At 33.5% G+C, this 288,358-nt stretch overlaps 1 protein-coding gene and 1 non-coding gene across 5 annotated transcripts; both read left to right on the top strand.

Moving 5' to 3' along the window:
• The first annotated feature begins 68,780 nt into the window (after positions 1-68,780).
• On the top strand, positions 68,781-287,089 carry COP1 (COP1 E3 ubiquitin ligase). Of its 4 annotated transcripts, none has more exons than XM_031936930.1 (21): positions 68,781-69,511; positions 87,740-87,799; positions 94,253-94,350; positions 103,536-103,600; positions 105,903-106,022; positions 116,562-116,630; positions 132,850-132,909; positions 137,052-137,128; positions 144,595-144,652; positions 146,175-146,216; positions 159,621-159,735; positions 168,452-168,587; positions 182,871-183,014; positions 183,446-183,554; positions 183,936-184,017; positions 195,355-195,471; positions 214,498-214,615; positions 228,161-228,285; positions 238,431-238,591; positions 282,147-282,191; positions 285,219-287,089. In XM_031936930.1, the coding sequence occupies exons 1-21, from the start codon at positions 69,096-69,098 to the stop codon at positions 285,234-285,236; spliced, it is 2,235 nt and encodes a 744-aa protein (XP_031792790.1). In that variant the 5' UTR covers positions 68,781-69,095; the 3' UTR covers positions 285,237-287,089. The 4 variants fall into 4 exon arrangements, with proteins under 4 accessions (XP_031792790.1, XP_031792789.1, XP_031792792.1 ...); XM_031936929.1 differs by having other exon boundaries at positions 103,536-103,612; XM_031936932.1 differs by lacking the exon at positions 146,175-146,216 and having other exon boundaries at positions 68,782-69,511.
• On the top strand, positions 272,772-272,908 carry LOC111720396. Its single transcript, XR_002770086.1, has one exon.
• Positions 287,090-288,358: the final 1,269 nt, after the last annotated feature.

Genomic DNA, 288,358 nt, shown 5'->3' with positions numbered 1-288,358 from the left:
ATCTCGATATCTTCTGTAAAATAGGAATAATACCAGCGCCTGCCTTCCACAGTTATTGTGAAGACAAAATGAAATAAGAATATCTGTAAAGAGTTCTCCATACCTAAAAGTTCTTATACATGCTAATTAATATTATTATTATCATTGATCATCTATTGCCTTGGGATTTTGAGAAAAGGGCTCAGTGTCAAGCTATGAACAGGAGCCCAGAAGTTACAACATCATATATATTGTAGTCCCTGTGAACAACATAAGCTCTCTGAGGGGAGGGTCTTTTTTTAAAAATCTCTATCTTTAGTGCCTAATGAATTTCCTGGTAATATTCAATTCACCAGTTGTCTATTAAACACTTACTATGTTCCAAAGACAGCGTCAGGTTCTAGAGATAAAAACAAAGATAAAAAAGCTATCTTTGTCCTCAAAAAAATATTTTTTTTGTTTTTGTTTTTTGTTTATTTTGTAGAATAACAACCTACATACAATTAAGTAAGATACAAAATATGTACTTTGTTTATAAGTACTGGGGGAGAAAGGATAGCATAAGCCTATTGATAAAAGGCAAATTAATATTAGAACAGGGATTGCAGTGGAATGGAAAGGTAAGAAAAAGTCATGTAGGAAAACCTGAGGGATGAGACTCACATGAATAGGTATGACAAAGCAGAGAGAGCTAATAAAAGCATGGAGTTTTGGCCCAAGTAGCCTTAATATTCTAAATATAGTCATAGGATAGTACATTGTCAAGCTGTTCATAGCAACAAAGGTTATGTTAATGGATGGGGGAAAGGGTTGAGTGAGTGGGAAAGGGCTATAGGTCAATGTCCTGATCCTGCTGAATGGGCAAGGTTTTGGCAGGGGAAGCAGCCTGAAGACCAGGCTGGGCTATTCTGACTCAGAACTTATTCCATTATCAGTAAATTATTCTACTTTCCTCCCAACATGAGATTAAGCTCAGAAGGGGCTTAATAAATGCTTATGTATTGCTTGATTAGTTTTCAGTTCTTGTGGGAGAATTCTGCCAACTTCAAGTCAGTTGATGGAGGCTCATGACACAAATGAGTTGTGATGCTAGCTGCATTTAAATGCCAGAGTTGAACAATCTTTGTGAAGAAGTTTAAAATACCATAATAGTTATTTTAAAACTTCTTTTTTATGGTTGAATAAAAGTATTAATCTCTAAGTTCTTCCTTTAAAAGCTCCTTAAAGATGTCCTCAGGTTCCCATATGATTTTGATATCCTCTGCCATGGCTCTATATTTGTAAGGCTTTTTGCTCTCTGTAATTCGGAGATTATAACCACTCGGTATGTGACATCTGTTAAAAAAAAATATTCCTCTAAAGTTTTTATGGATTAATATTATGTCCTGCCAATTATGAGCAATAGTTTGATCTTTAATAATAGTCTGGCTCTGGGTCAATTTATTAATTGAGTTCTCCAGTAAACTTTGCCATCTATATTTATAGATTAAGTATTTATTATCTATCAGTCTATATAAGATGGCAAGCTTCTGCTGCATCATTATTATTATCAATATTATTTTATAGATATTGCCAAATTATAGTTTTTCAGGTATGGATTGAACTAGATGGCACTTGGGTGTTCAATTCCTAAACATCTATGGTTCTAATTCTGATTTGAGAGTTATTCCCATTCAATTGTGTTTATTAAACTCAGCCCAAAGTTTTAATTCATCAGCATATCTTTGAATCCTTATTCTAACATTTAGTTGCTCTTCTTCCTAGTTTTGTGTCATATGTAAATTTGATGGTCATTCCATTTATGCTTTCTTCCAAATCATTGAAAGTATTAAACAAAACAGGCCCAAGAACACTTTCTTGGGGTGTTGCTTTATGTGGTGTTCTCATGACTTGGATTAGAGCAAAGACCAAGGTTTAAGGATTTATGTGAAATTGGTGCTCAAGAAGCTAGTACCAGCATGAGATTTATTACTTTCTGGTAAAGCAAATCAGAGAAACATAAAGTACACACATGTGTGAAAACACACACACACACACACACACACACACACACACACACACCCTTTAACAATTCAGACATAGATTTGGCCACGTATTGATTCAGGCTCAACTACGTGACAGACAGAGATAAATACTATGCAAAAATCTCTGTGGGTGTACATGCTTGGATAGTCTGAGCAAGGAAGTTTTATACCTTAAATATAGGCTTGGTTGAGAATAAGTAATTAATGCCAGATATGAGAGGAGTCACTCCTAATCAAACCCAGAAGTGGTACAGAAATTCCCCTGGGTCATTTATCAATACCAGATTTGAGTGGGATCATTTTCTATTTGGGACCAGTGAGAGTTCAAATTGGTAATTAGGAATCAGGAATGGGTGTTGGCTGCAGCCTCTGCATTCAGATGAGAAGCCTTATCCAGTTATGAGCTATGTTCATTTACATGTTTGACACAGGGTCAGAATGAGTCAGTGTAGTGGAAAAGTATGAGCTATCTGTCATTGCTTAAATGTTTATGTCCATTAGGACAACTGAACCTAAGTCATTCCATATAACAGCTTTATCACTTATAGCTACAATATCACACTACAGAGACAGAGACAGAGAGACAGGGACAGAGACAGAAGCAGAGACAGAGAGACAGAGACAAAGAAAGACAGAGACAAAAAAGATTGACAGAGAGAGAGAGAGAGAGACAGGGAGACACAGAGAGGAAGAGAAGAGACAGAAAGAGGGATAAAGACAGAGACAATGACAGAGGGGGAGAAGAAAGGAGGAGAAAGAGGAGAAAGAAAGAGAGAAAGAGGGAGAGAGAAAAAAAGAGAGACAAAGACAGAGAAAGAGAGGGAGAGGGAGAGAGAGGAGAGAGTTATAGTTACAGTTACAATTACAATTATAGCCATAATTATAGTGTTATAACTATAATTATATATCTTGCTGTTCAGTTGTTTTGGTTGTAACATACTTTTGTAACATACCTGGAGTCTCCCTACAAAGATACAAGAATAATTTTCCATTTTCTTCTCCAGCTCATTCCTCCAGTGAGGAAACTGAGGCAAACAGGATTAAGTAACTTGCATAGAGTCACACAGCTAGTGAATATCTGAGGGCATTTTTGAACTGGGAAAGATGAGCCTTCCTAACTCTAGGCTGGTGCTCTATCTACTTACTGCACCACACTGCTGTCTTAATTAGATATAGTTATTTTTACAGTTATATTTATAGGAGCTAGGCAACACAGTCTGGAGACCGAAAGAGCTGAACTCAGCTACTTAACTTGTTTGCCTCAGTTTTCTCATCTGTAAAACTGGAATAAAAATGATATCTCTACCTTTCATCGTTGTAAGAATCAAATGAAATACTTTTAAAGTACTTAGCCAATTCCTGGCACATAGCAAATACTACATAAATGTGAGAATACATGTTTATGTATACATATATTTGTGTATCATACATCTTCCATATAATCATATTTATCACAGTTATTGTGCTAGAGGCCTCCTTCTAAATATTCATGAATAGCTCTTGGATCCAGTCATTCAGCCAATTCAGAATCTTTATAGCTATACTGTCATTTAATCTACTTATCAGTCTCTTCCATAAGATCAGCATGAGACATTCTGCCAATTCATTGTTCAAATTAAGGTAAACTATATCTCCCCCGATCAACAAAGCTAATGGAAATGAGGTTAATGAAGAATAACCTATTCATGATAAAGCCAAGGTGGCCCCTTGTGATCAAGTTCTCTTGTCAAAAACTAAAAACTACTTGCAAGGAATCCAGAAGAGGTCCATATTATATAAAATCCCACTTTATAACCATGGTGTTACAATGAGGTTTAAAGTATTTGCTGACAATTCTATGAAATTGCATGAAAAGCATATTGGTTACTGTTCCTATTCTGATGACTTACATCAAAACTTTAAATAAATATTTTTGATAAAGACAGAAATGACAGAAATTTAGTAACTGTATAACTGAAAAATTCCCAGATGGCTAAAAATAGAAAGCAATCTACTATATCTCCAAAATTAAAATTCCCCAAATTTCTTCCATAGTATGTCTTAAATTATAATGGAAAATATCCTTCAAGCAGAAGTTGTCAAATATTATCTTTTACTGGACCTATTTTAACAATCATTTAATCCCACCACCTGATTCATAGCAAAGTAAGCAATATCTTCAATAAGCTCATGAAACAAGGATATTAAGTATTATTTATTTATCAAGATGGACATATGTGTAACTAATTTCTTCTAGGAAGACAATCTCTTTCAATGAGATATCTTTTTTTCATTTCCCTTTCTAATTTTTGTGGAATTAGAAGAAATTCAAAAAATTTGCCAAGATAGAAAGTACAAGCAGTCTCCAATTTACAAATGTGCTGTTTTCCAAAAATTCATTTTTGAATTTGTCCTTTGGAACTTAGAGTGCATTTTCCCATAGAAACAATTCTAAGCATTGTGGTCAGGTTGCCAGACCAATTCACAAAAGCTTATTTAACCCATGATGCACTGTGCAATAGTCTAATAGAACTTAGCATGTATAAAAATGTTGGTATGAGAAAATCACTTTAGAGTTTCAAAACAAAGTGCTTAATACAGTAGATCTCTAGGATGGATAAATAAGAAGTAAAAAGATGGGGATTCTATAGTGAAAACAGGCTTGAAGACTACAGAGAGGGACAAATGTGGGAATGATAGGAACAAAGGGTGGAGGATTTAAAATATGGGGCATGGAATGGAACGTTGGGCACATGGAGAAAAGAGAATAAGGATGAAAACAAAAAGATTGAAGAAGGGACTTGGTATTCTTATACTGAGCATGGATTCAGGGGTGGAGAGATTGATGAAAAATGATGATAGATTTTTTTTATTGCTTATTCCTCCCTCCTACTTTTGGGAAAATATATTCCCAATGCCCAAAAAAGCAATCAACCTGCATATATACTTTGGCTCAGCAAGATTACTACTAGGTGAGATAAGGATCTATATATACAAAAATGTTTATAGCAGCTCTCTTTTTGTGGTGGCAAAAAATTGAAATCCAAGACAAAGTTCTCAGCTGAAAAGATCAGGAGAGCCATGGGAGGTTTGAGGAAAAATAAAAGGTTTGAAAAAGCTAATCAACTAAGGAAGTATAAAGATAGGAAGATATACGACAGTAATACAATGAGTTATATTTAGAACTGTTTGGATGGCTGAACTGAAAGAACAGTAATAAATGGTTCAATGTCAATGTAGTCTTTGGGTCTCAAATAGAATATTCTAAAAACTTGTAGTTGCCCTTAGGCTGTTTAACTTATTTTTTCAATGTCAGATAAAAAGCATTCATGTTATGTTCATCAAATTTGCAGAAAACACAAAATTGAGAGGGATAGCTAATATACAATGCACAGTGTCTGGTACATAGTAGGTACTTAATAGATCTTTATTGACTATTAATATTGTCAGGATCTAAGATTCTAGAACATGGGGCTGGAGCTAATAAAAGAAAGCTTAAGAAATCCAAAAATAAATCTTAAACATGAATTAAAAAAAAAAAAAACTACTTTCACAAGAGTAAGATGGGGGAGATAGGGACAGACAGCATTTATTTTGAAAAGGATCAAGGGTATAGTAGAGTGAAAGTTCAATATGAGTCAGAATCATGATGTAGCAGGAAAAAAATAGTGAAATTACAAGTTGAATTAAGAGGGTGTTTAGTTTCTAGGAATAGGAAGGGAACAGTTCCATTGAATTAGGCTTTGTCACACTTCCTCTAAAATATCATGTTCTTCTAGACATCATAGTTTAAGAAGGATATTGATAAGCTGAAAATTATCCAGAAAAGAACACAAACTGAAAAAAAAAAAAAAAAAAAAAAAACATTATTAGCCCATGTCATATATATCATTCTTTGAAGGAATTAAATATGTTGAATTGAAATTGAAAGAAAACAATTCTTCCTCAGGGAGAACACCATATTGTAGAATATGCATTTTTCCCACCTTAAGAAGTTGCAAAATTGAATCAACAGCTTTATCTTATGGCTCTGAGTCCTCAGCCAAAGACCGCAGTTTTAAATCTATATTTCTCCCCTCATAGGAGGCTGTTCTTCAGCTACCTATCAATATTAACAATCAAGAACTTAAGAAGTTTTATAACAATTGCTGGCTTAAGAGGCAAAAGTAACCATTTGAAAACAAAGATATAATTCTTTTTTTTTTTTTTTCCCAAAGTAAGTTAAGCCTCCCATTACAAGGAAAGGCATGGGGCTTAAAGCCAATACACCCAATTAGTTTCTGGAACTCAGAATCTCAGTGTCTCATATAAAATTTAATCAGGCTGCCTTAATAATAGAGGTCCCAGAGTATGGCAGCTATCCTCCTGCCCTCCATTCTCTTATTCTTTCATACCTTCTCTGCAGCTCTTCCCCACGATCTCTTTGGATGGGAAGATTTAGCTTGTCAGTCAAAATCAGTCTCTATCTGTCCAAAAATAGATTTAAATTCCCTTTGGAGACAAAGGAGAATGCTGAGAAAGCTCCAGGGACCAACCAGCAGGCATCCCTCTCTAGTACACTGTTATACTACTCTTTAGAAAAACAAATTTTATAAATATTACAGAATCCTAGAATCTGAGTTGGAAAGGGAACTGATTCCTTATACTGAAATAAAAGTATGCGTTCCACCATTTTTGACAAATGGTTATTTAGCCTCAACTTGAAAACTTTCAGTTAGGAAAGCAATCACTGCCAGCAATGGCAGCCCACTCCATTTCTAGATAGTCAGTTTAAAAAAAGTGTAAATAGATAAATGTTTATTATAATTCTAATTGTTATGAGGGTTCTCTTCACATCAAACTTAAATCTATTTTTTTATTGTTTACAGCTTTGTTCCCTGTTTGTTCTGTTCTCTGGAGTCAAGCAGATCAGGTTGAATCCTTTTTGCACAGAATAGTCATTCAAATATTTCAAATTAGCTATCATATCCTCCTCCTCAGGCTTCTTGTCTCTTTTTGCTTTCTGCACTCACAATTCAGCTAGTAATTCAACTAATGTTTATGGAACATGTTTCAATTTCTTGTAGCTACATTACTAACAAAGATTTTTAGTTAGCAAATATCTTACAGTTGGAGCCCTGAATATATGGGACATTAATAACAAAGGCAAACTGATTTAAATAATTTCTGGGTATTTGGACTTTCACAAGTCCAAATCCAAGTACTCAATGAGTGACAGTAATTTTTATTGTTTTTCCTCTGATGTCAAATTTCTCTCTTTTAAACTGTTTTGACAGTTTGAACTGTCAAACATGAACACAACCAAGATGTACAGAAATCTGTTCTCATGACTTCACCAATCCCCTTATGTATGTAATTATACCTCCCCTGTCCTATCCTCCTTCTTCCCTTCCCCAGTACACCAAGCCTAGGATAAACTAATTCAATAAATAAATTGATTACTTTTAAAATTCCACCTCTGTTTCGGCCACCAACTCTAATTCTCTTTTCACCAGAATTAATCCCTCTTTTGATCTATTCATAATATCCCTCAGAAAGGGAGCTTTTATAGAAGTTAAATAGAAATTGGGTGTGGAAAGGAATTAGCAGTTGAGTGAAAATTTTGGTCTTATATTCTCTGTTATCACTAAGAGATTTCTGGCAAACACAAGTATACCTTTGTCAGCCAGAAAATGAGCCATAAAGGCTAAGTCACAACCACAAAGCAAATAAATGAATCGTTGAGATTTTTTTATGATAGGTCTTATTTGGAGAATAGCCATTCTGAAAAAGGTCAACTAGAATTTTTTCTCCTCCCAGGAGACTATACTACCTAAAATGTCTAAAAGTCAAAAATGATACTTGGACCATCTTGAAGAACTTCAAAAGTTTCTAGACATTGTTAAATTGGTGCACGTTAGGAAATGTCTAAACTAAATGTGTTCTCCCCAAAACAGTGTTTTTCAAAGTAAGAACAAAAGTATATTCTTGACTTTTCTGGCATGATGACCCCAACTGGATAATGTCAATAACTATTTCTTGGTATTATAATAACTTACTTAAAAATTCATTCTTTTATATACCTTTAGTCAATGAGATTTTCACCATTTATTCTAGTAAGGAACTGCACATGAAAGTAATATGAAGGATGTCATCAAAGAAATGTATTCTAGTGTAAAAGAAGAGAAAACTTCATTCTCATTTGTTAATGTAATCATGGAAGGTCCAGACTTCCCTATTGACTCAATCAACCAACCAAAAGGTAAACTAGACACTCCTAAACTCCTTAGAATTATCCTCATTCCCAGAGGAAAAATGGAAGTAGGAATTGGATAAGTGATTCAGAAGAATCACATTTGGGAAATGAGTTAGTCACATAGAAAAAGCAAGATAAAATCAATGGACAATCTGTGGACTTTATTAGTTATCTGTTAAAAGATGAGAACTTGAAGAAGGCCCACAATATATTGTGTGACTCCTCCCATTCTCTATGGTAAACTTACAAAGGTATAAACAAGAACAGGCAAGAATAGTTTGTGAGCTGTGTCTTTGGGGGAAAAATACTAAATCAATGAACTCACAAATTCATTGGTATATTTGGCATAACGGATCAGAAACCTTAGCAGGTCACCAAATAGAGATCTGTGCTGCTATGATCTGTGTTCTGATAATCCTTCAAATCTATATTTCTTTTTTTTTTTTAATTTAATAGCCTTTTATTTACAGGATATATGCATGGGTAACTTTACAGCATTAACAATTGCCAAACCTCTTGTTCCAATTTTTCACCTCTTACCCCCCCACCCCCTCCCCTAGATGGCAGGATGACCAGTAGATGTTAAATATATTAAAATATAAATTAGATACACAATAAGTATACATGACCAAAACGTTATTTTGCTGTACAAAAAGAATCAGACTCTGAAATATTGTACAATTAGCTTGTGAAGGAAATCAAAAATGCAGGTGTGCATAAATATAGGGATTGGGAATTCAATGTAATGGTTTTTAGTCATCTCCCAGAGTTCTTTCTCTGGGCATAGCTGGTTCAGTTCATTACTGCTCCATTGGAAATGATTTGGTTGATCTCGTTGCTGAGGATGGCCAGGTCCATCAGAGCTGGTCATCATATAGTATTGTTGTTGAAGTATATAATGATCTCCTGGTCCTGCTCATTTCACTCAGCATCAGTTCGTGTAAGTCTCTCCAGGCCTTTCTGAAATCATCCTGTTGGTCATTTCTTACAGAACAGTAATATTCCATAATATTCATATACCACAATTTATTCAGCCATTCTCCAACTGATGGACATCCATTCAGTTTCCAGTTTCTAGCCACTACAAAAAGGGCTGCCACAAACATTCGTGCACATACAGGTCCCTTTCCCTTCTTTATAATCTCTTTGGGATATAATCCCAGTACAAACCTATATTTCTAAAATCACAGAGGTAATATCTGAGAGGAGTTCCAAGCAAGCAATAGTATTCTAGAGTTAAATTATTTAGCTTTTCTTAAAGCCTTTATCTGAAATACAGAAATTGATACAAGATAAATTTCTAGTATAAACATCCTTCCTTAATCATCAAAGGGGGAGGAGAGGAAAAGAGGTGGGAATAAACATTTATATAGCACCTTCTATATGCCAGGCAGTTTGCTAAGCACCTTGTAAATTATCATTATTTAGTAAACCTGTGTTGATTAATTTAGATATTTTCTTACTAAAATGTTAAAGCTAAAATTGTGTGATACATAATTCAAATGTGTGCTAGTAAATGTTTAACAACCAGCTCTCTCGTAAAAATAAGTATACCAACAATACACTTTTAAATTTAATATGCCTCATTCTACATCACTTTCTTAAGTCTGAGGCAGGGGTCCTCAAACTTTTTAAATAGGGGGCCAGTTCACTATCCCTCAGATTGTTGGAGGACCGGACTATAGTAAAAACAAAAACTTTGTTTTGGGGGCCTTTAAATAAACTTCATAGTCCTGGGTGAGAGGGATAAAGATCCTCAGCTGCCGCATCTGGTCCACGGGCCATAGTTTGAGGACCCCTTAGACAATCCAGAAAATGTCAAATCAAGCCCTAATTTGAAAAATTTAACAATTTCTAGGAGATGGATTTTCACACTGAGATGACTAGCAGAATCCTGGTTTCCATATTTGAATGACCATTAACAAACAGGCTTTTTCCTTCACATTTCATATTTTTAGGATCATTGAAAAAGCGTTGAAAGAGGCTTTAGAAGCCATCAAGTCCGATCTTCTCATTTTATAGATGAGGAAGCTGGGGCAGAAAGCAATTAAGTGACATACAAAGTCACATAGACATTTAGTGGTAGAGCTAGAATTCAATCCAAAACCTCACATTTATCATTCTTTCCATCATACATTACTTCCAGAGGATAAAATCAAAGAGATAAACAACAAAGTAATACCAATTACTTTTTTATGAATTTTTTTAAAATTTTTTTTGTTGTTGTTGGGAGGGTGGTCTTCAGTTTTGTTGTTTGTTTGTTTGTTTGTTTGTTTGTTTTGGTGGAAAGAATCAGGATTAAGTGAATTGCCCAGGATGACACAGTCAAATTTGGATTCAAGTTCTGCTGATTCCAGGATGAGTACTCTATATACTGTCACCTAGTTGCCCCTGTTACTTTTTTAATAAACTTCAGAACTGAAAGTTTGGAAGAGGCCTCATACTCTCAGTTTGCTAAGGACCCAAAGTCCAGTATCTTGGTCAACTGGGGACCAGATAATGGGAAATTTAAAAAAAAAAAAAAAGGAATGCTCTATTTCTGTGAATTTTTCTAGTATCTCCTACTTCCTGTGAAGTTTCTAGCCTGTATTTCAAGGACAGAAGGAAATGCTAGGTAAGAGATACTAGGTGAGCCCCTTTCCCCACAGCTGCATCTCTGCATAAAGACCGTACAAAAAAGTTCATTTGTGGTCAGATAAACAGAGCCAGCACCACCTGTGCAGGAGGATGGCAAGAGAAGCCAAAATAGGGAATAAATGAGTCAAAGAAGGAATTAAGTGGTTGTTTTCAGATCAGCAAGTCCTGATAACAGGCATTTTGGAGATATTTAAAGCCTGAACTGAACTTATCACAGAGAAGATCTTTTATAGTACAGGGTGGGCTCCTCACAAATGGACAGAGAGCCTATCTTTAAAGAAAAAAATAAAGAGATATACTTAAAATTTATAGCCTGGTCACCTTAACTTCTGTACCTGCAAAGACTATAATCATCCTTCAATCCATTTATATATTACTAGAAGATCATGGGGTCTTGGAAAATTGTCATCATGATTTGGCAAAGTATAAATCAAGTCAGAGCAATCTAATACCATTCTACATCAGTTTGCTGGCTCTTATTGATGTAAAAGAAAACAAGAGATCTAATAGATCTTGGCTTGAACAGTGAAATTTTGATTCTGCACTAGGAGGACAAGTTTGTAAATAAAATCAGGAAAAAATTTTAAAAGCATATTAAAAAGTTAACGCTGAACAGTGAAATTTTGATTCTGCACTAGGAGGACAAGTTTGTAAATAAAATTTTAAAAGCATATTAAAAAGTTAACACTAACTTGGTAGAGCCTAAAGAGTTGTGTGTGGTTCAGACAGCATTTAATAAAAAAAGCTGGAGAGATATCTAGAAGCAAAGCGAAGTTTATTATATGGTCTCGACAATCGGGCGTCCCACCCATCGAGCAGACAATGGAAGGGAGGAAGTGCTTTAGGGGGCAGGGTCAACACTTTTTATCCCTAACGCAAATACCCCCTCCCACCACTGACCCTCATCCTTATTGGCTGAGGATCTTACATTCTAAACTCGGGAACTACCCAAGAAATTGAACTTGACCAATAAGTACATAGTTGCCCATAACAAGGGGACTTAAGTATGCCTTTGACTTGATGCTTAAAGTCCTTCAGGCCTACTCCAACTCTGAAATAGATGAAGCCTTACTCAATTTTCACAACTGTCTTGAAAGATCTCACTTCATCTCGTTCAGTTGGTTTCTCCTTTTTTTTTTTTTTTTTTTTTTTTAAATCCAGTAGTGTTAGACAGGGTCTGCATCTGTGGAAGAAAAAAAAAAGATTCTTTCCCCTCATTGAAGGAGCAAACTAGAGAACCTAGATAGAGATAACTGGGAAGGATGGGGGTAAGTGAGTGGGGTGGGATATAACTTATAGGTCCCTAGGATTCATAGAGAAATAGGAAAGAATAGTTGAAGATACCCAGCTAGAATTTAGAATATGCAGACTGTTAAAGACATTTAGCACCATAAAAGCTAATAATAATAATTTGTTAAATAGTTGAATGAATTAGTTAATTGAATGATTAGTTAAAATTGTTAAAATAGAAACTAACAGAGAACCCACTTGGGTAGAGAGATCTACATACCAACCTATTCCTTCCCTATTCCTTCTTCCAGCAACCCTATCCTATCTAAGCCACAGTAGCCTTCTTAGGACTACCATTCTAGTGGTTCTATCCCATCCTGATAAGATGGTGTACTACTTCAAAGAAGTAGTAAGCAGCATTTATATAGTGTCTATTATGTGCCAAGCACTGTGATAAATGCTTTATAATTATTATCTCTTTTGATCCTCACAACTTTGAAGGGTAGATGCTATTATTAAATCTATTTTACAGTTAAGGAAACTGAGGCAGACAGAGGTTAAATGACTTATACATGATCACACGGATAGAAAATACCTGTAGTGAAGACATCTTGGTTTTTGGGATTTGTCCAGGTGCAGAAATTCTCTTTAAGGCTCTTTTATTCTTGTTCAATCATGAGGTTTTTGGGGTAGAAATACTGGAGTAGTTTGTCATTTCCTTTTCAAGCTCATTTTACACATGAGAAAAATGAGACAACAAAGTTTAGTGATTTGCACGGGATCACACAGCCAATAAGTGTCTGAGATTGGATTCTAACTCAGATCTTTCTAACTATGGACCAGTGCCCATACTTGGTGTCACCTAGCTAGTCTGTAGGCTTTAGGGCCACAAAATGTTACAGGTAAGAGGACGTGCAATGAAGGAAACTGTGAATGATTTGGTATATCTAAATGGAAAAAGGTTAAAGGCCTATGGGTAGAATCTAGGTCATGTCAGATAGATGAAAACTCCAGAAAAATGATTTTAAGAATAGTTAATCCTGAAGTCAAGAATATATACTTGGAATCCTAACAGAATGGAATTTTTTTTTTCTTTGAGGAGCTTAAAATGATGTCAAAAAAGTGTTTGTCCTTCATTTTTTTAGGATTTTATTTTTCTTATTAAAGGTTTTATTTTCAAAACTTATGCATGGATAATTTTTCAAAATTAACCCTTGCAAAACCTTTCTTTCAAATGTCTCTCCCTTACCCCCACCCTCTCCCCTAAGATGGGGAGTAATCAAATATATATTAAACATGTTTAAAAAATATGTTAAATCCAATATATGTATACATATTTATACAATTATCTTGCTGCACAAGAAAAATAAGATCAAAAAGGAGAAAAATGAGAAAAAACAAAATGCAAGCAAATAACATCAAAAAGAGTGAAAATGTCATGTTGTGATCCACACAGTTCCCATAATCCTCTCTCTGGGTGTAAATGGCTCCCTTTATCACAAGATCATTGGAACTGGCCTCAATCATCTCATTGTTGAAAAGAGCCTTTCCATCAGAATTGATCTTCATGAAATCTTGTTGTTGCCATGTACAATGATCTCCTGGTTCTGCTCACTTCACTTAACATCAGTTCATGTAAGTCTCTCTAGACCTTTCTGAAATTATCCTGCTATTCATTTCTTATTAAGGATCATGCCTAAGTGTGAAGGGGCAGGTCAATTCTTCAAAAGCCCCCAAAAGAATCATGACACACTTGAAGGAATTGCAATCAGCCTTTATGATCAGCAGATGTTACTTGTGAATTGGGAATGAAATAAATCAGAGGCAAAAGGGAAGAGTGAGATCAAAGAATGCAACTGACTCTCAGTCTGTTTGTATCCTTATCTTCCTCTCACATGAAGGGATCTATTCTGCTGGTCAGAAGTAGATCCCTAGCAGCCACTAGTAGGTGGTTCCCATAAAAATTTCTTGTAGAACAAGATAATATTCATATACCATAACTTATTTAACCATTCTCCAACTGATGGGCATCCATTCAGTTTCCATTTTCTTGCCACTGCAAAAGGGCTGCCACAAACATTTTTGCACATGTTGTCCTTCACTCTTGATGAGGACCATGACATCAGGGAGGTGATGCCATGACATGTGAGTGAATCGGATTTAAGTGAGGGAGGGCTGTGTGCAAAGTCATCTGCCTCGGTTTTCCAGATCCAGAGATCCAGATATTAAAGAAATAGTCCAGTCCTGAACTAGAGAATTGAAGTAAATGAGCAAAAAGGGAAAGAGCCCCAAGGATCAGGTCTGATAATAATAGCTAGCATTTATATAGTACTTTAAAGTTTACAAATAGCTTTAAAATATTGTTTCATTGTTATTCTCAGAACAACTCTGAGAAATAAGTGCTATTATTATTATTATTATTATTACCTCTATTTTATAGATGAGATAACTAAAGCAGACAATTATCTTACCCAGAATTATATAGCTAAGGAAGTATCTGAGGCCAAATTTGAACTCGAGGCATCCTGAATTCCTTAACAAAGAATAAATAAAGGAAAAGGAAAACAATTGAGGAAAACTAACCAATACATTTTCAGTTTTCCACTCATGTACAGTCCCCCACTTATGCAAAAAAAAGTGGAGGGATATATTTTCATTTATCTTCTTTAGGATCAAATCCCTGGCACAGTTCATGGCACACAGTAGGTACTTAATACATGCTTGCTAATTGAACAATTACTATAATTACACGATAACATTTTTTCTTTTTAAAATAATAATAAAAATTTAGAAAGTAGAAACTATAATAAAATATTAAAGGCACTAAGATTATTTATCATAGTAATGAGAAAACTGATTAATTTAGAAAAAATTGATCCTGCAACAGTCTTGTTTCCAAATGCCTACCAAAAAACTCATGTGTTTGTCCCATAATTATCTCTAAGTCAATAAGTCTAAAGTTGAAATTATCATATTTCCCCAAAAAATATATCCCTTTTCCAACTTTCCCATTTCTGTGTTGAGATTTTAAAATTTCAAGAAACATAGTTTTTGGGCAACTTGATCATTTTTGTTGTTATTTTTTCTGAGGCAATTGGGATTAAATGACTTGCCCAGCGTCACATAGCTAGGAACTGTTAAGTGTCTAAGGTCACATTTGAACTCAGGTCCTTCTGACTTCAGGGCTGGTGCTCTATCTCCTGTGCCACTTAGCCTGGGCAACTTAATCAGTTTATTAATAAGGCTAACATTTTATTGATAAATCAGTGGCACCCTCAATACCAAAGACTTCTCATGGCGGTGAGCTCACACTTTATATACCCTTGCAAGAGCAGGTGTTTCTGAGGGTAGAAATCAACTCTGATTGGTTAAACAATTAATTAGAGGATAAATATCATAATGAGATGTGGGCTATATTACAAGGAATGTCTTGAAGTAGACACTAAGTGCCCAAATCTGGGTCAAAGAAACTTATCAATTTCCATATCACCTATCTGGCAAAAGGGACAAACCACATTTTCTCACACCTGTTTGAGTAACCACAATGGAGCAGTAATCCCCTTCCTCCTTCCCCTCTCCCCTCCCCCTTAGCCTAAACTTAGAATTTATTTTATTGTCTTTGATTAGATCTGAGCCATCATAGGTTGGGTTAAGTCTTTGAGTAAGATTTCCCACCCCCCTTGATTTCTGAAAGAGGAAATAAAAAAAAAAGGGGGGGGACCTTAATCCTCACTCAGTAAGAAGTTATTACATATAATATATGAATAATAATTTCTCCCACTGTCACTGACACCATGATGTGTGCTGTCACCCAGGATTAAAACTTTTAAGTCAATTTTGTCATTTCCTTTCTATCCCAAATCAAAGCCTCATATGTATTTCCTTCAAAGTATGTTTAGAGTCTTCCCCCTTCTTTTCTATTCCCTTATTAGTTCAGGTCCTCATCTCTACCATCCTTCAATGTAATGAAAGAGTCTCCTAATGAAAAAATCTTCTTGGCTCTGTTCTCTCCTCCCTCTAATCCATTTAACAAAGCTGCTGAATTCTTTTTTTTTTTTTCAAAAATACTGCTCTCAAAGCATTATTCCTTTGTTTAGGAATCTTATGGTTCATTACCTAAACAAGAGTGAGCTATTAATGTTGATACCTCTTGCATTGAGTCTAAACTCCTTTCCTCAGCTTCAATACCCTTTATAATCTGTCTGTTCCCTACCCATACCACCTTATTTCCCACTAATTCCCAATATCCATATTCAGTGTTTATTTTTTATGCTAAAAAAATTACAATGATTTTTATTTTTGTAAAAGCTCTATTGGAATGCTGATTGTCATGACTGCAAAATGGAACCATAATCATCACTCCCCAGGCTTTGCCTTAATCATATCTAATTCGTAGAATAAGTGCAGGAAATAAGTGCTTTTTTCCCCCTTCTGTAACTACATTCCAATCTAACCAGTCATTCTAAAAGAGAAGAGAAATCTAAAGGGAATGAAGTTGATAGGCTATTATTTGCCATTGATACAGAATGTATAGCCTCTGAAATGAGCTCCTTTGATGATTTTAGTGAAACATTAAGTTATAGATAACTCGGGGGAAATCTGAGGCAAGTTCATCATCCCTGAACCCAGAGTACCATCTGGAATTTCAAATGGGATGAAAAGGGAATAAAGCCTTTAGAACTCTGAATATTTAATGGGTTTTGGCTATGATTTGGCATGAAGTCCTACTGCTCCCTGGGGCCATATAATTCCATAGCTCTCCTAAAGTAAAGATGATCTAATTTTTTTTTGTTTTGTTTTTTAATGTGGAGAATATGGAATACCTATACAAGCTGAAAATATCTAAGTTTGGGGAAAGAGTAAATTTAATTCTCACCTCATGATTCATTTTAAAGAATTTTTTTTTTTTAATTTTATTTAGGGTTTGAACATAAGCTCATTGAAGAGAAGGCATATAAGGTATGTGTGTGTTTGTATGTTTTCTATTTTCTATTCATCATTATACCTGACACAGAACTAACCTGCATATAGTAGGCATTCAATACATATCTGTTAAATAAAGGAGAAAATTATATTAAAAAAAAAAAAACTGAGATTGAAAGATAGATTTTCCTTCAGATGATGAAATTAAAAATATTACTACTCATATGAAAGAGTGTTCCAAATCACTATTGATCAGAGAAATGCAAATTAAGACAACTCTGAGATACCACTACACACCTGTCAGATTGGCCAGAATGACAGGGAAAGATAATGCAGAATGTTGGAGGGGATGTGGGAAAACAGGGACACTGATACATTGTTGGTGGAATTGTGAATACATCCAGCCATTCTGGAGAGCAATTTGGAACTATGCCCAAAAAGTTATCAAACTGTGCATACCCTTTGATCCAGCAGTGTCTCTACTGGGCTTATACACCAAAGAGATACTAAAAAAGGGAAAGGGACCTGTATGTGCCAAAATGTTTGTGGCAGCCCTGTTTGTAGTGGCCAGAAGCTGGAAAATGAATGGATGCCCATCAATTGGAGAATGGTTGAGTAAATTGTGGTATATGAATGTTATGGAATATTATTGTTCTATAAGAAATGACCAGCAGGACGAATACAGAGAGGATTGGCGAGACCTACATGAACTGATGCTGAGCGAAATGAGCAGAACCAGGAAATCGTTATATACCTCATGTATTCTGATGGAAGTGGATTTCTTCAACAAAGATGAGATCTAACTTAGTTTCAATTGATCAAGGATGGACAGAAGCAGCTACACTCAAAGAAAGAACACTAGGAAATGAATGTAAACTGCTTGCATTTTTGTTCTTCCCAGGTTATTTATACCTTCTAAATCCAATTCTCCAATTCTCCAATTCAAGAAAACTGTTCGGTTCTGCACACATATATTGTATCCAAGATCTACTGTAATCTATTTAACATGTATAGGACTGCTTGCCATCTTGGGGAGAGGGTGGAAGGAGGGAGGGGAAAAATAGGAACAGAAGTGAGTGCAGGGGATAATGTTGTAAAAAAATTACCCTGGCATGGGTTCTGTCAATAAAAAGTTATTTCATTTAAAAAAAAAAAAAAGATAGATTTTCCATCCAAGATTACCTCTAGTCTCCTTTGAAGATGTTATTTATGTGCCTGCCTATTTACATAAACAATTCTCCCCAAAGAAGGGGAATTAATTGATGGCAATTGATCATCAAAAACATTATTAAGTACCTATTATTTGCTAAATATTGGGAATACAATTACTAAAAAGAAAGATAGTCCCTGTCCTAGAGGAGTTTACAATCTAAAGGTGGGAGAAGATACACAGAAGGAGATTAGAAAGGAAGGGAGGAGATAAGCAAGTAGCAGTAATATGTATTCTTACCTAGTCTTTAATCTCTGAATGGGTGTTGCCTCAGACAAATTGAGACCAAGGAAAGTCGTAAATTATCACTAATTGTTCTGACCTATGTCCTGACCACTGGACTAAGATGACTCTGAAGGAGAAAGTAAGGCTAATGATTTTGCACTGCCCTGCCCTGCTTAAATCCAATTCACTTGCAAATCAAAACTTCATCCTGCTGATGTCATTGGTCCTCTCTTGAGAACTAAGGATGAACAACAAACCAGATCAATCAGTTTATTGTTCCAAAAAATTGAAACCAAACGGAGCAGCACATGTTGATACAAATCAATACAAAGCAGATACTGTTTTCATTTTATGTTTGTGTAGTCAATGCCTAGTACAATGCCTGATATATAGCAAAAGTTTGATCAATTGCTTGCCCTCTGGCTTGAAAAGAGATTTCTCCAAAAATTTTAAGCAGCTTATTTTTTTTTTTTTTTTGCACTGTGCCCTATGAGACACAATTCTAGATTTTATATTCCTTCAATTTGCTTTAATCTGAAATGTCATCTTCTATACAAGGTAATGCAGAAAATTTGGAAATAATCTAGGTATCTTCTAAACTTTTAGCCTACTAGGGTGTAATCCATGAGGGAAGTATAGCACAAACTTATTTTTTTGAAAAGTAGAAATGAAATCAATGTTGAATCATTCATCCTCCGTGGTGATAAAATGAGCATCTAGGGCTTTCATTTAGTTGGTTGGGAGGCAAAAGAAAGATTCAAGAGTACAATACCAAGGCTCAATTCCCAGCAGAGTGCCTGTTGGAAGAGAACAAACTTCAGCAAGAAGGTAATATTTTGTGATAGGGAGAACAATGACTCTTCCCCAGAAGCCATTATAGTGGATCAGTGGTATATCAAGGGCAGGATAAGCTAACTACTCCCCTATTTCTCCTAGGTGTAAAAAATACTCAGTAGGTTCCACCTTGTGGTCAAGATCTACATGGGCAGTTGTACATCATTCTAATTACAACTTTGAAGCTGATTTTGATCCATTATATTTGATTCTCCCCATGCATGATGGCTATCCATTTTCTACATTCTATACCTCTGACCCTTTTATAAGGGTATTTATAAGGGTTAAATAAGGCTATTTAACAACACACTTTAAATGTTAACAACCAATTTTTTTTAAATGTTGCATGACATCCTTTTAAGTTTATTCTGAATTTACAAATGTTTTCTTCATCATTTTTTAAGTCTGGACAATCAACAACAAAAAAACAATAAATTAATCTCTGACATATAACATGGTCTAAAAGGCATAAATGCTAACATTGAAAATTTAACAATAGACTCTGTGAACCACTTTGAACTAGCTACAGTTCCCTTTCCCTCACTTAGAATTCAGAAAGGCTGTATGTCTAAGTGAAAATTATTTTTTCTTATTATCTCTTCTTACACACTCTTTCCTATCCCAGCACTCTCCAAAGTGTCCTAAATTTGACTTCCTTTTCCACTATGTCCTTGGAAGCCTTTACTTGCTTTATTTTACCCACTGGGTGCCACTGGTAGCCACTATACTTTAAACAGAAGGATCAGAAGCTGAATAATTCCCATATCTATTCATTTACTCTAGGGATAAATACTCCATTCCACCTAAGCAGAAATGTTAGGGAAATATTAAGCTCTCAATGTTTCTCATAATGGAAGAACGTCTATTTTCTATATTTTCCTCTCTTAAAGTGGCCAGTGTTTTATGAGTCTGAGGAGTGTGATGAATTCACATACTTCTTAACAGAAATGACTCTTGAGCTCCCAACTACTGAACAATATTGTTTTCTCTCTGAATATGTGATATTCTTCTGAATCCTAGACTTGTGACCTTGTCATAATAAAACCAGCCAGCCATAAGATATACTTGAATACTATTAGTGTTCCATCCTTTATAAAGAATTAATAAAAGTAACTCCAATGACTTCTGTATCCAATCTAATTCATCCATTCATAGAAGTGGCCATATTTTATACCATTACTGATAAACCATATTTTTCTCAGTGCTGAAGTTTCTAGTTCTACTTTTGACAGTCGATCTGACATCTCATTAATTTTAATTCTATAGAGATGTGCCATAACATGGAGAATTGGAACACCCAAACCTAAAAGACCTTCAGATCTTCCTGGCCAGCCCTAAGGTTCTTCAAGGAGAAAGATATTCTATGCTGATGAGACCAAATCTGAAGTATTATGTTCATTTTCATTTGGCACATTTTAGGAATTAAGATGAACAAACTGTATTACATCCAGAGAATGACCAAGTCTGAAGGGATCAAAAAGCCATACCATATAGTGAAATATTGAAGGAACTGGAGATATTTAATGTGGAGAAAGCAATACTTAAGGAGAACATGATAGTTTTCCTTAAATAACTAAGGAGGAAATAGATACAAAACATTGATTTAGGTCCAAAGAAACTGAGTTCAAATTCCATTTCCCAGTTACTACCTGTGTGACCATAGATAAGTCCTCATCTATAAAATATGGAATATTGAAGTAAATGACCCCTAAAGTCCCTCCCTATTATATCTATGATTCTGTGATCTTCTTATTTCTATGATTTCTTACTATACTTCTATAGCTATAGACAAAGATAATCATACCCTTTATCTTGCTATACTCACAAATATTCCATATTCATGCTCATGAACCCTGAATTTTTTTATCTGATTGTAATCTGTCTCATCCTCTGCATTTCAACTTCAAATTTACCTTCAACCTTATATCTATCTCTAATTTCTCTACCTATCAGTTCTTTCTCAAGTTAACATACCCACACTATACTATTTTCCCCTTCCCATCCTGATCCCATGGTGAACCAACTTAATCTATATTGTATTTTCCTCTGTTCTTGTTCCTTAAATCTGGGAAAGATCTTGCCCTGCCAAACCATAGCCTTTAATTATTTCCTTCATCTGTAGCCTCTATTCTTTCCCATGTGCTAATGAACTAAGCTGGAGAAAATCACAAAATCACACTGACTGGATCCACTACAATTTTGGACTTCTTAAACATAATACTAAATTAATTATCTTTACTATTAAAATCTCCCTTCATCCTAACTTGCCTATTACTGCTGAAGGCACCATATTCCTAGTCAACCATGTACACAACCTAGGCATCTTGTTCCTAGTCATCTGTGATTAGATCTAGATTTCATCCTTCACTTTTCACTCTCTTTTCACTTGCTTCTACATCCATTTATTTGTTAAATCCTGTTAATTCTGCTTTTATATTTCCCCTTCTCTACTCTGACATTTACCAGGATGGTAAATGTCCTTATCACATCACACTTAGATTATTTCAAAAAACATGAGGCAGGGCTCATGTTTGCCGAGTTCCTTTTATTCCTTTTAATCTTTCCTTTATATGCATGCCTGGGTTGGGTTAACAAAGTGTGTAGTAGGGTACTAGTATGTGGTTATAGTTATTTGTTTGGTTAAGTGTAAGCGGTTGTTCCGATCTGTATTTATACTTGTGCACCTTCTGGTTGATCTCCCTGACACTTTTTATTTATTTACATGTATGTTTATATATCTTGATATATAGAGTGCTTTATACATACACACACACACACATACACACACTTCTTCCTACCTTATTGTTAGCTATAATTATATATGTCTTCTTATGCTATTCTGCCAAGAACAAAAGTAAGACTTAATAAGTAATGTTTCTGGAGACATCTCATCTAGGCTCATGAAAACTAATTGGTAAATTTTCAATGTATCTATAATTCAGAAATCAGCAAACACTATACATTAGAACTTGATTTATTATTTTGTTGATTGTCTACACTTAAGAAACTGATGGAAAATATTAATAATGCAGATTAAATTTTAAAATGTGGTCTGTGTATTTTTGTAAAAGACCTGATTGTTAAACATTAGCAGCACACCTTGGTGTTAATGTTTAACAATCAGCTTTCTAATCCTTCTAATCCAGACTACCAGACTATCATGCAGCAATTACCAGGTAGCAAACTACCTTTATAGATGATGTTAAGGTTTGAAAAATGCTTTATTTATTTTATCCATTTGATCTTTATCATAACTATTAATGCAGATGCTATCATTAACCCTATTCTGCAGGAAAAAAAAAAGAAATTGAAATTGAGAGAAGTTAGATGACTTGCTCAAAATAGCTTTGAATTTAGATAGTTAGGGGACTTAGAATATAATGCTCTAACTTACACGAACTGATGGTGAGTGAAATGAGCAGGACCAGGAGATCATTATATACTTCAACAACAATACTATATGATGACCAGCTCTGATGGACCTGGCCATCCTCAGCAAGGAGATCAACCAAATCATTTCCAATGGAGCAGTAATGAACTGAACCAGCTACGCCCAGAGAAAGAACTCTGGGAGATGACTAAAAACTATTACATTGAATTCCCAATCCCTATATTCATGCCCACCTGCATTTTTTATTTCCTTCATAAGCTAATTGTACAATATTTCAGAGTCTGATTCTTTTTGTACAGCAAAATAACAGTTTGGTCATGTATAAAAAATAATAATAATAATAATAAATTCTACTCTTGATCTTTTAAAAAAAAGGAATATAATGCTCTAAAGAAGAAAGGAACTAAGACTGAAACCAATAATAATCTGTCCAACAAAATGGAGTATAATCCTTCTAGATAAAAAATGGATATTTAATGAAATAAAGAACTTTTGAGCATTCCTGATAAAAAGACCAGAGCAGAATAAAGTTGAGTTTCAAATACAAGACTCAAGAGAAGCATAAAAAAATAAGCATGAAAGAAATAAGGGACTCAATAAGGTTAACATGTTTATGTTCTATATGGGGAGATTTATAATTCCTGAGAACTTTCTGAAGTGATGATTTAAAAAAAAATAAAGGGACGAGAAAGAGTGTTGCATTGGGAAAAGGGAGAAGGGGAGAGGAAAAATGAGAATAATTATCTCACATAAGAAAGATACAAAAGGAAAAGCTTTTACAATGGAAGGAAAGATGAGGATTGATGGGGAGAGGATGGTAACAAGCAACACTTGAAACATTTCCATCAAAATCCGTTGATAGGATTCCCTCATTGATAGAGGCAATAATATACAAAATCAGTTGAGTATAGAAATCTATATATTACCATACAGAAAAGCAAGATGGGCAGTGAATAAGAAAAGATGTTGAGGGCTGATACAAAGGGTGGCATATTAAGAAAGGTAATGACTAGAAACAAAAATGAACTTTTGAAGGGGGGCAAGGTAAAAAGAGAGACAGAAAGGATAAACCAAGGAAAACAATTAATTCTATATAAATGATTGGGGAAATTATTCAAACACCAACACCATCCAAATGGATAAAAAAGTAAAATCTACAAGTTTAAATGACTTTTCAAAGGTCACCCAGATAATAAGTAGCAGAGCTGGATCCAGAAACCCAAATGAAGAATGTGACAGGATTGAGATCCAAAGGTTAAATAGGAAGGATTGTCCAAGGTAAGATTAAAACTCAAGAAATCAAGCACCAAATTTTGCAATTTGAATCAATCAACAACTACTTCAATATGCTATTGAGTCCTACTATTTGGAGCTAACTTCATCCATTTTGATCTTCCAAATGGACTCTAAGGAGTAAAGTTGTCTGGTTTTTCTACTAACTAGTTGCATAACTTGGCAAATTGCTTTCATGCCCTCTGAGACTTTGTTTTCCCTAGTTGTAAAATTGGAGTAAAAGTATTTCTGCTACTTAAAGCAAAGGAATAGGTTGTACATGTACAAGCCTTAAAGTAAACCATAAAGATAAGTCATAAAGAGCTGCCCAGCATAATAAGCATTTCCCCGATGAGAAACAGTTGTTTGGGTAGCAGCATACAACTAGATTGCAAACTCCTTGAGGGTAGAAATTGTATTTTGCCTATATTTATACCCTCTCTAAAGTGTCAGGCACTGACAGCAACCCCAGGGTTAGGCTTGACAAGTTTTGTGCAGCAATAAGGGACTCAAAACAAAGTATGGTGCATATCTGAACCAATTAATCATGAGTCTGGATAGAAGAAAACTAAAACCAGAGGAGAGGTCATGAACTGAGAAGTACAGGAAAATTGAAAACAGTGGTAAAAATGAAAACTCGATTTTGGAGAAGTGAGGCAGAGATGGAAATAGATGTTATAATCTGAGAGGAGTTTCAAATGTCTGTATTCCTTTGGTAGCACAATTATGGATAATGTTATGATCACAAAACATGAAACTCCTGGGGAGTAGGAATTATTTAATTTTTGTTTTTATATCCATAGCAACTAGCACAATCTCTGACATATACTAGGTACTCAATAAATGCTTATTAGTTAATTGTGTTACGGTAGCAATTAGGAAAAATTGAAGTTCAGAATTCTGAGCATGATCAATTTATTGGTTAAGCTAACAGTGACCAATAAATGGGTCAACGATCCATCACTCTCAACTGCTTTCTTTTGTGAAAACTTTGGAGTTCACCTTCAGCACACCTCCTGTTTATTCTCTTGAATAATAATATCATTTATATTGCATTTTAAGATTTGCAAAGCACTTTAAAAATATTACCTCATTTTCTCCTCATAACAACCTTGGGAGATAGGTGCTATCATTGGATGGCACATCTGAGACAGATGATATAACTAAGACAGTTTGAAGCTGTCTGAAGTGTCTGAAGCTGAATTTGAATTCAGGTCTTCCTGATTTTAGGTGCATTTACTTTGCCACCAAGATATACATATACACATACACAGAAAAAAGGAAGCATTATACTCTGTACTCTCTACTCCCTCTTTTCTCTCCATGTATATCTTCCTTTACGGGCCTAATTTTTTGTCCACTTTTTGCTTGGTAGGAAGGCACATAACAGTCTTGTCTCATGTCAAAACAGAAAGCAAATCCCCAAGCTGGCTCAATCACTTACATGGTTATTTACTGCCTGCTTTGCTTGCCCTCCCCCAGAATGTTCTACTCCAGGGACAGTTAAACTAGACTGATTAAAACTGGCTTCATAATTGCACATGTTTAACATATAGTGGATTGCTTGCTGTCTAGGGAAGGGGTGGAGAGAAGCAAGGGAGAAAAATTTGGAATACAAGGTTTCACAGGGATAAATGTTAACTATTTTTGCATATATTTTGAAAATAAAGAAGCTATTATTTAAACAAAAATTTTAAGTCAAAAAAAAAAAAACTGGCTTCATTCTAGGTGACCTTCAGAGTCATGAAAGTACATGAATGCCTTTGGGAGTAGTTGCAATCAACAATTCTGTCTTTTGGGACAGAGTGAGTCACCCCCTGCCCAAGTTCAGTCCCCAGGTTGACAAAGAAACAACCAGATTTGTTGACAGTGCAATGCATTAATGGACTTGGGATGTCCCCAGGCCTAAATTGGGTAATATTTTGCACTCCATAGTCCTAATTGTTCTATTTGGTAGGAGGCTATGATAATTTCATCTTGCCAGGTTTTCTATTTGAAAAGTTCCTCTCATTGTCCTGCTCCAACATGACAAACCATTCTCTAAACTATAGTTTACTTTGGATCCTCTATGTATCTATGTAAACTATCAAATATAGGTCACTAGAAAAACCAATGTATTTAAGGTCAGAGTAAATGTCATCACATAGCCTGCCCCTGTGCCATGGCTATTCACATTCTTTTCCAGCCAAAAGAACTAAACAATAAGATAGAAGCACCTACTCACAGTAAAGTCTTCCTTCCACTTATAGAGACAAAACTCTTGAAGGAACACCATCCCACTGTTGTCCACTCTAACCATAAGAACTTGGGTGTTCCCAGACATACCATTGGCTCACAAAGTCAAAAATAGAAGATGCTTCAGAGAACAACCACTCTGATCTGTACCTGATCAAAAATTCTTTCTATAAAATTGCTACAATATCATACATGTATTTAATCTCTGCTCAAAGATATCCAATGAGAAGAAATCCACTACTTCAAGAGGTTTCCTTGTTACACAATTGGTAAACAGCTCCAATTAATATAATTTTAGTTATGTTCACTGAATTGAAGGAAAGAAGAATCCCATATAATAGCCTTTCAAATACTTAGCAATAAAGATGAGTAGGAAAAAAAAAGAGGGTGAAACTATTATTATTCTGGACATTGTGCCTCTGTTAATATAACCAAAATCATTTTATCTTTTTTTGGCCACCATACCATACCCTATTAATCAATCTTGTCCTTGAAGTCTATCCCCTAAGACCCTCTGCAATTCAAATAATAAATTTTGTCTTTTTAGAGTATTCCCTAAAACCCTCCCCCAGTTCAAATAACATCAGATGCACTAGATGTGATTAATAAGTAGGTTTAACTTCATGATCTTCTATTTTTCAGGAGACTGACCTCTATGATATATTGTCATCCATATGAAGAAGACCCACAGATCTTTTTATCTAACCCAAGCTTCAGGACCATATCACCAATTCTTTTTTGGATATCTCAAACAGATCATTCCTGATACAATCATATCAAAAAGATATCTTTCCCTACAAAACCAGCCTCTTCAAAACTTCTATTATAAAAATAGAGAAATCACCATTTTTCCAGTCCCTCAAGTTTATAAATTTATTTTTATCCTTACCATTCATTCTTCTTCTTGTGTGTCATAGTGACTTTCCATTTCTACTTCTACATCTCTAGTATTCTGCCCCTTTTCTCTGTTTACACAGTCATTACCAATTTGGTAATCACCTTTCATCTAGATTAATATAATAGTCACTCAACTCTAGTTCAGAGTCCTCAGTGCTGCCATTGATTTTCATTAAGCATGATTAACCACATTATTCTTCTACTCATTCAACTCTAATGGCTCCCTAATTCCTTTAGGGAAAAAAAATATAAACTCTTCTGTTTAGGTTTCAAAACCCTTTGCACCCTTTGCACCCTTTTCTTCTTATATATGGTATTCCATCTTGCATTACCATGCCTTTGCATTGCAATTTCCCATGCTTAGAATATATTTGTCACCCTCCATCTCCTTATGCAATCCCTCTTTTCCTTCAAGACTACTATACTCTCTCTCAAGCCACCTGATATTAAGTTATTTTGTATCTTTATATATATTTCTATAGATATATCCATATATATGTTTTCCGTTTTATATATATATATATTTGCCTCCCCAGTTACTTCCCTTCTGCTTCATAAGGAATGCCATTTCCATGTAAGTGGGATTATTTCATTCTTTGTACTTATATTTCCAGGGCCTAACACAGCTCTGGGCACATAGTAGGTGCTTAATAGATGCTTGTTTATTGACTGATTGCTTGATTAAACCAACTTTTCATTAACATGACATTTTTCCCCTGCTGAAGAATTATTTCTATTTTATAAAAAAGAACAAAATATCGTGACTCTACCATAAAACTTAAAATGCCATTTCTCAACTGCTCCCTGCAGAATTCTCTTGAAATAACAGTTTACTCATCTACTCTAATCATATCCTTTTCCACAAAGTGTGATTATTTTAAAAATGTACTCATGCCTTCTTTGTCACCACAGTCATTTTTGAACTTATTCCATTTCATTGTGCCCTCCCTTAAAATAAATAAAAAACACAATTAAACAAACTCATCAACAACAAAAGCTGATGTTTTCTTATCCATCTTCCAAGACCAAGTTTGGTCATTGCATTAACCTGAGTTCAATTATCTGTGAACAGTTTTCATTTATGTTCTACAGTCATACTATATATTTTCTCTTGGCTTTGCTTATTTTATTGTGTATCAATTCATAGGGCAGCTAGATAGCACAGTGGATAGAGTGCCAGGTCTGGAGTCAGGAAGACCTGAGTTCAGATTTGGCCTAGATATTTACTAGCTGTATTATCCTGGGCAAATCACTTACCCCTGTTTCTCTCAGTTTCTTCATCTGTGAAATGAGCTGGAGAAGGAAATGGCAAACACTCCAGTAGCTTCACAAAGAAAATTCATATGGGCTCATAAAGAGGCATACATGACTGAAACAACTAAACAACAAAATCAATTTTTATATTAGTTGTCTTTGTTTCTTTAAATTCTTCATTTTCTTAGATTGTCATTCATCAATACCATGGACTTGCCTGATATTTTTTTTCCATGAAGACCCTCTCTCAGAATTGAAGCTACCAATAATATTCCATTTTTTAATTTTTATTTTCAATTCCAAATTCTCTCTTTCCCTCCACCCCTCTCCTACCCATTGAAAAGGCAAGAAATGTGATACCCATCATAGATTTGAAGTCATGCAAAACATATTTCCACATTAGTTTTGGTATTTTTTAAAAAGCAAGAAAAATAAATAAAGAAAAAATATGCTTCAATCTGTACTTAGACTTCAGCAGTTCTCTCTCTGGAGATGGATAGCATTTTTCATCATTAGGTCTTTGGAATCATCATGGATCATTATATTTGATGCTGACTATTTCAAAACTCTCTGCCTGGTTCTCTGGACTGGTTACCTCTGTGAACTCTTTCTAGCTTTGAGCTTGGCAAGGCATATTTGTTTACTTGTTCAGAGTGAAGCTTCAACAATACTGCTATCCCACCACCACTACCACATCCCTCTCTGGGAGTGTTTCTTCCCTTTGGATCTATGAATTATTCCTAATCACTAGTACCGGATGGTGCCCATCCGTTTCCCTAATCCTGGCTGCTTCAACTCAAACAGCTGGTCAGTGTACTTTTAGCTATTCCTAATTTGTGTTTCTGGCCATTAGTTCTCCTCTTGTGGTTGCCTACCCCACAACCCACCCTATACTGTTGATGAATTCCTAAACACTAAGTAGCATTTCCCAAAAACTTATTGCTGTTCTCCTGAGGTTGCAACATATGTCTATCAATTCCACCCCTTCACAAAGAGTGCCTCTTTCAGGATGGCTTCCTGCCTCTCATGGATTACCCATATCCAGTTCTATTCATTATCCTGTTTGGCTTGCTCTCAGTTTTTAAATACTCATGGTCAAGGTTAGGATGATCCTTTATGTTGCTTCTTTGGAGACCATGTACATGTACACTTTGACAGCAGCTTTCCCTACAGGGAGGGATACCACTAGTACCACAGAATCAAAAAAGAACAAAAAATTTTCATGCTGTGGATTGGAACTCTTGTTCAAAGAGACAGTTGCCAGATTGACACCAGTATTTCAAATAAAGCCCTTGTGATACTCCAAATGAAGAGACTGGAAAAGACTGAATCCTGGACAAGGAATCTATACAACATAGAAGGTCAGATGCTACCAAGTGGCAATTTTTCTTCTTACTTCTGATTTCCCTTCTCCCAAATTTGTTTTTCACATAGCTACCAAAATAAAGCACAGATTGGAATATTTGGTTCCTTGCTCGAAATCTTTTTTGACTCTACTGCCTTCAGGATAAAACCAAGACTACTTATTCTGTTGTATTTAGAATAGAGCCTGAATCAGAAGGAAGAAGAAAAGAAATTTAGGATGACAACTAGAAAAAGAACAAAATATGGTTTTTAATTCAGGTTAAAACCTGGGTTAGTGTAGTTGTAGTTGTTTAAATCTGGGGGTGATGCCTACCAATACACAATATTTTAAGAATACACACACACACACACACACACACACACATTCAACTTTCTTAGAGAAGGATATAAAATACTCAAAGTACCCATTTTAAAAAATTGGAATAGGAAAAAGAAAGTTTTATTGATAATAATCAAAAGTGTATTCTAGTTCCATTTCCAATTGAAAATTCAATTAAACTACCATCTATAAAGCTGGATCTTATGCATGGTATTGGAATGAGATCCAGAGTTTAATAAGACATGGTTCCTGCTGATATAATTTAGAGTTGGGAGAATAATATGATATTTATGCAGATAACTACAATATAGACACAATCAGAACATAGTGCTATAAGAAATTAGTTAATCTGGGAAAGAAACTAATACCCTGTGATTAGGGATAATGTTTTTACCACTGTTTATGAAGCAAAGGTTTCAGAACAAAAGTATGATTTGGTATGTAAACAGATAGTTAAATTGATTGTGTCTGAAAATGATATTTGGATCTCTAGAACAAGGCTTAAAATGTATGAATAATAGTTTTCTAGCCAGGGATAGAGCACAACTAAAAATGATTGATTAAAAAATGTATTTGCATAAAATCTCATAAAAATGGCTCTAAACTAAAAGGGAAAGAGAGTGGGGACAATGTTTTGTGAGTGTCCTCAAACCTAGATGCCATAGAGAATAATTACGGTCCAGGAAGAAAAATAGCAGTAGCTATAACAAGAAATTTACAGACAACAAAGTCCAAAAAAAAAGAAAAGGCCTCAACTAACTTCAGGCTAGTGAGCAGAATGAACTAGAGATTCCAAACCATAAGGGGTAAATTTAACCTTATAGTAAGAATTACAGAATTTTAGGATTTGAAGGAATCCTATTGATCATCTAGCCTAATCTCTATCTAGAAAAGGATGTCCATAGAAATATTCTACTCAAGTCATTAGTCTTCCAGTTTCTTTTGGAAGATTTCCAATGAGATCTCCTGCCTCCTATTCTGCTTTGGGACATCTCTAATTGTTAAACTTTTCCCTGATAGCAAATCTAAATTTGACTCTTTGCAATTTTCACCTAATGCTCCAATATTTGCTCATGCTCTGGCCCCTGTTGTTGTGATACATGTGCTCTTGCTAAAAAAAAAAAAAAATATGAGACCAGTGGCTCCTGGATAGTCTTTTAGAAGGGAGAGAGAGATGCTTTAAGGATTATACCAAAGAAGATTGACATCTAAAGCAAAAAAAAAGTTACCTAGTCAGTAGAATATAAAAGTAGAAGACAAGTTCTCAGTCTCTCTATCCTCCCTCCCTCTGTGAAGCACATCATTTGAGACTCTGCCAGCTCTCTTGGACTTCTTGAAAGAAGAAGAAGGAAAAGTTTTCCCCTCCTCTCTCTTCTTCTAGTAGCAGTATTGTTAGCTACAAACACATGGCATTGAGAATATGTGCTTGCCTAGAAGAGATTGATAGAGAAACCCAATTGCCTCTATTAGCTTTTTGTTTCTTTCTCTGAGCACAGGTCACCAAATCACTATCCTATAAGATAAACAGATGGCAGCTATTTCCTGAATTTAAGAGGTCAGGGTTTTCTGAATTAAGTACTTCCTTACCTAACTCAACATTGCAAGAATGTTCCACAAATGGATCATGTTATTCAGAAGATAGCTTTTCTATTGTCAGATAGATTAGGACCCCCTTGATCCAGAGATGCAATCTTGAAGTAATCATGGGGATTATATTGAGGCAAGGACTTTAAGATCAGATTTCTATCATTCTAAAATGATTCCTTTGACTTTCAGAATTTAGCTAATAGGCATTATCATATGAAGCTTGACCTGTCCTACAATATATTTTGGTATATATTTGGTATTCATTTGGCAATTGAACAGGAAGCAAATAACCTGATCTGACTGAAAATAGTAGGCAAGGTTTCTAAATTTTGGCTTTGGCCTTCTCTGTCACTCTCTTTCTTTCAATTCTTCACGACAGAAGTAGCTGCATCCTGGTGGTAAACCTAAATTTACCTTTCTTTCTGGTGGCTAGTGAAATTAAAAGTGTCAAGGCTGTTTCCCAGCCATGGACCTTTCCCCAGAGTTAAACTGAGGAGTTCTAGAGAAGTATTGACATTTTTCTGGGTTGAGCATTTTAAGAGAATGGAGAAAGTTGAGACCTACATTTAGGGTCAAAGTCTAGAGTGCAAATCCCAGCACTGCCATTTACCTGTATGACCTCTTAGGGTCTGTTTCTTTGTTTGTAAAATAAGGGAATTGGATTATATGACCTCTAAGGTGTCTTTGAACTCTAAATCTATTATCCTATTTTTAGCAGGCTGATTAACTTCAGATTATAGCACAAAACACATAGAAAGAGGAAACTTATCACAAGTTTAGCACAGAGATATGATATATACAGTAGTGGCAGAAGACTTCAAGATCTAAACATCTTTCTGACAAAAGCAGAGCAGCTGATAATGTATTGTCTTATCATCCTTCAAGAAGTGAAAGAACCAACAAAGGAAAACTCTATTATGAATCTATGAAAAAAAATAGAAAGGATCTCTTTGCTGAAGTGAAAATGTTAAGAACCATGAGGGAAATAAACACTCAGTCATAAAATTTGCAACCCAAGAGGAAAACCAGGTATACTCTGACATTCATCTTAAACTGAGGGATAGCAAATTTTAAAGCACTCTGATGGAAGATAGGTAAGATTTCATGCACTATTTTCTACAGAAGAAAATAGCCCAGAAGAATGGAAAACTTTCAGAAATGAAATTCTGAAGATACAAAGAGAAATAATTTCTTTGCAGAAGAAAGGAGGAGGGGAAGGGGGGGGAGGAGAACGGGGTTGGGGGTGGGGGGGAAGTTGTCTAAAGAAACCAATGTAGATGCACAGGGAACTTTTTGATGAGCTTAGCTTTTAAAAATATGTGTATCAAATGCAAAAAATACATCTAAAAATAAGACATATACAAAGCAAAAATGAAAGGCTGGAACAAAATTTATTTTGTATTAATTGATTTCACAAAAGCAGGACTTGCAATCATGCTATCAGAAAAAGATATAATTAAAACTCACAATATCAGACATAAAAGCATAAAGAGCACACATTATATTTAAAGAACTCAAAGAAATTAACTAATATCTATTTCTAGTTAGATAGATAGACAGACAGACAGATAGACATGTACCAAAATTCACCCAAATTCACAAAGGAACAGTTAACAAAATTTGAAAAAAGTCACATAGTAACAAAAAAGTGTATGCAGCTTTAAACTTATTATCTTAGAAATGAATAAATCTAATGAAATGATAAAACAGAAAATAAAATATGGACCTGAACAAAGTGTTGAAGAAGTTAGAACTAAAAAACTTATGGCAGATCTATAATATCAAATTAAGTAATGATAGGAATAGAGACAAAGGAGAAATTGAGCTTTGAGGTCTCAAACTACATTATAGAGCAACAGTCATCAAAATCCTCTGGTGTTGGTTTAAAAATAGCGATATATATCAATGGAGCAGACTAGCCTAGGAAAAATCAGAAGAATTTGAACTCAGTAATCCAATATTCAATATATTGAAAAGCATAAATTATTTAGTTAAGAACTCCCTATTTGATCATAAAAAAAGCTCTTGGGAAAACTAAAAAACACTAGCAGAAATTAGGTTTAAATTAATATCTTATACCATATTACAAAATGCATTGTAAATGGATACACCGTAATATTTAAGATCATACCATAAAGATTACAAGAAAAGCAAATTTCATACTTCTCACAGATATGGCAATGAGATATATTCTTAATTAAATCAGAGTTAGAGATACTTACAAAAGTGGGGGAATTTTTCCTATCAAATTTCTTTGGTAAGAGTGTAGCACGTGTGTGTGTGTGTGTGTACACAAGTGTAAGTGTATACACATGCACTTGAAGTCAGTCCCCAATAGATGAATGATCAAAGAATGTGAACATTATCAAGAAAATTGCAAATTGTTTATCATATGAAAGAATGCTGCAAATTATGAATAATAAGATAGATGCAAATCAAAACATTTGTGAAGTTTTATGTCTTTTTCTACAATTTGGAAAAAATAACAGAAGATTAGAAGTTTAGAGGAAGTGTGGGAAAGAATACGCATGAGCACATTATAGGTGAATCTGTAAATCAGTACAATTTTAGAAAGCAATTTGAAATTTTACAATAAAATGACCAGATTCTTTGGCCTAGAAATTATACTACTGGGCTTATTCCCTATAGAAGTTATTAATAAAAAAAAGCCTCCATATTTACCAAAATATTTATAATAGCATTTTTATCATAGCAAAGAATTAGAAACAAAATAGAAACCTCAGAAAAATTAATTTGCCTACAAAGAGAAAATTTTATGTGATATTCCATTTTTAGCATGATAATATTTATAAATGTGTGTATGTATACTGGCATGTATATTTGCATGTATATGTATTTATGTGGGGGGAGTAGACAGATGGATAGATACCCCAAATGATAACATTATTTGCAATGAGGAAACACTAGAAATTTTCCCAATAAAAAAAAAGATATGTTCAGTGTTATTTGAAGTAGTCATAAAAATGCTAGCAATAGCAATAATAAGAAAGGAATTAAAGGCACAAACATAGGCATATAAGAGACAAAATTATCTGTATCCACAGATGATGGTTTATTTAGAAGACTCCCAAAATAGCAGATTAATTGAAACAATGAATAATTTCAGTAAAGTAAAAAAAAAAAAAGTAAAATCCATGAAAATCAATAGCATTTCTCCATAACAATAACAAAAACAAACAAACAAAAAACCCAAAAACAATAGAAAAGAAAATCATGTTTAAAAAATTGCAAAAGTCTTAATATATCTTGGAATCAGTCTATCAAGATACATTCAAGATCCAAGTCATAGTAGCTGAGCTTGGTGGCACATTTCCATGATCTGCTAAGTAGAAAGATTGGGGTTAGTACATTGGGATAGGAAGTTCTGAGCTAATCAGGTATCCATGTTAAATCCAGAGCCAGTATAGTGAGCCCTTAAAATAGTGTGTGCATCAGGTGATTTGTAGGAAGGGTCAAGTTGTCTTGGTTAGAAATGGAGCAGGTTAAAATTTCTATGTCTATTAGTAATAGAATTAGCCCTTTTGTAGCTGGTTTACTTCCAGTTTGGGTAAGATAGGGAGACCAAACCTTGAAAATGAATGAATAAACAAATTACGTAATTAAATATTTAATGCAATTGTAAACTCATTTTTAAAAAAATGAACAACTTGAAGATATCTGCATTGCTATTGACTGCACCAATGAAAATGACAATACTTCCAAAATTTATTTACAGATTTAGTGCTATGCCAATCAAACTACCAAGGAAGCTAGACAAAATAATAACCCAATTCATTTATAGAATTAAAAGCTCCAGGGCAGCTAGATGGCACAGTGGCTAGAGCACCAGCCCTAAAGTCAGGAGGACCTGAGTTCAAATCAGACCTCAGACACTTAATACTTCCTAGCTGTGTGACCTTGCCAAGTCACTTAACCCCAATTGCCTCAGCAAAAAAAGAAAGAAAGAAACAAATCCCAAATAAAATCAGAGAGAGCAATGTAAGGGAAGCAGTATTTTCAGACCTCAAATTATATTGAAAAGCTATAATTATCAAAATAATTTTGTTAAAAAAAATAGAAGAGTAAGAAACTAGAATATATTAGATAATGAAAATCAGAAAATAACAAAACAATAACTCAATGTTGAATGAACCTAAGAATAGAAATTACTTATTTCTAGAGATCTGGAAATCATATGTGGATGCTCAGAGAATGGATTTCTATTTCTTTTTTCCTGACATAACTAACTCCTTCTTACAATTAGCCTCTAATTCTGGCACATTGGACAATGACATATACTTCTTGGAAAAGTTCACCCCACCTCATGTGTTCCCTGCTCATTAGGCCAACTGCATATAAAGAGTACATCCACCTCCCTTTTGTTTCTTTTCTTTATAGTCTTGATTTATTTACTTATTTTCTTTCCTTTCGAGAAACAAGTTGTCTTTTCCAGATAATAAAAACTCATTCAGTGGGACTTCTCCATCTGATTCTCCTATCACTACCTATTTTTGAATAAAGCTTTCTTTGACCTGAATCTGGCAACCACTAAATTGCAAACTATGATTCCTGGAAGAAAAGATGTTGGTACCATAGTTGCAAGTCCAATATACCAACTACAGGAAGAGTAGCTGTACTTTGTTCTCTTCTCTGCTTAATAGATCAGAATCTAATAAGAGTATATAATTAATCATTTTACCTGAAGTTGTGACCAGTTTCCTATGAAAAGTAAGGATAATTCTTTTAAAATTTCCATTAAACTTCCTTATAGAGAAAGTCTACATGAAACTTCTATACTTAATCAAGGAACTCAAATTTCCCTTTTAATAAATAGATCAAAAAGACCTTTTTCCTCCTTCTATTTCTATAACAACTGATTCAATAAATGGAACCCTATAGAAAGATACCATATAAACATACCCACTGAAGAAAACCCACAAGACTGAGATTTAGAGGAATAGACTGTTTGAATTTATTGTCCCTGAGTGTGTAGCCCCTATTTAAGGGATTGTAAAAGAAGTTTGGAAGTCTCTTTAAGTTTCATAACAGTGGCTCTGATCTGTTATCAAGTTAAGCATCACAAAAGCCAGTAAATGATTGAAAGTACAAGCAATATGCACATTACAGACCAGCAATTGTATCTAGTGCCTTTCTCTGTCACTCCTCTTCTCCCTGAGTACACCTGTGACTGTAAGCCATCTATTTGTCAGAACTACTTCTGATTTCTATCTTAGAAGAACTCTTATCACACAGAGTATTAATTCAGCAGGTATCTCCTGCAGTGGTATGGTGGTAGATATATTGGTAATTTAGTGGTAAGAATTACCCTGAATTAGTCTCTCCTTGTTTCCCCATGCATTTGTAATGGGACCAAGTCAGTCTACTCTACCCCCCAAAGGACCTTCAGCATATAAATGATATGTGTTTTCATTATGTTCAAAGATTTGCAAGTTTCTAAACAAATGAAACTTGTATATTAGGAGCTATCCCACTAAGCAATTTGTAAAGGAAGGAACGTGGACTTTGATATTTGTTGAATTTGTAATAACAAGAAAAATAATAAATATTCAGAATAACATAAAAGAAAAAAAATTGACTAAGATTAAGTCTTTATTGTATAGTTAATATAGAGTTCCTAAAAGCTGAATAATATCACACTTGAATCAGAGACTGACTCTGAAAACTCAATCATTAAAAAAGTCAGTTTATAGAAGATTACTACTGCTGTAGTCATTGCATAAATTATTCCCCTGGCTCTGCTTTCTTCACTCTGCATCAAAGAAAAAAGGAAAGAACCCATATGCACAAAACTATAATTATTGGAACATTCTCTGTTGCAGAAAAAAAAAATACCTGAAAAAAGTATAGTTCATCCCTTCTCTTTAAACATAAAAGTGAAAATTGTATATGACATAAAATTACTACATATAGTTTTTTTTTATTAAAGAAAAAGAATATATCAAATTTAACACAGTAGTTCTATTATTCCACTTGTCTGTCTCCTAAACTTCCTTCTGCTTTCTTTGATGTATATTCTTTTTAACATTTCATAAATGCTTTTATCTTATTTCTGTTCTTTCTGATATTATGCCTCATTTCATTCCCATATCTCACCTCAAATAAAAGCCTTTTCTTGCATCAAAGTTAAACAAAATAAATCTATACATTGGCTTACTATATGTCTTACAACTGGACCCTCTAGTCTATTACCTCTCTGAAAAAAGATGGGAACCAAGATTCACCATCAGTCTTCTAGAATCATGATAAATCATTGCACAGATCAGAGCTTTAAAGTATTTCACAACAGGGATTTTTAAAAAACACTGTTATAGTCGTTGAATAAATTATTCTTCTGTTGATCATCACTCTATATTGCATCAATTTATAATAACCTTCTAAAGTCTCTCTCAATTCATGCCTTTTATCCTTTTTACAGCACTATGACATTACATTTCATACATACCATATTTTCTTTGGCAATTCCCCAAATAATAGGGACTTTCATTTATATTTCTCCAAATAATAGCTTATTTTGAACATTTTTCATATGGCTTATCTTTCTTTAACTAAGAATTATCCTTATTCTTTAATCATTTATCTAACTTTAAAATGATTTTTTTATATTTGAATAAATTCCCTATATATCTTGGGCATCAGATCTTTAGCAGAAAAATGTATTGCAGATTTTTCCCAATTAATTCTTTCATCTTCTGACTCCAAGTGCATTGCCTTCATGTGTGCAAATTTTTTTCATTTCTATATAATCAAAACTGTTCATTTTATTTCCTGTGATGCTCTCATCTCTTGTCACTATATCTTCATATTTATATACTGTGTTCATGGGTTCTATTCTTAGAAGAACAGTGTCATGTGCCCAGTAGAGCATCAAGGAGGATCAAAATATATAACAATAAATTTTAATTTTGAGAAAGCAGATATAATAAAAAAGACATTTTATTCATGATTGTCCATATTTTTTTTGTCTCCTTGTAGGTTTTTCTTGTGTTCTTTGCTGTGCATTGTAATGGGCTGAGGTTTGAGTTGATGCACTGAGGTCCCAAGTACGTGAGGCTAAATAGTAATTGGGCTATACTCTATTAATATACATGATTGGATAAAGAATGGTCCCTGCCTACTCTCTGTGCAAGTCCTGATGTGTTGTATAGGAAATGACGATTTTGGTGGGTGGAGGCAGAGAGAGAGACAGGAAGAGAAGCTGGGAGAGATTGGGCCTGGATTCGAGACTCCGAGCTGCTGGTTGTGTGGCTGCTGGTCGAGCTAGCTTCTTGACTCAGCTGCACACATTGCTATCGCCGATTCTCTTCCACCTCCGATCTTTCTTCACTGAGAATAAAGACTGACGATTTTCCCCTAACCTGAATTCCTGACTCCTGTCGATTTAAAAATACACGATCTTCACAGTGCACTTTTCCCTCTTTCATCCTCCCTACCTCCCTGAAGCATGCTATGTATAAGCACAAGATGTATATAGAGATAGATAGATAGATAGATAGATATGGCAAGAGAGAAAGACATTCACACCCAAACATATACACATATATACAGCTATCTGCAAAGATACATACACATATACATGTACACGCAGATATATGCATATGCATTTACATATACATTAAACATGCATCTAAAACAATATCAATATAGTTGACATTTAATGTACATTTTTTCTTGACTGAATCTTTAAGTTTGACTTTGTCTAAGATCAATTATTACTAGACCTATTTTTATTCTAATAAATTCTACTCCTGATCCTTCTTATTATGTTTATGTATATCTCATATTTTCTATCCTTGCTAACTCTTCTACTTTAGTTGTACTCTTTAACTTGTCTTGTTATTAATCTTCCATAGACCTCTCTCATATTTTCTCCCCATCTCTTTCTCCCTTTTTATCCCATTCTTATTAATCTATATACCTTATCCCACTCTCATTAATCTAAATGCCCTTCTATAACTTACCTTATCCTATACTACCCTTTCTTTCTCTCTTTATTCCTTTCTCATTAATCTATACAGCTTGTCCCATTCCTATCAATCTGCACACCCTTTTACACTCCACCTTGTCCTATTCCTTCTCCCTTTATTTCTTTATAGATTTTGGAGAGTGCTATACTCTTTATGTTATACATTCATGTATTGTTCCCTATGTGAGTAGGTTTTTGGAATTACCAGCTCTCCTCCTCCATCTAATGCCTCTCTGTCAGTTTTTTTTTCCTGAACTTCATTCATATAGCATAATTAGAATTTTATCTTTTCATATACAATTTTGCTTTTTAGAGTCAGATCATACTCAGCTCTGCCCCAATCTGTCTTTTGAACTACCCAATTACTGATATCAATCTTTAATATATGTTTTACATTCCCACATATAAAGCATAAACAATTTGTCCTTATCCAACCTTTTGAAATAGTCTTTGATTTTGGGTCTTATGTGTTTAATTTTCTATTGAGTTCAGCTTTGGTTGAAACAAAATCCTGAAAATCTGTGACTTTATTGAATGTTAGATAGATAGATGTGTGTGTGTGTGTGTGTGTGTGGTCATTCAATGTTATGCTTAGTTTTGCTAGATATGATATTTTTGACTACAGACCTAGTTCTTTTGATTGTCAATATATAATATTCCAGGACCTTTGGTCTTTTATTGTAGTTATGGATAAATCCTGGACAATTCTAATTATAGCTCCAGCATATTTGAATATTTGGGTTTTTTTATTTGTTTCTTGTAAAATTTTCTCTTTGATCTGGTGTTTTTGAAATTTAGAAATTATGTTCCTCTGTGTTTTCCTAATAGGATCTCTTTGGGATGGTGGTCTGTGGTTTTTTTTTGGTTTTTTTTTTTTTTTCCTATTTCTACTTTCCCATGTAATTCTATCACTTCAGGACAATTTTTTATGATTATTTCTTGAATTATTGTGTCAGGTGTTTTATTGTTTTTTAGTCACAATTTTCAGGTAGTCCAATCATTCTTATGTGTTCTTCTTTATCTGTTCTTTAGACCTGGTGCTTTTCTTATGTTTCACATTCTCTTCTATTTTTTGATTCTTCACTGGCTTCCCTTTGTCCAACTCTATTTTTCAGAAATGTATTTTCTTTTCTAAGACTCTGGATCTCCTTTTCTAGTTAGTTGACTTTCTTTTCATAATCTTCTTAATTTCTCGGATTTTTTTTCTTTTTAGTTTTTCCTTAATCTCACTATATACTGCCCAAGCTGAACCATATAAACAACTTGCTATTGTATACAGATGTCTCTTTGCCACTTGGTATCACTGGCTTTAATTATAACATAAGTTGTCACTGTCCCCTGACTTCTCAGGAAGGCCAAGACCCCTTTGGGGAGAGATGGGGAGCCAAACCAGATATTGTCAGCAAGTTTCCTCTCTGCTGAAGGGTCTTATACTTCACCCAGAGTTCCCCCACTATCTGTGGCCTTCTACAAATTTCCTCCTCTGAAGATGAACCCTGGGGTCTTCCCTATTTACATAGTAAGTTTTTTATGATTTGGTTCTTTCTCTTTTGCCTGCTCTTTTTTTTTTTTAAATGAGAACTTATTAATGTAACTATCTCTAGTCCTGGGATAGGGAGATGGTACCTCTCACTTCACTTCAGCTCTCCCTTTTTACCTGGAACCCCAAACCAAGAATTCTTTCCTCTTCTAAATGCCTTCCTGCTCCACTGCTTCTGTACTCACTAGGTGTGTTAGTCCTTTGTCACCCAGGGTAGCTGGAACTGATGTTCCTTATCAGGAGTTCCCTCTTTCCATCAGCTCCATCAGTCTTTCCTGAGCCAAACCTCTACTCCCCACATTGTCCAGGAAGTGGAAGTGGCTTCCAGCTTTCTGTTTCTATGTAGCTAGTCTGGAGGTGTTTATACTTCACATCAATTAAATCTCTATCTTGGAATCTTTCTTTGGTCTTCTTGGGTTGAAGATCCCTGTTCTGCCTCAAGTTTCATTTGTTTTTCATTAGTCTATTTTTGCCCTGAGGCACAATTTTGTTTTATTTCTGGGGGGAAGAGAGGAATTTAGAGAGTTGGGAATTTTTTAACCTACCCTCTTAACTTTACAGAATCCTCTGCTTAGAGGGCCTTTTTAAAAAATATAGTATATCCACTTTAAACTTATTATGATACATAGTATGAAATGTCGATCTATATTTAACATCTATTAGACTGCTTTCCAATCTTCTCAATAGTTTTTTGTCCTGACTTTGTAGCTGGAATATTAAGGTTTACCAGCCACCAGACTATTTTACTTCATTACTTTTTGATCCCATTTACCTTATCTGACTCAATGAATGATCTCTCTTAAAAAAAATTATAAAATGAATCTAGTGAAACAAATAGTTAAGAATCACAAGGAAAATAGTGAAAAGACATGGGAAGAAAGGAATAGCAATATCAGATCTCAAAATATATTTCAAAAAACATATATACTTTAAAGTAGCAATTTAAAAAGAGAGGTTTCAGTTCTATAAAGTGTGCTTTATAGTTGTATTCACATAATTCCTGAATTTATCTTGGTAAGGATACTATCAATTATTTTATATATTCTGTATTTTTTTAAAGAATAATTATAATGTTCTTTGTTTGGATTTCTGGAAGTCTTGGGGCAGTCTTCATTTCACCACAAGAATAGCCAGGTATTAAAGTTCAAATTCTTTATCTCCTTCCTGGGGCTGGGCGGCTTTCAGACTGGCCTTGGTCTTAGTGGAGAAATGCAGGAGGAGAGCCTGCCACCAGGAGCCTGACCAAAGATGGAAATGAATCTCTCTCTCCTCCCCTCCGAGAGCTTAAGTTCCCAGCTTATATGCTCCACACTGAGTATAAACCAATCATTATATCACTAGGAAATCATTATTTTTTGTAAGATTAAATCAATCATATTGAACTTAGAGAACTATTAATCACCATGCTAAACTAGACAACCATTGTATTTATCAATTCCAGTGACTTAGCACCTTGTAAGAATCCTTGTTTCAAGTTCAGAGTTCTGGCCCATAACAAATAATTTCTTTTTCTACCTTATGCTGCTGAGTTTTGTTAGTAATATACAGAAAGACTATAGGGGTTTTGTGGGCTTATTTTGTATTCTGCAACTTTACTAACATTATTAATTGTCTCAAGCTTAGTTGCATCTTTGGATTTCTCTAAGTAAATCATCATATCATCTGCAAAAAAAAAATGAAAATTCTCTTCTTTGCCTATGCCTATTCCCTTCAACTTCTTTCTGTCTTATTGCTGTAGCTAGACTATAGATCTGTGTTAAAATCCAACATATGATCATGCTTTCAATATAAACTTGTAATGCTTTATTGAACCTGGTCCAAAGATGTATGTCTATAATCACTGTCTTACTGGGTGTACTTGCCCATCATAGAAAAAAAGCTCTAACTGATCATGTTACAGGTAGTATCCTCTACAACTTGGCCTAAATTCTTCTCATTTCATGAGATGATTGTAGATTTTAAGCACCCTAATAGCACATTTGATATTAGAGGAGTTTTTCCTATTCAGCATATTCAATGTACTAAGCTATAGTCTGGTATATGGACTTATCCCACCCAGCTCATTGAAGAATCCTGTTTCCCTGATATCCCTACTGCAGAGCAAATATCAACATATATCAGGGAAGATCTGCATTGTAATTTCATCCTTTTTTACAACCCTTCCTTTGTTTAGGATACCATTAATTCATTTCACCTGTGATGAGTAACATTGTGACAAAGATAGACTAAGACATAGTTTTCTGCAGGGCAAAATAATATCTCATTAATAGTAATATGTAAACTCTTAGTAAAATGGGTCACACTGACTCTTTCAACCAAAAAGCCAGCTGCCTGAAGATGATCAATTCACTAGTTAGGCTAGCAAGAACCAATAGAAGGAGTCAATGAGCTCTCTCAATGACCACTGAGTCTGAATGGGGACCAATCTTTTAAACCCAGTTGTGTCTTCCTTCTGATTGGCCCAACAGTTCATCATTTGGATCTTCCCTGGCAAAGGCAAGACAATCCTGATTGGTAGAGATTTAAGATTAATAAAGAGGTGGGCTAAGAGGTAGTTCAGCCCTTCCCTATTACTTCCTCATTGGGACACTGCAGGAATCCTAAGGTGATAGGATTAATCTATAACTGGAGAAAGTGGGCTAACCATCAGCATTAAGCTCCTCTCTGATATTTAAGGAATGATAATTGTTTTATAAAACACAACTGTCTCTAGAAGTCTTAGCTGGAGGGGGAGGGGGAAATCTCAATTAGGTTTACCTCTGATTTGGCCTCCCCCTTGAAAACCAAGTCACTCCTAACTTTGATGAAGAAAAGTAAGACCGGGGGACAACTCTCTACCTACTCATCCTACCAACTATGCCTGGGCAGCTAGATAGCACAATGTATAAAGTGCTGGGTCTGGAGTTATGAAGATTCATCTTTTAGAATTCAAATTTGGCTTCAAACACTAGCTGAGTGACCCTGAATGAATAACTTAAGCCTCAGTTTTCTCATCTATAAAATGAGCTGGAAAAGGATGTTTCAAACCTCCAGTCTTTTTGCAAATAAAACCCCAAGTGGGGACTGAAAAACAAAAATTAATTATCTAGTGATAACAGCATAATATCAATTTTCCTAACAAGCAAACATCCTTCATTCTCCAAGAGGAACATGACATCAGTGAAGTGATACCATGACATGCAAGTGTATTGGACTTAAGTGAGGTAAAGCTGTGCAAGGTTATCTGCCTCACTTTCCACTCCAGAATATCTGGGTCCAGTGGCAAGATATAGATCAAGAAAACTGTAGATGGCCCTGGATAAAATGGTACACCTTGGCTTTTTTAAGCTAAGGTTTTCAACAGGACTCAGTTTGACATAGGCCATATCCAATTCAGGGATGAAGGCTAGGAAGCAATTGAGGCAAAGAATCTTCTCTTTCACCTAGTCCAAAAAAAAAAAATTAAAAATCTAAATAATAAGTAAATGAACAAATGATTCTGGAAGGGGAAGATCTTCAGGGTTTCTGGCCAAAGCATAAATGATTGCTATTTGCATCCAAAATTAGGTCACTCAGAACCTAAACAACAACCAAATAGGACTTGGCCTATTGGTGGCCAATTAGAATCAGATTGTTTTGGGTTTAGGGTCTGGTCCTTAAGACTGAAATCTAGCCAGTAAACCCTAAGATATCTTGGGAGGATTTAGAGGTGCAAAAGAGGGGAAAAAATGCTTTTTAAGAGCATATGTAGATAAGGGTAATGAATGGGGTAAACTGAGTGAAGACCTGTCATAAGAATGTGGCCTTGATTTATGCCTTAATTGTGACTTGAGACTTTACAATAACAAATTGAGTTATAGTTAAAAGCTGCTAGTGTTCAATTATCTTAGATAAACATTTTCCTCCTGTCCCCCTCAACCTCTTAATTAGTATTTAAATACTCAATGAGTAAAGAATTTGCTATTTATTAATATTCTTTTGTTTCTGGGATAGATTTCTATGTTTAGGGTATAAGCCTGGACTCCCCCAGATAATGGGAGAAAAAGGAGCTCCCCCTTTTGGTTAGAATATATAATCTTGTGTTTTGCAGTTTGGAGTTTGCACTCCATTACTGATGACATCTTGTCTGTTAGGAGTTGCTCTTTCTTGCAAGATTGTAATAAATCCTCTTTGCTTTTCTACTTTGAGAGTCTCTGATTTAATTTGGATTGGGATCATGGCTTGTGCCCACAGGTATGTTACCTTATGGGACAGTGGGAGGGAAGGAGGGAATGGGAGAGAGAAGGAAGGAAGGAAGGAAGGAAGGAAGGAAGAAAGGAAGGGAGGGAGGGAGGGAGGGAGGGAGGAAGGAAGGAAGGAAAGAAGGAAGGAAGGAAGGAAGGAAGGAAGGAAGGAAGGAAGGAAGGAAGGAAGGAAGGAAGGAAGGAAGGAAGGAAAGAAGTTAGTTTTCAACTGACCAATTCCATGGTAGCTTTACTCACAGAAGTTGTTGTTTATCCTTCATTCTCAAAGAGGACCATAACATCAGGGAATTTATACCATGACATGCAAGTGAATTGGTTTTAAGTGAGGGAAGTGATCCAGGGTAAGTCACATAACTTCTTTCAGTTTCCTCATATGTAAAATGGAGTAATAAAAATACTTAATTCATAAGGTTGTTGAGAGGATCAAATGAGATGACTAAAGCAGCATAGTCTTAAAAAAAAAAAAAAACTGATCGTTAGCTAAAAGAATTATTAAATTTGCTAGGTTTTTTTTTTCCAAAGAAAAAGCTTTTAGTCTTAATTATCATTTCTTTATGGACACCTAGATGGCTCAGTATATAGAATGCCAGGTGTGAAGTCAGTAAGGCTCATTTTCCTGAGTTCGCATATGGCCTCAGACAGGTATCAGCAGTGTGACTCTAGACAAGTCACTTAATCCTGATTACTTCAGTCCCTCATCTGTAAAATGAACTGGAGAAGGAAATAGTAAGTCAATTTAGTATCTCTCCCCAAAAAAGAGAAAAAAATGCAATCATGGAGACTCAAAAAGGCCTGAATAACAGCACAATCATTTCTCCACGTCTTTATTTTCCACTTTACCTATTTCTCCTTTAATTTTCCAAAATTTCTTCTTTATTTCTTATTTTGGGTTTATTTGTTGATAATCTAGTTCTTTTAGTCCTGATTCAGAAAGGGATTTCTCTGGGACTCTAATCTTATTAATCAGGAAAGTAAAATTGAAAGACAGTTTCCCTGAAGCACAATGGTTAAGTGCATCTGTTTTGCGTTGAACTAAAAAGCTTGGAGCCTGAGGCAAAGGTCTTTTTGAAGAGGAAGTGCCTAATATTCCTTAAGGCTCAGAATACCAATCAGTGGGAAGGGGGAAGTGGTGAACAGTTACTGAGGGGATTTTCCTAGGGAAAAGACTTGTTCTTTTTCCTTTCTCTGAGATCTGAAACCTAAAGTAGAAAAACTCCCGTCTCCTGCCCTATAGAGCCCTGACTATTTAGGACCAGACGCCACCATGAGACCAGAAGGGCACTTTGCAAGCATTTGGCATCTTAGAACAACTAGCTGAAATGCCTAGTAGAGATTAAAAGCCATGACTACATGAAATGACTACTCCTCAGTTACATGTCTGACAAATAAAAATTAAATTCTGGGAGTGACCTGTAGGGACCAGTGCAGCAGGGTAATGACATCAATAGAAGATAGAGTCCCTGCAGTGAATTGCTTTTATATATGTTCCCTTCTGTTTCCACTAATGTGGAGTCTATTTGTGGAAGACCAAGAATTATAAAGGGAATATTTCAATGCTACCTTAAAACAAACAAAAACTATGCTGTTTCAATAAGTCCCTTTGTCTTTAACTAATTGACTGAATAAACACATCACAATGGGAACCTGTGAATTACATTTAGTTTTGAGTGAGTGTGCTTTGGAATACTTTGATCCTGGGATAGTTTGTGTAGGGGATCCACTATGTAAATTGGGAAGTGCTTCTCCATGATGCATTGTGGGAGCTCATCTGAAATTGCAATCTTGGATAGTGAGCCACTGGAATTTTTTTTTTTTTTCTTTTCAATCTTTAATTAGAGAGTCAGTTTTCTGTTATAATTTCTTTACAGGTCAGACCAGTTTACCTAGTTGTCTGTTTAACCAGTACAAATATTTTGTATTATTGAGTATGTTATGAATATGGAAGCCATTGTTGGTCCTTCTTACTTGAAGAAAACCAATGACTGGGGCCAAGGTACAATGTGTTCCACTGTGGCTGATCAAACCCATATCATCTCTGAAGGCTCTGGCCCTGGTTGGGCACAAATAGTTCATTTGAACATTTGAAATGGATTTATCTCTAGATTTGCATATTGTGTATTTCCTTTGTGTGGTGTTCTTCTTCTTTAAAATATAATGATTCTCTGGGGGAGAGCAGGTTTCTCAGGGAGCTTTTCTGGAGGCAGCCTTAGTTTCAGTTAAAAATAATAATTATTCCAAATGCAGCCAGCTAATAAAAGTTCAGATCTTTATTTCTTATCTCTTTCCTTGGGCCCAATTAGCTCAGAGGCCTATCTCTCTGCTTGGTTCCAAGAGTTCTCTCCGAATGTCTCCAAATCCAGCCTCCAGCCAGCACAAAGGTGGAAATTATAATGAATCTCTCTTGCCTCTGAGAGAGGACTTGTAGGCTTCCTCCCAGAGTGCTCCTCTCTAACCCCTGGAAATGTTCTGAAGTAACTCACTTGAAGCTCTTAGAGCTTCTTCTATATATATGATCTCCCAAAGGTTGACTCCTCCCCAGGGAGGGATTAAGGGAGGTATAAATTTGGATATCTCATACTAAACCCTGAAATCTCCCAAACGGGTGAACTCCAATGAGTACTTAAATACTTCTTGCTTATATGAGCTCTCTAAAGGTGTGAACACAAGCGTTGTTTCTATTAGTTCTACTTAGTACCTTGTTTCAGGTTCTGGCCCAAAACATCTCCTTGTAAGATCAGATCAATCATACTGAGCCATGCTAAATTAGATAAGTATTGTCTCTATCAACTCTAATGACTTAACACTTCATAAGGATTCCAACACCTTTGTGCTACTGTTATTCTGCTCATAGAGCACTGCACCTTCTTTAATGTGGGCATTGTATACAGAGTGGTCTTGTGCTAGTGTCTCCTACAATTCATTCCAACCTTTTTCAAAGACCTGGAGAGTATCCTTGCCTTTTCTGATTTCTGTATGAGTGCTTGTGCAAACTAAGTAAAATAGTGGATGAAGGATGATGTTTTGACTTGTCTGTGAATTGTATTTAAGTGAATTAAAGTTGCAAAAAAAAAAAAAAAAATGTCAATCTCTCTCTTTCTTTGTCATTAAAGTCCAGTAGCAAGCCTAAAGTCAAGATGACTGTTGATAGTTCGGATAGTATTGGGTCATCTCGGATTTTAGTCTTGGAGTCTGATCAAGCTGTAAGTGCTCCATGGCACCTGTTCTGCCTTCATGGTCTCTTGGAACAAGTTGCTCTCATTCACTCATTCCTATAGGGAGACCTTCACATTCTTGGGATATACTCTACTAGGTCACAAACAAGGTTTGATGCATGTCAGTTTCCCTTGACCTGGCTTAATCACTGATTTTATCCAAGTATGGCTGCTGCTCATGCTTCAACTCCTTGTAGCCACAAATGAGAATCAGGTGCTAGATGGACACCAAAGGTAAATGGGTAACCCAGAAAAAGGATCAGTAGACCCTCACACCAGAAGAGCTAGACCTCCTTGAACACTCCATACACCCTATGAGAGCTAAAGTAAATCATATGAATGTCAGATCTTTAGAGCCTTGGTTCACTAAGAAAGGCAAGACAGTGCATTGGAAAAATTCTGGCTCTGTATCTAGAGGAGGGGTTGGGGGGAAAGGAGGGAAAAATTTGGAACAGAAAGTTTTGCAAGGGTCATTGTCGAAAAATTACCCCTTCGAAGAGAGCCATCTACACCCATAGAGAGAATCGTGGGAACAGAGTGTGGAACACAACATAGCATTCTCACTCTCTGTTATTTGCTTGGATTTTTGTTTTCTTTCTCAATTTTTATTTTCCTTCCTTCTTGATCTGATTTTTCTTGTGCAGCAAGATAACTATATAAATATGTATATATGTAGTGGATTTAACATGTATTTCAACATATTTAACATGTACTAGACTACCTGTCATCTAGGGGAGGGGCTGGGGTGAAACGGGAAAATCTGGAATAAAAGGTTTTTCAATGGTCAATGTTGGAAAAATTACCCATGCATGTGTTTTGGAAATAAAACGCTTCAATAAAAATTAAAAAAAAAAACTTTAAAGAAAGAAAAATGCTGACTCTGGAACCAGAGGAAATTATTAAATCCTAAATCTTTTAGGTCAACTTTGTGACCTGGGACAAGTCATGTAACCTCGAAGGGCATCAGTTTCTTCAACTGTTAATTGAACATGTTAGACTTGATGACTAAGACCACCTTACATGTCCAAAGTTTTGATCCTATTAGTTAAAGTTAAAGAAATGCCTTGTGACCTAAGCAAAAATCATATTGAGATTCTTTTATAAGGTATTTGTACAAATTGAGGGGAAGGGAAAGTACTTACTAAATGACATGAAGATACTGCCTCTTTTCTGTATATTACCTGAATGTGATTAGATTATCATAAAATTCCTAATGAATTACATGGAAAGTATTTGCAAACTGACCACTAAGATTGGTCAGAAGATAAGCACTTGCTTGGATTATAAATTTTATCATACAGAGAATTGTGATGATATATAAATAAAAATAGCTAATCAATAAAAATACATGCTTAGAAAAAGCTCTGTTCTCATTAATGGGAGTGAGTCTAGATATTATGCTTGAGTATTAATAGGATAAAATAATTTTCTCAGGAATGGATATAAACTACTGAAAAGTCTTAAAACACCAGTTTTTGTTTTTACATAAATTCTAAAGGCTACAAATTCTAAAGTTACTTGGAAGGAATAGCTGCAAAATATTTGAAATTTTGCTAAAAAGACAATTAGACTGTCTGTGTCTTTTTGCTCTAAAAACCCACTGCTAGATATATGGCACAAGGAGGTAAAAGATACAAAGAGTCATTAAAATATTTACAGCAGCAAAAAACTGAAACAAGTAGATGTTTATAAATCAGAAGGTGGCAAAATAAATTGTTACATGAATGCAATGCAATGTTGCTGTGGTGTAAGAAATTATGAATACAATGAATACAGAGAAGCATAGAGAGATGTATATGAACACATATGTGAAGTAAGCAGAAACAGGAAAACAATATGCTCAATTACAGATAAAGAATACACAATGTAAACAAATAGAACAACAACAAAAAAAAAATAGAACTGTAATGGAGTGCTATGAAGTTATAATAATGAAATCTAGGCCCAAAGGATTTAGATGAAAATGTATCTCCTTCCCTCTGTTCAGAGTCAGAGTGCAATGAATATGGAACATTTCATGTTAGTCTTCATCAATGTGTTACTTAACTGAACTCTTTCACTCTCTGCTTCTCTCTCTCTCTCTCTCTCTCTCTCTCTCTCTCTCTCTCTCTCTCTCTCTCTTTCTGTGTGTGTATGTATGTGTCTCACTTCTTTTTCCCTCTTTCTGTTTGTCTCTGGGTTTGTTGTCTCAAGCCTTCTCTTTAAATTATTCTTTGTTACAGGTACCTATTTCTCTCAGGGTGAGGGTAAAGGTAGGAAGGGAAAACTATATTTGAAAATGAAGATGACTTAGAAATAAATGATATCAATAGAGATTTTGGTTTTTTTTTTTTTATTGAAAAAAAGACTTGCAAGAACTAGACGGGCTATTTAACCAGTGTCAAGGCACAGTGGTAAATTTATGTTGAGTTTTTTTACCTTTACCTTCCAGCATAAAGGGGAGAAACCCTCTGGATTTTGGATTACATGTGAACAAATTAGTATAGAAGCTGATAGAAAGAGGAGCAGTAAAACCTAAGGAAACATCTGAACTTAAAAAGCACAAGGAGATGAGAATATGATATGCCACAAATGAAAGTATGCCAAACAGTAATAAAGTAGAACAGAAAAAAAAAAAAAAAACTAGATTTTAAACAGTTGTTCCAAAAGAAGATGATTTCTGAAGAGTGGATCTGCAAAAAGTGAGATAATACAAGAAAATCCAAGTGATCTCCAGAATATTTCCTGGGTAAACGTAAAGGCCATCATTGGCCACCTAGACTGACACAGACTTGTTACTCAGAGAAGCAAGAGTACAGGGTACCAGAAATCAGCTAATGTAAGGATACCACCAAAGGAGGGCAGCAGATGTGGAAGAGCTAGCTTGTGTGAAGAGAAGACATCAAGATATTAGGAGATTTTCTATTTTTCCAGAACTAAGGGCCAGCAAGCAGACTGTACTCTGAGCCTGGCATAACAACAATCCTTTGCAGTCACCCCCTATTTCATATCAGCCTCAGGTGGTCTCTGAGCTTGGGTGAGCACCCATATTACAGTCATAAAGCCTTGCTATGAATCAAACTTGTCATATTGTTGCTGTTATTCCCCTCAATGTCAGGTGTAGCCATTGGCTAAAGTATTGAGATCTCCCACATTGCTCTGCCCCACCTCCACTAGAAGTGGGGCTCCAGCATGTATCTTTGCTTACAAGTCATTCCTCTCTCTTTAAAATTAAACTTCTGTTTGATTCCTAACTTTCCTGTCTCTGGCCTGCTTTGTTCAGCTCCTGACTACCCACAGGTTAAAGTCCAGTTTCAGTCCAGTTGAAAACAGACATATTGAACTAGATAGACATGATCACATCCTGATGGATGATCACAAATTTACACTAAATCTGATGTCTACAGTACTATGGTTCATTCTTCCTACAGATGGATATTTATGGAAAAGAGTGACTTAAGCTTATGAGAAGACTTATTTCAAATTTTCTTTTAAAATATCTTTCAATAATTGTCATTGCTGTGAAACAATGGTGTTCTTTGTCTGTCTAGAGGAAAATGCTTATGTTGGTTTGTGAGTTATAACTATGATTGGATTCAGATCCACAAAGTACCTTGCCTAGGAAAAACTCCTAATAGCAACTTAAGGGTAGGGAGAGAACACAGGTGCCACATAGAGGACTCCAAATGTGGAATGGGTTTTTCAGGTGACAGTAGGTTCCCTCTTATTGGAAATCTTTGTGTAAAAACTGAATAAACATTCATTTGTTATAGTGTAGAGGGATTTTTAAAAAAATAGATATGTATGGGATTGGATAGCCTCTGTTTCCTTCTGTTGTTGTTGTTGTTATTGTTTGTTGTTTGTTGTTTGTTAGGGTTGTGGCAATTTGGATTAAGTGACTTGCCTGGAGTCACACAGTTATTACATTTTGCTGTTTGTCTGTCCTTCTAGTAAGACCATGACTTCAGGGAGATGATGCCCTGACTTGCAAATTAATTGAATTTAAATAATGGAGAGTTGTGCTAGGTCCTTTATCTCACTTTCCCCCTCAAAGCCTTTTGGGTCCAATGGTCAGATATAAATCAAGACAACTACAGATGGTCCTGAATGCAAAGGGAGACTTTGGACTTGTTAAGCTAAGGTCTTTAACAGGTCTCAGTTTAACTGAGTGTGTCTGAGGACAGATTTGAATTCAAGTCTTCTTGACTTCAGGACTGGTACTCTATCCAGGCACCACTAGCTGTCCCCTCAGAGTTTGCTTCCAAGTTTAATGTATGATCTTAGTCTGGAAAATTTAAACAGGTAGGAATTATAGTGGAATGCAAGAACAACTTCTTATAAGAAGTGATAGGTCAGACTTTAAAAAGTAGGAAGGAATTCAGCAGAATGAGGGAAAGAGAAAGAGAAGAGGATGGAAGACAATGAATATGAAATAGTGTGAATAAAATCACAGAGAAAGGAAAGTGCAGGCTATAAACAGAAGAGAGAAGAAAGTTCAGTCCATTAGAGTATAGAGGGTGTGATAGGGAATGTAGAAATAAGACTGGATATCCAGGTAGGAATAGATTGTGGGAACCTTTGAATATCATACTAAGGACTCTGAAATTTATTCACTAAGCAGTATGGAACCAGTGAAGTTTGTTGAGCCATGAGTGACACAATCACATCCATGTACCTTGCAGACTAATCAGTCAAGAATATGAAATATGGATTGGTAAAGAGATTGGGGAGACTTGTCAGACCTGTTGGAATAGAGAAACAGCAAGGTAGTAGGAATGAGAATACAAAAGAAGCAATAAGTATAAGAGGTTTCTGCAGGTATACTTGAAAGATTGTGGTGACTAGATATAGGTGTGAGAGAGGAATGAATCAAAGAAAGTGCTGAAGATTATATCATGAGAAGCTGAATGAATGATGATGGCAACTAAAAGAACTAATCATGAGGAAGAACAGGTTTGGGGAAAAGATAAAAAGCTTGGTTTGGCATGTTACAGGTCAAGACTTTACTCTAGTTTCATCTTAGAGAAAATTCTTGTCAGACTGATCCATAAGCTGAAAAGGCTTTAAGGAAAGACTATATATACATCTATTCTTCAAGACCATATACCTAGATAAGTATGGAGATGATTACTACTACTCTATGGTGAAACTTTTGGCCATGGTAATTCTTTTTTTTTTTTTTTTCTGAGGTAATTAGGGCCCAGGATCACACAGCTAGGAAGTGTTAAGTGTCTGAGGTCAAATTTGAACTCAGGTCCTGCTGACTTCAGCACTAGTGCTCTATCCACTTGGCCACCTAGGTGCCCCAGCCATGATAATATCCACTAGATTATACATCTGTATATTATATCCCCTAGATATGTACTAGATTACAGACACATGAGAGTATTGGAGAGAGTTGAGAATTCCTGAGCTTAAATCCTTCTTCTGACAAACTAATTGTGTGGGCACGGGTAAATCATGACATCTTACTAAGCTCTGTCTGATTTTCTCATCTGGAAAGTGGGGATAAAAAAGGCTGGTTGTTATAATGGATATAAAGCTATTTTCAGAATGAGAAAAACCTGAGTTCACATTCTGTCCATAGCATCTACTAATTATGTGATCCTGGGCAAATTAATTAACCTTTCAGTGTCCTGAGTAACTTTGTAAGATTTAAAATGCAGAGAAAGAACCAAGTAGAACTAGTAGAGGAAGTTCTTCACAGGACATAGATCTTTTTTTTTTTTTTTTTTTTTTTTTTTTTTTTTTTTTTGTGTCCAGTTCAAAGTTGCATTCTAATGTTAATTTTTGCTGATCTTTTAAGTAAAAGGTTAAAGTTTTCTGATGTTAATTAATCAACTGATATCAAAGCAATTGTAGCTGGTTATTGACATCGAGGAAACAATTCTAGAATGGAAGGTTAAGCCCAAAGCATTTTTTTTTTAAAAAGACACATTTCTGAGATAAATTCTAATAGATGAATTTTTGCCTCATCTTGCCCAGAACCAGGTCTCCATGTCACTTCCTGGACATCTGTACACCAAACTGTATGGCCAAGAAGGCAATTGAAGTAAGCATTGTGAAATGATTAGAATCTGGACAGACATCAAAGATACCAAGGACCATCAAAGATAACCAATGTATTCTGGGCTTTTTTCAGTGATCCTGACTTGTTTTGCCACTGGATTTTGATGTCTCTGGATATTAGTGAAAGACTGATGACTTTGTGCAACTTTGCTGCACTTAAATCATGGACAAGTCAAGACATCATCTCATTAAGTCATTGGTACTCTTATAAAATGAAGGCTTTTTTTGTTTGTTTCTTTTTTCTTTCTCATGGTTTTTCCCTCTTGTTCTTTTACAACTGAGAAATGAGTAAATGTGTTTAAAACAATTGAATATGACAAGGAAAATTTTACAAGGAAGTAAAGAAATGATAGTCACTCATGAATATAATTTCATATATATATATATTTATACTTTCTTGATCTGGTAATTTGTTGTTACATATTTTGAATCCTCCTTAATGTTCTACTAGGTATATGACAATGTTCTCTTTTGTTTTGCTTTATTTTTCTTTACATTCCTTTTCTCTTTTTTTCTTACTCTGTTTTTTTTTAATAAAATAAAAACATAATTGTAGATGTCAAACATATATATAGCAGGCCAAAAAATTGGAAAGTGAAGAGATGACCATAAATTGGGGAATGGCTAAATAAATTGTGGGATTGATTATTAATGGAATATTATTGCTTTATGGGAAATAATGAACTCAAGCAAAATGAAATGTATTGTGTACAAAGTAATAGCAATTCTGGGATGATCATAGCCTTCTTTTGTGTGAAAAATACCATTCCTTTCTTATGTTGCCATATTTTTTCCTGAAAGGGACAGATAAAACATATTTATGTGGGGCAACTCTGAGGACTTAAGAGAAAATGGACTCTCAGATAGACTAAAAAAATAGTCAGAAAACATTTCTAAAGGCAATCGAATTGACTACCAATCTGTCAACAAGCCATTATTAAGCATTTATTTTGTACCAGGTATTATGCTAAGCATTTAGAAAGGCAAAAATTGTCCTTGTCTATTGGGAGTTTACATTCTAATAGAGTGTTATAGCCTGTAAATAATTAGGTACATACAGGAATATATACCAAATAGGTTATTGAAGTTCATTGTTTTCTAGAAGTTAATTTGAATATGACTTTTCAGGACTTTGAAATTAATCATTGAGCAGCTCAAAGAACTATTTTGGGACTGGTATATAATAATTTTTGCATCATACTTGACAGAAAATATGTGTTTGAAGTTTTTCTCATAAGGTAGAAATGAGGCACATCAGATGAAAAGGCACTGCTTTGATATGAGAGAAAGCAGAGAACAGAAGCCAAGGGTAGAAGTCAATTGAAAAGAGAAATACAAGAGTAGCCACAGACAGAAGAAAGAAATACAGAAAGGCTACATATGCTTTTATTATTAATGTACCCTAAGATTGAATTAGCTTTTCTGGCTTTCATGGCTCAAAGAAGGTCCATGTTGAACTTGTATTTTTACTAAAACTTCTAGGTATTTTCCATGCTAACTATTATACTCTAGCCACATGTTTCCTGTTTCCTCATTCTGATCTTGTAAAGTCAGTTTCTTAAGTTTAGAAGTTTAAATTTATTATTAAATTATTATAAAAAATGAACCATTAAAATAAATAAATAAATAATGATTAAATTATTAAATTAAATTAAAATGAATTAAATTATTAAATATACAAAATAAATATAAATTATTAAATTAAATATTATTAAATTAAATTAAAATAAAATATTGATATATTAAATCATATAAATTAAATAATTAAATTATTATTAAATTAAATATAAATCTTATTAGATTTATCCCATTATTGTAGTCTGTTAAGATTCATTGGGATTCCCCCAAAGAGATCATAAAGAAGGGAAAGGGACCTGTATGTGCACAAATGTTTGTGGCAGCCCTCTTTGTAGTGGCTAGAAACTGGAAACTGAGTGGATGCCCATCAGTTGGAGAATGGCTGAATAAATTGTGGTATATGAATATTATGGAATATTATTGTTCTGTAAGAAATGACCAGCAGGATGAATACAGAGAGGCTTGGAGAGACTTACACGAACTGATGCTGAGTGAAATGAGCAGGATCAGGAGATCATTATATACTTCAACAACAATACTATATGATGACCAGTTCTGATGGACCTGGCCATCCTCAACAATGAGATCAACCAAATCATTTCCAATGGAGCAGTAATGAACTGAACCAGCTATACCCAGAGAAAGAACTCTGGGAGATGACTAAAAACCATTACATTGAATTCCCAATCCCTATATTTATGCCCACCTGCATTTTTTATTTCCTCCACAAGTTAATTGTACAATATTTCAGAGTCTGATTCTTTTTGTACAGCAAAATAACGGTTTGGTCATGTATACTTATTGTGTATCTAATTTATATTTTAATATATTTAACATCTACTGGTCATCCTGCCATCTGGGGGAGGAGGTAGGGGGTAAGAGGTGAAAAATTGGAACAAGAAGTTTGGCAATTGTTAATGCTGTAAAGTTACCCATACATATAACCTGTAAATAAAAGGCTATTAAATAAAAAATAAATAAATAAATTAAAAAAAAGATTCATTGGGATTCCAATTCTATTACTTAAAAATATTAGCTATCCCTTAGTTTTCTATCATTAGCAAATATACTGGGCATATATTTTCAATGCCTTTATCTGTGTCATTGATAAGAGTTTAACAGAATAGAGCTAAGATCAACCCACTAATGTGTGTTCTTTAGATTCACATAAATCTATTAATCACTATACTTTGGGTCTGGTTATTCTGAATAAGTTCTGAATCTACCTAATTAAACTATCATCTGCTCTGAATTTCACATCTTATTCCTAAGCATCTTATCAGAGACTTTATTAAATACCTTGCTAAAATCCACATATATTATCTTTTTAGCTTAAAGGGAGTATTATATTCTCTTCATCACCCCAAGCTCCCTCTTTACTGAACTTAACATCAGATCTCAAAGCTATAATAGGGAATACATCCAGCCAGTTACTGAGAGAAGATGAACATGGAGAAAAGGCAGATTCAGAGAGGGCTTTTTCTCTTAGGACTGAGAAAAGTTCAGCTTGAAGACTCCAAAGGCTCAGTCTTTGGTGAGGCACATATCTCTCAGTGAAATTCCATGAGGATTCTATTCTGTTAGGAGTTATGTTGTCCCTTTGACATATGTGATTTCTAAGCTTGAACCCACTCTTCTCTGGAATCTCTATGCACTTGAGGGAGATTGTGTCATGGACTTTTGGTAATAGATTATTTCCTTACTAACTCATTAAGCTCTCCTGTAAAAAATCAATTATCTTTGGATGGCTAAATGATAATCAATTAAATGTATCACTAGTGAATGATAGTTACCGGTAGGGCCCCAAGGGGAGAGGTAGTACCCACCCTCAGTCTGGGGGAGTGCAAATAGGAAATGGACCCAGAGCATCATGATGATTAGGAATAATAGTATTTGTAGTCCTTACCTCACAGTTTTGTTTTGTTTTTTAAATAAGGAACAAAAAAGAGAACATGTATAAAGTACTAAATGCCAGTTATTATTCTTTTTCTCTATATGGAACTCAGTTATAACTGTGTAATCAGATTTCATCCCCATATCTCTTGAACTGGCTTCTATTCTCTGGTCATAGAATCATATCTACTCTTTCTGAACTCTTTGAACACTGGTATATTTGAACACTTTGAATACTAATATATAGTAAGGATTTAATAAATATATGTTGTGTTCTAAAGAGTCATCTAAAGTCTAGACTAAAGTCTATCTAGTCATCTAAAGTTAGACTATAATACAACTTTTTATCTATTACAGATTCTAAGATGGCAAAACCCCTGTCTCCCACTGTTCCTGTCATCTCTACCCCAGCAGGCATTTTTTTCTATCTAAATCATATTCAGAAGACTAGAATCTCTCTTCACTTCCTCTACTTTTTGAAAAATACAATTTTGAACAAGGAAAATCAAGGATTTCCTGAGCAGAATACTGAAAAGAGATTCTTGTTACACTGTGTACTTTTTGGAAAGGAAACATTTATTATATAAGGGGGAAAGACAATAAAGAAATTATTGTTATCAATCAATACAAGTAATTCATGAGCACATTCTCTTCTATTGAGTTCTTCTCTCATGGTACTGAATACTAGTGTATGAGCCAGGTCAGTGTTAGGTCCTCTGGGGAGAGATCAAGTACTATATTGTGCCTTTGGTTTAGAATGTAAACTCTGTGACTTCCACAGTGGTAGTCAGTCTCAAGACACAAGCATGGGAGCTCATCTAGAATTATTTTTTAATATAAGACATATGTTTTAATGTAATATAATATATAGAACTTGAAATCAGAGTGTTTGATTTATTACCATTCAAAACAAAAGGGAGAATAACAGTTCAAATCATAAATAAATGAAAGCAAGCAGTTAGAGAAAAAGGCTTCCAAATTCTAGCTGCTTTGTCTGACAGTCAAGAAGGAACAAATCCTATATTCTAGGAAAAATGAAAAAATGTTTATATAGTATTTATTATATAAACTTTATAAACATTATATAATTTGATCCTTAAAACCACCCCGGAAGGTAGGGACTCTTAGTATCTCTATTTTACAATTGAGGAAATGGAAACAGAGCTTAATTGACTTGCCTAGAATGAGTCTGAAGCTGATTTGAATTCAGGTCTTCCTGACCTGATGTACTATTGTTTCACCTAAACTACCTATAGAGATTAAGATCAGAGATAAAAGCAAGAAGTAATAGCTAACTGAAAAATAGAAAACAAGTCCTCACTCCAGGGACATAGCTAATAGAGTTTCACCCAGGTTATACTCCTGGCAAAGAGGTAAAACCTTAGGAGGACCAGACTAAACTCTAATCAATCAACAAGCATTCATGAAGTACTTACCATGGTCAGGCATTGTGCCTGGTGCTAGAGATATAAACACACACACACACACACACAGAGAGAGAGAGAGAGAGAGAGAGAGAGAGAGAGAGAGAGAGAGAATTCAAACTCTATGTTCTTTGGTGATGTTACAAATCCCATTATCCACTTTTTATCGTTCCTCATTTTCACCTTTAAACTTAAAAAAAAATAGAGCTCTGAGAAGACATTTGTTTCTTTCCCCCAGTTCAACAGAAAAGCAATTCATTCCCACACACTCTCTTTTAATAAAAGAAATGTGTATATCTTTCCATGTTTCCCTCAATACCTACATTTACATTTCCAAATATCTATTGAATTCTGGTGTTTTTATCAGGAATTCTTAGAGACTCTGTCTTTTATTGAAGGTGCTTTTAATTCTCCTTTCCCTCTACACCTCCTCATCACCACTGGTAGAATTATACTTAGTTTTATTGGCTAGGCTATACTTGGTTATAAACTTTTATCTCTTGCCTTTTGGAATTTCATACATATCTGTTTTTCTTATCTTTTTAGTGGCAGTGAATTCATCTTGGGCAATCCTTATTGTGGCTCCTCGGCACTTGAATTATTTTTTGGATGTCTATAGTATTTTATGGGTTTTTTTTTTATTTAATAGCCTTTTATTTACAGGATATATACATGGGTAACTTTACAGCATTAACAATTGCCAAACCTCTTGTTCCAATTTTTCACCTCTTACCCCCTCCCACCCCCTCCCCTAGATGGCAGGATGACCAGTAGATGTTAAATACATTAAAATATAAATTAGATGCACAATAAGTATACCTGACCAAAACGTTATTTTGCTGTACAAAAAGAATCAGACTCTGAAATATTGTACAATTAGCTTGTGAAGGAAATCAAAAATGCAGGTGTGCATAAATATAGGTATTGGGAATTCAATGTAATGGTTTATAGTATTTTATGTTTTGCCAGTAACTAGAATTGAGCGCTGAATGAAGCAATGAATGAAATGAATATGGACCAGGTGAGTTCAAGCTTACATTTTAGAACTGACTTCATTTCTTATAGCTTCCCTTTTATACTCTACCATAAAAATATTTTTCTTTGTTATACATTACAACAATGCCAGAAAACCACAGAAAGTATAACCAAGGCTGTGACATTTCTTTGTTCTATTAGTCAAGGCCCATCCTGTTATATGTTTTCATTTTTGAAAGCATCCTGTCTCAAAATACTCTTCAATCATATCATCCATTATATTTTCAGTAAATAATTTGAAATATCTGGAGGTTAGATATCCGTTATCAGCTGTGAAACTGGCCTTGTCAAGTTCCCTAAAATCCTCCAAGTGATCTCACCTTGCTTTGGTCTTCCAAAGGACTTACAGTTGGCTCCCCACTATGTTTGAGCTAGATGTTCTGAACTTTGTTCATGAGGTTCCTAGAAATTTCATTTTGGAAATTTCTTTTCAGAAGTGACTCATAGATCTTTTTGATTTTCACTTTACTCACTGGTTCAAAGAGTTCTAGAAAGTTTTGAATATGGTATCCAGACTTTTTTCTGATCATGATTTTTAGATTGTCTGATAATAAATACTTTGACTATTTCTATTGATCTTTTTTCTAGGTCAATTAATTTTTTTTATATTTCTTACATTTTCTTCTGCTTTTCCCCAATCTTTTGCTTCTATTTTTAGTATTTCTTTTTTGTCGAATATTGATTTCTGACTGACCTATTCTAATTTTTTTGGACATCCATTTCTCAGATGAAGTTTTCACTGTTTATTCTAAGGTGTCTAATTTTCCTTACCATTCTTTTCTCTCTAACTTCTCCACATTCTATCCCCTTTCATTTCTTCTAGGTAATCTTATTGTCACAGTGACCTTGACTTTTTATTTGTTTTTTTAGCCTTCATTTGCATTTACTTTGGAGTTGTTATTCTCTTCAGGTTTCTCCTGGGTTTCTCTCAAAGTAAGGATTTCTTGGTATTTGGGAACGTGTCCTTAAGAGAAAATAAAACCTAAAGTCTTCTCTCAAACTCCAAAACAAGAAGCCTGGGATCTCTCTTCTCCCCCAAGTTCCTGTCATAGAGCATTGAATATTCAGTTTCTATCAGTGAGGAGAGTTTCTTACAAATAGGCCTTAACATACTTGTTATATGTACGTATCCTGTGTTCAGCTATATGTAAACATGTATCCTATACGATACATAGTAAGATGTAAGCACTCTGAGGACAGACATTCTTATCTGGCACAATGCCTTATACATCAATGCTTATTGATGAAAAGATTGATTCATCTGAAGAAAAAAAAATATATATGTATATATATACATACATGTATCTGTATATATATATATATATATATATATATATATATATATGTGTGTGTGTGTGTGTGTGTGTGTGTGTGTGTGTGTAGACAGAAATTTGAAAGAAATGGTTTTATCTCCTTTGAGGGTAGGGACAGACCTTTGTATAGGCAGATTCCAGAGGGGTGTTACTACTATTTCTTTATAAAACACTCTATTTAAAAAATTATGAGTCATTTCAAAATCTACCAGAGAAGTCTAATTTTGATAACAGAGGTACTTCAGTAGAAATATTACATATTGCCAAGTAGTCTTAGAGAAATCATCTATCTTTCTGAAGCTCAGTTTTCTTGAAATGAAGCAACAGGACTAGATGACCTCCAAGGATCCTTCCAGTTCCACATACTATAACCCTATGGGAGTGGTATTCAGCTTCAAGAAATTGGTTCCACTGGACTTCTTCCCACCTCCCATCCCCCTATCCCCAATTCATCTTTTATTCTTTGTTCTAAAGAATAGCTCTCTGGGACAGAGAAGTAGGATGTATTGGGGATTGTAAGTGATGTAAAAACAAAAGGTATCCATATTTGTTTAAACATTGGTTCCATCTTTATATTTTAAACACACACACATATGGCAACTTCTGGGAGTTTCCCCCTTGGGTGAAATTCAGAACTTTCTCTCTGAATTGAACTGAGTTATATTGCTCCCAAAGGGAGAGTGCCTTCACTCCATATTGTCTGATATATTCTCCTATGTATACCTTCTCTGATAAACAAGTTTCTTTGCTATTTACTGTGGATCTTCATTGTGGAACTAGTATTTGGTAGGAAAGAGGTCAAACCTTGCATATAGAGTTTGAAAGTTCTACTTCTCCCCAATAATCTGAAGTTAAACTGAGACTGATCATATCCCCTAAACTAATAATACTTGAGAACAGAGAGATAAAATTTTATCCCTGTACCCACTCTTTCTGAAAAAAGCAGAATGATGGCTTCTGGAGCCGACTTCCTCCTTCTTTTCCTGTCAGAAATTAGTCTCCCATAAGAGAAAAATTAGGGGAAAAAAAGGCTAGAGATGTTTATTTTGCTTCCCTTTGGGTCACACAGCAACACCCCCTTACTATATGGGGGCTTTCTTTACATATGACTTAATTTGATTCTTACAGTGACTTTGAGATATTCAGTATAAACACTTCTCTTTTTATAGATGAAGAAACTTCAGCTTGGGGACATCAATGAATTTGTTTAGGGCCTATAAGCTAGTAAATGACAGAGCCAGTTGGACTGGGGTTCTGGTATTCTGACTTCAAGTCCATTTCAATTGCTAGTAGAATGTGAGGGTTAAAGGAAAAGAGCTGTTTTCTTTCTGTATAACAATTAAAACACTCTGCTAAACTCAAGGGATCTAAGGTACTTTGATTCTCTTCCTCTCCACCTTTGAACCCAAGCACTCAATTAGATTGGGTTCAAGCCTAAGGGATCCTGGACCAATGAAAGGAAGTAAGCTCCCTTATCTTTTTTGGTTCATTAATTCTCAACCCTGGTTCCCTGGTATCAATTATTTAAAACTCAAGTTTGACTCATTTCTAGAGTCTCTCTGAAGAAGGAAGTAGAAAAATATTTAATGTCAAATCTATATTCAGTATGGGACAGTTTATTTCTTCCTGTAACAATTAAAATCATTGCTGAGCTCCAGGGGCTGAGTCACTCCACCCTCTTCACCAACGCATTCAATATGCTCAGGACCCACATGTGCAATCTGGCCTAGGTTCAGTCCCGAGGGAGTCTGGCCTCTAAAGAGAGAAGTAAAGCTCCTTTTCTCAGGCTCTTCAGTTAGTTATACTCCCAATTCAATGCCCTGGGGAAGACTTACTTAAAGCTTAAATTTAGCTTATGTCTAGGGCTTTCCCAAAGAGATCAGTAGAAAGGAAGTCAATGTAAAACATGAATCAGGTATAGGACAAGTATCTGTTTTCTACAAACAAGAAAAATGCAAAACCTTAAATAAAAAAATTACACATTGGTAAAAAAAAAAAACTTAAGATTCACTAATTTCACTGAAATTATTCTCTTAGGAAATTAATATTTAAACCTCATCAGAATATAAAGCAATTTGCATAAAAAGAAAATACTTTGTTATATTTCTCTTTTGCTCAGCACTGTTCCTTCAAAATTTATTTCTACTTGCCCGCCAAAACTATCCAGTTATTTGATACCACAAAAAGAGCTGCTATAAATATTTTTTTCCATGTGGATCCTTTTTCCTTTTTTATGATTTCTTTGGGATACAGATCTGGTAGTGGTATTGCTGAATCAAAGGATATGCACAGTTTTATAGACCTTTGGGTAAAGTAGAACTAGTATTCTTTCCACTGTTCCATGGAGCTGCCTCCTATATCTCTGTTCAGAATTATGTGATGCCATTTGGAGGGTTAATAGAAGAGAGAAAAAAGACCAATCACTCCTTTTTTTTTTTTTTTTTTTTTTAAAGATCCACTGAGTCATTGGCTCTTTTTGTTCAGGATCCAATAAAGGGATTGCTGAATCACCTTTAGTAATATTAAGTTACATATAGCTGGCAAAAGAGAAGGTGGGGGGGGGGAGAGGGAAAGAGAAAGAGAGGGAAAGAAGGAGGGAGGAAGAGAGAATGCATCCAGGGAGTTTGCCATCTCCCAAATGTCCAAGACTTGGAATCTCCTTACAAGTCTTTCCAGAGTCTTTTCCTTCAGCAAACTTTAATGGGGTTAGTCTCTTCCATTTTCCTTCTCAAAGCTAGAAGCCAGAGCACCCTAAGTAAGATGAAACTTTAAGAATTTCAGAGAACACTGGATGAGAGAGCTCTTAATCTCACCAAATCTGCCTACCCCCTTATGTAGGGCTGGCACTCATCTCCACTAATAAAGACAGAGTTCCACACCAACAGGCTTTGGGATAGAATGCATTCATTCATCGATATCTTAAAGCACTGAATAGATGAGGGCTATTGTAAAGCTTTTGATTTGTATATATGTGGCAGAAAAAAGGGAAAACAACAAGATTCATTATTGTGTACAATTTTTTTGGGAACATTTTTTCATATTTTCTTATATTTGTTCTTATCAAATCTATTCCTTTTTTTTTTTCATCTTCCACTCTCTTTTTTTCTTCCTTTATTGTTGTGCTTCTGACTTCCTTTTTTACACTTTCCTGTTTAGAGACTCTTTGAGGTTTTCCCTTCTGCTTTTTCATATTTCAAAATCTGGTTTCATATTGAAAAACTTATGCCTAGGGAAATAACAAGAATTATGTAGTTCATTACACACTAAATTTTTTGCATATTTTTCTAGCCGAAAAGGGACAGTGCCTTATATTCCATTCACCCATCTTTCTTTGATATCCTAACTATGAATGAATGAAGATAGAACTGATAAAAAAAACACTGGCAAATGTTTCTAAAGGTATGCTTAGATGAGCTATTGTTTTCCTTCACAATAATTATACTCCCAAATTTCAAATTACAGGCCAATGAATATGTTTAATTCAATGTCAAATTATGTCCCATTAATTATGACTTTAAAAGGAGAGATTTAGAAATGATTTTTAAGGACTTTTAAGGATCCTTAATAGGATCTTAAATCCTATTATCTTATGATCCTTTCTTGACTCCCAAAACTTCATGTGTACCATTAGTTCTTATTTTGTTTTGTTTTTGCTTTGAATTTAATCATTTTTCTCTGTTGGGCAGCATGATTTGTATTCCTACCCCTGTCACTTTTAACCTCACTCAATGTTTAAAATTAAAATCATTTCCCCATTAGCCAGTTCTCTTCTTGGAAGCTTCATTTTTGCTAAAGGTCCCATAATTCTTACAGTTACATGAATTCGAAGTCATTCTTTCATTTTCTTGCTTCTCCCCTATTATTTAATTAGTCACTATTTTCCCAGATTTTTTTTTTTCTCCTTAAAGGCTATTTAATCAGTCCCCCTTTAACTGAATATTCATTGTCAAGACCTTATTCCAAGGCTTTGTCATTCAAGACTGGCCTATTATGGTAATTGTCTCCTATTAGATCTTAGTGTCTTCAATTCTCTTCATCTTTTCTCCCAATAACAGTTGGGAGAATCCTTTTTTTTTTTTTTTAATTTTTATTTTGCCTTTTTTTTTTTTTTTAACCACCACCTTCCAACTTCAACTACTATCATGGTTGGAAGATAAAAACAAAACTGCTAAGTCTGTCATTCAAGATCTTTCACATTATGGCCCTTTTTCTATCTCTTCAGCTTTAAAATGAATCCTTTACCACCATCAAAATTGTTTTACTATTGCTCTTTGAAATATCATTTACAATTTCAAATTTGTACATTTGTTTTTGCTGTTTCCCTCAGCTGATTTTTTTTTCTTTTCCTCCTATTCCTCATTTGTCTAAGTCTCATGTTTTATCAGGGTCCAAGTCAAATCTCACTTCTCAAAAGAGGAGACTGCCCCACATGTGGTTATCTTTTATGCCTTCACAAACTGTGGGATCCTGTGGCACTGGCTTCCCTGCTGTTCCTTGAATAAGACATTTCATTTCTCTACTTTCATGTTTTGTTTCTGTCCTCCATGTTTAGAACGCTCCTCCTCATTTCCTCTTGGCTTCCTTTAAATCTCATTTGATGTCCCATCTTCTGCTGGAAGTCTTTGTCAATCCCACTTATGGCTTATGGCTTTCAAACTTCAGTTGTCTCCAATATATCCTGTCTATCTCTTGTTTTCACATAGTTGTTGGTATTTTCTCCCCATTAGGCTTGAGAGCAGAAACTGTCATAAAGATGCATAATACTGCATAATACAATGTCTGGCACATAGAAGGCATTTAATAAACACTAGTTGGATTGACTGAACTATGTCTGAAAGCATATACAATATTTCATGAATATAGCACACGCTGTACTAGATGCTAGCTGATTACTTCAGCTACTTGTTTGTACTGCTCATCTGGTGGATGTATCCTTACCTATACTTATATTGTAAGTTCCTTGAAGGAAAGCATTGTTTTTAAGCTTTTAATTCCCAATATCCAGCATGTTGCTATAGGTCTATAACAACTTTTGAATTGAATATTAGCTGAGGACATTTAGAGTTGGTTTTAAATTCATCTTAATTAGCATTAAATTATACTTGACATATAAAATGTCCACTATATTTTCTAGAAAATGTAATTTTTGTTCAAGAAATTTTGATTTTTAATAATATTAAAGCATCATTTTAAAACTTAAGGATTTATACAATTAGATTCATTTATGACATTGGTGTCAAAAGATTGAATTGCCCTTTATGGGCTGAGGGCACAACCTTTTTTTTTTTTTCTATGTGATAGACTGGCTTTGGTAGTCTGGTGAAATCTAAAGACCACTTCTCAGAAGGTTTTTAAATGCATAATATTACAAAGGAAGGTAATTATACTTTAAAAATATCAAAATATTAAGAAAACCAAATGCCTGAACCTTCTGATATTTATATATTAACTCCATGTTAAGAATGATGAAGTTGCCAAAGGTTTCACTTTTTTGGAATAGGTAGGTATGGTTCCATCAGTGGGATATGTCAATTTGTTGATTATGGCAAGCAGATATTTTACTTTTGTTGTGTTTTAAAACTTTTATTAAAACATAAAACATTTAAAAGTGTTATTTAGGTATTTTAAAGATTTTGACAGAATATAACTGGTATTTAGTTGCTCCTTAATGCGGAAGTTAACCTTTAATCCTTGGGATCGGTTCAATAAATAGATGATAGGTATTGAGGGTGTGTCGGAAGATATTGGGTATCACCTTTGTAATTTCCATAAATGAAGTCCAGAGGAGCCCCTGGGTTGCTGGGCCTTCCCATCTGGGACATGACGAGCCCACGCCTCTTCTGAAATTTGCCAAGAATTTGGGCAAGAATCTAGATGACTTAAGATTTTCTACAAACTTTTACCACAATTGATTAAAAATTGAAATCTCTAGAGGATCAAAGGAAGTTATATTATACAATAATGTATGTAATACATACATTATTGTATAATATATATTACTCGGTCAATAAACATTTATTAAACACCTATACTGTGCTAGATGTATGTAATACATACATTATTGTATAATATATATTACTCGGTCAATAAACATTTATTAAACACCTATACTGTGCTAGATACAAACAAAGGCAACAGACGATCTCCAGAAGTTCATACGGTAATGGGGAAGACAACATGCCAACAAGTATACACAAACAAGCCAAATATAGGTTGATACGGAGATAATCCACAAGGAAAAGGAACTAGAATTAAAGGGAAGGAAAGAGTTCCTATACAAATTTAGTCACCTAGGACTCGAGGAAGCAGAGAATGGAAACCATTTCAGGTGTTGAGGACAAAAGCCCCGGAAGGGGTTCGATTAGAACTCCAGTGTCCTAATTATCAGCGACTCATCCATAAAAGTTAGTAGAACTGAATTAGCATCTTCTCCACCTCCGAGGGTATCACCGTCTATGCATGGAGGATCGCTTTCGCCACTGGAAATCCAGCAGGTGTTAACTTTTCGGCAGGATGCCTCCTCCGCCCGCCCCTCCTCCTTCAGGAATGCTTGGGAATCCTGCGCTTGCGCGGTGCCGGAAACCACCCCTTACCTCCCACCTCCCGGTAGGTCTCCTCACTCTTAGGAATGAGGAAATACGCGGTCCATTGTACGCTTGCGCGTCCTTGGAGGACTCGCTTGTCTCGGCTCCTCTATTCTGGACCACTCGCTTCTCCTTCCCCCGCCCCTTGCTTGTTCACCCCGCCCCCCTTCTAGTTTCAGTCTTAAATCAATAAAGCTTCAACAAGGAATCTTCCCGTAGCTAGGCAGTGGTCGCGTCGCCCCGGGGGTGCGTTGTGTGTTTGAACGCCGCGGCGACTGCCAATAAAGTTGTGCCTCTCGGGCTTCCTCCGCCCTCCCCATTCTCTCTCGGCCTCCGTCTGGAGTGCGCGCGCACGCTCGGCCCCAGGCTCGCTCGGGGTTGGCTGCCGCAGGACTCGGGGTGGTCGCTGCGGCCTCGAGAGCGCATTTTTTCCTCCCTCCCCCTCCCGGTGTTTTAGTTCCCCGGCTTCCTCCCGCCGGCCGCCGTTTGTGTGTTTGGTTTTTTAAAAACCAACTTTATTGTTCCCTCCCGGGTGGCAGCCCCCGCCCCGCGCGCTGCGCGCGTCCTCAGGATGCACTGAGGCTGCAGGGAAGCGGCGGCGGCGGGTCCCGGTCCCCGCTCCCTCGCCCTCTTCTCCGAGCGCCCAGCCCGGGGAGGGGGGAGTTATGATGTCCGGCAGCCGCCAGGCTGGTCCCGGCGCTGCCGGGACAGGGCCCGGCTCCTCCGCGGCCTCCTCGGTCACTTCCGCCTCCTCGTCGTCGTCGTCGTCGTCGCCCCCGACCCTAACGGCGGTGGTGGCCGCGGCGGGCTCCAGCGGGTCCGCCGGCTCGGGGGGCCTCGGGGCCACTGTGCGGCCTCTCATGGTGGCCGCCGCCGTGTCGGGCTCGGGAGGCGGAGGAGGCGGGGGCGGCGGGGCTCTGGCCGCGGGCCTCTCCCGGCTTGGGGGCTCGACCAGGCCCGGGAGTGCCGTCAACAGCGGCGGGGGCAGCTCGGGCAGCGGCAGCAGGAAGCGGCCTCTGCTCACCCCTCTCTGCAATGGGCTCATCAACTCGTACGAGGACAAAAGCAACGATTTTGTCTGGTGGGTGAAGAAGCATCCCTCCTCCTTTCTCCCCCTGCTCCTTCCCCTCCCCTTCTCTTCCTCCTGCTGGGGGGGTTGCACTGGGAGGGGGAGGTCTCGCCCAGTGGCAGGTGATGGGGAGGGTGAAGGAAGTGTGTTCTGATAGAGTTCAGCTTTGGAGTAAATGGACTGCGGGTAAGTGGCTAGGGGGTTTTCCATGGCACAAAGTCCTGATGCATGGGGACTACACCGAGTAGATTGAGGGGGGATTCAGGAAGTCAGAGTTAAGCAAGTATTAGGCAAAGGGGCTCTAATACTTGTTGGGTGAAATGAAGGTGTGTGTGGGGTATCTTTGGTGGAGTTGGGAGAGAGGATGGAGGCCCTTCAGAGGCCAATGAAGTCACTGGGTAGATTCAGGTTTATCGAGGGCTTGATGAATACGAAGAATGCATTGGGATTGTCAGGAGTCAAGAGTGCTATTAGGCTGTGAACTTTCTCAAAGTAGACTATTTTTTGATGTCATTTGTATCCCCAAAACTTAACATGTCAGGAGTCGAGTGCTATTAGGCTGTGAACTTTCTCAAAGTAGACTATTTTTTATGTCATTTGTATCCCCAATACTTAACATGTCAGGAGTCGAGTGCTATTAGGCTGTGAACTTTCTCAAAGTAGACTATTTTTTATGTCATTTGTATCCCCAATACTTAACATGTCAGGAGTCAAGAGTGCTATTAGGCTGTGAACTTTCTCAAAGTAGACTATTTTTTGATGTCATTTGTATCCCCAATACTTAACAACAATGCCGGGAGCATAGACAAAGCTTAGTAAATAGTAACTGACTTACCTGCAAATGTGCTAAGCATCGTTTAACAAATATATACAATGTATCACTACTCAGTTTTTATTCCTAGATTGTGTACAATGAATCTTGCCAGTGAGACTTAGTATATTAGAAGTCAGTGAGAAACTATCTTTTAATGTCTTCAAGCAGGTTTCAGTATATGTACTACATATTGCATTTTGTTTTAAACACAATTTATAGCATTTTTAAGGCTTTATCATGATACGCATTTATTAAGCACCTACTATTTGTCAAGTCCTGTGCAAAACTTTGGAGATGAACTGAAAAACTGTTCCTGTCCTCATGGAGCTTATGTTTTAAGGGGGAAATGGTGCACATGCCCGTGTGCAAGTATGTCCAAAACAGATTGAAAGTAGTTTTTTGGGAGGTAATTAGCAGCTATGGGGAATCAGGAAAGGAATATAGAAATGATATTAAGTTGAATCTTAAAGTATTCCAGGTATTTCAAGAGATGAAATTAAGCAGAGAGTGCATTGCAGACTTTGGGGGATAGGCATTGTAAAGGCACAAATGGAAGAGAAAGCATTATCATGTGACAAACAGCAGATAGGCCACCATGAGTTTTTGAAGAAAAGTAAATGTGTAAGGAGACTAGTAAGGTAAGGTACACTTAAAACTTATTGAAGTAGTGAGTATAAGGAATAATGTTACCATTTTGCACAAGAGAGAACTGAGGCTCAGATGAGTGAAATGATTCAGTCAATGTCAAATGGCCAATAACCATGATAACTGTGATGTGAATCTGTGCATGGCTCTGACTCCAATCCAGTGTGACTTGAGGCCTCTGTTGATACAGCAAGTTGGGCCTAGAGTCAGGAAGTCTTTAAGTTCAAATTTAGCCTCAGACACTAACCTTGTAACTCTAGGCAAGTTATGTTTGCCTCAGTTTCTTCAACTGTAAAATGGGGATAATAACACTTACCTCTTAGACATCTACCTCAATCTTGCCAGAATTGCCCTGAGGATCAGTTGATAGGCCATAGTAGGTCCTTTCTAAGTGCTTTTATCCCACTTTCCCCCTCCACTGTATATAGGTTACTAGAGATTGAATAATTGTGATTCCAATTGTCTTAGGCAACTAAAAGTCATATTATTTTTTGGGGGGAGGGGACTGTTGAGCAGTTGGTTGTTACATACATTAGGAGCATTTTGGAATTTGGGATTATCTTCAGTGGCTCTAGGTTTGATAGAATGATAACTAAAATTATTTAGATTGATAACAGTGATAGAATTTGGAAGTTGATATTAATCACTTAAACATTTGTATAATCACTTACAAAAGAGTGATTAATCTTTCTACTGATGTACCTTGCAGTCATTTGTGTCTTAGACTACTACTTTCTACAAAGTAAAGAAAATGAAACAATGTTTAGGGGACTAAGGACTTGGAGAGACTGACACAAAGTTTTAAATAAGATACTGTCTCTTTCCATATGTAATTTACAACCCAATCCTACAAGCATTTAAGTGTCTGTTCTGTGCAAGGAACTGGGAAAACAATGATAGAATGAAAAGTGAGATAAGACACCGATGCAGATGCAGTAGTTTTGGGATACTACTATTGATCACTCTTTCCTCCTGATATTCTTTTCTCTCTAGGTTTTCAAGACATCCCTTTCTTCTGGTTCTCCTCTTCTCTGACCACTCCTCAGTCTCCTTTGTTGGATCCTTCTCCAGATAATGCCCTCTAACTGCAGGTGTCCTCTTGGGCCCTCTTCTCCTCCTTCTATACTACTTAAACTTGGTGATTTCATTAGCTTCCACCCATTTAATTACCATCTCTGTTGATTCTTCCCATCTACTTATTCTGCCTCAACCTCTGCTGACCTCCAATCTTCACATCTCCAAGTGCCTTTCTGACATCTTGAATTGGATGTCTTGTACACACCTTAGACTCAATATATCTAAAACACAACTCATTCTCTTTCTAACACTTCTCTCCTTTGCCTCTTGTAGTTTCCCTTATAGAGTAGGGCTTCTTAATTTTTTTTTTCCAAGACTCCTTTTTGCTCAAAAATTTTTTACATGCTCCCAGGCATATAAGTATGTAAAATAGGTACACAAACCAAACATTTGCTGAAAATAAATCATTATTTCATGACCCTTAAATTCAGTTATGAAAACCCATATGGGGCTCACAAATCACAATTTAAGAAGTTGTAATGCTGTCTGCCTTATTCCTAATCCCTCACACACATAACCTAGGAGTCATCTTGGACTCTTCATTCTTTCTCTCTTCCTCTGAAATATCCCTTGCCTCCTACAATATCCAATCTATTGACAAGGCCTATTGATTTCACCTTTGCAATAACTCTTGAATACACCCCCTTCTCTTTTTTTGCCACTGCCATCATTCTAGTGCTGGCCCTAATTACCTTACTCTTGGATTATTGCAATGGCCTACTGGTGGGTTTACCTATCTCAAAGTCTCTCCCCACTCCAGTCCATCTTTCATTCAATTACTAATGCTATTTTCTTAAAGCTCAAGTTCAGCCATGTCACTTTAGTAAAGTCCAGTGGTTCTCTGTCACCTGTAGGATCAAACATAAAATGCTCTATTTGACAGTCAAAGCTTTTCACAACCTAGCCCCTTCCTATCTTTTCAGTTTCATTATATTTTATTCCCTGATATGTATTCTTTGATCCAGTGACACTGGTCTTCTGGTTGTTCAATGAACAACACACTCTATCTCTGGGTTCTGGACATTTTTTCTGAATGTCCCCCATACCTGAATGCTTTCCCTCCTCTACTGTCATCACTGATTTCCCTGGTTTTCTTTATTAAGTCCCAACTAAAATCATCTTTTATTGGAAGTCTTCCCCAACCCTTCTTAATTCTAATGTCTTTCTATTAAATATTTCTTATTTAACCTGTATATAACTTGCTTTGCATGTGTGTGTGTGTGTGTGTGTATTTGCATGTTGTGTTCTTCATTACCTTGTAAGCTCCTTGAGAACAGGGATTATCTTTTTGTTCTTTTTGTATCCCCAGTACTTAGCATAGTGTCTGACAAATCATAAGTGCATAATAAATGTTTATTGACTAATTTATTGATTGAACTATAATGTTCAAATCAAAATGATATCATATCTTTTGTGATTAATAAAATTTTGGGAAGGAAAGAGAATCGGAGAAAATTTGCTTCAGATCTCTTAAATCATTGATTCATAGGAATAGAGCCCCCCCCCCCCCATTACAGTTATGATAGCTGACATTTATATAATACTTTGAAGTCTGCTACTCACTTTACATACATTATTATTTGAGTCTTGCATTAATCTATTAAATAGGTACTATTATTTCTACTTTATAGATGAAAAATTTGTGTGCCAGAGGAAGAGATTTGGTTGTTGTCACTCAGCTAGTATTTGGAACCCAGGTATTCTTTACTACAAGTCTAGCATTTGTCTCCACTATACCATACTGCTATCCAAATCCTCTAATATAATTACTCCTTTATACAGTTTGGAAAATTGTGGCCCAGTGACACTTAATGATTTTTCCAAGAGAATACAATCAATAGCAGAATCCAGGTTTGAGTTTTGGTGGAATTTTGATTCCAAATGCATTGCTTTTCCTATTACAAAGGGCTGCTTCCAAAATGAAGTCATTTTTCCCTGCTTGGGAATTGAACTGTGGTTGTCTTGAGATCATACTATATGAGCAATTGGTTGGAAAAAAAAAAATTAATGATGTTTTACCTGAAGGAAACAGTGGGGATATGATTATTCTCTAGGTATTGGGAGGGATGAGGAAGTTGAGAGGTTAGTCTTACTTAGCATAAGCCAGTTTTTCATGTAATATGGGATAAAAAAAGAGGTAGTGATAAAAAGCATATAAATGATATGAGATGAGAAAGGGGAGAGAAGAAGGAACTCATGATGAATGGCCTTAATTTTTTCTGCAAAATAGGAGGCAAGGAAAGAGTGGGGAAAGGGGGAGGAGAACCATGAGAGGTTTAAAAAGGAATGAAAAGGTTTGGAAGAATCACTGTAGAGAACAGGAAACTGAATTAAAATTGAAGATGACAGGATAGGCCTGGGATAGATAGATGCATGTTTGAGCTAAGCATTTATTAAGTGCCTACTCCATCATACTGAACTAAACATTTTAGAAATATCTCATTGGATCCTCATAACAATACCTTGAGGTAGATACTATTATTCCATTTTACAGTTGAGGAAATTGAGTTAGATAGAGCTTGAGTTGCTAAGAGTCTGAAGGCCAATTTGAGCTTAGGTTTTCCTGATTCTAGGCCCAGCACTCTGTATCTGGTGTCATGTAATTGCCTCCTGGAGACTATGCTCCTCAGGGCCCTATTCAAGAATTTTATGGATTGGAAACCGTTATTGGTTTTGACTGTTGGAATAAGATAGTTTCTGTTGATAATTTCTTTCATTTCTATTTTATCATTTTTCCCTGATGTGTGAAAACATTTTAAGCCTTGAATTAATTGATATTTTCAATGTACCATTTTTTTGTTTGTTTTTTTGCTTTGCTGAGGCAATTGGGTTTAAGTGACTTGCCCAGGGTCACACAGCTTAGGAAGTGTTAAGTGTCTGAGGCCAGATTTGGACTTAGGTGCTCCTGACTTCAGGGCTGGTGCTTTTTACACTACACCAACTAACTCCCCCCATTGTACCATTTTTAAAGGGTACTGTGCTTTTCTCTTGAATGCTAGATTAGTTTTGAATAATGTTAAACAAAATTTGATTCAGTGGCAGATTTGTTAGCACTAACAGGGCAGAAAGAAAATGCTCTCTAAAGCTGAAGGGAATGTGTACAACACCAGTGCATTCCAGAATTGACACAAATATTTAAAATAGTTTGAATTTGCATTTTATTACTTATTTGCATTTTGATTGCATGTTAAAGTGAAAAGCACTCTAGATCTAAAGTGAAAAAGGTTTTGGTGGATTTCCTGGATTTGTCAGTAGCTGTGGACAGTTAAATCACTTAATATCACAGAGCCTCAGTTTCATTATAGTTAAATAAAGATATTTGCACCATCTGCCTTATAGAAATAGAGAGGTAAATGGTCTGTCAACTATGAATTGCTGTATGTTAGTTATTTTCACATTTCATCTAAAGGTCTTAAAATAATGTCAGTGAGATAAATTTTTATACTTATGTCATCTAAGTTACAGAAAGAGACTTTTAATTCAGAGTTATGTTACAATTTCTCGACATATAAGTAATAAAACAGTAACTTATTTAAAAAAGAGGCATGTAGTATAGTGGATCTTAGAGGACTGACCTCAGAATCAAGACAGACTTTTTGTCTGTCTGTCTATCTATCTTGAGGAGGGAGAGAGGGAAAGAACTATTTCAAGATAATTGGTTTCTTTTGTAATCCTATGTGTTTTACACTTTATTACTTGAAAGACATTTTGAGAAGAAGTCAGTCTATATGATATACTAATCTGCCAAAGGAGTGTGTGACACAAAAGAGTTTAGTAACTCGGACTCAGGGACTTGATCTGCTTTGGTATATGGATTTATCTCATTGGGAGTCTCCCGTACTATTAAAAGCATAGGTTTGAGAAAAAGAACACGCCATATTTCTGTAGCACCTGAATTTTAAAAAAATATGCTTTCTTCACAATTATAACACATTCTTCCCTGTAATGGAAGTAGAATAGTTAATAGTATCTTCAGTTTACAGATGACCAAACAAGAGACTCTGAAAAATGATTTCCTGTGGTCAAACAATTCTTAGGTGTCTGAAACAGGATTGAAACCCAGTCTCTTTACTACAAACCCAATTTTTAAAATAAAATTCCAGAAATGTAACTTCCTTTAGTTTTCTCAATTTTTATTTTACTATCTAGTTGGACTGTTTAATTGTCATGTCCCTTTTAAGACTTCTTCCTCTGCTTAGGAGATGGGATGATGTTACTACAGATATTTCAAGAGTTCTTACGTCTATAAGAAGGTGCTTTGAAGACATGGCCTTTGACTTTTAAAAACTATTCCAACTAATTAGAGAGGTGTTAAAAGTAGAAAGGAAAAAGCTTAATATGAAAAAGTTTAAAATAGTTGAGAGATACTGGTTAATTTTAATATTCAATAACCATTTTTTTTACTGTGATACTAATACTATTCTCTTGCTCATCAAGACTCAAAACTTTGGAATTAGTTTTGATTTTTTTTCTTCCTTACCTTTCCTTTCTTGCTTACATAGTCATTTAGTTTTTTTCATTATGGCTTGTTATCATTCTCTTTTTTTTTGAGTTCCCATTAAAAATACCCTTTTCCAACTTTCTCAACTTGTGTGAGTTGTTGCAATTGTATGCAACAAAAACACAAGAAACATTTTAAAATATTGATTCAATGTTCTACTACCTTTTGATGGATTTATAAAATTTATGTAAGACATAGTAGTGTTGTCCTCAAGGAGGTGAATGTCTCTTGGGGAGATTAGGTACCAACATGGGTAATACAAACTATTGGGATCATATGATCATAGAATTAGAACTGGGATGGACTTTAGAAGACAGCTAATCCAACCTCCTCATTTGACATTTGGAGAGAGAGGCACAGAGAGGTGATAAACTGCATATAAGGCACTAGGTATCTAAGGTGGATGGAGTTGGTCCTCAGACTCTGAACCCATTGAGGTACTAAGTGGAACTGATTGAACAATGCTTGTGTTCACACCTTTATTTCTTTATTCTCACTCTTTTAAAACTGTCTTTAGCCTCATCATTCAATGAAACTGCTTTATCCAAAGGTACCAATCATCTCTTCATTGCGGAATCTAATTACCTCTCTCTCTTCAGTCTTTGACAGTTGTTCATCCTCTTCTCTTTGATTTTCTGATAGATTTTAATGACACTGTTCTTTCTTGTTCTCCTACCCAATCAATCCTTTTTATTTTTCTTTTCTGGATCGTTATCCAGATTGTGTCCACTCACTGTAGATGTCCCCTAAGTTTCTGTTGTAGGGCCTGCTTTTCCCTCTATACTATTTGACTTGATGATTTTATCAATTCCCATGGATTTAGTTTTCAGAAATGTATATGTGGATCATTGTCAGATTGATTTGCCCAACCTTAAACTCTTTGCTGATATCTCTCATCTCTAGTTGTCTATTGTAAATCTTCAACTATATATCTAGTAGATATCTTGAACTGGACATAATATAAGTTCAGACAGCTAGGCAACTCAGTGAATAGAGAGTGTTATTAACTCAACCTCTGACTGCCTCAATTTCCTCATATGTAAAATGAGAAAACCATGTATATTGGGGAGGGGGAGAATAAAATGAGATTGTATTTGTAAGGTGCTTTTCAAACTTTAAAGCACTGGTTTTTATGATGTCCAAAATGGAATCCAACATGTTTCTCCCAAGTTTCCTTCCTCCTTAACTTTCCCACATATGTTCAAAGGCAATACCATCCTCCTACTGACTTTTGCAACTGAGGTGTCATCCTTATTTCTTAACTTTATATCCAATGAGTTCCCATTGAGTATACACTCCCTTCTTTCTGCACTGCCACTGCTACAACATTGGTACATTCTCTCATCTCATATCTAGGCTGTTTCGATAGCCTTTTGATTGGCTTCTCTGTTTCAAGTTTCTTCCCATACCATTCCATCTGCAAATGTCAAATTGATTTTCTTAAAGAACAAGTGTGATTTTGTTGCTCCCTAACAAACTCCATTGGCTTGCTATTATAATACTCCAGAATCAAATATAAAGTCCTCTGTTTAGTTTTCAAAATTCATTTTAACCTGCCTCCCTCCTATCTTTCCAGTCTTTCATCTTAATTCTTTTCATATAGTTTGTGATCCAGGTTTCTTTGCAAAAGTAACTCCATCTCCTGACGCCATGCTTTTTTAATAACTTTGAGTTCTCTATCTTTGTCTCTGCCTCCTGGTTTCCCTGCTTTCTTCAAGTCTCAACTCAAATGCCACTTTGTGGAAAAAGCTTTACCTAATCTCCTCTAATGTTCTTTCATTTGAAAATTATATCCAATTTAGCATGCATATCTTATTTATATGTAATTTTTTTGCCCCACCCCTGGGGGGAGAGGGGAGGGGGTATGTGTTGGAGGGAGAATGAGTTGTTTCCTTCCATTATTAGATCCTGAGTTTGTTTGTATTCCCAATGTTTAGTACATCTGATACATAGTGGGTGCTAATTAAACATTTGATTTAATATGTGTTAGTAGAAGTTTCTTTCAGTTTAATAACTGATTGGATTCAATTCTGTCAACCCTCAAATTCTGTGATTCTGTTATTACACTTTTACAGTTATTATAGTCTGCTAAATTATATTTCATTAGATTGGATTTATCATTCTAGGCTGTTAATCATTTTTGATCCTGATCTTACCTCTTAGCTCTGTGTCGTAGGGATAAAAAGTATTGGATAGTTCTTCCCTCTTCCTGTAGTCCATTATCCACTAGCCACAATCCTTTTTCTCAGGACTTTAATATTCCTAACACAAGATCTTGCTTTCTTTAGCATTCTTGAGTATTTCCCAGCTCTCTTGCACTTGCTTCATCTGCAAAATTTTAGGCTGTGCGATGCCATTTTTTTGAAATTTGCTTTCCTAACATCCATAGTATATCCTCAGACCATCCTTCACTTTGATCTTTCCCCAGTAATTCTAAAGTAAAATGGACTATATTTCTTAGGTATTTTTTATTGCTTATACTTCGTAAACTAGTTCTTTGTTGATAAGAATTAGGTCTGGAATAGGTGTACACTCTACTTGGTTTCTCTAACCTTTTATGGATGTATCTGGAATTTCTTAGTTATGTTGTTTTTGGGAGAAAAAGAGTAAGGGGAAAGTGGAGACTTGAGAGGTAGCATAAAAAGAACTCCTTAAGATTTTTTCCACACTTGAGTTTTCCATCAATTATTTTTATGCAGATTCCTCTCAGATCTTTATTTTCAGCCTTAATTTCTTATATGAACTGCAGTCTCACATTTCAAACTGGTTGTTGAATCTATTCATTACAATGACTTGTAGACATTTCAGTCAAAAAAAATTTAATGAAGTGCCTACTATGTGCTAGGCACTATGTTCAACACTAGGGAAGCAAATAACAAAAGAAGTAATGTGTGCCTGTGTGGTATTCTTTTCTTTTCTATAATATGGTTGTTCTCTCAGGGAGCAGATTTCTTGGGGAGGTTTTCTGGAGGCAGCCTTTGTTTCAGTTCAAATCAATAATCACCTCAAAAGCAGCTAGCTGATAAAAGTTCAAATCTTTCATTGTCTCTTCCAGAATAGCCCAGTTAGCTTTCTTTGTTTCTGAGAGCTCTTGTTGCTAGCTGCAGCCTTCAGCTCTCTCTGAATCTTGGTTCTGCCTGACTGCAGATTAGCTTCTCAGTCTCCTTAATTGACTGACTCCACTGACTTAGCTCCTTTTTATGCTCTTTTAGAGGTGTAAGTAAACTCAAAGGTTAACTCCTACTCAGAGAGTGGGATTATGGGAGGTGTAACTTTGTGAATCTCCCGACTAGTGAACTCTAATGTGTGAGTTAATGTGTGTAAACTCTCTTAAAGGTGTAACCTCTAATGTGTGAAACAATTAACTAAGCATTGTTTCTATCAACTCTAGTGAGTTAACACCTTGTTTCAAGTTCTGGCTCATAACATGCCTGTGTGCATGTATGTGTGCTTGTATGTGTGCACAAATGTACATGGTGGAGACTGGCCCAAGGAGCCCAAAAAGATGGGAAATGAAGAAGTGGCTGGCCTGGGAATTCACACTCAATGCTTTTCATAACCTGACTCCAGGTGTATCTTTCTAGCTTTATTATACATTATTATTCCATTACTTGTCTCTGTCATTTTATTGGGTCTTTCCTCATACTAGGAATGTATTCCTTACTAACTACCACCTCTTGGAATTTGTTTTCTTTTTAAACTTTGCTTGAGTGCCACCTTCTTCTTGAAACTTTCCTGATTCTTCCCTGTGTGCTAATGTCTTCTCTCAGAATTTCTTTGTATTTATTTGTTATATACTTGTATGTACATGTTTCCTTGAAAATGCAATCTCTTTGAGGGCAAGGATCGTTTCATTTTTATCTTTGTATCTTCATCATTCAGCACAGGACTTCTTAAATTTTTTTCCATTTGTGACCTCTTTCTACCTGAGAAATTTTTACACCACTCTAGTTATATAGGCATAAAATTAAGCAATTATTGATAACAAATTATAAAGAAATAATATTCTTGAGAAATAATATTCTTTGGTATACCAAAAATGAAAAAAAATTATATACTAATGCAATGGATATGCTTGTTTATTTACTTTTGCAGAATTTTTTGCAACCTCACATTCAGTTACCTGACCCCATATGGGGTCACGACCCACAGTTTAAGAAGTTTTGATCTAGATGGTACAAAGCACATGGTATTTAATAAATGTTCTTGTTGATTGATGTTCAGAATAATTTGTAATAGTCCCTTCTAGTTCTTTCCTGTTATTGTTGATTACTTTCCTTCCTATTAACCCAGATTAGTAACTTCTAAGGCAGCTTTGAGTCTTCTTTTCTTTTACCCCCCTCCATGTTTAGTCGACAAGTTCTCTAATAACTACCTACATGATATTTCTTGTGTTACTCATGTAGATATCACCCCAATTCTGGGCTTCATCACAGCCCTCAGGATTATTACAATAACCTCCTGTTGGTCTTTCTGTTTCCACTCTTTCCTCTCGTTAATTCATTATGCATAACACCTGCCAACGTAATCTTAAGACATGGGTGTTATGACGAAACCTGTAGAGACTACTTATTGTTTCTATGATAAAATCCAAAGTACTTAAGACTTTGGCATGGTAGACCTTCCACTCTCCATCCTAGACAATCTTATTTCTCCTCATTTATTCTCTGTTGCAGCCAAATTGGATTATTAGTTGTTCCTGGAATTTGTTGTTAGCTTATGTCTTATCTTCTTGCATTTGTACTGGAATATACTGTTGCTTAATTTTTGTCTTTGAAAATCCTTATCTTCCTTCAAGTTGTCCTGTTGTCAAGTTAGAGTTTTAATTGGATTGCCCTCTTCCTCCTCAAAATTATATTCTTCTTCTTTGTGTATATATTATATTCAGAAATAGAATTTAAGGATAGGAACTGTTTATTTTTGTATCTTGTACCGAAGAGCAAAAGAACTAGGGTTGTGGCCAAAAATATCATATCCAGTAAAATTAAGCATAATCCTGAATGGAAAAAAAAAAGGATATTCATTGAACTGCCGAATTTTCAGGATTTTGTTGCAAAAAGACCTGAATTTAATAGAAAATTTGGCTTGTTAAATCCAAGAGAAACATTAGGTAACATTAAAGATTATTTTTGAAAGGCTCAATAAGGACAAGCAGTTTATAAACAGAAATGTAAATGGAACATGGAAATGTCCAAGATTGTCATGGGTAATTAGGTAGTACAAAGAAGATTGGGGTAGAGCTGAGAATAGTGGATTCTTAAAAGCAAAACCATGTAAGAAAATGTAAATGTAAAAAGAATAATTGCGTTATGTCACTTCACACAAATGAAATGCCTGAGAAGAACTGACACAAAAGAATTAGATTGGGGAGAAGGCTGATAGTTCTGAAATCCTATTTACATCACAAATAGGAACACTACAATGCAGTGCATACATACACACATATATGATAAGGGACTAATATAGAAAGATTCCCATAATCTATATTGTATAATTACAATGGAATTAATGGGAATGGAATTGAGTGTATATATTACTTGGAATGTGATAAAGAAGGGAGGGAAAGCATTTGGGGAGAGGAAAAGGAAGGGATTGTTTAGAGTAAGTCATAGCAAAGCAAGGTAGTAGGTAGAAGGAAAGAAAGCAGAGGAGTCAGCTATGATACTAGACAAGAAATACAAACATAATAATTTTGGGGGGTTATTTGATTTTTTTAAATTTTTTTTTTTTTTTTTTTAGTAAATTTATTTATTTTAAATACACAAACCATGGGAGATTTACCTTCATATACTACTGCTTGTTCAGCTATTCCTCAATTGATGGGCATCTACTCATTTTCCAATTCTTTGTCACCACAAAAAGAGCTGGATCAAAGGGTATGCATGGTTTTATAGTCCTTTGGACATAGTTCCAAATTGTACTCCAGAATGGTTGGATTATTTCACAACTTCACCAACGATGCATTAGCGCCCCAGTTTTCCCCACATCCCCTCCAACATTTATTATTATCCTTTCTTGTCATTTTAGCTAATCTAAGAGATGTGCGGTGTTATCTCACAGTAGTTCTAATTTGCATTTCTCTAATCAATAATGATTTAGAACAGTATTTCCCAAACTTTTGACATATGTGTACCCCTTCTATAATTTTCGTAGTGCTGAATATCCCTCATCAAAAAAATGGACTTATTTTAATAACAATCAAAATATATTTTTCTTTTTTTGGTGCATACACAAAATAATAATAAAGGAAAATAAAATTATTCATAATAAAATATAAATCCATGCCAGAAGATTTGTTGCATGTGAAAGAAGAGCAATTGTTGGAATTGGCTTCAGATGGATTCTTGAAAAATAAACATAAGGAGTGTACTTTAACATCATTCTGGTTACAGATGCAACATGTGTATCCTGTTTTAACAGAATAAGTTCTGAAATACATCTTGCCTTTTCCAACTTCATATTTATGTGAAGTTGCTTTTTCAGCCTTTGTAGACATTAAGTTGAAAAAAAGGAACAGACTATTGGATGTGGAGCCGCATCTCAGATTAAAATTAACAACCAGGGAACCAAATTATGATGATTGTTATCTCAGTACAATTTCATCCTGTATAAAAATAATCAAAATCAGTGGGACTTATTAAAGCACATAACAAACCTTTCCTATAAGAAAAATCACACAAAAGCTAAAAATACACAGGCACCTGGAGAAGCCACTGACTATTAATGAAGTAAGTTGTCTCTGTAAGGAAGTGTGGTATATTCAGGCCGTGTCACACCAGACCATCTCACGCCTCACAAGATTGTCTTGACTTGACTTGGGAGAACGTAGAATTAGGTGGAGCTAAGCATAATGCAGTGCATATCCCCACCAAACTCTTCCCGTACCCCTGGGGGTACATGTACCACACTTTTGGAAACACTGATTTAGAGCATTTTTTCATATAACTATAGCTTTAATTTTCAGCATCTGAAAATTGTCTTCATATCCTTTGATCTTTTATCAATTGAGGAATGATTTGTATTCTTATAAATTTGATATTGTTCTTTATATATTTTAGAAATGAGACCTTTATCAGAAATACTGTCTGTAAAGATTTTTTCCCCAGCTTTATAGTTCCTTTTTAGTCTTGTTTCTTTTGGTTTTGTATACACAAACATAACGTCAGTCTTTGCCTTGAAATCACCATGAGTATACTTCATATTTTTACAGGTAAATGTTGTTTCGCAGAATATAAGTAATGTTCAAGCTCCTTGAGTGAGGAATTGTTTCAGTCAATCAATGTTTATTAAGTCTTTACTCTATGTCAGGCATTGTTCTAACTTATATAGATACAAAAAAAAAATACACAGAAAAACTATTTTTGAAAGAGTTACTAGTATCTGCTAGAATAAACAATTACTAGGCATTTAATAAATCTTTGATTGATAAATCATAGAGGAGAAAACCTTAGACATAAGGACTCTTACATTTTCCTGACAGTGGACCCGAGGGAGATCAGTGGAGCATCACAGAATCTCAGATTTGGAAGGTACCTCAGACTTTATAGTTTAATCCAAAAATTAAGCAAAAATCTTTTCTACAACATATTTCCATTACTCTCTTCTGGGCATTGGAATTTAGATATGTGACTCCATTACAGACAAAAAAATACTTCCTAAGAATATTAGGGAGTTCTTTTCTACCTCATCACAGTTTCATGGAGAACACTTATTAGTTTTTTTTTTTTTTTAAATTAATGTACAGTTTAAAAAAAGAAAAAAAAGCTCTTATAAGACATGATTCTAAACATTGTCTACAAGGTATTTGTGAGAAATTAGTAGAGTTATTAATAATAAATCTATTTAAGAGCCTGTTGGAATCATGATTAATTTCCATTCTTTCACAAGAGTTTACAACTAATAGCAAATGTGAGAAAATTATACTTGATATATTTGAATTGTAATGCAAATATTTTAAAAATTCAAGTGAATATTTTTTACATATGTATATTTTGGTTTGGTGTGTAAATTTGGGTTGATTTGATTCTGTCAAAGAGATACAGCTAAAAGATACAACTATTAACTTTGGAGAGAGTAAGATTGGAAGCCAGATTGTAAGAGGTTAAAGAGTATGAGAGGGGAGAAAGTGGAAGTACCTATATACCAAGAAGAAAGGATCTAATTAGGGTGTTTTTTTTCACGATAGGGACAGCATGGACATGTTTATAGGCAATAGGAAATGAACTATACAATTATCTTGCTGTACAAGAAACATTAGATCAGAAAGGGAAAGAAAAATTAGAAAAACAAAGTACAAGCAAACAACAACAAAAAGAGTGAAAATGCTATGTTGTGATCCATCCTCAGTTCCTGATTTATAGTAGGTGCTTATACTGTTTGAGTAATTGGAATATATTACTAATTGTCAGTTACATAGTTTTTTTTTTTTTTTTTTTTTTTAAATTTAATAGCCTTTTATTTACAGGTTATATGTATGGGTAACTTTACAGCATTAACGATTGCCAAACCTCTTGTTCCAATTTTTCACCTCTTACCCCCCACCCTCTCCCCCAGATGGCAGGATGACCAGTAGATGTTAAATATATTTAAATATAAATTAGATACACAATAAGTATACATGACCAAACGGTTATTTTGCTGTACAAAAAGAATCAGACTCTGAAATATTGTACAATTAGCTTGTGAAGGAAATCAAAAATGCAGGTGGGCATAAATATGGGGATTGGGAATTCAATGTAATGGTTTTTAGTCATCTCCCAGAGTTCTTTCTCTGGGTGTAGCTGGTTCAGTTCATTACTGGTCCATTGGAAATGATTTGGTTGATCTCATTGCTGAGGAATGCCAAGTCCATCAGAACTGGTCATCATATAGTATTGTTGTTGAAGTATATAATGATCTCCTGGTCCTGCTCATTTCACTCAGCATCAGTTCATGTAAGTCTCTCCAGGCCTTTCTGAAATCATCCTGTTGGTCATTTCTTACAGAATAAAAATATTCCATAATATTCATATACCACAATTTATTCAGCCATTCTCCAACTGATGGACATCCACTCAGTTTCCAGTTTCTAGCCACTACAAAGAGGGCTGCCACAAACATTCGTGCACATACAGGTCCCTTTCCCTTCTTTATGATCTCTTTGGGATATAAGCCCAGTAGAGTTACATAGTTTTATAAAGTCATTTATAAATTTATTTTGGCATCAGAGTCTCATAACATTCAAAAACAACTAGTCAAAATAATCTCTTTTCCAGACCTTTTCATTTTTTCTTGGTCCTCCAATGGATCCCATTTCTCTCATTCTCTAAAAGTTGAGAACCTTATTCCTCTCATTCTCTAAGTTGAGAACCTTATCTCATATTTCCCTTAAAAAATTGAGAATTCCTCCCCCCTCCATCATCTTATTTACTTACCTCTGCACTATCCCCTCCTTCTTGCTTCTCACATGACAAGGAGACTTTTCTTGCTAATGCCAACTTCTCTATCTGCATTACTGCCTACTCCTCTCTCTCCTGTCCTTAAAAAACCTTTACTTGATCTATATACCCTATCTTACTAGCTATTGTCTTAAATCTCTCTCCCTTTTGTGGCTAAACTTGAGAATGCCACCTACATTTGGTGCCTTCACTTCCTCTTCTTTTAATCTCTTAACTCTAGACTCTGTGAAGTTTTCTTCCAGCTTTATCATTTAACTGAAATGATTTTTTTCCAAAGTTACTAATAATCTTTTAATTGTTGAACTTGGTGGCATTTTCTCATCCAGCCTTTGACACTGGAAAGATCACCCTCTTCACTGTGATATTCTTTACTTTGTAGTTTTCATAACACTATTGTCTTCCATTTCTGTCACCACCTAACTTAACCATTCCTTTTAGGCTGCTTTACTGAATCTTTATCCAGGTCACACTCACTAACCTAAGGCTTTATCATGGATCCTCTTTTCTCCTCTTCTCCCTCTTTACTATTTGGCTTGATGATTTTACCACCTTCCATGGATTCAGTTGTCATTCATGATTTTCAGATTTAGTTAGTCTTAGCCTCTCTCCTGACTTTATTCTCACATCTTCAGTTGTCTATTGGATAACTGCGATTGGATGTGGCATAGATTTATTAAACTCAACATTTCCATAGCTGAATTCATTATCTTTCTTACTGAGCCTCTCTTTTTAATTTCCTAATATATGTTTTAGCGGACCATCATCCTTGAAGTCACCTCTGATCAGTTCACTCAGACTCACCTCTCCATATCTAATTAATTAGCAAGTTCTGTTGCTTTATATCTCTTTATCTGCTTTTATTTGCTTTGCTTTCAGATCCTCCTCTGTCTGCTAAGATATTGCTGCCATCTTGGTAGAGCCCTTCATTATTTCTTGCCTGAAATGTAGCATTAGTCTTGGTTAGTTTCTCTGTCTAGAAACTCTAGTTTGTCCTAACTCTAGTTCAGTTTCCTTCAATCTACTATTCATACTGCTTCTCAAAATAATAATTGAAGGAAAGATAGTATAAATATTATGTGTAGCTTAAAGGTAAAAGAAATAGAATGCGACTAAAATATAATGCTCTGTAATGTAAGATTTATAAAGTGTTTAACAAATCATTTGATCCTGTAGCAATCCTTTGCAGTAGGTGTTATTTTTGTACCCTTCTTAAAAAGGAGGAAATTGGTTCCTGGGTGAGGTTAGAAGATTTGCTTATGGGAAGAAGTTAATACTATTAGGCAGAATTAGAACTCAAGCATCTCTTGATTACTATTTCAGTGCTTTATCCATTATACCTCTCTAGTTTTCTTATTATCATCATTTTTCAGATGGGAAAGGTCCTAGAAAGAGGTCTGTGGTCAGATACTTACTAAGAATGTGAAGTGGGATTTGAACCCATCTGATTCCATTAGTTAGTAGTATTTTCAGAATACCATATTGCCTCCAAAAACATATATAAAATTTTATTTACCTTACAATGCTGAAAGGATTTCATTCAAATTTTTATATTTCTTTGGGGTCAGCATTCCAGTTGTAAGTTATAATTTTTCTGGTAAATTTTAGAAGTTGATGTTAATTAAAGTTAATAGGAATCCTGAAAAATCATGCTTTTTATTATTTTCCTGGTATTGTTACTTAATCTTTTAAAAAATTGTGCTGTTTTGTGCTTGCTTAAAACTACTTGAAAAAAAAATATATATATATTTTATTTTGCTTTCTTTTAGCCCCATCTGTTTTGATATGATTGAAGAAGCATACATGACGAAGTGTGGCCACAGTTTCTGGTAAGATGCTTAAGTTTGTTGAGATATTGTTTCAGGGACTTCTAACTAAATCCATTCATTTTCCCCACTTATACATTGTTCACAATTCAATAATTTCAAAGAAAGGTAAAAATCGAATTAAATTGAGTGGTCTCTTTGAAATAACTAGACTTAGTTTAACACTGTAGATTGAGTAAAAAAAGTTGAGTATAAATAGCTTGAATATAAGTACTGCTATATAAATTTTATTGACATTTAATTCTTTTTTTTTTTTTTTTTTTTAAATTTTTTTATTTAATAGCCTTTTATTTACAGGACATATACATGGGTAACTTTACAGCATCAACAATTGCCAAACCTCTTGTTCCAATTTTTCACCTCTTACCCCCCCACCCCCTCCCCTAAATGGCAGGATGACCAGTAGATGTTAAATATATCAAAATATAACTTAGATACACAATAAGTATACATGACCAAAACATTATTTTGCTGTACAAAAAGAATCAGACTCTGAATTATTGTACAATTAGCTTGTGAAGGAAATCAAAAATGCAGGTGTGCATAAATATAAGGATTGGGAATTCAATGTAATGGTTTTTAGTCATCTCCCAGAGTTCTTTTTCTGGGTATAGCTAGTTCAGTTCATTACTGTTGACATTTAATTCTTTCAGAATACCCATTTTATTTTAGGTTGGGTTATTTCTATCACAACTTGAGCTTTTACTTTGGAGTTTTTAGCTTTTTGTTTTAATGTTTAAAGTTGGTAGGAGGCTAAATTGAAAACTTAAAAGTTTTTTAAAAGTTTCAAAATAGGGGAAAAGAAGAAGCATAAATTTAGTGTATACTATGTAACAGGTATTTTGCTAAGTGCTTAACATATCTTATTTGATCCTGACAATAACCCTGGGAAGTAGGTGCTGTTATTATCTCCATTTTACAGTTGAGGAAACTGAGGCAAATAAATTAAGTGACTTGCCCTGGGCCATACAACTAGCATGAGGCCAAATTTGAACTCAGATCTTTCAGACTTCAGGTTCAACATTTTATCTGATGTGCTACCTAGCTTTGACTTTTAAGCTAAAATCAAGAAGCAGTTAGTAAGCTTTAACTTTTACACTCTTGCAGTAAATAGTGGGTATTCGGACAAAAATTGAAAAAAATCTATGTGTAAGGAGCTTGAATACAAAATAAATTTAAAGAGAATGAATACAAATAAATAAAAAGTTATTGAAGGTATTTTTGGGGAAAAGACATTAACAGTTGGAGGATCAGGAAAGGCTTCTTATAGAAGTTGATGCTTGACCTGCCTCTTGAAGAAAGGGATTGAAGTGGAGATGAAGAGGGAGTGTATTCCAGGAACTGAATCACCCATACAAATACCTAGAGATTACAATGGAGTGTTGTGTGAAGAGCCCGCAAAAGACAGTTTGGCTGAATTGTAATATTTGGAGTGAGGAGGAAGTGGGTTAAACTCTGTGAGGTTGGAAAGATAGGTTAAGTACAGGTTATGAAAGGTTTTAAAAGTGAAATGGAGGAGCTTCTATTTTTATCCTAAAGGGAATTGTTGGAGTTTACCAAGTAAAGAATGTTAAGATCAGTTCCATATTTAAGGAAAATTATTTTGACAGTAATGTATAGGTTGATCTGGAGTAGGGAAACACTTGAGATAGGTAGATCTGTTAGGAGATTGTTGCAGTAATATAGATGAGTAGTATTGAGAGCCTGAATTTTTAAAATGTTAGCTATGTAAACAAAGAGATCAGATGCAAGAAATATTGTAGAGTTAGAAATGGCAAGATTTGGTAACTGCGTGGTTATGGGAAATGAGAGTAAGTTAAGAATTAATGTCAAAATTACAGTACTGGAAACCTGGAATAGATTCCTTTGATATACATAGGGAAGTCTGGAACAGGGGTAAGTTTGGGAGTGGGTGAAAGATAGTTCTGTTGTGTCCATGCTGAGTTTTAGATGATTTCATCCTGGCACATCCAGTGTAAAGTGTTTAATAGCAATTCAGTAGCTTAGGATATTGTCAAGATGATAATTCAGTCATGGGTTTTAATGAAATTTTCAAAATAGACTTTGTGGAAAGAAGAATGGAGGGCTTAATTAATATAGAGCCTTGCCTTTACATTTGATAGGAGGGGCATGATATATGTCATCTAGAAAAGAAAACTGAAGATGGGTCAGGTAGGTGAGAGGAGAATCCAGAGACTAAAAAGTATTTAAGAACTGTCAATGAAGCACTTAGAAATTATGAAAGATCAGGATTAAGAAAAAACCATTACATTTGCCATTTTAGAGATTATTTATAATTTTGGTGAGAGCAGTTCTTGTTGGAAGCCAGATTTGAACCAGATTTGAATGGGTTGAGTGGGCAAGAAGAGAAGAAATGGAGTCAGAAACTCTTTTTAAGAGTTTGTGAAAAGGAGTGATATAGGATGATATCTTTAGAGTATGATTGGGTCTAGTGAAGATTTTTTTTTAAAGGTTAAAGAAGATGGGTCTTTTTTTTTAAAGTAATAGACAAGGAAACAGAACATAGGAAGAGGTAAAAAAGGAAGGAAGTATAGAGAGAAAGACAGGAAGAAGAGGAGGAGAACAGGAGGAAAAAGGATAGAAGGTTGGAGAGATAGGAAAGGAGAAAGGGAAGGGGGAGAGAAATAGAAATTGTAAATGTAATTGTAATAATATAGGCAGAAATTGAATGTCAAAGTCAGAAGTGGTATAATTGGCTTACCTCCTTGTCAGAGATAGTGGAGAGAGTGGAAGATAATTTCATGGTCTTTTGAGTTGAATTGAAGAGTAGATATGAGGAGGTTTACATTCAGTGGCCTACATTTTCTCCATAAAGAACAGTCTTTTGTATAATATATTATATAATTAATTTTTAGTTTATATAGTAACTTGATTTATTACATTGTTACAATGTTGTATTTGTCGACTTGTTTCTGTATTTCTTAAAGAACTTATGGGGTGTAAAACACTTTTCAAACCTTAAAAACTATAAAAATTATTATTATTATTATATAATTATTAAATAATAAAATTATTATTATTATTATTGATATCAATATCATTACTGTTGTTAAAGGACAATTGATGTCATAATATGTTAGAATGATAGATATAAAGTTGGGAGGGACTTCCGAGGCCATTTGGTTTTTTCCCCTTAATATAATGAATAAATTGAGAGCTAGTAATGTTGTGTATTAACCATGGTCACACAGATAATAAGCATTACAGGTAGTTTTGGAATCTATGTCATTTGATTACAGAATTAGTGTTACTTCCCTTCGACCACTTTGCTTCCTGTATCTTTAGGTCCTACAAAAGGGACCTTTTAAGTTTAGTGCTTGGCACTCTGCCTTTCCTCTAACTTCTGTTGTCATAGTGGGGCATTTCAACATACATGTTGGTGCTTCTTCAAATATTTGACTTCCTCTACTTACTCATTTTTTATTTTTTCACTTGCCCTCAACTATATTTTTTCGTCATCCACATATGCCCCACTCCGATGTTACTTGAACTTTGAAATTCCCTTATTTGATCACAGTCTATTTCAGTTTATTTAACCCTCTGGTTTGCAACCACACAACCTATTTGTTGCCTTCATCATGCACTCCAGTCTCTCAAAATGTCAGTTCTTTCCTAGGCCATTACTCTTTTAGTGACACTACTGTTCTCCTCTCATCTTGACCCCTTGGTGAGCCAATTAAGCTCTATACTGTTTTTTTCTTTCTTTTTTTTTTTAATTAAAGCTTTTTATTTTTCAAAACATATGCATGGACAATTCTTGAACATTAGTCCTTGCAAAAGCCTGTGTTCCAGTTTCTCCCCCTTTCCCCCATGCCCTCCCCTAGAGGGCAAGTAGTCCAGTACATGTTAAACATAGTAAAAATATGGTAAATCTAATATATACATACACATTTATACAATTATCTTGCTGCACAAGAAAAAAAGAGAAGCAAAATAAAATGCAAGAAAACAATAGAAAAAATGAAAATGGTATGTTGTGGTCCACACTCAGTTCCCACAGTTCTCTCTCTGGATGTAGATGGTTTCTTCATCACTGAACAATTGGAACTGGTTTGAATCATCTCATTGTTGAAGAGAGCCATGTCCGTCAAAATTGATCATTGTAATGGATTTTCTTTAGATAATTTCTGTGTTTTCTTCTCCAAACCCTCTTCTAAAGTTCTCATTTCCTTTCCATAAATTCCTCCCTTCTCTACCAGTCTGATTTGTTTTTCTAATTTACTTATAGTATCATCCTTTATGTCTAAAAATCATGAACCCATTTCAATCTTATCTTGGTGTAGGGTGTTAGATGTTGATCAGTGCCTACTTTATGCCATACTATTTTTTAATTTCCTAGCAATTTTGTCAAATAATGAGTTCTTATGCTAGCATCTGGAGTGTTTGTGTTGGCTATAGATTGCTATAGTCATTCATTATTGTGTTTTGTGTACCTAACCTATTCCACTACTCTTATTTCTTAGGCAATATCAAATGTTTTGATGAACGCCTCATTATAAGATAGTTTTATAGATCTAGTATGGATAGACTACCTGCCTTTGCATTTTCCCCCCATTAATTCCCTTTATATTCTTGACTTTTTGTTCTTCCAGGTACATTTTGTTATTATTATTTTATCTAGCTATATGAAATAATTTATTTTTTTTTATTTTGATTGATATGGCATTGAATAAGTTAACTAATTTAGAGTTGTCATTTTTATTATATTAGCTTGGCCTACCCATGAGCAATTAATATTCCAATTGTTTAGATCTAACTTTATTTGTATGAAAAGAATTTTGTAATTGTATTCATATAATTCTTAGCTTTGTCTTGGTAGATAGACACCCACATATTTTATATTGCTCACTGTTGTTTTAAATGAGATTTTTCTTTTTATTTCTTGCTTCTGGACTTTGTTGGTTTGCGTGGGTTTATCTGATATATCCTGCAAGTTTGTATAATATTCTCTAGGAGTCTCTAGTTTTATTCCCTAGAATTCACTAAATATACCATCAAATCATCAGCAAAGAGGGATAATTTTGTTTCCTCATAACCTACTCTTAATTCTTTTAATTTCTTTAGTTTCTCTTATTGCTAAAGCTAACATTTGTGGTAAAATGTTAAATATTAGTGGTGATGATGGACAACCTATTTTTCACTCCTGATCTTATTAGGAATTAACTTATAACTTCTCCCCATTACCTATAATGCTTGCTCATGGATTTAGATGGATGATAAGGAAAACTCCACTTATTCCTCTGGTTTCTGGTATTTTTGTTAGAAATTAGTGTTGTATTTTGTCAAACTCTTCTTCTACATTTATTTAGATAAATAATATGATTTCTCTTAGGTTTCTGTTTGCTGTGGTCAATTATGCTCATAGTTTTCCTGATATTGAATCAACCCTGCATTCCTGATATAAAGCCCACTGGGTCATAGTATATTAATCCTGGTGATAAATTGCTGTAATCTCTTTGCTAATAATTTTAAGATTTTTGTATCAATATTAAGGAAATTGGGCTATAATTTTCTTTCGGCCCTTCCTGGTTTAGGTATCAACAGGTTGATCAATACATGTTAAATATGTTAAAGTCTAAGTCAAATACAATGTATATGGACATGTATACATTGTATTTGACTTAGACTTTAACATGTCCATACAGTTATCTTGCTGTACAAAAAGAATCGGACTTGAAAATAGTGTACAATTAACCTGTGAAGGAAATAAAAAATGCAGGCAGACAAAATTAGAGGGATTGGGAATTCTATGTAGTGGTTCATAGTCATCTCCCAGCATTCTTTCTCTGAGTATAGCTGGTTCAATTCATTACTGCTCTATTGGAACTGATTTGGTTCATCTCATTGTTGAAGAGGGCCACATCCATCAGAATTGATCATCATCTAGTATTGTTGTTGAAGTATATAATGGTCTCCTGGTCCTGCTCATTTCACTCAGCATCAGTTCATGTAAGTCATTCCAGGCCTTTCTGAAATCATCCTTCATCAGTTATTTTAAATGATCAGTTGTGAATGACTTAGCTATTCTCAGTCATATAGCGATCCAAAACAACTCTGAAGGACTTAAGATGAAAATTGCTATCCATACCCATAGAAAGAACTGATAGTTTCTGAATACAGATTGAAGCATACTTTTTAAACTTTTATTTATTTTTTTGTCTGTTTTCTTTTGCAACATGACTAATAGGGAAATACTTTTGCATGACTATATATGCATAACTTAACATTGAATTGCTTGCTTCTCAATGAGGGTGTGTGTGAAGAGAGGAAGGGAGAGAATTTGGAATTAAAAGTTTTCAAAATGAATGTTAAATGGGGGAAAATAAAAAATACTAAACAAAGTTTTAAAAATCATGCATCTCATACTGCTTATCTTTTTGAGCATATAAATGTGTCATTGATTTTTTTTTTTCTTTTTCCTTTTCTTATCAATAGCTATAAATGTATCCATCAGAGCCTGGAAGACAATAATAGGTGTCCCAAGTGTAATTATGTTGTGGACAATATTGACCATCTTTACCCTAATTTCTTAGGTGAGTATTTGGCAATGAATATATTTTTTTTAGAGCTTCATTGTATATAACTGAAAACTTTTGACTTTCTTAGAGATGTTAAGTTAGAGACCAATAACTACTATTTCATTGCTAGAAGAGTTTGCTATACCTGTTAGAAAAGCAATACTTAAATCTAAAACTAGTATTTTGGGCAATCATCTAAAACTAGTATTTTGGGCAATCATCTTTTTTTTTTTTTTTTTTAATAATGTATACTTTTGATTTGTGAGTGTTGCTTTTGTAGTGGTTGTCTGTTCCTCTTTGAGAAAAGTTATATGGTACAGTGAATAAAGTACTGTATTTCATATAAGGAAGACTTCTCAACAACTGAATTTAATTAACTTTAACTTTAATTCTCTTATCCTGGACAAGTTACTTATTCTCTCTGTGCCTAAGTTTATTTGTATAATGGGGGTAATAATAGCTCTTTCTTCCTATGGTTGTTGTGAGGATCAGTTTAGAAAATATGTTAAGCACCTTTGTAAACTTTAAGGTATTTTGTTAGTTGAATAATATCATTTAACCTCATAAAAATTGTATTGTCACATTACATAAGTAAATATTAGTTTTCACTTGTCTTACAAAACTTTATAATAATTAAAAAGATAAAGTTAAATTCAGTTCTGTCTTTGCATCAATAAAAGTTGGAAGGAATCAGTTGAATCTGAATAACTTTGGTCAGATTAGAAACAAAAATCCTTGGAATAATGGCATATTGTAGAACAAAGTAAGAAATAGAGTGATTGAGTAATAAAAACAAATATGCTAAATATAGTATGTAAATTCATGGTTTGGGAAAATTGTTGTACGACTGATAATCTGAATACTATTTTAAATCTTTGGAAATGGGTCTTATGTAAGGGGTAGTTACATATTTTTTAAAGCTTAAATTCCATAGTATTGAAAAATCAGTATGGGGAGTATTTATATCACTAGCAATATAATTTAGACCTCCTTATTTGTTAAAAAATTATTATATGGTATATGTAGTATAGTTAAAGATTTTTCAGGAATTATAATATTTCACGAATTATAATAAATTCAACATTCTTGCTTTGAAATCATTTTTGACATTTTTTCTTTTTTTTTTTGCATCTTTGTGCTTTTTCTCTTCCATGGGCTCTCATATGCATATATATTTACACACATATATTTACAAATAAAATTTTATTTATATACACATAATTCACATACACATATATATGTATATGTGTGTATGATTCACACGCATTTTTAAACATGAATATTTATGAACAAGTGATATTCCTTAGGGGATAGTCAAAAGATAAATATAAATATTCCTATATATATTACACATATAAGTTCATTATACATCTTAGATATATATCAGGCCTTTATTGGAGAAATTTGCCACAGAGATTTTTCTCTTGTTAATCATTCCTCTCTAGCTGCATTACTTTTGTTTGTGAGAACAGTTTTCATTTTTTTATGATCAGAATTGTCCATTTTTCCTCATTAAATTTTCTATTTCTTGTATTGTTAAGAGCTTTTCCTTTATGCATAGTTTTTGAGTTTGCTTAAAACATAATATATTCTATGCCAATTTCTCATTTTAATTGTGTGTGTGTGTGTGTGTGTGTGTTATTTACTGTAAGTAACATTTTAAAATTGTTTTCCAATTTATTCTCCTAACTTTCCCATTTTCTAGGTGAGGTCTTCTAATTTACCTTCATTATTATTATAATTTGCATATTTTCCTTCCATGTCTTTTTATACTTTTTTCTCTTTTTTTTCCTAGCCCCTTCTTTATAAGGGGATAGAGAAAGCGAAAAAATTTCTCAATATTAGTTATCTATAATTTATATGGTCTGTTCCTTGTTTATTTTAGTTACCAAGTCAAGATCTCAGTTTCTTTCTTATCCTCTTTTTTTAAAATCTCTTTTATGATAGAGTCACTGAAATTGAAGTTTCTCATGTGATAATTCTTTCTGACTCTGTTCCTTTCTTGCATTCCATTTCTTTTAGCCTTTTCATGCCTATTTGTGTGTTGAGTTACATTTCAAATCTTATTATCTCTTATGTGTATGTGTATATTTTCAGTCCTTCGTCTTGTTCAGGTAAGAATGGGATCCTGTTACACTGCTCTCCACACCCCTTTGTGTTTGTAGACTTTTCTTCTGTGCCACATTCTCTGAAATAAGTAAGCTTCTATATTTTTACTTATTTATTTCATAGTGTTTGTTTTTCTGTCCTTTTTCTGTCATTAAAAAAAACCAACCATACCCTTACACAGATCCCATTTTTGTTTTATTACCTTCTCACTGTAGTCCTTGAAGATATAAGAATCTGAAGAGATTTTATTCTTCCCCTTTAGAATACATCCTTTCATTGTTTAGCTGTCTCCAATTATTCTGTGTTTTTTCTTTTCTAGATTTTTCTACCTATTTTCTTTGCATTTCATAATATATTCTGTAATGTTCTGGTTAGCTTTCTGGAGGCCTTTGTTTCAGCAGAGTAATCACCAAGAGAATAGTTTAGGGATAAAGTCCAAAAGTCTTTATTGTCTCCTTCACCCTCTCTCTTCTTGCCTGGGGCCAGGGCTAGCTTTCTGGAGGCCCTTCAGACTTCCTTGGTCTCAGTGGGGAAGCAGGAGAGCCACCATGAGGCTGATGAAGGTAGAATGTCTCTCCAGAGTCCAGACTCTATTACAAATGCATCATTACAGTATATTGAGTATAAACCAATCATTATATCACTAGGGAACCATTATTTGTTGTAAGATTAAATCAATCATACTAACTAGAGAACTCACAGGCTAGATAACCATTGTATTACCAATTCCTCTGAGTTAACACTGTGTTGTAAGATTAAATAAATCATACAGAGTTCCTGCCCTTTACAATATTCTAAGATCAAGAATGCTTGAAAGTTTATTTTACCAAAAATCCATTATTCCTCCTTTAGGAGTATACTTTTTTACAGAATATATTATTCTTGAGTTTAAATATTTATCTTTTTTTTTTTTTTTTTTGCATATCATATTCCACGATTTTTCTCTCCCTTATGTAAGTTGTGGCCAAGATTTATTTGATCTTGAATATGATTCCTTGTTATTTGATTTTCTTTTTTTCTGGATGTTGAAGGTTTTTGTTTTTTGTTGGTTTGCCTTTTAGCAATATTAATATCTTTGCTGTGCCATTCCTGGACTTTTTCTGTTTATGCTTTCTTTCAACAGATGATTGGTAGATTCTTTCTATTTTTATTTTCTTCCTTTGTTTTTGGTAAATATGGGAAGTTTTATAATACATCAATACAATCTTCAAGTTTTTTTGTTTGAAATAAAATTTCAAGAATTTTGGTCATTCTTAAATTTTCTCCTCCATCTTTTTTTCTAAGTTAGTTTCTCATGGTACATACTTTAAATTTTCCTTTTTTTTTTCTTTAATAATTTGTTCTGATATTTCCTTTTGTCTTATGGAATAATTGTAAAGGGCTGAAACTCTTGAGTTGATTCACTGAGGTCAATTTGATCACTTAAGGCTAATTATTGATTGGACAATACTCTATAAGCATATGCTTGGAAAATGGCCCTTCCCACTATTCTGTGCTGGCTCGATAATTGGTGTATATAAACTATTATAGGAGGGACTAGTGGGTGGAATAAGACTAGCAAGGGTCACTCTGGGGGGGAGATTCTGTTTCAATCTAATTCAATCCTACCTCTAAAGACCAAGAATAAAGACTAAGGACTTTTGCTTATCCTGATTCCAGCTGATTTTAAAGTATCCAGGGTGTAATGCGGTCATCACAAATAACATTTCATCAATATTAATTTTTAAGGGGTCTAGTACCCGAGCGTAGTTTTTCACCTTCTCTACAAATATGTTTAGTCTCTTTTCCATTTTTTCCCCTCCAGAGGGCTATCTTTTGATTTTTGTTTCTTGTAGTGTAATCTTTTTTCCCAGCAATTTTTGCAGTCCTTGTGGCCAAAGTTTTTTTTTTTTTCCCCTCTGACATGTGTATTCTAGTTTTGGGGTTATTTCTTTTTTGTTTCATTTCTTCCATGGTATTTTTTATTTGTTTTTAGTATCTTCTCTTTACTAATATATTTAGCTTCAATTCTGAGATTGGTTGGGGTTTTGTGTTTTGACTTGTAGCCTTTAACATTCTTGAATGAATGGGTACGTTTTGTTTGGCTCTGGCCCTTCTGTAATCTTGTTAATTTCTGTGGGGGTGGCTGATATTGAGAACTCCACGCAGTTTGTAGCTTCTATTTCAGTTATTTTATGGTCCATTGTGAATTCATGCTTTGACTTTTTTTCCTCTTTCTTTTTGCCCACTCCTCAACTGATGGTGTAATTCCTGCTTGTAACTTTGATAGGCTCCTGTAGAATGCTGTGTAACATGTTAGTATTGTCCTTTCAGCAACCTGTCCCCACCTCACAATGGTTAGACCTGGCCTCCGTTACTCTTTTCTCTGTTCCTTTCCCCTTACTCCCCAAGTTCCCTGTGCAGTGATTTGTGGGGCCTGGTTGAAGACTATTTTAAAGCAATATATACTTCTGTTCTTCCCTCGCCTCCTCTCCCTACATACAACTTGATGCTGCTCTATTTACTTGAGCCTAAAGCTGGCTTCTCTGGTTTGGCCCCCTACTAGACTATGCTGTATGCCAGTTGTCTTTTTTTATGCAGTTCTCAGATGGATAGACCTTACTTCTAAGTGTTTTCAAATTTCTTTATCATTGGATTTTTTGGGGGAAGAAATTTTTAGGATATTAGTTTAGGTTTCTGTGGTACATCTTAGCATCTCTGTGACTTTTCAAATTACTATCTCAATTGAAAATGAATTGTAACTTTCTAATTGTTAAAGATCTACTCCTCTCCACCTCACATATTCTTTGTTTCTCTATATTTGACTCTATATTTTCTCTGTTTGATTCTTCTTTCCCTTTGGATGTTTAACTCTTTTTCTTTTAGGCATACCACACTCTCTGTTTTCTTCCTATCTTTTTAGCTTTTTCCTTTCCTCCTGCTGCCTTCTGTCATGTTTCCCATGGCAGTCACATTCACTATCCTATATTTTCAACTATTACGTTTTTGTACATATTACCCAATACCTATTTAAATTGTTGTAAATGCTTATATGTCTGTGTATGTGTAGAGTGATAATATATAGTATTTAAATTTTTTTAAAATTTTGTTTCCATATGCACATTATTTGTTATTTTCTGCAGTATGCTGCCAGTATTCAGAAATTCCCATTTAATTATCTATGGCCAACTCCTGAATAACCAAAAAGTACAAAAATGAAATCTTTACATGTCAACAGATGACTATATTTATAATACAAGCAGAAGTTAATTAATAATTCTCAATGGTATGTGGATGGGGGAGGGGAGTTCACTAGTCGAGGAGCAGGTATCTTTCCAAATTAATTATATGAAAGATAATCTTGCTAATTGTATCACATCTTGGTCAGGCTATATAATATAACAATTGCAATCATGTAATCTCAGAATTGGAATTAAGTCAGCTAGTCAAAGCCATCCTAGAATAAAGTCATCTTCTATAAAATAATTTGACAAATTGTCATCTTGCTTTTGGTTTGAAACCAACATACATGAGCCATGGTAATTGATTATAGGATGCTATATATTAAATGTCATTGTAAATGACTTCTGGACATCTGAAGAGAATTGCTTTTTTAAAAATTTGTTTCTTGGACCTAAATTCATTATTCACAAACAAACATAATTTGAATTGACTTAAGTGCTTAACATAGTACTATAGGATTTGGAGTTGGAAGGAACCTTAAAATCATCTAGATATAGAATCATGAATTTAGAGTTAGAAGGAACCTTTGAGCTCTATCTGCACCTTTTTACAGATGAAGAAACTGAGTTACAGAGAAGTGAAATGATTTTTTAGGTTTATGAAATCAGATCATTTAGACATAGGATCATAAATTTAGTTTTGGTCTCTGGGACCATATAAAACCAGCCTCTCAAAATGTGACAGCTCTTCAGATATTTGATGACAGTTGTCATGTCCATATAAATGTTTTTCCTGCCAAGCTTAACATTCCCAATTTCCTAAAACAATTATTATGAGATACAAAGCTATATCTTAATGATCTCCAGCTTATCACTTTACTTCGTAAAATATGGTTCCTAGAAATAATAAATGCTTTACAGATATTTCATTAGATTCTTACAGTAACCTTCTGAGGTAGATGCTAACCCCTTTTTATGGATGAGGAAGTTGAGATTGAGAGAGATTAAGTGATGTCTTCAATGTCACACATTTACTATGTGTTTTGAGGCAGGTTTCAGCTTCAACTTCTTGACTCCAGCTCTAACGCCTTTCCATTGTTCCACTTTCTTAAACTTTTTCACTAGTTTTCTGATTGATCTTTCTCCCAAGCTTCTCCCCATTCTAATCTATTTTACACTCAACTACCAAAGTGAAGCCTGACCAAGTCATTTTCACTTAGTGAACTGTGTCTACCCATTGCCTCTGATCAAACAGAAACTTTTCTGGTTGACACTTAAGCATGCTACAGCCTAGCCCCAGTTTATCTTTGTAGCCTTGTGATGCTTTACTCTCATTCCCACACTTTATATTTGATCTGACCTTCCTACTGCGACATTCCGTCTTCATGCCTTTGCACAGTTTGATCTCAATGCTGAGAATGCATTCCTTTCTTTTCTGATCCTTAGAATAGTTTGTTACTTTTAAAACTCAGTCAAAACCTGCTCATAAGTGCCTTTTTCTTTTTCTCCCGGTTTCCCATTGCTAAGTTGAAATATATTTGTTTTGTACATATTTTGTATATACCTATATGATTACATGCTATCTTTCCTGATATGATGTGAATTCCTGGTGGACCGGAACTGGTGTGAGTGTGTTGGTATCTCTCAAGGCCTGGCAAAGTACCTGATACCACATACTTAATACTTATATAATATACTTATTATATATTAATACTTATATTCCCCTTTTTAAAGTATAAGTTCTTTGAAGCCAGAGCCTGTATTTTCCAAATTTTGGACTTTAATGCAGTGCTCTGCACATAATAGACATTTAGTAAATGGCAGTGGATTGAATAAATAGAAAGATTTAAAAATATCACAATAATGTACTATATATTACCTATTGGCATACATTGATGTAATTTGGAAGTTTTCTGCTTTATTTTAAGATTGAAATTCTGTATATTTCACCCAAAAGAATACTGCATTGAGAATTGACATATGTCACTAAGTCAGGTGAACAGAACTCCATAGTCTGATAAGTTGTTGTTAAGCTGGCAGAAGAAGCATTCAAATTATTTTTGTCCCCTCTTAAATACTTATCTCTTTAAAATGCCACTGAATATGTTAAAGAAGGGTGCTTTAAAAGCAGCTTATGCTGAAATGTACTTTCTCTTTTATTTTCCTAGAAAGATGCCTGTATAATATTCTTAGTAGAAATTACTTAAGATTTGCTAGTATTCTGGTGTTCTACATTATAATTAGAGTGTAAACTTTTAGAATTTTAGGGAGGAAACTGGAGAGAGGAGGAAGGGTGTTCTTCAGCTTACTTAAGATTTCTTTATTATTGTGCTAAGATTACTTAATTTGGAGTCAGAACAGCCTCTGATCTCTTGATAGCTCTTCTCTCAAGGTGCTTCCTACAGCACACATTTGAGCCACAAATTCCCAATCTCTAAAATGGAAATGATAATGTCTATAATGCCATATGCCTCATTGTGTCTTAGGAAGGCTCATTTACTCTACCAAGTCTATCCAAGGACCTCCTATGGCTGGATAAAGTAAAAAATGAAGCAGTCTTTGGAGCTTTTATTTGCTAGAAGGAGACACATAAAAGCATATGAAAACAAATATATGCAAAATAAATATGAGATAATTTTCTGGGGGAATATATTAGCATCTGAGAGGAATCAGGAAAAATCTCATTGGATATGGTGATTGATCTGAGCTTTGAAGTAAATTGGGGATTTTGAAGTTCAAGTTGAAAAGAAGTACATTATAGGTATTGATGATCACTGTACAGAGGTAGGAGACAGGAGGAGAGGGAATGTTGTGTGTGAGGAGCAATAAGAAGTTCATTTTAGCTGAAACATAAAATATGTAAAGAGAAGTAACATGAAAGTCTGGAAAGGTGTATTGGAACATGGCTAAGAGAAAAGGACTTTAAAATTGAACAGAGGAGTTTGCATTTCATTATAGTTGTATTAGAGCCATTGGAATTTATTAAATAAGAACATAATTGATGGTCAGAATTGTGAATCTCGAATATACTTGGACAATTATATGCTGGTTGAATTTTAAAGGGATAGACTGAAAGCATGGAGACCATTTAGGAGACTATCAATAATAGTCTAGTGAAGAAGTAATACTCTTTCAAGGGAGAGGAGAGAAGGTGTGAAAGATGCTGTGAAAATAGAATAGACATAGCTTCTACTTGATTATATATGTGGGGCAAAGGAGAGTGAGAAATAGCATTAAGCTTGTAAACTTAGGAGCCTGCAAGGCTGATATCATGTCTTTGACTGAAATAAGGAAGTATAGAGAGAAGAGTGAGTTTTAGGGGAAAGATAATGGTTCTCTTTGAAAAATGTTGATTTGAGAGGTCTGTGAACTTCTAGTCTAAAATGTCCAGTAGGTAATTGATTATATGCAATTGGAGCTCAGGAGAGAGATCAAGTCTGGATACAAATGATAGTTGAATTCATGAGCTGATTAGTTCAAAAAGAGAGAAGAGAAATGGCATTAGATAAGCACCATAATGAGAGTTGTGGAAATAACTTGATCCTGCTAAGGAGACTGAGAATCAAAGGGAGAATCAAGAAAAAGCAATGTCACTTTAGTGACATTGAAGAAGAGTATTAGGAAAATGGTCAACTATGTCAAGTTAGAGAAATAAAGAATGATTAAAGAATATCAAATTTGACTATCAATATGCTAATCATTGGATCAAATGACATAATGTAACTTATAAACCTTAAAACCCTACATATATATGTGCTAGATATTTATTAAATAGGTTTGTCTGTTCCTTAAAATGGTTAATAGTAAACAAAAATAAGAGAAAAAAATCTGTATTTTCTGTTTTTTATGTCTTGTGCTTAGGAAATTAAAATGATTCAGCTAATAGCCAAATCTGATACATATAAAATAATAAATTCTTTTTCTTCCCAGTGAATGAACTCATTCTCAAACAGAAGCAAAGATTTGAGGAAAAGAGGTTCAAGTTGGACCATTCAGTGAGTAGCACCGTATGTTTCAGCTTTTTTCAAAACATTTTTTATAGCTCATTTTGTTTTTACCTAATAGTTTAATCTTAAGGAAAATTAGAATAATTTATCATTGATCCAACTAAAGGAAATTGTTTGGTCTCTGTAGGATTTTCTAAATAAAATTTTAAGAATTACTTATGTATAGTAATTTGTAATACTTATTTTGTTTGTTATTCTCTGAAACAATTCATGGTAAAGTTAGGCTTCCTAGACTTTAAATTCCATGAAGAAAGTCAGTAACCTTATTTTTTATCTACATTATTGCCTAATCAGTTGTGCTTTCAATAGTAGGTACTTATTAATAAGTATTGAACTTGATTAGAATAAATCCTTATGGGAATGAAATAAGATTTTGAAGAAAAGAATTGGGAATTGAGAAAAAGAAGAAATTAAATGAAAGAATTTTGACAATCTGTCCAAAATTTCCTTTGTATTTGGGAGAGCTAGTCCTAAATGGATTCTCATTTACACATATAGCTCAAAGAACCTCATGATATCTTGCCAAACAGACCCTTGAAAGAACTACTTTGACTTCCCATTATTATTAGCAATGATGATAATTTCAATAATAACTCATTCTTTAAGCATTATTTCTACTGTGTTGCCATTTTTCATATATTTTACTCAGATAATCTGGTCTGTAATTAAATTAGAATTAAACTTATTTACTTCAATACAGTATGTAATTCAATACTTTCAGTATAGTTTATGAAACTAAAACAAGCTGCTAATCATGATTCTAGATGAGTAATCAATGAAATATTATGGATTTTTATAAACTTCCGCCTGCATTTCAGTGCCAGATCATCAGTTTAATCAGAAGGTGAAAATGAATTAATATTGCACTTACTGAAAATTTTTGGCAGTATAAGCAGTGGCACTGCTTATACTTAATGCTTATATTATCTCCTAATAATTCAGGAGAATGTACTTTCTCTAAGAGCAGTGTCAACTTATTGAGGACCATTACAATTTAAAAATTTTTTCTTTATAATGTTAGAATGTCTTGCATATTGTAGCCTTCTGATAAACATTTCTGTAGTGAATGCTGTACAGCATTATATAGGAATGTGTCAATTTGGATACTATTTAAACTGTATCCGATTTTAATTAAAATTTAAAATTTCCACAAAAAAATTTTAGCTTTAAGAAAATTTTATTTTTGTCCAACATAGACTTTATTTAGATTAGTCCCGAGTCATATGAAAAATAATTTCCTCATGATTTTATTCCTCTATATTTCATTTTAGTAGAGTCTTTCATTATTTATTCTTTTGTTGTGAATTTTAATTTGAGAGAGAGGTAAAGATTTCTGTTGAGCAGAAACTATACAGCAGATAAATACAAATATAAATGTATATTTTTTTTTTATGAAATCACAGTATTTAATGCTTTAAAAAAATCCTCTGGGATTGAAGTACAGATTAAGTAGTTAGGCCTAGGTCTATGCCTATTTCTAGGATGAGAATTGGGATCAAGTTTTTGTTCTTTGCTGCTAGCAATGGTGATACTAGTGTCTTAATTTTAGACTTCTCTCTTTAGAGCTTTAAACTCTAGCTGAAGTAAGATGTACATTCCATAGCTTGCCATAGGGGTAGACATACTCAAGCTAAGGGAATAAGCCTTATTAAAATAATGTTAAGTAAATATTAAGTTAAAAAAATCTTAAGTGAAAATAGCTTTTACTTAAGGGGAAAGAGGTAGAAAGGCATTCTGTTGTTTAGGTCAGAGACACACCCCTCCTTGTGTGGCTATAGGAGAGAATATCCCTAGGTTCTTATAGAATATGCTCAAGTTCAAAGCAACTAAGTTTTCTTGTTGAATGTAATAGAGTACTAAAGATTCTTTTCATTAAAATATAGATATCTTAAAGTAGCTTTCTTAACTTAAAGATTTAATGCATATGTAAGTGTGTGTGTGTGTGTTTTCTAGAATAATCATAATTAGCAATTTATCACTATTTAAGAATGAATGATCAGTTTAATTATTTTTGGCATGAAGATGCAAATGAAAGAGTCAGGAAGATTTTTATCTGAAAGGTAGGACATATCCATGAGATGAGGATAGAAAGTTTAAATTTGATCCAGAAGGCAATGTTGAGCCATTGGCAGGAAATCAGTGGTATGAAATATGGGGATAGCATATTTTTGAAAGCAGCATAGCAGGCATAATGGGATTTTATCATTTAAAAATATAGAAGTATCAAGGATATGCTTTTTGTTACTTGAGGATTTGTATTTCTTCTCTCTTTTCATTTCTTCTGTTTCAGAATGGCCACAGGTGGCAAATATTTCAAGATTTATTGGGAACTGATCAAGATAACCTTGATTTACCGAATGTCAACCTGATGCTGGAACTACTTGTACAAAAGAAAAAACAGCTGGAGGCAGTAAGTGGAAGGATTTTTTTTTTTGTTGTTGTTGTTGTCGTCATCATCGTCATTGTCAGTCATGTATTTAAACAGTTATGGGAATATTTTTAGAAGTAGTAAGATGGCATTATTTAATCTACCTTTTTTCCCAGTTCAGGCAAGCACAACCTTTTCTTATTTTTATTAGCTCCTCCTTTTGAATTAAAAGACAACTACTAAAATTCTTTCAGCAGGCTATTATTTGTAGCTATAGTAAGATTGAATGCCTGAAGAGCAAATACAGAGCTATCAACTGTGTTTAGTTAAGTTCTTTTTGCTGAAAATGAATGGAATAAGTAGACAAGGCAGTTGCATTCTTCATCAATTAAGCACACTCACTTGCCTTCTTGGTTCTACTACTGATGAACACCACATTTCAGAAGGGACATTGACAATTCACATTTATCAGAGGTGGTTAATCTTTGTGGTGAAGGGATCTCATAACAATGTTAGATGAAGGACCTGGTTAAAGGTCCTGGTTAAAGGATCTGGAGATAGATGTTTGACTTGCAGAAGAAAAGACTGAAGAGAGGACAGGAATGTAGTCTTATAAAAGTTGTTAAATAAAAGCATGTTTAATTTTTTTTTCCTGTGATCCTAATAGACAGATAAGCTCAGTGAATAAAAATTGATAGAATAATGTATTTCAACTCAACATAAGGTAGAATCTCCCAGTATTTATAACTGTCAAAAGGTTGAAAGCATTGCCTTTGGAGATAGTGAATTTTTATTTATTAAGGACCTTGTGCAAAAGCTGAAAGACCACCTGCTGCATGTATGTTAGTAGAGATTTTTTTGGAATATGTGTCAGACCAAATGTCTACTGAAAGTACCTTCCAACTAATATGATTTTGTGTCTTAGGAACAAAATCTTTTTTTGGCTGTAACATGTTTCAATTGTTTATGTACCAAATTAAAATCTTAATAAAAGTTATCTTCCCCTTCCTTTCCCGAATCCCCTGCCTAAATTTTGTCCTACATAAAATTTGAGTACATTATTTTTCATTATATATGTTCATATATGTATATATTTTCCTATTTGAAAGAATTTTAATTTTAAGTGCTCACAAAAATGTATTTTGAACAATACAGTAGTTAATATTAATGGTGGGAAAATTAAGATAAGAGTTAAATCTGATTTAGAGATAGCTTTTGAGAACTGTATTTTTATATGTATGTTTAATCATATCATGGCCCTTATATTCTTCTTAATACACTTTGAAATCTTAAAAAACAAGAAATTTAAAAATTTTGTTATGAAGAAAAGCTACTTTTTTTGTTAGGTTCAGAATATGGTCAGTAAACAAACATGCATCATTTTTCAGTCATTCTTTTCATCTTTTTACTTTTTAGACACATTTGATCCCTTCCTTTGGCTTCTATGACACTTCTCTTTTCTCATTCTCCTCCTTCTTGTCATACTATTCCTTTCCAAACTACTGTGGTAGAATATTCTTTTCTACTGCCTTTTAAATATGGCTGCTCACAAGGGTCTGACATCTCTTTTCTTTCCATGTTTTCAGAGATTGCTTCCAAATCTATGTATTAAATCTAAATCTCTTTCTTGAATTTAATTTTTCTATTTCCCCGAGTTAATAAATTGCTCTAAACAAAGACTTCATAAATCTCTCAGTCAAATCTCCCTCACTGGTTTTGTTCCCTCTACTTGTATCACCACTATCCTAGATCAGACAGAACCTTTTCTTGTCTAGTAGTAAACCTCCTATCTAGTTAGTTCCTTTTCCTCAAGTCTTCTCACTCCATTCTGTCCCCCACTATGATTTTAAAGCATACTTACGTGTGACTACTTGCCAATGTCCAACTCAAGAAAGTTCAGTGACTTCCTGTCATCCCTGATAGTGATGAGATCAGAGGAATGTTTCAATAAACTTAAAATTATTTTGATAACTTGATTTCAAGGTAATTGATTTTCTTTTCAATGTAATTTACTTTATGCTTTTAAAAATTATTTTGATATTCATAGGCTTCAACAGATTTCCAAAGGGGTTCATTGGGTCCATCCTATATAAAAGTTTAAAATTCCGGCTCTGTCAAATGCAAACTTGTCTGGGATTTAAAGTTATTTATGCTTCAATCTTTCTTTTCAAATGGCTTTCACATTCTTCTCAGGCACTCTTCTGGTCAAAGTAATTTACTTTTTCCTATTCAGGACATTTTAAACACTGCTAGCAATGCTTTCTCTCCTCATCTTCATCCCTTGGAATCTCTACCTTTATTCAGAGTCCATTTTGTGTCACTGATTATATGTAGTTTCTCCAAACTGCCCTTTATATATATATATATATATATATCTGCCATTGTATATATATCATATCACTATACATATAACATATATCACATATTCTGTAGCTTTCTAAGTTAATATGACCCAAACTATACTCATCTTTCCCTTATTTCCTTATTTTTCCCTCTTTTACTGTTGAAGGAACCAGTCTTCCTAGTCACCCAGGCTACTAACTAGGTATCAGCTTGGTGGCACATTAAATAATACTGTGGGCCTGGAGTCAGGAGAATACACCAACTTATTAGTGGTGTAATCCTGGGCAAATCAGTGTCCTCTGTCTGACTCAATTTTTTCAAATGTAAAATGGGGATTACTATCTTGCCTTACAGGGTTGTTAATGTATGTATGAAGGGTTTAGCGTAATGCCCGGGATGTGTTGTGGTTGTTAATTATTTCAGTCGTGTCCAACTCTCCGTGACCCCAATGGGGGCTTTTTTGGCAAAAATACTGAAGTTTTTTGCCATTTTCTTCTCTACCTTATTTTTACAGGTGAGGAAATTGAGGCACAACAACGTAAAGTGATTTACTATTAAGTGTCTGAGGCCAGTTGAAATTAGGGAGAGGAGTTTACCTGACTGAAGGGTCAGTGCTCTATCCACTGTGCCATCATATTATGCCTAGCACATACTGGGCACTTGAATTCTTCCTTTCATTCTTGCCTTCTTACTCTTCCTTCCTACACACAGTCTCTTGCCAGGTACTGTTACTTTTGTTTTCATTACATCTCTTGTATATGCCTGTTTCTATTTTCTAATCATGTCACCTCTAGCTTTCTCCATTCCATTCCTTTTTCCACTCAACTACTAAGATGATTTTCCTAAAGTGAAAGTTTGATAATGTCTCCCCTTTATACATTAAACTTGTATAGTTCTCTATCACCTTTGGGATGTAATATAAATATAAAATCTTTTTTTTTGGCATTCAGAGTCCTTCCGATCTGATTGCCTCTTTTTTGTCTTTCCAGTCTTATAAACTTTATTCCACCTTTCCTTCTGACGGAATACTGTAATCCAATAGTAACTGCCTTCCTTCCTGTTTCTTGCAGAAGACAGTTGATCTCTCTGTGAATTTTCACTAGTTGTCCCCCATGCCTAAAATTCTCTTCCTCATTTTCATTTTTTGACTTCCTTGGCTTCCTTCAAATCCCAGTTAAAATGTTACCTTCAACGGAAAGCCTTTTCCTATCATCCATTGCTGATGTTTCTCTTTCTTGATTATTTCCAGTTTATACCCTATGTTTTTTAGGCTTTTAGCTCCTTAAGAGTAGGGACTATCTTTTGCTTTTCTTTGTATTCCTAGTACTTAGCATTGTACCTGGTACATAAAAGGCATTTAGATGCTAGTTAATTTTAAGACTGATGAAGTCACTACCTAAATTAAATATATAAAGTTTAAAAAAAATGAAATATTTGATATTAAGATATCAAATGAAAAAAATAATTTTGTAATAGCTATGTAGGAATGAATGAAAAAATAGTTTTGGATTACCCAGTAATGTCAATTCTTAACTTTGGAGTTCTCCATCTCCTCACTCCACATCGTCAATCACTTGCCAAATCTTAAATACATGAATGAATGAATAAGTGCTTATTAAGTGCTTACTATGTACCTGCAACCATACTAACTACTGAGGATACAGATGCAAGCAAGCAAGATTATTCTTTTCAAGGAATTTACATTCTATATAGGTCAGTAGAGTCCAGGGAGGAGCATTGATTTATTTATAAGTCTTGATTCTACTTTTTCAGTATCTTCATTTCTTTCTCCTTTTCTCATCAAAAAGTCTTCAGTTTAAGTTACTTTGTATTATTTATAGACACACACATATGCTTATAAGAAATTATACTTCTATGTACTAAAGAATGTGAATACTTTGAAGGCAGGGACTTTCATATTTTTCTTGGTTTTTCTGGCACCTTGCACCCTATCAGTGCATTATATAGACTGTTAAATCTTTTTTGATTGATCTTTCTTCATCAGTATCACTTATAAACATTGGATGTTATACAATTTGCTGTGAATAAAATAAATTTTACTATTTTTACTGCCCATTTCACATGGTTCCTGAGAAATGCCCTGTAAACCTTAAAGCACTATTTTAGTATGACCTATTATCCTGAAGTTTTTCAGCTTACAGATGGCATTATACCAAGTCTAGTTCTAAGTATTTGAGTCTTCAAGTTAAGACTATGAATGCAATTTTTAGATTTGTATGCTGTCATGCAATATTGCGTAGTCATGTTTGTATTGCTCTTACTAAGTAGGGTATTAGGTTTTATTTTCTTCCCATGAAAAACACTTTGGTGATTGTCTTAATGAGTAATGAATTAACTAAATGGTAGTCATTAGCAAGGTGAAAAAGATGTAAAATACTTAGAAAATACCTAAAGTGAGTTATTCTTTCCTTTGTAATTGAAATTTGATTGTCTCATTTCTTTTGGGACATTTATGCTGATATCTTTAGGAAATATGCTAGCATAAGTATTATCACAAACCTGTAATTTATAAGTAGGAGTTTTATCTTCATTATTAGCATTGATTGAATCCAATTTTTAAATGGGAAGAATTTTATAAATTTGTGCTTTTATAGAGATTTGAATGGTAATTCATTTTAAGTAATATTAATGCTCTCTCTTTGTATGAAACCATAAACTTTATAATATTGTAAAAGTATATCCAGGCATCAGGGATTAGTAGAGCAACAAACTAGCTCACAGACCTGTTTTGATATTCTTTTCAACTAACTAGTTGGGCATTCTGAAAAAAAAAATTATTTATCCTCTTATTTTTCTCAATTATTTATCTTTTAAAATTTTTAAAACTTATTTTAAACTTAAGTACAAAATAAGAACAAAAAAAAAATTGCCATGTACATAGCAAAACTTGGGAGAGGATTCAATGTAAAGTAATTAATTTCCATTTCAAGAAAACCTATGTTATAAACACTAAACATTGTTTTCAAAGCAGCTTTTTGTTTTGTTTTGTTTTCTTCTTGGTTTTCTTTTGTTTTCTACTTTGTTTTTTGTTTTAAATTTCTGTCGCTCCCAAGCCACTCCCAATCACTGTCCTCACAAGAGTTAGTTATATGTATTACATATACATATACGTGGACACATACACACGTATACACATTTAAATATATGCACATAGATTGATATCTATGAATACATACATGCATTTATATACACACATACATATACATATTTGTGTAAAATTGTTATACTTATTTCTACTTGTCATCTATTTCTCTGTAGAAAGATAGCAACTTCTTTCATAAGTTGAAGTTTTTTCATGTTTTTCCTAGAACACAGCAATGTTCTAACCCAATCATATTCTGAGAGCTTGTTTTTGAAAGATTTTCTCAATTTTTCTGCATTCCTTCTATTCTTGGCTGCATAGGTTTAATTTATACAAGAGAGTTTTAATTTAATATAATCAAAATTATGCTTTTTGCTTTTTACACTTAATGCTTTCACCTTATAATTTAATTTAAGGTCTGACACTACAGAATCTGCTTCCTTTATTGTGCCCTCTGTCCCCATTTCTTTGTCATTCCTGACTTTTTGTTCATTCTCAATGAAGTTTTATTATTTTTTTCTCACTCAGTAAGAAATTTTTAAAGTAATTTAATTTCGTTGGAATTATATAAGTATATTAGTTAAGTAAAATTGTCATTTTTTAAAATGTTGGGTTTACCTACCTATGAATAATAAATAATACTTCAGTTATTTAGATCTAATTTTTATTTGTATAAAAAGTATTTTATGTTTGTATTTGTATAGTTTCTGTTTTGTCAAGTATACTCTCAGGTTTTTAATTCTGTCTTGTTATTTTAGATAGTTTAAGAGAATATCGAATAATATAACTGACATATAATGTAGATTCCTTATTAATCTTTTTTTATCAAATCTATTTTAGCTTTAACTTTGTCTGAAATCATGATTACTATTTCTGCTTTTTTCTTTATTAAATTCTACTATTTTTTTCATTTATAAAACAAGTTTCACTGGATGTTCTTTATGGTTTCTTCTGTCCACAAAATTCCGCAATTATAATAAATATTTATTAAGAAAGATATCCTTTCATTGATTCCTACCATTAATTAGGGGCCAAAAGACTGATTTCCATTCTTAAATCTGAAGAGCACTATAAATGCAGTATGTTCTTGTGTTATTTATCAATAATTTAATATTATTTACCCTTAATATAATTTTTGAAGATCTTTTATTTCTGCTATCTTTCATACTGTTTTCTTATATTTTTACATTTTTTCTGATCCTTTTGTCATTGGAACTAATTTATGAACTGATGTACATAGCTAACCTGATCAATGAGCTGCATTTTTTTGGGGGGGGAGAGGAGGGTGCTTCTCATACAAATGGGCAGGTGTGTGGGATCTCTGTAGTTTCTTGACCAGTTTTTCTCCCTCCTTGAAGTGACTCACAAGTATTCACTTTTTTAAAATAGTCATATTCAAGTCCTATTTCTGGTGAAGGCTAAGTTAAGTACATAAATGGACCCTTTGAAGATAACATGTTCAATACTTTGTCAGAGAGCTTTTTGAATATGTTTCTCAAGTGAATATTTGTTAGCTACATGGTTATATTATTTCTTTATGGTAAGTTTCTTAATCTTTTTTGTGTCATGGATCGCTTGTTCAGACTATTGAAGCCTATAAATTGGGATGATGTTTTTAAATGCCTTAGGTAAAATACTGTGCACATAATTACCAAGGTTGTCATTCATATATGCATATGTGTATACACACACATATCCCCATAGATACACACACACACACACACAAACACACACAGAATTATTAAAATTTAAAAAAGCAATTTCAGGGATTCCATGTTAAGAAATTCTGCTCTGCTGTATGTAATAAAGTCTGTGACAGTGAGACCTGCAGGCAAGTCAGAGTACATCATAAGAGAATGGAAATATATTTTAAGTGCCAAGAAAGAAATAGTGTATCTGGGTATTTTCTTTTATATTTGGTCATTTTTTCTAATTTTCTCCCTTTTGGTGAATGACATTGGTAAACATAGAGTGGGAATTTTAATTACCACTGAGAACATTCATTGGCAAGGCATATGGATAGTGAAGAAAAAAACCTTTGAAGCATACAAATGGAGAGTCAACCTAGAGTTTAAACTGACTGGTTTTAATTTATTTTTAAAAGCACAATACAATCAACAAAGAAGAAAATCTACTTCATTTACTTATTTAACTTATAGATACCTTGTTTTTCTTTAATAGAGTTAAAGTTCGTTATGTTAATTATTGTAAATATTTTAACACAATAGATTATCATGAGCCATTTGTCAATAAGTATAGTTTTGGTGCTTTTAGAAACTTATATTTTACTTCTTTAACTGAAAAATTAGACTTACTGGGTTTCTTTACTTTATCTTGATTCAGATTTACTTATTCTTTCAGTATTTGTCATTTAACAGATTGTCATCTCATTTTAAAAAATTATAACACTTGTGCTACTGTGTCTTCATTAGCACCTTAAAAAGTTTACCTTCTCCCTAATGAATTCACTAATCTACAGTGATTTTGTTCCTAGCTTAAACTTAAATAGTTGATTTGTCTAAACTCAGAGGCAATTAATGATGTTTTTCTTTATTTGAATGATGTATGGTTTTAAACCATGTGAAAGATAAAGAAAATAAAAGATATTAAAAAGTGTATTAAGGGTAAAGTAAACAATATTAAAATGTTAATAAATAATGCAGGGGGAACATACTGTATTCATAATATTCTTCAGATTTAAGAATGGTTTAAAGTCTGTGGTATATAATCTAGTCACTCATCTGTATTTGCTGTGTTTTTCCCTTCTCTTTCTTAAAATAGATCTTTATATATATATATATATATATATATATATATATATATATATGTTACTTAATTTCCCCACAGACACACATTTATTAATTCTTGGAATATTTGAATAGGAATGTAGAGTTTGAATCAATTTTTCTAATTGACTTTCTAGAAATCCATTTATTATCTTTAATTGTTCATCTTGTGTGATTAAAGATCATCTGTGGAACATGATCATTTTAAGGATTAATACTCCTTTTAGAATCTCAATTATTTTTTTTGAAATTGCATTGATTCTCTACTAGTTTTATTCTTTAGCTAGGAGTTGGAAAGTTGAAACAGAAGTCAGAAAGGATTTGCCATTTTCTATTATTTGTTTCTTATGAAGTAGCATAGTATAGGTTAAAGGTAACCATATGTGGTAGATAGATTATAGGACATTGAACCAGAAAAACTTGGATTAGAATCCTACTTCTTACCCCTTATAATTAGTGCATTAATTATATGGCTAAAGGACAAGTCATTTAATTATGAAGTCCTTTGGATTTCATTGATCATCAGGCCATGATGGATTTAGAACTGAATGGGACCTTAGAAGATATCCAGTCCAGCTGCTTTATTTTATAAATGAAGAAACTGAGGCAAAGAGAGGAAAAGTGATTTACTCAAGATAATTGTCTGATTTTTAACCTAGACGTTCTTGACACCACACACATGGTTATAACCCAGGACTTCTTAAACTTTTTCTACTAGTAATCTCTTTTTGTCTGAGAAATTTTTAGGTGACTTTGCGTATGTGGTATATGATATAGATATACAAAGCAAACATTTACTGATAATCATAATCATGATTTTGCAAACTCATATTGTTATAGGATCCTATAAGGAGTCATGAATTAACAGTTTAAGAAAGTAGGCTAAATTTATCATATTGTGGCACCTTCCAAGTTATAGAAAGATTAACTTTATGTCAAATACTTCTTTCTTCTTGTGGATAGCAAAGGATATGAGCGAACAGTTCTGTAAAGAATTACAAACCATCAACCACAAAAAAGATTGTTCTAAATAATTAATAATAAAAGAAATGCAAATCAGAAAACTGATAGGTATGTAGCTATTTGTGATGATAAAGGATGAAAACAGTCAATTTTGCAGCAGTTATGGAAAAATAGACATATTAGTATACTTTTGATGGAGCCAGAGATTGACCTAACATAATAGAAAGTAATTTGGAAGCATATTAAGAAATTTACCTAAGTGTCCATGCATATCCTTTGACATAACAGATCTCATTGCTAGACAGGTACTTCAGAGAAGTCCAAGATAGAAAGGTATCATTTCTAGTGATATTTTAGCAAAGTATATATATTATATAGTGGCAAAGAACTGGAGGCAAAAGTAGATAAGCTTTGATTAGGGAGCGACTAAACAAACTTCAACAAATTAATGTAATTGAATATTATAAGAAGTTAACAAAATTGAAGACTACATAAGACAAACTGAAGCAAATGGAACTATTTAGAAAATAGCTACAATTATGTAAATTGAAAGGACAACTTAAAACAAAAATAGAATGATGTGTAATTAATAACCAGTCTTGGATCTGAAGAAGAGATGAGAAAATGCACTTCAGTTTTTTGCAGAAGTTGAAGATGCTACACATAATTAGTTGGTGTATTTTTAAAAATAGCTAAACCGATTATTTGTTGGTACAGAAGATAGCTCTTTGTATAGAAAAAAGAATATATTTGGAAATGAAAAGTGATATAAAAACATTATCTGTCAAGAAAGTATTTTTTTTTTTTAAGGAAAGTACTTGTTTAAAAAAAACATTTTGAATTTACTATGACTTTATTCAATTAAAAACTGGTACAATAGAGATTATGCTGAATTTAATATCTTAGGACCTGTGTTCATCTGCTGACTTACTTGTGGAACCTTGGACACCTCACTTCAGTTCTTTGGTTCTAGGTTTCTTCATCTGAGGACTAAACAATTAAATAAAGCAGATGATCTATCAGATTCCTTCTAACTTTAATTCTTCGATCCTTGGTAGTCACCATTTCTTAATGTGCTTCTTAATCTAGAATATGAAGATGTTGGACTTTCTGGGCTCTTTTTAACACTACATTCTCTGCCTTTGAATTTAGACTTATTTTCTTGCAACCTTTGAAATAATTTTTTGAAAAATGTTTTATAAAACTTTTTGTAAAATGAGAACAATTTCAATCAGTATATAAGATGATATGTAATTTACTTAATTGGTAGTAAATAGACTTTAAAATTTATATAAAGCTCTTTTACCCCAGTCATACTGAGCTTTTTAAGAACAATAGATTCATGATGAAAAGTTTTTTCTTTTAAAATGTAATTTTCTATTTTAGGAGTCACATGCTGCCCAGCTACAGATCCTTATGGAATTCCTCAAGGTTGCAAGGAGAAATAAAAGAGAGGTATATCATTTTCTGTTTGATTTTACTGAATGAGTGTTGGTCAGTTTTTGTATTTTTTAAAATATTGCTGCTTTTCCTTATTTTGTAATACAGTTTCCATGTGGGCACAGTGTTAATATTTAAATTGGAGAATTTTGAAAAAAAAAAAAAAAGATTTGAAGGCGAGATTCTTGATAACTTCATTTTTTACTTTTCAATTGATACAATTGATTGATTCTTTTGGGGTGGGTTGAAAAAAATGTCAAAGAATGATTGTTAAAACAAGCACTATAATTTTGGAGGAAAGCTGAAAGTGTAAAGATAGAATAAATATCTTTTTTCACCTAAGATTGAAGTGATTGGGATTCTTCAATGAATAATTTAGGATTTATTTTGTGATAATATGTTAGAGATGAAAAGAGAAAAAAAGAACACAATGCTCAAATTTGTAGTCACTCTCAAGGAGGGTGAAAGGGGTAGGAAAGAAATCAGATAAGGCCTATACAAGTAAGAAGATGAAATGTGAAATGCTATGGGAAATAGTTTTGGAAGAAATAAAGTAAAATATCCAGAGTAGAATGAAATGAAATCATAGTTATTCATTGATATTTTAACCTTTGGAAGTTTGAAATGTTAACAATGTAATGGGAGAGTTTTAAAACTCAGAGAAAAGTAATTATTTCTCTCTTTAAAGTTTGTGAAATTCATCAAGCTTTTTTGTGGATTTAAAAATGTGATCAAATACATAACGATGATGAAATGATGATGTTACTGCTTTAGAAAAAAATGATTATGTGAAGACCTGCCATGTGAAAAATTTTTAAATTTAAATCTTTTTTCAAAGTTAAGCCTTTTATATTTTAAAATTAGTTTATGAGTGATGTTTGTTCACTGTCTCTACCTTTTGAGGAGCCTATAAAGGTAAGAAATTGCTTCTTCTGTTCACAAATTATTATTATTAAATGATTATAATTCTTTATTATTACTTTTAGACAAGTATATTGGGGTAGAATGTTGTCTTCTTTTGTGTAATGGTTTTTCTAGTTAAAAGACTTCTGAATATGTACTTTTTTACATGTTTTCTGATTTTTTAATTTCTGGATTGTATGATACTTTTGTTATGTGAGTTATTTTTTGTCAAGGTTGTTTAGTGAATATGCTATGAAAATTATATTTGCATCTCCATATATGACATGAGTCATTTTCTTATTCCAGTCTTAAAACTTTAGTTGCTGGTGGCTTTATTTATCTTAGTAAAATAAAAATTAACTTTGATTAGATGAAGCTTTCTGTTGTTTTTTTAAATTATATTTTAACTCTGCCACAAAACGATTAAAATCTCATTACTTCTCTCCCCCTAAATTAGGTAGGAAAAAAAGCACTGAATTTTATATAATGTTTTCTAGAAGGTGAAACAGAAGAGTCAGTAAGAAAAGTAAGCAATTAGTAGCCATTTCAGTGAGGGTTAAAAAAATAAATCAATGGTTATTGGGTTCCCTCTCCAAATTATATATATTTATTATTATTATATATTTTGTATATACTCAAGTAGCATATATGTCATTTTCTATAGTAGACTGAAATCTCCTTGAGGGTCTGGACTTTTTTCTCTTTTTTTTGCCTTTATCATCTTGTAGTAATGTCTACTATATAGTAGGGACTTAAAGTTTGTGAATTGATTAAGCAATTTTATGCTTGAGGTAAGGGATTGATTATGACAATGTGATACCTTATCTTGATAACTCTGATTTGCCTCTTGTTCCCGGATACAGCCACTTAGCTAAACAATGCTTTGCTAGGTCTATTATTAGTTTTATATGTCTAATATATATGATGTCATAATATGTTAATAAACTTTACAAATATAGCCTTACTATAGAATATACTACACAACTTGAAAGGTCTTTATTCTTTCCATTTTTGATTGATTCATATCACTACATCTCATTTTTTGTAGGCTCCTTAGCCATGCAAATTCTAAGTTTTTCTGGATTTTCTTTTCCTTTTACTTCCATGAATGTAGAAGTATATTAATCCATCCTACCAGAAGTAATCTATAGGAGGGGCGAACAAGGCAACTTCTGAACCCATTTGACACTAGAAAAAATTGGACAAAACTAATTAAATAGTTTAAGAAAAACCTGAAAGTAGGACATTAGTAGGCCATACGTAGAGTGTACATACTTAGTTGCCTCATTAAATATTAACTTCTTACCAGGAGGAGCTAATGTTCATTTTAATAGTCATGTAATATATGTAGGAGAGGTGGGTCATATTAAAAGGATTTATATTGTAGGAGGATTGGGTGATGGTAGAATGATTTCACAGCCAGGATCAGGTTTAAAAGACTATGCTCTTGCTCCTAAAACCTGTGTATAAGCTCATATTGAGTTTTTCCACCTGTTTCCTGTGAGAGACAAGGTTTAAATTTCCACAGAACAGTTAAAATTCAATTTCTCTTAAATCTTGAGCAGACAATGAGAAATATTGAAAAACTAAGTTTCCAAGGTAAGATAATAAGTATCTCTGACCAATGAGCTTTCAGAAGAAGAGACTCCTTTGCCTCCAAACTTGATAAAGATATCTAGGTTAAAAACTGCTTTAAACTGACCAAATTCATGGACCTGGAAAAGGCTTTTCTTTATGCTTGATGGCTTGATGGCTTAATAAGCCTCATGCATATAAGTTGACATACCTAAAATAGTATTAGAACCTCATTAACAGAATATGTGATGTATGGCAAGAGAACATGTTTAGGAGTAACATGTAAGAAATGATGTAACCCTAAGGGGAACAATTTGATCCATTCTTTGAGGTGGGGAGGGAACTTGTGAAGAGCTAATAGCATAAAGCTTATCTGCTTCTGTACTTAGTGTTCCCTCTTTCCATCAGAGAGGCAGAGCCCGTTTCTGGCCAGAAATGTCCAATTCATCTGGACTTTCTCTTTTAATAAAATTTTGTTGTTACCTGACTTGGAGTCAGCTTGTTTCTAATACATCCTGGAAGAACATATTAAAACTTTAAACTGTTTCACTTATTCTGAGATTGTTCATTTATTACTCCCATATTTGGGGTTCAGAATTTTGTTTCTAACACTATGATCTGGTATAAGTTTTCAGTGGTCTCATAAATTTTAGTGATCCTAATAGATTTGATAATCAGCATTTAAAAGACTACTATGAACAATGTCAGTTCTGTCAAATTAGAATTACTTAAATAGTATCTTTATGTCATACTCCAATTTTATCCTTCTGAACTGACTTTCTTATTCCTGTGAGAATGAAAACTCTTAATTATTTTTCTTAATTCTTTTTTTTTTTTTTTCAAATAAATGAATAGGCCATTGGATTCCATATGGAAATCTTAAAAGATTTATCAGTATCTGAATGCCTATCTTTTAAAGAGAATGCTATTGAATTTTTGGTAACGCTTTAAGAACTCTTTAATATTCTTGGTTAAATCTGTTTATGCATTTTGTTAAATTTGCATTTTAATATGTGACTTGAATTTTAAAATTTCCATGAATATGTTTCTACTATGAAATAGGGCATGACTGGAATGTATTATTAATAACAGAAAAAGACTTGTTTGAGTTCATTTTTCATGAGTAAATTGTTTGATGATAGTTTTTCTTCTGAATTAAATTTCTGTTCATTTGAGTGACTGTTTGATTACTTACCACTTCTTTGAAGAGTTTACAAATAGAATTCTTTTTTATCAACTTTCATATATATATCTTTGTGAAGGAAGAGTTGTTTCATCTAATACACTAAATAGCTGTTAGAATTTTTAAATTCTTTAGAAAAAAATGTCTTCACACAGATAATACATTCAGAATCTCTGAAATTATACAATTGGTTAAAATCCAAAAACCTTACAGACTACAAAGGACATTTAGGTCAAAGCTTATGAATATAGAGGGGATTTCTTTCATTTTTATATTCTACCAAGGGGGTTAAATAAGTCATCTCAATTTTTAAAACATCAGCAATTTAATTGATTTGTTCCCTTTATTAGAGCACACTGTAAGGCCACTTACCCTCTGTTCCTTAGATATGAATTTATGAATTACTGGATTAAAAAAAATCCATAAATTGGACTGATCTTTTAGTGATGACCTTCAAAAGTAGCTGTTTAAGTTTTTGGATGACAGTCCCTTGCCAGACTGTACTGAATCAGCCTTTTCAGATTAAGGGACTTAATAAAACTTGTATTTCACTTAAATCCCTACATTCACTTCTGGTCTCTGTAAATCTATTGTAATAAAACCGTCTTTAAACATTAATTTTTTAAATTCACTTTTTTAAAATTTAGTTTCCTTTTTCTTTTGACAGTCATTTAATGTGTCATTATATCATTTGATATGATGTGTTAGGGTTACCCTCTCTCTAAGATATTTATATAAGATATTGGATATCATATGTAGTTATTTTTGCTTAGATTCAGAACTCTCATCTTTTTAAGACATATTTGATCCAATGGCTTGTCTAATGCCATTGTCAATTTGTGATTGATTGCTGTCCAGGAAATGGGCAATATAGATTTGTACAGATTTTTCTTTCTAATGCTCCAAAATATCATTTTTAAAAATTTTTTATTTATGTTATGAAAGGTTTTGCTTCTCAGTATTGTGAAATCTGCTTATAAATGAAATTTGTCCTGGCTTTTTTTTTTTTTTTTTCCATTCTCATCTTTTATTTTGAATAGATAAAGTTTGATGTTATTTTAGAGCAAGGGATATCTAAATTGCTAGTCAGTAGAAAAACTTGCTGTCCCCTAAGAATCCAGTCTTGTTTTGAGGGAACAGCATTAAGAATGCTGTGAAATAATTAGTAAAAGATACATTGTCATGTTTTCTTGAGCTGTAATATGATAAAATATTTACCTTATATATAGAGACAGAAAGTGGTGTAATGAGTGCTGAACTGTGAATTGGAAAATATTGATCGTTGTGTTGCCTCTGCCACTAATCCACCTTTTAAAAACCTATACTTTCCTTACCATTTGTATAAAAAGTCTTAATGTCATATAGATTTAATGTCTTACACATTTATAAGAAAAAGAGCCATTTTATAATTGATAACTGGTCTAAAAATACTTGTTTTTTTTTCCTCTCCTGATTAAAATATTAGCACTTTACAAAGCTCCTTTCAAGCATTCGGGTACATTTCCTTTTACTCCCTTTCTCAGGATTCTTGTGTGTTTGTATTTCAGTGTTTCTAAATAGTTCTAATCTTTGTATCAGAGTGAAAGCCCTTTCTATTTCTATTTCTATTAGATTCATTTTTTCCCCTGTAGGATTATATTTAACTTTGTAGGATAAATTTTTCTTGTATCTTTTGCCTGTGGTAATTATATCTTTCAGGACTGTCATTTATAGTAGAACCTGTATGATTTGGAAATATCCTGTAGTACTACTTCTTTTTGAATGCTTATATTTTTCTTTTATATGGGAGCTCCAGATTGTATTAATATTCCTGGGACTTTTCCTTTTGGGATTTTTTAAAGGAAATGGCTATTTTCACTTTACCTTCTGGTTTTAACAGATCTGGTTTTAACAAGATCATTTATGATCTTGCCCCACTCCCACTCTTTTTTTTTTTAAGTCAATGAATCTAATAATTTTAAAATTTTATCCACTTAAGCTTTTTAAAATACCAGTTGGTTTTTTAATCAGTTCTTCTCTTTGAGTTTTTCCAGTCTTTTTTATTTTGTTTTAATATTGCTTTCCCTTGGATTCATTAATTTCTATTTACTGTATTTTAATTTTTATCAAGTTCATTACCTGGGTTTATCTCTTTTCTTTTCTTTTCCTAAATTGTTTATTCTCCTTTTAGTTCTTTACTCTAGATCTTTTATTTCATTTCCATGTTTGTATGTATATGCACATGTGTATGAGTGCACTTTTCAATAATCATGTATTTTTGGTGGAAAATACACATTTCCTTTTGAGCCTCTGCTTGAGGTTGTTATGATGCTGCTCTTACTGTTCAAGGTAGCTCCAGATTTGCAATATTTTTTATACTTACTGGTATTTTTCTTTCTTTCAATAGCTTTAAATTCTTCAGTTGGGATTTTTGTCCCAGAACTACTCAACCCCCTTCTGTACTTATATGAGTCCAGGCCTTCTTTTTGGGGTTAAATCTCTCTCTCTCTCTTTTTTTTTTTTTTTTTTTTTTTTTTGAAGTTCAGGGGGCTAAATCTTTAGTGTTTCTTCAGGCATCTCAGGACAGGGTGCTAGGACCATTGAGTTTAAGATGTTCTGGTCTGAACTCTGAGATACCACTTCATACTTCTTAGTTTGGCTAAGATTACAGGAAGAGATAATGATAAATACTGGAGGAGATGTGGGAAAACTTTGACACATTCATTGTTGGCGGAGTTGTGAAATGATAAAGCTGTTCTGGAGAGTCACCTGAAATTATGCCTAAAGGACTATCAAACTATGATTTCTCTCTTGTGGTTCTGTATCCTAAAGAAATCAAAAAAGCTGGAAAAGGACCCAGTTGTTCAAAAATGTTTATAGCACCCCTTTTCATAGTGGCAAGGAACTGGAAATTGAGTGTTTGCCTATCAGTTGGGGAATGGGTGAATAAGTTATGGTATGTAAATGTAATGGAATATTATTGTTCTATAAGAAATGAGAAGCAGGCTGATTTCAGAAAAGTATGGAAAGACTTAGTGATGCATATTGAAATGCCCTCTGCTGTTTTTCTGTACTTTGAAGTACTCTACTGTGACTTTCTTGGGGAAGACTATTATTCTTCTGGATACAGCTTTTTAGGTTGTAGATGTTCCCAAGAAGTCTCTGTTCATGCCATGCAGACTCCCTGCTCATGGAGACTACTTTTCTTTTTGCCCTTGTACTTCTGATTTACCTCTTGAACACTTCTAGGTAAAGACACACACACACATACACAAATTTTCTCATTGAATTTTTTGATCAGTGTTTAGATAAGAGTGAATTTTAGGGTTTTATTGAAAAAGACACTTTAGAGCTATAAACATGCTTTCAATTTAGGTAGTCACCTTGTCTGGAAACCTGCAGGATTGGATTTTATGATGAGGAAAACCTTCCTAGTTTAGAGCTGATCAAAAGTAGGATGATTTGTTTTGGGAGGTGATAATTTCTTCCTTAGTGGAGGACAGATAGTAACTGAATGGCAGCTTTTCAGGTGTATGAAGATTCCTTTTAGGAATGGTTTGGATTAAGTGTCTATTAGGGATTCTGAATTAAAATTCTGCGGTTCTGTGACCATATATCTTAACCTTACCAGATGAGGAGAAGCTGACCCCACCTAGTAACTTTTGTACTTAGGATAAGTGGAGGCTTTTCTGAAATACAGCATTCTTGGGGAAGAAACCAACCCCAATGCAAAGTACACCATGATGTTTCTGTAGTGCTGATAACCTGCCACCTGCTGGGGAGGAATATATGGTCCCTTTTAAGTGGTTGAAGAGCATTCTTCTTAAAGCAAGAGAAAGAATACTTGGGGGCAGTATGAAGTTTCAAGTTTGCTTAAGTTTTAACTAGTGGTGGGGCAGTACAAGGAGGAAAGCACTCTGTGGGACCCTGGCAGTTGGTGGCTGTATTGTATCCTGCAAAGCTACCCTCTAAATCTCCTCCCCGTAGACTAAAGATTCGTGTGGGCAAAATCCCCTTTAACTCAGCTTAAGAAATATTTAGGAAGAGGAACTTTTATTTGTCCTGAGTTAAGGGGTGATCCTACTTCCAAACTGAAGGATGGCCCAAATCTAATGACTAATGTGTAGATTTTTATTTTTAAGCTTATGGACATGCTTATGAGCATGTAGAAGGTACTTAAGATATATATATATTTTTTAATATTTTGTTGATTGGTAATGATATGCTTTGGAAAAGATCCTTGGATTTAAAAGTCAGCCTTGATTCTGCTTTCACCTCTGTCGTTTGGTATCTTTGTAATTTTGGGCAGTTTTCTTAATTTCTCATTCCTAAATATGCTTATTCTTTGCAAATGAAGGAGTTGTTGAACCAGATGACCTCATAGATGCTGTCCAACCTTAAATCTGTAATTGACCAGAAGTGTATGCTAAAACACCTGTGTTTTATATCAGATTTTTTTATATTCATATTTTTCATATTAGATGCATATTTAAATATGCATCTAAGATGCATACAAGGGTAGCACAAAGGATGGTTGTACTATCTGTGTAAATTAAAGGGCAGAGAACCTGTGATTTAAGATGCTCATCAGATTTGCTAAAATCTATGCTCATTTTTTGCTGCTACATAGTGACTTTTGAGTCGGTAGTCATTATTTCCAAGATTTATTTGAATATATATCGCATTTGTTTTCAGCTTGGTAGTTTTTTAAATTAAGATTTCATTACCTAAAAGGAGCTTATTTATCTTAGCAAAATGAAATTAAAAACTGGCAATTTGGATATCTTGCCATAAGTTGTGGTAGAGGGCTGTGACCTCACAATTCAAGTAATAAAATATTAACCACCTGGCAGATATATATCAAATACATCAGTGTATTTGTCCTTCAAAAGTTTTTTTTTCAAAAGACCTTCTGTGGTATATTTAAATTTTCTTTTATCATGCACTTAACTTTAAATCATAAAACCCAATAAACATTTATCTCTGCTTAAACTTGAAGAGATTTCTACATAAAAAGTTTATAATATGTAGTAGTATTATTTTTTCTAATTGTTCATTCACCTCCATGTTTATTTTCTGTATTTTGTTCTTTTTCCTCTTTATTTAGTTTTAGTTTTTAGATTTTTCATTTTTAGATTTAGATTATTAGATTAGATTATTCATAGATTGTTCACTAAGTATTTGTCAAGTTCCTACTAAGTACTGGGAGATAAAGTCTAAGGACGATACAGCACCTATTCTTTTTTTTCTACATTTTTACAGTCCCTATTCTTAATAAACTGACATTCATCTGGGGAGGAAAACACATATATACATAAATAGTACATACAGAATAAATAGATATGAACTAATTTCAAAATAAATATTAGGTAATTAAGTACAAGATATTTAAGAACATCAACAATTGAGGATAGAAAGGGCATTAGAAAAAGGTTTGTGTAATAGATTCTAGTTGAATTCAATCTTGAAGGAATTGAGAGATTCTATGAAGTAAAGTTAAGGTAAAACATTCCTAGTTTGAGGTATGGCCAATGGAAAGTCATTAAGATAAGAGATGGATTGCTATGTGTACGGTAGAAAGAAGGCTAATTTGGCTGTTTCATATTGTACAAGACGGGGAGTAATGTTGAATGAAACCCCACAGATATAAGTTTGTGAAACAACTTAAAAGCCAGAATATGTGTTTATACATTTAATCCTAGAGGCATTACGAAACAACTGAAGTTTGAGTAAAGGCATGACATGTGAGATAGCTCAGTCTACATTTAAGTGGTTTTCACTTTGGCAGCAGGCTGGAAGATGCATTTTGATGGGGAGACACTTGAAGCGAGGGGACCAATTAGGAGACCCTTGCAACAGGCCAGATGAGAGGTCAGAACTGAAATAGTGGGTATATGGGAGTAGAGAGTAGGACTCAGATCTGAGAGAATATTTAAGGTAAAAATGGCAAGATTGGTATCTAGTTAAATATTGTGAAATTAGGGATAGTAAAAAGTTGAGGATGTTGACCCAGTGAAAAGTTGACCCAGAGTATGTTGGAGATCCTGAATGTATCAAGGATGAAAGTTGACTTGAATTGACATAATGTGTTATTTATAAACCAAACTGTGTGTCCTTAGGAGTCAAGACAAGTACCAGTCAGTGCTAGACAAAAAAACTGCTTGTGCAACTAGGACTTTTGTAGAGAAACCAACCATCATATCTTTATGGTCTAGTGGTTCCTAAGGGAAAAGAATGCTTTGCTTCTTTCCTGTAAGAGGGGGTTTTGTTCTTTTCCCAACTTGATTGCACTTTTCCCTTTCCCTTGTTACTCCCTCTTGCAAGGAGATTTCTTTTTCCTCATTCCTTGGTTGTATTGTCATAAATATACAAACTTCTGTAGGGATTAAGAACTCTTGGCTCTGGCTTTGGGTTCCACATGAAAGTTGTGATTGCCTGTTGACACAGAAGACCATCTTTGTTAGCTTTTAAGTAGCTTCAATGAATACTCTGGATATTTTTTGCCTACTTTCCAGGTTTATAAAACAAGAAGCATTTAATTTGTGTGGATTAATTTGGGAGTGGTATAAAAAACAAAACTGTCTCATCCATAAATACTTAATATCTCTGCAATTATTTAGGGTATTTTCATTTTGATTTCATTTTGATGGTTTTAGGCTAAGTTTATATGTTTGTTCCCAAAATTGTTTTTTTTTTTTAATTTCTTTTTTCATTATGTTACTTGATCTTTGTTATTAGTAAATTAGAACTTTTCCTCCTTAAATTCATGTTCTGAAACTTTGTTCAACTTCATTTATTGATTTCAATTTTTGGAATTTCTTGCTACATTTTGACTTCATTTCTAAAGTGAATCTCCCATTAATGCATTTTTTTCTATCTTACTATCAATAGTAGAATTCATAATACTATTTAAAATAAAAGTAATTAGAATATTCACCTTTAGTGAAAACACTTTTAATGTTTCTTTGTTATTTGTGGGCATTTGGTTTAAATATTGATTGTCTTCCCCCCAAAATATTCTTTACTCATTGTTATTTAAAATGCTTTCCAAAATCATGAATATTATTGGATTCTAGGAAAGCCTTTGTTTTTTTCATTTATTGTTGTGATTAATATATAGTTTTTATTTTTTCTTGCATTAAAACTTTTCCTGATCTTGACTCTGCATTGTGTGCTTCACATAAACTCTACTTTGTCACAATGAATTATTAATGTAGTGGTGTTTTTTAATTTTCTCTTTTATTATTTTTATGTTTATATTCCTTAATAAAATTATACAAAATTTTGTTTTCGTGTGTGTATATAAAATTATTAGCTGATTTTAAAAAAGTAGCATTATATTTCAGAAAAGTATGGGATAATGAACTTATTTTTATATTAATGAATGTAACATGTGGATTATTTGACTTTAGAAGGTTGAAGAAATTTCTGCTGCAAGTGGATTTTGTTCCCCCATCATTGTTTGATGGTTTGCCTTTTTTTCCTCAAAGATTTGTCATCTTATTTTACTGATTTTTAAAAAATCTTATTATTTGATAGTACATATTTTATTGGTAATTTTCTACTTCTTTTAATATTTTAATATTTTAGAAATAGTGCATAGTATTTTCCTAATGATATTTTTAATTACTTTTGTCTTAGTTGTAATAAAATTTTAATCTATAGTTTTATCTTTTTCTCTTCTTCTGAGATTACTGTTTTGTCCCTTGCATTTGGTCTTAAAAAAAATCTTGTGGTTTAAACCACTTTTTCAATTCTTACTGTTCTTTGATTTTCTGTTTATTTGTTCTTATAATCTCTCTTTACTCTGTATTAATGCTTTCTTGTGTCTTTTTAAGTGCCATCTTTATTCATTTATTTTTTGTTTCTTAGAAATTTAATAAAATTTGTCTCTAAGAATGGTTTTCTTTTGATTGCCAAAATTTTAAATTCATTTTTTGATTTCTTCTTTTAACCTAGTCATTGTATAATAGATTATTTCTTAGTTTTCATTTAAATTTATAACTTTTGCTCATGTTTTTCTGCTATGTAATCTAAAGGTAATGGTGCTTGAACTATGTTTTAAATGAAGGAAGAAGAAGATTGGGAGATTCTAGGAGGTGAAAATGAGGACAGGGAAATTGTGGTTATGGAGTTAATTGTGTTTTTAGCACCACAGAATCTGACTTCAGTTTACATTTTCAATTTTATATTACTATCCTTGCACATGATATGTTTCAGACAAACTGTGCAATATGCTCATTCCCATGACATTTTGTCTCTTGTCTATGCTTTTTGAACAGGCTGTATGGCCATGCCTAGAATGCTTCCCTTATCTGGCCCCAAGAATTCTCAAGTCCTTCCTCAAGACTCAGCTCAAGTACCACCATTAATTTAAGACCTTTCCTTGGTTGTAGTTATTTCTCTACTTACATGTTACATCTTCTTCCTGTCCCTGTCTCTGCCTGACTTCCCCAAGTGGAATTTACAGCCAGGTTTCTTTTTGTTGTTGTTTTTTTGGTTCTATCTTACAATGCTTAATATATCATTTTAAAAAATGTTTATTAAATTCATAGGAGCATTGCTCCTTTGAAAAGAACTCTAATAATGTTTTGTTTTTTTATAAAACAACTAAGTTAGACTATGGTAATATCGTCATGGATAGACCCTTGTTCAGACTTAAAGCACTAACCAAGTGAAATAAATTCATTTAAAATTTTATTTTACTTTTTCTTTTTATAGTTCTTTCCTCAGTTGTCATTGGTCTCTGGTGTCAAAGTCTCATTTTTATTAAGATTTCTTGTGCTCTGCAAAAGGATTGTAAATTATTCTCTTAAACATGGTTTTTCAACATGGCAAAAAACAATTTCTATAAGTTAAACAACTGTAAAGACTATTTGACTAGTCTTTTCTAGTTTAAGTTCACCTTGTAGATGTCAGTAGCTATATATCTGATTTTTGGCCTGTTCTTTTATGTGTTTTACGGAAAGGTCTGGACCACAAGTCAAGTCAACTGTGTTGTATTTTCAGCTCTGTCACTAACTTTATTACCTTAGACAAGTTATTGAACCTCTGTAGAGTCTTAGTTTCTTTTGTAAAATAAAGCGGTTAGACTGGATGATTTTTCTCTAGCTTTAAAATGTTGATTAATTGAATGCAACTACTGCACACTTAAGAAAAACTGCCTTCTTTATTCTTAATCCTTTCCTGTTTGTTCCCTCTTTCTTCCTGCCCCTTAGAAGCACTCTATCAGAAATGTGGGAAGTTATTATCACTTCTTTTTCACTGTGAGACTTTGAGGATGTATCAAATGATCAATAACTCCGCATAGTTGGAGGTTGTCATAACCATTTTTTGTTCTGTCTGGACTCTTGAAACCTTTGGACTGGGAGGTTTGGGACACTGTATATATAGGCTAATGGGGAAAGTAATTTTTTGAATTTTGATAATTGTGACATATAAATTTTATTGATTAAAAATAATTGGTATTTCCCAACTTGGTTTCATTGTAGACAAAGTATAATTATTTTCAGATTTATGTTACAGGAATAGCTAGGTGCCAAAGTGGATAGAGAACAGGCCTTGGAGTCAGGAATTCCAGAGTTCAAATAGAGTCTTAGATACTTCCTTAGATCTCTTAATCCTCATTGCCTTATACCTTCCCCTCCCAAAATATTTAGGTTACAGTAAGAAATTATTGGGCATTGTCTTAGTCCTTATCCCTTGTAGTTAAAAGGGTTCCAATTTGGTTAGTTTATCTCATTTCTACTCTCTTGTCCACCATTATTATTTCAATAAAAATTGCTCTTTAGATTTCTAGAAGAATCAGATTTTGTGGATTTTTGGTCATATCAGAGTTCTCCCATGGACCCTCTCATCAGATTAGTTATTACAACTATGGCTCTATTCATAAAAATTTTTGTCTTACCTTTCTCCTTTTTGGTCCTTAACATACCCCCTTTTGAGCCTTTTTTCCCCCAGTGGTGTTTTACTTTGTCAATGCATCCTAATTTGAATTTTTTTATTTACTTTTTTGTGGTGTTCTCTTCTTCTGTATAATATATAATCGTTCTCTGTGAGCAGGTTTCTTGGGGAGGTTTCCTGGAGGCAGTCTTAGTTTCAGTTCAGATCAATAATCACTTCGAATGCAGTCAGCTGATAAAATCCAAAGTTTATTTTCTCCTTTCAAGTGTTATCTCTTTACTTCGGCCCGGTTAGTTTTCTTTGGTTCCAAGATCTCTTGTTGCTAGCTTCAGCTTCTCTGAATCTTGGTTCTGCCTGACTGCAAATTAGCTTCTCAATCTCCCGAACTAAACTCTCACTCTGTCAATCTTTTGAAGTGACTTCTGGCTCTAGCTCAACTCCGACTTGTGGCTTCTTCTGAACTGACTCTCCTCCACTTGAATCTTTTCAACTGAACTCTGCTGACTGAGCTCAGCTGTTTTTATGCTCTCTCAAAGATTGACTCAAAGTTAACTTTGTGAATCTCCCTTACTTGTGAACTCCGATGTGTGAGCTCTAATGTGTAAACTCTTAAAGGTGCAAACCCAAGCACACAAGCATTGCTTCCATCAATTCCATTTAGTACTGTGTTTCAGGTTCTGACCCTTAACATCTGCTTGTAGGATCAGATCAATCATACTGAACCATGCTAAATTAGATAATTATTGTCTCTATCAATTCTAATGACTTAACACTTTGTAAGGATTCCATCACCTTTTCTCAGTAAGTTTTCTCTAAAAACACTTATAACTTTCTATATCTCCATGTCTGCTAGCTAAGCTTGCACTCTTATTAAATCCATCTTGTTCAATTATAGATATGCATTATGATATTTATTTAACTTATATGCAAAGCACGTTATGTGAAATGCCAGACTGGATCAAACAAAACCACAATTAAGGTTGTTGGGAGAAATAATCAATAATCTCAGATATGCAGGTGATATCACTCTTATGACAGAAATTGAAGAATTAAGAAGCGTTTTGATGAGGCTGAAAGAGAAAAGTGTAAAAACTAGCTTGAAGTTTAACATCAGAAAGGCTAAGACCTTGGCAACTAGTCCTTTCGTTTCCTGGGAACAAAAAGGGAAAGAAATGGAAGCAGTGTCAGATTTTATATTCTTGGGCTCAAAGGTCACTGCAGACAGCGACTGCAGCCATGAAATTAAAATACTCTTACCTTTTGGAAAAGAAGTTATGGCAAATCTGGACAGAATATTAAAAAACAGAGATATCACCTTGTTGAAAGAAGTCAAAGCTATGGTTTTTCTAGTAGCATTGTATATCTGTGAGAGTTGAATTATCACAAAAGATGAGCGCTGCAGAATTGATGTATTAGAATTTTGGTGCTAGAGAAGACTTATGAGAGTTCCTTAGACATCAAAGAGATAAAATCCATCAATACTTAGAGAAATTAATTCAGGCATTAATTTGTTAACTAAATTAAATTAAAATTAATTTGATTGGAAATTAAATAATGAAGCTGAACTGAAATACTTTGGCCACAATAGAAGACAAGACTCAGTGGTAAAAGATCATGTTGTTGGGAATTATTGAAGGCAAAAGGAAATAGGGAATGGCAGAGGACCAGAAGGGATAAATAGTGTAATGGAAGCAATGTATATGGACTTAGATTTCAAGAGATAATGAGGATAGAAAGGCCTGGCTATGGTCCATGAGGTCACGAAGAGTCAAGACATGATTGAACAATTGAACAACCACAAATAATTAGTAGAGTGTTGAATTTGGCGTTTGGAAGAACTCAATTCAGATGTTGTCCTGTCCTGTCCTGTCCTGTTTATTAACTGTGTGAACCTAGACATAGGACAGCAAATATTTTTACTGAGAACTTAGATAGGGCAGGTCCTCATTCAGAGGTCAGAAGAAGTGATACAAAGCCATATTCAGGGTTTTTATGAAGAAGTCTGGACATGGGAACTCTGTGAGACTTGGGAGATTGTCCAATGTGCATACTTTACATCAAAGAAGTTGATGCTTGCTCTATGACCAAAACAGAATTGCACTAGTTCAAAAGAAATGTGAGATATACAAATTTAGGGACATCTCCACTCTAAAGGTTTACATGAACTATTGTGCCTGACCTGTGTCGTAGAGCCTTGTGAGCTGTTATTTGTTTGATAAGCCATAGTCTGGATACACTGTTCCTTGACTGACATAGTGATGTCATTGTGGTCCTCTTCGAATACCAAGGGCAACTAACTAGAACATAGACAATTCACCTAATCTGTCTAATCTTCAGCCAGCTCTCTTCGATTGTAAATTATGATTTGCTCAGGAAGACAGAGTTTCTACTCCTTGATTCATTCTTTCATAATTTTTCTGTTCTGGTTTTCACAATCTATATTTACCTCTTAAAAGCAACTTCTTTCCTGCCTGTGGAAATTTTCCTTTTCCCTTAAACTTTTAAAATAACATTATTAAAAAGCATAAATAATTGGGGTCCCCTAGTTGACAAGCAGTTTTGAGGAGGGGACTGTTTTATAATTTATTACTTCAGTTTCTTGAATTGGACCAATATCTAAGAGTTAATTTGTGGCTGTGGTGATGCCAATTCAGATTACTTTAGATTTTTCTTTTCTCCTTTTATCCACAGCAACTGGAACAGATCCAAAAGGAGCTAAGTGTTCTGGAGGAAGATATTAAACGAGTGGAGGTGAGGATCTAGATATTGTTGAAACTTTGGAAAGTTTTCAGTATTCTTCAAATTGTCATCTCTGTTGCATATCTTAAATAGGATTTGTCTCTGTAAAGAAGAAAATAACAGATGTTACTCTCACTTTAATTAGTACATTTTCTGACCAGTATTGATTTTTGTGGGGAAAAAAGGTTGGAACAAGTTTTCAGAGTACCAATATACAGTCTACATTTTATTTCATGCTATTACTTTTTTTTTAGTAGCTAAATAGAGAAAAACATCAGATTCATCATAATAGCTCTAAAAAAAATTCTTGAGTATTACTAAAAAGTAATTTGGTAGCTAGTTCATTCTTTCACCAAAGAATTATTTAAGGTATGTATGAAATCACTTTTCTTGGTGCTGAAGGAGATACAAAAGAATATAGACCCTAATTTTCACTTGTTAGCAGCTTTAACATTTAACAATATAGAAAATAATTCTTATTAATTACAATTTTAAAATATATGCTATATTTTATTTATTTAGTTTATTTAGCTATATTACTCTAGTAGAATTTAAGCTCCTTGAAACCAAAGACTGTTTCATATTTGTAAATGTATCCTTACCTCCTAGCATATTGTACCTAAATAGGCAATGAGATGGGGCAGTAGATTTGGAGTCTGGAGTACCTGAGTTCACTGTGCCTTTGACTCTTTCTTATTTAACCTCTCTCAGCCTCAGTTAGGAGGATGGACATTTAATAAATTGATCGATTGACTGAGAAATGATAATCTTCTTTCTTACTTGATGTGATGAAGCAAAGCTCAATGACCACTAATCAGTTTTACAGAGGTTGTTATTTAGTTATAGGGAGCTTATCCTTGATTAGGAATTCTTAACTGTGTTAAATAATATTTTGATAATTATATTTCAGTATAATTGTTTTTTTTGGAATCCTGTGTATTTTATTTTGTACACTTAGAAACATTTTTTCTGAGAAAGGATCCATGACTCAAAAAAAGGTGAAACCCTGACTTAGATAAACCCTGATGTCCCTTTCAGGTAGGGGATTCTGTGATTAGAGAACAGTATCCAGGTACCAGATGTTCATAGGTTACTGCAGGATAAAATAAACATTCTTACTTGTCATTTAACTTAAGTATGCTTTATATATTATGTCTTCTGTTATTTTTTCTTGTATTGCCAATGGTAAATCAATAATATTGTATTTTATGTAAATACAGTGAATGTTATCTTAATAATACACATTATTCATAATGTCTAAATTATAGCATTTACTTTCAACGTCTCACTGAATCTATTGGTAGTGGGGGGTTTTTTGTTTGTTTGTATTTTGTTGGTAATTAAACTCTAAGCAAAACCTTGTTTTTTTGTATTCAATTAACTTTTGTTTTGCCAAATGAGAGTGGAATTAGATATGCGAATCATTGATGTGTTTTTAATTTTTTCAGTTCAGTTTAGTTAATTGTGGGAAAAGAAACAACCCTGAAATTTAATTTCTCTATATTATTAAAGTGCAATATATATATTTTTCTTTAGTAATCAGGGGACAACATTGATTAAGTACCTACTATATGCCTTGTGTTAAAGGATATTAGACAGAATTTGGTGTGTATGTGTGTGTATATTTTATTTTATATATATATATATATATATATATATATATGTATATTATATATTTTTTTTTGTATGTTCAGATTTTCCTTTCCCTTGTTAAAATCATATACTTAATTATGGTAATGAAGTTAGGGCTAGGTCTTATGATTCCTGACTTAACATATTATTCTTCCTTTTGTACTCTGAAAGAGATAGTATTTCTTCCATATTTTCAGACTTTACATTCTCTGCCCTTTTTGCTTTTTGATTGCTGACATGGCTTTTTTTTTTTTTTCTCACAGAATATGAATATTCTCTTTATCAAGTCTTGTTTAGTAAAGATCAGATAAATTAATGCTAACTTAACAAATGCTAAAGTACAACTAATAGTAGTATACATTATTTATGTTAGGGTTATTTTTTACAGGGATTAAATCCTTAAGATATTCTGCCAGGCATTCCACAAGAATTTATTAAACTCTGTCTATGTACCAGACAGCTAAGCATTGATGATACAAAGAAAAACAAAAACAATCCCTCCCTTCAAGGAACATATATTCTAATGGAGAGACAACATATAAAAAGCTAGATATGTATAATCTGGAATAGATGGAAGGTAATATGAGAGTGTAAGATATGGAAAATTGAGACAAATCTTCAAGGAAGCCCAGTAAATGAAGAGAAAAGATAGCGGAACAGAAAATTGCAGGAATGAGGGACAACTAGTACAAAGTCATGGAGATGAAAGATGCTGGAGTAAATAGAGGATTATAAAGATTATAAAGAGTGAACAACATTTGGAATGATAGAATTTTCCATTTGAAAGGGATATTTAGATTTTTGATTGTGACTCTGAGTTCTGCCCAGAATTTTGTTCTAGAGGTTTCTTTACATATTTATTTTGTAATGAATTTTAGCCCATTAGAAAATGGATTTCTGCTTTCTGAGAAGGGATAGTTTAGGTGCTCCTGCTCTTCAGAAAATACAAAATCTCAAGCAGCTATGGTCCCTTTCTGTAGTTCTAGGAGGAAGGAATATAAAATATATTATGGGTATACATTAGGCATATAAAACAAAGACTTCTAAAAGTAGAATCATAGATTCAGAGGTATAAGAGCTCTTTGAGGTCACTGATTTTAATTCCTTCATTTTATAGAGGAGGCAGCTGAGGAAAGAACTTGATTGATTTGCCTTATCCCTATGAGTGCATGGTGAGGCAGGATTTGAGCTTAAGGTCTTTTCTGACTTCAACGGCAAGGCTCCATTCATTGTGAGTCTAGAATTGCCTGTTAAGACTAAAACTCTTGTAATTAATTACTAAATGTAGTTAGTCTATTGAATCACATTGCTCCAAATATACTAATATAATGTTTATATGCAAATCAAAAATCAAAATGAGTAGGCTAGCGATCAGGACTCTCTACTAGAACCACTATTTTTAAATATATCTTTTCTTTTGAATTTATAGAATAGTCTAATTATAAAAAATCTTAATAGTAGTAACTGGATACAGGTCTGAAATTTCTTTAAGGTATTAAAATTACTTTGGTATAGTCCATAACCCACCCTCCCATTGTCACTTTAACATTCTGCCTTCACCATCATGCAACAATCGTTCTTCTTCCTTTGAATTTGATTTGTACTCTTCTCTGGATTATGGTAACTTCTAATTCTCAAATCATTTTCTTTTCTTTCTCAGGGAGTTCAGCACCTAGCTCTCTGTATTCTTTTCCTTAGTTCTTGCTTTTTGTTCTAGAGCCCTTTGTGGTACACATTGCTCCCTCAGACTTCCTAATTTATTAATTTCTTGATTATATTTTAGCCACACACTTTAGAGATATTTACATCCTAGATCTCACTGCTAAATTCACATATGTTCGATAATGAAAAATTCTGATTGGGTCGTGGTATCCTATTAGTTCATCTTTTTGTTTTTCCCACCCTTCCTACATTTATTATTTGTCCTTATTGAGATCTCTAAAACTTCTACATTTTAGTACTTTCTTTCTTAACTCTCCTCATGACTTCATTTTCTTCTCTTTTTTGTCTTGACTTAGCCGATTCAACTTCATGCTGCCCTCAGCTCTGGAAACCTTTTCTCCCTTTACCTATTATCTGCTTAAGAGACTGTAAATTTTCTCAAAGTAGAATCTATAATCTATAGCTTATTAGTGTTGGTATTCCCTCACAACACCTAGCACATAGTAACCTATCAAGAAATGTTACTTGAATTCATGCTAAGTTAAAAATAACTGCATAAAATTGAATGATGAGCAGAAAATTTTTAAAAAATCAATATTGGATTACTTTTTTTTTTTTGGTTTTGTTATGAAATGTATATTAAAATGGGTCTATAATTAATATGAGCACTTCCAGTGATACAAGCCATACCCTTAAGTGTCCATATTGAATGACTCTTAACTTTGCTGTACTTTAAATCTATATTGGGGGATTCACCTGATATTCTTGGAGGGAGAGAGGGAGTCTTTTTTGCGTTTTCTTGTCTGCTTATATTTTATTTTTAAACCCCCCCCCCCCTTTTTTTTTTTTTGTCTTTTCAGGAAATGAGTGGTTTATACTCTCCTGTCAGTGAGGATAGTAAAGTACCTCAGTTTGAAGCTCCCTCTCCATCACACAGGTAAAGCGTCAAGTTTTCAGTTATTTGGGATTTGTGTTAGAATACATAAATGATACTAGTATTTGGAAGTCCTTACTGTACAGTATATCAAACTTGTTAGAAATTACATTTCAGTAAGTTTTAAAAATTAGATTCAGGCAATCCATCCTTTTTCTTAAAGTTCTGAATTTCTTTGCCTGGAGTAAAAGAGACTGCTTTGATGTTTTGTGTGTCCACAATTGGATTAAAGTTTTGACTATTGAGTATCTTATAATAGTGGTTTCTTCAACTATTTGGTGAATTAGAATTAGCAAATAAAAAACTCAAGTTGTAGCACATTAAATACATAACACTTGTGTTTTCCTTATTGTTGAGTTCACTTTTATTCTTGGCATATGTAACAGGGAGGGTACAATTTGTCATAATTTAAATGCATGGCTCAGGTAAGGTCTGTGGCGGCTTATTGGAATACATTCATGGAAGGATCACAATAAACTATCAGCGTGATGTGTTATCAGAAACAGTGATCAGCCAAAAAATGCCTAGAAGTACTTGAATGAATGCATTTCCTGTAGTAGAGTATAATAGACTGAAATGTTTTATTTCTGTCATATCTTATTTGGAATCCTAGAAGAAGTCCAGGAGGTCTAGTTGTTTTATAAGTCATATTTTGCCTCTTTTATTTTAAGTTAGTCTAGTTCTTTCCAGGTCAGTGGGCAAAGACTCTACCCTCTCTCCCAGATGGCAAGCAGTCCTATACATGTTAAATATGTCACAGTATTTCCTAGATACAATATATGTGTGCAGAACCAAACAGTTCTCTTGTTGTACAGGAAGAGTTGGATTCAGAAGGTAAAAATAACCCAGGAAGAAAAACAAAAATGCAAACAGTTTACATTCATTTCCCAGTGTTCTTTCTTTGGGTATAGTTGCTTCTGCCCATCATTCATCAATTGAAACTGAGTTAGATCTTCTCTTTGTCAAAGACATCCACTTCCATCAGAATACATCCTCATACAGTATCGTTGAAGTATATAATGATCTCCTGGTTCTTCTCATTTCACTTAGCATCAGTTCATGTAAGTCTCTCCAAGCTTCTCTGTATTCATCCTGCTGGTCATTTCTTACAGAACAATAATGTTCCATGTTATGTTTTTCTTAATATAGCTCAAAATTCATTCATCATTTTTTATTGGCTCTTTTATATTGCTGTCTGATATTCAGATCTTTTTCAAAACAGCTTCTATGTCTTGCTTTTATTATAATTTGTAGAGTTGATTTTTGTACCCAAATATAAGGCTTTATATTTATTATGATGATGATCAATATTAATGATAATGATAGCTAGCATTTTTATAGAAAGGTGTAAAGAAGGTTTGTAAAGTTCTTTACATAAGGTGTTTCATTTGATCTTATTAATAACTATGGGTTAGGTATTATTATCCCCATTTGATAGATGAAGAAATTAAGGCACACAAGATAAATTTTGTCTAAGGTTAGTGAATGTCTGAAACAGGATTTGAATTCATGTCTTCTTGATTTCAAGTCTAATATTTATTTACTATATCACCTTGCTGCCTCAGCTTAACTGAATTTCATCTTATTAAATTTGTACCAGGGCTCTAAACTTTCAGAATCTTTGTGGATCCCAATGCCTTCAGCCATTTTGTTCTGTTAGCAAACTCTTCTGACTTTGACACCTGATAATTTGAAGACCATGTTTTGATGTCAAATCTTTGGTAGAAATTTTAAGTAATTAATTGGGCCAGTAATAGAAACCAGATAGATTCCTTGTATACTCCAGGAAATTTTCTACCACACTGACCTTGAACCATTAACAGACAGATAACTCAGTGATGCATAGGTAGGGTGATGGATTTGATGGCTAACAGAATCATAAAGGTCTGAGTTCAGATGTGACCTTAAATACTTCTATCTCTGCATGACTCCATTCAAGTCACTTAACCTCTATTTGACTTAGGTTCTTCATCTGTCAAATGGGGATTATAATAATGCTTAACTCCCGCGGTTGTTGTGGGGATCAAGCAAGATAATGATTGTAAAGTGCTTCCAGTATAAATGCTTGCATTTATTGTTGACAAATACACTTTTGAATCTAGCTTTCTAAGCTATTCTGAATTCCCTGTTTATATTATTATCAAACCATATTTCACCATCTTCTCTGTAAGAATGACATAAGATATTTTATCAGATGCTTTGATGAAAGCTATATACAGAACGATGAGGAGGAGACAGGAATGAACATTTATATGGTACCTACTATGTTTCAGGCTCTGTACCAAGTGCTTATTTTTAAAAACAATTATCATTTGATCCTCAGAATAGCCCTTTAGAATAAATTTGAGGAAACTGACTTAGATGAAAGTTGAGTGACTTGCCAGGGCCACTTGAGTGTCTCAGACTGGATTTGAATTTAGATTTTCTTATTCCAGATTAACTTTCTCTACTGGTTCATCAAGTGCCCCTCATTGAACTATATTTACAGTATTCTCTGTATATTACTGGAGTAATCCCCTGTTTCCTTCCACCTTTACCCCCCCAATTCCCCCCCCCCAAAAAAATGAGGCTAGTCTGGCAGCATGATTTGTTCCTTATTCTTTTTTTTTTTTCTAGATGTCTAAATCAGCTTTCTCCTTAATGATCCATTCTAGAATTTTTCCAGGAATTAAAGTTAAACCTTTGTCCTATAACTTACATACTCTGTTCTCTTCCCTTTTAAAACATTAGAACAATATCTTTTTAAAATTTATGATAACCTTTTAGTTTTTGTTATTCTTTTACTTATCACTGACAGTGGTTTAGTAATCACACCTGCTAGTTTATTTCAGGACCTGTGGATGTATAGTGGTGTGCAAATTACTCAGGATAAGCAATAATTTTAATATGATTTGTTTACTTTATCTTTACTTATCACCAGCCTTAGCTTATTATAAACTGGTGCATTTTTTGCATTTTTTATAAGAACATTTCACCTTTATTTATTTATTTTTGGTTACCTGGTCTTGCATTCTCCATCTTCTGTAATTTCTCTTTTTTTAACCTTATGTAGTTAGGTTTCTTCAGAAAAATCTTATTATTCCTTCTCATTGGAGTTGTTTCCTTTTGTGTAATAACCGGGCTAGCTCTCTAGAGGGCCTCAGGATCAGCCTGAGTTCTTGGTCTTTAGGTGGAGAAGTGAAGGAGGCAGGAGAGTCTCCACATCTGGTCCAAACTATGAACAAATTCCTATGCACGGTGCATATATCTTATTTTGAAATGGAGAAACAAAATGGGAACAAATACAATATTTAAAATGAAGTAAAGTTAAATCAACAAACTTACCAGTATTTCAATGGGAACTATGGGCCTGGTTTTGGCTAATGAGATGGTCAGCGTCTGGTTCCATATTTGTCACTGCTAGTCGTAACAAGTGATGCAAGTGTGCATCCGTTAGTCTTGATCTGATTGGAGATTTCAAATGTTTCATTCTAGAAAAAGTCTTTTCACAGACATAAGTGCTGCCAAAGATAAGGATATGTCTCAGAGGGGAGAGATGCATAGAAATTATGAAGGCTGCTTGACTTGAATGTGTCTTTCAGAGAGTCAGTTCAGCCAGTTCCATTTGATGAATTGTAACCACATTTTCAATGTCAATAGAAAATGGGTTACATAAAAGCTTTATGTCCTGTTCATGGAGATGAAGCTCTTTAAATCTAAATTGGAACTCCTAATTTTACTTCAGATGTTTTGACATATGATTGCATATGACAGATGAGCTTCCCCTTTCCTTGAAGTTGCATATTGAAATTGTTGAGTAGCTCTTGTTACATCTGTCAGAAAGGCAAGGTGCCATTTCCATTCTGCATCATTGAGCTCTGGTACTTCTTTGTTTTTTGAAAGCAGAAAAGTTGTAATCTGTGGAAGTAAGGCATAGAAATGTTTCAAAAATCTCCCTCGACTCAGCCAATGGACTTCTGTGTGATATAGAACATCTTCATACTCAACATTTGTCTGTGATTTCGTGCATAGCTCTAATGAAGCTAACACAAGATACCACAATTTTCACGAGAGTCCCACTTCATGGATTTACTACAAAGCGCTTGTTGGTGGATGAGGCAGTGTATGGCTATTGGATAAGAATGGTTATGCTTGTCCATCTCTTGGTTAATGCGAGCAATTACTCCTTTCTTAGACCCCACCATGCTAGGAGCACCATCAGTTGTCACGATGGCAAGTTTAGCCCAGTCCAGCTTCAAACCATTCTTGGTTTGGCAAACCTTTTCATAGATATTCTCTCCTGTAGTTGTTCCTTTGATGCTTTGCAGTGTAGCAAGCTCTTCTATGACTTCAAAATAATCATTCATCCCATAAATAAAAATTAGAAGTTGTGCAGAATCATGAACATCATTGATTTTGTCAAGTGCCAAGTCAAAATACGAAATTTTTTTTATGGAATTTTGCAAATGCTGATGCAGATTCTCTCCTATTTCTTCAATCCTCCCTGTAATTGTAGGTCCTGAAAGACTCAACTGTACTAAATAAATCGGCCTTCTCTGGACACATCTCTTTGGCAACAGAAAGAAGGCATTCTTTAACAAATTCTCCCTCCACAAATGGTCTGCCATTGTGTGCTATTAGCTTGGCAACTTGAAAACTTGCTTGCAGTGATGAAATATTTAGCTGCTTCTGCTTCACAAAAGTATTTTGCTGAGTTGTCAATGCATTTTTCAGTTTAATATTTTATCTTTTCTCACTTCTCCAACCAAACAATCATATTTATCTTTATGTTGAGTTTCATAATGTCCACACAAATTATATTCTTTGAACATAGACACTATATTCTGGCATATCAGATATACAGCTCTTTCCTTGTACTGCATGAAAAAGTAATCATAAGTCCACTGTTCTTTGAATATCCTACATTCTGAGTCAATTTTTCTTTTTCTTGACATCATTATTTCCTAGGGATTCCAATTGCTATCAGTAAAATGCCAATATATATATATACACAGCGCTACAAGAACAATATACCAGCAGTAACTTTGCCCACACAGAGACATACAGACTGCAATGCCCAACTTCCTCCAAGCTGCCTCTGCACTGTGATGTCTCTGTTTCCTGCGCTCTTCGTGCTCCCGCTTCCAACCTTCACTGCTGCAGTGAATTCCCCCTGCAGCGGCTGTGACATGCTCAGCATGCACTGTACATCCCCCGTGCCTGTCTGTGTAGTGGCTGCTGTTACTGTACAAGGCCACAGGCCGTCAGTTCTCCTTCTTCTGTATCTCTTTCCCTTCCCCACACCACACACCCCGGCCTGGGAAATCGCCTCACACTCTGTCTCCACTGCCTCAGCACAGTGTTGGAAGTGTGCGTTGCTAATGGGAGTTTAGGTCAAACTGCACTTGTAGTCTGATTTTGCATAACCCGGCAGGCCGCATAAACGTCCTCAGTAGGCTGCATCTGGCCTGCAGGCCGTAGTTTGAGGACCCCTGCTCTAGAATATAACTTGGGATATATGTAAAGTCTGGGATAGTTCCCTGGAGGCCTCAGGAACAGTCATAGTCAGGATAAGTAAAAGTCCTTGGTCTTTAGGGGGAGAAGTGAAGGAGACAGACAAAACTGCCACAAGGCTCCTGGATTCTCCAGTCCAAAGTCACCACCTCCTTCCTCCTCTCCTCTGGCCCCCACCCCCTAATCCTTACTTACAATTCTCTTAATCCCAAACATTGAGTCAGCATTAACTAAGAGAAGAGCAATTCCAAACATAAGCTAATAAAGTCACTGTCCAATAGGTAATTAGCCTTAAGTGCTCAGTTGTTTGATTCAAGTGCACCTGTTCAAAGTTTCAGCCCTTTACAGATATTGACATAGTCTTTGGTTCTGTGAGGACATGGAGCAACCTATACAGTTTTCTTTCAGTACAATTTTCTTTTAGATTTTGGTTTCATTGACAAAAATGCCAATTAATATGACTCAAGATCATATGTGCCTGATTATTTCTATGATCTCAATTTTAGATTTAAATTGTAAATTTAGGATTTAAAGATATTTCAAAATCTCTGTGAATAAGAGTATTCTCTGTTTTTTTTTCCACCAATTTGCAAAGATTACTGCAGAAGTAGAGAGTATTACACAGGTATATGGCCATTTGGTATTTTTCTTTGTTTCATGACCAACGAATTCTTTGGTGGCTGAAATTTCTTGCTCAGGGGAGAAACACAAATTGGTATTTTAGTTATATCATTTTGGTAACTGTGTAGAAAAAGAGAATGGTTTGGAAAAGGAATGTTGGGAGATTGATTGAAATCTACTTTAATGATCCTAAAAAGAGGGCATAAGGGGCAAGCCTTGCGTGATTGTAGATGTAGGTCAGGAAACATTTTGGTAAACCATGTGTATGGTTCTGTGACCATCCTTGACATGGGGGATTCCTGTCTTTAAGGTTGATAAAATGACAGTTATTGTTGAGAAAATCAAATTGATTTTGATTCCATTTTGTAGTTAATTCTATTTGTATCACTCCCAATTTGTTGTAAAACTTCATAAGCCATATTTCTTTCTCTGAGTTAATTCAGAAATTCCACTTTCCTATCTGAGCTAAATTCTACCATAAATCACCTTAATTGAAAGAAATATGTTCTGTTCACGTGTTTTACAAAAAGCCCCTAACAATTAGCCTTAAGATGGACGGTAGGAAGTCTGTTATCTCTGAATGCTATCTGCCCTTCAAGAAAGTCTGGACTGTTATCCATGTAGTTAGACACCATCAATGAACATTCCCTAGTAACAAGATGAAGAAGGTGTGCTAGTCCCACATTCCAAATTTACATCCAGTCATATTGTTTTCCATCATCTATAATACATCTATAAATTGAAGAGGAAGTATAGTCAAGATTTCTTGATACTTGTTATATATAAACAGAGGACATATAGGTTATACAGTTAGACTGAATGATTCTATAGACAATAGAGAGTTTTTGAGCATAAGAATGATACATGATAATGGTATATCAAGGATGGATGGTATAAATGTATGGAGCCTGGAGTCCAGAAGACTAGCTCTGATTATTTTAAGTCCAAGAGAAAAAGAGAAGGTTTTTGTGATAATAATAGCCCTGTCTCTTAGAAAAGATTTTTAGAAACATATGACAGACAAAATCTTGTCCCCTCTAGATTTTCCTTTTATTCCCTTGGTGTGTGGTCAGGAGTGAATAACTCTAATTTGTTTTTATAAATTAATGAAATCAATTTGATACTTTTAAAATTGATATATGATATTTGATTTGGATTTTTCAGGGCAATGTTCATTATATCTAGAATGGTGGAAAAAAGAAATGATAGCAGGTTATTACTTTGTTTTAGGTAAATTTTTCCTGTAATGTAAAAATTATGGCATTTGTTTGCTATCTGGATTTTCTATCAATAGTAACAAGAACATAATATTGACACCATTGATGAAACCAAATTTCTTTTTCTTCATTTTGCAGTAGTATTATTGATTCTACAGAATATAGTCAACCTCCAGGTTTCAGTGGCAGCTCTCAGGTAAGAAGCTACATTAATTGTTCCTTTTTTAATAAAGAATAGACAGAAAGTAAACCACTTGAATCCAAGAACTTTGAAGTCTAATTACATTGAAAAATCTCCCTTTAAAGTGGTAATACTGTTTCAACATGGAATGTCAACAGATCTTTATAAGTTACTTAACTGTATACTAGGACATTGTTACACAATCGGAATACAAAAGGGAAAAACAAAGTAGCCTTTACATTCAGGTAATTTACAATTCCAATAAGGGAAATGTGACATTGACAATAAGAAATATCATACAACGTCAAATATGACAGGATACCAAATTAAGGCAAAATATTCCAGGATAAATAAGAAATTTGAGCTTTTGTATCCTGAACAACCATTATGGAATAATAAGGGGAAATGATGAAATTATACTTCTGGTTCCTGCCAATTAAGTCTTTAAACTTTATAAAATAAAAGTACCTCAAATTCTGTATAATCTTTACCTTTTTATGTCTAGTTTACTTTGACTCCTTTACAGTGATAAAGGAGTTTTGAACTTGCACACATGAAAGTTATGTAACCCATCAGGTTGTAATTTTCTTCATTAAATAGTAAAATTTGAATTCTTATGATAAAAACTGCTTGAAAATTGTTGGGATATTCCACTATTTAGATAGTTTTTAATATTTTCTTTTGACATTACTTTGTCAATGTAAGTGGTGAGCTGAGCTTTGGAATATATTTTGCAAAGTCTTGTGCTAGTGTTGAAAGATTATAGTTTGATATTTTGGGACTTCTTTATGCCATACTCTCCTTGTTTATAATTTGGGGATGATAACATACTATATATTTGATTGGATTGTTGTGAAAATAAAGCAACAGTAAGTGTTAAAAAGACTTGAAAGTAACAAATACATAGATTTTTTTTTTTGTTGTTTTAGCATGTCAAAAGACATGTTTTGTATTTAACATGATCTAGAATTGTTTGCCTTTGATCATTTTGTATTTGTGTTAATATTATGGTTATTTTGGTAGGATTTTTACATGTTGACTGGATTGACTATTTTGTTTAGAACATATATTGGAAGTTTTCTCTTCTTTTTATTTTAAGGAGTTTAATTGACTTAACCATAGACTGGTCAGCCCCCTGTGCTGTCTGTTAATTTCAGTGTCAAGGAAAGTTTTGAATGCTTGAGATCAGACATAATTTGAACTAAACTTCTAAAAAGTAAAGAACGTGTCCCTTTTAATTACACATATATGTATCAGTTAAACTACATTTTGAACAGGAGACATTATTTGAGAATTTATGGATATTTTCAGGTTTCTTTTACTTTTTTTAATGAGGAAGGTTATACTAGAACCTGGATTATTAATCTAATACATTAATCCTTTACGGAAACTTTTATTTGTTGATTACTATTTAAGTACAGTACTTAATAGGATCTTGTGCATGAGCTTCAGAGTGAGTTGGATCCTGCAGTTTTTGGTTTGTATGCATTCAGACAAACCATTAAGTACTCTGACTCTTTTTAGGATTTATTTACAGAGTTCAATTGTATTGAGAGGAATCTGGTTCCATAGCTACTTGGTAAGTCTCTATTTTCTCTTCAATTGAAATCTTAGTAATGGATTTGTGGAGTTTCAATGAGAATTTATCTCTTAGTTTCACATTTTGAAACAGATTAAAATAGTTTTTTTGCTATAGTGCATAGCTTTATCAATGTTTTATGGTGATGATTCCAACAGCAAAGCTGCTGCTACATCATATAGTTGACAGTTAAACATAGGACTATTTGACCTCTGTCCTCCATGAGCTTATATTGCGTATTATTTATTAGTTCAATAAACATTAAGTTCCAGTAATGTATTATACCACATGCAATAGAAGATAACAGACATTAAGAAGTGGTTCCTTTCCTCATGGAAATAAGGGCATCATAATAGAGGAAGTGGGTATTTGAAGAGTGAGTATCATTTCATTGTCCTGAAATCAGTGGAAAGCATTCTAAGTTTAGAGAATAATATGGGAGGAAAGGATGTAGTAATATACAACTTTTTTTCATAGGAAACCTCAAATGGTTCAGGGATTATATATTAAGGCGTCCTATAAGATATGAATTAAATGACAGTGTAACCAGATTTCTTTTTAACATATGCAGAAGATAAATATTTTTTCCCTCACTTCATTTATTGATAAAGTTGAATTCAACTCTAGAAAAATTTAGGATGCAATGTTAAAATAATGGTTTCTGAGTCTTTAAAAAGGGATGTAGTAATCGCTAGTAGTTGATATTATTCAAGAATATTTAATGGAATACTAATTTAGTTTATACTTTAATAACAGGGTTTTAAGATGATGTGATTATGGGAATGTTGTAGAATAGTTGGCATTTGATAGAGACTCTTAATAATCTTGTGGATGAAGATACAAATCGTGTACTAAAGTGATAAGTTAGATGAATTTGGAATTGATTGACCAGATGTTAAAGAACACTGATTAATGGATTATTGTCAACCTGATATACAGTCTCTAGTAGAATATCCCAGAGATTGATTCTTGGTCATGTTGTGTTGAAGATTTTTTTGTCATTTATTTGGATAACAAGGACAACCAGCATGGTGAAAAGCTTTGAGTTACAATGTCATATGAGGACTGAATGAAGGAAGTGGAGTTATTTAGCCTGGAGATGACAAAATTTGAGATAAAGTATGATAGGTGTTTCTAGAAGTGCTATCAGGTAAACAAGGATTAAATTTATTCTTTTTTGCCCCCAAAGTCAAAACTATGAACATTTGTGTAGAACTTGGAAAAAAGACAAATGTTAAAGTTGATACAAGGAAAAATTCCCCCTCTTCATCTCATTGGGCCCAGGAAAGAAAAGAAAAGAGGTATCTCCCCTCCAGTTTTAATTGAAGTATTGATGTAATAATAACAGAAATAATAACTACCATGTAAATTTAAGGTTTGCCAAGTACTTTAAATTTAATATTTCATTTTATCCTCACATCAGCCCTGGGAAGTAGGTGCTGTTGTTTATTTTTTTTTTTGCAGATATTTACAGATATTTATTTTTTTTTACAGATAAGGAAACCAAGGTAGACAAAGTTTAAGTGATTTGCTCTGAGTTACATAGATGAGACTGGATTTGGATTCAGAAATTTCTGATTAGATAATAGATTAGATACTGTATCACATAGCTGCCTCTAGGAATTTAAAACACAAAATTGTGTCATTCTACAAATTTGAAAACTTGTCATCTATTGTTTTGCCAAGTAATTGATAAATTATTGATAAAATCGTTGGTAATTGATAACAATGTTCAGAAGCATGCAGGTACGAATAAATTCCTCTAATACTCCGATAGCAATCTGGGAAATAAACAGTGAACCATGATTTCTAGTGTTTAGCATGTTCTAGCTGTGTCATGGTTGTTTCTTCATGACAGTGACTTAACCAAATTTTGCTAATTTCTTTAATACCCGAAGAGATTTACAATTCACCCAAGCTAAATTTCCAGATTGCAGTCAAGTTTAATCAGGCAGTCTAACTTCATTATTTCTGTCTTTTCCAACTCAGAAATCATTCCCCTTAGGGGGAAAAACAGAAGCAAAATAAGCATTGTGTAGTTGCCCTTTTTTTACTTAGTAATCAACACACTGGCCATTACCAAATAGCCCTCTTATCCCTTTCTCTCCCTCCCTCCTTCATTCCCTGTTTTCCTTCCTCTTTCCTGCCTCTCTCCTTCTCTCCTCACCTATTTCCTTGATTCTTTTCTTCTTTCATTTAAAAAAAAAATAATAATTGCCTTGTATTTTTAAATACAGGCAAAGATAGTTTTCAATATTCACCCTTGCAAAACTTTGTGTTCCAAATTTTTCTCCCCCATCCCTCACTTCCCCCAAGTAATTCAATAGAAGTTAAACATGTGCAGTTCTTATAAACATATTTCCACAATTACCATGCTGTTCAAGAAAAGTTAGATCAAAGGGGGAGGGGGGAACACAAGGAAAACAAACAAACAATAACAACAACAAGGGTGAAAATACTATGCCTTGATCAAATAGTCAGTCTCCATAGTTCTCTCTCCTTCAAAAGTCTATTGGAATTGGCCTGAATCACTTCGTTCCTGAAAAGGCTATGTCCATCACAGTTGACCATCACATAATCTTCTTGTTTCTGTGTAGAATATTTTCTTGATTCTACTTGCTTCATTTAACGTCAGTTCATATAAGTAATAGCATTAATTTATAAAGAAAACACATATTCATTAACTTGAATTAACATTGTTCATAAATGCGCAATAACAAATCTTTTCCCTTTAAAAACTTGAAATCTGTTGTGTTCTTGTTCTTTACAATAATAATATAAGATGGTTCTCTCTGGGGGAGAGGGTTTCTTGGGGAGGTTTTCTGGAGGCAGCTTTAGTTTCAGTTACAAATAATCACCTAAAGTCGCAGCCAGCTGATAAAAGTTCAAATCTTTTATTGTGTCCTTCAATATAGCCCGGTTAGCTTAGAGGCCTATCTCTCTGCTTGGTTCTAAGAGCTCTTGCAGCTTGTCCCTTACTTCTACCTCTGCTCTCTCTCCTTGGTTCTAAGAGCTCTTGCAGCTTTGTCCTTTACCTCTGCTTTCTTCAGCCTCCAGCCAGCACCAAGGTGGAAGATGTAATCAATCTCTCTTGCCTCCGAGAGAGGGCTTCTGGCTCTCAATCTCCCAGAGTGCTGAATCTCTGACCCTGGGAATGTTCCCAAGTAAAAACTCTGGAGTGGCTCACTGGAGCTGTATTTATGCTGCTTCTCCAAGAGTGGGATTGTGGGATATCTCCCATCATGCTCTCTGGCCCTAAGAGCTTCAAGGGAGATATGAATTCAGATCTCTCATATTAAACCCTGAAATCTCCCTAACGGGTGAACTCCAATGAGTACTTAATACTTCTTGCTTATAAGAGCTCTCTAAAGGTGTGAACACAAGCATTATTGTCTATCAGTATTAGCAACTTATCACTTTGTAAGGATTGACTCTTAAGGTGTGAACCATTAAGCATTGTATCAATTCCATTGAGTTAACACTAGGATTCTGACATCTCCCTTGAGTTTTCACCTTGTTTTAAGTTGAGTTGACACTAGGATTCCAACAAAAATCCCCTAGGAACTATCCTCTACTATGTGGGTCTATAGACCATGTATATTAGAGAGAGCACTTGCTCTAAAGGAAGTGAACCTAGGTCCAGATCCTTCTTGAAGATTGTTGGTTGTATTATAACTGAGCAAATTAGTTTATCTCCTGGGTCTTAATTTCCTTCTCCGAAAATTGAGGGAATTGGAGTAGATGGCCTCAGAAGATGCAGCTTGAAATTTTTGATCCTAAAGAAATACATTATTTATCCATGGTAATATGTAAATTAGTTTTAAGATGTAGATATTTCTAACAACTATAAAAATTAAGAAAGTTCTCAGGTTTGTGGTGGCCCTGACCTATGCTCACTTGATTTTTATTAGGCATTGCAGAAAAACTTCAGAAAACAATTGTGTTTAAAAAAAAAAATTTACAAATTCTTCCTTGATATCCTTTGAGAGATGTATTAAATACTTATTATGTGCCAGTTACTGTGTTAGGCAATAGAGATACTAAAGAATTAAAAAAAAATCCTTTCTCTCAAGGAATGATCAAAGGTACTGTATATAAAACCAAGAAAATCAGTGTTTTATGTTAAAACACTGAAAACTTGTCCAGTAAAGATCAGTGTGGTAAATCAAGAATGTCCCATGTCTGCATATTGTATGAGGAATGCTGGTTATAATATGAACACAGGAAATATAAATTTTGGAAATAAGTATAGGTGAATTGTAGGTAAAATTTTCTCTTATTTGAAGATATTAAGGTTTTTTATTTTTTTCCTAAGAACAATTGTCTCTCCAGTTTGACTTGAACATTTTTTGGAGGACAGGACTCAACCCACAGTCATCATAGCTAGTAATTGGAGTTACCTTCAATATAATCACATCTATTCTTATACCCCTAACATGTTCTCACACTTTCCTACTCCCTTCACTTCAAAGTTTCTAACCTCTTTTTTCTTGTATTCCTCCACTTCTGAACTAAGCCTGTGGTTTGGGTATCCACAGAAATTGATGTGCCTCAGCACCACTGGGAAAATTCTTCTCTCCTTTAGCCTTGGCATACTGAAGTCAAGGTCCCCAGATCACTCAGTAGATATGTAAGGTGCCCCTTAAAAGGCATCTCTTTACCCTAGATTAGTAACCAGTGAGAGAAGCTTTCTTCCTTACTATTTACTTTTTCATATCTGGTCAACTGTGTGGTGTAGGGTGTGATCAGAGAAGACTAGCAATAACTGGTATGAGGGCTGCTTTCCACCTTTGGTGTCTACCTGATCCACCTAAAGCGTATCTGTGGTTTCAAGCTATAACAGGCACATCAGTCACAGCCTGGTAAATTGTTTCAGCAGATAGGTTAAACTAGATTGAGGGTAGCTGAGGGATCTCAAAACCTTTCGTGAGTTAGAGGAGTGTGTTTATTGTAAATATGTGAGATTTCTCCTTGTGGAATGAGCGCATGAGAAAAATTTGTTCCAACCAGCCATGAAAGCAGCTGAAGCATGTGCTGTGGAATGATTAGAGCTTGCATAAACATCAAAAACACCAAGGTCATCTGATGTATCTCGAGTTATCACCAGTTGTCTTGCGTCTGTTCTGCTACAGTACTATAGTGAGTAGAAGATAAAGTAAACCTAAAGAATTAGTGTAATTCTGCCTCACTTAAATTCATTTTATGTGCAAATCAAAAGACATCACCCATACCATTTACCATTTTTACATATCTCAAAGTCCTATGGTGACAGGCAAGTGAGAAAGCAACAGGTTTGGATACATGAAGCTGTAGTCATAGTCTTGCACATAGGCAGCCTAGGCCATAGGGTCATGTTCTTACTACCAGTGGGGTTTGGCATCCCCTAGGGAGTTTGAGTAGTCTTTTAAGGACTGTACTCCTCACTTCCTTTTATGGAGAATGGTTTACAAAAGGTGCTCTAAAAATTGTCTGCTTACCTAACCTGCGCGCCTCCCCCCTCCCCCCCAAACAAAACAAAACAAAACAAACAGCTCTCATTGCAAGAGAACTCAGCAGAAATAGTATCCAAATGGCATCTCCAAATAAAACAAGGTTGGCAAATGCAGTGCAGCTTACTGAACTCAGAGCTGAATACATGTTTTATATGTAATCAAAATTAAACTAGTCAGGTTTGTATACCTGCTAAAAGGAGTGAATGACAGCCTCAGGATAATGTGATTGCCACTTGCAGGAAAACACCATGGCACCATCATCAGTGCTGATGAACTGAGGAGGGTAAAGAAAGTTTATGAAGACTTGGAGACCCTCATCATCAATGTGCCAAAAGAGAACAAGCTGATAATTCTGAATCCCTTTAATGCCAGAGTAGGCACAGACTACCAAAAATGACAGGGAGTCCTCAGAGAGGAATGAAACCACAATGGTCATTTACTACTGAAGACTTTGGCATTTCATGGCCTTCTCCTTACCAACATTATCTTCCATTTATCTAAATGCAATAAACCTTTGTGGATGTACCCTTGCAGCAAACATTGGCATTTTTAATAGACTGTCATCTAAGGAGAGAAGACAGACAGGTTGTGAGAGTGAAGAAGGCAGAATGTGATGCAGAATGCTGAATTGATCATAGACTTATCCTCACCTAGATAAATATCTCCATTCAACAAAAGAGGCATCTCTAAGGGAAGATGACTATTAAGAGAGTTAAACTCAACAGATAGGACTACTTCTCAGAGTAGGAACAGTTTGTAACATGGAGGAAAGGTTGAGTCAACACATGGTTGACAGAAGTGGAGCAGAAAAAAGAGGGCAGTTTTCAGCATTTGGATCAGAACACTTGCAAACATGAAGACTGGTTTGTTGAAAATAATGGGAAAATTCAGAAGGTGCTGAATGAAAAATGAGAACTGTAGTGTAGTTTATCCATCATCTGTGAGAAAACAACATTTAATTCCATCAAAAGTAAAAGTACAAGCTAAGTAAGCTTAGAGAGTTCTTGACTCAGTAAGAAGAAAGATGAAACTCAGTTTTATGCTCATGGTTACAATCCAAAACACCTTTCTCATGCACTGAAGGTTGGTTATTGGCCAACGATGTTACTAGTGCTGATGGAGCTACATGTATTTGTGATAAGGCCATAATCCTAGCGAAATGGGCTGAATGCTTCCACAGGGTTCTTAATGAACTATCATCCATCAGTGTTGAAGCTACTGGTTATTTACCTCAAGGTGAAATTAATCTCTTCCTAGTCAGATTTCCTATTAAATGCCATTAGATTCATCTCATGTGGCAGAGCCCCTGGTGCTGATTCTATTCCATATGATATTTACAAAGTGGGGGGATGGCCCATTGCTCAAATAAAAACTGACTGAAATTTTCCAGGCTATATGGGCAAGAGCAGGTTATCCTAGAAGTTCAAGGATGCCTCCATTGTCCTTTTCTATAAAAGTAAAGTAAATAGATTGTCCTGTGACAATCACAGGGAGGGAAGGAAGCGGGGTAAGGGGAAGAGAGGGTCCTATTTCTTAGGCATTGTTGATGACAATATTCTTGTCAGAATCCTTCTTAAGAGACCGATCCTTCACCTATAAGAGGGTCATCTACTTGAAAGCTGGGGTGATTTCAGAAAGTATTAAGCAATGGTTGATAATAATGTTTGCTGCCTGACAACTCCAAAAGAAATGCCAAGAGCCTTTAATACTGTGGTTTCCCAGAGAAGTTTACCAGTGAAGTATATCACTTCTGTAACAGCATGCTTGTCCAGGTTCTAGATAATGGATGGTTATTATTGCACTTTCCTGAAAAAAAAAAAAAAAAAGTTATGGGCTTGTTCTTATGTTTTTTAGCATGATGTTTTCAGCAATGTTGTTAGACTCCTTCAGGGAGAATATACATTGCATCAAGGTCAGTTACTGCATTGCTGGCAAGTTATTTAACTTGAAAAGGCTACCAACCAAGACTAAAGTGGAGGGAGAATTGGTACTTGATTTTTTACAGATATTTTTGCACTCAGTGCAGCCTCTGTGAGATACAATAAAGTATGGATCTATTCTCTCTCTCTCTTTTTTTTTATAATAGCCTTTTATTTACAGGTTATATGTATGGGTAACTTTACAGCATTAACAATTGCCAAACCTCTTGTTCCAATTTTTCACCTCTTACCCCCCACCCCCTCCCCCAGATGGCAGGATGACCAGTAGATGTTAAATATATTAAAATATAAATTAGATACACAATAAGTATACATGACCAAACTGTTATTTTGCTGTACAAAAAGAATCAGACTCTGAAATATTGTACAATTAGCTTGTGAAGGAAATCAAAAATGCAGGTGGGCAAAAATATAGGGATTGGAAATTCAATGTAATGGTTTTTAGTCATCTCCCAGAGTTCTTTCTGTGTATGGATCTATTCTTTGATGCTGCTGCTAATTTTGGCCTTAAAACCACCAAAAACAAACAAATAAACTTTATCAGCCATCACCATACTATTCATATATATAGAGCCATTGGTACAGCAAATGGAGAAGTTTACAATACTGTGATAAGTTCATTTACCTTGGCAATATTTTTTCCAAAGATTTAAACATTGATAATGAAGGTAATACATCAGTTGCCAGAATTAGCTCAGCGTTTGGGAGTCTCCAAAGGAATATGTGGGAGAGAAGTATTAGACTATGTACCAATATGAAGATCTACAGAACCATTGTGATGACCTATGATAGTGTACCAGCACCCTGCCAGGCAGCTGAAATCCTTTATTGGCTCGGCAGGCTTTTCTCTTTTTAGAAATTCGGGCCTTAAATTAGGATAATATCATAAACATTAAGCATGTGAAACTTTTAATATTGATATTTAGAGAAGAACTGATAAAGTTTCTTATTTAGTTAGGTTAGTCCAAAAAACTTTAGTGGTAAGTTCTATCTGAATGTAATCTTGGAATAAGTAATCTAAATAGAGAAAGGATGGCTAGGTCTTAGTCTTTGCATAATGTTGTTTTCCAGTATTACATTTCTACATTTCAATAAGTCATCAAACTGATTAAGCACTTACTTTGTGCCTTTTAGCTCCTGTCCTCCAGAAGGTTTCATTTTAACAAGGACCTAGCAACCTTTCTGAGATTCCTTGGATTGACGGGGAAGAAGTTCCAAGGGTGGAATCATGACAGAGTTGTAGGGAAATTTCAAATGGCTAGGAAGTGAAGAGATGGGATTGTCTGGGCTCCCTTTTAAAATGCAGATTCCATTATCATGCTTTTATATCAAGTCTTTTGCTTTTTCCCTACAGTTGGTAAATGTATCTTCCTTTTCCATGATAGATCCATAACTGGATTTTTGATCATTCTGGAGACATTTTTTGTTTAGATATTTGACATTTCCTGACATTAAACAGACAAAAACAAAAGTTTTGCTAATTAGGTATACCAATCAGTATTCCAATATTCATTTGTTTATAGAGGACATATTGCTTTCATGCTTATTATGAATTCTGAGTCTTTTTGAAATTAATTCAGTTGTACTCAGTAACCTTAGCCAGTAATCTTGTATATTTTTTGTGCTGTTTGTCTGACATTATTTGACTTACATCTTGGATTCATTAATCAATTGTTGTGATTTTTAGTTGTTTGTTTTTTTTTTTAAAGATTTAAGACGTTTAAAAATAAACTAGACATGATAACCATTTGAATTTGTAATGTCGATTTACACTGAATTTGCAGTTGATTTGCTTTGAACTTTCCAAGGTTGGTTCTCTGTTTTTCATTATTCTTATGTTACACTGAAAAGAAAAAAACAAAACAAAACAAAAAACCTGTGTTTATTCCTAAGGTTTTCATTTTATAATTAAACTTTCTTAACTCATAACCACCCTTTATACTTTTTAAATTAGGGTTTTTTCTCTTTCTACAACCTTCCCACACTTGACATAGATCTTGTGAGAAATTTTTTGGGTGCTTTGTTTCTTGATCATTGGGTTTTTTTGGGGGGAAAGGGGTAAGGCAATTGTGGTTAAGTGACTTGCTTATTAGGGTCACACAGGTAGTAAGTATTAAGTTGTCTGAGGCTGGATTGATCTCAGGTCCTCTTGAATCTTGGGCTAATGCTCTAATCATCTTGATAATTTAAAAAAAAAAACACTTTAATTTTAAAGCCTTAAAGGTAGCCTTTAAAATCCATATGTTTCTAACTGTTGATTTAATTTGTTTTGTAGGGAACTCTGGAATTTTTAGAGATACATTATAAAGTAATATATTTATTACTTTTCAGCCCAGTTTTACTTAGAAAATAAGTTTGGTATAAGATTCATTAATAGCTTGAACACTTTCAAATTTCAGCAGCCTAATTAACTTGTCTTAATGTAAGATATTGATACATTCATTATTGGACTTGAGAATAAAGGCATTTATTATGTCTTTATATCTGTTAATTTTCATTGTACCACCAATTGGAAGCATTCATCTTTAAATCATTTCACTGCTTTTATATTCTTGGCAAATTGCTCAGACATAATATGTGATAAAATATTCTCTATTGTGTTTTACCTCTGTTTTCAATTTAATCCTGTTGAGAATGAGTTTTTGTTGTCATGAGATTTTGAAAGTTTTTTGTTGCCCTCCCCCCCAAAATCATACAAAATTGGCTTCTTATTATTGACTTGTTCTAGTTTACTTTGTTACCTTTTCATTTGTGCTTTTTGCTTCAAGGTTTGAAGAGTGTATGCACACATTGATGTCTTGTCTGAGGTGGAGTTATGTTCAAGTTTCTTTTAAAGTATTTGGCAATTGTAAATCTAATATATATTTGATATTTTGTTACATTTTTTAGTATTAATTTTAAAAGATAAGCAAAATTGAGTTAAAATATCAAGAGATTATAAGGAAACTTTTGTGTGTATAGGATTTTAGCTAATGTGTCTTTTATGTTTGTTAGTATTTCAGTGCTAGTCATGGACTGTGAGGACTCGCCTCTAAACCTCTTGTGGTGCTTTAAAGGGAGAAAGTGCTAGACTGTTCACTCAGCATCTCTTCTTCTTACTCCTTCTACATATTGGTTGTTTTTAAAAATTTTTTATTAAAGCTTTTTATTTACAAAACATATGCATGGGTAATTTTTCAATTTCATTGACCCTTGCAAAACCTTGTGTTCCAAATTTCCCCTTCCCTCCCCCAAATGGCAGATAATCCAATATAGCTTAAATATGTTAAATCCAATATATATATGCACCTATTTATACAGTTGTCTTTCAGCATCTCTTCTTGGATGTTCCTTTGTGGTAATGCCACTAGCTCTCATGATTTCAGTGATTATCTTTATTATGCAGATGACTCTCAGATCTGCTTGTCTTACTCAAACCTTTTTCCCAATCAAATATGAAATACTATTTTGTTTTTAAAATGTTTCTAATAGGATCCCTTTCCACCTTTCTAGACTGCTTATGTCCCTTTATGTACTCTTTGATATCACTCTCTTTGTTGTTCTTTGAGTATGTCATTCCATCTCCTTTCTCTTGAATATTTTTAGTGGATATCCCATCCATGTGATGACCATGCTAGCACCCAGGATACTTTAGAATCATCTGGAGTCAGGATAAGCAAAAGTCCTTAGTCTTTATGGGTAGGAGTGAACAGGATAGAAGTAGGATCTCCCAAACTGCCTTCTTCCTCCTCCACGGCCAAAGTGACTCTGCTAGTCTAGTCCACCCTCTAGTCCCTTCTACAATCATTGAGCCATCACAGGATAGTGGGAAGGGCCATTTTCCAAGCATATACCTATAGAGTATTGTCCAATCAGTAGTTAGCCTCAAGTGCTAGGCTGTTCTGACCTCGGTGCATCAGTTTCAGCCCTCTACACATCCAACCTAGAACACTGTTTCTGCCTCTCTAATGCTCAGCTTTCCTGACTATCTCCAAGTATCAATTAATCTTTTCCCTGTCCTCATGAATCCCTCTTAGATTACCTTCATGTATGTACCTTTTAAATATATATGTATGAATATATATATACACACACACACATATATATGTATGTACATGTGTGTATTCTTGTGTGTAACTGTTTCTGTGTTGTCCCCCAAACTAGACTTTGAGCTCCTTGGCAGAGCTTGGCATAGTTCCTGGGACATAGTATGCACTTAATAAATGCTAGTTGACTTCACCATACTTGTTCTTTTGTGGAATGGAATTTTCTTCAGTACAAGTCTTTATATTCCGAGCATTCAGCAGAGTTCCTGAAGCACATTGCAGGCAATTAATGTATGAATTAGAATTAACATTAGAATTTGGATTGAATTTTACTCTGCCACCCAGCATGTTCTTGTGTTGTACAGCCATTTGCCTCAAACTAGCACATAAAAATATGATCATTGTACAGTTTAGCTGGGAAAAAAATGCAACCATGTGAAGTTAATTAATAATATAGTCTTAAAATGTTAAAATTAGTGTGGACCCCTTCTCCCCCCACAACTAACAATTTCTAACAAGCAAGGGATTACTGTGGATTGAAGAGATCTGGAAGAAAACAGAATTCAAGCTGATACCAATATCTTGAGTAAAATATGATTGTTGAGTAAATTTGTCATATAAAACCATGAGCTTAAAAGTAAAGCAAAGTGAAGGTATTTATGACTATGTATTGTTTCATATGACCTATGTATATGATTTCTATCAGCGCAGATAATCTAGGATTAATTGCAGATATTATTTGTATAATGTCCTAACAGCATTCTTTATGTCCCATGGTGATTGTATTTGTGAGTTATTCAATAGATAAATTAAGTGTGGCTACTTTGGAACAGAAATAATAAACTGGGACAGCAAGTTTTCTCCAAAAAGTCTCATTTTTGCTCTGTGATTTCAAAAAAATATTGTTCATTATAGATCACAAATGTCATATAAATAATAATATCGTTTGGTGAACTTTGCTTTTAGCAAAATTCATATGTTCTTCATTTTATTTTAAGTGATAATGCCGTTTCTGTAATGATTGTTAGGCTAGTTAAGATAGTTCTCCTAATAAAGATAGGCTCTGGACTTGTCATTTCATCATATAGAAATGATGTTTCTGTAATGATTTTTAAACTATTTAAGATAGTTCTTAAAGATAGGGTCTGGACTTGTGATTTCATGTAGAAAGGTCTAAGAGAAGAACTTGTACCAGTGCTTTTTTATATTCTTATAGTGTATCCTAGAAGATTTATTTAGGGTCACTAGCTAATAAGTCAGAGAAAAACTTTGAACTCTGATCTTCCAGATATTGAAGCTAGCTTTCTCTCCTGTGTACTGTACTGACCTCTGGAATTAGTTATTTTTTTTAAAGTTTTAATGGATCTGTGTATTGTTTAAACATGTACATATGTATGTCACATGCTTCCCTGATGGCCAAGACCCTTTTTTTGGTAGCCACCAAATCAAAACAATGGATTCCAACTCTCAGATTTACTTTATTGTGAAAATTGGCTGATTCTTTGTTGCATTTTGCTTTGAGTTAGGCTGACTTTAGATATTTTTCCCTGTGGATTTTGAATCATAAATAGAAATGTCATTACTTGTAATTATTGTTACTACTAATCTTTTTTTGCATACAAGTTTTTTTTTCTTTTTTTGAGTATTCAAAATAATGCTATTTCTATATGCTGCTAGCCACTGACAATACAAATTAAAAAAATGAAACAGTCCTTATTTTCAAAGAGCTTATATTCTTACAGGGGATTTTGCATTTTTGTTGGATAAAATATCATACTTGGTAAATGTAGTGTAAAAGCCACTAATGAATCTGAAGTAGTAATTTTAATTGTTTACTTTAAAATCCAATAAGGATGAACATACAAGCAATAATGCACAGTCAAATACTGGTTTATGTAGTTAGTTTCTTATTCTCAACAAATCTGTCCTTTGTCATCCCCTTTTCAGACAAAGAAGCAGCCTTGGTATAACAGCACATTAGCGTCACGACGAAAACGCCTCACTGCTCATTTTGAGGATTTAGAGCAATGCTACTTTTCTACAAGGATGTCTCGGGTCTCAGGTACGTGCTCTATTTGTGTCTTCAAATATCAATGCTTAAGGGATATTTGAACTTTGCACTTATGTTTAAGGCCTCCTTTCCCCACTCCGCCCCCCCCCCCCCCCCCCCCCCCCCCCCCCTTTTTGGAAGAATGCTTCCTGTGATTAGGGATGAAAAATGCTAGCTTATACTGTATTCTTGATGCTAAATCAAACAGTAGATTCAGATAGCTAGTGTTTTCAGAAAGACTTAATTGGAAGAAATAAACACCTAAATTCCATTTTCTAAGAAAAGAAGAATTTTAGCAAGCATGGATCATTAATCAACAAGAATTTATTGTACTCTTATTAAATGTCAGGTTTTATGCCAACCTTTGGGGATAGATGAAGAATAAGTATATTTCAGGTGTGGGATGCAGCTTACACAATAACAAAGAAACTGTAGTGGAAAATAATTTGAAACAAAATTGAAAAAATGCAAAAATAATTTTGGGGAAATATATTCCTTTATAGTTATTGAAGATACAACATAGCCTAGAATATATAGAGAATTGACTCAAATTTATTAGAATACAAGCCATTCCTTAGTTGATAAATGGTCAAAAGAATAGACAATTTTCAGATGAAGAAATAAAAATCATTTCTATTCATATGAAAAAAATGCTCTAAATTACTGATTAGAGAAATGCAAATTAAGACAACACTGAGATACTAGGCTAAAACGACAGGAAAATATGATGAATGTTGGAAAAGATGTAGAAAAACTGGGAATCTTAACTTTTGTAGGTATGTCATCTGTCTGCATTTCCAAACTCTAGAACATCTGCCCAAATACCATTTTAAGTTCTTGACTCTTTTCTCTTTTTCTTTAGTGTCTAGTACAATGGAGTGTATGTTGGAGGTACTCAGTGTTTGTTAATTGAATTGTTGTTGAATTAAGTATAGTCATTGCTATATATTTTGAAAATTACAAGAAAACTTTAAAACCATTTATTTTAACTGAATCCTAGTTTCTTGCAATTACTCAAATTTTATAGTTACAGATTGCTTATTTGCCCTTCTTAATCTACCTTTGTCTTTTATATACTTATTCTTCATTAAAAATTCTTTCATTTTGGATTTTTTAAAAAAGAGAAACTATAGCTGAATGCTTCTTTGTATTCAGGCTTTTAGTTGAATTTAATAACAGTCTATTCCTTCTTTAGAATAAAGTAGTATAAAATGTTAAAGTGTACTATATTTGAAGATTTGAAAAATTAGCATTATCTCATTTGATTTCTTCATTATTGTGATTTGTATAAGAGAAAAGACCAGTCTTTTTCTTCATCTCTTGCTAATATTAAACCTGTATGTAGCTTATAAGTATTGTTTATTATTTTCTGATGCACCAAGTTTTTTATTTTCAAAATGTTATTTTCATGCTTAGCATTAAGTGATGATGATGATTTCCTCTAGTAATAAAACTAATTGAAATAGTTGACTTTGTTTTTGCCCATGATATAGTCTTAGTGTTATAGTTAATGAAACTGAGCCTCAGAAAGTTGACTAGTCTTTGACTAGTTGACTAGGAGAAAAGTCTCCTGATTTTCTCACTGATCTTATTTATTCTATTTTTGTAGAGCATTTCAGTCTGCTGCTTCCTAAGTATATCTGTCTGACAAGGTTTGATGTTTGTTTCTCCTATATGTTATTTCTCTTCTTTTGTACTTCCATGCTTTTAATTAATAGCTCTGTAAAGATGGTTCCTAGATCTACATATTCAGATTCATATTTCTGAATTACAGTATTTTATTTCTGATGAGCTAATATATATAAAGGCATTACAAACGTCCAAAAAATATTTTACATTCTATCTTTTTACTGAGACTGTAACAATAGTGTTTAAATTAGTCTCCTCTCTAGTCCAGTGCTTAGTATAGGGCCTGAAACATAATAGATGTTTATTGATTAGTTGAGTCAGTCTCTTTCCTCTCTGATCCATCTTATTTATTTCTGTTGTTTTTTTTTTAAGTAGGATTTTATTTAAAAAAAATTAACGTAACAAATATTTTTAAAAATTAATTTGTCCCTCCTAGTTAACTTCATTCTCAGTTAAGCAGATTTCTTTTTCTTAGAGTGAATTATTTAGGTAGTCTATATTTTTTCAGCATCTCTTTCTTCTAAGATTTTACATTTGTTGGCATATAATTAGGCAAAATAGTTTTTTTTTTTTAATTTCCCATTCAATTGTTGTGAGTTCTTTTTCATTTCATCACTCTTTTAAAAATCAGGTTAGCTAATTATCTGTGTGTGTGGTTTTTTTTTTAAAGAACACCAGTTTTTTAATTGAATGGTTCTTTTGTTTTTGGTTTTATTAGTGTCTTTTAATGTTCATAATTTCTATTTTATTACTTAGTTGAGGATTTTGATTGGTTATTTTTTAAATTGCTTGCTTAATATATTGAACTGTTCTTTTTTTCTTTTGTAGCTGAAAGCATTTAGAAATATTAAATTTCCCCTCAGAATTGCTTTAGTTCTATCTCATAAACTGTAATCTATTGTCACATGACTGTTCTTCAGAGTTTTAAATTAAAGTTTTTTTTCCAATTACAATACAGAAAAAATCAATTGTTTTTTGAAATTTTGAATTTTAGATTCTCTCTCTGCCTTACTTGTTGAGAATGTGAGAAATTTGATGTTGGTTATACATATGCAGTTATGCAAAACATTTTCAAATTAGTCCTCCTTTTTGTGGGAAAAAAGCACTCTCTGCTTCCCCCCCAGAATAAAGTCCCAAGAAAAAATAAAGTTTAAAAAAATAAAAGTATGTTTCAATCTGCATTCTGACATCAGTTCTTTCTCTGGAGGTAGATAGCATTTTTCATCATAAGTCCTTTGGAACTATCTTCTGTTGTATTACTGAGAATAGTTAATTCATTCACAAATAGCTGTACAATACTGCTGTTACTGTTAACAGTCTTCTCTAGGTTTTGTTCACTCCATTTAGACCAGTCTATGTAAATGTTTCTATGTTTTTTTCACTGAGGCAATTGGGGTTAAGTGACTTGCCCAGGGTCACACAGCTAGGAAGTGTTAAGTGTCTGAGGTCAGATTTATACTCAGGTCTTCCTGACTTCGGGGCTGGTGCTCTATCTACTCTTCCACCTAGCTGCCCCCGTTTCCATGTTTTTGAAAGCATCCTGCCCATCATCTCTTAGATTACATCATATCATCATATACCACATATCATAATCATATACCACAACTTGTTAAGCCATTTCCCATTTGATGGACATTCCCTCAGTTTCCAATTCTTTGCTACTACATTAAGGTCATAGAAGATACAGTAGTAATATTATTGGGTTAAAGGAGATGGATGCAGTTTTTTTAGCCCTTTGGGCATAGTTCCACATTGTTCTCTAGAATGGTTGGATCAGTTTACAACTCTAGTGTGCCAAATCTCCTGTGTCCTTCCAATATTTTTCATTTTCCTTTCTGGCATAATAGGCAATTAGATAGATGTGAGGTACTATCACAGAATTGATTTTTTCTAATCACTGCTGATTTAAAGCACTTTTTCATATAGATAGCTTTTATTTCTCCTTCTAAAAACTGTCTCTTCTTATCCTTTAACCATTTATCTATTAGAGAATAACTTAGTCTTATAAATTTCACTTAGTTTTCTATATATTTGAGAAATGAGGCCTTTATTAGGGAAACTTATTGTAAACATTTTTTCACAATTATAATTAGTTTGCATTGCCCTCTATTCTACTTTTATCATTTATCCTTCTCTTTTTTCTTTCTACTTCACTCTGTCTCTCCCCTCCTCTATCCTCTCTTTTTATCTCCCTCTCAGTTTCTCTCTGTCTCTGTGTATCTTTCTATCTGTCTTCTTCTCTCCCCTTTCTCCTAATAAATATTTTGCTTCTAATCACTTCCCCTCAATAATCCATCCTCCCATCAGGCCCCAGGCACTCTAGTTCCCTACTAGTGTATTTCTTTTAAGTGCCTTATTAATGATAAAATTCTTAGGAGTTACAAAAATCCTTTTTTTATAAAGGAACCTTATTAAATGCCTTATGTTTTTTTCTTTTATCTTTACCTTTTTTTTCTTGAATCTTATATTTGAAAGTCCAATTTTCTATTTAGCTTAAGAATCAAGAATGCTTGAAAGTCTTTTATTAAGTGTCCATTTTAGTTGCCGGTTAGATGATTCTTGGTTGTACTTCTAACTCCTTTGCTTTCTGAAATTGTGTGTGTGTGTGTGTGTGTGTATGTGTGTGGTTTGCCTCCTTTACCAAACTTGATTTTTTCCCCCATGATTTTCTTTCATCTCTGTCATTATTTTTTCCATTTTTTCTTCTCATTTAATTTAAAAAATCTTTTTCGAACAGTAATTTTTTGGGGGGCTTGAAAGTAATTTACATCTTTGTGGTTTTAGATAATAGCAATTTTGACTTTTTTCTTTTTTTTTGAGTTTATATTTTGCTCCTTTCTTTCACCATGGTAACTTATGTATGCTCAGGTTTTTTTTTTTTTGTTTTTTTTTTTTTTTTGTTGTTGTTGTTGTTGTTGTTGTTATTTTTTTCTAGCTTATTTCTAGACTTTTAACTTTATGTAATAAAGTTGGAATCTACTCCTGGGTTGAGAGGTCACTGTCCTAAGCTTTAGGCTATTTGTGCTGCTGTTTTCAGGGCTAATTCTGGGCACTGTAAAGCACTGTTTATATGCTTTGGAATTGTGAACCAGATTCACTGTCTATTGTTCCTCATGTATTTCCTCATCTTGGGACTGTGACCTGGACCCACGTATGGACAATACAATAGAGTCCCACATCCAGTACCAGTAAAGAGTCTCCTCTAATTTCCTTCTGACCAGTAATTGGATACTTTTACTTTTTGTGGGGTGAGAGCTTTAAAAGCCTCTTCCCATTCAGTAGGTAACCTTAGCCTCCAACCCCGCCAAGGCCTGCTGCTGACTTGTCAGGTTGGGACCTGCATTACCATGCAATAGGCTATTTTAGAGTGTGTTCCACTCCCACTTCAGTGAACCAAACCTTTCTTGCCAATCTTGTAAGTTATCTTAGGTTTGAAATTGTTTCACCTTATCCTTTTCTGGGTTCTGTTGCTCTAGAATTCATTTTCAGGAATTATTTTAAAGTTGTTTGAGGGGAATTTGAGAGAGTTCAGGTGAGTCCTTGCTGTTGTTCACCTTGGCTCTACCTTCTATTATACTTTTTTTTTTTTGTTAAAATTTTCTTTTGTTTCTGAAGTTTGTCCTTTGAACTTCTAATGCTTTAGCATTATATTATATAGTCTCCACCTCTTTTATTGAACTTAATTATTGTGATCAACATATATAAAAATAGGTACATACCAGTTATGTGCAGAGTAGAGGAAGCAAACTCAAGACAGGAATGCTCCAATATCTGAGAAGTGAAGATCAGAAAAGTCTTTTGTAGAAGCTGATATTGAACAGGACCCTTGAAAGGAAACCATAAACGTTAAATACCTTTTATGTGCCAGATATCAAATCTGGTGTCAGAGATGCAAATAAAGACAAAAAGAGCTCCCTGTTCTCAGTGAGCTCATAGTCTACTGAGGGAAACAACATGGAAACAACCATATACTGTTATGGGCCAGAACTCTGAACTTGAAACAAAGAATGCTTACAAGGTACTAAATGAAATTGATGGAGACAATGGTTATCTGGTTTAGCATGGTTCAGTATGATTGATTTAAGCCTACAACAAATAATGGTTTCCTAGTGATATAATGATTGGTGTATACTCAGTATGGAGCATAAACCTTTGGATTCGGAGAGATTCAGAGGATAGAGAAGACAGGCGGGAGCTCAAGCTCTCGGAACCAACAAGAGAGGTAGGCCTCTAAGAAAACTAGCCAAGTCCCAAGTGAAGGAGATAGGTTTTTGAAAGAGATAATAAAGGATTTGGACTTTAAAACCCTGGCTACTCCTGTGGTGATTACTGAACTGAAATGAAGGCTGCTCCCAGAGACCCCAAGAAAACTGAAACAAGAGAATATTACAATATACTATCGCTATTAAGAATTAATTAGAAATAATTAACCAAGGGAGGACATTACAATTAAACAGGATGAAGAAAGACTTCTGTGGAAGCTGGAATTTTTACTGAGCCTTGAAGGAAGCTAGGGGTCACAGAATGTGTAGGTCAAAAGGAAAAACATTCTAGGCATCATGGGAGACTGTCAGGGAAAATGCCATTTGTTGAGAAGTAGCAAGGAAGCCAGTGTTATTTGATTTCAAAATATATGCCAAGGTGTAAAGTGTAAAAGGCCTAGAAAAGTGGGAAGAAGGTAGATTATAAATACCTTTGAACACTACATAGGAGATTTCATATTTGATCATGGAACCATTTGAATTTATTGAATGTGGAGGAGGAAGGATGACATGGTTAGACCTTTGTCTACTTTGGACATTCCAATGCTTTGGAATTGTGAACCAGATTCACTGTCTCTTGTTTCTTGTGTATTTCCTTATCTTGGGACTGTGACCTGGACCCACGTATGGACAATACAACAGAGTCCCACATCCAGTGCCAGTAAAGAGTCTCCTCTAATTTCCTTCTGACCGATAATTGGATCCTAGTGATATAATGATTAGTGTATACTCAGTGTGGAGCATATAAGCAGGGACTGAGAGCCACAGAGGAGAAGCTCTCATAGCCAGAGAAGACAAGTGCACTAGAAGCTCTCGGAGGCTGAGACAGATTCATTCCGTTGTCCACCTTTGTGGTGGCTGGAGGCTGAAGCATAAACCTTTGGATTCAGAAACCACTTTTCCGAAAGAGCACTTTGACAGCAGGATATACAGGGAGGGAGATTTGTGTCAGAGAAACCAGAAAGCAGGCTATTGCAATAGTCCAGACTTGTGTTAATGCAGCCAGAATGGTGGTTGAGTCAGATAAACAAAGAGGTAATGGGGTGTTAGGAAGATAAAATAAGGAGGATTTTTTTTTAAACATTGCTAGTTAATTGGATGTGGTGGGGTGGAGTGGAAGTCAAGGACATGGGTTGTAATACTGGAAGGATTAGGAAGATGGTGGGGAAGAAAGGAGACTTGGGTGCAAAAAACAATGAATTCAGTTTTATACCAGTTGAGTATGTTTTTGGGGATTCTTAACTTCTGTATAAGATTTCTGTGGATTGTTAACTTAACAAAACCACACATTAACATTTTCTTTTGTATTATTTATTTTATTAAATATTTCTCAATTAATTTTGTTCTGGTTTAACTACATTCATCAAGTGTTGTTTGCAGATCATCTATTTGACATTTCTGAATTGTATGGTAGTTTGTCCAGCCATCCTTTTATTGCTACTCATGTATAATTTTATAAAAAGGTCTCCATCTTTTTAAAAACAGTAAACTTAAGCCAAAAGCATAACCAAAAGTTATGGTGCTAACAACATATATTTCTCAACAGAGATATATTTATATCATAGCTAAAGCCTAGCATGTTCCTACATCATATCCAGAATGGGGAATAAAATAGTGAATTTTGGTTTCTTTTATCCATCCATTTCCAAGAATTTCAGATGTTTGATAGTCTGACTTTAGATTTTCTACCATAGAGACAGTTTCAGTAAAGATACCTTCAAATGATATTAGTTCTGAATTCTTTTATTTAAAAAAAAAAGTCTTAATTTTGGCAATAAAAACTTTGAGAAATTCCATTTCACAGCCAATTTTAGTTGTAATGTTTGCCTATTGAGGTAGGCTTCATTCAAATTTTTAGCAGTCCTTTCTGGAAAAATATAGGATGAAAAATGCCATTTATCATATCATAATGAATACATGCATGTATAGCCTGCTGAATTAATTATTAAATAAATCTTGTACAGATGTATAGATGGATATTGTTCTGCTTTGTTTTCAGTTTTCCATCAAGACTGTTTTTTTGTTATTTTGTTCCTTAAAAGACATTTAAATATTGACTTTTAAAAATCATTGTGCCACTACAATTTTGTATACTTTTTCATTAAGTTGGACATTCAAAAAATATAATGTGAAAGGAGACTTCTCTTTTTATTTAAAATAAAATGTATTGTGAAATATGGTTTGGGAATAAAACAAATAATCATGTAACTGTATTTTTGTAAAGTGGTTTTTTTTTTAATTATAGCTTTTTATTTACAAGACATATACATGGGTAATTTTTCAGCCTTGATCCTTGCAAAATCTTTTTTTCCAACTTTTCCTCCTTCCCTCCACCCCCTCCCCTAGATGGCAGGTAGACCAATACATGTTAAATATGTTAAAGTATATGTTAAATGCAATATATGTATACATATTTATACAGTTATTAAAGTGTTTTTTTTTAAAAAACTTAAGTTTTCTTATCCTTCTTTCCTGTTGTAAATTTTGTTTAGTTTTAATAAAGACATTTAACCAAATCTAGACCAAGAAAGCTTTCCACTTTTAAGAAATCATTGACTACTACATAAAGGAAATTATTCCTTAATTTAAAAAAAAGGAAAGTGAAATAGTTCCACTTTGGTCCCCCAGAGACTTAATTTTCATTAGATAGAATTTAAGAGGTGTTGTGTAAGAGGTCAGAAAATTAATTTTTGGATAGTTGTCTCCAAATGCTATGCTTAGAAAAAAAATTAACTTAATTTTTTTAAGTTGATCTTTTAATAACTGGATATTACTTTGTTGTTTATTTTCAGATTATTTCTACTTTTTTTCATTAACTCTTTGTTACTTCATTTTAGATGAAAGTAGAACTGCAAGCCAATTGGATGAGTTTCAAGAGTGCCTTTCTAAGTTCACTCGATACAATTCAGTTCGACCCTTGGCTACTTTGTCTTATGCTAGTGATCTCTATAATGGTTCAAGCATAGTCTCCAGGTAAGAATTGTGCATTAATGGGTTAGTATGTGAGGCACAAAGTCTCTATTGTTATGTGAGCATGTGAATAGTCCTCATGTTTGTTTTTAATGTGGTATAATAGCTGGTCAAAATTTCATGTTATGGTTATAGTTTCCTTTTCCAGTGCCACTTGTTTAGGTTCTTTTTATCAACAATGTCTCATTGATAATTGGATTTAATTATTCTGGTAATTGTCTCTTATCAGGAAAAAATATACATATTTTTGCTTCAGTTACTAACTTTTATACTTAAGTCACATTAAGTCACAGTTCTAGTCTAATTCTGTCATCAACTCTAGTTGTACTTTAATCTTTGAAAATCAGTTGTAGACTTATGATTCAGTTGTTTTATATGTGTTTGGATGACGTTTTGATACCTTTAATCTTGTGCTAAAAGTGCCTTGAATATTATCTAAGTGGACTATTAAAAATATGTCATTAACAATAATAGGTTTTCTAAAATGTAAGTCAGAAATTTCACATATTGCCATTTTTGTAGAATGAAAAGTGTTTTTTTTAATAACAGTAAAAACAATTAAAGCATGTATTTCTTAGCAAAAATTTCTAATTACTAAATTACCCATGAAAGTCAGATTACAGTATACATCAGGCATGATTGACTGAGTTCACCCCAGCACAAATTACATACAGATGAGGGTTCTCCTACAGTGGACATGAATTTTGGTAACCAATTTAAGTAATCTGAAATGGGTTTAATCTTGTAAAAAATTCTTTCTTTTCTTGATCTATTACAACAGCAGCACTTCTTTTCACAGTATTTGATTTAGAAAATGCTAGAGTAGCAATGAATCTCTTGATATTTTCAAAGAGGAAAGTGAAATTCATTATATGATAAGGTTTTGTTTTTGTTTTGCTATTCAGAAGATCATACCCATTTTGAGAAGCTTTTATAGATCTTCATTATTAACTGAAGAGGATGATAGTCATTAGAAGTGTTAACCAAAAAAAAAAAAAAAAAAAAAGTCTTATCCACCCATATTACACCAGTTAATTTCTTCTATGCTTTCCCCCTTATACCTCTATACCTTTCCCCCAGTGGATTTCTCTCCCTATTTTTTTTTTTTTTTTTTTTTTTTTACCATTCTTAAGATCATTGAGATATATCAGAAACACTTCTAGGCCTTATTTAATTGCATTTCTTTTATGGACCCTAATGACAGAAGGAGACATATGTATCATCTTTGATAATGTTTGACTATAAATAATTTATCCTTGATCTAATCTATTATCATTCTTCATTTATATTTGCTTTTTATGTTTCTTTTCATTCCTGTGTTTGAATTTCAAAGTCTACATCTCTAATGCATTCATCAACAATGTTTGGAAGTCTTGTATTTTATTAAAGGTCTGCTAGCATTGATTATCTTTTGCTTTCTCTGATATTGCATTCCAAGTTCTTATTACTTGATACTCAAATTCTTTTTTTTTTTTTTTTTTTTTTTTTTTCAATTAGAAGATTTGGATTTTTCCTAATGATTTTCTGGGAGTTTTCACTTTGCTTCTGTCTTTCCCCCCTCCTTCTCAGGATATGGCCTGTGGGTTTTTATTTCTATTTTGCCTTTTGGTTTTATGAAATCTAGGGAGTTTTCTTTTAAAATTTCTTAAAATAATGGTGTTTTTCTTCTTGATTTGTTTTTCAGTTAATTTAAATTTGCTATGAGCTACTTTACTTTTATTTTTTCTCTATCTTTGGGTTTTATTTTAAGATTGATTGTTGCTTCATTGAGTTGTTGGCTTCTATTTAGGTAATCTTCAGGGAGTTTTTTGCATAGGTAAAGTCATGTGCTGTTCATGCCAAGCTGTTCATTCCCTTTTAAATTCTTTCTTTAATATCTTTCATTTTCTTTCCAATTTTTTTCTCAAGCACTTTCATTCCATTTATAGGACATCTTTAAATTTTTTTTTTTAAAGCTCTTCATCTGTTTAAAGGAATTCTAGTTGAGTTTTTGCTCAAGGTGTGTTATTCTTTATTGTCATTCTCTTTTGTGTTTGTGTCTTGAGCATCTCTTCCATCATAATAACTCATTACGGTTGCGTTCCTTTAGTGTTTGCCCATTTTTCCAGCCTATTTCTTGATTTCAGAGTAGATGTTAAATCTGGGTTCAGCAACACTTCTCAAGCAAAAGTCTGGACTGGTCCTGTTGTTGCTTCCTTGCACTATTTAGTGTTGTATTACTCTAAGATTTCAGTAGGTTAGAGACTTGCAAGCTTTCAGTGCTCCCAAAACAAACTGATCTCAGGCAAAATCTGATTGTTGCCATCCTGGTCGGAGCTCTCAAGTGCCTGACCTGTGTAGGTGTATGTGTAGGAGGAGAGTGCCATCAGACTTTGCCCTAGTGACTTTGCCAGCTGGGAGCCTCTATGGCTCCTAGGGGCAAAATTGTGGTCTGAATGTCCTAAGTCAGGTCTTGCTCAGAACTTGAATTTGACTCATGCTTTTGTGGCCTTTCTCAGTACCTATGTAGGGCTCCTCACCCAGAAAATACCTTGTGCAAGTCCCCTTCTGAGTCTGCCTTGGATCTGTGACCTGGAACTAGGTAGTGAGGAAGAAAACTTACAGTTTGCATCTATCACTGCCACAAGTATCCTGTATGGGTCTGGTGTTGACCCATATAGATTTGGGACCTCCACTTGCCTTAATTTCCAGTTTCTCCCTGAGCACCAGAGTGTTCCGCAAGGGGCATATGCTGACACAACCCTGACCCAAATGTCCAGAGTTCCGTATCTGTCTTCACTATCTAGAGCTCAGTTGACCATATGACTTAAATGACCTTTTCTGGATTTCCCCATCATTATTTGATCTGGTGCATTTTCTAGATCTGTTTAGAGGAATTTGTCTAGGGGAAATTTGCACACTGTTTTCATCATTTGGTTATCTTGATTCTGCCCTTTCTGTTATTGCTGAGTTTTTTTGTTTTTGTTTTTGTTTTTTATGGTGTGTGTGTGTGTGTGTGTGTGTGTGTGTGTGTGTGTTAAATACTTTAAATACTTTGTTTTCTTAGGGAAAGAATAACCATATCTGACTGCACAATTAATACAAAGTATACAGAATTGAATGTGAATAATTCATTATTCCCCGGGAAAGTATCGCAAAGCATACTGAGAAGCAGTAGTCTTGGAAAATGTTAGTTATTAAATTTGCCTCGCTCTTTCCTTGATCTAATTATGCAATCATAAGTCCACAAGGTGGCAGCCTTTGTTTAGTTTAAAATAGTTAAAGAATAAAGCTGACTATTTAAAAGTAAATACCTTTTTTAATAAACATTTCTTAATGATATATGGGTTAAATAAAGGTCACTAATAGAATAGGATAAAGGTTAAATATTTCTGTATGTGTGTGTGTGTATCAGTAGTAATAGTCACTATTTTTTTCAATTTTATTTTTGTACTTTCAGGATTTTCCTAGCACTCTTTATCATATGTTAGACATTTAGTAAATGTTGATTGATGGATTGTGTTTTAACATTTTTTCTAATATAGTTATGGGGGAATAGTCTTTGGGGGAAAAATAATATTAAGTAGTTAATATATATATACCTATATTTGGAAATGGCAAATATTTCTTGGATTAATAGAATCTTATAGCAAGAAGGGGGCATTTTAGAGACCATCTTGTCTAAATTTCATAATTGGTAGGGGCCTCAGTGGACATCCTTTCAAACTATTAAGAAAAGATTTTTTTTTTCAGACTAAATTTATAAAACAAGAAAACCAGAGATCCTGGTGAGAGGAATGACTTGCTCACTTCATAACTCTAATTAAAGTATACTCCCCACACCTCCCACCCCCCTATTTAATTTCTGTATGCCCAGTAAATTGTAGTATATCCTTTAAGTATTACTGTTCAGCTTTGCTTAGCAACCTGAATAGGGTTGACAAGTCCCTTAACTTCTTTACATTTGTCTTAGGACTTAAATATTCTTTTGTCATGGAAAAACAAGCAAACAAAGTTTTCTTTTAAGATATGTAGGTGATACATGGATATAATACTGGACCTAGAATTAGGAAGTTATAGTTATTGTTCAGTCATTTCATTCATGGTTAATTCTTCATGGCATTTGGATTTTCTTGGCAAAAATACTAAAGTGCTTTGCCATTTCCTTCCCTAGCTCATTTTACAGATGAGGAACCAGAGACAGACTTTTTAAAAAGAGTTATCTTGCTTGTAAGTGTCTGAAGTGGGATTTGAATTCAAGTGTTCCTGACTTTTGTTTAGTAGAAGTCTTTATTCAGAGACACCCTGTCTCTTGTTATTTGTGCTATTGAGAGGAATCTTGATATTGGATGTGGACTGCTATAGAAAGGATTGTATTGTGGAAAGAACCATATGAGGTTCTTTCTAATCCTTTGATTCTCAGATTTTCACTAAATTTTCCTTTTGATAATTTACGCTCTTTTATCCCTAAACAATTTAGCCTACACGTTGGCAGCTAGGAATACATTCTCTTCCCCCCCCCCCCCCTAATCCTGGAAATGTTTTAATATTTGCATTTTAGTCTTTTTCTGAAAACAAATGGCAGGTAAATTCTATGAGTTCACATTTATAAACTACAGCTTGAATGACATGACAAGATAAATGTTTTAATATTATGATTTTGAATCTGCAATTGATCTTATGACATATCATATGATAATATCCTATTATACATGCTTTTTAAGTTTTTGTTTTTAAATTTTATTTTCTGTCCAATATGATTTGAGGCATTAAAAATACTTTCAGATATAGGAGAAACAACAAAAATATTAACTCTTAATTTGAATTATGTTTATTCACACAACTTAGTTTTTGCATTCTTAGACTTAAATCTTTTCTTTTCATCTTCCTTCTTCCCCTCTCTCTCCTTCCTCCCTCTCTCCCTTCTTTCCCTTCCCTCTTTCCTTTCCTCCCTCCTTCCCTTCCTTCCTCCCTTCCTCGCTTCCCTCCTTTCCTCCCTCCCAGACAGACAGAGACAGAGATAGGAAGACAGACGTTCCCTACTCTCAAAGGCCTTAGCGTTCATAGGAAAAGATAACACAAAGAAAGAAGCTAAAAAGTGGGGTTAGTGGTAGGGAATGAGAGAAGGTACCTGATGATGTGAGATAATGATAAAGCTAGGAGAGAAATGAGTTCTGACCTAGACTCTTTCCTTAGAGATTTTGGAGCTCATGACTTCACCTTCCAGTCAGAAGGACAGAGGATGGTTATAAAATTGGCTTCTCTGTATAATAAGATGTTAAATAATCAATATATATGATTATAGAGTCACGATGGTGGAATTTTAATTTTATCTTTGTAATATTAAAATATCTAGATGTACTAAAATATTACTTCCTTTAAATGCTGTTAATATTTAAAAGTAGTCTCACTGATAATCAGGTGAGTTTCTAATCGTCTAATTTACATTTTTTTTTAAAAAAGAAAAGTTTGGACTGGTTGATTAGATTTTCAAATTTTAGTTAATTGCTTTGACAAGTAATTTTACTGTTTTACCTTATAGCTTTATATATTCTTAAAAGCCCTTACCAGAATATTTCTTGAATTACAAAAAACTCCTCCAAAATTAAACCAGTTTTATCTTTATATCCTTAAATAATATCGCCTAAATATTCTAGCTCTTTTATTTTACCTTCAAGTATATTTGATTCTTTTTAGAATAATTTTTTCCTCAAGCTTCAGGAAAACATTAATTGTCTAGCAATGATTAAATGGCATAGGGTGTCCCCAAAGCCTTTGCCCAGCTTTAAACTAGAGCTGAATACTGAGGAAAGACTTGGAGATGCATGTTCATTCCTTTAATTATCTAGAAATTGTCATATTTCTAATCTCTTTGTTGTACAACACAGGTAAAATTTGTTGGCATTTACAAAAGATTCCTTTGTTTTCATAGGAAGCTTAGGGTTCTTAAATGAGTTCTGTAGTTTGTAGTTCTATAGATGTGAATCCAAATCTTGCTTCCTTTCTCCTGTTCAGCTCTGGGCCCAGCTCATTGTCTCTTTGTATCTTCTTTCTGAAGTGCAAAGAAGTTTTCACAGGATCTTTGAACAGTTTTTTTCTGATGGAATCTTGAAGATTTTGGTGTTTTGCTGAGAAATACCTAATTGGAAATGAATTATTCAGATAGTGTTTTGTTATACTGAACCAAATGCTTTTTTATAATTAGCAAGAAATAAGCAAAGTGAGATTTTATTCTCTGTATTTTTCATTCACTTGCAAAATTCGAGTGATGTAATTCACTGGTGAATGTGGCTTGTTTGAATCCAACCTGCCATGTTTGATGATTTTCTAAATTCATCTATAGATTATTCATAATGTTTTTATAAAAGTGACAGAGTAGGTAGATATTTTGCAAGTAGTTAACATTCTGTTGAGGTTGCTTTATGGCAGCAAGATAATAACTAACATTTATATAGCATTTCCTCAGCACCAAACACTGTACCAGGCTATTTGCAATATTAATTCATTTAATCCTCACCACAACCCTGAGAGATGAGTGCTAATATTATACACATTTTAGACATGAAAAGACTGAGGTAAGTAGTAGTGAAGGGACTTGCCCAGTGTCAGACTGTTAATATCACACCGAGGACAATGGGAAGGCACAAGGTGTAAGCAGACTGTAAGCATTGAGAACTATTGAAAGAGGTAAAAAATTGTCATGAGGGATTGACATGAGGTATAGTGAAGATGGGGTTGGTCATGTAGTGAGAACAAAAGAAGACAAGTGAAAAACTAACACTTGTACTTTTGGAATGTCTAGTGTATCTCAGTTGTCACTTTGTGGGTGGACATGGACAAGAGTTACACAGAAGAGAAAATAATGTATTGGTTGAGAGGGAGAAGAGAGTCTTTGAAAGAGCCTTTCCATATAACAAATAAATTCTTAAAGGAAAAAAAATAAAGAAATGGGGAAACAGTCAACATAACAGATTAATAGTTAGTCTGAAAATTTGTGCAGTATGCCATACTTGTGAACTTCTGATCACTGAAGTGAAGGAGAGTAGGGTGAAGTGCTGTCTTCCTGTGTCTCTTCTTTGGAACCAAGCTTTGTAATTTTGCACATTCATTTTGGATTTTTCTGTACTGTCTCTTATTTTACATTATAGTCATCATGTTTATTTTCTTGGCTCTATATTATTTCATGTAGCTCTTTCGTGTATTTCTGTGTTCTTCATATTTGTGGTTTCTAGTAGCTCAATAATATTCATTACCTTAGTCTACCATGATATAGTTAATAATTTTCTAGTCAATAGACATCTACTTTGTTTCCAGTCCTTTGCTGCCACAAAAAAGTGCTGGTATTGTTATCTTGTTGTTTTGGGACAATTTCTTCTTACAAATGGCATCCCTGGAGTATAAGCCTAGCTGTGGAATCTCTTAAGTCATAGCATGGCTACATTTTAATCACTTTATTCATGTAATTCCAACTTTTTTACAAAAAAGGATCATACTTGATTCACATCTACATCGACAATATACCTCATATACCTGTCTTCTGAGAATTCTATAGTTGTCTATTCTTTTGTCATTTTTGCCAATTTGTAGGGTGTGAAGTGAAACCTCCATGTAGTTTGACTTCTTTTATTAATGGCAAATTGTAACATTCTTTTATATGACTGTTAATGATTTGTAATTCTTTCTTTGAAAAATATTTTTCAAATCCTTTGACCATTGTGAAGTAATGGCTTTTAGCTGGACCTGATTTTTTTTTTAAATGAATAATGAGGAACTGGTATTGCATTGGAAACAACAAGAACCTTAGAGAAATAATTACTGCAGCATATATTTCAGTATAGTATGCTCTAGTTTTGGAGAAAATACGGTCATTAATAAAGCAGATAGGGAATTATTCCAAGAGAAATAAGAAACTTTTTTTTGTTGTTGTTATGCTTAAAGGCTTCTATGTAAAGTAAAAGGGATGTAAATAAGAGGGAGGTTAAAAATCATCCCAAGAACAGCAAAACGACCCTGAATTCATACCTGTTTGGTTTTTGTTTCCCTTTTCATGGAAAAAGACCTTTAAACCAGGAAGAGTAGTATAAAAATAGTTACCAAGTAATATAAAGAAAAGATAAATGGGGAAACAGGTCCAATATGGCTGTCCTTCATGATTTTGAATCTATATACTTAAAAAAGTTAACTTTTTCCTAGAATGTGATAGGAATAAGCAAATGTGACTGATAAAATACCTTTTTAAACTCTGAAAGATTTTCGACAACAGAAGAGGTACAGTGGGACTAGAGAAGAATGAGTGTATTCCAAATTTTCAAAAAAGGATATTGTTTGTAAATGTCGATCAAATTAATTTGACTTCTGTTCCTGGCAAAATTGTAGAACATAGTAAGGGGATTTGTTTTTATGAGTTTTGGAAAAGTTTTTTTTTTTTTTTTTTTTGGAATGAATAAGATTAGATTTATTAAGGATAAATATAAAGTTCTATACTGGGGTTTCAAAAATTAGGACCACAAATAAGATTTGGGGTAGGCATGATTAGAAAACAGATCTTTTGAAAAGATTTGGAGGAACTAGAAAGAGTAAATATTTTTTGTTTTTATTTAGACTTAATTAAAGGATTGTTATGTGGAAGAAGGGTTAAACTTGTTCTAGAAGGAGAAATGAAAGTAAAATTCATTAAGGAAAACAGTTAGAACTAGATGAAGGTGGAAGAAGATGGAGTGGATGTTGAAGTCCCTTCTCAGGGGAAGTCTGTAAGTAAAGGCTTTATGACCACTTGTAGAATGATTGGCCTACATTAATTCATTCATTTAATGAAGATGGTTATAGAAAGGATTTAAGCTGGGCATATTAGTTAGTCTTTGAGATCCCCTTCCAATTCTTAGATTTTATGTTATGCTTTGATTCTCAAAGTAGATTTTATCAGTGCTAATTTTATGTCCTAGTTCCCTATCCTCAACCTTATAAAAATTTTTTTGGTTCTTGTCTTTGACATGAGTAAAATTAACAGTTTTAAACCTCCAACTCCTGACAGCTAGGCTAAAGGAATTTCTAGACTTTTGTGTGTCATGAAATGAAGAATATTTGATTTTATGAATACTCTATATTAAATTATATATATATGTAGAACTTAAAAAATAGAAAAAAAAATGAAAACCTATAAGAGACTAGTAAGATTTAGTAGCACTGAAGAACAATGCATTATATTGTTTGTGACAGTTTTAGATTTAATGCATTAGTTGGTGCTTATTGGAATGAATTCATTTGGGGTTGAAATAGAATCAGTTGTTATAAATTTTCGTCAAGGGATTGGTATTGTGTTGCTTTTAGACTTTGGACTACATGCCTACCATGGAGCATTATGTTCCATTGTTCCTATGTTGGTCTTCATGGGATAATAACAGTGACAGAAGCTTAAGAAACATTTTCTCATAGACCCTGGATTTTTAAGTTGGCTTTTTATTTTTCACAAAATTTTTAATTCATTTTAGCTATCTAGGTTAATGTCAATTATAGAAAACATTTTTTTTTTTCTCTTGCCATTTACCTACTTAGAATTGGCATAAAATGTTTTCTTAAAACATTTTATTTAGAGGGATTATGACAACTTGTTTACTGTTCCTTTCATAAAATAATGAAGATAGTATTAAGTTCCTAGTTCTTACTTTGTGCATATTTCCCCAATGATCTTTTCTTCTTCATTGTTCTGCTATTTCTTTCTTCTAAAAAAAAAATTCAGTTACTGTTTTTAGGAGTTAATTTTAAGAATCCTGGTAAAAACAAATTCTTTTTTATGATAGTAATAGGGTGCTGATACCCAAACCAAGAAAAGCCAAAGCAGAGAGAGAAATTATAGATCAGTTTTCCTAATGTATGTAGATGCAGGAATTTTAAATTAAAAAATTAGCAAAAAGTTTATAGTAATATCACAAGCATCATACACTTGGACCAGGTGGGATTTATACCAGCAATTCAGGGCTGATCCAATAATAGTATAATTAACCATACCAATTACAAAACCAACAGAAATCAATTTATTGATTCTCTCAATAAATGCAAAAAAAAAGAGCTTTTTGACAAAATATGATATCCATTTCTCTTAAAAACAGAGAGCCAAGGAATAAATGGAGTTCATCTTAAAATATGTAGTATATTTTATCATCTCTAGTATGTAGTATATGTGTAGTATGTAGTATATGTAGTATATTTTATCATTATATCATCTATTTACTCAATGCCATACCAAACTATCAAAAATATTTTTGCTGAAATAGAAAAATGACAAAGTTAACTTTTAGATAAGAGACAAATTACATTATAGGAATATATATAGAAATATACAATACAGGAATAGGAATATATATGACCACAGTAATCTAGCATGATAACCCCCAAGATCCAAGCTTTTGAAACAAACTCATTTGGCAAAATTTTTTTGGAAAACTGGAAAATAGTATGGCAGAACCTAGGTATAGACAATAAGATCTGGAGTGAAACAAGGTTGCCCACTATCACCATTACTATTTAATATTGTATTAGACCAACATGATTTACAAAAGATTTATGGATAAGGGAAGAATTTAAGATAAGAAGATATAAAAAACATTACAAAACGTAAAATATAATAAAAATTATCATGTAAAATAGTTTTGGCACAATCAAAATCAGAATAGCCAAAATTATCAGAAAAACAGATAACTAGAGAAAAAATTTGCAACCACTATTTCTGATAAAGGTCTTAATTCTCAAATATATGCAGAGCTGAGTCAAATTTATAAAAATACAAGTCATTCCCCAATTGATAAATGGTCAAAGGACGTTTGCAGTCAGCTAACTGCAAATTAAAAGAACTATGAGGTACCACCTTGCAGCTATTGGAGTGGCTAATATAACAAAAAAGGAAAATGTTGGTCATTGCAGGGGATGTTGGAAAGTGGGCCACTAATACACTGCTGATGGCATTGTGAATTGATCCAACAATTGTGGAGAATAATTTGGAACTATGCCCAAAGTGCTGTGAAATTTTGCAAATATCTTTGATCTAGTAATATTACTGCTAGGTCTGTATCTCAAAGACATGCAGGAAAAAAAAAAAGGTGGGGGAAGGGAGATGGGACCTAAATACAAAAAGTATTTAGACAAGATTTATTTATACTTGTTAAGAATTGGAAATCAAAGGGATAAGAATGGTTAAACAAACTGCCATGTGTAATTGTAATGAAATATTATTGTGTGGTAAAAATGGAATATTATTGTGTGTGACAATTAGATTTCAGAAAAACCTGGAAAGACTTTAATGAACTGATACATAGATATGAATAGAAGCAGGACAATGTTGAATGGAGTAGAAGCAATATTATAGTTCAATGAAGAAACTATGAATGACATCTCTTCTCAGCAATACAATGATCCAAGATAATTGCAAAAGACTAATGATTAAGCTTACCATCTACCTTCAGAGAAAGAACGTCTATTAATTGGTTACAGACTGAAGCATGATCTTTTTTTCACTTTCTTCATTTTTTCTTTTATTTAATCTTCTTGTACAAAATGACTTGTAGGGAATGTTTTGCATATTTGAACATGTAGATCTGAATGTTCACTGTCCCGGGGGAGAGAGAATATGAAGCTTAAAACTTAGAATTAAAAAAAAAAAAAAATTCTGCTTAAAGCAGGTTAAAACAATTATAAGAAGATTCATTTCAATCAACAATGATGTGTAATTTTTCATGGAAGCTCATCTCTGCATTATTTTTCTTATCATGTGGGTTTATAGGATACATATGACATTTTAATGCTTTTATTTTCACATTGTCTTAGAATGAGTATACAAGGAAAACAGAGTTGCATGTGAAAATGCCAATAAGGAAAACAAAAGTTTATCTTGGAAAGGCCAAAATAGGTAGGGAGCAGAAACAAAATTATTCTGGTAGTAAACTGAAAAAACATTCTAAAAATAGAATTAGTTTGAGTTGGTATGTAGGCATATCCCTTTTTTAGGAGGCTGTTAACAAGATAATGACCCAGAGATAATGAAGACTTTATTAGATTGGTCATTCTGTGGTTGGAAGAAAGAGATGCTGAAGAAATTAAATCAATGAGACTTAACAGTAGATTATACATAGAAGTACTGTAAGAGTAAGTGGTACCATTCCCTATAATTAATAAGTTAGAAGGAAGGAATGTTTTTGAGGGTATGATGGTGAATTTTGTTTGAGGTATATTGAATTTATTTGCTTAAGGGAAATGTAGGTGGCTATTTCTAGTATGCAGTTGGTGATGAGAGGAGTATAGAGAGAGATGAAATCTAGACATATTTTAAGGCCATTGGCATAATGATAACTTTGAATCCAGCAAGAGACAGAAAGGGGAGAGAAGAAAGGGAGCTTAGGGGCATGAAATGTGGAAGGTAGTTCTGCAGAAAAGACAACTATCAGTCAAACAAGGAGGCTGAGAAGCATAAAATCTGGATCTAATAATTGAGCCCTTTACCAGCCCAGTAATATTTCTCAGTGGCAGAAGATTGAAAGTATAATTTTTATTCAGATAGGTAAATAGCTACACTCAATTTAGTTATGTTGTATTTGAATCTATAGAGCAGCAAATAGTAAATGAGATATCAGTTCAATTAAGGCAGTTTAAGTAAATTTCTTGTTTCAATTATATAGCCTCATCTTATGGGGGAGAGGGGAAGGTTAAGCCTGCCAGATTAAGCCAGATTAAGCTAGCACCTACTGAAGTTACTACAAAAAGAAAAATAAATTTTTTTTATATAAGCAAGTCCTAGTTGTAGTTGCTATCACTTTAATTCCTCTTATATAATGTAACCCGGTTAATTTTTACTTACTTTCTTTATCTTATTAATTATTGCAAATACTTCCAATCAAATCGGGGCTTGTTAGCAATTTTACTCCTTTTTGAAAACAATTCTTAAAAGAATGCTTTTCATCATGAATCTGTGAATGTATATATCAATTATCAAATATTTTTTAAAAAAATCTTCAATGTGAAGATCGTTTTCCTAGGGTTTAAGACTGGGTTTATGTTTATAAATATAATTGCTACAAAATTGGAAGAAAAAAAGGGAAACTAAACTCATTAACTTGTGTAAATACTAAAACTTGAAAAAGTCATTTGAATCAAAATTAATCAAAATTAATAAGAGAAATTAACTTTGAATGTCATTGTTATTTCTAAATAGAGAAATCCAAAACAATGAATACAGTGCAGTAATTGTTATTTTATTATATGTTTAAATTTTTCTTATGCCATAGATGTTATATTTTTGAAAGAAAATACAAGCTTAGAAAATTACCAGTATCACAAATAATTAATGCAAATTGTATATGAAATTTTTTAAGTACAAAAAGGAATTGCTTAACAATTTTTGAAAGTTACTGACTTATTTGTAGCTTGAAAGAGTCAGTATCTTGTATTTTAGCCTCATCAAAGTTTCATAAAAGAGCTTTTGATCCCAAGTAGTGTATAATATGTCTCTGCTTAATTTTTAGATTTTTATTAGGCCCTTCAAATTGTTGTATTATATGTTCTGTTCCATGCCCACCCCTTACTCCTCAACTGCTTACATCAGGGGTCCTCAAACTAAGGCCCGCGCGCCAGATGCAGTAGCTGAGGACATTTAACCCCTCACCCAGAGCTATTTATTTAAAGGCCCACAAAACAAAGTTTTTGTTTTTACTATAGTCTGACCCTCCAACAGTCTGAGGGACAGTGAACTGACCCCCTATTTTAAAAGTTTGAGGACCCCTGGCTTACATACTTTCACAGTTTGTCATTAGGACTAATTTGTTAGGTATTTAATATTAAGATCTGGGAAATTCCATCCCTTACATCCCAGTATAACCTGAAATATCTTAAGAAATCACTTGTTAATCAACTTTTGACTTCTTTATTCATATGTATCAAATATTTCCCCCCTACTATTCTCACAGTATGAGAATTCAGCCTTGTTATTTGATTATCTTGTCACAAACAGCAACAGCATATAGTCAGTAGAAGTGAAGTTTTAAAAAATTGTTTAGATGACTTATAATAAAAAATACAATCTATTAGAGGGGCAATATATAGTTGCACATGATTTTTTCTCTCTGTAATTTGTTAATAGCTTAATAATAATGTAAAAGGACATAGGAATTAAGCACTGTTTGAAACTATTTCAAGGAGTCATCTTATACTGGCTAACAAAAAACACTTTAGGACTAGAATATAACATCTTGAAGTATTCTTTTGGTTAATGTCATAGGTTTTTGTGTATACTTAGTTACTAACTCATGTACTTTTTCTATTTAGTATTGAATTTGACCGAGATTGTGACTATTTTGCCATTGCTGGAGTAACAAAGAAGATCAAAGTATATGAATATGGGACAGTCATACAAGATGCAGTGGATATTCATTATCCTGAAAATGAGATGACCTGCAATTCCAAAATCAGGTCTGTATGTTGCTTTGTGTTTTGATTACTATAATACTTATAAATAATTTTACTGTTTTGTGATTATCAGTTCTTTTAAGTTTTTTAGGAATTATCATGTGGTAAGTCTTGTAGTTGAATTTTTAGAGCATGTATGGAAAATGTTTCTAATAAGTTAAACAACTAGTAAGTGTGTAAGGCCAAATTTTAACTTAGGAAGGTGAATCTTCCTGACTCCAGACGCTGAACTTTATCCATTCTACCACCTAGCTCCGATAAATAGCTTAGCTTCTTGATATTTAATTGATCCTTTTAATCTTTAGAATTGCACAACTTTAAAGAAGATTTCCTAGGCTGACCAAACCTTTTTGATGATATAATGACTTAAATAGTGGATATTCCTAGATTTACAAATTGTCACTTAAAGTAATATGTTTTAATTCTCTTTTTAGCTGTATCAGCTGGAGTAGTTACCATAAGAATCTATTAGCCAGCAGTGATTATGAAGGCACAGTCATCCTATGGGATGGATTCACAGGACAGAGGTCAAAGGTCTACCAGGTAAAGAAAGGGTTCTAGTTTTTGTTGTTGTTGTTACATGTATACAAATAAATGATGATCAAGGAATCACATTTTTACTTTGATTTTACCATTCATGTAGTTTTATGTTTTTTGTTTAGTATAGTAGTACCATTTGAACTTTAAGTTACTTCAACTAGGAACAGTGCTGAGAAAGATCTACTTAGAATTACAGTGCCATAAAAGTATATTTAATGTCTCTTCCAAAAACAAATTCTTGTCTTTCATCTTTATTTAGCTTAACATTTCCCTCTTCCATATAACAATGCATTAATACCAAAATACACATATTTTTAATTTCTTAAATTTTTCCATTTGAAGATAATGTATTCTGATATTGGCTTCTTTTATTTTTGGAACTAGGAACACGAGAAGAGATGTTGGAGTGTTGATTTTAATTTGATGGACCCAAAACTTTTGGCTTCAGGTTCTGATGATGCAAAAGGTACTCTTATTTTTCCTCTATTACTCCTTGCAGATATGCAAACTTATTCTTAAGACACCCTAACAGGATTTTAGGATTACTGAGTTCCATTTTCAGAAAATGTCAGAAATTCTATTATGGGTCAGCTTTAGCAAAAATAGAAATCAATACTTTGGGGCTTCACAGTATTGCTCTCTTGTGGTTTTGTGTTACTATTATGGAAGAGCTAATTTGATAATTGTGTTCTTGTAAGAGTTCAAAATCATAAATGTGAAAAATGAATGGGATGAATTCACCCATAAAATAGAAGTTAGCAGAATGATTTGGAAACCAGAATCCAGCTATATGTTGCTTACACGAAATATACTTGACACAGAGTGATACAGGGTTAAAATAAGAGCATAATAAATATTGAAGGAGCAATATTTAAATTAAAATTAGGAATAGAATCTATTTTGTTTCAGCTGAAGTGAAATGACCAAATTATCAGTCATATTTCAGACAAAGCAAAAACAAAAATAAATCTGATTTAAAGAGATAAGCAGAGAAATTACATTTTGCTAAAACATACTATAGACACAAGTATTGACAATAATGAACATATATATATATCAAATGATTAAAAATAAATTCAAATTCTTGAAGAAAAAGTTAAATGACTTATATGATAGAGTAAACAGCAAATCTCAATTTACTCTCCTCAAATTCATACTACTTCAAAAAAGTAGTTAAGGGAATGGACTTAAGAATTTAAGAAAAGCTAGATATTATAAATTTTTAGAGAATATTGAATTGGGAATAATAAACATGGTATACCAATATCTCAGATGTGCATGGCATAATGACAAAAATTAACTTTGTATTAGGTAGGGATTATAAATGTTACAAAGAACAGTAGAAATGTTAAATGCATCTTTTTCCGACCATGATGCAATAAATAATAAAGGTCATTGGAAGCACAGATTTAAAATTAATTGGAAATTAAATAGCTAAATCCTGTAAAATAAGTGGTTTAAAGAAAAAGTTATAGAAATAATTTCATTAAAGATAATAACACCAAGGATATAACATACCAAAATGTATGGAATTCAGCCAAAGCAGTACTTAGGGGGAAATTTGTATGTCTAAATGGTTACTTACAGGGACGAGAGAAAGAGCAAATCAATGAATTGGGCATACAATTAAAAAAATTCTTCCTTTCCTTCCCTCCCTTTCCCTTTGTCTCTTTTTCCTCCTTCCCCCTCTCTCTCTCTCTTTATGTTTTTATATTGTATATAAATATATGTGTGATCTTACCTTCTTCCCTCCCCTTCCTCCCTCTCTTCTTCCTTCTCTTAATTCTTCTGTGTGTGTGTGAAATTCTTGTTCATGTTTATATATTTAAAGGATAACTGAAAAGCCATACTTAGATCTAAATATGAATTCCCTTGTATAGTTTATATGACAAATTGTCATCTTTATCGAATGATACTCCTCGAGCTCAGAGTAAATAGTGATAATAATAATCCATTAATAATCATGTCTTCGAATAATATATTCCCACAAAGGCCAACCTATCTATCTGTACAGTAAATAGTAGACTGTAGACATTAATAATTTAGGGTAATGACAGGGTACCAATATAGTCATGTATTTCTGTGCCTTGACACTGCCATTATAGTAGTGCAGACCTTGCAGAAATTTTAAATCTTAATAAACTGGATTCTTATGGTAACAGTGATTAGGTTGGCATATTGATCAATGTGATGCAGTTTTTCCAGTGAATAAAAGAAATAGATGCGTGTAGCATTTATGTGGGAGGCTGATCTAACTTGAAAACGTTGTAGTTATTAATTAGCTTAATATGTAGGACAGTGAGCAAATGGTGCTTCTCCTTGTTAAAGCAAATTGGTAACAAAGTGTTTTACCTGTTTCCTCTGAAAACTGAACTCAGCTTTGTGGGCTTGATTAGCAATCTCAATTCTCACCTACTATAAATGCTTCATTAAAGATAGTATGCACGGAGTAAAGTAGGCAGTTCACAATTACCTGTAGATTGGGCTAAAAATTTGAATGGTTTTCATATGTAATTATACTATATCATAACACAATTGGAAATGAAACAGTAATAGAAAACAGTTTAATTCTGCTTTTTGCCAGTAGTAATGTTAGTTCCAAGTTAGACAGAAACATATTTGAGACCAGTCAGAAATAATAAGTCAAATCTCAAATTAAATGAAATAAAAGCAGAAATTGAGAATTTGTCCTAGGTCATTGAAAATCTTCAATTTAGCCAGTTATAGAAATGCAATCTAATAACAGAACCAAAGACAAGAACAATACTATTATCTGAAGTGACTTTGAAGATGAGATAGGTATAAATGGACTGGAATTTCCAAACCTTATTTTTGGTGGGAAAGCATTAAATCCAGTTATCAAATCAACAATCGAAGAAGATCATGCTACTATAACTTGACAGAAATGAAATTACTTTTCCCAAAATATTTTAAGTGTGAAAATATTTACAGACTTAAAACTCAGCAGTATTGGCGGCAGCTGTTGTATACTAAGAAGCGAAGAAAGAGAGCTAGATGTGTCAACGAATGTTATTCTTAAAGACAGGGATCAATAACTACCATCACACAATTAAGAAAATTTTTAAGACTAGAAGAAAGACATATATCTTTCAAGATACAGATAAGTAATAGCATACAGTTACCCTTTTCATATTGTAGTTATGTTTATGGCACCCATGTGATTTTAAAAATCTGTCTAAAATTTTTTGGTCCTCGCTTTGTACTAAAGAAGAAATTTAAATTTTCCTTTCCTTTATAAGGTGTTTACATTGCCTAATTGTAAAATTTTGGCAAGTATGTAGTCATAGGCTCTGTGTCAGCTGCTGGCCTTTACATGACATCTTTGGCTTCCGCAAAAGTCCTCCAAAAATTCTTTTTTAAGAGCATCAGCCTTGAAGTTAGGAAAACCTGAGTTCAAATCTGGCCTCAAACATTTAACACTTCTTGGCTGTGTGACCCTGGGCAAGTCACTTAACTCCAATTGCCTCAGCAAATAATAATAATAATAACAACAACAACAACAACAACAATAATAATTCATTAAGTCAATCTATGATATATCAAAACTGCCATGGGAAAGTCATTTTGTGGGATTGTTTGTAGTTGAAAACTTGAAAATAACCTTTCCCAGTTAAAGGCAACAAAAATGAAACAAAGAAAACATATCTGGAAAACAAATGCATGTTAGAAATTATACTTTCCTTTTTATTGTATTTGAAAACAGAAGTCAAAACATTAATGTGATACCAAGAGGTATGGCATTCCAAATCACTGAAAAGTTGTGCTTCTGAGGCATGAGGAAGCAAAGACATTGGAGGAGAGAGAACTTTCCTTTGAGAAAATAGGATGTGAAAAATCTCTGATATGTCTAATTACTAGAAATCTAACATAGTGAAAGTGAATGTTGGATCAAATAGGAAAGAGACTTTCAATAGTGTTAACATAATGAAGAACATCATGAATGAGATGACCAAAATTCAGCTTAATAGTTGTGGGCCCAGCTAAGGTCTATAATTATAAGGGTAAACATTTTAGTTTAAAATGAATGAATTATTAATGAAGCATTTTTTTTTTATATTTCTGAACATTGATCATATTTTTCTTAGCAGAAGACATAATATATCTCTTATCAAAAGATGAGGACACCAGTAGGAAATATTGAACAATTACATATAAATATATTTTACACAGAGCAATCATAGCTTACATCACCAAGGGAAAGGAAAAAAAAAGGAGGGAGGGAAGGAAAAAAGGAAGAAATTAAAAGAAAACTCTTTAAACCCTTATGAGAAAATAGCATATTGACTATGAAACAAAATGTATGTTTCAAAGAGTTACAAGGATAAAAAAAGCAACTTGATATCAATTATTTTATTGAACAGGTGGACTTAAACTATGCTATGACATAATGTTTTTTTTTGTTATGTGATGTCATAATGCAACCTTTTAAGTTCCTTAATTGTGGTTTATTGGTATAGTAGAAATATATAAAATAAAATATCTATTTATTTTGAAACTCATTATACAACTCTTAAATATGCCCGTTCATGATTTCTAAGTTATAGAGGGAAGTCATATAAAAGCATCCTATTAATCATTTAACTACATTGATGGCATGATTATATAGAGTCAATTAACATGTGGCCCTGGAGTGAAATTTAGCCTCATTCACTTAATTAAACTCTTTCTTCCTCAGTTTTTTCACAAATGGGGATAATAATAGTACCTATATATTATGATTGAAGTAAGAATCAAATGAGGTAATATTTATAAAATGCTTAGCACAAAGGCACTTAATAAATATTCCCTCCATCGTCCCTCCCTGTATAGTTATACTACATACACAAATATAAAAAAATTCTTTTCCATTAAAGTGTCCTTTGGCTTAGATAATTATAAAATTATTACTGTCTGTCAAAGCATGATAGAGATAAAAGGCTTTAGCTTAGTTCTTAAAGATAAATTGAAACTGTGTGAAGAGGATTGCAAAAATCTTGATTTCCTCCAATGGTCAAGATACATTGAGCTTAAAGCTATCAAGAAACAGAAACAGATTTTATTTGTCAAGATACTCAGGGGAATCCTGAAGTCAAAATTTCAATGAAATGACCATGTTTAAAGCAAGTAACACTTATTCTATTCTGTGCTGTGCTGTGCTGTGCTATACAATAGGATACAATATGATACTATACTATACTATGTTTAAAGCAAGTAACACATTAATATTCATTTTGAATTGGAAAATTTTCCAAACAAGACTGCTACAAATAAACTAATACTTCTTCATAATCTAGGAAAAAAATCAAGAGTTCTCAGAATATAGTCATATTTTACAGAAATTTTTTAGGAACAAACAGACTTCACTTTATCAAACATTGGCTGACAATACCCCATTGGCGTTGTCAAATATAATCATGAGCAGTTTTTCTTTTGGTAAGGCATGTACAGCAGTCACAATACAGGAGCAGTCAACAAATTTGTAGGTGGCATTCATGCCTTTAATTAATAATATGTAAACAAAGAAAGATCAAATGAATGGCCCTATCCTGTAGAGGTAGCCAGAGAGAGCAAGGACTGGGTCACAGGTAAGAAAGAGCCGAGTTCACATGGCTCAGATACTAATTGCATTACCCTCAACAGGTAACCTAGCATCTATTTGTCTCAGTTATTATTTCATGTAAAATAGGAAGTGCATTTAACTCCAAACCCTAGCCTTAAACTTTTTATCCTGTTGCAATTTAAAATGAAATGATATTTGAAAAGTACTTTATAAATCTTAAAATAGCATATAAATGTTAGCTATTATTAATTCATGTGGGTATTTTAATAGAGAATGATGGGTCTGCAGTGATAATTCTATAGTGATAATTAAGGACCAAGATATTATCCCCAGAAATTATAGGTTTATTGTTAAGGGACCTAGATTTAACAATTTAGATTTTGCAGAGAAACAGAAACTGCAGAATTTTGAAACTTGAAAGAAATTAGCATCTACTGAATACCTACAATAACAATTATAAATAGGCATTTGATATCATCAATAACAGTTGAGATATATCTGAACTGAAAATATTGATCTGAAAGTATCCTTGAAAATTCATTAAGTAAAAATATCTTTGAACTGGGCCATTTATCACTGACCAAAAATAGTACAAATATGCAGCTAGGCATAATATTGATCCATAAATACTTAAGAGCATTTTAAGTAGATTTTGCTATACCAAATCCTTATAATCTTTGAGTTCCTTGGAATGAAAAGTTTTCAAAATACAGTTAATAAATGCAAATACATTTCCATCATTTTGTCTGCTCTATGTCTTTAGGGAACTTACAGAGGATAAATATATCTTATTACTTTTATTTGATTATTTTTAAAAAATCATTTAACTTATTTACCTGTATAAGTTTGCAAAACATTATCACTACTAACATAGCAATATATATTAATACCGTTTCTATCTCAAGCCAAGAATGATGAAAAGAATGTTGAATAGTAATTATAACAATCATTTAATTTATCTCATACTTTATTATATGTAAATTATCTCATTTGATTCATAAATGTTTCATTAGTAAAGGACCACACTGATCATGTAGTTAAATTGAAATCTAGGTAAATTTAATGACTTTTGTAAAGTCATATTAAAGGGACCCTGAAACTCTCTCAAACTCCTTGAAGGAGAGATTCTCCTTGAATTCTGTGTCTGTGGGATCCTGCCTGAAGGAAACAAGGTTTAAACAGCTTCATTCTGTTATCTTGGTGGGACTAGTTGAAGCATTCATTTCCAAGATTTTTTTACCCCTATTGTTGGCTCAGCCACTCCCAATAAGTGGTCCTCATCTAGGCCTGGGGGCAGTGACAGCATTGAGGAAATCTTATTCAATTGAAACTTCTATCTCAGATTTCCTTATAAAAACTGCAACTTGGAACTCACTCCTAGCAGAGATCCTAACATGCCATGCTATGCTAAGCCTTGCTATCCAAGGAAACTTCTGCCCACTGGAATAATATTCTCTTCCAGCGCTATCCTCTCTTTATCTCCCTCACTTATTTCCCTAACTTTATGCCTCTCTGTTGGAATTTCTCTGAACTTTACTTCCCAATGCCTATAATAAACCTCTTTTTATCAGTTTAGTTTTTTTGGGTTCGTAAATTCCTTTACGAAGAATCTCTGTGCCATCAGAAGGGGGTTCCCCAAAACTCCCTACCCATGTGCTGAAACCCAAGGGGGTGTAGAGGAGTCTAATCTCTCCATTTGGTTCCCTGAACCCCTAACCTGCCACTACTCATCATTTAACTCCCTAATCACCAGGAACCCTAAATTCATTTTGGCTCCCTGAATCTAATCTCATCATTTGGTTCCCTGACAACCCTAGAGACCTCATCATATTTTGGTTCCCCAAAACCTAAACCTCATCAATATGTGTATTAAATAGCATTTTTGTAGATAGGCAGACTATGGCCCAGAAAGATGCAAATGACTTTTATCTAGATTATATGAATAGTAAAGGGCAAATATACTGATAAATTCAAATCTTTTGCCTCTCAACCTTTTTTATCTTCTTTTTCAAAGTATGTTTCTCTTCCAACCAATTGTTCATTTTATTTTGATCAGTATCCAGTAAAGTTTACAGTTTATCACTTAATTTGGAGAGTCATTTTTAACCTTTAAAGCCTTTTTTAATTTATAGAAGTCAATAGTATCATATTCTTTACTTATTAGATGGTTTAATTATGACTTGATACTTTTACTTTCTCCTACAAGTTCTTAAATAAATTTGAATGGACATTTGTTCATATGTATAAAATAAACCTTGCAATATTGCATGCTAAGAAATAGTATTCCCTTACAGCCAGTACACTTTGATTTCATATTACCGGATCCTCTAGAGCAGAGCAGAATCTTCACCTGAATGTAATTGTAAGTTAAAAGTTCTCTGTTAAGGAGCTGTGAGAGTTTAAAATTATTTCTGCAACCACCAAGGAAAAACTTTCCCATATGCACAAATAACTTAACAGTCAAAGCTATTAATGATTGCTCAGAAATGACAAATTAAATTTTCATGAAATATTTAAATTCTACAGTCTGCTGTCCCCTAAAATGTTTTTTAAACTCATTTTAAATGAATGTCATTTAACATTACTTAAATATGCTTGACATTCATGCAGTAATTGGTAATTTTCCTTATAAAATGCTGCCTTTGTGAAAATTTCATATTACAGGGATATTTTAAATTGCTTTTAATAGATTCTATTTTACTTTTTACTTCTTATTAAGTTCATGACTATACAATTAAGTGTTGTAAGTCTATATAAACAACCAACATTTTCATCATCTCTAGCTTGTATTACATGTTAAGAAGCTGACAGCCTGTCCCTGATTAAAAAGAACAGAATTTTATATTCTAAACAATTTGGCTAATGATTCTGATATACCCAAATCTGATAAGTGTTAATTCTTTTGCTACTGACTACTAGCCCCTGGAGTTTCAGGCATATCATCCAATTTTTTCTTAAGAAAGGAATGTTTAGTGGGTAGTATCAAGCAAGTGGGTAGGGGCAAATTTGTAGTTTAAAATAAATACATTAAAATTATTATGTAGCTAAAATTGAATTTTGAAGGACCAGCTTATTACCAGTAGTAGTTCCATTGGACAGTTTAAAGAACTAAGAGGAAAAAAAAAATGCAAGATATAAAAAGAGGCTTCTAAGAGTGAAAGGGGACCAAAAAATTAAGACAGGTTTATCATTTGTTAGGAATAGGTCTCCCCTGTAATCTCAAATGTAAATTTAAAAGTCATTCTTTTGCAAAGATACATGATAAGTCAGTTACATGTTTTAAACAGAAGTGACTAGGGACTTAAGAAAAAAGAATGGGTGACACTTCAGAGTACATGTAGGGTGTTAGAGATATTTCAGTATGAAGGAGTAAATAAATAGGCACCAGGCATGTTAAATAGAAATAGATTCAGGAGAGCAATTGATGTAAAAAGAATATTATATAAAAGTTAGCTACATGACCCAGACAGGGAACTGTGGGAATTGAATGTGGATCACAACATAATATTTTTACTTTTGTTATTATTGTTTTTGTTTGCCTGAATTTTGTTTTCTTTCTAATTTTTTTCCCTTTTTGATCTGATTTTTCTTGTGCAGCATGATAATTGTGGAAATATAGACGACTTGCACGTATTTTAACATATGCACATTACTTGCTTTCTATGGGAAATGGTAGGGGAAAGGAAGGGAGAAAAAAATTTGAAACACAAGGTTTGACTAAGGTGAAGTTCAAAACTATCTACATATGTTTTGAAAATAAAAAGCTTAAGAAAAAAGTTTGCTGCATGGAGCAACTATGATAAGACCATCTACCAGAGATTACAAAGTTTTGCTATCATGTGAATTAACAAGGGGAAAGACAAGCTCCTTAGTAGAATTTACAATTAAGTAGGAGGAAGAAGCCATTAAAAGAAAGATCCTTACAATAGGCTTTGTATTGAAAAAGAGTTAGCAAGGAAAGGTGTGCAGTATATGTGAATAGCTTTTTCTGGGGCTCTAGCAATTACAACATTGAGTCATAAATAAATAAGGTTTGCATTTCAAGGTACACTAGTTTTAAAATCTCTGAGGAGCAGAGGCAGAATCTATTAGAGAGATAAAAGTGGAATGTAGGTGCCAGGTGGAATCTACATAGCCAGTTGACTTGGTCTAAACCTGTCTAAAGATGTGCTAATCAAGACAGTCTCAGAGTGTTTGGAGACTTTGGAGGCTGATAAGGTCATTGAGAAATTGACAGTTTCTGGGTAATAATAATCATTTTATTAATTAGGTGGGCTGGTAGTAAATTGATGTTTGTTTCTCTCAATAACCAAAGATGCCAAGGGAAACCCTGAAGGTCCTTAAATCCTTTCTGAAAAGGAATTCCTTTGACAAGTAAAAATCAACTTTGGTAAACATTTAATGAGGGGAATGGGCTAAAAGTCTTCAGTTCCTACTGAGAATGATGCTTGATCATGAAACAGCAGCTTCCAGCAATCTTGGAGGGAAGCCATTTCCATCTGGACTTCTGTGCTTGGTTTTTTCCTTCACAGGCTTGGTAAGCTTAAATTAACGGAGGATTAAGGAGAGGAGTTCCTTCCTTAGAGTAACAACTCTATCAGACTGGATTTTGCTTATCCTCTAAACAGAAATTAGGTCTCCTAGTTGGGTTGGGTTGGTTTCCATTTAAAATTGACTAGCATGTCCCTTTAAAGCAGGAACAATCTCTACAATCATGTCTTTTAGAGACTGATTGATCCTGAACAGGAGTTTGCATTTATAGGAAAGAGAAGGAAAAAGGATGGATCACAAATAAAATAATTATTAATACAGTATAAATAATATATATAGTATATAGTATTCATTTCTCTTGGTACCTGAGAATTGTTTTTCTGTTTAAAAAATTGATGTATTAGTCACTGATACCTAACTTTAAGATGTCATACATTAGTAGAACTTAAAGGGGGATTTTTTTTTTTACTAATATATATTTATAATTCTTTTCTTTTTATTAGAATAACCATGGCATTTAAAATCCTAAGACTTTTATGAGTCATCTAGAATTCCAAACACTTCTATTATGTTAAAGATTAAGTTTGCTGAAATCAAAAAACTTAAATAGTTTTACAAAGCACTAGAGAGTAGAAAAGCCAAAATTCAAACCCAAATTCTCACTCCATATCTAGGGATTTTTGTGTCATCATTTTTAGGAAATTTATCTAGAAAAATTAATAATTAATATGTTACAAAACATTTATGCTTTTAAAATTTCACTGTAGAAGTTCCTTGTTGTGTTTTATTTACTTATAATAAATATAACTATCTTATTTTTTTTTTATTTGCTTGCATTTTTAAGTTGTTCTCTTATAGAAAAAGGAGTAAATTATACAATGTAATTCCCAAAATAATTCATCAGGAAATATTACTTGAAATTTTCCCTTGCTAATATTATCTTACTCTACACCACCTTTCTTACTTAATTTAATATTATAAAGTTTTAGCAGAGAAAATAACTATGTAGTGTGGAAGTGACTAATATAATCAGGCAAGATAAACTTTTCAGAATGTCTTTCTAGATGACTTAAGAATATAAACTGTACCAAAAAAGGAGTTTTTTGGATATAAGCACTGACAAAATTGAATTCAATACTTTATTCTTCTCACACATCGAGTTTCTTCCCTACTTTCACCACTCTGACTCTGTTCATATCAGTTCAGCCTGGATTGACTAGGTAGCTGGTGCTGTAATGTTTATGACTATTTTAGGCCTTAAAGTCTCAGGATTCACCCGTGCAAAGAATAAATTAATTGTTTTTTATCTTGGAAAAATAAATTTCAGCATCCTATATTTAAGCATATTGAAATGATTTATACAGCTTTCTTTAGTAAAGTCTAAAATATAATGGATTCTAAATTGAGTGATATAAGAAATGTTCCTGGCATTAGTTCATTCTCATCTATAGTGAGATAACAGATGGTGCCTTTTAATATCCACTGATTCTTCATCTCATTTGATTCTGTTAATAAAAATAGTGTGTTTTTGTTCAAACATGCTATTCTTTGTTTGCATTTGTTCAAATTAAACATATTTGGTTGTATAATTATAAATTGTTTTTAGTTTCCACAAGGATCTGTTGGGGTAGCAGTAAATCAATTTTCCAGGTTGGAAAAACATTTCTAATTTTATTAATATACCTTTTTCCCCCTCCTCTTTTTTTTTTTTTTTTTTTTTTTTTTTTTTTTTTGTATTCTCTTTGCCCTTAGTAAAACTGTGGTCTACCAACCTGGACAATTCAGTGGCGAGTATTGAAGCCAAGGCAAATGTGTGCTGTGTCAAATTCAGCCCTTCGTCTAGATACCATTTGGCTTTTGGCTGTGCGGGTAAGTTGTTATGGATATATATATATATTTTTTATGCGCTTTGAGTAGGTTGAATGGTATAAGGAGTAGAGAGTAGTAGGAGAAATCCAAAAATGTGACTTATTAATTTTAAGTCCCATTTAAAATTTTGATAGATGTTATACTAAAGATATTTTTTACCTTTTTTACATAGTGAAAAAGTATGAATCAAGATGTCTAGATTAAGTATTAAATAATATTAAATTAAGTATTTAGATATTAAGTATTAAATGATATTAAGTAATAAATACTTAATTGTAACATATATATATAATGTATATGTTAAAAAGCATTATGTTTATAATACTTTAAATGAGTGTCTTTAATTGCTCTTTTATTTAAAGGAGAATGGGATATATCTTTATAGCTCATTATTTTACTAGAGCCATGATCTCATGAATATGTTCTCTTATCACCAACCTATCTACACATTTTTATCCTATTATTCTTGTGTGTCTTCTCCTATTAATTCTCTGTAGGACATATGCAGAAGTTTGGAGCTGTCCAGTAGTATACTCCCTTCAACATTTTATGTGTACCAGTATAACATTGACGATGGATAATTCTTATTCTTGGCTTTTGATACATGAATGTTTACCTCTTTTACTGAACATAAATTTCTTATATATACTTTATGCTACTTCTCATGGACATGCTATTATTTGTAATACTCAGAAGCCAACTTGGGACTATCACGTACTTTTTTGTTTGCCTTCTATAATACTTGTAACTTTCACTTCCAAATTGTATAATTGTGTTAGTAATTCAGTCAATAAACATTTATTAACATTTACTATGTGCCAAATATTGTGGTAAGTTCTGGGGATGCAAAAAGAGGTGAAAGGCAGTTCTCCACTCTCAAGAAGTTCACAATCTTAATAGGAGAAACGATGGGTAATATACTATCAGTAAAAGAGGTAAATATTCATTTGGTTTTCCTTGTATGGATTGGTAAGGCAAGCCTATCAGATTTGTGATTTTCACTTTTGAGGTCCTTAGTGGTATATGCAGTAAGCAAAATGTCATTTGCAGAAAGACTTAGAGTGATGTTTTTCCTTTCCACTTGTACTTGGTTGAACATTCTCAGTAATGGTGTCGGCCATTTTTGGCTAGCATATACCCCTCTATTTTATTCTTTGTTATTAGTAATCAGGAGATCATTTTATAACATTATTTCTGTGATTGCACATATCAAACATTCAGTCCCTCCCCTACCTACCCTTCCCTTTTTTTTTTTTTTTAATCATGGATTTCAGGGAAGTAATTCTTAAATTATTTCTCCTGGATCTGTTTTCTAAGTCAGATCTTTTCCCACTGAGGTATTAGACATTTTCTTCTATTTTTTGCATTATTTTGATTTTTTTGACTCATTCTTGATTTCTCAGAGTCATTAGCTTCCATTTACCCAATTCTAACTTTTAAGGAATTATTTTCTTCAGCTAGCTTTTTTACTTCCTTTTCCATTTGGCCAATTTTATTTTTTTTAAGTCATTGTTTTCTTTAATAATTTGGTGTTGCCTTTTCCAACTGTTGATTTTTTTTTTTTTTTTGGATAATTCTCCTATATAAATCTCATTTCCCCCCCATTTTTCTTCTATTTTTTCTAAGTGATTTTTAAAATCCTTTTTGAGTTCTTCCAAGAGAACATTTTGGGTTTGAGATCAATCCATTTTAAAATTTCACATGTAGGCCTTTTGACATTGTTGTCTTCTGACATTTTATTTTGATCTTTCTGGTTGCCATAGTAACTTTCTGTAGTCAGGGATTTGTGGGGGGGAGGGAGGGATTTTTTAAAAAGTTGAGCTCTGCTCCTGGGATAGAGAGGGAACTGTCCCAAGTTTTAAGAAAACTTTCTTTTTACTCCTTACTATTTATTCTCAGGAATTCTGTGTTCAGTTTGGTTCTCTTTTTTCCTTTCTGTTTGGTTTCCTTATTTCTTCAACTATTTATAAAGAATCCAATTAAATGAAAGTATCAGATTCAGTAAGAAAAAAAAGGCCCACAATCTGTTACTTACAAGAACAAAGACAAAGAATGCAAAACTAAAACATTTAATTTAAAAAGTATAGATAAAAAAGAGAAAAATGAAGGCTTTTTTCCCCCATATTATCACATCAAGTGATTCCAAAAAAAGGAGTAATTTGTAATTAATTTGTAATTATCATACAAAGCAAAAACTAACATTCAGAACATAAGTAGAGATAAACAAAGAAAACACATTATGCTCATTTATCATAATTAAAAAACCCTAGTATCTGATGCCTTAGTAAAATTCACAAATGAAAAATTAATTGGATTATAAGATATAAATTAACAGTGGCTGGAGATTTCAATGTCCCTCTCAATTTTAAATAATTCCAACAAACATAAATAAGGAAATATAGAGCTGAACAAATTTCATGAGAAATAGAGCCAATAGACCTGACAAAAAAATTATGAGTTTCTGAGCACCTTGTGGAACTTTTATAAAAATTGTTATGTATTCTCTATAGAGATAATACAAATTGAATGAGAAAAGGCAAAAATAACAAGCATTTCCCTTATAGATTATTACACAATAAAAACAATCAGTTCAATGACTATAAATAAAAAAATAAAAGTCTAAATTGATACTTAGCAAAGAAATTCTAAATATTGTGTGGGTCAAAAAAATAGAAACAGTGAATAATGTGAAAGTTATAATGAAACGATGTATTAAATTTTCTGCAATGCGGCTAAAGAAGTCCTCAAAGGAAAAAAAAATTATTCTAATAAGCACGTAATGACAGAATTGGAAAAGAGATTATTACTCTTTTTAAAATGTATTTTTTTAATGTGAAAGCCTTTTTTTTTTTGGCCAAAGACTATGTAAAGTCGGAAGGAATAGAGAAAGGGTTTAACTATCTTTTTTGCTCTGAGGGGAAAACCATCAAACTAGCTGCTGTCTTAGATGTTAATAAAATGTTCTATTTGCATGCTAACTGAATTGAAACATAATATAAATTATAATCATTTTTGGATACATGCAGATAATCTAATACTTTTTTAAAAGGTATAACATTCTCCCCCTCCCAAAGTTAGTGATATAAGTTATGAATGAACTTAGAATCATTGCTATGCCTCATTGTAATGCCTCAGCAATAACATTTACTGCCTTTGGCATTTCTTTTGTTTCGTTTTCTTTTTTTTTTTTTTTAACAGCTTTTCATTTACAAGTTATATGCATGGGTAATTTTACAGCATTGACAATTGCCAAACCTTTTGTCTCAATTTTTCCCCTCCTTCCCCCTACCCATTAGGTCATGAACCCATTTTGATCTTATCTTGGTGTAAGGTGTTAAGTGTGGCTCAGTGCTTAGTTTCTGTGGTACTAATTTCCAATTTTCCCAGCAATTTTTTGTCAAATAGTGAGTTCTTATCCCAAAAACTGGGGTCTTTGGGTTTGTCAAACATTAAATTATTAAAGTTATTGACTGTTTTGTCCTTTGAACCTAACCTATTCCACTAATCAACTAGTCTATTTCTTAGCCAATATGAAATTTTTTTGGTAACCTCTGCTTTATAATATAATTTTAGATCTGGTACAGCTAGGCCACCTTCATTTGATTTTTTTTCATTAATTCCCTTGAAATTCTTGACCTTTTGTTTTTCCATATGAACTGTGTTGTTATTTTTTCGAGGTCATTAGTTTTTTGGGAGTCTGATTGGTATAGCGCTAAATAAATAATTAGTTTAGGTAGTTTTGTCATCTTTATTATATTTGCCCACCCTATCCAAGAGCATTTAATATTTTTCCAGGGTTAGAGCAGACTTCTTAATTTGTGTGGAAAGTGTTTTGTAGTTTTGCTCACAAAGTTTCTGATGTTCCCTTGGCAGATAGATTCCTAAATATTTTATATTATCAGTACTTACTTTGAATTTAATTGGATTTTGTTAGTGATATATAAGAATGCTGATGACTTATGTGGGTTTATGCTGTATCCTGCAACTTTGCTAAAGGTGTGGATTATTTCTATAACTTTTTAGTAGAATCTCTGGGGTTCTCTAAGTATACCATCAAATCATCAGCAAAGAGTGATAATTTGGTTTCCTCATTGCCTACTCTAATTCCTTTAATCCCTTTCTCAACTCTTATTGCCAAAGCTAGCATTTCTGGTACAATATTGAATAGTAACAGTGAGAGTGGGCAACCTTTTTTCACTCCTGATCTTATTGGGAATGGTTGCAGTTTGTCCCCATTACATATTATGCTTACTGATGGTTTTAAATAGATGCCACTGATTATTTTTTTTTAAAAAATCCATTTATTCCTATACTCCCAAGTGTTTTTTTTAATAGGAATGGATGTTGGATTTTATCAAATGCTTTTTCTGCATCTGTTGAGATGATCATGTAGTTTTTGTGATGGCCAATTATACTGATAGTTTTCCTAATATTGAATCAGCCTTGCATTCCTGGTATAAATCCTACTTGATCGTGGTGTATTATCCTGGGGATGATTTTCAGTATTCTTTTTGCTGATATTTTATTTAAGATTTTAGCATCAATATTCTTTTTTTTTTTTTTAAATTTAATAGCCTTTTATTTAAAGGTTGTGTGTATGGGTAACTTTACAGCATTAACAATTGCCAAACCTCTTTTTCCAATTTTTCACCTCTTACTCACCCCACCCCTTCCCCCAGATGGCAGGATGACCAGTAGATGTTAAATATATTAAAATATAAATTAGATACACAATAAGTATACATGACCAAACTGTTATTTTGCTGTACAAAAAGAATCAGACTCTGAAAAAGAATCCTTAGCTTGTGAAGGAAATCAAAAATGCAGGTAGACAAAAATATAGTGATTGGGAATTCAATGTAATGGTTTTTAATCATTTCCCAGAGTTCTTTCTCTGGGCGTAGCTGGTTCAGTTCATTACTGCTCCATTGGAAATGATTTGGTTGATCTCATTGCTGAGGATGGCCATGATTTGGTTGATCTCATTGCTGAGGATGGCCAGGTCCATCAGAATAATGATCTCCTGGTCCTGCTCATTTCACTCAGCATCAGTTCATGTAAGTCTCTCCAGGCCTTTCTGAAATCATCCTGTTGGTCATTTCTTATAGAACAATAATATTCATATAAAACAATTTATTCAGCCATTCTCCAACTGATGGGCATCCACTCAGTTTCCAGTTTCTAGCCACTACAAAGAAGGCTGCCATAAACATTCGTACACATACAGCTCCCTTTCCCTTCTTTATGATCTCTTTGGGATATAAGCCCAGTAGTAACATTGCTGGATCAAAGGGTATGCACAGTTTGATAACTTTTTGAGCATAGTTCCAAACTGCTTTCCAGAATGGTTGGATTCGTTCACAACTCCACCAACAATGCATCAATGTCCCAGCTTTCCCGCATCCCCTCCAACCATCATCATTATTTTTTCCTGTCATTTTAGCCAATCTGACAGGTGTGTAGTGGTATCTTAGAGTTGTCTTAATTTGTATTTCTCTCCTTAATAATGACTTGGAGCATCTTTTCATATGACTAGAAATAGTTTCAATTTCTTCATCTGAGAATTGTCTGTTCATATCCACTGACCATTTTTCAGTTGGAGAATGGTTTGATTTATTATAAATTAATTATAATTAATTATTTTAGAGTTAATTCTCTATGTATTTTGGAAATGAGGCCTTTATCAGAACCTTTGACTGTAAAAATATTTTCCCAGTTTATTGCTTCCCTTCTAATCTTGTCTGCATTAGTTTTGTTTGTACAAAAACTTTTCAGTTTGGTATAGTCGAAATTTTCTATTTTGTAATATCTCTAGTTCTTCTTTGGTCATAAATTCCTTCCCCTTCCGTAGGTCTGAGAGGTAAACTATCCTGTGTTCCTCTAATTTATTAATAATTTCATTCTTTATGCCTAGGTCATGAACCCATTTTGACCTTATCTTGGTGTACGGCGTTAAGTATGGATCAATGCCTAGTTTCTGCCATATTAGTTTCCAATTTTCCCAGCAATTTTTATCAAACAGTAAGTTCTTATCCCAAAAGCTGGGATCTTTGGGTTTGTCAAAGACTAAGTTGCTATATTTGTTGACTGTTTTGTCCTTTGAACCTAACCTATTCCACTGATCAAGTAATTAATCTGTTCCTTAGCCAATACCAAATGGTTTTGGTAACTGCTGCTCTATAATATAATTTTAGATCTGGTACAGCTAAGCCACCTTCATTTGATTTTTTTTTCATTAATTCCCTTGAAATTCTTGACCTTTTGTTTTTCCATATGAACTTTGTTGTTATTTTTTCTAGGTCATTAAAATAGTTTTTTGGGAGTCTGATTGGTATAGCGCTAAATAAATAGATTAGTTTAGGTAATATTGCCATCTTTATTATATTTGCTCGCCCTATCCAAGAGCATTTAATATTTTTCCAATTGGTTAGATCAGACTTAATTTGTGTGAAAAGTGGTCTGTAATTTTGCTCATAAAGTTTCTGATTTTCCCTTGGCAGATAGATTCCTAAATATTTTATATTATCAGTAGTTACTTTAAATGGAATTTCTCTTTGTAACTCTGACTGTTGGATTTTGTTAGTGATATATAAGAATGCTGATGACTTATGTGGGTTTATTTTATAACCAGCAACTTTGCTAAAGTTGTGGATTATTTCTAATAACTTTTTAGCAGAATCTCTGGGGTTCTCTAAGTATACCATCATATCGTCTGCAAAGAGTGATAATTTGGTTTCCTCATTGCCTATTCTTATTCCTTTAATCTCTTTCTCAGCTCTTATTGCCAAAGCTAGCGTTTATAATACAATATTAAATAGTAACGGTGATAGTGGGCAACCTTGTTTCACTCCAGATCTTATTGGGAATGGTTGCAATTTGTCTCCATTACATATGATGCTTACTGATGGTTTTAAATAGATTCTGCTGATTATTTTAAGGAAAAGTCCATTTATTCCTATACTCTCAAGTGTTTTTAATAGGAATGGATGTTCGATTTTGTCAAATGCTTTTTCTGCATCTATTGAGATGATTATATGGTTTTTGTTAATTTGGTTATTAATATGGCCAATTATATTGATAGTTTTCCTAATATTGAACCAGCCCTGCATTCCTGGTATAAATCCTACTTGATCATAGTGTATTATCCTGGGGATGATTTTCTGTAGTCTTTTTGCTAATATCTTATTTAAGAGTTTAGCATCAATATTCATGAGGGAGATTGGTCTATAATTTTCTTTCTTTGTTTTCATCTTACCTGGTTTAGGTATCAGTACCATGTCTGTGTCATAAAAGGAAATTGGAAGGACTCCTTCATTCCCTATTTTTTCAAATAGTTTATATAGCATTTAGGCTAATTGCTCTTTAAATGTTTGGTAGTATTCACATGTAAATCCATCTGGTCCTGGGGATTTTTTTTAGGGAGTTGATTAATAGCTTGTTCTATTTCTTTTTCTGAAATGGGACTATTTAAGCAATTTACTTCCTCCTCTGTTAATCTGGGAAGTCTATATTTTTGGAGGTAGTCATCCATTTCACTTAGGTTATCAGATTTATTGGCATAAGGCTGGGCAAAGTAACTACTTAGTATTTCTTTAATTTCCTCTTCATTGATGGAAAAGAAGTTCTCCCTTTTCATTTTTAAGACTAACAATTTGATTTTCCTTTTTCCTTTTTCTAATCAGATTTACCAGAGGTTTATTAATTTTATTGTGTTTTTTCATAAAACCAACTCTTAAATAAAACTATTAGTTCAATAGTTTTTTTTTTAGTTTCAACATTATTAATATCTCCTTTTAATTTTAGAATTTCAAGTTTAGTATTTGATTGGGGGTTTTAATTTGGTCTTTTTCTAGCTTTTTAAGTTGCAAGCTTAAAATTCATTGATCTTCTCTTTCTCTATTTTATTCAAGTAAGCCTCTAAGGATATAAAATTTCCCCTTATTACCGCTTTGTCTGCATCCCACAAATTTTGATATGATGTCTCACCATTGTCATTATCTTGAGTTAAATTATTAATTATGTCTATAATTTGCTGTTTCACTCAATCATTCTTTAAGATGAGATTATTTAGTTTCCAATTACTTTTGGTCTATTTACCCCTAACTTTTTGTTGAATGTAGTTTTTATTGCATCATGATCTGAAAAGAAAGCATTTACTATTTCTGCCTTCCTGCATTTAAATTTGAGGTCTTTATGTCCTAATATATGGTCAATTTTTGTATAGGTTTGAACTGCTGAGAAGAAAGTATATTCCTGTCTCCATTCAGTTTTCTCCAAAGATCTATCATACCTAATTTTTCTAATATTTTATTTACCTCTTTAATTTCGTTCTTGTTTGTCTTGTGGTTTGATTTATCTAATTCTGAGAGTGCAAGTTTGAGATCTCCCACTATTATAGTTTTGCTATCTATTTCTTCTTGCAACTCTCTTAACTTCTCCTTTAGGAAGTTAGATGCTATACTATTTGGTGCATATATGTTTAGTAGTGATATTGCTTCATTGTCTATGCTACCCTTTAGCAAGATAATAGTTTTCTTCCTTATCTCTTTTAATTAGATCAATTTTTGCTTTTGCTTGATCTGAGATAAGGATGGCTACCCCTGCTTTTTTTAACTTCACCTGAAGCATAATAGATTCTGTTACAGCCTTTTTTACCTTTGCTCTGTATGTATCTCCCTGCTTTAAATGTGTTTCCTGTAAACAACATATTGTAGGATTCTGACTTGTGATCCAGTCTGCTATCCATCTCTGCTTAATGGGAGAGTTCATCCCATTCACATTTTGGGTTTAAATTACTAATTCTGTATTTTCTGCCATCTTCTTATTCCCACATTATGCTTTTCTTTTTCTTGTCCCACCTCCCAACCCTCTTTCCCAGTTTTCAACTTATGGGTCCCACTTGTATCACTCTGCTCACCCTCTTTAGCTAAGATCCCTCCCTCCTCTCCTTTCTTGTACCCTTTCCTTATTACTCTTTTCCTTTTACTTTTTCCTCCTCCCCTTTTTAATGAGTTGAGAGAAGATTCACTGTAAAACAAATATGTTAGTTATTTTCTCTTTGAGCCAACTCTGATGAGAGTAAGATTCACACAGTGTTCCTCCCCCTCTCTGAATTCCCTCAGATATGATAGGTTTCCTTTGCCTCTTCGTGGGATGTAGTTAACCTCTCTTTATCCTCCCTTTCCCCTTTTTCTGACACTATCCCCTTTCCATTTCTACTTCCCTTTTTTATGTTATATCAGTAAAATCTAATTATACAGGTAGTCTTTATGTATATCCACAACAGAAATACAGTTCTCAAGAGTTCCTTTTACCTTTTCTGTTTCTCTTGAGTACTATGGTTGGAGATCAAATTTTTTGTTTAGTTCTGGTTTCTTCCTTAGAAACAAATGGAATTCATCTGTTTCATTAAATGTCCTTCTTCTTCCCTTTAAGAAAATGTTCAGTTTGGCTGGGTAGTTATTCTTGGCTGCATTCCAAGTTCTTTTGCCTTTGGGAATATCCAATTCCAAGCCCTTCTATCCTTTAATTGGAGGCAGCTGGGTCTTGGGTGATCCTTATTGTGGCACCTCAGTATGTGAATTGTTTTTTTTTTTTTTTTTTTCTGGCTGCTTGTAATATTTTTTTCCTTAATCTGATAGTTCTGAAATTTGTCCACAATATTCCTGGGGAGTTTTTATTTCAGAATCTTTTTCAGAAGTTGTTCAATGAATTCTTTCAATGCCTATTTTACCTTCTGATTCTGTTACATCTGGACAGTTCTCTTTGATGATTTCTTTTAAAATAGTATCTAGGCTCTTTTTTTTTTTTCATCATTATTTTCAGGAAGTCCAATAATGCTCAGATTATCTCTCCTAGATCTGTTTTCTAGATGTGTCATTTTTTAAAGTAGATATTTGATGCTTTTTTTAAATTTATCGTTTATTTTTTTTTATTTTTATTTTTTTGGTTTTGCTTGACTGATTCTTGATGTCTCAATGCATCATTGGTTTCTATTTGTTCAGTTCTGATTTTTAATGAGTTATTTTCTTCATTAGCTTTTATTACATCTTTTTGTATATGTCCAATTGAGTTTTTAAATGAGTTATTTTGCTCTATGGAATTTTTTTTCCCATTTCACTAATTTTTTTTTTTTTTTCTAAGTGAGTTACTTTCTTTTTCCAATTCACAAATCCTACTTTTTTGGGAATTATTTATCTTTTCCAATTCACAAATCCTACTTTCCTGGGATTTTTTTTTACATTTTCAAATTCATAAATTCTGTTTTCCCTGCACTTCCTGGGAATTCTTTACCTTTTCCAATTTACATTTCAGGAAGTTGTTACTTTCTTGCATAGCTTCTCTTTCCTTTCCCCATTTTTCTTCTAATTACCTTTCAAGACTCTTCTAGGAGAGAGTTATGTGATGGGTGCCAGGCAACATTCCCCTTTGGGGTATTGTCTGGAGAGTGTTTGCTTTTGATTTTTTTACTCATTTTTTAAAGCCTTTAGGGCAAGGAGGTTAACAGCTTCCTCTGCATAACAGGTATATAAATGGGTTTCAAAGAGCAGGGAGATACAGTAGTGCTCTGGGGGAAAAAAAGTTCTTCCCCTCCCCCCAAGTGATTCAGACCTGGTTAGCAGAAGCTAAGCTGCAGAAGTGCTCATTGAAGAACCCCAGTATGCAGATTAGCAACTGCCCTGAGGCTAGATGCTGAGCAGTGAAAGTGTCAGTACCCCAGGCCCAAGCCCACCAGGGAGCTGTGGGTATTAGCAGCCTACCAGTGGAAGTGTCCCTGCCAAAGGAAGCACAGTGTGCTGATGTGGAAGTTCCATTGTCTTATGGTGAGCCCCCCACTGTGCAGATAAGAGGCCTGTTTTAGTTTCTATTTTAAGTTTCATCTTGATTTGATACTTTGTGTAAGATAACAAAGCAAAAAAAAGAATTTCATTTAGAAAGTAAAGTCATTCAAATTTTCCTGTTTGCTTGTTCCATTTTGCTGATATTATCAATATGTAATTGGTGTAAAGCCTCCTAAAAAAGATCCATTATATAATTATTGTCCAGTTAATCTGTCCAGATAGGAATTACCAAGTAGATTTTGCCTAAAGATTGTGATACACAGTTGGGTAGACAACCTCTTAGTGTTGACAACCTCATCACTAAAGGCATGAGAAATAATAGGTGAACTGAATTGCAATTGAATAGAAATAAAACAGACTGGTTTGCATTTAGGAAATCATATAATGCCTTTTTAGTCACTAGCTTCCTTCTATTTTTTTTTTATTATAGCTTTTTATTTACAAGATATATGTATGGGAAATTTTTCAGCATTGATAATTGCAAAACCTTTTGTTCCAACTTTTCCCCTCCTTCCCCCACCCCTTCCCTCAGATGGCAGGTTGATCAATACATGTTAAATATGTTAAAGTATAACTAGCTTCCTTCTTAAAGATTTATTGTTATTACTTATTACTTTTTATTATCCTTCCCTTCCCTAACTCTTTTCCCCCCTCTCCCCGCCCCCAAATAAAACATAATTACTGTTGTGACAGAAATAAATGGGAGCCTTGAGGGAGAAGAATCAATCACTTAATAAACACCTGATAGGTGTTTCACCCCACTGATACAAAAACAAAATGCCTTCAAGGAATTAAAATCCTTTCAGAGGATACAATAAAACCAAACAGGTGACATTTAAGCTGACTTTCCAGAGAAGTTACCATTTTGTGGTAATTCTTCAGAAATTTTAGTTATAACTGTCAATATATAGCTACTTTGGCAGATACTAAAATATATTGGAAGCATCTATTTAACCCAAATTACAATTTTATTTTAATTATAATTTTTGCGGAGGCAGGTGTGGTTAAGTGACTTGTCCAGGGTCACAGGATTAGGAAGTGTTAAGTGTCTGAGGCCAGATTTGACCTTAGGTCCTCCTGACTTCAGGGCTGGTGCTCTATCCACTGAGTCACCTAGCTGCCCCCCAAATTATAATTTGAAAAACACAAGGCCCCAGGAAAGCAAAACTATCAAATATTTGTATAGCTAACAAAATCCATTCAGTATAAAGAGAAAAAGGTCAGATTTTGCATCTTCATAATATGTGCTTTACCAAAAGGATTCCACTTTGAGCCTTTTAAAAAATCATGTGTTCTGTAGGAAATCATTGCAGATTATGAAATATTTTTGGAAAGCTCACGTTCTTGGAAATTGTAGATTACTTTTCATTTTTTATACCTTTATTTCATTGTATCACCTTCTGTTTGTAAAGTTGGACTTCTTTTTAAATACTAATCATTATGAAGTCTTAAGCCATCTAGAAATAGAATATTATCTTATTAAAAAAATAAGGATATATACAAGAAGCAATGATAAAATGTAAAAGTTTTGTATAGTATAGAAAATAGATTTAGATTAGGTAACACAAATTCATGATAAATCTAGAGCTTGGTGAAAACAACCATAAATGACAATTCAAAAGTCAGACATGTTAGTGCTTTTTTCACCTACAAATGTCTATCTGTAAAAAAAAAATGGCTTTTTTCCCACTGATAGTTGACTGCAATTTGTTTAATTCCTTGTTTCATGAATGAAATACTTAAAACATTGACATTCCTTTTGACCTTGTTAGTATTCTTGTATGTATCACAAACATGCTAGCGTTGCCCAAAATTTTAGTATGTGTACTTAGAATATCACCTTGTGAAATATTGTTTGCTAAAATAGCATTAGTTTTATTATAATCAGCAATAATTATTTTCTATCAAAATTTATCTTATAGATCTGGTTTTTTATGTTCTAAATTTTTTGTTCTTTGTTCACCAGCTAAAATGGTATTTTCCTTTGAGTCAGTGGTTTTAAATGTGTATGAAATAAGTAATCAAAATCTCATTCCACACATATTCATTTCATATACATATGAAGTTTTATTGAGTGTCTATAAATTGGAGAATATAAAAAAATATGTGTCAAGTTAGAGGCAGCTGATTAAATAGAGGATAGAGCACTGGGCGAGAAGTCAAGAAGACCTGAATTCAAATCTAACTTTATATATGTACTAGCCACATGATCCTGGGCAAAGTCATATAACTTCTGTCTGATTCAGTTTCCTGTGTTGCAAAACAAGAACAATAATAGCACCTATCTTATAGGTTTGTTGTGATAATTAAATGTCATATTTGTTAAAAAAAAATTACTTAGTACAGTGCATGGTACACTATATGCTGCTATACCTAGCACCAAGTAAATGAAAAGTACTATTATACCATAAGCTCAAATGCTTCAGTGGACAAAAATCACCTGATTTTCTTCAAAGCTAAATCATTCTTAAATATTATTAAGTCATATTGTATATAACCAATATGTCTTAAAATTTGCAGCCTTATCCTTTTGTTTTGTTTTCTGAAGACATTCTGTGAATTATTTTCTGTGTTCTGAAGTTCTAAGGGATTCTTTTCTGTTAAATAACATTTTGATGTTCAGTTTTTTCTTTTCTATCATATTCTTCTAGGAGACTTGTGATCCTTAGATTGTTTTCCAACTTTTTGTCCTCAGAATGAGTATGTTTTACTTAAAGGATATGCATATGTATTTTTTTTTTTAACATTATTGTGTTTTGTTTTCTTCTTGTAGGTTGTGCATTTTTGTGTTTTCTACTTTCACAATTCTCATTACTTTTTTTAATTATTCAGGAACAGTATATATTTTTCCATGTACTCCTTACATTCCACAAGGTCCTTTCATATTAAACATTGAATAGTTTTCCCTTGCTTTGTAGTATTTCTTCACAGATGTGAAGGAAATATACCTGTAAAGCATGCTTCTATGTTTGGAAGCATACTATATAAATCTAATGGAAGATTAATATTTTGCACAGGAAAGAAAAAAAAATCTCCCTTCTTTGACTTATAGATTTATGTGTAATTGACAGTATGTGTTTCTCATCAAAAGGAATTCTCTGAAGAGAAATTTTGTTTACTAGCTCAGAAGTTATATTTCCTTCTGTTGCTACTGTTTTTTTTTCTGCTGACTATATATGTTCATGTTTGAGTTTCTTTCCTGAATTTTTTGAAAATTCTAGACTCTGTTCCCCCTTATTTTTTTTCTTACTGCTTACTTTTTGACCATGACTTCTTTAAAGGCTGGATCTCAAAGTATATCAGCCTTTTTGCTAGAAATTCATTGTTTACTAACTTAAGTCTATGCCTCAAGTGACTTTTTGGTGTCCATACTTAGCTGTAACTGAATACTGTACTCTTCCTCTCAGGTTTAATTCTTGAAAGTAAAGAAATTAATTCTTAATTTTTTTTATGCTGTCCTCACACACTACTTCCTCACCTAAATGATAATTAGGATGATCTTTACTAATTAAAATAATCAAAATAGAAATTGGCAAGAAGATGCAAACATGTCTTTTACCTTACCATGAATGGCAGGTAAGAGACGATCAAATAGGAATAAGTAGATAAGAAGAAGCCAGCTTGAAAAAAATGGAATGTCACTACCTGTACACTGAGTTTTTTGGGAAGTGGTGCTTTTAGAAACTTCAATAAAATAAAATTGACTTTTTAGTTTTTCAGTAAAGAAAGGAAAATTATTCCATTAATGTAAATTTTGGGTGGTTTTTTTTTTGTGTGTGTTTGTGTTTAGAAAAATAAATGGTGGTAAGCAGGCTTTTTTACCATTGATATCAGGGTGTGTGTGTGTGTGTGTGTGTGTGTGTGTGTGTGTGTGTGTTTACTGAAATCGTTAAATAGGTGAAATAAGTAAATAATGAGAAAAAAGTAAGTCTTCTTGCCCTGTAAATCTCAATTTACAATTTTAATGGACTAGGACTAACTCAAGTAGTTTATAGGTATGTATGCCCAGTTTTGATTTAATGCATATTTCAGCCATGTAAATATTTCCTACTCTGAGATTGCATAAATCATAAGTAAGTATAAGTGACTAAGTTGAGATGAGTGTAGGAGTGTTTTTCACTGCTTCCTATTGTAATTTGTCATTGTCAAATAGAATATATAACCCAACAAAGATTTGAATTCTCTTACTGTTATGTAGGAGGAGGGCAGTATTCTTCTTTGGCCAGTAGTTTCTATAAGGTCCCTAGAATTTAATTTTTCTGATTTACTTTGGCTTTAAGAGCCTCAGTTTCTTTAGCATTTGGCATTTTTATCTTGTTTTGAGCAAGCCCATATAACTTAAAATAAATGGTATCTTTCAGTTGTGAAATTAAACCCACTTGGTACAATTTTGATGAGTTGGAACAAGCATTATATGTTTCCTGTATATATGTATATGTGTATATATAATAAACATCAGTTGAATAAGGGGGAGAGGGAGGAAGTCAATCTAGATAGCACTTTACTAACTAAAATAATCCATTGATAATTAAGATGGTAGGTTCATCCCAGTAAGATTTGTCCTGGATTTGTAGTTATGGGCTGGTGTGTTGTAAAAGCTTTGACTTCTGCATGAGCCCAGCACAGACCCACACTCTTCTCTCTTACCACCACTTTTCAACTTTTGCCTCACTGTTCTTACATTTATGACGTACTCTCAGTGTAGCCAATACTGTTTTGGACAATTGGAAATATGAAAATTATGAAGTGAGTAGCAGTTTCTTTCTCTAAAACATTGTGTGCATGCTTCTTTGCCTTCTTTGTCACTGTTCAAAGTAATAAGAAGTACTCTGTAATTTACTAGATCCAAAGAAAAATGAGTTCAAAAATTAACCAGAAGGTTATTATGCATCCTTCCAAATTTAAAGAACAGAGGCGCAAATGAGGTTAGAATGTAGTAATTTTGAGACTTGGGGATCTTTTTATTATAGCTATTTTAAGAAACCTATGTCTCTGGGTATTGTCAGGGCAATTCATTGATTTTATAGAATTCTGAATAGATATAGCTAGAGTATCTTTATCTTTTTTAAATTAAGCATTTTCACTCTTTTTTTTTTTTTTGTTCCAGGCCAGTTGAACAATGACAATAAAAATTACTTACTTGCTCATTTTTTTTTAAATTAACCAATAGGCATTCCAGCAAAGTAGAGTCTCACTTTAGCTATCATTTGCTTCATCTTCAGTTCATGGGCATCATGTTTTGTCATGGCATTAATCATAATTCCTAAGTCTTTCAAAGTTATTTTCATTTTAATTGAAATTTATAATTTTATAATTTATTTATAAATTATTTTATAATTTGTTTACCTGGTTTTACTCAATTTACTATGGAATAATTCATATAAGACCTACTTTTTTTTGAAACTTTAATAATTTTTTATTGTGAAGCATTATTACATTAAATTCATGTACCATTTCCTAATGATGATTGTCCTTCCATTGTCCCCAGCCCTTCTAGTTTGCAATGCTTAGCACATAGTAAATACTTAAGAATACTTGCTGATTGAATGTAATCATAAAAATGCAGTTATATATATTTCATAAATAGTGGAGTAATGTCTTGCCATTTTAGTTCATTTTGGTAAATAGCTCCAAAATAGTCTTCAGGATCTTAATTAAGGTATCACACAGGCTTCTTAAATTAAAAAAAAGTTCAAAATAGAACTCATCTTTCACTCTAAATTCTTACTTTTTCCAAATATTCCTTTTGCCATTACAGGCATCACTATCCTTCCAATTTTCTAGTTCATAGTTTTGTTTTGGTTCAAATTCTGATAAATTTGAATCAAGTTTTTGCATATTTTGGATATGAAATCTTTATAATAGAAACTTTCTTCAAAGATTTTATTTGCCCTTACATATGTCCCTTTTGATTTTAATTGCATTATTTTTGTTTTTGTAAATACTTAAAATTTTTTTATAATGAAAATTTGTCATTTTTATCTTCTGTGGTATTTTTTATCTTTTGTTTGATCATTAACCTTTTTCACATTCATAGATCAAACAATCCTTTTTTTTTTTGGATAGGATTATATCTTGATAAGCAAATGTTCATGAGTTGAAGATTTAAAGAAATATCTGATAACTATATTTTCGAAACCGTGATATTAGTAGGTTCTTTTATAATTTTAGGTATACTGGAATTGTTTAAAAGTCTTTGGAAAACATTTACTAATCAGAATTTTTACTTTATCATTCATTAATATTCATGGAGGCTAAGAAAGTTTTATAGCATTTCCTATATTTGATCTCAATCTGAATGATTTTTATTACTAGACTTTTCTAGTACTAATTTTGGCACATTGCTGTTCTATTGACAACAGACAGAAAATATTTTTTTCTGTTTATCTTTCAGAAGAGGAATAACATTTTTTTCAAAAAAGAAAAATGAATGAAAATCATTCCTATGCACATAATTGTACATTAAAAGAAAAATATAACAATGGGAACAATATTTAGAACTAACAGGGTACATCCATAAAGATAAACTCATTTTACTGATATGTAAATTCATTTTTAGATAAAGTAAGTGCTCAGTCCTTGACATGGCTCATCCTGTAACTTTGCCTGGAAGATCCAAATCTTAAATCACCTCAAAAAATTGGTAAAGTGCCATACAAATAGAACATGCCAAACTCTTTTTTAGGTTATACTTACTTTATATATGCAAAATTCTCTATGCCTTTCTTTTTCAGTCATGGAAGTTTCCTCTCTTAGTTTGTTATTTTGTTTCATTTTACATCCATATATTTATATTGCATCCATTAATGGATGCAATGTAAAATTCTGTTTTGCATTTTATAATGTTCCTTAGTTTACCCTTTTTGAAATTTAAATCTTTCTTTTTTCCAAGAGACTCATCTAGGAAAAATATTTTGCTTTCTAGAGTCGATTTTGTGAAAATAAAAATTAAGTTGCCATTGAATGGTATGAATAGTTTTGTTGCAGGTTTAAAATCTCATAATTTTTTTGGTCTGTTGTATAATCTTTTTTTTTTCTGTCTTAATAATATAATATGTTATATATTTGTTAAAATCTCATCTCCTTATATAACCCTATAACAGTGTTGATTTTGTTTACTGAATATTTTTTGTCTTTTCAGTAACTTTAGTAATCTCAATCAATTTTAAGGTGACTTTGGGGACATTGTTATTTAGGAAGTCAGAGGAAAGAGAAAATATAACAAATTACTTTATTTTACATTTTATATTAGCCATAAAGGAAGAGTCTTTATTTTGTCAAAATTAACTTTAAAATCCATCTCTTAGTCCCTATTTACCTTGAACATTAGCAGAGTTTGTTGCTTTGTGGGGGGTTTTCCCTGTAATAGCTAGAGTCCCTAAAATAAAGGTAACATTAAGAGCTAGTAGCAAAAGAAAACGTTTAATTAAATTTAATTAATTAAAACTTGATTAATCTTTCTGGATTGAAAAGAATTTTGGATCTTGAATGAAAATGGATACTTGAATGTAAATTTAAAGTTACTGGCAGTTCTGATCATATATAGTTTCTGACATTATTGAAAATGCATGTGCAGAAGATAGCTAGAAAGTACAATACTTAATAAAAAATATTTTTATTTCAAAAATTTGTGATATATATTGAATTTAACATATGTTTTGACATATTTAGCATGTTTTGGGTGACCTGCCATCTAGGGAGGGGAAGGAGGGGAAAATCTGGAATACAAGGTTTTGCAAATATCAGTGTTGAAAAATTGCCCATGCATATGTTTTATAAATAAAAAGCTTTAATTAAAAAAAAAATTAAAACAAAAAGAACAAGGAAAATAGTTACTGATAGTATATGTAATAATAAAATCTATTCTAAATAATTGTGAATTTTTTTTTTTGACAATTTACAGGGAAATTTCTTTTCAGGTATAGGTGGTTGATGTTATTTTTGTTTCTTTTATGATTTTAGCATGTTTTTGTTCATTTAGTATTGTTTCCTAGGAATGGTGTAAAAATGATTTTTTCAAGTCATTAATTAATCAAGTCTTTATTACATTGTATTTTCTGGGGATTACTAGTTTAGCATAATTTGTCATAGTTTGGGGCCATAAAATATCAAAACCATCTGGCAAAGCTCACTGTCTGTTTTTTTCCATTCATTGCATTTGTTGGTGCTATTTTCCCCCCTGTAGATCACTGTGTCCATTATTATGATCTTCGCAACACTAAACAGCCCATCATGGTGTTCAAAGGACATCGAAAGGCAGTTTCCTATGCAAAGTTTGTGAGTGGGGAAGAAATTGTTTCTGCGTAAGTATTTCTACCTTCTTGGATTGAGCCTAGCATTAGTAAATTTCCCATTGTTTACTAGATTTTTTTTTTTTTTTTTTTTTTTTTGCGTGTGAGTCTTTCTGACATTGCCGTCTTTGCCTTTTCTTTTGAACAGTGTATAATATTGGAATTTCTAGATTTGGAAAAGAAAATGTATTCTAGTTTGTTGAATTTGTTTCTTTCGTTATGGTGCAAATTAAGAAAAAATAGCAACTTGATAATTTTGTCATCAAGTGCTCTAATTTCTTATCATCCACATCTTTAATTTCCTATCGGAAATCATTTATTAAGTGTCTGCAATGTGACAGGTATTATGGTAAGCTCTAGGGATACAAAGAAAGGAAAAATAGTCCCTATTTTCAAGGAGCTCATAATCTCAAAAGGGGCAACATGAAAGGAAGTTATTAGTATTAGGGATGAATTGAAAGTTTTCTTTGCAGAAGATGTGACAAGCTTGAAGGAAGTCAGGGAAGAAAAAAAAAAATGGAAAAGAGGAGAGAGAGAATCCCAACCAGGAACAGTTAATATAAATGTATTAAGTCAGGAGATGGAGGATCTTATTCAGTAAACAGCAAGGAGGCCACAGTTAATGAAGTGCGGAATATATGGAAGGTAGTATTGTACAAGAGGATTGGGAATATAAGAGATAATCTTGGTTAATAAGGACTTTAAAAGATTAAGATTTTCTTGTTTAATTCAGGAGATTATGGGAAGTCACCAAAGTTTATTGAGCATGGGAGAGAGAGATGATCAGAATTGTGCTTTCGTGTACTCAACTTGGTACCTAAATGAAAGATTAAAGTGAAGTGAAGAGAGGAATTTGAAACATGGAGAGTAGGCTACTGTAACAGTCCAAGCATGAATAGATGAGGTCGTCACAAGGATGGCTTCTTTGTAAGAGGAGGGAAGGGAGTCTATATGAAAAATATTACCAAGATAGAAACATTAGGACTTGATAATAGATTGATTATCATGTCTTACAGAGAATGAGGAGTAAGGATACAGCTTGTGAGTCTAGGTAACTAAAAGGCTGGTGGTACCTTCAAATAGAAATGAAAAAGTTTGGAACAAGTGGATTTTTAGAAAAGATAATGAATTCCATTGTTGAAGTTTAGATGTTTATAAGTTCCCCACTTTGAAATGCACACATTTGGAGATGCAACACTAGAAATTAGGGCTGGATAGTTGACCTATGAATCATTTGCTTAGAGTTGATAAATCAGTCTCCTTGGGAGCTGATGAGATAATCAAGCAAAGTGGCATAGAGGAAATTGAGAAGATTCCGGACTGAGCCATGGGGGACATCTACCATTGAAGTTAGGGAGGACAATTGAGATGAAAATACTGCAGAGGAGTAGTTACATGAGTAAGATAAGAAACAAGAGCAAGTAGTAACATAAATATCTAGATAGAAGTAAGTATCAAAAAGAGAGAGATCAACAATGTAGAGAGGTCAAGAAGGATAATTAGATTTGGCAATTAGATAATTGATAACTGTGAAAAGAGAAGGTTCAGTTAAATGATGAGGTCAGAGGCTAGATATAATGCAGAAAGTTAAGGAGAGTAAAAGGAAAAAAAAAGTAGAAATGTCAATTATAGACCGCCTTCTCAAAGAGTTGTATGTATGAAAGGAATATATAGTACTATATCAGTAAAGGATATACCAAGTTAAAGATTTTTCTTTTTGATAAATATTTTAATTTTAAACTTAAATGAAAAGCAAGAAAAGAAAAAGCAAAACATTGTGATGCATGCAGCAGATCATGAGAAGATATACTATAAAACAATAGATTTCTATTTTAAGAAAATCTGTAAAATAAATGCTATACATTGTTTTTAAAGCTACCCAGCTTTTTAAAAATTTCCATTGATACTTTTCTTTTGTTCTGTGCTATATACATTTTACTTTATTTTTTTTTCTCTTCCTCCACCTATTACCCAAAATAAAGACGCCTACAATTAAGCCTTCTATGTATCTATATCTATAAACATACACATAAATGCACACACACTCTGCACTCATAAACATATATGTAAGATCATAATATGCTTATTTCTTCCTTATCTGTTTCTCTGTGTATAGCATCTTTCTTCATAAGTTCATCTTTCATTGCATGTTTTTCTAATTCAAGTAGTTCATCATTTTCTATACCACATCAGTATTCCAAACCAGTCACATCCTAATTAAGAGAATATCTCTGAAAGATTTTTCCTCCCAATTTTCTGTATTCCTTCTATTCTTGGGTACATACATTTTAATTAATGCAAGAAAATTTTAATTTAAAATAAATAGAAATTATACTTTTTGCACTTCAGTGATGCTCTTACCTTATATTATAGTTTAAGGTCTGGTAGTGCTGAATTGACTTCTTTATCTTATTTCCTTGTTTCTTTGAAGTTTCTGAGTTTTTGTTCTTCCAAATAAACTTTTTTCCCTAATGCAGTAAAATAATTTAAATTCCCTAAAAGTTTTCCCTAATGCAGTAAAATAATTTTAAAAATGTAATTGGTATGACATTGAATAGATTAATTAAGTAAAATTGTCATATATTGGCTTTACTTACCCAGGAACAATAAATATTACTTCAATTATTTAGTGTTTAGTGTTTTATGTTCATATATTCATATGTCTGTTTTGGCAGGTATATGCCCAGGTATTTTAAGTAGTCTAAAACAATATTGAAAAATATTGTTGACATATACTGTAGTTTCTCTGTTTTTCCCTTTTAATTAAATTATTTTAACTTTAATTTTGAGGTTATATTTAATATCCCTGTTTTTTTTTTTACATGCTAAATTCTGTTCCTGCCCTTTGTTCTCATTCTCTCTCTCTGTATGTATTTATGTATGTGTGTGTATATGTGTGTATACACACACACATACACACACAATTTTTATGTTTCCTAAAAGCAACATATTGTTGAATTCAAAATTTTTTATTTGCTATCCATTTTCATTTTATGGGTAACAAGTAAAAGATTTCTTTTGATGGTGGAGAAGTAGAGCTGTTTGTAGGTGATAGGGAAGCAGTTACGTAGGTTCAAGATTAGTGGCAGAGTGAGTAAGATTGGGCAATCTGACGGAGAAGACAGGATGGCATAGAATCTCTTGTGACTATAGAGAGTTTTGCCTTGGAAAGGAGAAGTATCATCTTTTTACATGAGACAGATGAAAGAAGAGATTAGGATGGGTGATAAAAAGGTTGAGAAAAACTGTGGTGGGGAGCAGCTAGGTGGTGCAGTGGATAGAGCACCAGCCCTGAAGTCAGGAGGACCTGAGGTCAAATCTGGCCTCAGACACTTAACACTTCCTAACTGTGTGATCCTGGACAAGTCACCTAACTCCCATTGCCTGAGGAAAAAAGAAAGAAAAAAGAAAAGAAAAGCTATGGTGGTGATAATTAATTAGGAGTTATAAAAATTTCCTTGTTGTCAGTGTACTTTTGTTACTTTTTCCAGCTTCATTCAGTGGCATTGTGAGTAGGAGTAAAGGCATTATATAGTAGAATTAATCCCATCCTGAGGGGGTGTCAAAGCAATATTTAGCAATAAGATAAAATGGTTGACAGATTTGAAAGGAGAGTATAAATTTCACTAATGGGTCAACATGTGGAAAGGATGGGTCTCGCCCCTATAGAGGTGAGTGATGCTATGAGAAAAAATGAGTGTGTGAAGTGTTGGAGGCTGCATTGAGGATGAAGAATGGAAATACAGGTTTGCAGGTAGAAGAAAAGATGAGATGACAATAGATTATGATTAGACAAAGTCTTTTTAAAAGGCCATAAAATAAAAACATGGTTAAACTTTTTAAATTTTAGAGCTTTTTGTATTTTATAAGACTTATAAGCAATCTTTTTAAAAAAATGAAATGTTAACACAATTTATATGATCACACTGTCATCGACCCAGAACCACCTACTTTTGGCAGGGTCTGCAGGAGGTTGTGGGGCTCATTTGATTCTGATGAGTCCTGCTATTGCTAAGGTAATTTCTTGGATTCTTCTGAAGATGACTTTCCATTGAAACAAGAGCTCAGAGTATTTTTGTTGTTCTGACTATAATTTATTTGATTTTTAAGATTTAAGGCATATAGATAAGTAAAAGTTTAATGCTGTTGTTGATGATGATGATAGTTAATATATAGATCACAGCATTTAGAACTAGAAAGAACATTTAATTTAATCTCTTAGTTTTAACAGATTAGGAAATTGTGACTCTGAGAAATTGAGTTATTTGTTTAAGGTCACCCAAGAAGTATACAAGCCAAACAAATTCCATTAAATTTAATCTTCTTTCCATTCAGCATACAATCATATGGATAAAAGGAGGAAATGTTTTTAGATCATAACAACTCTCATAGAATTAAAAAAAAAAGACAAGAATTATGTTAATAATGTAATCCCCTCCTTTCATTTTATAGATGAAGAATTAAAGTCTGAAAATAACAAATCTTCCAAAGTCCAGCAATTAATAAGTGGGAGATCTAGTCATAAAACCCAGATTTTCTGACACAAACCCAGCATTCCTTCCACTATGTTGTGTTATCTTACCCAGTTATGTGCCACTTGAATTGTGAACTTCTTTGAGCTGAAGCATTTCTTTTTTTTAAGAGTATTTTATTTTTCCAAATACATATATAGTTTTCAACATTCACCTTCGCAAAACCTTGTGTTACAAATTTTTCTCCCTCTCCTTCTTTCTCCCATTTCCCCAAGATAGCAACAAATCCAGTGTAGAGTAAGCATGTGCAGTTTTTCTAAATATATTTCCATATTCATCATGCTGTACAAAAATCTGATCAAAAGGAAAAAAACACAAGAAAGGAAAAAAAAAACACAAGAAAAGAAAAAACAAACAAACAAACAAAAAAAAGGTGAAAATACTATGCTTTCATCCATATGCAGTGTCCATAGTTTTTTTTTTCTGTGAGTATGGATGGCACTTTTCATTACAAAGGTTTGCTTTGTTGAAAAAAGTCAAGCCCATCATAGTTGATCATCACATAATATTGTTGTTATTGTGTACAATATTCTCTTGGTATTGCTTATTTCACTCAGCATCAGTTCATGTAGGTCTTTTCAGGCCTTTCTGAAACCTTGTTGCATGTAGAACAACAATATTCCATTACCTTCATATACCTTTCCTGCTCTCCTTCTAGCTCCTGGATCAGTGAATATGTTTTTCAGCAGGTGATTTGGAAATCTGTGGGCTCTGAATATTGTTCGTGGTAGAGAGTAGGAAAGGTGCTGCTAGCATCAGTTTCATTCCTTTAGTGGGTAGAACATACTTAATTCATTTCTTTTTTTGACAAATTTTGAAAATATTATCTCATTCGTTTGAAAGTAAAATGAGGGCACTGGATTAGGTGACCTCTTAGAACTCTTCTGGCTCTAAATTTATCATTTCAGTGAATATTGACATTTAAATTACCTTAAAAACATGATATCACAACCCATTTTCTGTCTCTTTACACCCTTATTAGTCCTTACGTGCTTATTCACTTTTCCTTACATGATCAGTACAAACATCATGTATATTCCATTCTGGTTCTACATTGTACTTCGTAAAGGTCTTCCCAAAGTTCTCAATAATTTTCAGACTTGTCCAGTTTAATTTCATTACTGTATTCCCTCACATTACTTACAGGATCCCAGATTTAGCTCCAGAAAGGGAACTTAGAGTCATCAAGTCCATCTCCCTCATTTTCAGATGATGAAACTGACACCCAGAGAAGTTAAGTTACTTAAGGTCACCTTGGCAGTAAGTATCAGAGCCAGGTTTCAAATATTATTGTTCTTATTACAAATTCAGAGATCTTGAGATATTTCTAATTTTTTTGTAATATGTAAAATTCTAATATGAAAATATTCCCTTTTTTGTCTCATAGAAATTTTTTATTTTTAAATTTTTGAGTTGTAAATTCTCTCCCTTCTTTGTACTTTTCTCTCACTCATTGAGAAGGCAAGCAATATAAGTAATACAAATGAAATCACACAATATATATATATGTCCATATTAGCCGTGTTGCTAAAAATAAAAAGCAAAAATCAAAGCAAAACAATTATTCTTTAGCCTGTAATATGAAAAATTTTTGATAGTTAATTTTGCATCTATGTATTTGTGTATGTATATGCACAGTTGTAGTCCCACTTAATATGGCATCTATGTGGCACAGTGAATTGAGAGCCAGGAAAACCAGAACTAAAATCTTGCTTCACATACTATATGTTTGACACTGGGAAAGTCACTTAAGTTCTCTTAGCCTCAGTTTCATCAAATAATAATGATAAGAAAGAGAATTTAACATTTTTATAGCACCTACCATATGCGGAGCACTTTGATAGGAACCTTTACAAATTTTATTCTAGTTGATATTCACAACCATCCTGGGAGGTAAGTGCTTATTATCCCCATTTTATGGTTTAGGAAACTGAAGCAATCAGGGATTACATGACTTTCTAGTGTCACACAGCTGCTAAGTATCTGACACTGGATTTGAACTCAAGTCTTCCTGATTCCAGGCCCTGTGCTATAGCCACTGCACTATCTCACTGCTTCATGCCTTTGTAAAATGAAGCTAAAAATAACAATCTACCTCTTAAGGACTGGTTGTGAAAATTAAATGCTATAACATATTAGAAACTTTGAATAAAATCTTGACTCTCTAAAAGGCAGCTATTGAATCCATTTTGATGGGAAGGAAACAAGAAAAATTATTTCACTTAAGGTAAGGAAACTCCCTCTAGTATAAGCAGACAATCCCCTGCTTTGTAATATGTTACATTGGAGAGAGTTTTTTTTACATGGAGGGAATTACATGACTTGGTCAGGGTCATACAACCAGAATATCTCAGAGGCCAAACTTGAATACAGATCTTAAGCATTTATTTGATATCTCAGACATGCTAGATACAAGGGATACAAAAATGGTGTGAAAAGTGTTCTTGCCCATAAATTGCCTACATTGTCATAGAGATACCTGGATGCTCTACCCAGAAAATTGTAATATATACAGATGCAAAGTCAGACATAGTTTGGGAAAGAGGTTGCTAATATTAATAGGAACTAGTCAGACCCTCACATAATAGGTCATTTTAGAGCCAAGTCATAATTTGAGAGAAGGATTTCACAGGATGGAATAAGGAGCATGAAGGACAGTCCATACAAAGGCGCAGAAATAGCAAGCAGAACATCATGTACTTAAATAATGTTTTACCTTTGTAATGGGAAATAATAAGAAATCAATCTGGAAAAATTGATTTGAGCTAGGTTGTGAATGCTAAACAGAGAAGTTATATTTTATCCTAGAAGCAATAGGGAAGCACCAAAAATTCTTGAACAGGAAAGTAATATGGTCAGACTTATGTCATAATAACTAAAGTATTATTTAGTAGAGTTTCTTTTTTCCTTCATTAGACTTTATATATTCCAAAGGGGAAAATTATCAGGAAAATAAAAGCATCATAGGATAATATTGTTCATTAGTAATACTTGACTTAAGTTAGTATATATGGAAGACTAGTGAAAAAAAGGTGACCATTTATTTACATTTTATTGTTAAGGAGCCTAGATGAGTAGTAAATAAAATAAAGCACGTTAGGAAGTTAGTAATCCATGTCTTATTAAATCTGACATGGACGGGATCTATTCTTTTGTTACTTTGTTTCATGTCTATCCACATTTAACATTGCTAAAAAACATCATTGGTTTCTAACTCAATTTCTTTACCTGTTCTTTCAACAGTTTTCCCAATGGAACTGTACATAATTGCAACAATTAAATAGAGTAGTTAGTGTATCATTCTCACATCACTTTAAATGGGACTGCTTTCTGGAATGTTTTTCAAAAATAATCATGTTTCTAATTTTTCTTCAAATCTTAACAGGGTGATGATAAAATTTTTATTTTGTGAATTACAACCAGTCGTTAAAAACTAGAGATTACTGTAACTTAACAAGATAAATAAATATCTTTATGGTAGATTGTTTGGTTATGAAAAATGACAGTATTTAAGGTTTAAAGTACTAAAAATTGATAGCTCTTTAACTCAATAAGTTTGCATTTTTTTAATGAAATATGACTTTTATTCTCTCTACTTGCCATCTCCAGCACTAATAATATAGAGTCACAGTCTTTGAAAGGTTATTGTAGGTTATTTGCCCCATAATTCTAAATGGAACATGAACCATTGTCTAAAACCCATAATAAAAGGCAACCAAATCATGGAACTTTGGGTAATTAAAAAAAAATTTCACTGTATCAAAAGGCACTTTTCTTTTCCATTTTCAAAGAGCTAGTAATTACTAATAAACATTTTCTTAATTAAGAATCAATCTGCTGTCCTGTAATTTCTACCTACTATTCCTAGTAGTTTCTGTGAAACTTCTTGATCAGCAAAGTGATATAGTTAAACCTATGTTTTAAGAATACTACTGGTAGCTCTGTGAAGGATGGAGTGGGATGGGAAGAGACAATATATAGGGAAACTTGTTAGACTATTGGAGTAGTCTGTATTTGAGAAGGCAGTGGTCAGACCTAGAGAGATCTGAGTGTGGCTAGAAAGAAAGGGAGAGATGGGAAACAACATGAGGAGGTAACATCAATAGGATCTAACAAGTAATTAAATGGTGGAGATGAATGAAAATGAAATTGTAGGTGACTATAAAAATGGTGGTATTCTTGAGAGAAATAGCAAAGTCAAAGAGATGTTTGGATGTTTTTAGTGGAAAAGACAATGAGTTCTGGTTTGAACATAATGAGTTTGATATTTCTATGAGATATCAAACTGGAAAAGATATGTGGCAAAGAAGCGTATCTGTAGGACTGGAGCCTAGGAGAGAGGTTAGAGTTAGATGTAGATTTAAGATGTTTGAAGTTATTAAGAGATAGTATAGGGAGAGAAGAAAACACTAAGAACAAAGCTCTGGAAAACAACCACATTTATGAGGCTAGGATGAGCCTACAAGGGAGACTAAGTGAAGTTTTAGAATAGCTTCCCTAAGCATGGAGATAATATCAGTCTTCAGGAAGCAAAAGGATTGGCATTAGCATGATGATCAAGTTGAAACAGGACATAGCATGAATTTTTAACAAATCTTTATCAACATAGTTGTGTGACTTTTTGCAGGAGACTTTAACAGTAAACAGCAGTGGAGAAGATAGGTGGTATGGGTAGACCCCAAGACTGGGTCTAAAAGCATAGTTGTAATTGCTGGACAGTAGGGTAAAGGATTCAAGGATTTGGACAAATATTATCATCACCATTTCATCCATCTAATCCATGTTTGGCTTTTAGTTAGTCACCATTGTGATTCTCTTCCTTTGGACATATAATTTATCAGTGTACCTTCTAAAAGTATGAAATAATATTTGAGAAGTAGTCTGACAAGGATATTATACAGATAAATTTATTCTGTCTTGTTTTGGACACTTTCTATTAATGAAACTTAGGAGTTTATTAATATTTTTTCAGAACTGTTGTCTATAATTTTTCTTATGACACTCTTCAGGAAATACCTTCCTTTTTTCCATTTGTTTCTCTAATATCCTGGGAATTGTTGATCACATTTTTCTTCTGGATACCCATTTCCCTTTAGGATTTTGTGACATTGCTTCCTGTCAGTTTTCTACATTTACCTTTGTGACTTTTCCTTTTTAGTCTATTTTGCTAAATCTTCTTCCAAATCCTGCCCACTAGTCTAAGGTTGCCTAAGATTTGCTCCTCAACAGTTTTCTCTGCTTTCTGTGTGCCAAGAAAAGGTTTTTGGACCATTATGAAGGCAACAGAAATTGTAAGGAGTGGGAATAAGAACCAGCTGGCATCTCTGTTGCTCAAATTCCAGAGCTAGGTATTAGATCAAAGGAACCCTGAAAAAAGGACATCCAGTGGTGGGTTTAAGCTAATGTGCTGAGCAAGAAGTAGGAAGACAAATCAGAACAATTGTGATTCTGACTTTGGAGTCACGTTTTTATTTTTAACTCCCACTGTGGTCTAAACCCTGATGTTCAATAACTAAGGTAAGAAGCTTAGACCAAGAGGGAATCTGCTGTTCTGTCTGAATCATTAGAACTTACCAGTTATCTTTTGCTGGTCTAGGGATCTCTTGGAGCTCCAACCAAAACCAAGTCTTCAGTTGTATTATAACACTCATAAATGAGATAATAATTTACAAAACTTATACCAAGAGATCAAAGATCAGACTTCATCCTAAATCAGGCAGCATTGCATAATATTGAAACCTTCCAGGTTCACAACATGAGCTATTCCTGAGATTTTTGAACAGCACAAGCACCCAATACCCAGAGAAAAAAATCATGGCAAAAGTAATATAGAACAAAAACAAGTAAGGCCTAGATATGTTAGCTTGGCCCTAACACAACTTCCCAATTTAGGAAATAAGATAAGAAAACAAAAGACGAATCCCACCATAAAGAGTTATTATGGAAGAACATCTAGCTTTATGATTGAGCTCTGCTTCTAGGGTAAGGACACTGTCTTAAGCTTCCTATGCAGCTCTCAGCCTTGGCTTTGAGCACAAGGGCCCCTTGTGGTTGCAGAGGTAGCTTTACCTGCTCTTTTCAGGAAATAGCCTGTTTTCCCAGAGTTTACCTTCTGAGTTGGGACTTGAGACTGCCCCCCTCATCTACTTCTCTACTGAGCCAGGCCTCTGTCTGAGGTGGGCTGAACACCCTTTTCATCTCGTGAGACTGACCTTTCTTGAAGTTTTTTCCAGTCTGTCTTGAGCTGTACAGTAGTTTCATTCCATCAGACTCTGTTCAGAGGCTTGGTTTCATGTGTTTTTTGGGGGAAACTGGGACAATTCAAGCAGCTTTCTGGCTTCACTCTGCCATCTTGGGTCCACCTGCAGAAGTCCCAATTTTTTTTTTTAAACAATTCATGAACCCCAGGTTCTTTTGCTGATATCCAAGATCTAAAACTGTCAAAGAAAAGTACAACTTATTTAATAAAGTTTAACCGAAATTCCTGGAAGAAATCAAGCAAAAGTTAATAAAGGATTTTATTAATAAAATGAGAGTACTAGAATAAAAAATTGCAAAAGCATTAATGATAGAGAAAACATCTGGAAGGAGAATTAATAGGTTAGCCCAAGAGATATAAAAATACTCTTTGAAAATTAGAATGGACCCAATGAAAGTTAATATCTGTGGGAGGGTTAAAGAAATATTAAATTAAACTGCCAAAAAATTCAAATAGATTTCTAAAAGTGGGATAGAGAACAGCAACATGGGGGTGAAGATAAATATTACATTTAACAAAAGAACAAAGTGGAGTGGGGGAGAATAAGAGAGTAGATTGGAGAGGAATTAGTAATAAATGCAACAAACTTACCTAGGAGCATCAATTATGCAAAAATAGGAGTTTACAAAGAAAGAAAAGGTAAAAACCTATAACTGGTATCTAAGTGAAGGAAAGAGGAAAGAGCCAAGGGAGCAGAACACGTTTGTATTAGCATCTCTGCACTAGCATTGATCAGACTTTCTTGCTCAGCATCCCCATCTTTGTAAACAGGGGTGGTAAGCAAAGAAAGTCACAAAGAAACCAATCTGACTAAAATGCCAAGGAAACCATGGAACTGGGGAAAATATTTATATCAAGTTTTTCTAATCTGAGACTCATTTCCAAAATATGTAAAGAATGAATTAAAATTTGTAAGATTTAGATCCAATACCCAATTGATAAAATTGTCAAAGAACACTAATAAGCAGCTTTTCAAGAAAGAAATTCAAGCTAATAATATGAAAAAAATTTTCAGGTCACTAGTAATTAGAGAAATAAAGCCACTCTGAGGTTTTCCCTCACCCCTAGAACATTGGTAAAATTTACAAAAAAGGATATGGGACATGTTGATAGGCCTGTGATTAAACAATTACATCAAAGTATTCTTAGTGAAGCTATAAATTAGGTTATCCATTCTGGAAATCAATTTAGAAACATTCCTCAAGTGTCTAAACTGCATGCTCTTTGCTGTAGCAATACCAGTATTAGGCTTATATATTTAAGAGATAAGAGAAGCGGGAATTTGAGGTAGTGCCCACGAATTGGTGGATGATTGAACAAATTGTTATATATTATTGTCCTGTTAGAAATTATGAAAAAGAGGAAATTGGGGAATATTTGCTAAAACTAATGCAGCCGAAAACAATTTCCAGCAAACAAATTTATACAATAACTACAACATTGTAGAGACAAAGAACTCTGATCAGTACAGGCATGAACCATGATTGCTGAGCATTCATGATGAAGCATGCTACCCATCTCCTGATAGAGATGTGCAGAGACACTTAGACAAGTGCAGGGATTGATTTTGCTTTATTGTGCATATTTAATGTAATGGTTTTGTTTTCCTTTTTTTCCCCCTTCTAGTTGAGACTAAGTAGGAAAGAGAGAAAACCTTTTTATTAATTGAAAACAATTTAATTTTTAAAAAGACAGCAGTTCTCAAAATTATATTTTGCTTTGAATGGATGCCACTCAGGACTAATTATGTTATAGTTTTTTAAGGAACTGCTGTATCATTATTTAGTCTAAAGATACATAATTAAGAGGCAGGATTGTATAGAAGGTGATACTCTCTCTACATGGGTAAAACTATCTTGCCCAAAATATTGACCCTCTGTAAGTTGAACTAAACTTAAAATAGCAATTTGCTTTTGCTTTTTTGCTTTTCTTTTTTCAATGCAACACAGTCATTAATCCACAGTGTACTAGATGGTGGAGAAAGAGTTAAAAAAAAAAAAGTCTTATCCTTCAAAGAGTGTTTTTTAGAACCTTAGTAATTTCAGAAGTTAATTTTGATAGAATAATTTGTTAGCATTTAATTAGAATAAACGAATGGAGTTTATTACTTCCTTTTAAAAATGTATGTCAACAATGCATTTTTACATATGTTTTTCCAATTTTTTTCTGTTGCTTTATAGGTTACATTTTTCATCATATTTTGTTAGACTTTACTTTCTATAAGCATGTATATACTTTGAAATATATATAGAAAATTAAAAGTTGCTCTTGGAAGACATACAAATAATGTTTCTTTATTTTGTGTGTGTGTGTGTGTGTGTGTGTGTATGTGTGTGTGTGTGTGTGACCTTGGGCAGATACATATGCACACTGGTCAGGCCTTGGTTTACACTTGTGAAAATGAAGAGATGAGACCAAATTTCTAAATTTCCAAATTTCCATCTATTTCTAGATCTTTGATCCTAGTTTTTTTAAAAAAAATAAATCTGTCACAGTATTGACTTAACATTAAAAAAAAAAAGAAAAGAAAGACAGGCATGTTGATTATTCACAATTTCTTTGTTGTTAGGACCCTTTAAGGGATGATATAAAATAACTGAAAAAAAAAAAAAAGGCTTTTATAGGTTTTTAAAATAATGTGGAAATAAACTTTAAATAAGAAAAAGGGGTTAAAGCAAAGCCTTTGTTTAGTGAAACTGGTAGATTGATTTTATTGCTTGTATTAGAAAATTTTAAATGTATTTTAACTCTTGTGCTTAACCTCAGGTCAACTGATAGTCAACTGAAGTTGTGGAATGTAGGGAAACCACACTGTTTGCGTTCCTTCAAGGGCCATATCAATGAAAAGAATTTTGTTGGATTGGCTTCCAATGGAGATTACATAGCCTGTGGTAAGTTAAAGTTAAAGCAGTATGGTGAAATAAAATGAGGAGCGGATTTGGAATTAGTGTTTCTGGACTTGCACCTGTGTGTTACTTGTAGAGCTTGGACAAATCATTTCTCCTTTGGCCTCAGTTTTTCTCATCTTTAAAATGAAGAAATTATACTAGACCATGCTTATGTTTCCTTTTTTATTGTAAATCTGTTATCCTGTGTCAACCTTTTCCTTGGTGCTGTTTAACATCTGTTTATATCTTATAAATGGACTGCTAAATACATTGTTTATCTTCTGTGTGTCTTTCTATCATGTGTTTTTATCCATTATGTTTCTCAGTCATCTATCTCCAATCTCTACGTATTTACAGAAATATATAGGTCTTTGCTTACATACATACACATATACATATACACACATACACAGGCATTTGTGTATATATACTTTTATTTATATATAAATTATACACATAATTATAAGTGTATATATGTTTAGGAGGAAGCTTTATGGACCAGATTTAATTTTTTTTGGTAATTTTCCCACCCCACTATATATATGTATATACACACTAATGTACACTTTATATGTGTATTAACATTATATATTATTTGCCTGCCCTACTATCAGATAGACAAACTCTGAAAAATTATTAACTTAACTTACTGAGTTGTTTTATATAAATATCTATGTTAAAAGTCTAAATATGGTCATACTGGTGTTTCATTGAATGAAATGATCCATTAAAGGACATAATTTAGATAATTAAAGTATCTTTTTAAGAATAAACTTTTTAAAACTACTTTAACGGAAATGTTTCTAAAATAATTATTCTTGTCTTTTTGTCTTTTTTTTAAAATTTATTTTTACTGATGACTTTTTTCCACATCAATTTAATTTCCAAGTATTTAGTTTTTCTTTTCCCTACTTATCAGCTTTTTTTCTTATAATAAAGTTTTTTTTTTAAAAGCAAGTCAGCAAATTAATTTACCATTGCTTGTATGTGACAACATATGCAACATTATATACCCATTAGCCTCTACATTTACAAAAAGCAGAAAGCAGCACATTTACTCAGCTCTTCTTTGAATCCAGTCTTTACCATTAAAATTGTACAATGTTCAATTTCATTTTATTATTTGTTTACATTGTTGTAGTTACTGTATATGTTGTTTGATTATATATGATGTATGATTAAGAATGTAATCTCATGTGATGGGAAGTTACTTTGTGTCTACTCAGGAACTCTGCTCTGCCCTCTTGTCTGCTCTTACTATGAAAACTCCACCTAAGGCCAGTTTATCCTATTTCTAGTTTTGTGTCCTCTCACCTCTCTGCTACCATTACTATTTTGTGTCCTGATGCAAGCAAGCCCTCTGCTAGAGATGGATGTAGTCACAGAATCACAGAAATGGAGCTTTGGGAGAGATCTGAGCAACTATCTTGTCCAATTCATATAGCAAAAGAATCCCCTTTAACACACAAAGAAACCAGCAATGCAGCTTGTGCTTCAAGACTTCCAAAGAAGGGAAACCTTCTAGACACCTGCTCCAATTATGAAAGGGCTTTTTAAAAAAATGTCAAGTCTAAATTTGCCTCTTTGCAATTTTTACTTGTTTGTGGTTCTTCCTGTGGGAGCAAAAGAAAGAAATCTAATCCTTCCTTCATTTGATACTTTTTAAAAACAGTTGAAGAAGCTATCATATCTTCCCCCAAGTCTTCTTTTGTCCAGGCTAAACATGTCCAGTTCTTTAAGAAATCATATGGGGAGGATTCTGGAAGGATGGTGGAATAAATCAGAAGAAATTTGTGCCTCACAGCAAACAGAGACTGATGAAAAACCAAGAAGACTTTGTGCAGAACAAAGATCCTCCTAATCAACCCAAGAAGATCTGAAGAAAAACCTTTGGTAGGAATTAGCCGGTGTGAAGGGCAAACACTTTAGGATAGTTCTGCATAAACACCAAGTGGGGTCCCCTGGGCCCAGCTGGGTTTGTTTGGAGCCTCAGAAGGAACCATAGAAACTTTCATCTCCTGCACTATGTGTTGAGTCTGAGTCCATGAAGATTGAGTGAATCTAGGCTAAGTGGGAACATCAAACCCAGCTGTGCTGCAGAGATGCAGCCCTGGGCAAGGAGGAACTAGCACCTAGCAAGTGCAGAAGCAGTAGAGCAGGGACAATGTTGGCTGTGGGCCCTTGTAGGAGCTCTTGGATTGGGGTTCTAGGTTAAAGGGCAAAGCTGAAATGAAGCTAGACATACCATTCCTTAACCCCATGATTAGAAGTGCTTATACTAATATTCATGTTTAAAAAAATGAACTGACAAGAGAGAGCCCAATCATAAAAACTTATGTTGCAAGTGGGGAAGACAAAGATTCATCTTCAGAGGAGGACACTGAATTTTTAAAAAGCTTCTACTCTAAAGAGTAATGTTAAATGACTCCCTCGCCAGAGAGAATTTATAGAAGTGAAAAAAAGAATTTAAAAATCAAATGAGAGACAGTGAGGAAAACTTAAAAAATAAAAACAATCTCTCAAAAACAAGAAATTTATGAAAAAAAATTATTAACTAGAAAAGGATATAGTTTCAAAGCCAGTGAAACTACCAGAGATCAAGAAATAACAAAACAGATTATAAAGAATGAAAAAATAGATCAGAATGTGAAACATAAGAAAAATACTATATCTGAAGAATAGGTTAAAAAGAGACTATAGAAAAATAATTGGATTACCTGAAAGCTATGACCAAAAACAGAACATTGACACAATAAGGCAAGAAATAATCTAGGGGAATTGTCCTGGAGTAATAGAACATAGGGAGAAAATAGAAATAGAAAAAAAAATCCACCAATCATCACCTCAAAGAGATCAAAAGTACATAAGAATATTATTGCCAAATTTTGCAACCCCCATATGAAAAGAAAATTTTGCAAGAAACAATTAAAAAAAAATTCAAATATGCTGGAGCTACGATTATAATTGTTTAGGACTTAGCAGTAGCCACAATAAAAGACTGCAGGTTCCGGAATCATATCTCCCAGCAATCAAAAGAACTAGGTCTGTGGTCAAAAATATCATATTCAGCCAAATTATTCATAATATTGAATTTAAAAAATGGACATTCAATGAACTTGCAGATTTTCAGGGCTTTCTTTCAACCAAAACTGAATTCAATAGAAAATTTAACATAAAAGAACCAATATTAAAGATCAGTTTCAAGGAAGTTAATATGGGCAGATTGTTTTTTACATGGAAATGTACACCATATGTTTAAGACTGATATCAGCAGTTGAATGGCTCAAAAAAAAATATTGGGTCAGAATTTAAGATAAAAATATAGTAATTATGTTATACTGATAAGGTACAGAAGAAGAATAGATATGTAGGCATCGGAGAAGGGAGTAGGACTGGTAGCTCTGAAAACCTACTCACATTAAGAATGGGTTAAATAGACAACACTATATACAGATACACACACATATCCTCTACACACATACACACACACACACACACACACACGACATGAGTATTTCACCCTCCAAATTCTATAAAGAAATGAGGGAGGAGAAATGGACAGAGGAGAAAGCAAAGGGTGGAAGACAAGACAAGGGAGGGATCTATGGATGGGGGAATGTTAGGTAAGTTAAGGAATAGAATTAAAGAGTTAGTAGGGGTAGGAAAGATGTGTGTAGGTATGTGTGTATAAGTATGTATCTATGTATTTATACATAAATATATCCTTGCTTAACTATAGCCTACCTGGGGATGGGGGGGGGTGGATGTGAGAGGGAAAAAATAAGAAGATAAAAAATGGTGCACAGCAGAGAACAAAAGAACAACCTACAAGGAAGTACAGAAAAGATGGACATGAATATGATTTATTCTACTATTGTATATCTTTTCTCGAACCAGTAATTTATTGTTATATATTTTGAATATTCCCTGATGATCTACTGGGCACATGAAAAAAATAAAAGAGAGAGAAATATGGCATGGTCTCAAAACTCTTTACCATCATGGTCACTCTCCTTTAGATGCTGTCTATATATATCAATGTCCTTCAAAAACTCTGCCTTTCAGATCTAAAATACAATATTTCAAATGATATCTAACAAGCAGAGAGTACAATGGGATCATCGTCTCATACCTGGTATTTCCCTTGTGATACAATACTTGATAACATTAACTTTTGTTGATCCCCACATTATACACCTGATTCATCAAAAATCAGAAAGCCCCTGGTTCTTTTTCAGAAAAAAAAAAAAAAAAAAAACACCCCAAAACAACAACAAAAACATGTCCTTGCCTCTTATATTTTCCTTGTGAAATTAAAATTTTGTGACCAAATGCAAGACTTTGTGTTTATCCCTTTTTCAGCCCAGTGCTCTCACTTATCATTACATATTAGCACAAATGTTAAGCATCACACATCAATAAGATACTTTATCACAGAGCTCTTACCATATTGACATTGAACCATTTACTGATAATCTTTGGGGAATATCCATTTAACTAGTACTACATACATTTGACTTAATTATTTTTAATCCATATCTCTTTACTTTCTCTTTTAAAAAATGATGTTAAATATTTCATTGAGATTTATGTGAAAATCTAGGGGGATTATATCTATATATTTCTAACATTTGTCCCAAATTTAGTAATCCTTAAAAAAAAAAAAAAGGAAGTTAGGTAAATTAACTTTTTGTTGATTAAATGTGCTTGGCTCTTTATCATTACTGCTTCCCTCCCATTCTAGATGTTTCACAGCTGTTTTCCCAATGATCTATTCTAGAATTTTCCCAAGAATTAACACCAAATTCAATGGCGGAATTTACAAATTCTGTTCTCTTCTTTACCCTTGTAATCTTCTCTCATTTTCCATGCTTTTTCAAATTATCACTGACAGTGGCTTAGTAGTCACTTGTCTCAATTCTCTCAGAATCCAAGTATATAATTCATCTGGGCCAATACTCTGTTACTTTGTTCTCTCCTTACTTATCTTACATGTTAGTTCCCTGGTAATAGTTTTTGTTATATTGTTTCTAATGTATAGGCTATTATACTTTGTAGAGAAAATGAAAACATTGTTGTTGGTTATTATTATTAACCATCAATTTCAAGCAAATGTCTTGCCCTTTATTTGATCCTTTTTTTTCTTGCAGTTCTGCTTTTTAAAAAAGTAAAACAATTTTTTTGCTTTGTCTTTATTTCCCTTTCCAGCCTCAATTCATTTGAACTTTTAACATTCCTCACAGTGTTTTTACAGTATCATTTATTTATATTTCATATATGTATATATGAATAATCTGGCTTTCTGGATGTTACATGAGCAAGGCAATCCATCTCTCTACTCCAGGCATTTTCTCTGAATGTCACCCATGCCTTGAGTGTTCTTTCTCATCTATTCTGATTATATTGACTTGCCTGATTTCCTTTAGGTCTCAAGTTCATCAGACAGCTTTCCCCTTTGTTATTCAGTCATTGTATTTGTGTCCAATATTTTTTCATGAGTAAAATCCAGGTGCAGACACTTACCAGTTGTGTGACCCTGTGCAAATCATTTAACCCTGTTTGCCTCAGTTTCATCATCTGTAAAATGAATGAGAGAAAGAAATACCAAACTATTCCAGTATTTTTGCCAAGAAAACTCCCAATGGGGGTGAACATGACTGAAAAATGACTTAATAATAGTAGCTATAGCAAGTTATAGATTCTTTTCAGGAAAACCCATTAGAATATCTCTTGTCTTTTAAACTCTGACCTGCTTTTTAAAATTTATCTAAGTAATTCCAAGAAATAACAAGGGTGAAGAAACCTTTTCTTTCAATTCCTCAACAGTTGACAATCAATGTTATCTAAATGGTAAAACTTATCTTCAGACCTGCTAAAATGTCAATTTAAAATGTGACATAAAAATCAAATATTTTCTATAGTGAGATTTATTGAAGGATATGAGTTATTGCATTGATGAATTGTATCACTAACTATATTGGACATTGAGTGCTAGAAATAGGAATGATTCTGATGGTCCCTTTATGACTAGATGAAGTACATACTCTTCCCAGTTTTATAGATTTTTTTTTTGGGTAGTCCTGTGCCAGCTTCCTGCATGATGAATAGTGGTATGAAAATCCATGTGAAAGTTACAGAATGAGTCTTAAACAATATTTCAATTTGAGGCAAGATTGGTCATACTAATATAATGAAAAAGCTGTACTTTTGACAGTCTCTCACTCTTGAAGTATTCTTAAGGAATTGAGTGCTCATTGGTCATCTAGCCTGTGTTGGGAGAACAGTTTTTTTTTTGGAGTACTAATTGCCCAGAGTACACAAAACTAGCCTTTCCACACGCAAGATTAACTACCAGACTCAAGAAATATTCAAACTCAGCAACCTTAGATGCAGGTACCTGTGGATAGAGGGATTTTTAATTGATTGGCTCATAATTAATCTCAAGATGATATACAATTAATGAAATGGTGGTTTTGTTAGGATGAGCAATCTTCTTAACATGAATAATAATGAGTAATTTGAGAGTATCCTTGATAGAAGCTGCTTTTATCTTTGGGATTTGAGAGTATTTTTTTCAGAAATTAAAAGAAATTGATTCACTTTTGACAAATTATGAGGCTACAAGAGGCTATGCTTCAAAGAAACTTTCAGCTTCACCTACAGCAAAACTAATTAGAGTAAACTATAGTTATTGTTTCTTCTTTTTAGGAATGGAATCTTTTTAAATAGCTATGGCACTTGTAGTTTCTTCCTCTCTTCTATAAATAGAAGCTTCCCTCTTGCTGCCTCAAACCCTCTCCCCTCTTCACCATTAATACTATAAGGCAGTGTTGGATTAATATTCTTTATGAGCACTCTCACTCTTTCCCTTTCCAAGCAAGATTTCTCTTTTATTCCTTCCATACGGCATTGCCTTCCATTACTTTCTATACTGTTTTCCCACAGTTCCTCTATATATTTTATTTCTTTTTTGAGAGACTAAAGAAATTATTCACCCTTCACTTTTCTTAGTGGAAGTTCATCTCCAGCTCTTCTATATGTTTTACCTTTTCCAGAGAAGATGTTGATTTACTCAGGTTCAGGAGACCTGAATATGATAAATGTTTTGATGTGATTTAATAATAATCCATGGGACATTAATTCTTCTCTCTTTATTTAATAAATTCCCTTTAAGATTTTAACTTTTAGTCTTTTTTGTCCTTTTGTTGATCTCTTTTTTCTCTCATTCCTCCCTTTAATCTTTTTTTTAAAGGAAAAAAAAACAATAATTGATTTCATTACTTAGTCTTTGATAATGGTACTTATTTTTCATGTGTTTCCCCTTGTTGGTAATGTTTGCAGGATTGACACTCTCTTCATATCTTTTTTTGTTGTCGTTTTTGTTGTTTTGTTTTGTTCATTTTTGTTGTTATTTGTGTAGAAATGTCATTCTTTTCTAACTTTAAAAGTTGCTAATTTTGGTGCAGTTTTTCAGCTTGTTATCATGAGTTAAAATTTAAGCTCTTTTGGTTTTTCAAATTTATTTTTTCATTCATTTTTCCTATTTCTTATGACCACAGAGTTTCTGAGAATATCCCTACGGAGAAGTGATTGGTTGTTCCTTTATAACTTAAGATTTTTAAGATTGCTTTTAAAAGTTCTGAGCATTATAATTGTAACATTACCTGCTATCTCATATTCATAGTTTTTCTGTATCTATCATGATTTGTTTTGGTTTTTCCCCCAGAAGATGTATGATCATTGTTATTTCTTCATGATATTGTAGAGGTGTTTTCTTTCTTTCTAATTCACGTTAACATTTGTTTCATTGTGTTTCTCTTCTATTTCTCTTTTTCTGTTTTCTTCCATTTCTATATTTTTATATTCTAATCTGAACATATCTTTCAGGATCTTTACTTCTTTGACTTAATAATCTAATGTATTTCTGTTTTACATCTTGTTTGCTTTTTTCCAGTTTTTTATTGAAAATATGAATTCCCTTTTGAATTATTCCAAAGTATGTTGTTATTAAAAGAATAACTACAGGGTTCTATAGAACTGTTTTTGGTTAGGGAATATGTTCATTTTCTCTCATGATGTATTTTTCCATGATTTTGATCTCACTTTCAATTTTTACTTAGTACTTCTTCCTTTATGAACTTTTCTCAAGTTTATTTATGAACTAGTTTTTGTTTGAGTTCAGCATTTGCCTCTTTCCATTTGTCTCCTTTTTTCCCAGTCAGTTGTTGCACTTGCTCTTTCATGCCTCCACATTGTGTTTCAAAGAGATAGTAATTTCCCAAATGATTTTCTTGTCTTTTTTTCCTTGGGTAAAAGCTCTTTCCCTCTCATGTATTGCTCTATACTACCCTTTGTCTTCCAGTTGCTTTCCCTCTTTCTTTGAGTAATTGAACAAAATCATTCTCATTTGCTTTTTGAGATGTGTAATGGCATTTAGGCTGGGTCATTATTGTTAGGGGATAAAATAGGTACCTTACTAGTCTAGGGATAAGATAAGGACCTTACTAGTCAACCTTGAAGGGTAAAGTCTACAAAATTGTTATTTCTTATGTGTATCAGATATGTGGGATGAGTTTATTGTGTTGAGACAGTGATTGGGGAAAAACCTTGTTAAACATTTAAGATCTCCAATGTTATTTCATGAGGTTATTCTTTCTGTGGTATATTTGTCATCTTATTTTATGGATTTAGCTTTATTCTTTATCTGGTTCATATTATCTTGTTCTGATATGCAATGGGCAGATAGAAAAGTTCACAAATCTTTGCCTTCTAAAGCCTAAAAAATGTTTAGCTTTTTATTGATAAAGATCATCCTTATTAATTGTTGGGTATGTAGACAATTGTATAATTGTTTCCAGGCTGCTGTGCTTTAAAAAAAAAAAAAAATCCTTGTTTTATAGTTGTTTTCCCTCAATGTCAGTTATGATTTTTCATTTCTCTTGGTATATATAACAGTTAATCTGTTAATATTTTCAGGAACTGACACCAAATTCACTGCTTCTAAACCAGTCATAGGAAACTAGGACAAATTAACCATTTTACTTAAATGTTTGTATAATGATGTTTCTTTAAAATTACATGCAAAAATTAAGAAATAGAGTTTTGAGAGAGAACTTGATGTTTAAATTCATATGCTTTGTTGCACATGATATGAATAAAATATATTTCATAGACCCGTTGGGTGGATATAGAATCGGAATTCATCCTCTTGTTAACAGTCCAGAGTAAAACAAGAAAGCCATTTTAACACTTGACTAATTGAGCTTTGACCCTAGGGTAATTATCCATAATTTCTTCCTCTTAAACTCTCTCTTTATTCCTTATTTAACTCATAATCAATTTACCATTTTTCTAGGACCCTCATAAAACATCTATAAGGTAATTTTTGGACTAGATGGTCTTATAGTTAACTGAGGGGCTTTCCTTTAAAGTCTACACTGTGAATCACTTGAAGTATCCGGTTTAGCATTTTGCTTAACTGTTTTCAAGAACCATACTTTGTGAAGCATTTGGGAAATGTTTACCATATTAAAATGTATCAGCTATCAGTAGGTTTTTAAAAAATCAGCATCAGCAGCTTGATCTCCTAAAAAGGACCAAGAATTCAGTTCATTTTAAGTAAAATGAGAAGAATGGACCTTGAATAAATCAGTTGAAATGTTTTCATTTCTCTCTCCCACTCCTTACAGGTAAAAAAATCACCAAATCTCAGTTCTGTTTCCAGCATCCCCTCCATTCAGGTTTTTCTTTTCCTTTGATTTTGCTAACATCCTATTTCAGGTTCTCATCACTTCTTGCCTAAACTGTAGTATCAGGCTTCCTAATTGGTCTTTTTGCCTCACGTCTTTCTCCCTCTCTAGTTTATGCTTCACAGATTTTCTAAAGTAATATACCTTAACCACAGGTCAGACCATGTCATTTCTTTTCTCGGAAGCCTCTCCAGTAGCTCATAATTGTTTCTGAAATGAAATGAAATGTATACCCCAATTTATCATTTAAAGCCCTTTACAAACTGGCTTCATCTTGCCTTCTTAGACCTGTTACATGTTACTCTTTTTCACATATTTTCTAAGTCAGAGTTTATATAAGTAATGACTATATATTAAAAATTCTTACATTCTAAAAATAATTTGTGCTTTTATTTCCAGGAAGTGAAAATAATTCCCTCTACTTATACTACAAGGGCCTTTCAAAGACGTTGCTGACTTTTAAATTTGATACAGTCAAAAGTGTCTTAGACAAGGACCGAAAAGAAGATGACACAAATGAATTTGTTAGTGCTGTTTGTTGGAGGGCACTACCAGATGGGGTAAGTTTCAAATCATGTTTTTGTTGATCCATCTCCTACATAACTATTTTAAATATTAAGTTAAAGATTTATTTGGAGAATTAGCAGTTTTATTTATTGTCTAAGTATACAGTGTTCCATTGCAATAAAACATACAATTTTAATGGTAATTTATTTAAGTAATGTGGGAAAATTGATATTTTATTGATTTTGTAAAATAGGAAAGGAAAGGAAAAAATGTCTAAATCATGCAATTCAATACTCTGTTAATGCAGAATTATTTCCTAGAAAAGATGTGATTACTAGGTTAAATATCTTCATATTTTATTTAATTTCTTAGGCAATAAACTATATTTTTTCCAGGCCGGAGTTAAAGAATTTAGAATAACACCAAGAGTTCATCTGGCTTTTTATCCTGTCTTTCTGACATTTAAGGTTAAACAAACATATTTCCCCCCTTTTCTTGAAGCTATTTTTTTGAAAATGTCTTTTATCTCATTGCCTCCCATTTTGCAATCTAGTCATTTTCTTCAGCTTTTTTTTTTTTTAAACTTTACTTTTTACTTCTTCTCTTGACATATTTGAGAACTTTTCATCATTCTTTCTGTTTCATATAATCTTTGAAGGAAATTGTTTATATATAATTTTATTTTTGTATTAAGAATTACTTTTTGTTAATTCATTCAATCATGTCATACTCTCTCTCTGACCCCAATTGGAGTTTTCTTGGCAAGATACTGAGTACTTTGCCATTTCTTTCTTCAGCTCATTTTACAGATGAGGAATTAAGGCAAACATGGTTAAGTGAGTTGCTTAAGGTCACACAAAGTATCCGTGGCCAGTATAAACTTAGGTCCTCTTGACTCTGGGGCTGTTGCTCTATTCACTGCACTACCTATTTGTCCCAAGAATTATGTTATATAGGTTAAAATTTATTGCTTAGGTTCACTGGCTTTACGTGTATGTGTGTGTGTTTATGTATATGTATGTACATTTTCTTCTATTGTCATGCTTTTTGCTACAAATTATAAATTTTTATTTCTTGTACCAGAATCGTTCTGATTTTTGTTTTTATTCACCTGGAGAGTTGGTATGTACGTCAACCTGACTGATTTTGTTAAAATTGAAAATACTATATATTAAAAAATTAACAGGTCTCCTTAGAATGGATACATTTTTATTAAGATTCTCAAAAAAACAAGAGACTTAGAAGTAAAATACAACTTAACTTAGTAAGGTGGGATTTTTTGTTTTTGTGTGTGTGGGGGGGGGGAGTTTTTTGTTTTTTTGGTTTGAATTTTATGTTTTAGAGAGTGATATGAAATAGTCTATTTTAAAATTATGAATAAGAAATCTGAAGCTTCTCAACTAGAACAAAAAAATTCTCTACTTCTTAAGTCCATGATTCCTTTGGTGTGTTTAGTTCTTGCACCAGGGCAGATCTTCACTCTTCTGTAACTTGGTAGAAAATATTCAAGATATGATCTGCATTCCACTGTCGCAAATGTGATAGAACCTTTCCTCCATCTCTTCTTAAATAGTAGAAGACCTCTAGTCTGTTGCTGGGCCCACATTTTAAAGCTGTCTATATTCTTAACAAGCCAAGAGTTAGCATTCCACTCTGTGTGAGTAGTGGATAGAATGCTGGATGTGGAATCAAGAAGACTTATCTTTCTGGGTTCAAATCTGGCATCCGATGCTTAATGGCTGTGTGATTCTGGGTAAGTCACTTAACCGTGTTTGGCTCAGTTATCTCATGTTCATCAAATGAGATGAAGAGGAAAATGTCAGACCTCTCCAATGTCTTTATCAAGAAAACCCAAAGGGTTTGAAAAAGGTCATGAAAGAGTTTGGACACAGCTAAAAAACAACACAATAGCTGGAAAACCCAATGTCTTTCTCAAGCCATGATGAAACATTGGGACTAGACTTTGGCAGAGGGAAATGTAAGACAGCTTCCCTCTTAGGAACTAGAGAAGAGGCTACAATGTAGATATCTCTCAACTGTCGATTGTAGCATTTTTGTATATAATGTGGTGCTCTGATCATTACTAAAATTTTAGAAGCAATGATCATCTTCTTTTTGGTACTTTCCCTATAACCTCTTAAGCTATGATCCAGATTCAGTTCATAGGCTAGAATTTTTCCACTTCTGCATCATATAATCTGCAAGGTATATTTGGTATTAATCTTTTTTATAATCTTTAAGAGTGAACAACAGGCAACAAAACAATATCAGATAGCTACCATGGTCACAGGACTGTTTATTACTTCCTTCCTCTTGCTTAATTTCAGAAAGTTAAGAAAATTCATGACTATTTTTTTCCCATTTCTACCGATTGCACAGTTTCTTTTAATGGTAGGCCCAGTTTCTTTTTGGATGTTATATGACTTTGTTCTTTTTAAAATGATTGAAACAAAAAACATAGAAAAGGATTTCTGTGTGTGCTTATAGATTTTTTTCTTCATAGTATTTGTTCCATTATTTGGGAGTGAAATTATACTTAGTAGATAGCAGTTGTTTTCAACACTAGATCATTAAAACAAATTAAAACAAACACATTTCATTCCAACTCTCATACTTTTTTCCCCCAAAAGTACACCTTCAGTCTCATACATGCATTTTTCTTAAAATGATAGAATGCAATTGTTTGTGTACATAAATCCAAGTTTTTGGATAAATTCTTAAAATATTTTTCTTTGTTTTGTTTACCTAACAAAGCCACTTTTTGCCAATACTTTTTGGTCTTCCTTTTTTTATTAGGAAAGAGCCCTTTTTAATCTCTGTGTTTTCTCCTGATTAAAAACAATTCTTATTCTTCCTGTTGATATTTTAGTTTTCATTTACTGGTCTTCTTAGGTTTTTAAGAATAAGAATTTCAGATATCCTAGGTGTATGATGACACCTGTCCCTTTGTTTATAAATATTGCATTAAGTTTAAGCAATCCCCATAAGAAACATATCAATTATCTGCTTTATTCTTGATATATTAATATATCAAGTATATTCTTTATTTTTGGATCTTGAGAGGAATTTTAATCACACAATAATTACCTTAATGAAATTTCAGAATAAGAATAGAATTTAGAAGTTATCTAGTCTGAAAAGGAATCTCTTCCATATTTTCCTGTTCAGTGATTATTCATTCTCTGACTGAAAATCTCACTAAATTAGGAATTTGCTACTTCCCAAGACAACTTGTTCTCACTTTTAATCTGTTCTAATTGTTAGGAAATATTTTACTGTATCAAAGCTACTTCTTAAAAACTTCCTGTCCATTAGTCTTGGTTATACCATAATGAGTTACAAAAAAATCCAGTCATTATTTAAGTGTTAGATCTAATATTTCAGAGTAGGGCTATGTATCCTCTGTATCTACATCCTCCTAAATATCTGTTTTAAAAAATTTTTTAACCCATTTCAACTTTTCAACTCTCACATGCCTATCCCTATAACCTCATTTGCCTCATTTCACTGGAAATATTGAGGCGGTTGTCTCAGAGCTCCTCTTCTCCCCTTTACTTCATCTTACATTCTTTTCCAGCATGTACATTTCACTATATTTATGAAATGGGACTAAAAGTGTTTTGCGTTCAATGGAATATATGCCATGACTAAGATCTGATGGTATCAGAAGTTTCTCTCTGAGGAATATCTAGATAAGCTTCCTCTTGTGAATGGTGGCATAGTAGAAAGAACCCTAGTTTTACAGTCTGCTTTCAATTACTATCAATATCTATCTATAAGACCTAGAACGAGTCACTGTACTACAACTAGATTGTTATCACAGAAAGAAATGTCTAAAGTCACCTGTCCATAGCAATTATTCATAAACACCTGGGAACATTTTTGATAAATAACTGCCATACAAAATCCTACTAATTGTCAAGATACATGATGTAGAATGCTTATAAAGATCTAGCAAAAGTTATCAAAGCCATGTGGAAGCAATAAATTGTAATAGTACATTTCCTAGATTGATGATACCCAGTTTCTCTTGTTTACATCCTGTTTGTACTTAGTTGTTTACATGTTGTCTTTCCATTAGACTGTGAACTTTCTTGGAGCAAGGACTACTTTTCTTTGTTCCACATGTACTTGAAGATGCTTTCAGTGAGCCTTTTAAAGATAAATTTGCCTAATAATGCTTTTATCTTATTATAAAAAGCAATCTTCTCTTCCACATGTATATAAAATATTAAATATGACAGAATAGATATTGACTTTGCCCAGGATTCTTTTGTCTGAAACTCAATAAGAAGGATTAGAAGAATTTTTCATACCAATAACTGACATGTGTATAACTCTTTAAGATTTGCAAAATACTTTACAAACATGATCTCATTTGAGTCTTCTTCTTCACATTCTGAGAATAGGTACTGTTATTCCCATTTTACAAGTATTGAAGTAGCTTGAGAGGACTTAACACTTGCCATTGGTCACACAATTAGTAACTGAATGAAGCAGAATTTTAATCCAGGTCATCTTGACTTCAAATCCAGAATGCACTCTACTCATTGCTGCTCTGCAGTGGCAGAACAGTAACAAATACTTATCTTTTGCCAAAGTTTAAAAGTTAAGAAAGTTCTTAACAACAAGAAAAAGAAATGTTGCTTTTGTTGGTAGGGTAAAAAAGAATCCTAATGATAACAATTGATGTTGGAAGTATAGAACATGTGGACCTTCTAGATTTATTCTACAGACCTTTTAGATTTGCATAATCCTTCCTGTATCTTGCTTACCAGAATCTCAGTTTTGTACTTTTGGATATTTGTCATTTAGCAATCAATATATATTAAAGCTTTTTATTTTCACAATATATGCATAGATTAGTTTTCAACATTCACCTTTGCAAAAACTTTGCAAAAAGTTCCAATTTTTTTTTCTCCCTCCCTTTGCCCTATACCCTCACTTATAATAAGTAGTATAATATATCATTTTAACCAAATACATTAAAATAACTTGCAGCTGTTGGTATTAGTATTTCATTGTTTTTCCATTCGCAATTATTTTTTTTATCAACAGTTCTTTCTAATGTTTGCTTTTATATTCATTTTTATGTTAAGATGTAGAGAAAATGCAATATCATCCATAATTTTGAATTTCTTAATTTTTTTTATATTTTAAGCCCTCAGCTGTAACATGGATTAATATCTGTAAATTTAATTTCCTCAACGCTTATTTTTAAGGAAGAGAAATGAAGAGAACTTGCTCACAAACTTAAATAAACTCAGTTTATTTAGTTAAATGTTTACTTTTATATGCTAAAACTCAGTGTTTATTTGAATTTTATAACATTTGAATGTTATATGACATACTACATTGAAATAAGTTCAGTTCATTCGGGTTGAATGAATGAATGGTACAGTCTTTGAAATAAGCACAAATTGGTTTATTTCAATAGCCAGTGCTCCAGATATATATGTTTTGGAATGTCAAGTTATTAGTAGCTTTGGATTCAGTTTCTGAATCATCACTGATTGTCATTTAACTATTGTTTATGTAGTTAGATACATAGTTCATTTATTAATTCAGAACAGCCATTTGGGTAAATGAAATCTACAGAACAAAAACCTCATTTTGGAATATTTGTCTTTCTCCAAATAAAGTTTATAAATCTAAATGTTAACAATTGGTAAATTGGAATGATATGAATTTTTCCTTTTTTCTTGATTTCCTTATCTCTTCGATGGAGGGAATAGTAAAATACATAATGAGAAGCAATAGGAAACAAGATGGAGGAGAATTAGGAGTCCTTATTTTTCTGGACAACTATCCTCTGAGCAATTTAAAATTGGTTGCAAAACATTCAGTGTTTTTCATCATAGGATTAATGTGAACCAGAATGAATTATTTGTCTAACATTTCTATTGTAAAAAGAATATTGCTGTTCTATCAGTATCCAAGTAGCAATATTTGTCAATTTCTTATTCATTACAAAAAATATATATAGCATATCATTAAACTTAATATATGAATTTTGAAATTCTTTGATTTTGTTGACAGATTTTATTTTTAAATTTAATGTATTTTATTGTAAACTAAACCTTTTAAGGAGATTTTTACAGGATCATCACTAGGTTTTTCTGTTTTCCTGATGATATTGTCACCTGATTCTCTTCCTACCAATCTTACCATCCCTTTTCAGTCTTCCCACACCCACTAAACTTGGGATTCTCCTAAGCCTCTCTTCTGAGTCCTTTTCTTTTCTCCCTCTTTACTATTTCTTTTGGCCACCTCATCAGTTCCTAAGAATTCCCAAAGAATTGCCTCTTTGTAGATAATTCTCAAATCTGTTTATTCAGGCCTATTCTCTGCTTGGACTTCTGGTCTCCTATCTATAAGTGCCTTTTAAACATCATAAAGTGAATGTCTTTTAAATATCTCAAAGTAGTAGTCCCAGACTGAACACCTAATATTCTTCTCTCTACATCCCCACCAAAAAACAAGAAAACAAAAACCTTTCCCTTTTTCTCTTTTGCCTCTTAGTAACAAGGGCATTGCCATTCTCCTAGTCAAAACCAGGCCTACATAAAAGGTTACATCCTTAATTCTTCACTCTTACTCCCCATTCCAAACTGTTAAGCCTTACTGATTTTGCCTTTGCAATGTCTCTCGTATATGACCTTTGTTCTCCTCTGATAATGCTACTTTGGGAGGTACAGGGAAGATGGATTCATACAGGAAGGAGAAGCTTGAGACAAGATGTCAAATTTTAAAATTATTTCAATAAAATAATATTTAAAGTTCATTGGAAACCTTAAAACATTATAAAAATGCTAAATGTTGTTAATGACATTATAGTCATATGAAAGATAATGAGGGTCTGGAGCAAAATAGTAGCTGTGAAAGTAAAAAAGAAAAGGATATATCTGAGAGAAGTTATAGAGAAAAAAAAATTACAGGACTTAGCTGAGAAGATGTATGGAGTAAATAAGAATGAGGAATTGAGATGGAAACAAACTTGCAGATGTGCGTGATTGGAAAAATGATGGAGACCTCTCCAATACAATAATAGCGAAGTTCCAGTTAATGGTGGGTATGGGGGAGTGATGTGAAGAAAATGATGAGTTTTGTTTTGGACTTTCTGTCTTGGAAATATCTGTGGGATATCCAGTAGCAGTTAATAATGCAGGACTGTAGCTTTGGAAGGATACTGAGACTGGGATCTGAAAATTATATTTATAGAGTTGATAATTGAAAACTGTGTGAGCTGATGAGGTCACCAGACCAAGGGAAAAGGAAAAAAAAAAAGAGGCTAATGAGGGATAGCCATTTGGTGCAGTGGATAGAGCACCAGCTCTTAAGTTAGGAGGACCCGATTTCAAATCTGGTCTCAGACACAACATTTCCTAGCTGTGTGACCCTGGGCAAGTCACTTAATCCTAATTGCCCCAGCAAAAAAAGTAAATAAATAAATAAGAGGCCAATGACTGAGCTTTAAGGAACACCTAAAATGAGAACATGCAACATGGATGAAGTTTTTCAGACATGGAGCTTCCAGACATAGAGAAGGAGAACTAAGAGCAATGCTATGAAAACACAAAGAGGAGTGTCAAAGAGCGCAATGTCACATATGAGATTAGAAAAGATGCCAATTGAATAAATGCCAATAAAGTTATAATGGAAAAGGATATTTCCCAACTGATAAAAAATGAAAGTGTAACAGTTAAGATAGACTGAGGTATAAGGTTCTGAGCATGATCAATTTATTTGTAAAATATGAATTTGCCAATAAATAGAATCTCAGATTCCTCAGAAAGGCCAAGACCTTGAATCAGGGGACCAGCTCTCTTTTGCAGTTTGGAGAAGTACAAAATAGAAAATAATTTTTAAGTAAAGAACAACTTTTGATTGGTTAAAAGAGCTTGATGTCATCAATAGCAAAATCATTGTGATTGGTTATAGTGCTGAAGTATGGAGAAACATGATTGATTGGAAATTGGGAACAAAGAACAACCCTTTCTTTTCATCCTGTGACTAAGAGGTATTCATTGTTTGAGTGTGCCTAAAACATTAGAGTTAGTGGATCAAACTTCTTTGGATAACAAGCCAGTTATCCTTGAACAATGACTTGGTGGTATAAAGGTACTAGATCAGACTCTCTGATGTCCATCAGAACAGTGATTAGCGGGAGAACTGGATTTCTAAACTTAACTCATTACAGGCTATCCGATTTTCTGAACTAAGTTCAGAGACAACCATAGCTTAGCCATTTTCAGGACAAAAATCAATAGATTCAAATTAAAATTATCGAATGAAAGAGAATCTATTTTTTAAAAGATACAAATAGCCAATTTTCTGAGGAAAAAACCATAGACATATGAAAAAAAGTGATAACAATTTGTTGCTAATTCGCAAAAAATTAAACCAACTATGAGACTTTACCTTACACCAATCAGATTGGCAAAATTGCCAAAAAAGTAAAATTATATGTGTTCAAGAGACTGTGGAAAAACAGAAACAAGGGGATCTCCAGAGGGATCAAAGAAAAAGGGAAAGGACAAATCTGTATAATAACATTTTTAACAACTCTATATGTGATGGCAAAGAATTAGAAATAAAGAAAGCACCCATCAATTGGGAATTGGATGAACAAATTAAGGAAAACTGTATGTACTAGAATATTATTATGCTATTATTAGAAATAATGAAAAAGACAGTTTCAGAGGAACCTGAAGTCAAAGTAATCAAAACCAGAGCAATTTACCCAGTAACAATAATGTTGCAATTTGAAAGATTTAAGAGTTGTGATCAATTCAATGACCAATAATGGTTCCAGAAGACAAATGATGAAGCATATTACTCACCTCCTGAAAGAGAGTGATGGACTTATAGGCAGATGTTTTTTGGACATGGCCAATGATTTTCTTTTTCCTTGACTATGCATATGTTATGTGACTTTTTTTCCCTTTCCTTTTTTGGAGAGAGAAGGTGGAAAGGGAAGGGAATAGGTTTTTTGTTATTGAAAAATATATAAAATTAACTTTAAAAAGAAAATGAATGGGACAGGAGAAGCTTCTTTGAGCACAAGTTAGAAAGCATAAACCACGGTACCCTTGGTACCTTGGGAAAGGGTAAGCCTTTGGAAAATAGTAAGGAATAGACTAAAAGCAACATTCAGGGGGAAGGGAAATTATATATCAATGTGACTGAAATTAAGAGAATAGATTAGATGCTGGGCAGGAAACTTCAGGGAGGATTCTCTAGAAGTTCTTAATCATTTTGCAAAATGAAAAAGTAAAACAGATAAAGTTACCAAGTAAATTATAGGAATTTTAGATCATACAATTCAATGCCAATGGGAGGAGACTTTGACTTTCTTAAATGTGGATGAATTAAACTTTGTAAGGATAAAGGAATGGATAAAAACACTCAAAACTATTTTCTTTATTTAAAAAACTTTTAAAACTGATAGCTGCGAATTCTGAATGAGGAAATGAAAAAATAATTTCTTATGAATCAGTTAACCAAAAAAGTATGAATTGTAACCATGATTTTAGCTAAGGCTACATAAATGTCTGTTAATGTCTGGTAAAAATAGACAAACAGGGAAGTTGCTACCAAAGGAAGATGGTATAGAGGACAATTAAAAAGAGTATTTCTAAAACTAGGATCAGATTTTTATAGTAAGTAGTGGCAGAGGATGATGGTGGCATTGAATAAGATAGTATCTTTAAAAGTGAAATTAAAATTTATAAAAAGTTTCATATTTAATTTATCCAAATTTAATAATTTAAGAAATTTTATTTAAACTTCATATTTAAGGGGAAAAAAAGAATATATTAACAACTTCAGTGATTCTTATAATGACCAAGAAAAAAATTAAGCATTAATATTTTTGGTGTAATTTTCTAACAAAACTATGATAGCTCACTATTATATCTATATGTAGATATAATAATATAATAATAATATAATAATAATAATAATAAACCATAATATCATTTCACATTTATCTTTTACCCTATAAAGATAGTTTGAAGAAATTCGAAGATTTAATCAATTTTCCCAGTAACCTCATAATTCTTTGATATGCAAATAATTCTGTTTTGAAGAGATCCCAAATAATTAGGGAGAGATTCACTAATAGATACGGGTTGGGCCAAAAGACTCAATGCATTTTAAAACTATTAAATCTATTCTTGTTTGCCTAGTAAGTTTTAAGCTATTAAAGCTGCATTGACTTTTGGGAACACTTTGCATATTAATAAAATAATTAGAAATAAATACTAGAGTTGAGTAAGGAGTCATGCTTTGTTTTCTAATTTTATGTGTGTTTAGTATATTTTTGTGTTATAATGATTTTTGCTTACATATGCAACTTCATAAGGAGACAACATAGCATCCTGGAAAAGGAGTCAGCAGCAGAGTCAGAAAGGCCTGGTGAAATCATATAACTCTCAGTTGTACAAAGTAGTATTCCCAGACTAGAATTATAGAGTACTTACTGATTTATATCCATAGAGTAAATTTTCCTTGTACCAGTGAAATCACAATAATTGACCTAAACAAAATAACAATCTTATAAATGGCGAGATATGCTCAGAGAATGAAAGTTGCCATATACATTTTGTTTAAAGCTATCACATAGTAAAAAGATTATATTTTTAAAGTATGATGTACCAAATGGCATAATAGCTTAATTTTAAAAAAATAAAAAGCTAGGTGAATTGTACAAATACATTGATAATAAGCAATAATTGTAGCTGGCTTTAGTACCTTTTTTTTCAGATCTGAATAAATCCAACAAAAATATAAACAAAAGAGAAATTAGAGAGCTGAACTGTTTGTTGGAAAAATGTGACTTCTGAAAGAGAATATTAAAGAACATATATATCTCTCATGTATCTATTGATATCTTTACAAAAATCAATTACATGCTGAGGTATAAAGGAATCATAAGCAGATTTTAAAAGCAGAAGTAATAACTACATTGTAATAAAATGGTAATTAACAAAATAAATACAAGCAAGAGATAGAGATCTAGGTCTAGACTAAGGAATTCTATTGAAAACAATAGATGTAAAAAAAAAATCATAGAAATATTAATGGATTTTTATAAAACAATGATGGATGTACATAAATCAGTCCTTGGAGAAAAAATGTGCATTGCTGAAATATGTTAACACAGATAGAAAAAATTAGATGAATGAGCTTAGTATGTAAAAAAAAAGTTCCAGAAAGTATATTACAATCCTAAAAAAGGAGCAATGAAGAAATCTTAAAAATGGCAAAAGAAATGTGAAAATATTAGGAATTTACAATTGATTGATGTCTTGAGCTAAAATAAAATCTAACTTACTTTCTGAACTATTGGCTAACTTGAGCAAATAAATAAGAGGAAAATAATCTGAGCAATTTTTTGAAAGTGACAACAAACGGGATAGAGGATTATGAGGCATCTACTATGCTCCCTTAACATACTATCAAAACAATTCAAATGAAGGAAATGAGAATCTGCAAAAATATTGAATATATAAATTAACAAAAAATGAAATAGAGATTTTAATGCAATTTCAAAAAAAGAAATTGAGCAATTTATAAAGAAATATCCAAAAGAGTGGGAAGTGGAAGGAGCAGTGAATGAATTCAGGCCAGTTGAGGTTACAAGTGACTTAAGTTTAAAAAAAAAAAAAATGAGAATAATTAATATCTATGAGATAGGTGAGGTGCTCTACCTCTTGTGTGATAAATGTTATTATTATTATTTTTTACAAACAAGAGACATCCAGATCGATTTCCTGAACTGACATTGTTGTAAAATTTTAAAACTTTATCCAGGAGACAACAGCAGATGTATATGTGTGTGTGTGTGTGTGTGTGTGTGTGTGTGTGTGTGCATGTGCATATATGTGTATATGTTATACATATATGTTTAAAAAATTGCCCCAGATAATCTAAATTGCATTTCTTTTGACCTATTTAATCCACTATCAGATCTAGATCTATATCCCAATGAGAGCCAAGAAAATAGAAAAGAAGCCACATGGACAAAAATATTTATATCAGCTCCTTGAACTAATAAGTAGAAGCTAGGGGGGATGTTTCTAGCACTCCCTAGTTCCTTTAGGAAATGGCTGAAAAAATTATAGTATATGAATACAATGGAATACAATGGAATGTTATAAAATATGAGTAGATGGATTTTTTTCATAGAGTTCATACTTGTATCAACTGATACCAAGTAAAGTGAGCAGAATCAAGAGAACACTTTATATGCTAACAACCTTGTAAAGTTAAATAACTTTCAAAGACTTAAGAATTCTAACTCGGTTGTCAACCAAAGAAATATGATTAAACATGCTTCTGACAGAGATGGTGAATCCAGGTCCACAATGAGACGTATATGTTCAGGCAGTGAATTCAGAAATTTCTCATTTATGTAGTTGTGCATATTTGTTTAAAAGGTTTTGTTTTTCTTTTTTCTAGGTTGTCTAAGATGAGAGGGTGATGTAGGAGAAGGAAGCTGTAGGTAAAGTAGCCAAAACAAAGGAAAAATATCACCAGAATTTTTTTAATTGCCCAGAAGAGAGTAGAAAGAAGTAGAGGATTGCAGACAAGTTAGATACCTTTGAAAGTAGTGTTTGGTATTCATTATATATCTGGAGGGGGAAAAGTAGTTATACATAAGTGCTTTTAATGTAAAGAAAATATCAAAAACATAAAAGTGTTAAACATGATGATGAAGAAGCTTCAGTGTACAAATAAGAATAAAACAAGGATGTCCCATCTATCCACGCCGTTATTTAATGTCAGTCTTTTTTATAGAGATAAGATTGTCTTGTGACAATCATGGGGGGATCTCTCCCTTAGTGATTGTTGGCAAGATTCTTGCCAGAGTCCTCCTTAATGGGCTGATCAAGACCTGCAAGAAGGTCATCTACCTGAGAGCCCAGTGTTGCTTCAGAAGCAGCCGAGGAACAGTGGATATGGAGTGGCTTCCTGACGATGCAGGAGAAATGCCGGGAGCAGAACGGAGGTCTGTATGTGACATTTGTAATCTGACCAAAGCCTTTGATAACTGTCAGTCATGAGAACTTAGGCCAAAATCTGGTTGCCCTGAAAAGTTCAGTACTCTATGTCAATTTCTTGATGGCCTGCTTCCCTTTGTCCTGGACAATGGACGGTGCTCTCAAGCTTTCCCAGTGGAGGGAAATAAAGCCGTGTGCTTGTTCCTATGCTTTTTAACATGATGCTTTCAGCCAGGTTGTCAAACACATTCCTTGAGAACAACATGGCAACAAGGTCAGTTACTGTACTAGTGGTAAATTCTTCAGCTTGAAAAGAATACAAGCCAAGACCAAAATGGAGGGAATGTTGTTGCATTATTTTTTATTTGCAGATGATTATGCCTCAATGCAGCCTCTGAAATTGGGATGCAACAAAGTATGGATCATTTCTCTGCTGCTTGTGCTAATTTTGGCCTTGGTTGGTTGTTACCTTTCATTCTCGGAAGAGGATCAAAATGACTTCACCATGTTAGTCTAATTATAGTGTGTCCAATTGTGGCTGATCAGACCAATATGAGCTTGGAATGTTCTACCACAGGTCAGACACAGGTCTGACACCAGAAATGGGTCATATGAACATTTAGGGTGACTTTTCTAACTTTGGCACCTTGTGTTTCTTCTGAGCTAATTCAATTCTGCTTTGCTCATATAGCACAGCTCCTCCTCTGATAAGGGCATGTCTTGCTGGGCTGTCCTTGTCTCTCATATCATTTGATCTAGAGTCCTTGAGAGTGTCCTTCATTTATTTTTTTTGACCACCTTGTAAGCACTTGCCCTGAGTGAGTTCATCATAAAATGATCTTTTTGTCAAGCGTACATTTGAACAGTGTGCCCAGCAGAACAGTTACGCTCTGCAGTAGAGCTGGAAGGCTTGGCAGTTTAGTTCGAGAAAGGACCTCAGTGTCTGGTACCTTATGCTTCCAAGTGATCTTCATATTCTTTTTAAGAACAATTCAAGTGGAATTGATTCAATTTCCTGCCATGGTGTTGGTATACTGTCCAGGTTTCACAGGCCAACAACAATGAGGTCCACACAACGTTTCTGACCTTCAGTTTGGTAGTCAATCTTACAACTCACCTCTTCTCTACCCCACTTTTCTTGGAGCCTCCCAAATACTAAGCTAGTTCTGACTGCATGCTTCAATCTTATTATCATTGTGAACATCCGTGGAAAGTTTACTGCCAAGGTATGAAAACTTATCCACAGCATTCAAAATCTCACCATTTGTTGTAACTGATGGTTTCACATATGGATGGTATAGTGCTGGCTGATGAAGGACCTGTGTTTTCTTAGTGTTCCAAAATTAACTTGAGCAGTAGAGAATTGATCCATACTATGTTGCATCTCAGCTTTGGAGGCTGCATTGGGTGCACAATCATCTGTGAACAAATATTACACCAGCACTCCTTCCACTTTAGTTTTGGCTTGTAGCCCTTTCAAGTTTGTTACCTTCAGTGAAGTAGCTGACTTTTATTCCATGTTTGTCCTCTTTGAAAGCATTTTACAACATGGCTGAAAACATATCACCAAGAAAATAATTGGAGAGGAAAAGTGTTAGAATGATTACCAAACTAGTTTTACAGAGTTGTTGGGTGAACTTAATTGTTGTATGCCTATGAAACCTGAAAAGTATAGCAACACCATGCCAGGAAACTGAATTGCTTCTGTTTGATCTGAAGATCACCTGGCAGGATAAAAGGTCCTTTCTTTAAGTAAATCGCCAAGCATTGCAACTCTACTGCAGGGAGCACATTAGGCTCTATCAGGCCTGGTCACATTGTTTGAACGCCAAATATATTCTTGACAAAAAAATTATTTTATGGATAATTCATACATGGTAAGGGCACAAGGTGTAGCACAGGACCACCTACCATGGCATGCTCTTATCAGAGTAGGTGCTCTATGAGCAAAACAGATTTGAAGTAGTGCAAAAGAAATGCTTACAGTTAGAGAATCCATCCTAAATATTCTTCGGGACTCTCTGTACTTAACCTTAGGCAGAGCATTCCAAGTTTATATTGGTCTGATCAGCCCAATCAGATATTTTGTAATCCAACTTTTATTATAGTGCCATTGTTTTGGTCCTCTTTGAGAAGGAAGGACAATCATTACCATTTAGGTCTAGAAATACTAGGTACATTCATAAAATTGGAAGGAAAAAAAAGCATAAACATCAGAAAAGACAATAAATTTATCCATTTATTTACAAGTGAAATAAGGAAGTCATCTTACCCTTCTTAAAGTCATCCACATAATAGTATTCTAATCCATTGGAATTAATATGGTCATCTAGCCAAAAAAAAAAAAAAAAAAAAGTGTAGAGAAAGAAAAAGTCCAGGCCATAACCTTAGGGTTCTAAGAGGGCTTAGTATCAATAACTAAGAAAAAAAAAAGATTGAGAATAAATTGCCAGACAGATAGGAGGTGAGGCAAGAAAGAATATCATCCCAAAAACCCAAGGAAAATTAAGGAAAGGAATGTCATTAGGGCATTTTGGAAAAGTCATAAAGTTCAATGCCAGAATTAAGAGGTAATGAGAGTAAAGTTCTGGAATTTTGTTTTGAAAGGAGAGGAATATCACTTTGTATAATGTCTTGAGGAAATAATATAGTCAAGTTTTTATTTTTAAAGATGAGGAAGACTTAAAAGCATTTTTAGAAGGAAGCAGATTAGAGGCTGAAGGTTATTCTGGAAGGCATGAGGGAATAAAATCAAGAGTACATGAGACATTGATCTCAGTCAAGTAAAGAGCCATTTCTTTGTCAAAGACTACAGTCAGGGAGAGTCCAGTGGTAATGTCAGGAGATTGAATAGAAAAGAAAGAGTTCCTCCTGCATGGCCTTTTCTTAGTAACATATGAATTGAAAACCTTACCACTAAAGATTGAAATCAGAGTGTTGTATCATGGTTAAAGAGAGAATTAAAAAAAAAAAAAAAGCTTTTTGTATGAACAAAGTGAAAGAAGGTATAAGAGAATTTATTAAGATGGCAAGCAGTCCTATATATGTTGAATATGTCATAGTATATCCTAGATACAGTTTATGTGTGCAGAACCAAACAGTTCTCTTGTTGCACAGGGAGAATTGGATTCAGAAGGTAAAAATAACCCGGCAAGAAAAACAAAAATACAAACCGTTTACATTCATTTCGTAGTGTTTTTTCTTTGGGTGTAGCTACTTCTGTCCATCATTGATCAATTGAAATTAAGTTAGGTCTCTTTGTCAAAAAAATCCACTTCCATTAGAATACATCTTCATACAGTGTCATTGTTGACATATACAATGATCTCTTGCTTCTGCTCATTTCACTTAGCATCAGTTCATGTAAGTCTCTCCAAGCCTCTCAGTATTCATCCTGCTGGTCATTTCTTACAGAGCAATAATATTCAAAGGAAGAAGTTCACACTGTAAATTACTATGTGAAATATGCTACAAATCACTAAATGAAATGTAAATTAGAATATCTCAGAAGTTTCATTCTCATATCTTTTGGAAAATATGACAAAAACCTGATTCAGTTTTGGAAGGTCATTGAAAATATAAGCACACTGCTGTATTATTAGTGGAGCTGGGAGTGATTAACATCTTTATGTGATTTGGAGTATGTGCCCAATAGTGCTATTATTAGGTCAAAGTGTATGAGAAGTTGTCATTTTGTTTTCCTTTTTTGCATTTCAGATGTATATAAAAGATCATTTTGGATTTGCACAAAAGAAAAAAGTAACTAGGGAAAATACTACTAGCAACTTGAGGAATTAAGGAAGGCTTCAGTGTAAAAAAATGTTTCAGTTGAGTATTAAAAGAAACTAAAGATTCTCAGGAGGAGCAATAATAGAGTATATCCCATTCATGTAAACATCATGTGCAAAGGTTCCGAGTTGGTAGAAAGAATGTCGTGTGTGAAGAACAGAAAGAAAGGTTAGACCAGAGTGAGTTTGAAAGGACAGAGAAAGGTATTATAGACATCTTAATTACAACTGATGAATTAGGGAAAGGAAATCATAGCAGAGAAAGAAATTTTTTGTTAAGATTTTATAAAAACCTTAAATCCATAAAATGGGTCTATTAAAGGGAGGAGCCACAACCAGTAAGATCTTGGATTTTTCATAAAGCTAATATTTTGGTAGTCTGGAGTACAATGCCAGAAGACAGGCTTATTTTTTTAAGATTTGACCCTTAATAACATGTGGAAAAAGCAAACACAGTTGCTCCTTTCAGACTTTGTGTTTCATAGCTGTCCAAATATAGAGTTGCCCGCAGATAATGTTTATTATTTTCTTAAGACAGAGATTCCAAAAGGATTTTAATAGTGGAGGAAAAGCCAAGATGGCCAAGTAAGAGAAATACTCACTTCTGCTCTCCCAAATTCTTCTCTAAAGAACTTTAAAATAATGCCTCAAATTAAATTCTGGAGAGACAGAACCAACCAAAGATTAGGATGAAACTATTTTTTCATTCCCAAGTGAACTTATGAGAGGAATAGAAAAAGTCTTAGGGGGGTGATCTAACTTGGAGCCCAATGTAGAGAGTGTGCACCAGTGTACCAACAGCAGGTCTTGGAAACAATTCTCAATGTCAGCAACAGCTTTAGGAGCTTTCAACCTATAAACAATAAGGCAGTCAAACAGTGAGACAGGAGATTACAGGGAACCCCTTTCTAGCAGTGGATGCAGGAGTCTTGTTACTCATGCAGTTCTGGTTCACAGTCCCAGAGATAAAAGGATCATTAGGACACCAGTACTTACAGCAACAGGAGGGCAGAGGCCCTGGTAACACTAGTTACAGAACAGAGAATAGCACTTCTTGTTACTCACACAGACCAGAGCACAGGCCAGGAAAGCAGTAACCACACTTCTCCTTAGATCATACCACCTTGGAAAAACTGAAAATCTCCAGATCTCCAGAACTAGCTCTGAAAAGAGTGGGACAAAAACCTGAAAATTAGGACAATGACCCTTACTCCTGGAACAGAGCCCAACTTCACAATAAGTTTACAAGTCAAGAAATAGTTTTGAAAAGTGAACAAACTACCAGGAAAGAAAAAGGGGGATAGGAAAACCTGACCATAGAATATTAATATTAGAAGAAGTTCAAGAAGCAAAATCAGAAGATTAAAAAAAAAGTTACAGGCAAAATTTCAACTAAAAATGTGAGTTGATCATGGGCCCCAAAAGAATAACTCAAAACATTCTAAAAAAGATTTTATTTTATTTTTATTTATTTATTTTTTTTAAATTATAGTAACTTTTTATTGACAGAATCCATGCCAGGGTAATTTTTTTACAACATTATCCTTTGCACTCACTTCCGTTCCAATTTTTCCCTCCCACCCTCCACCCCTTCCCCTAGATGGCAAGCAGTCCTATACATGTTGAATATGTCTTAGTATATCCTAGATACAATGTACGTGCACAGATCCAAACAGTTTTCTTGTTGCACAGGGAGAATTGGATTCAGAAGGTAGAAGTAACCTGGGAAGAAAAACAAAAATGCAAACAGTTTACATTCATTTCGTAGTGTTTTTTCTTTGGGTGTAGCTGCTTCTGTCCATCATTGATCAATTGAAACTGAATTAAGTCTCTTTGTCAAAGAAATCCACTTCCATCAGATTACATCTTCATACAGTATCGTTGTTGACGTATATAATGATCTCTTGGTTCTGCTCATTTCACTTAGCATCAGTTCATGTAATTCTCTCCAAGCTTCTCTGTATTCATCTTGCTGGTCATTTCTTATAGAACAATAATATTCCATAACATCCATATACCACAATTTACCCAACCATTCTCCAATTGATGGGCATCTACTCAGTTTCCAGTTTCTAGCCACTACAAACAGGGCTGCCACAAACATTTGGCACATACTGGTCCCTTTCCCTTCTTTAGTATCTCCTTGGGGTATAAGCCCAGTAGTAACACTGCTGGATCAAAGGGTATGCACAGTTTGATAACTTTTTGGGCATAATTCCAGATTGCTCTCCAGAATGGTTGGATTCGTTCACAGCTCCACCAACAATGTATCAGTGTCCCAGTTTTCCCGCATCCCCTCCAACAATCATCATTATTTTTTCCTGTCATCTTAGCCAATCTGACAGGTGTGTAGTGGTATCTCAGAGTTGTCTTAATTTGCATTTCTTTGATTAATAATGATTTGGAATACTCTTTCATATGAGTGGTAATAATTTCAATTTCATCATCTGAAAATTGTCTGTTCATATCCTTTGACCATTTATCAATTGGAGAATGGCTTGGTTTCTTATAAATTAGAGTCAGTTCTCTATATATTTTGGAAATGAGGCCTTTATCAGAACCTTTAACTGTGAAGATGTTTTCCCAGTTTGTTGCTTCCCTTCTAATCTTGTTTACATTAGTTTTGTTTGTACAGAAGCTTTTTAATTTGATGTAATCAAAATTTTCTATTTTGTGATCAATAATGGTCTCTAGTTCGTCTTTAGTCACAAATTTCTTCCTCTTCCACAAGTCTGAGAGATAAACTATCCTATGTTCCTCCAATTTGTTTATAATCTCGTTCTTTATGTCTAAATCATGGACCCATTTTGATCTTATCTTGGTATACGGTGTTAAGTGTGGGTCCATGCCTAATTTCTGCCATACTAATTTCCAGTTATCCCAGCAGTTTTTGTCAAATAATGAATTCTTATCCCAAAAGTTAGGATTTTTGGGTTTGTCAAACACTAAATTGCTATAGTTGACTATTCTGCCTTGTAAATCTAACCTGTTCCACTGATCAACTAATCTATTTCTTAGCCAATACCAAATGGTTTTGGTGACTGCTACTTTATAATATAGTTTTAGATCAGGTACAGCTAGGCCACCTTCATTTGATTTTTTTTTCATTAATTCTTTTGAGATTCTTGACCTTTTATTATTCCATATGAATTTTGTTGTTATTTTTTCTAGATCATTAAAATATTTTCTTGGAAGTCTGATTGGTATAGCACTAAATAAATAGATTAGTTTAGGGAGTATTGTCATCTTTATTATATTCGCTCGACCTATCCAGGAGCACTTGATATTTTTCCAATTGTTTAAGTCTGACTTTATTTGTGTGGAAAGTTTTTTGTAATTTAGCTCATATAATTCCTGACTTTCCTTTGGTAGATAGATTCCCAAATATTTTATGCTGTCGACAGTTATTCTGAATGGAATTTCTCTTTGTATCTCTTTCTGTTGGATTTTGTTGGTGATGTATAAAAATGCTGAGGATTTATGGGGATTTATTTTATAACCTGCAACTTTGCTAAAGTTATGGATTATTTCTAATAGCTTTTTCATAGAATCTCTAGGGTTCTCTAAGTATACCATCATATCATCTGCAAAGAGTGATAGTTTGGTTTCCTCACTGCCTATTCTGATTCCTTTAATCTCTTTCTCGACTCTTATTGCCGAGGCTAGTGTTTCTAATACAATATTGAATAATAATGGTGACAGTGGGCAACCTTGCTTCACTCCAGATCTTACTGGGAAAGATTCCAGTTTTTCCCCATTGCATACGATGCTTACTGATGGTTTTAAATATATGCTCCTGACTATTTTAAGAAAAAGTCCATTTATTCCTATAATCTCAAGTGTTTTATTAGGAATGGATGTTGGATTTTATCAAATGCTTTTTCTGCATAAAAAAGATTTTAAAAGTAAAAGATGTAGAGGGAAATTGGGGAATAAAATGGGAGTGGTGCAAGAAAATGGTGAAAATGAATACAAGATGCATAAAAAAATTGAAGAAAATAGATGTACAAAAAAAAATACTGAAGAAAAAGAGAATTACAGTGAAAAGAAAGTACAGAAGTTCACCAAAAAAAAAAAAAAATCCTTAAAAATCGAATTTGAGCAGGTGGAATTAATAATTGCATGAGACGTCAAGAATAAAGCAAACCAAAAGAGTGGAAAATAGAAATTTTTAAATGTCACTGGGAAGGAAAAATGATCTGGAAAACAGATCCAGGAGAAATAAATTTAAAAAAAACACTAATGATCAGAATGCCATTTCTGATTTATCAAAAAAATAAAAGCCTAGACATCATATTCCAAGAAATTATCAAAGAAAACCATACTAATTTTCTAAAACTAGAGAATAAAATAAAAATTGAAAGAATCCACTCCCAGAATATTGTAGCCAAATTCTATAACTCCCAGATCAAGGAGAAAATATTGAAAGCAACCAGAAAGAAACAACTCAAGTACTGCAGCACTACAGAATAACTAAAGATTTTACAGCTGTCTTAAGAGGATCAGAGGGTATTGAAAAGCAAATATGCTGGGATATTGATTCCTTTTAAAAATATTAGAAAACATAGAAATAAACTTAGCTTTCTTTAAAATAAGTCTAAAAATCATCAACAAGCATTCTCTGTCATGGTATTAAACTAGAAGCCTTCCCAGATAAGATAAACGGTGAAGAAAGGATGTTCATTATCATTAATGCTATTTCAATATCGTACTAGAAATGTTAGCTATAGCTAAGAGAAGAAAAGGAAATTGAAAGAATTAGGCAATGAGAATCAAAATTGTCACCCATTGTGGATGATATGATGGTATACTTAGAGAACACTAGAGAATCAAAACTAGCTTAATAGCTTCAGAGTTGCGCTTTATAAAATAAGCTCACAGAAATCATTTCTGTATATCACTAGCAAAGACCACCTGGAAAAAATGGAAGGAGAAATTCCATCTAAAATAACTGCAGATAACATAAAATATTTGGAAGTGTGCCTGCCAAGATACACAATTATGAAATGTAGTTCAGTCTGTGAACTCGCAAAATACTTTTCACACAAAAATTAGATGTAACAATTGGAGAAACATTGCTTGTGGGTAGGCTGAGCCAATATAACAGTTCTAAGTTATTCTGTGTCATACTAATCAAACTACCAGAAGATTATATAAGTGGAAGGGGGAAAGATAACAAAATGCATCTGGAAGAACAAAAGGCCAAGAAATTAAGGAAATCATCATGCTATCTCTTCTCCCTCCCTCCCCAGTCCCCCAATATGAAGGTGGCTTATTAGCACCAAATTTCAAACTTTATTGCAAGGTAATAATCATCAAAATAGCCTGGTACTGCTAAGAGATGGAGTGATCAGTAGAATAGATTAAGTATTTAAATAACCATTGTAATCTAGTTTTTGATAAATGCAAAGATGTAAGATTTTGAGATAGGATCTCAGTATTTTAACAAAATTGTGGGAAAACTGAAAACAGTTTGACAGAAACTTTAGGTATAGGTCAATATTTCACACCAACATAACAAGGAACAGTCAAAATGAGTACATGATTTTGATTAGGGTTAATATCTTATATAAACTGAGGTAACATGGAATAACAAACACTATGGATGAAGGAAGAATTTTATGTCAAAACTAGAGAGCATTTCACAAAGTAAAATGTATAGTTTTGATTACATTAAAAATTTTCCACAAGAAATCCATTGTAGTCAAGATTAGAAGGCGAGTGGAAAATTGGAGAAACATTTTCACGTAAATGTCTCTAATAAAGGTCTCATTTCACAAATATATTGACAGTTTAAAGTTAAATATGTGTCATCCCTCACTTGACAAACGGTCAAAGGATTTAACAGTTTTTAGAACAAATCAAAGCTGTCTAGTCATGGATAAATTAACTAAATCACTACTGATTAGAGAAATGAAAAAAACAACTCATCTCACAGCTATAAGATTAACATGATAGAAAAGAGAAATGACATGTTGAAGAGGATGTCAAAAAATTGGGATAATTTTATAATAACTGTTGGTGTAATTGTGAACTAACCCATCTATTCTGAAGAGCAACATGGAAATAACCGACGAAAGCTGTAAAAACGATTTATACTTTTTGATCCAGTAACACTACTAGGTTTATATCCCCAAAGAGAATTTTTTTTTAAAATGGGAAAAGAACTATATATGCAAAAATATTGTTAGCTTTTATTTTTGTAATAGAAACTACTTGGGAATTGAGGGTATATTATTAAGGAATGACTGAACACATTGTCTCTATGATTATCATGAAATATTATTGTGCTATAAGAAATGCTAAATATGGTAGTTTCAGAAAAATGTGAGAAGACTTAGAATTCATGTAAAGTGAGCATAACTAGGAGATTTTTGTATACAGTGACAGCAATACTGTACATTAACTGGGAATGACTTAGCTATTCTCAGAAATACAATTATCCAAAATAATTTCAAAAGACCCATGGGAAAAAAAAATCCTCTCCACCTGCAGAGAAAGAACTGTTGTGAATGCAGGTCATAGCCTAATTTTGGGGAAAGGGAGGAGGAGGTAATGAATAATATGTACATACGTTTTGCATGACATAGTCAAATTGCTTGCCTTCTCAGAGAGTGGGGACGATAGGGAAGAGAGAAGAGGAAATTTGGCTCTCAAAATTTTAAAAGTGTAATTTGCCCAAAAAAAAAAAAAAATTCTTTAAAGCTTTCTCAATACTGTTTTTTTTTTTAGTTAATTGTTTCTAGAATCTTTCCCAAGTAGATGACTTGAACTGACATGTCAATAATGACTCTTTCCAACTTATAATGACTAAAAGAGAGCAGTGATAGAGAATAGGAAGCACATACTTATAAAGACATTTCTCTCCTATAAGAAGACAGTATTTTAAATCCTCTGTGCTTTTTATGAAGTCTTCCATAAGCGGTCTTTCTACTTTTGCAATGACAGCACTATTTCCAGACTTAACTTCTGTTATCATTCCACAGTCAGCACATATTGAGAGACTATTGCTACCTGCCACAAGTAACACAAAGCAATAGACACGTAAGTTGGCATTATGCATTAATAACATATGCTTCTGTCTTGTCCCTCTAATTAAGTGCTTCTGTTCTAATCACTTAACATTTTCTAGTGCTCAAATGAGATGGAAAAAAAAAAAAGATTGCTTCCCCCCCCCCCCTTTTTTTTTTTAACAACATTGAAGTGAGTTTTTGAATAGATAATTTCACCTACAGGTGAAATAAAAGCATTGATGCAGATTCACCCACATATAGTCTGTAATAACAATTAGAGTCTTCAGATAAGCTCTCATTTTATATTCACAGCTTCTCCCCTCTCCTAATGAAATATTAGGAAAATAAAATGGATAGTTACTCTGATCAGTAGATCTCTCTGGACAGTTTTCCAGTAGTAAATCATTCTTGTTACATTTTCATCCAGTTATACACTTAGATAAATTAGATGGCCAAATATTCTCGGTCTTCATACATTTTAAAAGATGAAATACTTTTGTATTTTTTGTCTCAAGTCTCTTTGAAACCATATTGTGTCATCAACAAATAAGGATTCTTTTGTCTTTTTGCTTATTTGTATACTTATAATTCACTTCTAATTTTATTAAAGTTTTTTAAAACTATATCAATAGTGGTAAAGGGAGGTGGCATACATATATATATATCTAAAATAGTTCTTCATTGCATATAGTGTTTGAATTTCTGTATAGTTACATTGTATTAAATTGAATTAAACTAAAATATTGAACCAAAAATTTTAGTAAATTTTTAGTAAATGAATAACACAAGGTCTAGTACTTTGTAATTCATATAAAGGAAAAAAATGACTAAATATGTGAAGCACAACACATTTTACAGGTTTGAAATCTTCTGTTTATAATCAATACTATACTTTTTCACCTTTCATAAATATCAAATCCCTTACTGCTTTGTCCTGTTGTGCTATTTGTCTTGCCAAACTTCAGTCTTGTCATACTCCCACCATCCATCTCCTTTATTCCTACTCATAGGCTACTGTATTGAATAGAACTTAAGAGGTATCTGAGTCTATTACAGATGTATTAGCTAATCTCAACAGAGTACTTTAGAAAGTGAATCATTATGTTCTTAATTCCCTTTCTTCCTTACAAGGACTTTTATAAACTTTCTCTTTTTCCTTAAACTTTATATGCAACCCCTTTTCCTCACATTTCACCAGAAATAAAGTTGAATTTATTCTTCTCAAGACTAACGTTCTCTATATATTACATTTTCCTGGTATCATTGCCCATAAACAACTCCTTTTTTTCAATCTCTAAAGAAATGGGAGTAGCTAGGTGGTGCAGTGGATAGAGAACCAGCCCTGAAGTCAGGAGGACCTGAGTTCAAATGTGGCCTCAGATACTTAACACTTCCTAGCTGTGTGAGCCTGGGTAAGTCACTTAATCCCAATTGCCTCAGCCAAAAAAAGAAAAGAAGCAGCAGCAGCGATGGTCTTTATTCTTATGTCTTCCATATGTGCCCAGGATCACATTCCCTCCTATTTCTTTGACATATTTTCTTTATTACTCCTCTCTCTCTGATCCTAGATTCCTCCCAGTATCATCCTAGATGTCTACAAATATTGTGTGTCTCCCATCCCTAAAAACAAAACAAAATAAGCACCCACACCCACATACATATACACATTCACACACCAAATATAGATCCTACCATTACTATGAGCTGTCTTACTAAATCTCTCCTTCACAAGTGAACTTGATTCCAAACTTTCTTTCACTGGATTCCAAACTTATATTGCAGGGACTACATGATTATTCAACTAAAACTGCTCTCTCCAAAATTAACTCTGATCTCTTACTTGCCAAATCTTGTGGCCTTTTTTTTCAGTCCTTAGATAATCTTACTGGGTTTCCTCCATTAACTATGGACATATTCTTTGTTCTTGGCCTTTTTCTCTTTTTCTAATCTCTCAGTGATTTCATCACTTCCCATGGATTCAAGTATGATTTCCAGATTCCTATATGTCTGATTCTGGTCTTTCTCCTAAACTCCCCTCTTAGGTTATTAGCTTTCTATTAGACGTTGTAAACTGGATATCTGGGAAGTATCTCAAAAATAGCATGTCCAAAATGGAAATTATCTTTTCCCCCCAAACTTACCTCCTTTCTGAACTTGTTATTGTGAAGGATATCACCATACTTGTGGCCTCAGTGTCATTTTTAGTTCCTTTCACATTTCCTTTATATACCACAGCACTTGCCAAACCTGTCAGCGTAGCATGTCTTACTTAAAATCCTTTCTTCTGTTTCTAATGCAGCAATGATCTTTGTTTTTACTATCATCACTTTTTGCATAAATTTTAGTGTTAGATTTCTGGTTGCTTTCCCTTCCTGAAATATTTCCCCATTCCAATCCATTCTCTACTTGGCTGCCAAAATTATTTTTTTTTTTTAAAGAACTCAGGTCTGACTATATCACCACCCACTATTCTCTCCAGAAACACACACACACTCAATGGATTCGAGTAGCTCTCTTTACACTAGGATCAAATATTACAATGTGTTTGACTATGGCTGATCAGACTATTAAGATCTCAAAATGTTCTACCATGTGTTCTGCACAAATATTCCATATCAGCATTTGGAGTGGATTCTCTAACTTTGAACATCTTGAATTTTTTTTTTTTTTTTTTTGAGGTATTGCAGTTCTACTTTACTCATAGAGCACAGCACCTTCTCTGATGAGGGCATGCCATGCTGTCAAAAAATCGATTCTAAAGTTCTTAAGAGAAACCTTTGTATCACTTTTTCTGACCACCTTGTGAGTGCTTGCCCTCTGTGAGTTCTTTATAAAAAAGTCTTTTTGACAGGTATAAATTTGGCATCTAAACAATGTGGCTAACCCAAGGGAGTTGTGCTCTCTGCACTAGATTTTAATGCTTGGCAATTTAGTTTGAAAAATGACCACACAGTGTTTGGTATTTTATCTTGCCAGAGTGTCTTCAGAATATTCCTAAGACAATTTAAATGGAAGCAGTTCAATTTCCTTTCTAGGTTTCACAGATACACAATAGTGATGTTGTCACAATGGCTCTGTAGACCTTCAGTTTGATAATCATTCTAATATTTTTTTCTCTCCCACACTTTTCTTTAGAGACTCCCAAACAGTGAGCTAGCTCTGGCAATGAGTGTGTCAATTATTAGGGGTCACAAGCTATATTGTCATGTGCTAAAAACTACAAGAAAGCCAGTATTACTGATCATGGAGTACATGGATAGGAGTTAAAGTTGAAGAAAATGAAACAGGTTGAGAAAAGACCATTGGACTTTTCCATCAAGAGATCATTGATAGCTGGTGAGAACAGTTTCAGTTGAATGAAAAGGTCAGCTACCAATTTGCAGAGAATTTAGAATCCAGGGAGAAGAGAGGCATTGGAAACAGTGACTATAGACAGCTTTTTTCAGACATGTACTGAGAAGGGGAAAAGAAGTGTCTATTGCTCTCTGGGATGGTAGGGTCAAGTGAAGGTTCTTTAAGGATAGGAGAGGTTGTCTGGCACATAGAAAACATTTAAATGCTTATTGATGCAAGAAAAGCCAGACTAATGTTTTTGGGTTTGGATGGGGGTATTTTAGACATATATTTTATCATCTATTTTCAAAACATTGTTAGATGTGTGATTCATTGCCTTTATGGAAATTATAGCGTTGAAAGAGATGTTAGAGATACCTTGAGTCTCATGCTTTCATTTTACAATTGAGGTAAGTGAAGCCCACTTAGATGGTGATGTACTTAAGGTCCCATACATAATAAATAAGACTCATGTTTAAGTCTACTGACCCAACATGCAGAGCTCATTCCTCTATGTCCTCCACAGTAATACAATGAAATGAGAATTTTTGCTATGTGTCTATTTTGCTAGGAATCTTGGTAAAGAAATGACAGTGTTGTCTGTCTAGGAAGTTAGCCAGGGAAACAAAGTCAGTTAATGCTTTATCCATTTTGAGATACATATCCAGGGAACTAAAGCAGATGACAAGCTTGGGGCACTCAGTATGAAAATGGTAGGAACATTTTCTGTCCACAAGAATTCCTGCCATCTTCTATTTACTGGTACCAATAGATAATCTTCCATGGAAAGTCAGAACCTTTTCATTATTATCTAAGCAGTGATTTTGCACAGTTATCCAAACTTTGAATTTGAATGCAGTTTAGTTTTTTAACTTAGTTTCCTATTCATGATACAGAAGTGGGCTGATGCCAGCTTGCCTGCTGCTCAGTGTGACAGACCACTGTGCCTTGAATTTGTGAAGTTCATTCCCAAACGAAATGATAATGAATGAAATTAAGCAAATGAAAAAAAATTTTAAGTGCTTACCACATATCAAGCACTGAGGGATACAAAAAGAGATTCTCAGGTTTTTGTGACATTACCTTCTTTTGGTTCTTAAACTTTCGTCTCAATGAATTATGCTTGTCTTTTATCCAGGTCATGTCCACTATATGGTTTGACCAAACTGATGGGCACATATGGCCTCCTTTTTTTCCTCTCATATCTAATATTTTCATAACCTGTGTGGAAAGAGCCTATTGCCATAATGTTGTCTTTGATTGGAAGTAGTATTAATGATTTTTTTATTTCATATTTTGTTTCAATCTGTCTTGATTTGAGCATATCTATTATTAGATTTATATGCACAAGCGTTAGTGAAGACAGGGAATAATCTAAGAGGACCGTGAAGCAAAATTTTCATAAGTATAAAAAGGTGGAAACTTTGTAACAATATGGTTTCTATTTTCATAAATACTTGTTGATTGTGGGGAAATTGTTCAACATTGCACATAATTATTTTATAAGCTTCTTTATATTATATGATTAGTATTCTGATGAGAAAGACAGAAGGGCCTATCTTAGAAAATTTGGTGTAAAAGCATACTTTAATATGCAAGACATTTACTATAAATAACAGTGCACTTTGAAATTTTTTAATTAAACCAGACTCCTACATTTTGCAATGACTTTAGATTTGTTTATCCTCTCTTATAAAACAAGGGAAAAAATGTTTTTAGTCAAAAAGTTATTTTTGTGTTCTTGGCATCAGTCTTTTGGACGAAGGAATACAGGGGAGAAGTTGAACAAGTATAAAACAAGATTGTTAAACACTTAGAAATTCATAAATTATAAATTTAAGTATTTGTGTATTAAATTTGTAAGTTTTATACATTGACATTGAGTCCTAAATAAAGCCTGTGTCTGGTGCCACATCATGATACCTAAGTGACCTTCATTTTCCAAGTTTATTGAACTATAAGCTTTATTAGGTTTGGATTGCAAATAAACTTGTTGAGGGGATCATTTAACCTATTGGAGTAGTTTAGGAGAGAGGTAATGAGGGCTTAAACTAGTGTTACAAGTGTCATTTTATAAAGACACTAGGACTATAAGTTTTGATACTTCTGTGCAATTATATTAATATTCCTGCATGAGCATGAGAACATTTTGTTAGTAGTCATTTTAATCATCTTAGATGTGCTTCTTCCTATTTATTATTCTCCAACAGAGAAACTGCTGCTTCATATTTGAAATGTTTTAGCAGCAAATATTCATTTCATACTTTTAACTTTTTCACTTTAGAAATGGTGACAAATATTCAGATTGTATTGTGCATCATAGAAAAATTTAAAAAACATTTTCAGCTATTTCTGGTGGGTTTTATTTCTCTTAAGTCTACTCCTAGTACCTTAGCCCTTTCTCATACCTCCTCTCTCTATACTTTTCTTCCTTCTGTATAATAAATGTAATTGTTGGATCTGGTGGCAAAAATAATCTTCTGTTACAAGCAGTAATTTAGTCTTTGAAAAGGTTTAGTAATGAATTAATCTACTTGAGATTTGATTCTTAATAAAGCTTCCATTAAGAAATTTAGCCAGCAGCCAGTGTTTAAACTATATAGAGCAAGGTTCCTGAAACTTTTAAAATAGGGGGCCACTTCACTGTCCCTCACATGAAACTTCATAGCCCTGGGTGAGGGGGATAATCGTCCTCAGCTGCCACATCTGGCAGTGGGCCGTAGTTTGAGGACCCCTGATATAGCGTTTAGGAAAAAGAAACAAGAATTATATTATCCACAAGGCATGTGTTGCCATATTAAACCATTAAAAACTAATGTCACTTCTTCAAATAGATGAATGTTAAAATTTTCTGAGCACTTTTGAACTTTATTCCCATTCTAAAATAGTGATGCAGCATTATCTTAGGTCATATTCTTCTTACTTTGGCAATTTACTATAAAAGTCAACAACTCTTCCTGTAGATATTTGAAGAAAATGGAACATTACTAAGGACATTCTGTGAAAAAAGCTTAAATTAATATATTTATTTTACTAAGTGTGGTTTAAGTAGTTTGGTCTTGTGCACAATTGATTTTCCAGTACATTTTATTTATAAAATGGTTTAATGTCTTAAAGATTACTTAGAATAAAAATATAGGCTTTAAGAGTTAGATGTTACAAGGCATCTAACTCACACTGCTTTTTTTAAATAAAGGTGTCTCTTTAACAGTCTTTTCTTGAATACCACCATCAACGACAAGAAGCTCACTGTTTCTCAGGATTTGGAACATTCTGTTTCAATAGCTTTGATTATTAGAAAATTGTTTCTTAAGGAAAGCTTTCTCAAATGTTGTGCTTTCTCATCATGTCAAAAATCAAGAGATGGTTAAAAAAAGAAGCTTATTCAGAAGTTTTTAAGTAACAAAATTAAAAACAATCTATGAGTTCAAATTTCCCATTATTACTTGGATAAAGTCTACTTGGGTAGACTTTTTTTTTTTTTTTTTGGGCTCCTTCAGTTCTGAACTTTTTTTGTCTCAACACACACATTTTCTGCTTTGGTTTTTGTTGAATCCAATAAAGTATAGACTCACTTGCAAGAAGCAGGAGCCCTAAGTTTTTCTGGTATGTGACTGCATGCTGCTAAATGATGCTATATCTATATATTTTATTTCTTGGTTGACTGTTTTGAAGTGAGACAAGAAGGAAAAAGACAGATAAATAATAAGGAAGAGAGAGATGTCCCAGCAGGCCAGAGCCTTCTTTTCACATGATTTGCTTCACTTGGATCCCCAGAACTCCTTCCTAGATATCTTGATTATGTATGCCAGTTATAGAGCCTATTAGATTTCCAGTGTCAGGAGTCTTTGGTCTATTTTTAAATTTAATATATTCAATTTAAATGTAATTTTATAAACAAACTTATTATGTACAGTATTTTTACATCCTTAAACTAATAAAGTGACTTTAGATTTTGTAAAATGCCACTAAACACATTGTGAAAATTTTCATTCCTTCTCCTTAAATCTGGTTGTACATCTCTGTACCCTCCTGCCAAATCCAGTTTCAGATAGCAATTTCAAGGTTTGAGCCTTATTTGGCTATTTCCACCAAAAGGTCTTGACTTGTCACTGTAACTACAAAGATTATTAAATAAGTGTTGAAAATCTCCCACTTCAACATCTAATTCATTAAAGAATTCCAACAAATTGGATTCCAAAAGTCATGGAAATAATACCCACTACATCAAAAATAAATTTTATAGAGTTTATGTTTGCTTATTGTTTTTTTTTTTCTCCATAGACTTGTGTTTCATGTAGCTTTTGTTATCAGTCTGTTTTTTTTTTTTTTCCACTTAATCAAACACGCATGTATTAAGTATATGCTATGTATCAGTTACTCTATTGAATACTGGGAGTATAAAAACAAAAGCCCAACAATTCCTGCCTTCAAGGTTGCATTCTTTCAATAAAGTGGGTATTTTTAAGCACACATCTCTTACGTTTCCCTCATTTCCAAATATCTAATAATTATAGCTAACTTTACATAGTATTTTCTCTGTGCCAAATACTGGGCTAAGTGTTTATCTCATTTGATCTGATCATTATAATACCCCTAAGAAGTAGGAACTATGTCTTCATTTTACAGAAAATTTAGGAAACTGAGATACAAAGATGTTAAATGGCTTGCTCAGGGTTAGACATCTAGTAAGTGTCTGAGGGCAGATCTGAACTAGGGTTCTCCTGAGTTCAGCCTAATGTTCTAGCCCTTACACATGCTAACCCAGTGACCATCTCTTGTAACAAAATAAAAAAGAAAGGAAAAAAAAGGTGTGGCAAACCTAAGTGACACATCACCTAGTCTTAAGTCTCTGCAGTGTTTTTGACCTGTAATTGTCCACATTTACAGAAAAGAGGAAGAGAGATCATTTTCTCATTTCTTCTCTGGTCCAACCTTGGTCATTAAAATAATATGGCTTGATTTTGTTCTTCCATTTATACTGTTGTATACTCATCGTGTGGGGTGTTTTCTTGGACTGCTCCACTTTGCATCCATTCATAAAAGTCTGTTCATGTTTCTCAAGATTCTTTGTAGTGGTGGTTTCTTATTGTAGAAATACTCAACATTTACATTTGGGTACCGTGTGTGTGTGTGTGTGTTACCAGTTCTTTGCTACTCCCAAAAAAAAAAAGCCTTTATGAATATTTTCATATATAGTCTCTTCTACTATAATATCTTTCAAAAATACACAAATTTGTTCCAGTGTAATTAATATATGTTAAGGAACATTTTGATCATAATGCGAATTTAAGGTTTTCTTGTTTTTTATTTCTTCCACTTAAAAAAAAAATGCAGAAAATTGAAGCACCTTACTGAAGTTGCAACCCTTTGTGGTGCCCACTCCCACAAACAAACCTTAGCCCTTTTCCAGTGTAAAGTGCCACATTTATTTTAAATCTTTTGACACAGTAAGTGAAAAAGCTTGATCCATTCAATCCATACCATCTTCACTCCTGCCTCCTTCTGCCATGGGAGTTGTGATCTTGTCGAAATTGTTCGTGAAGTTCAAGCCTCAGGCCAAGCAGCAGCCCCAGATTGAAGACCAGCTGCTACTTCTTTTAATATTTATGTATTCCTTAATCATTGAAAATATACAAATATACATGTATACAACACGTATTAAAAACTGTGCTACCATTTTTATTAGGTATCTTTATTTTTTATGTACTATTGACAAAATTTTTGAGCATTGCATCTCTGATTTCATTTACCCCATAAACTCTGTGGTTTTTATTGAGTGATTTTGCTTAGCATAGTATTTTTGGGAACATATATGTCATAGTATAGCAAACATTATTGGATATGAAATCTTTCTGTCTTTGCCTTTTTTAGAGTATATGCCTAGATTCTCTGAGTTAAAGAACATCAACATTACTTTTTTAAGCATAATTCTAAATTGCTTTTAAAACTGGTAGGACCATTTCACTGCAGGAAGCTTACATCTTTATTAGGGGAGTTAACTATATGTAAAAAACACATACAATTCATATGAAATTTAAAAAAAAGTTCTTTACATCTGAAATTACTCTTTAAAACAATAATATCATAAAAACTCTTTGGTACTAGTTTAAAAGTAAAAAAAGTAGATCAATGGAACAGACCAAATAAGGATGAATCATAATTGAGAGTTCTCTTATGTGAGATATTTCATGTAAAGAGTCTTTAACTAAAGGATTACTTGTGTATTTATTTTGTTAATGCAAAAGTATTTCATTTTTGTATAATTAAAATTAACTTTTACCTTTTGTGATATTTTCTATCCTTTATTTGATTAAGAATCATCCTATAGCTAGAGCTATGAAAATACCATGCCTGATTCTTTACCAATTAATTTATATAGCATGACTTAATTTTAAGGCTGTGAATCCATTTTTTAACTTATCATGGTATATAGCATAAAAATTTGGTCTAAAGCCAATGTCTGTGAAGTTGCCTTTCAGTTATCCCAAAGACCTTTTAAAACTGAGAATATGTTCCATGAGTAATTCATGTCTTTTGGCTCGCTGACCAAAACAGGACAAACTACTAGTCTATGATGTAGTTCTCTAGGGATATAAAATCATGGTAAAAGACAATATTGCATGAAGATTCAGAAGCTCTTTGATTTAAAATACTAGCATACAGTCATTGCCCCCAGCTTATTATACTATTGCAAATTCAGAGACATCGTGGGATGTGTTGGATGCCACATCAATCTCATAAAACAAAGTGTTTCTGCCATTTTTTTTCTTTTTGAATTTCAAAAATATTTCCCTACTGAATGGAACAAAATGGGAATAAAACAACTGAGGTTTTTGTTTCATGTTTGTATGTATCTAACGTTTTCTCTCATACACATTTTTTATAACCTTTCCTCTCTGACTAAAAATGGTTTTGCTTTTGTATCTGCATGCTATTTTAATGATTTTTTTCTATTACCTGAATTCCTTTTTTTCCTCACCTTGTTTGAATGCATTAAAAATCTGTTTAAATAAGAACTTGAGGTGCTCAGAATACTAAAATAGAAAAGGCAATATGACAAAAAGCCTTTTAATAACGAAGCACACCAGAAATGGAAGCTGCAGGGACCACCCATGTAGACAATGAAATACTTTTTGTCTATAGTATGCAGCCTTCCTATAAAAAAGTGGAGGTCTCTGTCTGGCTTAGGGCAGCTGGCTAAGCTTGATCGTTCCCCTCCACACAATCCTTCCAACCTCCTGCATGAAATAATTTTTTTTTTTCCTTCTTGGGTTACTATGTACTTTATCCAGCCAGGTGTACTAGAATAAAGTTTCTTAAACTGTGAATCATAACCCTATATGTAATTGTGTAACTGAATGTGGGGATCACAAAATTATACTTTATGATCAGTAAATATTAGATTTGTATATGTACTTTATAGACCTATATAACCAGAATCGTGTAAGAATCTCAAATTAAAGGGTTATGAGTAGAACAAGTTCAAGAAGTAAAATACTGGACTACAAAGAAAGAAAAGCTACTTGGAGAGGTTACGTTTATGCCCATTTCAACTACTTTGGTGGCCATCTGATTTTGTGCTATAAAATGAACATATAATGATGTTGATCTCAAATAACATCCTTTCTTTTAATCACTAAACTATATATGTATTGAGTGATATATTAAAAACCATTCATAATCACTATTATGGTTTTGCTTACTTTTTTAGGTAATACATTTGTTTGGGGAAGGTCGCTTGAGGGTTAGGTGAAGAGTTTGTTTTCTACAAATGAAATATATCAATAAAAATATTTTAAAGTAAAATAAAATTTATATCCAGAAAGACTGTATGTAGAAATTGTGAAGTTCTCTTCCTTTGGGCTTTTATTGATTTAACAGCTTACTATGGTAAATACTTATTTGCCCAAAAAAAAAAAAAAAAAAAAAAAAGTAAATTCTGGCTTACAGATATTTTTTAATGTAATCTTAGTTCTTTATGCTTTTTCTGATTAAGAATGCTTTTTCTGCAGTAGTTTAAGGTTTCCTAATTACCACTAAATATTAAATTTTGTGGCAGGATGAGTGGTTTTGTTTTATTTTTTGTAAATTTGAAAACTTATTTTTTTTTTTTTTTTTAGGGCATTGTTCAAAGAATGGGAGTAAAGCTGTAATGAGACTTCCTTGGCATCAGGGAACATTATTATATATAGGAAGTAGATTAGGTTCATTTATTACTCTGAATTCTCTTGCTGCTGTTATATATTGTTCACTCTTTGTAGTAATGACCTCATATTGGTGCGCCTGTTTTCCAGAGTAGATCTAGTTAGGACGTTGTAACCCCCAAAATGTGTTATCTATTATATATTTGTTTTGGAGTTGGAATATAAAGGCATCATAGTAGAGAAAAAAAATCAGTTGTTTAATTTGAAAAATAATTTGTGGATAAAATATTCTTTTTAGGGAGTTTCATTCAAAAAATTAATACATCTATCAAATTATATTGTACATGATTTCTAACCATTTTGAATGAATCTTAATGGTATTGATGGTTTGGGTTTTCTTTTCAACTGCTTAAATGATTTATATAAACTATATATGAGGATTTTACTTACTAGCTTAATCATGAATTAACTAACCCACTTGTCTAAGAGAAGCAACTTAACATAGAAAATAATGTAGATTCAATATTTTTCCAATCTATTTTTAATTTTTTAATTGAAAAGAGTATACAATGGAAAATTTTGATGTATTAATAAGTATTTTGTGTATGTTTGCAAGGCTGAAATAAACCTTGTTTTAAATCTTAGTGAAGAAGTAAATATATTTTACAGTTCATTTTCATGTCCAGCAAGAATCTCCATTTTTATAAGATTGCATTGTGGTCTCTCTAGTGTGATAATGGTACCCACAAAAGATCTTTTTAGTGTTCATTTTCTAGCATTTCCCCGGCACTTAGCACAATGTCTAGTCACATAAAGTGTAATGAATGCTTATTGATTGATTGCAAGAAAGAATGGTACTCAGAATTGTTACTGAATTAGGATGCTTCTGTTATCTCATTCAGAGAAGATATTTTGATCTGAGAGAGTGTAGTTTAGGTGTGAACTGGGCTTTGAAATGAGAACTGGGTTTGAATATAGACTTTGTTATTTATTAGTTGTGTGATCAAACTTTTTTTTTTAGCACCTAATTTAAATAAAACTAGTCTATGACATACTAGGATCTGGTCAGAGAAAACTCATATATTTACTGTCTTCATATGTCCTTTTTTGCCTTAGTCCTAAGTTTAGACCTAAAGGATAATGGTAATATTCACAGAACACAATGTGCAAAAACAAAACTCCAGTTTTATGTGTTTCTGTGTATTTCTAAGGGAGCTAGAGGAGAATTCTTGCTCATATTTGTCTCAAGATTGTTTCTTTGAAAAGAGTTTTATCTCCCAGACCATAAACTATTTTACTCATGCACATTTTAATAGTTAATAAAAAATTAACTTCATTTTCCTGAAGATGTAAGTAGGAATTTTACTTTTCTTTGCATGTCAATTTTCCTTTTTTTTTTTATTTAACAGTATTTTGTTTTTTTTCTGATTCATTGTAAAGGGGCCTCAGTTTTCTCCTCTGTCAAAAGAGAATCACAGTAGAAGATAATTGCTAAGTTCCTACCACCTCTAAATGTTAATCTCTTAAATGACTTTTTCAAAAACCAGTGGTAAAGTGTGATATGCAGCTATGGATTTAGATGTAACATACACAGGTAACAACTTCGAAGAAGTAAATAGTATTATCATCTGCATTCTGTAGATGAGGAAACAGAGGTAAAGAAGCAAGTGACTTGCCCAAGGTGACACAGTTTGTGAGTATCTTAGGTCAAATTTGAATTCAGGGCTTCCTGACTCCAAATCTGATGCTGCAGCCACCATACCCCACAATACCCTAATATCCTAATATCCTCATTGCTCTGACTGCCTGGCTTCTTACCACAAGTGACCTGCTGCTTTTTTAATAGGAAATGAAAATGCTTCCAGAACATCAAAGACAGTTATCAAAAGTTTGCATTTTGCTATTTGGTCATCCTTCTTAAATATTTACAGAGTATCCTTCAAAACTATTAGAAAAGGCCACATGTGGAAATGAAGTTTTATGTTTGAAGGGGAAAAAACCTAATTTGGCTGTAAACTTTCTTGTAATACATTTTCATTCCCTTTTGGAGTGTATAGATGCATATGTGTATCTACCACAAACTGTGTAATAATAGATTGGTTTATGTGTTATGGTGAAAAAACTTCCAATCAAAGGGTAGAGATCTTCTGAATCTGACCTAAATAAAACTGAAACTTGTCAAACTGTGAAATCCAAGAATAATAGAAGCAATATTAAGGAGATTCAGTCCATACAGTGGATTTAAAAATAAAGTGATTCTGCATGGCTAGAGAACTATTGTGGCTGCATAGTTGAATATTTCCTATATGTCATTTTACTTGAATCCAAACAATGATGCAGGTTATTTTGAATAATTGTAACGAGAAAGGAATAAGAAGTTTAGAAGTGGTTTTAATTGGCTCATTTCATTAAGAAGTGATATATATATATATATATATATATATATATATATATACAAAAGTCATATTTTCCCAGCCCCTCTCAGAGGAATAGTGGCAACTTCCCAGTTCATGTGTGTAACTGAGAAACTGAATGGGCCAAAGAAGCTGCCCACTACTCCTGAAGGATCCAGAAGCAAAAATCAAATTTGATTTCACTATCTAAAGTTTATTCATGAATTCTATGGAGAAATAAAGATTTTTTTTAATTCTGGAAAGTGTTTGGATAACAAGTTTTAATATTAGAAATCACACATACAATAAAAGCAAATAATTCTTATTGGGCAGTGAGTCTAGGAGGTATTAGGATTCATAAGTATAAGAATTCTTTTGTCTGAAAAAGTGAAAAATTATATGGAGAATAAATTGAAGCGTAGTTTGTTCCATTTGAGGAATGTTGGGATTTTACTTGTGTCTCCCATTTAAGAGAGAAACTTCCTGAGCCTCCTTTTCTTCTGTTTAAATAACATGGATATCCACAGAGTCTGTTAAAGTCTGAAATTCTATAAGAATAGTAATACCAGATATATTATTGAGCAGTATACACAAAGTAAGCTGTGCCCTCTAGGGACCTGATTTAGTACTTATAGAAATTATATGGCATATACTAATTTAACATTTTCATTGCATTAGATACTGGTTCAAGTACCTAAAATAGACGTACAACTTAAACGTAGTCGATATAGTCAGGAGAAAATCCAATGCTATTAACAGTATTGAAGGCAGAAACACTTATTAATTTTCACAGGATACCTCAGCTGCTGGTAGTACTTCCGGAGGACAAATGTGAACATTTTGCATTTGCCATGTCACCTCTAGTGTTTCCTAGCTTGAAAGGTAAAATCAAAAGTGAAAACACATCAGGATTTTTCTCAGCAAAGTTTTCAAGGCTCTTTCCCATTGTTTATGCAACAAAAACCATAAAAGGAAAATGTTGTGACAGTTTTGTTTCAGGAGAAAGTGTAGCCACATCTACTAGGAATCTGTGATAAAATTCAACTTGAAAAATTTTTACTTGTGCTATTCTTCCATTTCCATTCTATACAGTGATCCACATGCCTGGAATTTTTTTTTTCCTTTAGCCATTCACAGAATCACCAAGCCATAGAATCTTTAAGTTTGGAAGAATTATAGTCCAGTCCTCCTATTTTACAAATGAGCACAGACCCCCAAAAGTATGACTTGTTACAAAAGCAGTAAGTTACATGGAGCCAGGGTTTGCACTCGGATCATTTGACTCCAAATCTTTGGCCACTTTGGCTATTATACAATGCTATCTTTCCCTAGAAGCCATCTAGATCAACTCAGCCTATGCCACATGTGACCAAAAATCCTTTCTACAGCACTTTCTAAGAGATCTCATTTTAGTGTGGGGAAGGTAGAAAGTCACATTTCTAAGTCACAGAAACATTTTCATCTAAACTGCTTTCTAGTAATGCCTCCTCTGTCTTACATTTATGACATTGATTTATTAATCTTTTTAAAAATATATATCCCCCATCAAATTACTTCATCAATTTCAGCCTGTCAGAGTCTTTTTGTATCCTTAGTCACCTGTCATGTTATGTCACTTAATTTTGTGCCATCTCTACTTTGATAAGCATGCCACCTATATCTTCATTCAAGTCAGTAATAAAAAGGTTAATTAAAAAGCACAGAGCAAAGAACAATCCATGGGGCACTCCACTAGAGACTTCCTGTCAACTTGACATTGCATTGTTAATGGCTGTCCTTGAGGTTCAGTAATTCAGCAGGTTTTTAGTCCTTCTCATTGCCTTCTTACTTAATGCAAATCTCATTGTTTTATCTACTGGGACATTATGACAGACAAATGTCGTACTTTACTAAAACTTAGTTAACCTATATGTGTAGCTTTCCCCACCTCCAAAAAAGAAATTTAGTTTACCATATTCTGGTTTTTTTTTTTAAAGGACTTCTAACATTGTATTATTTTTATAAAGTCATGACATGGCACAATGATAGAAATCTTTTACTTGATGTTAGGGAAAACTAGTTTCAAATTCCACTTAGACACATGTCAACCAAGTAGGAACTCCCTCAAATGACAATGATCATATTCTGTTCTTAATAATATCATGCTAATTGTTAGTAATTATTTCCCTTTCTAGCTGTTTATAAACCATTATTTGAATGATGTGTTCTAGAATTTTTCCAGAGATCAAAGTTTGACTCATTGGCCAATTGTTTTTTGATTCCAACTTATTTCAGTTTTTTAAAAATTGTAAGTTTTGTGTGTTGTTGGGTTGGGACAAGAAGTAATAAAAAGTAATCTCTAGAAGAGAGACTGCAGTTCTTGTGAAAATCCAAGAAATACTTGATCTAGAGATAATGCTTGAATTGTGCATTAAAGCTAGGTAGTGATTCTCTTGGGGGGCAGAAGTGAGCAGTATATTCCAAAAGATGAGGGCAGTCTAGACAAAGAAGCAAAAGCAGGAAAGGAAGACATGTATAATGAAATGCTACTAGACTTGATTGGAGTAGAAAGTAATAAAGACAGGGGTCTTCAAACTACGGCTGCGGGCCAGATGGGGCAGCTGAGGACGTTTATCCCCCTCATCCAGGGCTATGAAGTTTCTTTATTTAAAGGCCCACAAAACAAAGTTTTTGTTTTTATTATAGTCCGGCCCTCCAACAGTCTGAGGGACAGTGAACTGGCCCCCTATTTAAAAAGTTTGAGGACCCCTGAGTAAAGAACATAATATGAACTAAAATTGGAAAGGTGAATAGGTGTTGAAGGCTTTAAATGCCAAGTTCTCTCTATATATATATAATGCTAGAGGTAATAAGGAGTTGCTGAAAATTTTGGTACCTAGGTGGTAGAGTAGATATGTTGATGCTTAGTTATTACATAGATAGTAATACTTTATATACATATTGATAACAATAATAATAATGATAATAAATAGAGCATTTAAATCCTTATTGTGTAAGGTAGTATACTAAACACTAAAGATAATACAAATTTAGATATTTGAGGGCACATTAATATGTATGTAGATGTCCTCGAATATAAGGGCAGAGTTTCGGACTGTGAGAAAAGAAACAGAATATTGTAGAATCCTATACTAGAGAGCAAATACTCTCTGACTGCTGAGAGTATCAGAGCATACTACAAATGTTTAATCCTCATAGTTGTGACCCAGAACTGTCAAGAACAGGTTAAATCAATTAAATGATACTGTTAAAGAAATCAAGGAAATATGTATTACTTTTAACAAGATTTTTTTTTTTTTGGAAAATATTTAATGTAAAAGCAAGCAGTTATTTGGAAAAACTCATTCTATAGCCATGAGGTAAATGAGAACAACCCTTCACAATCTGTCCTCTTCCATTCTTCCTTCACTTTACTTACTAAGTAAAGTGAGCTATATGAAATGACACTTGATCTCCTGATTTGGAAACTTTCATTAATCACTCCATCCCCTGCCCCTTACCTCAGTGTGTTCTCCCTCTTCACCTTTAGCACCTGGCTTCCTTCAGTTCAAATCCTGCAGGAAATTTTTCCTGGTCTTGCCTCAGTGCTAGTGTCTTTCCAGAAATCAATTCCTCTTTATAGTATATCTTTCATCTCCCTAATTAAAAAAATATGCCTTTCTTTTTATCCCTAGCACTTCAGTGCTTGGCATAATGTAAGCATTTAATAAATGGCTTTTTAACTGACTTCTTTAAGGTTCTCTCAGTCATCAAATATCATAAATACTTAACACATACTCAATGATTTAAAGGAACTTATTTTAAATCCACCCTTTTTGAAATGAAACCTGTCACTTTTAAAAACTCATTCTAACCATTTACTATAATTCCTGAGTGTTAAAGTTTAGATCCATTTATTCTTCTATCTTTAGTGGCAAAGGAATACTTTTCCCTCTCCGCCCTCCCCCAACATCATCTTTTGCACTCTTAATATTCCTGAACTTTGTAAATGTTTCTGTTTGATCTGGTATATTTGAATACAATTACAAATGAGTTTGAAAGATGCCTAGATGCATAGTAACAATGTATATTTGGTTGCCCAATGTGAAGAAACAGTGAAGTATGATGGTAGTGGCGCATTTTTTGAAGGTATTTTCTCTGCTTAATGACAGAGGCTATTCAGTAGATTACTTTTTTCTAATATGCTAACTATTATTGGTGGTGGCCCAGAAGGCTTAGGTGCCCTTGTAAAAAGGAAGTGGTTTTTCCTAATCTCATTATCAAGATTAAATATGTTTTTTTTTTTTTTAATGAGTACTAACTATTGAAAGGTTGACATTTAGAAAAGTAAAAATTGTAAAGAAGCAACATTTTAACATCTTGGAACAGTAGTTTTTCCATTTCTTTCAACAAAAATGAGAAGTAACCATTTTGTTCATATAACTTTCATTTGACAGGAATAACAAACATTTATTCTTTCCGTTTAGTAAATGTGTAACTTTTTAAAAAGCTATATATGTTAACAAAACATGTTAACATCATAGAATATTTAAATAGTTCTTTTGATAAGCAGTGAAATCCATCCTGGAACTTGAGTGACTTACAAAGTTCTTTTGTTTTTGTTGTTGTTGCTGCTGTTTTTCTGTAGACTTTATCCATCATCATTAAAATTAGGCTGATTTTTAGGAACGTGTGTGTGTGTGTGTGTGTGTGTGTGTTGTGTAGAAATAAATAGTATATACTGTGAGAATACTTTTTATTTCATAGTCTCCTTTGGATTTTAATGTATGAAAATTAATAATTGTTTGCTGGATTATCCAAAATATACTTGCGTTCATCTTCTTCCAGTCACACAAGCTTTGTTACAGTACAAGCAGATATAATGTTGTTGGTTTTTCAAACAAATTATCCTGCTTATAAAGATGCATACATCCTATCTATGTAAGAACTTATATAATAATTTTCAAATTGTCTTTTCCTGTTTTTTTCTTCATATTGAGGATAAAACCCCTTTTAGTTTAGCATGTCTACGAGCATATCTGGAAAAGGGCAGGTTCCCTAGTAAGGAAAGTGACAAGCCAAAATTACCTGCTGGCATTCTTTATTGTTTAGCAGTTAAAGTAACCTACTGAGACAGAGTTTATTGAAAATGATACCCTGCCGAACTACAACAGCATCTAAATTTATCAGTCTTGCACAATGCTAACAGAATCATTTAAACTCAACAGTGATAATCTTGCACTCATCATCTCTAGTCCTCTGTAATAGAAGTTTTTTTGTCTAATTTTATTTCTTCATTACATATTTGGAGAAATATTCAGACATATCTCCTTATATCTTTGATAGAGATATTCTCAAAAAAGAAGCTTAGCCCTATTCACTTAAGTGGTTGAGAGAAGAATTTCAGAATAAAGTTTTGTTTTTATGTCATTTTTGTCAACTTTTCAATTTAATAAACATTAAGTACCTACTGTGTGCCAGACTCTGTGCTAAGTGCTAGAGAGAGAAAAAAGAAAGGCAGTCTTAAGTACCTTACAAACTAATGAAAGGAGACAGCACACTAAAGGAGTCAAGAAAGCGAAATGAGGAGGGAACAAAGATAAGGGGCATCTTGTTTCTTAGAGTTGAAAGCAGACAAAGATGGAGATGCACAGATGAAGAATATCCTGTTGGCTGTATGTTAACCCCAAAGTATCAAGAATATATGGAATCCAGCAATTACTTTGTTTTTGTGAAGTGCTTACCTGCCTTTCAGGTATTTAGAATTTCAGACAGTCTTCTAATAAGTTGTACCTAATGAACAAAGTTGCCAAAAGCAGTAGGTCATTCATGGTAGTTAGCTAGATCAGATCTTTTCCCATTTCAATTTAATGTGGATATCCTGAAAGTTTTAGTGCCTTCTAATAAAATGTTCTGGTCAGACACTAAAAATTCTTCTTCTTTTCTAGGAGTCCAATGTGCTGATTGCTGCTAACAGTCAGGGGACAATTAAGGTAAGTTGTTTGTTTTTTTCTCTTGCATTCACATTTTAAATGCGGATTCTTTTTTAGAATGTAAAAAAACAGGCATGGAAATCTATATACACTTTGAATAAGCCATTAGGGGAGATCAGTCCAGACACTTGTATGCTTATAATTTAAATGATGGCCACAGACTTAACCCCAGCTTAGAAGGGGACAGTGTGGAGAACAAGATGAAATCAGCTCATTTTCACCCTTGGAGAAGATATTGGCACTATCCAGCAGCTTTAAATATCAGAATTGCTCTAGAACCCCTTTGCAACATTGAATTGAGACCAAAGTGTATTAGGAAATAGACATTTCACAGATATTGTGGTAGTATTTTATTCTTTGTGAATTTTCTCTGTTTTTCATTTGTATACTTCTGTTGCCACAAAACCCATTTCCTAATCAAATAATGGCTGTTATTGGAATTCAAAAACTTAAATGTCCCTCAGTATCCCTTAGTACCTCTTCCCCCACACACATACCATTATTTTAGTTTCTGACACAAGAGATTTTCACACACTTAATTTTGTAACTGTGACATTGGTTAACTGTAGCACTTTCTCTAATGCAGCTGACTATAATTGATAGGAATTAGAAATCCAAAAATAAACAATGAGATTTCTCAGAATACTATTTCTAATTTTTTTTAAAATAACAAATGAATTTACCTGACACATTAGCTTTCCCTTCATGCAATCTTTGCTTATGTGAAAGCAAACTGAGATGGGTGTTTTTGCTAAAATACCTAGTGATTCTTCTGTGACTTGGCATTAAGCATTCGTGTTTTCTATGGATGTCCTTTCCAAAGACCAACAAATTTATTCCTTGTTAATGAGAAGATAATGTTGACTAGTAACCCCAAGACTTAACTCCAAACCAAACTTATCGATGCAATAGAAAAAGTGAGTAAATTCTCAAGAAGCAGGGGAGCCGGAGCGCTAGCTACCTGAATTAATTTATCTCAAGTGGTATCTTCCTGTACTCAGCTAACTACTGCTCCACTGGCTTGAAAATCTAATTGGAGAACAGCAAGTAGCTTAAACAAAAGCCAGGTTTTTAAAATGGTCAACATTTGTTAATACTCCAACAGGTAGAGAAGGTTCTTGGCATCTGATATTTCTGTTCCCTCTTTTAATATAAGACCACACACACACTACTGAAGAAGCTGCATCTTGTTCTTCTCCCACAAATTATGTCTTTGAGGCTGTTGGAATTATTGACCTTGAAACCTGCTACACCTGCTGCCTTTCAGAACTATGTAATGTATGAACAAGTCCTTCTGACGGTACCTAGAATCTACTACTCAGCAGCCTCAGCTGAGTAGTTTGCTTAGCCAAATATAAAGTTTGCTTAGCCAAATATAATGTAATATAAAAAGTATTATGAAGGCTCTTCGGCAAGTCAGACTCCACAACAGCTGAAGAAAAAAGATTGAAGAATTAAATATTTGGCACCTAAAAGTGGAATATTTGATTAACTTTTTAAAAATCTCAATTTTGCCAATATCTTGTGTCTCTATTTTCCATTCCAAGCCAGGTCTGTTGCTTTTGTCTGATCATTCCTACCTATTGATCTTGATTGATTTCACAGCATAACAATGTCACAGCTTCTTGATAATAAATCACATTTTTGATGCCACAAAGAAGTGACTGAAACAGAATTGTGGTAACAATGGAAAGAAAGTTAATCTTTCATCAAGAGAGAGCTAAGTATAATGAGGCAGATTTAACTCAAATAATCTTGATGTTTCATCATTTCACCAAGTAAACAATGAAAGAAATCTACAAAATCCCAAATGTTAATGCCTATGGTCCTTGTTTTTTATTGAACAAACATAAGTAACAAATAAATACTAATAATGCATACTGGAATGCCCTGAGATATCTGTGATATTCTGTGATGAATGCCCCATTTTGTGGATTTAAAGGACTAGTGCACATTTAATGAGAACCGGCATGGTACAGTGGAAGGAGCTCTGATCTTGGAGTCAGAAATGACCTCCATGTCCTAGTGCTTCCTCTTACTAATTAGCCAGTGCTTCCTTCTGGATCTGTTTCCTAGCAGAAAGACTGGGTGATGGATGGACAGATCCTAAAGACTTTACTTTTGGTATGGTTGCACCAAATGACAAAACTACATAAATTAAAATGCTGTACATATTAGTCGCTATTATTTTTACTACTACTATTGTCATACAATATACAAATCTCTTTTACACATAAATATGTAAAACCTACTTGCTGAACACCTGAAAATGTTTTCATAATTGCTCAGTATCAACAGGTTTACTCTATATGTACATGTTGTCTCACCCATTGGACTCTGATCTACTCAAAGACAGGGGCTGTCTTTTGCTTCTTTTTATATTCCCAGTGCCCAGAACAGATTAAGTGCTTACTAAAAATTTTTTCATTGACTATCTGATATGTGTTGTACTTTACTTTCTAGACTCCTTAACTATCACAATAAATTAATTTGAAAGAATTAGTGCATTAAAAAAAATCACCTACCACTCACAAACATGCATTCTTATGTTTTTCTAGATCATCAAATGAGCTTATAGTTTTTGAAAATGATTTGCATTATTTTGGAATTTGTAGCCCCCAAAATAATGCATTTTGTTCTAAAAAGAAAAGTGCTAAATCTCTTTAAAGTGTGTAGCATTTTCAAATTGGCTAATAACAATAATAACGGTGGATATTTTATATAATACCTTAAGGTTTGCAAAGCATTTTATAGTTATTATTTCTTTCAGTATTCATAACAACCCTCTGGGTCAGGTCATATAATTACGTGACTTGCCCTTGGTCACCCATCATTTCTGTGTGTGTGGCAGGATCCAAATTCAAGTCTTCCTGATTCAACATCCACCTCTCTAACAGTTGAGCCCTTAGACTATCCTTAGGGAAATGAATAAAAGGAATCCTGGGTTTTATTTTGGTATTCTTGTTTACACTTTTTTATAGGCTATACCTTCAAATTCCATTTTATATTTTTTTTTTCTTAAATTAGGTGCTCGAGTTGGTATGAAGGATCATCCCTCAAGAAAAGACTGACTGGGTCCTGCTGAACCATATCTGCAGTTAACCAAGAGAAAAGAAAGGAAACCTTCAAATGATGTCCCTCCCTAAAACCATCATGGGTTTTTTGTTTTGTTTTGTTTTCAATTTTTCTCCCTCACCCTTTTTTTTTCCATCCCTTTCCCCCATCTACGGACTCTTTAGAACCTCTGACACACTGGGAACACCCAGCAAACTCTCCACCATCAACATAACTCCACGGACTTTGCTGCTGCTGGTGGTGGTGTGGTTGTCTAATTTTTATGATAGGGAAACAAATTCTTTTAAATAAAAACAAATAACAAAAAAGAATAATATTTTATTGAGCCACAACTAAATTAGGAAAGTTCCTGTCATTGTAGTTAATGAAGAAAAGACTATAAGAACTGTAGACCTGAGATCTAATGAGTCTTTAGTTTCAGTCATGGACAAGACAGTTATAGAAAATGAGCAGTTATAGATGGGATTTGAACTCATTTAAGAGAGAAATGTGATAAGAAAAGGTGACAGGTTTTTTGTTGTTGTTGTTGTTTTGTTTTTTGTTTTTTTTTCATGATTTGAATGCTCACAAGAGATAAGTTAATAGCATCATGGCCTGAACTGGCATGTAAATCTTTGAACAGATGTACTGTCAGCAGCTGTGTGTGAGCCCAGCTTTCTCCCTACACCTGGTCAGGTTTTTCAGATCCTGACCTACAGGAACACTTCATAGGCTGGTGGAAAGTGTGTGCTTCCAGACAGCTCAATGCCTAGGCTCCTCTCAAGTCTACTTAATGTCACCTGGACATCCATCCAACTCAATTTATGTGAAATACAGCTCTCAGATTGTCATGGTTTTCAGTTCCAGAGTAGGCTAGATTTGTGCCGTGATTGAAGGAGAAAGATTGGAAATGCTATTACCCAAACCTCTGAGCCATTAAGTCTCTTAGGTAGTGTATTTTGAGTATTTTTTAAATAGTTTTCAAGTCATTTAAAAAAATGGAATCCCCACAACCAGGAAATGAAAAAGAAGGGACAAGGATTAAAACCACGATGTCTATTTTCACCAAAAGACTTTTGCTTCCACAAAATTTCACCTTACCCATTTTATGTTCATAGGACAGGCCTGAGATTTGATTTGGACCATGGCCTGACACATAAAAATTGATAGGACAGGGTATCTATCACACTATTTTTCCCTACCCCTATCAATCAAGATAATTCTATCACAAAGGTTCCTGAGAGTTAGAAGAACATTACAATTACTTCTGATTCCACTCTGATTGAAAACAGTCTAGTCAGCTACCAAAGCAGGCCCTAAAGAATTATTCCCTCCACTCCCAGCAATTAATGACCAGGGTATTGTGCCTGAAAGTAGAGATTTAAAGATTTTAGGATCTCTGCCTAAGTCAGTAGTAGGCAGACATGGTGCAGGTCATTATGAAAATAAGAAAGTGGAAGTTAATAGCTTTTGGTTAAACTTAGTAATAGCAAGAATAGTGTTTGTCCTACTGACTTAAACTGTGGGACTATTCTAGAGCTGGGCTTCTTAAACTTTTACCACTCATTACCCCTTTTCTCCTGAGAAATATATGTGACCCTGTTTACATAGGTATACAAATCAAGTATTAACTGATAACCATAATTGCACAATCCCCCACATTCAGTTACATAAACTCACATGGGGTCATAGCCCATAGTTTTAAGAAGCTTTTCTCTTTATGATGAGAGATTCTTGGGCTTTTTGAACAAGTAAAAATCATTTTAAGGGGAGAGATGTGGCTTAAACTTCACTGCTTTATTTTCCTTTGGAGAAATATATATATATGGGGGGGGAAATACACATATACATATATGTATGTATGCATATATTTACATATGTGTAAACAATACTTGTATAAATCTATACCTGGAAAATAGTATATATTTATACATATAATCAATCCATTAAATGTGAGTTGGTGTTAAGCAATGGTAAGATATGAAGGGGCAGCTCTTGATGTTATGTGTAGCATCGATGTGACATAAGATTGTGTATTCTTCAGGAAGCTATTACACACAGTTCAGATTTCAATTTAGTCAATATTTTAAGGATAACTTTAATGAGAACAAAGGGTGTTTTGTACAAGGAGTCTCTATAGATAATTCAAGAAAAAGGATCCTCGTAAGAAAACATCTCACAGATACTTGAAAGTTTAGAATGTTCTCTGTTGCTTGAAAGTTTTCGAGATCATTTCCAAAAATATATCATTGGTTGGTTATTGGTATGAGGTACTTTATTTTTAATAAGTCAAATTCATATGAAGCTGGAGAAAGCTTTGTGAGGGATGCCTTAGAAAAAGATAATTATTTAAGTTGCTGTCAGATTTAATAGCTTACAAAGTTCCTTCTAATTTCCATTTAAGATTCATGAAGCACTTCCTCACATGCACTCTTATAAGGTAGATGTCTATTTTTAATACAAATGAAGAAATTCACTCAAATGTCTGTTTTAAGTCTTGGGCAACTGATTTGGTTCACGCCAATATGTTAACTGGAAAATATCTTAAGAGATCCAGTCCAACTCCCTCAATTCAAAGAAGAAAGGATAGGCCCAGAGAGAGGAATTGACATTTTAGGTCCTTTGATTTTAAAGCACTACTTTTTTTGTGTGTGAAGGCAATTGGGATTAAGTGACTTGCCACAGCTCATAAGTGTTAAGTGTCCAAAGCTAGACTTGAACTTGGGTCCTTCTGATGTCAAGGTTGCTACTCTATCCATTGCTCTATCTAGCATGTGCCAGCACTGTTCTTTCTAATAACCACTTATCTAAGTTGCTCAGTGTTACGCCCAAGTGGTCTTAACACTATACTACACTATGAACATTTCATGGTTTACACCCCCCACCCCCCATCCCTTTTTTTTCCCCCCTAAAATCCAAGGGCAAACTATAGCTCAAGGACCAAAACCAATCTGTCTTCTATTTTTCTGCAGTTCCCCAGTTAAGATTTTCAGAAAAAATTTCTTAAACCTAACTCTGAAATCACTGTTAAAAAAAACATGGAAAAGTCATAGACAAAAGGATACTTAGACAAAACACTCAATTAGTTTTGGAACACATCTCAGTGACATGTT

This window comes from Sarcophilus harrisii, chromosome 4 (genome assembly GCF_902635505.1).
Source record: "Sarcophilus harrisii chromosome 4, mSarHar1.11, whole genome shotgun sequence".
NCBI classification, from domain to species: domain Eukaryota; kingdom Metazoa; phylum Chordata; class Mammalia; order Dasyuromorphia; family Dasyuridae; genus Sarcophilus; species Sarcophilus harrisii.
Note: the sequence above shows the minus strand (reverse complement) of the source record. Positions and strands in the feature narration are given on the sequence as shown.

What these genes read in the sequence shown, in the direction of transcription:
- COP1 (XM_031936929.1), top strand. Translation starts at nt 69,096, where the DNA reads ATGATGTCCGGCAGCCGCCAGGCTGGTCCCGGCGCTGCCGGGACAGGG. An exon ending in AAGATATTAAACGAGTGGAG is followed by an intron (nt 132,910 to 137,051) that starts GTGAGGATCTAG and finishes TTGTCTTTTCAG; the next exon opens with GAAATGAGTGGTTTATACTC. An exon ending in AGAGGTCAAAGGTCTACCAG is followed by an intron (nt 183,555 to 183,935) that starts GTAAAGAAAGGG and finishes TTTTGGAACTAG; the next exon opens with GAACACGAGAAGAGATGTTG.